A 288,358-nucleotide genomic window follows, 5' to 3' on the forward strand; every position below is an offset into this window, starting at 1 on the left:
TTCTAGAATCAGACCATCCTGTTCTATGATTGCATAACCGGACAGTCTCCGGCCAGTGGGGCTTACTAATGCACTGCCATCAACATACATAATCATGTCAGGTTGTTCTAACGGAATATCACTCAGATCGTCCCTTATTGTTGTAGTTTCCTGAATCAAGGCTAAACAGTCGTGACCAGGCGCATCCTCATGGACAGGGGGACTGCTAAGAAAACAGGCTGGATTGATAGTGGTACAATATTTAAATGTCAGACGTGGATTGTTCAAAAGGTATATCTCATACCTATTCTGACGAGCTGCGGTAAGATGCTGAGTCTGCAATTGCCCCAATAGTGCGATTACCGAGTGGGAGCTATACACCGTAATATCCTGTTGGAGAGTGATGTCGGCAGCAGCCTGCAAACTATTGTATATCGCTGCCAAGATCTGGGTGCAAACAGGGTGGCCCAACGCCACTGGGTCGAGTTTGGAAGAGTAATATGCTACGGGCCGGTGCTTGTCCCCATGTTGCTGGGTGAGTACCGCTGTTGAACATCCTTCCAGAACAGTACAGTATATCTGGAATGGTCGGTCGTATAGGGGCCTACCAAGGGCCGGTGCTTGTAGCAAGGCCTGCTTCAGGCAACGGAAGGCCACGAGTGCCTCGGTGGTGAGAGTAAAGTTTCCCTCTTTACTCGTGTAAGGTGTCAGCAGCTTTGTATAGACAGCGATGTTTGGTATCCACTGCCGACAATAATTCACCATACCCAGCCAATGACGAACCTCCTTGGCTATTGTAGGGGCGGGGAATTGGCATATTGGTTCAATCCTACTGGGTTCGAGACTTCTTTCTGTGGCTGTAAGTAAAACTCCTAAGAACTTAACTTTTCTCTGAGCCACCAAGACCTTTGCTTGTGAGACAACATAACCCAACGAGGATAGGTGGTTCAATAATTAGATCACATCATCCCTATTACTGGGCTCGTCAGGACTTGCCACCAATATGTCATCTACATACTGCACTAGAGTGGAACCATGCTCCAATGTCAAGGCCTGGAGTTGGGTCTGCAGACATCTGGAGAAGAGTATAGGTGAATTGACGAACCCCTGTGGCAGTCGGGTCCAGGTATACTGCTGTCCATTGTAAGTGAAGGCAAACAAATATTGACTTTCAGTCGCAAGTGGGAGGGCAAAGAAGGTGTGCTGAAGGTCAATTACGGCGAAGACCCGGGCTTGAGCTGGAATTTGAGCCAGTATGTGGGCAGGGTTAGGGACGAGAGCATGTAACGGCTGTGCGATGGCATTAATTGAACGTAAATCCTGTACTAATCGGTACTGGTCTGGTTTGGCTGGTTTAGGCACAGCAAGTATTGGGGTATTGCATTCTGATTGGCAAGGGACCAAAATACCCTGTTTCAACAGTTCTTGAATTAATTTATCTATTGATGGAGCAGCTTGAGATTTCAGGGGGTATTGTCGAATGGAAGGTAGCTTTGCATGATCCTTAATTATTACCTTGATAGGTGTAACATTTGTCTTTCCCACTTGTGATGGGTATTCCGCCCAGACCTGTGGATTGACATATTCCAACACATCATGTCCCCTGTGATGCTGCAGTCGAGTGTTAATCGTTTCAGGGACCTCAAAATATTTTATGGTAGTGCCGTCTGGCATGACTTGAAGTGCGTAGTCTGTTGGATCTGAATGATCCACTGCCCTCCTGACCATTCGCCCCATATCCCTGGCATGGTACTGGTCATGGACCTGACGTGTAATATGAGGGCTTACCGAAGCTGACTGTGGCCATAAATGTGGTGATATTGTAACAAAATCGGCTGTACCTTCTTTTCCCATGACTGTGGCTGTAACCTTGACTGGCCACTCGGTCTCAAGTAATGGCCGGTATTTGTCCTCCAACTCCCTGTTTCGTCCAGTTCTGTCATAGGCCAGGGTAACGTGATGCAGTGACTGTTCAATGTCTAACGTCCACCACTGGGGGGTGATAGAAATATAGCACTGTTGTCTCATCCTCCACGATGTAACCGTTACCCCCTCATCTCCGCATTCTAGCTGTAGCTGGAAGATACACAGTAAATCTCGGGCCAACAAGTTACAGTCCAATCCAGTAGTCACTACAAACTGATGCTCTGCAGACGTATTCTCGTAAGTGACTGTCACAGGTTCAGAAATAGGATACTCACACACCTGTCCTTGGAACCCTGATAATTGCTGCGTGTGGTCGGATATTGGTAATTTAAGTGTTGATTGCACAGAAGACATAGCTGCCCCTGTGTCGATTACAAATGAGTGATGTTGATCTCTTATCTGCAGAGAGATAATAGGTTCCCTGTCGGATTGGAGAGTCCTTATGGCTAAATTAGCTAGTCAATCCTGTGTTGGGAAAGGGTTTTCCTGGGAGAAGTCAGTGTATCTCATCTGTCCTCCCCTTGGTGGGTACCCTCTCCTTTGGGTCGAATAATCTCCTTCTACTGTCTGTCTTTTAAAGGGGCATTCCTGTTGCCAGTGATCTACACGGCCGCAATTAAAACATGCATTGCTCCCTCTATTTCTGCCCCGGCCTCGTCTTCCAGTAGACCAATGGCCCCTCAGAGGGGGCTGTGGTTGTAGAGCTGTTGATTCGTTCGGTGGGCCATAAAAATGGGGTGAGGGTCCCTTTGGGTGGGTTTGGTATCCTCCTCTTCGCTGATCCACCCACCCAAAGTCACTATATTGGGGCTCCTGCTGGTAAACTACCATTTCTGCCGCTTGTTGGGGTCGCAGATCATCTTTTTTCATTACATACTCAGTCTTAACCTTTGTAACTGAGCCTCCTTCTTGGCCTACACCCTCCTTCCAGTAAAATCTGACTGCCCTTGCCATCTGGGAAGGGTCGTTCTCTGTCCAATTCATGTTATTACATTTCACAGCAGTAACCACAGAAGGTGGTAGGCAATGCATTAACATAGCACAGTATTGAGGGGAATTCTGACCATTTTGATACAGCAAATCGCCTGACTGCCCCCGGTAGATTTCATTAAAACGCTCCAGAAATTCCTCTGGCTCTTCAGTCTTCTTAGGTTTTAGGTCTAAGATAACAGAAAGATTTATGGGCCTTTGAAATGTGCTATTCAACGCATTCAAGATCTGTGTCCTTCTATCGTCGTCTAACGCATAGGCCTGCTGGAGTGCGGCATGACTAGCATAATTCAGGTAGTTAAGATAATTGCGGTACTCTGCTGGGGTTAAAATCTGCTGGACTAGGGCCCAGAGGTCCCTTGAATCAGCTTGATAAATTGAGATGGTAGTTCTCAATGAATCCACAAAGGCAGCAGGAGATTTATTTCTATCTGGGATTGTAGCCATAATAGCCATCATCTCACTGGGTGTCCATGGGAAGTAAACGTCTATTGTGGGGTTCGCTGCCGCAGTCCCTGGATCGGGGTTTCGCATCTTCCTAATCGGTAACTGTCTCCGAATGTCACCAGGGGGCACTCTAGCTATTTCCCCTGGTTGTTCCAAGACTTCAACGTCTCTCCCTGTCACTAGGGGGAGTTCTTTCTCTTCAACCGAAGTTGTTTCAGCTTTCTTTGTTCCCAAATCTTGTGATTTCTCCTTAGTTTGGGGAGACTTAGGTGATATGCTTAATTGTTTCTGGTGAGCTTCAAGCCCCTCTCTCGCTGTCCGAGATCTTGTCCTAGAGCTAACTGGGCTTATGGGACAAAGTTCCTTTTGCTCTTTCGGTTGTGAAGTTGGTAAATCAGGACCCACACTATCACCCAAAAGGGCTTGAGTTTCTGGCATATTTGAAATCTGGGGAGCAATGGCTGGGTATATATTATTGTACTCTGGTGGTTCTGGAATGAGAGCAGACCATACTATGGGTGCAGACAGAACTTTTACTGACTTTTCCGAATTATTGAAATTTTTCTTCTTCTGTCATTTCAAGGCCAGCCATTGAACTACGTAGTTCACCTCTTGTGTGACCCGGGTCCTTCCTGTCTCTATTTGCTCTTTTTTTAAATGCACATTCCTTTTTCAAGATCTGTAATGTTTTTAGGTTACCCTGTTCACTAATTGAAATCCCCATTTCAAGGGCGTTATCCTGCCAGCTGGACAACATAATCTTATCTTTTTCCTCTTGACAATATTGCCTCCATAATCCAATTAATTCTTTAGTTTTCATACCTTGATTTTTTTTCCATATTTGTCCCTGGATTTTCTTAACCATTTCTAGGTCTTTGCTTCCCCCTAGTGGCCATTCATCTCCCATTTTAGTTCTTAACTGTGCTGACAATTTTCTAAAGTCCTTCGCTTTGTCCGGATACTTATCACATAATATTTGCAGTGGCATGCCTGGATCATTTGTGCTATCCAAGGAATTTCCCATAATCTCAACTAGTCCTTGGAACTGCGTTTTTTCGCCACTACAGTCCAAAGAATTTTTTTTAGCTTAATCAACTATATTTTTAACACACAGACATATAGAGGTGAACCATTTTTTCAATTTCAAATGTTACATCTACCTCTCATAACGTAACCCAACCGAATTAACTCACAAATAAAGTTGAACCATTTATATTTTAAATGTTACATCAACAGTACAGCCTACCCCAGCTGAATTAACTCACAAATAAAGTTGAACCATTTATATTTTAAATGTTACATCAACAGTACAGCCTACCCCAGCCGAATTAACTCTATGAAATCCCATCAATTAAAATGCTTATCCCCAGACTGACCTGTGATTTCGTCGAGGCGGTCTTTCTGTGCCAACCGCGAGTGACCAGACTAATCAGACGATAAGAAGAGGGGAACAATCAATGCGCGGTCGTTTTCCAGTTCTACATTGAGGGCCCTTTGTTCCCCATCCTCCTGTTCATAATCAGTCTAATTCTGATTTCGCAGTTGGATCAGGATCGCCCTGAGAAATCCCGGTTTTCGGCACCAAATGTTGATCCCCAAATTTCTTTCTCTGTCAGTCTGGCCTCAATAAAAGTTGAGATGGATTCGCACGTAAAAAGAAGTTATTTATTTAGCTTGCAAGCTTAATTCATCTTACAGAAACATAAGAGACATCCAGCCTCTTAAGCTCCAGAAAAACGACTGAACAAAGAGACAAAGGGATCTCTGTAAAATCAATTCAAATGGTATCAAGTTTCACATACTCGACGGACATAGGTCAGCCTATGTCCCTCCTGACCTGTTTGATCTATTCTGATTGGCTCACTTCCAATCCCTTTCTCTGGCCCCTATCAATGCAGCATCACTCTCATAGACACACCTCTTCCTGCTTTTTCCATGCGGTCTCAAACCCCTTTGTCCCTAACTGCCAGAATCAAAGTGGCTTATTTCTACATTACATTAACTAGTATCTCTAAAGTAACTATTTTATATCACATTCGTCACGCGCAGATTTGGCAGTCCCTGGTGACTGTCCTGACCTCCTCGATGGAGTAGGGCAGGTTGCGGGTCTTGACAAAATGGAAAAAAGGAGTGACCCCCGGGTGGCAGAGGTCCTCGTGGAGGGATCGGAGGTGGTCCACTTGTGCAGTGGCACAAGTGCCGCGGGACAGGGCATCAGGAGGCTCGTTTAGCTTCCCAGTGCGGTACAAGATCTCGTAGTTGAAGGTGGAGAGTTCTATTCTCCACCGCAAGATCTTGTCGTTTTTAATCTTCCCCGCTGTGCATTATCAAACATGAAGGCAACCGACCGTTGGTCCGTGAGGAGAGTGAATCTCCTCCCGGCCAGGTAATGCCTCCAATGTCTCACAGCTTCTACTATGGCTTGTGCCTCTTTTTCGACCGAGGAATGGCGAATTTCGGAAGCATGGAGAGTACGGGAGAAGAAAGCCACGGGACTGCCCGCTTGGTTGAGGGTGGTCGGCAGAGCGACGTCGGACGCATCGCTCTCAACCTGGACGGGGAGGGACTCGTTGATGGCGCGCATCGTGGCCTTCGCAATGTCTGCTTTGATGCGACTGAAGGCCTGGCGGGCCTCCGTTGACAGGGGGAAGGTTGAGGACTGGATCAGGGGTTGGGCTTTGTCTGCGTAATTGCGGACCCATTGTGCATAATAGCTGAAGAACCCGAGGCAACTTCAGGGCCTTGGGGCAGTGAGGGAGGGGGAACTCCATAAGGGGGCGCATGCGCTCAGTGTCGTGGCCTATGACTCCACTTCGCACTACGTAGCCTAGAATGGCTAGACGGTCAGTGCGAAACACGCATTTACCCTTATTGTATGTCAGATTAAAGATTTTCGCTGTCTGGAGGAATTTGTGGAGGTTGGTGTTGTGGCCCTGCTGGTCATGGCCGCAGATGGTGACGTTATCCAGATACGGGAACGTTGCGCGTAAGCCGTACCGGTCAACCATTCGGTCCATCTCTCGCTGGAAGACCGAGACTTCATTAGTGACATCAAAGGGAACTCTTAAAAATTGATAGAGCCGCCCATCTGCTTCGAAGGCTGTGTACTTGCGGTCATTAGTGCGGAGGGGTAGCTGGTGGTCGGCTGACTTGAGGTCCACCGTGGAGAAGACCTTGTATTGTGCGATCCTGTTTACCAGGTTGGCTATACGGGGGAGAGGGTACGCATCCAGCTGCGTAAACCTGTTGATGGTCTGACTGTAGTCTATGACCATCCTATGCTTCTCCCCGGTCTTTACCACCACTACTTGAGCTCTCCAGGGACTGTTGCTCGCTTCGATGGCCCCTTCCCCCAGCAGCCTTTGGACCTCTGACCTGATGAAGGTCCGGTCCTGGGCACTGTACCGCCTGCTCCTGGTGGCGACGGGTTTGCAATCTGGGGTGAGGTTCGCAAACAGGGAAGGCGGGTTGACCTTAAGGGCCGCGAGGCCACAGACAGAAAGGGGAGGTATAGGGCCGCCAAATTTAAAAGTCAGGCTTTGCAGATGGCATTGGAAGTCCAGCCCCAGGAGGGTAGCCGCGCAGAGGTGCGGCATGACGTACAGGTGGAAATTGTCGAATTTCCTGCCTTGGACAGTGAGGTTCGCTAGGCAGAACCCCTGTATCTCCACCGAGTGTGACCCGGAGGCCAGGGAGATCCTTTGATTTACAGGGTGGGTTACAAGTGAACAGCGCCTTACCGTGTCGGGGTGAACAAAGCTTTCCGTGCTCCCAGAGTCAATCAGGCACGACGTCTCATGGCCGTTGATGAGGACCGTCGTTGTAGCCGTTGCGAGTGTCCGGGGTCAACTTTAGTCCAGTGTCACCAAGGCCAGATGAAGCAATTGCGAGTTCTGGTCGGGCAGCGTGTAGTTGGCCGTGCTGGGGGCTTGGGGCCCCATCCAAGATGGCGTCACCCATGGGTCGCACATGGTGTCCAGGGATGAACAGGATGGCGGTGGCAATGGACAAAATGGCGGCGCCCACCCGTCCAGCATGGAGTATGGGGGCAAGATGGCCGCACCCGTGGGTCGCACGTGGCCCTAGAATATGGGGGTGGTGGTGAGCGTTGGCCGGTCGGGGCCTGAAGGGGGGGTTGCCGCGGTGGTCCATAGTCGCTGGAGACCGCGGCCACGGGTGAGAGACATGTCTATGGGAGGAGTGAACAGCAGAATCATGATCGGCAGCCGGCTGATTGCAAAAATAAAGGAAAGACAAGAGTAAAGCTAGTCCAAAAAAAAGGAAAGAAAATGGGGACAAGGATAGATAATTCTATCGTTCTCCACTGATGCTCTCTGACCATCCATGCATTTCCTGAAATTTCTGTTTTTATTTCGGACTTTCAGCATCTGCAGTGTTTTAGTTCTCATTGTTTTTTTAATTTAGAGTACCCAATTATATTTTTTCCAATTAAGTGGCAATTTAGCATGGCCGATCCACCTGCCATGCACGTCTTTGAGATTGTGGGGGTGAAACCCAAATAAGGCGGAAAATGTGCAAACTCCACACAGACTGTTAGTTCTCATTTTAATCTTAATTTTCCACTATTGCTCAGCTTCTGAGAAGTTGTTTGTCTACACTCTCAGCACAGTGGGGAGGCAGTGGTGTAGGGGTATTGTCTACCACTGGACTAGTAAAAGACCCAGAGTGATGCTCTGGGGACCCAGGTTCAAATCCTGCCACTGCAGAGAGTGAAATTCGAATTCAATTTTAAAGATCTGGAATTTAAAAAAAAAGTCTAATGATGCCCATGAAATCATTGTCAATTGTTGGAAAAGCCCACCTGGTTCACTAATGTCCTTCAGGGAAGGAAACCTGCCATCCTTACCTGGTCTGGCCTACATGTGTCTCCAGATCCACAGCAATGCAGTTCACTCTTAACTACCTCCTCAAGGACAATTAGGGATAGGCAATAAATGCTGGCACAGCCATTATCCCCGAGGGCCATTGGCTGCACTTCGCTTTTGAGAGAGAGCTGACTGGTGGTGATTTAATCCCATGAACAAATTTTAAAAAAGGATGGAAGTGAAATGAAAAGGTATGGTGAGATCCAAAGGTGGGGCAGAAAACCATTCGATTTTTCCTGGACCTAATTTATTAAAAACAATATCTAATGCTGAAATTTCCCTTCCTGGGCCTTTCTTGGCATTGCATTTTTATTGAGATCATAACCTCTTAAATCTCAGTTTTTGCTGCATGACATAGTTTAGTATCAAAGCGCTTTCTTCCCTGGGGTTGTCAGACAAGTAAATGTTTATGGAAGTTAAATTCTATGCTTTTGAATTCATGACCAGTTGCCATCCCGTAACAGCCTCCCCGAACAGGCGCCGGAATGTGGCGACTAGGGGCTTTTCACAGTAACTTCATTTGAAGCCTACTTGTGACAATAAGCAATTTTCATTTCATTTTTCATTTCAAGATGATTTTGATTGACCTGATCCTGCAGCAGCAATGACAGGAACTCTATCAGTGTTTGCGACTACTACTTACCTGAAACGGGTGGCAAGTTCTGGAGACCGCACATGTCTGCGCGGGTTTCCTCCCACAGTCCAAAGATGTGCAGGTTAGGTGGATTGGCCATGCTAAATTGCCCCTTAGTGACCAAAGATGTGCAGGTTAGGTGGGGTTACAGGAATAGGGCAGGGAGTGGGTCTAGGTACGGTGCTCTTCCAGAGGGTTGGGGTGGACCAAATGGCCTCGTTCTGCACTGTAGGATTTCTATATGCAGTTAAACAGAGAAATCCAGAGCCACTGTCTGTGTTTTGACGGCTCTCCACAGAGTGTGCTGTTGGAGAGCCCTATCTCTGCCACTCTCTGCAATCAAACATATGTCACTGAGAATTTGCCCCTTTATGGTATTAATCATACTGTAAAAACCTTTGAATTTGCACCTTGTCGAATGAGACGTAACTTTTTTAAAATTACATACTAAATTCACAATTACTGCCGAGAATCCTCTCTGGCCCGGGAAAGCTAATTAACATTTGTGGAATGTCAAATTTCCCCATTATGATAAAAATGTCACCGTTTAAGTTTATATTTCAGCTTTTACCTTAATTCCATGTGAATGTTTCAATTATCTATTCCACTCTCTATAAAATTTAAGAGACAATATAATTGCTTTTAAGTTTATGGTTTGCTGTCTGTGAGAACACTTCAATGTGATTGGATGCTTACTTTGCTTGTGACATCATTGTTACTTTGCACTTGGCGATCCCTCCACTTGACACCATATTTAATCTGATGCTGGGAAAGGAGAAATCCACACAGAGATCTCTAGATGCTCTCTTGCCGTGAGTGCTATTGCTTTGTTGGTGATCGTGAAATCAGGGTCGCCATTTCTACCACACAAAGCTGTTCACTTGGTTATCTTAACACTAGAGCGGCAGGGTGGCACCGTGGTTAGCACTGCTGCCTCACAGCACCAACGACCTGGGTTTGATTCTGGCTTTGGGTGATTATCTATGTGGAGTTTGCACATTCTACCCATGTCTGTGTGCTCCAGGTTCCTCCCACAGGCCAAAGATATGCTGGTTAGATGGATTGGCCATGCTAAATTGTCCCTCAGTGTCCAAAGATGTGTAGGTTAGGTTACGGGAATAGGCTGGGGCACTGGGCCTGGGCAGAGTGCTCATTCGAAGGGCTGATTGGACTGGATTTGTTTATTCTCACGTGTACCGAGGTATAGTGAAAAGTACTTTTCTGCGAGCAGCTAAAACAGATCATTTAGTACATGAAAAGAAAAGAAAAGAAAAAGAAAATACATAATAGGGCAATACAAGGTCCGACAATGTAAATACATAGACATTGGCATCGGATGAGAAAGATTAGTGATAATGTTAGTTTTAGAATAAAATTTTAAAAGATTAGTATGATTATAAGAGATGTAAAAGAGGATCTGTTTGGGAGAGCTTGCAGAAACCCGCCATGCTCCGGTGCCATCTTGCTCCCAGACTTGATGGGCCGAATGGTGTCCTTCTGCACTGTAGGGATTCTATGAGTTAAATCATTACACAATATTTGAAACTAAGCAACTCAATCCCATCATACAAAAAGGAATTGGGGTGACTCCATTGATAATCATCTCAAACAATTGTTCAGAATTAGCAGCAAAGATTAGGTATGTTTTGGACTAATCCTTTTGACATTTCAAAGGGCATCGTGGTGTTCCAACAGACCTAATTATCTTCTTTAAAGCATCATTTATTTTCCTTTTAACAAAAATTATATGTTGTAAGTTTATATCTTTCGGCTTACTGAGCTTTTTGAGATCCTTTTACTTCATCAGATGATATCCATCCTTCTCAATTCCGATTTGATTCAAATATCGCCTCCATCTCAGTTATTCCTTTGTTCAATTCTCAATCCTTTCATCTCATTCATTAAGGAGCTAGTTCATTAAAGTCCCAGATATCCTGTTGTCATCACCATGCTAATTTAAGAGGCCTTGTGGCAGAGTGGTAACTCATCCTTCAAGGATCAACGCTTGGGCGCACTGGATCGAGAGGGACTGTGTCCCCATAATGTTCGAGCCCAAGGCCTGCCATTAAGGATCTATTGGCCCTCAAGGTGGACAGAACCATCCAGTTGACCCTGCCCATGAGAGATGGGCGACCATTGAAACTTCCTGTCAGAAGCTGATGTAATGATTAAGGGAGGGGACACTCAGGGACCGGGGCTGGTCAAGCAATGGAGATGGAAGGACACCTGAGATGTGTGAGTATGAGAGTGTAAGAGTGGGAGAGAGTGTGTGAGAGTGTGAGAGAGTGTGAGAGAGTGTGAGAGAGTTTGTGAGCGAGTGAGAGTGAGTGAGAGAGTGTGAGAGAGTTTGTGAGCGAGTGAGAGTGAGTGAGAGTGAGTGAGTGAGACTTCCGGTTGCGGCTATGCCTAGGTAGGTCGCACGTTCGGCAGCACCCACCAGGAACGGACTTTTGGGCTCTCCAGAGGGGCCCCAACGGCAATTGTTCGACGGCTTCCAGTGTGGGAAGGTGACAGCAAGGTCCCCCTGACATTATATGGATTGGACCAGGAGTGGAGCGGTGAAAAAGGTGATCTTGGGGCAGTGAAAAGTGCGAGGGAGGAAAAGCAAGATGGCGACGGGTGGAGACCAAGCAGCATGGGCGCAGTGGTTGCAGGAGCAGCAGGAGTTTCTTAAACGCTGCTTTGAGGAGCTGAAGACAGAAATGCTGGCGTCAATGAAGGCGGCGATTGAGAAGCTTGTGGAGACCCAAAGGCCCAAGGGGCGGTGATCCGGGAGGTGCGGTAAAAAGCCTCGTAGAACGAGGATGAGATCTTGTGCCTGGCGGTGAAGGTGGAGGCGCACGAGGCGCTGCACAAGAGGTGGGCGGAAGAATTCGAGGACCTGAACCAAGGAGAATCTTCGGATTCTGGGTCTCCCTGAAGGAGCGGAGGGGCCTGATGCCGGGGCATATATGAGCACGATGCTCAATTCGCTGATGGGCGCGGGGGGGGGGGGGGGGGGGGGGGTGCTGGAGAGGAGCGCACACTGACTGCCAAGGGGAGGGGGGATTCTCACACTGGGGGGTCGATGGAATGGCGGGAGAGGCCGGGGTCAGCAGGAGTCAGCTGACTCATGGGAGTGTTATGGGGGGAGCAAAACGGCTAGATGTGGATCTAGCGAGGGGAGGGGGGAGGGGGGAACAGGGTTGCTGCTGCATTGGCCAAAGGGGAGCTGGAAGTAGGAGAGGTGGTCGAGGCGCGGGCACGTGGCTGGCCTAGAAAAGGAGATCGCTAGTCGGTGGGGGCAGGGGGGAGGGGGGGTGGGGGGGGGGGTGGGGGGAGGGGGGGAGGGGGGGAGTAGCCCCCCAATCCGGCTGATAACTTGGAATGTGAGGGGCCTGAACGGGCCGGTCAAGAGGGCTCGGGTGTTCGCGCACTTAAAGGGACTGAAGGCAGACGTGGTTATGCTCCAGGAGAGACATTTGAAGGTGGCAGATCAGGTTAGGCTGAGAAAGGGATGGGTAGGGCAGGTCTCCCATTCAGGGCTGGATGCGAAGAACGGAGGGGTTGCAATACTGGTGGGGAAGCGGGTGTCGTTTGAGGCAATGAATATTGTCGTGGATAATGGAGGTCGATATGTGATGGTGAGCGGTAGGTTGCAAGGGGTGCGGGTGGTACTGGTGAACGTAAATGCCCCGAATTGGGATGATGCCGGATTTATGAAACACATGCTGGGTCGGATTCCGGATCTGGAGGTAGGAAGCTTGATAATGGGGGGGGGGGGGGGGGAGACTTCAACACGGTGCTGGACCCAGCACTGGACCACTCTAGGTCCAGGACGGGTAAGAGGCCGGCTGCAGCCAAGGTGCTCAGGGGGTTTATGGACCAGATGGGGGAGAGTGGACCCATGGAGGTTTGTCAGGCCGCTGGCCAGGGAATTTTCCTTCTTTTCCCACATCCAGGTGGCTGGTTTGGGGGTGCCGTTTGGGCTGGGGGAGCTGGTTAAAGGATTGGGGAGCATGCAGGCGGGGAAGGCCCCAGGGCCGGATGGGTTCCCGGTTGAATTCTACAGGAAATACGTGGACCTGCTGGGCCCGTTGCTAGTGAGGACTTTCAATAAGGTGAGGGAGGGGAGGGGACCTTGCCCCCGACAATGTCTAGGGCGCTGATTTCTTTGATCCTGAAGCGGGACAAGGATCCACTGCAATGTGGGTCGTACAGACCGATCTCGCTCGTCAATGTTGATGCTAAGTTGCTGGCAAAGTTGCTCACTATGAGAATTGAGGACTGTGTCCCGGGATGATCCATGAGGACCAGACGGGATTTGTGAAGGGTAGGCAATTAAATACAAATGTGCGGAGGCTCCTCAATGTGATTATGATGTCCCCGGTGGAGGGGGAAGCGGAGGTAGTGGCAGTTATGGACGCAGAGAAAGCTTTTGATCGGGTGGAGTGGGAGTATCTTTGGGAAGTGTTGCGGATGTTTGGGTTCGGGGAGGGGTTCATCAGCTGGGTCAGGCTGCTATAAAGAGCCCCGGAGGCGAGTGTGGCTATGAATCGGCGGAGGTCGGAGTACTTTCGGCTGTACCGGGGGACGAGGCAGGGGTGCCCCCTGTCCCCCTTGTTGTTTGCACTGGCAATTGAGCCTCTGGCCATGGCACTAAGGGAGTCCAGGAAATGGAGAGGACTGGTCCGGGGGGGAGAGGAACACCGGGTGTCGTTGTATGCTGACGACCTGTTGCTGTATGTGGCAGATCCAGTGGAGGGGATGGCGGAGGTCCTAAGGGACTTTTCGGGGTATAAACGATTCCGGCTTGGGTCACTGTCTGTGCGGAGTCTGCCCATCCTCCCCGTGTGTGCGTGGGTTTCCTCCAGGTGCTCCGGTTTCCTCCCACAGTCCAAAGATGTGCAGGTTAGGTGGATTGGGCATGAGAAATTGCCCTTAGTGTCCAAAATTGCCCTTAGTGTTGGGTGGGGTTACTGGGTTATGGGGATAGGGTGGCGGTGTCGACCGTGGGTGGGGTGCTCTTTCCAAGAGTCGGTGCAGACTCGATGGGACGATTGACCTCCTTCTGCACTGTAAATTCTATGAAACTATGTAGGGAAGAGTGAGCTCTTTGTGGTGCATTCAGGGGACCAGGGAAGGGGGATAGACGAGCTACCGCTGAGGAGGGCGGAAAGGAGCTTTCGGCACCTAAGGATCCAAGTAGCTAGGAGTTGGGGGGCCCTGCATAAGCTCAATTTGACGCGGTTGGTGGAGCAGATGGAGGAGGATTTTAAAAGATGGGATATGCTGCCACTCTCACTAGCGGGTAGGGTGCAGTCGGTGAAAATGACGGTCCTCATGAGGTTTCTCTTTGTGTTCCAGTGCCTTCCCATTATGATCCCCAAGGCCTTTTTCAAACGGGTAAGTAGGAGCATCATGGGTTTTGTGTGGGCGAATAAGACCCCGAGGGTGAAGAGAGTGTTTCTGGAGCGTAGCAGGGACAGGGGGGGGGGGGGCTGGCGCTGCCGAATATGTGCGGCTATTATTGGGCAGCCAATATGGCGATGATCCGTAAGTGGGTAATGGAGGGAGAGGGGGCGGCGTGGAAGAGGTTAGAGATGGCATCCTGTGTGGGCACGAGCCTGAGGGCGCTGGCGACGGCACCGCTCCCGCTCTCGCCGACAAGGTACACCACGAGTCCGGTGGTGGCGGCGACGTTGAAGATCTGGGGGCAGTGGAGGCGACACAGGGACGAGGTGGGAGCCTCGGTTTGGTCCCCGATTTGGGAGAATGATCGGTTCGTCCCGGGAAGGCTGGATGGGGGGTTTTGGAGCTGGCATCGGGCAGGGATTAGAAGAATGGGGGACCTGTTCATCGATGGGACGTTTGCGAGCCTAGAGGCGCTGGAGGAGAAGTTTGGGTTACCCCCGGGAAACGCTTTCAGGTACATGCAAGTGAGGGCGTTTGTGAGGTGGCAGGTGAGGGAATTCCCGCTGCTCCCGGCACAGGGGATTCAAGACAGGGTGATTTCGGGTGTATGGGTTGGAGAAGGCAAAGTTTCGGCGATTTACCAGGAGCTGAAGGAAGAGGAGGAGGCCTCGGTGGAGGAGTTAAAGGGCAAGTGGGAGGAGGAGCTTGGGGAGGAGATAGATGAGGGTCTGTGGGCTGATGCCCTGAGTAGGGTTAATTCTTCCTCCCCTTGCGCCAGGCTCAGCCTAATACAGTTCAAAGTTACTCACAGAGCGCATATGACAGGGGCGAGGTTGAGTAGGTTCTTTGGGGTGGAGGACAGGTGTGGGAGGTGCTCGGGAAGCCCAGCAAATCACGTCCATATGTTCTGGTCGTGCCCGGCACTGGATGGGTTTTGGAAAGGTTTTGGGAGGACTATGTCCAAGGTGGTTAAAGCCCGGGTCAAGCCAAGCTGGGGGTTGGCAATATTTGGGGTAACGGACGAGCCGGGAGTGCAGGTGGTGAAAGAGGCCGGTGTTCTGGCCTTTGCGTCCCTGGTAGCTCGGCGGAGGATTTTGCTATTATGGAAAGATGCAAAGCCCCCTAGTGTGGAAGCTTGGATCAATGATATGGCAGGGTTCATCAAGCTGGAGAGGATAAAGTTTGCCTTTGCGAGGGTCTCTTCAGGGGTTCCTCAGGCGGTGGCAACCGTTCCTAGACTATCTCGCGGAGCGTTAGGAAGAGGTCAGCAGCAGCCCAGGGGTGTGGGGGGGGGGTTCTTTTGGGGGGGCGTGTGGGGGGGGGGGGGGGGATTCCCTATTGGTGCTTTTAAATGTCATATGGGGGGTTATTGTATATGGGGGAAACCCAATGTATAATTTTTGTATAATTTTTGATTGTTGTGTTCTTGTTTCTTTCTTTTTGTTGCGGGGGGGGGGGGGGGCTTTGTTGAAAATCTGTTGAAAATTTTGAATAAATATATTTTTTTTAAAAAAGAAAGTGAGTGAGTGTGTGAGTGAGTGTGAGTGATAAATAGATAGGTAGATAATGGGTATGGGGAAGGTACTGAGGTTATGTGGCTATAACACCAACCTGACTGTCTCTGTCATCCCTTGCAGCTCATCAATCCAGATCGGGACCTGTCAGTCCTTCATGGAGCTCACCAGGGAAACAGTATGATACATGTGCCACATTCTGTCCAACTTGGCAGTACTTGAAGGTGGAGGAAGCCCGCTCCCTGTGGTAGTGAACATTACAGCATGCCTCAACTTCTACACAATGGGTTAATTCCAGGGCTCCATGGGTGACCTTTCTGGCATTTCACAGTCATCTGTGAGGTTATGGGTGCATTCTTCATGGGCATTGGACTTAATTCACTTTGACCTGGGCCAGCAGGACGAGAGGGCTGTGGGATGTGTCACCGTAGCTGGTCTGCCATAGGTGTAGTGGGTGATCAACTGCACTCATGTCGCTCCACATGCTACTTCACACTTCACACTGTAGGAACACATATTGTCCGACAGCTCAAGAGGCCTCCCATTATGTCTAAGTGTAATCCCAAGATGCACATCAGAACGGTGGTGGCCTCTTGCCTGAGATATCTCTGGGGGGTGTCTTCTGGAGGGCTGGGATCTGGAGGGCCCCAGCCTACTCTTGGGTGGCACTGGTGTTGCTGTATCACCCTGTTCAGCCCATTGGCCCTGAGGTACTCCGGTATCAGGAAGAGGGGATTCAGAAGGGCCAGGTCACTCCCAGGCTCTCCTGGGTGGAAGGCTCTAGGAGGTGCTCCAGCGGTTCTTCCTCCCTCTGGATACTCGTGGGCACCTGGGTTACTCCATGGGATGTAGGGGCAGCTGGAGTGAGATCCAGAAGCCTTAACATCATCTGGCATTGCCAGTCCTGCAGGCCCGCCATTGTCTCGACCATGCTGTTGAACCCCTCAGCCATGGTCCTCAGGGACTGAGCCATGATTCAGAGTTCTCCAGTCATGGATTAGATGTCTTGCCCAACTTTCAACTGTGGACACTATCCTTGCCGTGTTGGCCTGGGTGTCACGAATCCCGGCAACATCTCTTGCCACAGAAGGCTCTCCATTCCGCCTTGCAGTCACAGGAATGTCGCTGACACCCCCTCATGTTATCCCCAGCTCCGCCTTTGCATCTCAAGCAGCTGAGGGACAAATGTGCCCAATGGCATGGCACCTGGCTGGGGCACAGCTGTGTCCTGGGACCTAACAAACCTCTGACTGTCCAATCCTTGGGACGTTCCTGCCTCCACATGATGTTCATCAGAAGCCGTGTGGTGCTCACCAGATTATTACCCAGAAGCCTGCCTGCTAAGTTCACCCACCGAGATGTGTTACTCTGCAATGGTGGAGGGTATGGGTGAAAGCAGTGACGCATCATCCATGTCCTCCTCCGACATCTCCTCTAACGTGCTTTTGTGGGTGGGCGGTGGGGAATGGCTGGTTGACAGGCCAGGCTCTTTGGTTGATGTTCCTGCATGCCAAGGGACATGGTTTTAGTACATGGCCTGGTCAAGGGTTTGGACAAGAAGTACTCACTTGAGACTGATCATCTGAATGAAGATGCAATGGCTCCTCTCTTTTCTCTTGCACCTCACTCTTAGCGCTGGGCCATTCCTGCTCGCCTCCTGCGAGCTCCATGGCCCTTTCTTCGAATGGAGTCACGATCCTCAGCTTGGGCATCTCTCTCTCTTTCCCTGATTGTGACCTATCTTCTCCTGCAGGGACACAAAGTGGGATAATGTGAGCTGGACGCCTGGTGGGTCAAAGGTCGATGACAATGACATATGTGAACACTGCACTTAAAAAGGAAGGGGATCTGATGAGGAGTGCTAGGGGCGATTGAGGATGATGCGAGGAGGTTGGATGCTGGGAAACTGTGAGCTGACAGATTATGGGTTCCAGGTAACATTCCAGGGGTGACAGAAGGGTGGAGTGCCAAGGGGAGACAGGGCACACTTACCCTTGCTGATCAGCATAGGTCATTCATCTTCTTCTGACACTGCACTCCCTTCCTCTTGTCAGCCTGCTGTCATTGACCAGTGCTGCCACCATCTCCCAGGTAGTATTAGTTACCTTCCTGGAGGGCCTCCTGCCAACCTGAGGGTATATTCTTGCCCACCTCTCCTGCACCGCATCCAGCATACGGGTGAGGGCCCCCTCCATAAATCGAGGAGCTGGTTTTCTTGCTGCCAACCTCCTGGTTTGAATTAGACCAAATGCTGATAAGCCGTTACATAGAATTTACAGTGCAGAAGGAGACCATTCGGCCCATGGAGTCGGCACCAGCCCTTGAAAAGACCACCCTCCCCAAGCCCACACTTCCACCCAATTCCCATAACCCAGTAAGTCTACCCCACCTTTTGGACACTAAGGGCAATTTATCATGGCTAATCCACCTAACCTGCACATCTCTGGACTGTGGGAGGAAACCGGAGCACCCGGAGGAAACCCAAGCAGATACGGGGAGAACGTGCAGACTCCGCACAGACAGTGACCCAAGCCGGGAATCGAACCTGGGACCCTGGAACTGTGAAGCAACTGTGCTAACCACTATGCTACCACACTTGATTGAAGTGCTCAGATGATGCCTGGGGCAGGCGAATCAGATGCTTTGCGGTGTTTCTCCCATGGGGAAAACGAAGACTTCAAAGTGCCTAAAGATAGAGATCCACATCGTGCCGACTGGGCCGCCGGGAAACGCAACGATTTTCTCGCCAAAAATGACACTGTGCCATTTTGGGCGGAGATTCCACACTGTGTGTCTCCTGGCTGATGAAACAGAGTTGGGAAATTCCTTATTCTTAGCACTGCCTCCCCCTAATCAGGACAGTTCTCAATTAACCCTTCCACAATTGAATTTGATGAATGAGTTCAAATTATTTAAGGCACTTGTACTTTTACATACTTTAGCCTTTTCTGGCAAAATAAAAATGAAATAATCTTTGAGACTCTCATTCTTGAAGCTCCTTCAATCAGCATTGCAGGGGACACAGTTACCAGGACTCGGAAAAGATGATCAATAAAGTTGAGTAGAAAAATACCACACTTGGAGAAAAAAAGTACAGAACTTGAAATAGTACACGCAAGTACACAAATCAAATCAGGTTCAGCAGTTCATACTGTGCAAGTATAATAAATCAAGTTATGACATGTTGAGTTTATAAGTCATTGTCCGTGCAGTTACCTCATTCCCAGAGAATCTAAGAACCTCTGCTGAAACAGAAACCAGTGTGAGGTCATCTAAATGATTTAACAAACCATACAAGGAACTGTTGAATGTAAATCTTCTTGTCTGTGTTAGGAACAAGATCAAACATCATATAAAATAAATGGATATTCAGATATATTGTCATCAACAAAATGAGGACATCATGAAAACTACAAATCAATGTGATAATTTATTTTACGATTACCATTTTAAAATGTTAACCTAATTTAAGCTCCTTTCCCTTGAGAACAAAGAGCATTTTACTTTTAGGAAATCGTCATTCTTCACATTAGCAGATGTGATATATATTCGGAATCAGGTAACATAGTGAACGAGGCAAAAGAACACATCAATCCCTTTAAAAATCTCACGTCGGAACCATGTAATATTTCATCTTGAGGCCTCAGGAGAGCAGCAAGAATGTCACTGTTTTTTAATGAGAACTGTTGCCTCAAATGAGAAGTCAGAATTTCCAGGTTCAATGCCAGCTTGGGAAAAATAAACGATTTATTCAGCACTTTTAAACAAAAGAGTTGCTTTTGTACGATAAAAAATGTTTTTTTTCCGGTGGGGGGTGAGGTTGAAGGCTAAACAAATGCAGGTAAAAGGAATTATACAAAACCGTGATTCATCTCATAGAAAATCCAAGCAAGAAGGAAGACATGGGAGGAGAATAAGTTGCTATGAATTGCAATCTCATTCATCGCTTCTCTGCCTTCTGGTTAAGATCAAGCGTCAGATCAAGCCCGAGATGAGGCGCAATTCATTTTCTTGTCAGCTTGAATCTGGTGTCTCTCTCTTGTGGAGACCATGAATTTGGTTCAATTTGATTTGTCTTTTGAAGCAGGCAATGAGATGGAATAAGGGTTTTGCCCTGTCCACTCTGCGCGTTGGCTTTGTAACTTTAGCGATGGGATAAAAAAAGAATGAATTGCAACCTCATTCAAAGATTGATAAGAATTACATCTCAAAGTTATATTCCACTTCTCATGAATATATATCCTGATGCCTTTCTCCCAGCTAAGTATTTCAAAAGGAAACAAGAGGACAAAGCAAGACAATTCTGCACCAGGTAAAGAATGGGGACAAACCTCATCACTTCTCTACCAGGAAGATTTGTCACAGTTCCACTTCAAGAATGCTTTTAATTACTTGCTTTACTCTTTGACACAGGTAATGGATACAACTGTCATATATATGGGCGCCACGGTAGCACAGTGGTTAGCACTGTTGTTTTACAGCGCCAGCGACCCGGGTTTGATTCCAGGCTTGGGTCACTGTCTGTGCGGAGTCTGCACGTTCTCCCCGTGTCTGCGTGGGTTTCCTCCGGTTTCCTCCCACAAGTCCCGAAAGACATGCTTGTTAGGTGAATTGGACATTCCAAATTCTCCCTCTGTGTACTCGAACAGGCACTGCAGTGTGGCGACGAGGGGATTTTCCACAGTAACTTAATTGTAGTGTTAACGTAAGCCTACTTATGACACTAATAAAGATTATTATTGTATAGAGTATCACCTAGGCTTTGTAGCTATCTTAATACTGATATCTTGAAAGCTGATACCAAGCTAGAGGCAGTCTTTGAAACATTCCGCTAGTTTTAAGACCAAGTCACCACGTTGCAGTCAAAAACAAAAATAATGAGTACTGTTGTGGGTAGAATTAAAGAATTTTTGAGAATTGCATCTGATTTAATAGACCATGAATTCCGGGTACTGAAATATAGAATGAGCGTCAAGGCTGGCATCATAATGCTATTGGGTAAATGGATCACCTATCAGTGAGTAAATGTGTGATCATTGCAAAAAGCAGAGCTGTCAACTCAGGCAACTTGAAATTGATAGTGATGATTCGGAAGGAGTTAATGCCAGGTTGGGATTCAACCGGTTTAGACCCTGAACCAAGGGCACACCCGAGAGAAAATTCCCTTCCATTAATGATCCGCAAACAATACTTTGCCCAATGATACACAGAAATATCCACTACACGTACAGTCGGGTTTATCGAACTTTAAAAAGTTAAAATAGGTACAGAACTATCTTGAAATTTACATACTATATAATAAGAGGTGGATTCTCACATTTACAAAATGCAACTTTTTGGCAGACAATGGGAATAAATCTGGATGTTTAAAAAAAGCCTGCCCCTATAGCAAAAATAAACCCTTTGAGAAAATCAATTAACTACATACAACTCATGCAGTGATGTCTGACTATTGTAGACATCACTGCAATAGTCATGTTTGATCAAGAAAGAATGAAATCAGTAAATTTGTAGTAATAAGAATTTATTTGGAAACAAATGGTTCTGTGCAGATAATACGACAGGTGAAATCGTTCAAAGTGTGGTGTGTGCGATCAATGATAGCAAAAACATGAGCAACGTAAAGCCTTACTTCTCTCGACAAATCTCTGCACTTTGTGAAAACATTTAACCTCCAGCTCTTTAAGGGCTGGAGAATGGCTCATTGATGTAATGCTACTGAGATGTCAGCATAGTTCCATAAATTAATGAATAATTTTTTTTAAATTACCTGTTGCAAAATGTTTGGTTTTGGTTTAGTTGACATTTACCATTCAATGGTTGCTATGCCAACATTTTTCATTCGATTTTGCTGTGCTATTTGTATATTGTTATGTGTACTGAGATACAGTGAAAAGTATTTTTCGCCGTGCAGCTCAAACAGATCATTTAGTGCATGAAAAGAAAATACATAATAGGACAACACAAGGGACACAATGTAAATACATAGACACCGGCATCGGGTGAGTATGGTTATAGGAGATATAAAAAGAGGATCTGTGTGATAGAGCTCGCAGAGTCGCCGCGCTCCGGCGCATTGGTGCAGCAGGTTCCTGATATTTATTGGAATTCATCAACGCAAGGTGGGCAACATCACAAGCAATTTATCAGTATAGAATAAAAAATCAGAAAGATCGAAATCAATATCCTCTATTTTTACTCCCTAGATTTCAATTACAATTAATCTAGCTTCTCATTTTATTATAAAAACAGATAACGCTGGAAATATTCAGGTGGTTAGGCAGCATTTATAGAGAGAGAAGCGGAGTTAATGTTACAGGTTGATTTAATCAGAACTGGAAAAGGTTAAATATGTAACAAATTTTAAAACAAGTATTGTTTCAAAGAATTCCCATGTAAGCTTCAAGAACAGCACCTCATTGTTCTAGGTCTTTATGGTCTTCTGGATTCAACAATGCATTCAACAATTTCAGATCATAACCTCTATCCCCGTTTCTTTGATGTTTTAGTGTTTTGGATGGCAGCTATTTTATTCATTTAGGAAATATGGGCATTGTTGGCTAGTCCAGCATTTATTGCCCATTCCTCATTGCCCTTGAGAAGATGATGGTGAGCTGCAGTCTCTGTGGTGCAGGAGTTCTAGGATTTTGACCCAGTGACCGAAAAGGAATGGCGATACTTTCCAAGTCAGGATGGTAACTGACTTGGAGGGGAACTTCCAGGTGATCGTGTTCCCATATGTCTGCCACCCTTGTCCTTCTAGATGGTAGCAGTCATGGATTTGGGTAGTGCTGCCTAAGGAGCCGTGGGAGTTCCTGCCATGCATCTTTAAGATGGCACACTTGCTGCCAATGTTGGTAGTGGAGGGAGTGAATGTTTGTGGAAGGGGTCCAAAACAAGTGGCTTGCTTTGTCCTGAATTCTGACAGGTTTCTTGAGAGTTGTTGGAGCTGCACTCATCCAGGCAATTGGAGAGTAATCCATCACACTCCTTACTTACATAGAACATACAGGCCAGAAAGAGGCCATTCGGCCCATCGAGTCTGCACCGACCCACTTAAGCCCTCACTTCCACCCTATCCCTGTAACCCAACAACGCCTTCTAACCTTTTTGGTCACTAAGGACAATTTATCTTGGCCAATCCACCTAACTTGCACGTCTTTGGACTGTGGGAGGAAACTGGAGCACCCGGAGGAAACCCACGCATACACGAGGAGAACGTGCAGTCTCCGCACAGACAGTGACCAGCGGGGAATCGAACCTGGGACCCTGGCATTGTGAAGCCAGTGCTATCCACTTGTGCCTTGTAGATGGCAGACAGGCTTTGGGGAGTCAGGTGGTGAGTTACTCACCACAGGATGCCTAGCCTCTGGTCTGCTCTTGTAGCCACAGTATTTATATAGCTAACCCTAATTTGTTCTCCACTATTATTCCTCAAACTTATTTGCTTTCCTCAGTTTGCCGCAAAAGACTAATTTTAGTTTCCTGCACGAGACCAATTAAAAAAAATAAATTTAGAGTATCCAATTATTTTTTTTCCAATTAAGGGGCAATTTAGCCTGGCCAATCCACCTACATCTTTGGGTTGCCAAGAGAGAAATTTCAGTATCAAGTGCATTTTGCTTAAATTCCACCTCATGGCCTTAGCATTTTAAGTGATTTGGTAGAAGTACAGAATGATGCAATTTGTCAGAGACTTGACAAAGGAGCAAAAATTGGCTATCCCATTAATGTCAATGGAAAGGGGCAGTTGCAACACTGTTGAATTGTACAACTACAATACCAATAATGGAACATGATACAAGAATGTAAGGAAAGTGGAAAGACAATCAAACAGTTATGCCATATTGTACCGTTGCAGACATTAAAAAAAAAACCTGTAATTGAGAAAACATGTTTTAGTCCAATGAACCGAATTACTCAAACCAAACCAATTCTGGACTATTAAGCATCCCTGCCAAGGGTGAAGGTCCCGGAGACTCGAGCAGATCTGCTGAGAATGACAGGTAAAGGAAATGTGCTTATGAGCACACTTGATCTAATGTGATACCATAGGCCCCTACTGCACATCTGTAAATACAGCAGGAAAATGGGAACAAAATTAAACAAGACCAAATTACATTTGCTTTGGCACAAATCCTGTATTAATCCATACCATTGTTAATCTTCAAATTAAGGTATCAGTACGTTGGGTAACGTACATCCTTTAGATCCATAGAAATATTAAAAAGAAAATCTAGTTATCCCTGAACCTAAATTTTTTTTTAAACATAAATGAAGATTGATAAAGGAAGCTAAAATTGTGCAATTGCAGCTCCTATGAGGTAACTTGCATACACACAGTACACTGCAATAAAGTTACTGTGAAAAGCCCCTAGTCGCCACACTCCGGTGCCTGTTCTGGTACACAGAGGGAGAATTCGGAATGTCAAATTCACCTAACAAGCACGGATTTCGGGACTTGTGGGAGGAAACCGGAGCATCCACTGTTAGAATAGGCAGTTCAAAGCTCTGGTTTTAAGGTGAGTTTTTAAAGAAAAAGAGGGGCAGAGGAGTAGAAAGGTTAAGTGAGGGCATTCCAGACCTCAGGGCCAAGGCTGTTGAAGGCACAGCCATTAATGGCAGGATGATTAAAATCAGGGATGTGCAAGAGACTGGAATTGGAGAACTGCAGAGATTCGACAGGGTTGGAAAGCTGGAGGTTAACAGAGGTAGCGAGGGACAAAGAAAGCCAAGACAGGATTTGAAAACAAGTGTGAAAATGGAAAAAAGGCATTGTTGAACTGGGAATCAATATAGATCAAATAGTAAAGTGGTGACCAAGGGTTGATTCAAATTGTAGCTACTCGGTTGTCATAACATAAAGCTCAAACCTACGGGTGATAATCAAAGGGCAATACAGTTGGCTAAAGAATTATGGACCAACTAATCTTTAACTTGTTGAACTTTGAAAAGCGCATGAAAATTTTCAAATATATCAGCAGATGCGTATATATTTAATGGTTGGCCATCATTTTCCTTGCCCGATTGGACCCCCAGGGCTCGATTCTCCTGTAACCAAGACAGCAGGAAGGCAAACTGTTCCCAACTGTCTGCTGAAACAGAGTCAGCTGCCAAGAAGCATTAAAGATCAGTCTGGTGCACAGCCCCAGTTTCCATCCCTTCCTTTGGGATGGTACCTGGCCCCATACAGTCTGTCTCTCCAGCAACAGAGCTGAGTCACATAATACCTAACTCACAAAGCAAATGAGTGACATGAAGGTGCTCGAATGCAACAAGATGAATGGGGATAACAGATGAATGGGAATAGTTTGTTGCTGCAAGCATACTGGGACCACAGATATACTTATTCTAGGAGACAATGACTATACATTAAATGATGTATATTCAGAATATACAGCCATATTCCTGCAACTTCTAAATATACATACCCTACTTCAGTATGGAAAAAATGTTTGGATAAAAGTAAGGAATCTTAATGTTCACAATTCCAAAAATCAACTCCATTTCTTTAACTTCGAATTGCTTTTTAAAAAAAAGGTTGCATTGACCAATAATCGCCTGTCTTTCTCACCCAAATTAACATAGTTGATATTTAGGAATTATTCATGAGCGCATGCAGACTCGTGACAGTTCAGTGTTCATCAAATTATTCAGATTGCGGTGTACTTGCAGAGACCCCATCACTTATCCTCATACAAAAGATAACTTTCTGGTTTAGAAGCAATCCAAAGACATTTGTGATCTAAAGCATTGTACAGGTAACAAGAATGGGATAGCTTCTGAATAAGTACTTTCCCCAAATTTTCCTTCCTCCCCTCAGCCTCATTCACCCAAGGCACAGACATGGAACAGGTCACGTTTCCCCGTGGCAGCACTCTTTGCCTCCGAGTCACAAGATTCCACTCTAGGACTTGAACACAAAAATGAAGCCTAATGCTCCAGTGCAGTACTGAGGGAATGCTGAACTGTCAGAGGTACCGTCTTTTGAGTGAGATGGTAAACTGAAGCCCCATCTGCCCTCTCGGGTGGACATAAAAGCAATCCTTGGTGTTCTGTCCAATATATAACCAGAATAAGTATCAGAATAAACAGCTTTTCTGGTCATTATTACATTGCTGTTTGCAGAAGCTGGCTGCGTATAAATTGGCAGCAGTATTTTTGTGGTTAGCGCTGCTACCTCACAGCACCAGGGAACGGAGATCGATTCCGACCTTGGTTGACTGTGTGGAGTTTGCACGTTCTCCCGTGTCAGCATGGGTTTCCTCCAGGTACTCGTTTCCTCCCACAGCCCAAAGATCTGCAGGCTAGGTGGGTTTATGGGGGAGGGTGGGGAAAGGAGCAGGTGGGGTTATGGGGGGTAGGGTGGGGAAGGGAGCCTAGGTGGGTGCTATTTCAGAGGGCCAGGGCAGACTCAATGGACCAATGGCCTCCTTCGAGAGATTCTAAGGATTCTATCGATAACTGAAGTGCAGACATTGTTGTAAAAGTACTTCATTGGCTGTAAAATGGTTTGAGATGGCTGACAGCCCCAAGAAGTGCTGTATAAATGCAAATCCTGCTTTCAAGTCTTTATACAAGACAGAAGTTCACTACTGCCCCATCCAAGTGACCAACCTTTGAGCATGAATCCGGTCAGTAATTGCCAGCAACATCCATAACTATAGAGGTAGCTGCAGCAAGCCTAATCCTATGTGTATGTGTTCAATCTTGCCCTCCCAAAATACCTCAGCACGGAGATAAACAAAGGTGCCAAATGTCACCCTGGCCTAGCCTAGCAAGCCCAACACTAGATGCAACCTGGGATTCTCTGTATTATGCAATGGAACAATGCATGTATTTACTCACTCAAACCTTGGGACCAATATATCTGGAGCTTGAAGCCTTTTTCATAGAATCCATTCAGTACAGAAGGCGGTCATTTGGTCCTTTGAGTCTGCACTGATCCTCAAGCACCCTGCCTAGGCCCATTCCCTCATCCTACTGATCCCCACCTAACTTTTACACCTTTGCACACTAAGGGGCAATTTTAAGCATGGCCAATCCACCTAACCTGGAAGTCTTTCGGTTTCATGCTCAATTTGATGTGCAACATAAGATTTTAAACATAATTGGACTGGCCAGTGCTAATCAAAATGCATACTTACTAGGAACTTAATCTTCAAGATTTTTTTTAAAAACTGGTGCAATTAATTCATTGTCGTCCAGAATTGCAGAACAAGCTGCAAGACTTTGAAAATCCAGGCAAGGATTCAAAACAAACATGAATATGGAATTTTAAAAATGAAAGCCCCATGATATGAACTGCCCAGGGTAAAATTAATTTTGTTTATACTTGAAATTCCAAGTAGGGAGGCATGAAAGTAATTATTTCATTTTAACTTGCAATTTTCATCTTCCTTCTTGAAGAAAACAGCAATCGCAAATCACATAATTAGATTCAGAAACAGAACCTAAAATTAGATTCATATTTAGCAATGACTGTACCAAGGCTGTTCAAAACTTTTGTTAATGTTTTGAGTCTGTATAACTCTTCTTCAGGGTTAAAGAGAAGGATAAATGTGCTGGATTACATACTGTACAACAGGGTGTAGCAGCTGGAGCAGTGTAGACGGTCAGTGATAGGTGCGAGTAGGAGAGATTGCAAAGATGTGTAGGGCACAAGACAGGGGAAGCATTGATGGCAGTGCGAAGGATTATAGAAGGTGCTGATAGTGCCATAAAGGTAAGATAGCAGAATGTGTTAATGGGAGAACAAGGGTCAGTTCTCAGTAAAAGCAAAACTAAAGAACAAGTGACCCAGTTTGGAGGCACCAAAAATGTATTGGATAAAATAAAAAGAGGTCAAGATGGAGGAGAAAGGTCACAGTCTCAAGTTGTTGAACTCAACACCGACTCCAGAGGGCTGCTTCATGCTTAATCGGAAGATGAGGTGGTAATGTTCCAGTGAGGTCCAGCTCAAACAGCCAGATCTGCTGAGTTTATAGATTTCCAACATCTGCAGTATTTTCCATGTTCAAAACTTTTACTTAAAATATGTAGGCATCTCGATTATTTTTATACAATGACAGTGAATCGGGACGGGTTATGCCTCGAATTAGTCAATTAAACGTTCTTTAAAGTATATTTTAATTCACAAGCCTAGTGTCTCAGTTTTTCCATTAGGCCTAAGATATATGCAATTATATATGACCTTTAAAGTGAGAAAATGTCACAGGAATATAACAAGACAAAACAAAAACATGACACCGTGCCAGATGAGATATTAGGACAATTGACCAAACGATTGGTCAAAGAGGTAGGGTTTAAGCAATGAGAAGGGAGGCGGTACCGAGGCCATTCCAGAGCTTAGGGTCTGGGTAGCTGAATGCGCATGCACCAATGGTGTGGTGATCATGCAAGGGGACAAAATTGGAGATTACAGAGATAAGGAGGAGGGTGAGGCCATGGAGGGATTTGAAAACAAGGATGAAAATTTTATATCCAATTTAAACTACCAAAACTTGTACTCTACTTGGCTACAGATTTAAATAATGGCTGATGAAGGGATTGTTTCAAGTAGCCATTTCACAGAAGAGGTAAGTTTCTTGAGATTAATACACGTCTAAGAGAGAGATCTAGTCTAATCCTATTTCGGTTTGAAACTGACTGAACAAATAATGGCAAAATCATTCAAAAACAATTTTCATGAACGAGAGATGAAATCAGTCCTGAATACTAAATATTACATTTCAAACAAAAGTTAATGAATGATGCAATGCAAATACTTAAACACACAATTTTAGTCAAAGGTGGGGTTTTCAGGTGTGTAGAATCCCTACAGTGCAGGTCATTTGGCCCATCAAGTCTGCACCGACCCTCCAAAAGAACATTCTATGCTGGCCTATTGCCCTGCCCTAACCCCATAACCCCACGTTTTGAACATGGCCAATCCTCCTAACCTGCACATCTTTCGACTGAATTGCAAGTACCAAAGTTTGGCTCTCTTTTTCTCACATTTGATTAAATATTTATTTAATTAGACCCAAAGGTTTTTTGTATTTGTCATTTCTCTTTAAGCTCAATTCCCTTGAAAAGGAGCTCCAATTTACTGTCTCACCATACAAGAATGTTCATAAAATGACTGCAAGGCTGTTCCATGGAGACAAACAACTGCAGCGGGATGTTTATCAGCTCAGTGAAAGGCTCTTATGGCTGCTTGAAACATATTGGTGTTCCAGTGCAAAGCACAGTTCTTTACGGAGTATTGCAAACTGACACATTCTAAGGTCCAAAACTATGTGCTGCGGGATGCACCAAGCTTGAGGCTGCTGGCAGAAAAGTTGAATTCTATTGCACTTTTCTGTAATTTTTCAAGTTGATATGTTTTGCCCCCAGGTTGTATGTCTGACATGGAATGTATATTGAAAATATCAAAAGAATTACAATTGCATAGAGGGCCCCAAGAGACAAACACACTATGATGACAGGTCAAATTTTATCGTACTTTCTGTCCTTTAAGTTGAAATGTTTTGTAATGTACTTTTACAAATTGTATGAATCATACAAGATAGGAGAAACACATGAATAGCTGCTAACCAGAAAGACTTGCATGCATTACAGCAAGAAACATCAGAACTTGCATATCGGCCTGCCCTTTCAGGATGCGTATTGTCTTCCTTGCAGCAGTTTGCCTACAAGATAAAACAGTGAACGATAGATGGGAGAGAATTAAATCTGCAAAGCAAATCTCAAGCAGAAAGACTTTGTTCAGAAGCAAATCAACTGCAGCACGTGGTTCATCAGCTCGATGAATGATGCTCTTTGGTCTGCCCAAAACCTCCTGGCCTTCCAGTGCAAAGAACTGCATGTACAATTGGTGCTTACCTCCATGTTGACCAAATCTTACACCAATGATACCTCTGCATTAACATTGCATTTTAGCACAAAGCCCAACTTTTTGAAAATTGAAGCTTCGTAGATATAATAATTGGCTTCCTATTTGGGGGGGGGGGGAGAGAGAGAGAGGGAGAGAGGGAGTGCCCCATTGTATTTCACACCGGGACAGCTTTTAATTCCATCTTTTAAGTGAGTCTGAATGTAGCTGTTTAAGCATGCGATTTGCATTTCTTGGATATGTAAAAGCACTCGGAGAATTAGCTCCAGGTAAAGCTTAGGCATCACCCACACAGAAACCTGTGTGGTCTGTTGCAACATGAAGTAACAGCATTCACTCTTGTATGATAATACTTTTAGCAGGGCAGTTGTAACAGAATTACATAGAGTGGTATTTAACCGCCACATTGCCCATCTCAGCACTATGGGGTGCTGACAGTGACATGCATGCACAAGCAAAGTCCATCTGTCAGTACAGCAGACATCTCCAGTTTGGTACAATAAAAATGCAACTTTTAGATCAGCTGCAATTTTAGTGTCACTAATGGGATATATATTGGAAAAAAGATATGCACAAATTCTTACATCAAATTATCAACGGCAATAATATATCAGCAGTGTATTCAAATTTCCCAAGAAATTACCAGTTTAAGCACAAACATAGGAGAAGAATGGGAACATAAGTATTAAACACTTTTATTAACCCACAGGTTTAATTGTAGAATGCTGTACATTTTTAACATAAACTTCCCTCATTCAACAGATTAATTCTTACACAGACTTTATGTAATAGATTGGTAACCAATTATCATTTAATACTACACAAAACAACCCAACATCTTTTGTGAGACGTGTTTGGACCGGTTCAGTTATAACGGTAGGCTATACAAATACTTTCAAATAAAACTTGGTTGTTATTACCACAAATTGGATTTTCATTATGAATAAACAAAACCTTTTGTTTAATGGAGACACTTAACCATGAACAGCATTTATAACAATTTCTTTACATGATCCAATGATATTTTTGTTACGTTTGAAAAGCCAATAACTCCATGCAATCTATTAATTGATGGGGCAGACATCATACATGGGTCTACAAACTGACATAGCGTTTCATCATGTTTTCATAATGCAGCTTAACCACACAAACGCACAAGCCTAGGACTTTCTGACAGCATTCACAACAATTTGGTCGTTTAAGCAACTACACAAGATACTGGCATGCGCATGGATTTGTTTCGAATATCCAGTATATTTCCTGCAATATTAGTCATGCTGCCACATAATTTTCTATATAAAAGTGATGTTAGACAAATCCTATAATAAACAACAGATAAAAGCTTCATGATGGGGGACATAAAAGGTTTACATGTTTTTAAACTACTGTTTTATCAGTGTGTGTTGGTATGGATTTCTCAAAACATTAGGACTTGGTGTAAGCAATTTTTTTCAGATTTGTTTTCCCAATAACAGCATGCCATTAAATCCAACATACTTAACTGAAAATGCCAGCAACCTTCACTATTTAATCCGTCAGGAGAACAAAACTACAAAGAATCCAGATTTGCAGATCTTTGGTTAAACAGTTATGACTATTGCCAACTAGCATATTCCCCTTCCAGAACATAATCTACAAGTGTTTTATTACTGTGCTCTAATAGAATTTCCATCGATATGAGTCAATTTGGTAATAAAATGCAGTTGCAGCAAAAGGTGTACAGATGAATTTAAGAATCGCAAGTGGCTTCTTTTTGGCAGAACGTCTGAAGAACTATCCCTGTGTTAAGTCTTGATTTGAACTGTTCTCACCATACAATAAGCATGCAGAAGAGTGACAGTTACTTGCCATGTTCAGTGCTGTACAGCATGGCCAAATCGGCAAAATAAAATCCAAGTCCTAAGACAAATTTCATAGTAGTTTTTTTTAGTCAATACAAAATTATTTTTAAAAAAGGTTAGGTCTTTTTTGTCTTAGTCCTGATACACTGGAACATTAAGTGCAGCACAAAAATGACAACTGCACAACACACTACAATTTACCACGATTTTTATTACAGTATATAAAAGGTTAAAAAATACTTGACGTTGGGCACAGTGCAAATTTCAAGTCAAACATTTTCCTGTCCTGGATACATTTTCAAATTACAACATAGTTTGGTGCTACTCATGAGGTCCCCTGAAAAATTAAAGAGAGAAGTGTGATGTTTATGGATAAGTTACTAAATTAGTTACAGCTAGAACAGTGGAGGGGTTGAATTCCAGTCTTTTCCCTTCTACCCAGACAGCAAATGTGAGAAAGCCTCGAGCTAGGCTTGGCAACGTGCCCAATGCATTGTAGTGGATCTTCCATAGGATGAAATACAGCACCAGGCAGGCACAGACTCCAGATTACCATTAGTACGTATCTCTTTCGACTCGCTTTTTGCGAACTGTATTAAAACAACAGAAAGAGAAACAATAGTTGAATAGCTTAAAATGATATGGTCAACTAGTTTAGAATAAATGGCACAGACACGCAACAACCCTTTTGGAAATCCAAACTTTTCTGTTCAACTCTAAATTCTGGAGCATGCATTCAAAATTCTAACAGGCCATAAATTAGAAGAAAAGCTTTGAAATAAATAAGATAAATGCAAACTCTGAAAATAGCAGTTAGTGCAATGCCGAAATCTGGTGATAATTAGTTCAACAGTTCTAGTTCACCATACTCATCACATTTAATACCATCTGAAACTTCATGGCTGGACAGCTGGCAAGGTGTATGAAGAATTTACCCACATTCCAGACTGAAGAAGGAGCAAGATGACAGCAATTAGCAGAAATAAAACAAATAGCATGTAAATATTGAAACAAATTGACGCATTATTCAGTTTAAACTGTTGCTTTGTGTGTGTTCAGTAGTTAGGTCTGGTTTCAAGGCCAAGGCATAATTTATTTGCCAGCTTTTGTCGATATGGAAGGTTGCAGGAAACATTCAGCACAAGAGAAATCCACAACTTAATAAAACTTAAAATCTGAAAGGAAGATACATAGTTACAGCTATGATATCCTAATCGCAAATCATAGAATCCCTTCAGTGCAGAAGGAGGCCATTTGGCCCATTGAATTTGCGCTGACCCACTGAAAGAGCACTCTTATGTTATTCGTAGTGTCAGTGCTTGCAAACCTCATTAATGTTAATTACTGTGGATGGATAACATCTATTTCAGCCAAAAAAAATGCCACAGGCTTGATCTGGGATAGGGAAATGAAAAAAAATACAAATGCAGACAAAGTAAGGATTTACTCCAAATGAAAAAGGTGGGCATTTGGGTATGTCAAACCAGAATGTGATGCAATAAACAGATACTGTGCTCCTAAATGGAAGTACATTACCTGCAATAAGCAGGAGTAACACTTATCCAATCAAAAAACTTGACGGAGTAGCAGATTTTTGCCAAGGTGCAGGTTGAGGTAGCAATAAATATCTTATCTGCCTGTTGGAATGTTCTTATGTGTATAGCTCAATGCAACACCTGACATATTTACCCAAGATGTAAGGGAGAAAGGGGAGAGAGCTCCTGGTCTGCCATTTCCATTCAACATTTAATTATCCTGCAATAGTCTGTATTACAACAAAGGGAATACTCCTAATGCAACTAAATTTGCCACGAATAATTTCCCAATAGCTTCATAATTCACAAAATTCAATGGTTCAGCCAAAATGTGATTCAAAATGATAATCGAATTTATCAAAACTTTTACTCCTAATCATCAGTGACCCCTGTGTTTGTGCACACAGGAGGAAGACAAAACTAACTTGGCGCTAGAGCTACTGTGCATGCATCCTTGCCATTTCAGGATGCCAAAGCTTGCTAACAATCATGAAGTTTGCTCATGAAAAGCAAAAAAACTTTGGAAATGCTCAACAGGTCAGGCAGCATCTGTGGAGAGAGAAACAAGAGTTGATTTTTCGGTTCTATGAATTGACGAAGGCCGGATCTGCTAAATGATTCCAGCATTTGTAGGATTTTGTTTTCGTCACACATGAAAATGATTACTCAAGCACGTGCTGAAGGATGACTAGAGCCATTGGAATGCTATTCCACCCTTTCAGCATCTTCATGGAGGGCTAGAATTGGTGGGAAAGACTACAGAAGGGAGATAAGTCACTTGGTTGCATGGTGTATCGAAAAATACCTCTCTCTAAATATTGGAAAGACCAAGGAACTGATCATCGACTTCAGGAAGCGTAGCACGGCACATACTCCCGTCTGCATCAATGGCTCCGAAGTGGCCCGTCTGCAACAATGGCTCCGAAGTGGAGATGGTCGATAGCTTTAAGTTCCTGGGGGTCACCATCGCCAACAGTCTGTCCTGGTCCACTCACGTTGGTGCAACAGTCAAGAAAGCCCAACAACGTCTCTACTTCCTACGGAAGCTAAAGAAATTTGGCATGCCTGCATCGACTCTCACAAACGTCTACAGATGTGCGATAGAGAGCATCCTATCTGGCTGCATCACAGCTTGGTATGGCAACTGCTCGGTCCAAGAGCGCAAGAAACTGCAGAGTGTGGCGAACTAAGCCCAACGCATCACACAAGCTTGCCACCCTCACATTGATTCTGTATACACCTCCCGCTGCCTCAGGAAGGCAGACAGCATTATCAGAGACCCCCTCCCACCCAGGCATTGCCTTCTTCCAGACCCTTCCATCAGGCAGAAGGTACTGAAGTCTGAAGACCCGCACATCCAGACATAGGAACATAGGAACAGCTTCTTTCCCACAGCAAAAGACTCAACGACTCCCCCTCGGACTGATCTGTTCCCTGTAAGAACACTATTCACGACAACCTATGCTGCTCTTGCTCATGTATTTGCTTTGTTTGACCTTTTGTTCTCCACATGTAACCAATCACTGTTTGTCGATTTACCATTTGTCAACGTACTCTGTTGATTATTCTTTTTGTCTACTGCGTACATACTGTGTACGTTCCCTTGGCCGCAGATAAATACTTTTCACTGTACTTCGGTACATGTGACAATAAATCAAATCAAATGGGGGAGAGGGAATCATAGAAATTACAATGCAGAAGGAGGCCATTCGGCCCATCAAGTCTGTACCGGCCCTTGTAAAGAGCACCCCACTTAAGCTCTCCACCCTATCCCGTAACCCCACCCAATGGGTTTGGACATGAATGGCAGTTTATCATGTCCAATCCACCTAATCTGCACATTTTTGGACTGTGGGAGAAAACCGGAGCACCCGGAGGAAACCCACGCGGACACGGCGAGAACGTGCAGACTCCGCAAAGACAGTGACCCAAGCCGGAATCGAACCTGGGACCCTGGAGCTGTGAAGAAACTGTGCTAACCACTGTGCTACCATGCTGCCCATTTTCCTTTGGGCATTGCATTATCGGTATAAAGCCAAAAGGAATCGTAAGGCTTACCTAAATCATTATTCTTGGTTATGGCTGCGGCTGCCCTCGCTCGTGGTCCTTGTTGCGTGAACTGATATCCAAACTTCAAGACTGAGGAGTTTGTCTCCAGCATTTGTGCTATTTCCATTTCAACGGTGGCACCTAACTGTTGGCGCTACAAATAGAAGCAGAATCAATGTAACCAATCTAGTGTGAGAAATAGATTGAGTCCCCCTTATTTCAAATTACCAATTTGAGAGTCAAGTAGTTTGAACTAGACATCTTTTCGGGATGGATGCCGAATGTGGTTTGGGAAAATATTAACAATGCAATTCTAGTGCAATAACTGTCTCTAATTATTTTTCAAATTTTACAACAGATTGTGAGTTATTTTTCAGAACTCAACATACACAATCAGTGCAGATATTGCACATTCAGTGCCTTTATATAAATTAACATTCTAGAATATGGCCTTAACCAATAAATAACATTCTACAAGGCGGCCATAACTATTCAAACTACACATGTTTTTAAAGCCATACAAAATGAGTTGACAATATGTAGTCCTCCATATCTTCATATCTTTAAACAAGCTGAATCCAGAACAAGTTATCTTTTGGACGGTTTGGTGCTCAAGACATATGGAAATATACTGTATGTTCAAGGTAGATGCACACATAATTCAGGATAATTCAATTAGGATGCAAGAGGGATAATGTGACATTAAAGTTTATTGACCTGAAGGCTGTACATAATATCTAGAAAAATACCTAATAAACTGTCCTAGCAGTGCGCCAAAATAATGCAAGTAGAGATTTCCGATAATTTCAGGCACAAAACAACTTACCTGATTATCAATCTTGATTTCCATTAAAGTTTCATTCTCTTTCAGTGCATCGATGATTGCCTGTATACCGACACCAGTAATGAAGTTTGATTCAAGATTTAGGCTTCTAAGTGCCTTGTTAATTTGTAGCATATCCGCAAAAGCCTTCAAGACAAAAACATAGTTTGAATGCAAACAGGTAATGTCTCCAAAAATCAAGCATTTAAAAAGCACCCACTAATAATATGATGCGGCACTGAAACAAATCAAAATTCTTTTAAACAGGGGTTGATATTGACATTCTAATGGTCATAATGGATGAAAGCACTTCTGTTGAGAGTTGGGCTTTAAAGAAGATCTGAAACACAGAGGGAAGAGGTGAAGAACGGTGGTTTAGATGGAAAATCTCATAGCCTGGGGCTAAGATGGCTGAATGCACAGTTGTCAATGGTTGGATGAAGGATATTTTGGGATGGGCAAAAAGTCTACTGTTGGAGGGACACAGTTCTTGGTGGTTTGTACCATCTTGGATAACGACAGAGATTGGGACCAGTGAAGCCATGAACACAAGGGCTGAGAGTTTTACATGAAACTTTGGGGGAATAGGAATCAAAGTCAGTCAGCACAAGGCTGATGGGTTAGTGGGACATGGCATGGTTTAAGATAGGGCAAGCAGAATTTTGTCTGGGACAAAGTTTAAGAAGTCGAGAATGAAAGGTTGGCCAACATGGTGTTAAAAATTCAAGAATGGAGATGACAGCAACATAGAATCCCGACAGAAGGAGGCCATTCGGCCCACTGAGTTTGCACCGACCCTCTGAAAGAGCATCCTAACTTAGGGCTCACTCCCCCGTCCTATCCCCGTGATCCCATAACCTAATCTTTGGATACTTATGGGCAATTTAGAATGGCCAATGCACCTAACCTGCACATCTTTGGACTGTGGGAGAAAAACAGAGCACCTGGTAGAAACCTATGCAGTCCCGGGGCGAAGGTGCAAACTCCGCACAGACAGTGACCGAAGTCGGAATCAAACCTGGGTCCCTGGCGCTGTGAGGCAGCAATGCTAACCACTGTGTCACCGTGCCACCCCTTGGGCTGAACTGCGACAGGGATGGAGAGTGGTGAGGCTAGAAATGGAAGTGTGAAAACTTCGTGATGGAGAGGGTATGGGTTTGGAAACTCTGCCCAGGCTCAAAACTGACATGGATGCCTTCAAATTCCTTCAATACGGCATGGTGACACAGTGGTTAGCACTGCTGCCTCACAGAGCCAGGGCCCAGGGTGCGATTCCGGTCTTGGCCATCACCGTGGAGTTTGCACGTTCTCCCCATGTCTGCATGGGTTTCCTCCGGGTGCTCCTGTTTTCTTCCACAGTCCAAAGATGTGCAGGTTAGGTGTGATTACAGGGATAGGGCAAGGGAATGGGCCTAAGTAGGGTACTGTTTCAGAGGATCTGTGCTGACTGGATGGGCTGAATGGCCTCCTTCTGCACTATTGGGGTTCTATGGATTCTAACCTATGGAAATTTCAGGCTGGAGTTTGACACCCACAAACCAATGTTTATGTTGTAAAATGCATTTTCTAGAGCCGAGGCACAGACCTGTAGCCCCAGATAAAATAGGGTCAATGAGTCTGGAGCTAGGACTACTGAAAGGGGATTAAAAAATGAATGGGCCCACAGATGCTACAGCATCTGAACAAAATTAAAAACAAGCTTTGTTGACAAGTTAATGTTAAATTCTTCCCGTGGCTGCGTGGGTGTCACCCCCACAAACCAAAAAGATGTGCAGGCGAGGTGAATTGGCCACACTAAATTGCCCCTTAATTGGAAAAAATAAATTTATACTAAAAAAGAAACTTAAATGTTAAAGCAACTTTCATGGGCCCACCCACCAAACGGTGTTTGGGTTTAATGATCATTTAACCTCAATCAACACTTCATGGACTGAGGGAAGATAGTTACTTTGACCAGCATGCAAATTTTCAAAGGAGCCCATCATCTCACGAGGGAAAATCATGAGACACTTTTGATATTTTTCTCTCAACCATAATTCCAAGTTAATTCACTGGGGAACTAAAAAACACATTTCAGGAAAACAGAACCAAAGCAAATTTAAACTTACAAAAGCAATGGGGTCATTGCTCCGAGACGCTGCCAAACTAAACTTCTTCAGGTGAGTATTTTTTTTCAAGGCTTCGGCAAAGTCTTTTAACGTTGGAATTGGAATATTCTAAAGACAGATTCAAGATAAAAACTGATGAATGCACATTGGAGCTCCAGCGCACCCCTTCATGTTCCTGACAACTCCAAAGCAGTCACTAGCTATCCATGAGCGCCATTGGCTGTTCTGCATTTCGTCAAACAACTTCTTGCTTGAGGCTAGAGACCCCTTTGTGAGTACCTGCGGGTATCAGCTCGTCTTACCAATGCACTGCATCACAGGGTGGCAATCAGCTCTCACAAATTAATTTGCCATTTATTAACACATTTTCTATCTTTTCCCCTGCTCCCTTTATGCAAGGTTCTGTAATATAGGACATGCCTGACACTAGGAGGTGCAAGAGAGAAGACAGTAAATCCAATTTTACTCTTGCGAAATGCAAAAGTAGAAGTGACCCAAATGCCTCAATTTGCTCCATTCCAAATTACCAATAAAATACCTTTATTGGCAAAGGCCAAATAATTCTGACCTGATCGCATTGCCGAAAAACTAGCCTTTGAAGCAAGTTTTCCCACTTAAGTAATAGCGGTAAGGCCAATGGTGACAAGTGGACAGAATTCTAAAGGAGTGGAGTTAAAATGATAAATTAAAACAATGGGTTGGTACGGTGGCTAGCACTGCTGCTTCACAGCGCCGAGGACCCGGGTTCGATCCAGACCCCGGATCACTGTCCATGTGGAGTTTGCACGTTCTCCCTGTGTCCGCATGGGTTTCACCCCCACAACACAAAAAGATGTGCAGGGTAGGTGAACTAGCCACGCTAAATTGCCCCTTAATTGGAAAAAAATAAACTGGGTACTCTAAATATATATTTTTTTAAAACACAAACATAAATTAAAACAATGACCAGAACAGAAAGTGCAATAGAAACAACAATAGAGGCAAGGCACTTGTTCAAATCAGAATTTAAGTATTAATATTAGGAGCAGTTCATCACCATACATCAAGCTGTTGGTATCTATGTAGTATTACTGCAGTGATGAGGAATTTTTATCACAGATCTTGCACTGGTCCTCCACAAGTGGCAGAATTCCATGCAGTTGGTTATGCCAAGTACTTTGTTGCACTAAGCACTTAGATTCTTTAAAATTATGCAAATATATTATGGTAACAACATTTTAATCAATCACACAAATGAAATGTACCACTGTGCTAATCCTGTTGCTGGTTACAGAAGGAACTTAGTTTGTTCAAGGTGCAACAAAATAGCATTTAAAATCAAACACCAGTACTCAACTATCCTACCTTTATATTGTTAAGATTAACCTCTACAAGCCCAGGATCATTGGCTTTTATTCGCTGTAAACTTTCTTCCACGTTTGTTGGGTTGGGAGGTTCATCAAAAACTGGTTTGACCTTCTCACCTTTGACAACATCTGGAAATCACCATTTGCAACAATTAGCACACCTTTCACTGACAAATATCCTGAACATTCAAAAACATTAAGAGGGATCTGTCAAGAGGCTTAATTGTAAATGTAGGCAATAATAAACCTTCTCTAATAGTAACAATGAGGGAAGATGATGGCATAGCGGTAATGTCACTGAACTTGTAATCCAGAAATTTCAACCCAGGCCCCGGGGCCATGGGTTCAAATGCCACTATGGCAGCTGTGAAATTTTAAGTTCAGTTAATAAAAATAACATCTGGAACATATTGGCCGGGATTCTCCCCTACCCGGTGGGGCGAGGGGACCCGGCGGGATGGAGTGGCGGGAACCACTCCGGCATCGGGCTGCCCCAAAGATGCGAATTTCTCAACGCCAGCCAGGGCCGAAATGACTTCGCCAGCCGGCAAAAGTTCGCGCATGGGCGGGAGCATCAGTGGCTGCTGACGTCATCCCCGTGCATGTGCGCGGGGGGGGTTGGTCTCTTCCGCGTTGGCCATGCTGAAGGCTGTGGCCGAGGCGGAGGGAAAAGAGTGCCCCCACGGCCCAGGCCCGCCCGCAGATCGGTGGGCCCCGATCGCTGCCCAGGCCACCGTGGGGGCACCCCTGGGGCCAGAGCGCCCCACGCCCCCCCCCCCCCCCCCCCCAGGACCCTGGAGCCCGCCACGCCAATAAGAGAGGTGGTTTGATTCTCACCAGCAGGACTGGCATTCCAGCAGCGGGACTTTGGCCCATCGCGAGCTGGAGAATCGCCGCGGGGGGAGGGGGCTCGCCGACCGGCACAGCGTGATTCCCGCCCCCACCGAATATCCGGTGCCGGAGTGGTGCGGGGGGGGGGGGGGGGGGGGGGGGGGGGCGTAGAATCCCGCCCATTGTCTCGGTAATGTATTTATCATGAATACCCTTTTTGTTTGTTTAAAAAAAAAATTCTGATTCACTAATGTTGTTTGGGGAAGGAAATCTGCCACCCGCCTACATTAGGGGCTAGTTTAGCACAGTGGGCTAAACAGCTGGCTTGTAATGCAGAACAAAGCCAGCAGCACGAGTTCAATTCCCGTACCGGCCTCCCTGAACAGGCGCCGGAATGTGGCGATTAGGGACTTTTCACAGTAACTTCATTGAAGCCGACTTGTGACAATAAGCGATTATAATTATTATGTGACTCCAGGTTGACTCTTAACTGACATCTGAGATGGCCACTCAATTCAAGAGCAATTAGGGATGGGCAACAAATGCTGGCCTTGCCAGCGACACTCACATCCTATGAAAGAATAAAATAAAATTGATAATTCAAGCGGTCACAACTAATTGATGAAACAATCTTTGTGCTGAAGCAGATATTCTGCTTTCAGAAGTCAATATCATAATTCGCCTGATACCCATGTATGATTGCAACGTGTACTATCTTGGTTTACTGAAGAAGTCTGCATGAATGTTTAACACCAAAGTTAACAGGGGTCCATAGTTTGAAAACAAACATATTTGCTAGCAAACAAATCTACACGTAATAAGAATGATAACTGACCAACCTATTCTAACTGCACACTGCTAAAATAGAAACAGAAGAGACAGAAAATAGGAGGAGACCATTCAGTCCTTCGAGCCTACTCTGCCATTCATTATGATCATGGTTGATGATCAAGTTCAATATCCTGATACCGCATTCCCCCCATATCCCTTTCGCCCCAAGAGCTAGATCTAATTTCTTCTTGAAATTACACAACGTTTTGGCCTCAACTACTTTGTGGTAGCGAATTCTACAAATTCATCACTCCGAGTGAAGAAATTTCTCCTCACCTCAGTCCTAAAACCTGGTTAAAGTCCAACAGGTTTGTTTCAAATACAAGCTTTCGGATCACTGCTCCTTCCTCAGGTGAATGAAGAGGTATGTTCCAGAAACATATATATATATATATATATATATATAGATAAAGACAAAGATGCAAGACAATGCTTTGAATGCGAGCATTTGCAAGTAATTAAGTCTTTACAGATCCAGAGATAGGGGTAACCCCAGGTTAAAGAGGTGTGAATTGTCTCGAGCCAGGACACAGTCATGGGTGTATAGGGAGTACAGTAGAGGACTGAGCACACATCCTTGTGGGGCTCTGGTGTTGAGGACTATTGTGGAGGATGTGCTGTTGCCTATCCTGACAGATTGCGATCTGTTGGTGAGGAAGTCGAGGATCCAGCTGCACAGGAAGGGGTCAAGTCCAAGATTGTGGAGTTTGGTTATTAGTCTGGTTGGGATAATGGTGTTGAAGGCAGAACTGTAGTCTATGAACAGGCTCTGGGTGCTCGCCCAGGGGCTCCGTCGGGGCCCATCGTTTTCTGCGGATTCACTTTCAAGAAGGCAGCTCTTAACTCTGAGGTTGTAATAGTGGGTATGGGTGTGTCCAGGGCTGTTGGGGCAGGTGGCACTGATACATTGGCTGACTGCTCAAAGCAGGCATAGAACTTCTTCAGATCATTGGGTAGGGATGCTCCAGCCCAAATATTCCGCCTGGCCTTGCTTTATAGCCTGTGATCATGTGTAGGCTCTGCCTGAGGAAGGAGCTGTGCTCCGAAAGCGAATGTTTGAAACAAACCTGTTGGACTTTAACCTGGTGTTGTAAAACTTCTTTCTGTGCTCACCCCAGTCCAACGTCAGCATCTCCACATCAGTCCTAAAACGTTTACCCTTTATCCGCAAAATATGATCCCTAGTTCTGGACTCTCCCAAGAATGGGAGCATTCTTTCTGAATCTACTCTGTCTAATCCTGTTAGAATTTTGTAACTTTCAATGAGATCCCCTCTCACTCTTCTAAACTCCAATGGATATAATCCGAACCGATTTAGTCTCTCCCCATATGACAATCTCGCCAACCCAGGAATCAGCCTGGTAAACCTTCGCTGCACTCCCTCCATAGCAAGAACACCCTTCCCACAGATAAGGACACCAAAACTGCACACAATACTATAGGTATGGCTTCACCAATGCCCAATACAACTGCAGTAAAACATCTCTATTCCTCAAATCCTCTCGCTATGAAAGCCAACATACCATTTGCCTTCTTTACTGCCTGCTGTACCTGCGCGCTTACTTTCAGAGACTGATGGAAGCAGACCAAGGCAGGCCAGCAGCACGGTTCAATTCCCGTAACAGCCTCCCCGAACAGGCGCCGGAATGTGGCGACTAGGGGCTTTTCACAGTAACTTCATTGAAGCCTACTTGTGACAATAAGCGATTTTCATTTTCATGAGGACACCAAGGTCTTGCTGAGTATCCACCTCTCTCAATTTACACTCATTCAAATAATAATCTGCCTTCTTATTCTTGCTACCGAAGCGGATAACCTCACATTTATAGCATGAGTTTAGTTCAATTTATTATCCAGAGGGGATATGATGGTGGTGGGGGAAGAGGAAGACAACACAGCTACTCAGCACTATTACCAGGATTTCAGTAAAACTTAAATGATGGACCAGTGACATTTTGAATATCGGTGTCCAAAACATCTAGAACCGAGTATGAAAATGAAATGAAATGAAAATCGCTTGTCACAAGTAGGCTTAAAATGAAGTTACTGTGAAAAGCCCCTAGTCACCACATTCCAGCGCCTGTTCGGGGAGTATATCTTCAAACACAAGGTTGCGCTTGCAGAGAGCATTTTGAGCTGTGCATCACCCAGGTGAAGTTATGGTAGTTACAGGTCTGTTACTAGTGGTGGAAAAATCTGAAATGACTATAGAATGCTGTACAGGTATACATTGGTTTCCATGTCTTCTCTACAGTGCACAGGTGCCAACACTAAATAACCCCAATAATCAGCAAACTTGATAACATGGTGTTTATCTGCTACATGAAATATTACAGCCTATATTTTGAATCTTTAGATACACTGAAAGTTTTAGATTTTTTTAAAATCCCATTGAGAAAAACATGCTTTAAACTTGGCATCAACCAACCTGACTTTTATCTGCTACTACTACTGGCTTGCATGCATCTCTGAAACAATGCTCATTTTTTACAAAAGGAGATTTTAACACATTTTACCTAGCTGAACAAATTAATTATTTTGCCCCATATTTGTCTCCTTTGTTCAAGTCTACATTTAAACTACAGATATTCTACCCAGGCTAATCAAAACCATCATTCACTTTACTCCCAACCATTTCACAATGTTGACAGCTGTACACCAATCTGAGAAACCTGAGAATTTCAGAAAAAAAAGATGCACAGATAATTTGAATAAAATTTAAAAATGTCAAAACTGCCAAATGATTGTCAATTTCTAACGCAGAAGCAATAGCAAAACAATCAAAGTGCAACATTCATCAAATGAAACAATGGTTAAAAATAGTTAATTATTTTTTAACTTACTGTTCAAACCTTTGCTTCCACCGCCAACAGAATCAAAGTAATGTGTGTTGCTCACCAAAGTGTGCAACCCCAGAATGGCTGAAATTAGGAAGCAGTAAATAAATTAAATCTTACAAATAAATCAGCTAACCTCTTGGTCAAACATATCAGTTTTGGTTTAGCTGTTATCCTAGCTGCAAAATGAAGAAATGGATACAAGGGGCATGTTCAAACATGGATTATTTAATTCAGTTACTGCTAGTGAGTTTCCCTTAAATGAGAGACAAATATCTCTCATTAATTGATATTTGTTTATCTAAGGTTTTACTCATTTCCTGTAGTGCAACAAACATGAATTTTTCTAGAAATATGTCACTAAACAAAAGCACAGCTGCTAAATTAGCAAAAGTTTCCTGGATAGGAAACTGTTGGAATTCAGTATTTGCAAGCAACGTGTTACTAGCACTAAGTCTCTGAAGTGCTAGAAGCAAACATGAAGAAATATTACCACGGAGTATCGTTTTGGTATCAAGTTTCAAGTCAGCTGTTTTGGAGGAAGATAAACTACTTGAAGCATATACACTCATATCCCAACTCTGCTTGAAAAAAGGTAGCTAGAATTATTGCAAAGTTTTTGTTTAAGGGTATATTACCCCATTTACTGGATTTATTTGCTTTGCTCGCTCCCACTTGAACAACACAACTCTCGTTTCAAAAGGAGAGCAGGCACACTCCTCCCAGACCACACGTGCAGCTAGGCAGCCAGGTGTATTTCTTGCTTTCCTCCTCTTTCCCCCCAACCCTGCCCCACTGAAGACACCCATCCGAAAGGAACGAACAAACTTTAGAGGGTCAAAGTTATATCCTATAATTCTGGGGTATGGAGCATTGGTCCGAACATATATATTTATTTCCACAGTGACAGAGGTCCCCTGCAAAACTACATGAAGTGCAAAGATTGTTTTTGCTTTCAGTAAATAGCATGCTCAACACTGTTTGGCAACCAACTTTGTGGGCATTCAATGACAATTTTGTGGAAGCAGTGAATTATGCACAGTGGTTAGCATTGCACTTTCTCCCCATGGCTGCGCGAGTTTCCTCCGGGTACTCTGGTTTCCTCCCACAGTCCAAAGATGTGCAGGTTAGGTGGATAGGCCATGATATATACCACCTTAGTGTCCAAAGGTTAGGTGAGGTTATGGGCTTGGATGGGGTGCTCTTTTGGAAGGCCCTTGCACACTCGATGGGCTGAATGGCTTCCTGCACTGTAGGGATTCTATTCTATATAATGACCCATATAAATACACAGAAGATGAACATGTTGCGAATCAAAACATATCCAGTAGCAGAGTTACACCACAGGCAGAAGTCTTCACCAATCCATAAATCGTGGTCAAAGTTCCCAGTAATTAAATTCTACAGGTGCAATTGTTACAGCATCTGCCCTTTCAAAATCATCTGTCTACTCTGAATTTTGCCCAAACCATAGTAGATTGTTTGCTCATTTTTCAGTTATTCTTCAATTAAAATTAAACCCATGAGTATGAGTAAACAAAATCCACTAACTTGTAAAGGTTTTGCACAATTTCCTCCCCATCTTAACTCTACATGAATCAGAAATGAGTCTAAACAGATATCAAGAAAATATTTTGTTCACAGTAGTTTACCTGCGAGGTCACAGAGTTCTGTATCTGTAGCACTCGTCAAGGCTTCTTCCAGTTCTGGATCCAGGGTGACTTTCTCTTCCACATGCTGCTCCATAGGCTTCTGCTTGGGTATCCATGACTTTCCTGTAACAGATCATTTCAAAATTATGTCCCAAGGTTTTTCAATCTATTTTCTCAGACCAGCGCTTAGTTGATATTTGTTAAAGGGATTTAACAAAACCTCACTAGCTACAACTGAAAAAAGTTCTCAAGTCAATTAGAGATTCTACACCTGGCCCTAAATATAGCCAAGTAGAAAGTAACTATGGAGCTGTTTCTATATAAGCAAAATTAATAGATATTATTCATGTTAAGAGAGCTGGGATTGAGCCAACAGTGCAATACATCACTTGCTTCCCAAACAGAAATTTGAGGTTTGCATCATAGCATGGCTTGTGATTCAAAACACCTGCTTGTTTCAGCTAGTTGGCTTGGTCAGAGTCAGGCTGTTAAATGGAGGCATTTTGTAGTTCAGATTATTTCCTGTTAAGTGGCAGCCATTAAAAAGAACAAAAATATGCAACTGGCTGCTGGGAAATTAGTAACAAGACTAACCACTATTAAATAGCACAGTTGATGGAAGCAAAATATCCCAAGGCAATTCATATGAATACATATTAAAGTTTAACACAACTACTTAAGGAGATATTATGACAGATGAGGAAAAGATTGGTCAAAGAGGTGAGGTTTAAGGAGTGAACTCTGGATCTTAGGACCTAGGCTGCTGAAGGCACAATTGTCAATGTAGGAATATAGGAACAGGAATAGCCAGTTAGCACCTCAAGCCTCCTCTGCATTTACCAACACCATTGCTAGCCTGCATAAACACCATACACCTGCAAAACCCTTCATACATTTGATTAGAAAAAAATCTATAAATCTCCAATTTAAAATTAATTGATCAAGTATCAACTGCAGCATGCATAAGAGTACCAAACGCCTAACTTGGTGTGTACAAATCTCCCCAATTTAACTCCGGAAAGTTCTGACTTTTTTTTTTAGACACTGCTCCCTGGTCATATATTCAAATCAGCAGAAGCAGTTTTGCTGTATATATTCACCAGAATGTCCTCGAATGTTTGAACAAATCACACCTCAACTTTCAAATTTTCAGGGACTGCAACCATAGTTTCAAAATCACTCCTCCTAATTTAACACAGTTATTCTAGGAGCTATTCTGGTATCATACGAACCTCGAAGGTAGTGATCTCAGGATTACTACCAGTGTCACGTTCTAGTCAGAGTAGAACTGACAGGATATATTGGATGAATATGTGGCTGAAGGGATGGCGTCAGGGGGAGAGTTTCAGATTCCTGGGGCATTGGGACCAGTTCTGGGGGAGATGGGACCTATACAAACTGGACAGGTTACACCTGGGCAGGACTGGAACTGATGTCCTATTTGCTAGAGCGGTTGGGGAGTGTTTAAACTAATGTGGCAGGGGGATGGGAAACGATGCAGGAAGTCAGGGGGAAAGTGTAAGGCAGAGATGCCATAGTCAAAAATCAAAAAGGGCAACAGTACAAGGTATAGCGACTGAGGGGAGCTCAGTGAATAGGCCCAGTAATACTAAAAGGAATAAAACGGGAAGTAAAAACATGAATGGTAAGCGACGCGGCAGGTTGTTACATGAAGAAATGGGTTCAACGACAAGGAAAATTAGGAGAAAAGTTAAGAGGAAATATAACTTAGGAGAGGTTACTGATCGAGGTGTTAAGATTGAGAACAGAGGTAAAAAAGCCAACATAAGTGTACTTTGCCTGAATGCTCGTAGTATTCGGAAGAAGGTAAATGAATTGATGGCGCAAATCATCGTGAATGACTATGATTTAGTGGCCATTACTGAAACATGGTTAAAGGATGGTCACGACTGGGAGTTAAATATCCACGGGTATCAAACTATTCGGAAGGACAGAGTGGATGGTAAGGGAGGTGGTGTAGCTCTGTTATTTAAGGATGACATCCGGGCAACAGTAAGGGATGACATCGGTGCTATGGAGGATAAGGTTGAATCCATTTGGGTGGAAATCAGGTATAGTAAGGCGAAAAAGTCACTGATAGGAGTAGTCTATAGGCCACCAAATAGTAACATTATGGTGGGGCAGGCAATAAACAAAGAAATAACGGATGCATGTAGAAATGGTACAGCAATTATCATGGGGGAATTTTAATCTACATGTCGATTGGTTTAACCAGGTCGGTCAAGCAGCCTTGAGGAGGAGTTTATAGAATGTATCCACGATAGTTTCCTAAAACAGTATGTAATGGAACCTACGAGGGAACAAGTGGTCCTAGATCTGGTGTGTGTAATGAGACAGGATTGATTCAGGATCGCATAGTTAGGGATCCTCTCGGAAAGAGCGATCACAATATGGTAGAATTTAAAATACAGATGGAGGGTGAGAAGGTAAAATCAAACACTAGTGTTTTGTGCTTAAACAAAGGAGATTACAATGGGATGAGAGAAGAACTAGCTACGGTAGACTGGGAGCAAAGACTTTATGGTGAAACAGTTGAGGAACAGTGCAGAACCTTCCAAACGATTTTTCACAGTATTCAGCAAAGGTTTATACCAACAAAAAGGACAGTAGAAAGAGGGAAAATCGACCGTGGATATCTAAGGAAATAAGGGAGAGTATCAAATTGAAGGAAAAAGCATACAAAGTGGCAAAGTTTAGTGGGAGACTAGAGGACTGGGAAATCTTTAGGGGGCAACAGAAAGCTACTAAAAAAGCTATAAAGAAGAGTAAGATAGATTATGAGAGTAAACTTGCTCAGAATATAAAAATAGAGTAAAAGTTTCTTCAAATATATAAAACAAAAAAGAGAGGCTAAGGTAAATATTGGTCCTTTAGAGGATGAGAAGGGAGATTTAATAATGGGAGATGAGGAAATGGTTGAGGAACTGAACAGGTTTTTTGGGTCGGTCTTCACAGTGGAAGACACAAATAACATGCCAGTGACTGATGGAAATGAGGCTATGACTGCTGAGGACCTTGAAATGATTGTTATCACTAAGGAAGTAGTGATGGGTAAGCTAATGCGGCTAAAGGTAGACAGGTCTCCTGGCCCTGATGGAATGCATCCCAGAGTGCTAAAAGAGATGGCTAGGGAAATTGCAAATGCACTCGTGATAATTTACCAAAATTCACTAGATTCTGGGGTGGTCCCGGCGGATTGGAAATTAGCAAACGTGACACCACTGTTTAAAAAAGGAGGTAGGCAGGAAGCAGGTAAATATAGGCCAGTGAGCTTAACTGCGGTAGTAGGGAAGATGCTGAAATCTATCAAGGAAGAAATAGCGAGGCATCTGGATGGAAATTGTCCCATTGGGCAGATGCAGCATGGGTTCATAAAGGGCAGGTCGTGCCTAACTAATTTAGTGGAATTTTATGAGGGCATTACCAGTGCGGTAGATAACGTGGAGCCAATGGATGTGGTATATCTTGATTTCCAGAAAGCTTTTGACAAGGTGCCACACAAAAGATTGCTGCATAAGATAAAGATGCATGGCATTAAGGGGAAAGTAGTAGCATGGATAGAGGATTGGTTAATTAACAGAAAGCAAAGAGTGGGGATTATTGGGTGTTTCTCTGGTTGGCAATCAGTAGCTAGTGGTGTCCCTCAGTGTTCAATGTTGGGCCCATAATAGTTCACAATTTACAAAGATGATTTGGAGTTGGGGACCAAGTGCAATGTGTCCAAGTTTGCAGACGACACTAAGATGAGTGGTAATGCAAAAAGTGCAGTGGATACCGGAAGTCTGCAGAGGGATTTGGGTAGGTTAAGTGAATGGGCTAGGGTCTGGCAGATGGAATACAATGTTGACAAATGTGAGGTTATCCATTTTTGGTAGGAATAATAGCAAAAGGGATTATTCTTTAAATGATAAAATATTAAAACATGCTGCTGTGCAGAGAGACCTGGGTGTGCTAGTGCATGAGTAGCAAAAAGTTGGTTTACAGGTGCAACAGGTGATTAAGAAGGAAATGAAATGTTGTCCTTCATTGCTCGAGGGATGGAGTTTAAGACTAGGGAGGTTATGCTGCAATTGTATAAGGTGTTAGTGAGGCCACACCTGGAGTATTGTGTTCAGTTTTGGTCTCCTTACCTGAGAAAGGACAAACTGGCGCTGGAGAGTGTGCAGAGGAGATTCACTCGGTTAATACCAGAGCTGAAGGGGTTGGATTACGAGGAGAGGTTGAGTAGACTGGGACTGTACTCGTTGGAATTTAGAAAGATGCGGGGGTGGGGGTCTTATAGAAACGTATAAAATTATGAAGGGAATAGATAGGATAGATGCGGGTAGGTTGTTTCCACTGGCGAGTGTAAGCAGAACTAGGGGGCATAGCCTCAAAATAAGGGGAAGTAGATTTAGGACTGATTTTAGGAGGAATTTCTTCATCCAAAGGGTTGTGAATCTATGGAATTCCGTGCCCAGTGAAGCAGTTGAGGCTCCTTCATTAAATGTTTTTAAGATAAAGATAGATAGTTTTTTGAAGAATAAAGGGACTAAGGGTTATGGTGTTCGGGCCGGAAAGTGGAGCTGAGTCCAAAAAAGATCAGCCATGATCTCATTGAATGGAGGAGCTGGCTCAAGGGGCCAGATGGCCTACTCCTTCTCCTAGTCCTTATGTTCATTCCCTCCAAAGCCCCAATATAGCCCCAAAAGCACTGAGTGCTGAATTTGGTGCATTTGAGTGCGATAGTGAGAGTTTGGTGACCGAGGGAGTATAAGGCTTCATTTTTATCTAAAGTTTAGTCTTTCTTTTATTTAGTTAATTAACTTAAAAGTTGCTGTTTGGTTTAGAAGAAGGTGAATTTTCAATCAGCTTTAAACAGGCTTCTACTTCTAGGCACTTGCAGCTGGAGCTTGTTAATTAGTTAATTGGATTAGGCCAGTTTTTCAGAGGCTAGATTCACAGTATAAAAGTGATCCCCTACAGTGCAGACTTTGTTTGCACTGAGTGCTGAATTTGGTGCTTTTTGAGTGCGATAGTGAGAGTTTGGTGACCGAGGGAGTGCTGAATTTGGTGCTTTTTGAGTGCGATAGTGAGAGTTTGGTGACCGAGGGAGTGCTGAATTTGGTGCTTTTTGAGTGCGATAGTGAGAGTTTGGTGACCGAGGGAGTTAGTTGAGGAGGGAGTAAGGTGCTCCTTTCATTTTGTTTCCGACATTTCCGCAAAGAGTGCGAAGAGAGCCAGGAGTTTACAGGAAGTGTAGCTGACTGGGAGCAGAGTCGAAGGGCGGAGATCTAGTTAGTCCACACAGCAGCAATATTCTTTAAGGTAAGAGGGGATGGAGGCTAGTTACATGCTCCTCCTGTAGGATGTGGGTGGTGAGGGATACCACCGGTGTCCCCACTGACTATACCTGCAGGAAGTGCACCCAACTTCAGCTCCTCAAAGACCGTGTTAGGGAACTGGAGCTGAAGCTGAAGCTGGATGAACTTCGGATCATCCGGGAGGCAGAGGGGGTGATTGAGAAGAGTTACAGGGAGGTAACCACACCCAAGGTACAGGACAAGAATAGCTGGGTTACAGTCAGGGGGAAAAAAACAAACAGGCAGACAGTGCAGGGATCCCTCGTGGCCGTTCCCTTTCAAAACAAGTATACCGTTTTGGATGCTGTTGGGGGGGGGCATGACCTACCGGGGGAAGGCCCTAGCGGTCAGGTCTCTGGCACGGAGCCTGGCTCTGGGGCTCAGAAGGGAAGGGGGGAGAATAGAAAAGCAATAGTTGTAGGAGATTCAATGGTTAGGGGAATAGATAGGAGATTCTGTGGTCGCGAGCGAGACTCCCGGAAGGTATGTTGCCTCCCGGGTGCCAGGGCCAGGGATGTCTCGGATCGTGTCTTCAGGATCCTTAAGGGGGAGGGTGAGCAGCCAGAAGTCATGGTGCACATTGGTACCAACGACATAGGTAGGAAAAGGGGTGTGGAGGTAATAAACAAGTTTAGGGAGTTAGGCTGGAAGTTGAAAGCCAGGACAGACAGAGTTGTCATCTCTGGTTTGTTGCCGGTGCCACGTGATAGCGAGGCTAGGAATAGGGAGAGAGTGCAGTTGAACACGTGGCTGCAGGAATGGTGTAGGAGGGAGGGCTTCAGGTATTTGGATAATTGGAGCGCATTCTGGGGAAGGTGGGACCTGTACAAGCAGGACGGGTTGCATCTGAACCAGAGGGGCACCAATATCCTGGGAGGGAGGTTTGCTAGTACTCTTCGGGAGGGTTTAAACTAATTTGGCAGGGGAATGGGAACCGGATTTGTAGTCCAGCAACTAAGGTAGCCGATATTCAGGACGCCAAAGCATGTAATGAGGCAGTGGGGAAGGGAACACTGACAAAGGAGAGTATTTGCAGGCACGGAGATGGGTTGAAGTGTGTATACTTCAACGCAAGAAGCATCAGGAATAAGGTGGGTGAACTTAAGGCATGGATCGGTACTTGGGACTACGATGTGGTGGCCATCACAGAAACTTGGATAGAAGAGGGGCAGAAATGGTTGTTGGAGGTCCCTGGTTATAGATGTTTCAATAAGATTAGGGAGGGTGGTAAAAGAGGTGGGGGGGGGGGGGGTGGCATTATTAATTAGAGATAGTATAACAGCTGCAGAAAGGCAGTTCGAGGACTATCACCCTATTGAGGTAGTATGGGTTGAAGTCAGAAATAGGAAAGGAGCAGTCACCTTGTTAGGAGTTTTCTATTGGCCCCTCAATAGTAACAGAGATGTGGAGGAACAGATTGGGAAACAGATTTTGGAAAGGTGCAGAAGTCATAGGGTAGTAGTCATGGGCGACTTTAACTTCCCAAATATTGAGTGGAAACTCTTTAGATCAAATAGTTTGGATGGGGTGGTGTTTGTGCAGTGTGTCCAGGAAGCTTTTCTAACACAGTATGTAGATTGTCCGACCAGAGGAGGGGCAATATTGGATTTAGTACTGGGTAATGAACCAGGGCAAGTTATAGATTTGTTAGTGGGGGAGCATTTTGGAGATAGTGACCACAATTCTGTGACTTTCACTTTAGTAATGGAGAGGGATAGGTACGTGCAACAGGGCAAGGTTTACAATTGGGGGAAGGGTAAATACGATGTTGTCAGACAAGAATTGAAGTGCATAAGTTGGGAACATAGGCTGGCAGGGAAGGACACAAGTGAAATGTGGAACTTGTTCAAGGAACAGGTGCTACGTGTCCTTGATATGTATGTCCCTGTCAGGCAGGGAAGAGATGGTCGAGTGAGGGAACCATGGTTGACAAGAGAGGTTGAATGTCTTGTTAAGAGAAAAAAGGTGACTTATGTAAGGCTGAGGAAACAAGGTTCAGACAGGGCATTGGAGGGATACAAGATAGCCAGGAGGGAACTGAAGAAAAGGATTAGGAGAGCTAAGAGAGGGCATGAACAATCTTTGGCGGGTAGGATCAAGGAAAACCCCAAGGCCTTTTACACATATGTGAGAAATATGAGAATGACTCGAGCGAGGGTAGGTCCGATCAAGGACAGTAGCGGGAGATTGTGTATTGAGTCTGAAGAGATAGGAGAGGTCTTGAATGAGTATTTTTCTTCTGTATTTACAAATGAGAGGGGCGATATTGTTGGAGAGGACAGTGTGAAACAGATTGGTAAGCTCGAGGAAATACTTGTCAGGAAGGAAGATGTGTTGGGCATTTTGAAAAACTTGAGGATAGACAAGTCCCCCGGGCCTGACAGGATATATCCAAGGATTCTATGGGAAGCAAGAGATGAAATTGCAGAGCCGTTGGCAATGATCTTTTCGTCCTCACTGTCAACAGGGGTGGTACCAGGGGATTGGAGAGTGGCGAATGTCGTGCCCCTGTTCAAAAAAGGAACTAGGGATAACCCTGGGAATTACAGGCCAGTTAGTCTTACTTCGGTGGTAGGCAAAGTAATGGAAAGGGTACTGAAGGATAGGATTTCTGAGCATCTGGAAAGACACTGCTTGATTAGGGATAGTCAGCACGGATTTGTGAGGGGTAGGTCTTGCCTTACAAATCTTATTGAATTCTTTGAGGAGGTGACCAAGCATGTGGATGAAGGTAAAGCAGTGGATGTAGTGTACATGGATTTTAGTAAGGCATTTGATAAAGTTCCCCATGGTAGGCTTATGCAGAAAGTAAGGAGGCATGGGATAGTGGGAAATTTGGCCAGTTGGATAACGAACTGGCTAACCGATAGAAGTCAGAGAGTGGTGGTGGATGGCAAATATTCAGCCTGGATCCCAGTTACCAGTGGCGTACCGCAGGGATCAGTTCTGGGTCCTCTGCTGTTTGTGATTTTCATTAATGACTTGGATGAGGGAGTTGAAGGGTGGGTCAGTAAATTTGCAGACTATACGAAGATTGGTGGAGTTGTGGATAGTAAGGAGGGCTGTTGTAGGCTGCAAAGAGACATAGATAGGATGCAGAGCTGGGCTGAGAAGTGGCAGATGGAGTTTAACCCTGAAAAGTGTGAGGTTGTCCATTTTGGAAGGACTAATATTAATGCGGAATATAGGGTTAACGGTCGAGTTCTTGGCAATGTGGAGGAGCAGAGAGATCTTGGGGTCTATGTTCATACATCTTTGAAAGTTGCCACTCAAGTGGATAGAGCTGTGAAGAAGGCCTATGGTGTGCTCGCGTTCATTAACAGAGGGATTGAATTTAAGAGCCGTGAGGTGATGATGCAGCTGTACAAAACTTTGGTAAGGCCACATTTGGAGTACTGTGTACAGTTCTGGTCGCCTCATTTTAGGAAGGATGTGGAAGCTCTGGAAAAGGTGCAAAGAAGATTTACCAGGATGTTGCCTGGAATGGAGAGTAGGTCTTACGAGGAAAGGTTGAGGGTGCTAGGCCTTTTCTCATTAGAGCGTAGAAGGATGAGGGGCAACTTGATAGAGGTTTATAAGATGATCAGGGGAATAGATAGAGTAGACAGTCAGAGACTTTTTCCCCGGGTGGAACACACCATTACAAGGGGACATAAATTTAAGGTGAAAGGTGGAAGATATAGGAGGGATATCAGAGGTAGGTTCTTTACCCAGAGAGTAGTGGGGGCATGGAATGCACTGCCTGTGGAAGTAGTTGAGTCGGAAACATTCGGGACCTTCAAGCAGCTATTGGATAGGTACATGGATGACGGTAAAATGATATAGTGTAGATTTATTTGTTCTTAAGGGCAGCACGGTAGCATTGTGGATAGCGCAATTGCTTCACAGCTCCATGGTCCCAGGTTCGATTCCGGCTTGGGTCATTGTCTGTGCGGAGTCTGCACGTCCTCCCCGTGTCTGCGTGGGTTTCCTCCGGGTGCTCCGGTTTCCTCCCACAGTCCAAAGATGTGCGGGTTAGGTGAATTGGCCAATGATAAATTGCCCTTAATGTCCAAATTGCCCGTGGTGTTGGGTGGTGGTGTTGAGTTTGGGTATGGTGCTCTTTCCAAGAGCCGGTGCAGACTCAAAGGGCCGAATGGCCTCCTTCTGCACTGTAAATTCAATGATAATCTATGATTAATCTAGGACAAAGGTTCGGCACAACATCGTGGGCCGAAGGGCCTGTTCTGTGCTGTATTTTCTATGTTCTATATGTTCTATATCCTTACAGTCCGGTGTCTTGTACTGCTTGTGGCCCCAAGTGTGGTCTAACCAGGGCTTTGTATAGCTGAGGCACAAAAATAGAGGGCCACAGAGATCTGGGGATTGTAAAGCTGGAGAAGGTTACAGAAATAGGGAAAGCTGAGATTACGAAAGATTTGAAAACGCGGATGTTAGAATAGAGGTGCTGTGGGACTGAGAGCCAATATAGGTCAGTGAGCACAGGGGTGATCAGTGAGTGGTACCATGAGATTTGCTCCTTCCAAAAATCCTAAAAATTCTCATTACAACCCAGTACTCCACTGGCATTAAAGTGCTTTGTTTTGATTTCATTGAACTATATCTCATTCATATTTCACAGACTTGAAAGTTCTTCAGCTGTTAGTTTCCAATTCATTTCTCCATCTAGAAATGTTACAAACCAAATGTACATTAAAACGTTGAAGAAAGTGCCTTGAAAGGGTCTTTCAAATTGCTGTTGGGTACATAAAAACCTTTGCAATGCAAAATTATTTATATTGAACTAACAAAATTTAATTTAACATAGTTAGACGTTAAACTGGGCATGTTAATGCAGAGGGAAGAAATGTGTAGTCTTGTATTCCTTTATGCTAGCTTATACACCTGCACATCAAGAAAATCAAATAAAAAAAGACTTATTTGTAGATGAGAAACTGGAAAACACTAAACTCAGCACAAAAGCTAACTATTCAACATTTCATATGGTGTAGCAATGAGTGCATTGCAAAAGTACTCCACGGGCATTAAAGGGCTTTGGAATGACTGGAAAATATAGAAATTAGCAGGATTGAAAAAAGGAAAAATCAGGAAGTTCATGAAAGACCACAGCTGTCATAATAAAGATACCCACACAAAGGTTCCACAGCACAGAAGAACCGAAAGAGCTGGTTTTGTTTTTGTGGTATTATCAGGTACTACAGTACCCAAGAGGCCAAAGACCATTGGTTAAACCTAGGAGTTTACCATTGGCTGTTGGTATGTAGCTCCGCCTTGACAGGCGGGGTATAAGAACCGGTGCCGTCCCAGCAGCCCTCACTTTCTGTACCGAAGCTGCTGGGGAACAGTTCTAGTCGATTAAAGCCTTCAGTTATGTTCCAACCTTGTCTTTGAGTGTAATTGATCGTGCATCAATTTAATCGACTACACTTAAGCTGAAAGGATGCATCTCCGAATCAAGCCGGAGTGTCTACAACACAGCCCCCACGCGGAGAACTCGACGGCGATATTTAAGCACTGGCTGGCGTGCTTTACAGGCTACCTCGAGACGGTCGGAGGCACCCCCTCAGGAGAACAGAAACTGCCTCACCTGCACTCGAGAGTAAGCCCTGGGATGTTCACCCTCATTGAGGAGGCGGAGGACTTCGATGCTGCGATCGAACTGTTAAAAGGACATTATATCTGCCCTGTAAACCAGGTCTTCGCAGGTCACCTGCTTGCAACTAGACGGCAAAGCCCCGGGGAATCGTTGGAGGACTTCTACCGTGCGCTACTAGCGCTGGGCAGAAACTGTGGTTGCCCGTAAGTTTCGGGGAGCGAGCACACGGAACTTCTAATCCGGGATGCCTTCGTAGCAGGTATGAGCTCCTCAGAGATCCGCAAAAGACTCTTAGAAAAGGACACCCTGGGTCTGAGAGAGGCACGGGCCCTGGCAGGGTCTATGGATGTTGCCTCCAGAAACACGCAGTCCTATGCGCCCGACTGTGCGCCGGCCCCCTGGGTTGCATGGCATCCCGCAGCGGCAGCCCCACTGACCTTCCCAGTGTCCCTGCAGGCCTGCGCTGTATGACGGCCCACAAACTCCGTCGGGCCCCGCTGTTTCTTCTGCGGGCAGGCGAAGCATCTCCGCAAGCGCTGCCCGGCCCACACCTCCACCTGCAAAGGGTGCGGCAAGAAGGGCCATTTTGTGGAGGTCTGCCAGGCATGAGCCGTGGCCGCGGTCTCCAGACCGCCGCGGCAACCTTCCCTTTGGGCCCCACGCGGCCAGCACTCACTGCCACCCCCCTATCCTATGGCCACGTCCGACCCACGGGCGCGGCTATCTTGCCCCTTGGACACCACGCTGGACGGATGGGCGCCGCCATTTTGTCCATCCCCGCCGCCATGCCATTTTGTCCATCCCCGACCACCATGTGCGATCCATGCGAGACGCCATCTTGGATGGGGCCCCAGGCCCCCAGCACGGCCGACTTCACGCTGCCCGATCACAACCCGCAACTGCTCCATCTGGCCTCGGTGACGCTGGACCAAAATCGACCTCGGACACTCGCAACAGCAACGACGACGGTCTTCATCAACGGTCACGAGACGTCTTGCCTGATCGGCTCTTGGAGCACGGAGAGTTTTATACACCCCGACACGGTAAGGCACTGTTCACTTGTTACCCACCCTGTAAACCAAAGAATCTCCCTGGCCTCTGGGTCACACTCGGTGGAAATAAAGGGGTTCTGCCTAGCAGACCTCACTGGCCAAGGCAGGAAATTCAACAAGTTCCACCTTTATGTCTTGCCGCACCTCTGCACGGCTACACTCCTGGGGTTGGACTTCCAATGTAACTGGCAAAGCCTGACCTTCAAATTCGGTGGCCCTATACCGCCCCTTACTGTCTGCGGCCTTGCGGCCCTTAAGGTTGACCCGCCTTCCCTGTTTGCGAACCTCACCCCGGACTGCAAACCCGTCGCCACCAGGAAAAGATGGTACAGTGCTCAGGACCTTTGGTGTCACTAATGGGGTCTCGGTCATCCAACGCGAGATGAACCGAATGGTTGACCGGTACGGCTTACGCGCAACGTTCCCGTATCTTGATAACGTCACCATCTGCGGCTATGACCAGCAGGACCACAACACCAACCTCCGGAAATTTCTCCAGACCGCGAAAATCCTTAACTTAATGTATAATAAGGATAAATGTGTATTTAGCACCGCCCGCCTAGCCATCCTCGGCTAAGTGGTGCGAAATGGAGTTATAGGCCCCGACCCGGAATGCATGCGTCCCCTTATGGAATTCCCCCTCCCTCACTGCCCCAAGACCCTGAAGCGCTGCCTCGGGTTTTTCAGTTATTACGCACAGTGGGTCCCTAACTACGCAAAGCCCGACCCCTAATCCAGTCCACAACTTTCCCCCTGTCGACGGAGGCCTGCCAGGCCTTCTGCCGCATCAAAGCAGACATTGCAACGGCCACGATACGCGCCATCGACGAGTCCCTCCCCTTCCAGGTCGAGAGTGATTCGTCCGACGTAGCTCTGGCCGCCACCCTCAACCAAGCGGGCAGACCCGTGGTATTCTTTTCCCGTACCCTCCATGCTTCAGAAATTCGCCATTCCTCAGTCAAAAAAGAGGCGGAAGCCATAGTAGAAGCTGTGCGACATTGGAGGCATTACTTGGCCGGCAGGAGATTCACTCTCCTCACTGACCAACAGTCAGTGGCGTTCATGTTCGATAATGCACAGCGGGGCAAGATAAAGAACGACAAGATCTTACGGTGGAGGACAGAACTCTCCACATACAACTATGAGATCTTGTACCGTCCTGGGAAGCTAAACGAGCCTTCCGATGCTCTGTCCCGGAGCATGTGTGCCACCGCACAAGTGGACTGCCTCTGAGCCATCCACGAGGACCTCTGCCACCTGGGGGGTCACTCGTTTTTTCCACATCATTAAGACCCGCAACCTGCCCTACCCCATCGAGGAGGTCAGGACAGTCACCAGGGACTGCCAAATCTGCGCGCGGAGTGCAAACCGCACTTCTACCGGCCAGAGAGGGCGCACCAGATAAAGGCTTCCCATCCCTTTGAACACCTCAGCATGGACTTCAAAGGCCCCCTCCCCTCCACCGACCGCAACACGTATTTCCTGAACATGATTGACAAGTACTCCCGGTTCCCATTCGCCAACCCCTGCCCCGACATGACCGCAAACACCGTCATCAAGGCCCTCCAGGGTATCTTTACACGGTTCAGGTTCCCCGCGTACATACACAGTGAAGTGATAGGGTGTCCTCCTTTATGAGCGACGAACTGCGTCAATTCCTGCTCAGCAAGGGCATCGCCTCAAGCAGGATGACCAGTTGCAACCCCGGGGAAACGGACAGGTAGAGAGGGAGAACGGAACGGTCTGGAAGACCGTTCTACTGGCCCTACGGTCCAGGAATCTCCCAGTCTCTCGCTGGCAAGAAGTCCTCCCGGAGGCCCTCCACGCCATCCGGTCACTGCTCTATACAACTACCAATCAGACACCTCAAGAATGTCCCCTTGTCTTCCCCAGAAAGTCCTCCTCCGGGACCTCGCTCCCAACCTGGCTAGCAACACCCAGACCCATCCTGCTTCGGAAGCACGTGCGGGCGCACAAGACAGACCCGTTGGTCGAGAGGGTCCACCTGCTGCACGCTAACCCGCAGTACGCCTACGTGGCGTTCCCTGACGGCCGGCAAGATACAGTCTCCCTCCGGGACCTGGCACCCGCCAGAACCCCACGCGCACCCGAACCATTACCCCCCCCCGCCCCACAGCACCTCACTGGAGTGTCAGTCCTTCCGCCACTCCTGCCTAGGCCATCCCATCCACCGACGCCCCCTACAGGCGCCCCCCTCTCGGCCCAACCGTTGGCCCCACCAGCGCCGTCTAGGGGTGACGAAGCTGCCATGGAGGCCAACGCCACGCTCCCGGAGTCGCAGACGCCCAGGCCCCCCACCAGAATCACCACCGAAGCCCAGACGATCCAGGAGGACGACCAGGCCACCCGACCGACTGATTGTTTCACTGTAACTATAACCGTAAACGTACACTGAATGTATATATCTTCTACGCTTGTAAAATATTCTCGACAACTCTGTAAAGAGGTATCACGGTATCTCCGTATCTGATCATACCATGTAGATGCAAGTGTAACCACTGGCCACCACCCCCGCTGGACTCTTTTTTAACAGGGGGTGAATGTGGTATTATCAGGTATTACAGTACCCAAGAGGCCGAAGACCATTGGTTAAACCTAGGAGTTTACCATTGACTGTTGGTATGTAGCTCCGCCTTGACAGGCGGGGTATAAGAACCGGTGCCGTCCCAGCAGCCCTCACTTCCTGTACCGAAGCTGCTGGGGAACAGTACTAGGCGATTAAAGCCTTCAGTTATGTTCCAATCTCGTCTGAGTGTAATTGATCGTGCATCAGTTTTTAAAAGCAGGGGAAAGGCAAACTAAATGGCAAAAAGCAATATACTGTGGCTGCACTAGTGAATTGCAGCTATAGAACATCCATTCATTCAAAAAATATATATTTTTATTCCCCTTTTTCATGTTTTCTCCACAATTTACACCCAACAATAAACAATAATCAGTAACAAATGCAATGTCAATCCCCATATCAATAACGCTCCCATCCTCACACCAAACCCCAAACATTAGCCCGCATGTTAACATAAACAAATGACAAAAAGGAATCAGGAATCACCCATAGTCCCATTAACACATAGTCCCCCTCCCCACAACCCTTCCAGCCCCCCTCCCTTCTAATGTTTGATGTAATCCAATTCTCAAAAGTGCATAATGAATAACACCCATGAATTGTAGAACCCCTCCATCCTTCCCCCAGTTCAAATTTGACATTTTCAGGCGTCAAGAAGTCCAGCAGGTTCTCCCCACCACGCCAGGGCACAGGGTGGAGACATTGATCTCCACCCTAACAGGATCCGCCTTCGGGCAATCAACGAGGTGAAGGCTACAACATTTGCCTTCACAGCCATTTCCAACCCCGGCTGGTCCGGCACCCCGAATATGGCCTTCCGAGGGCCCGGGTCCAGTTTCACGTGCACCACTTTAGAGCTTACCCAAAAAACCTCCTTCCAGTAATCCTCCAGTTTTGGACAGGATCAAAACATATGAACATTGTTATGCGGGACCCGCCCCCCGCAACGTTCACACACATAAGAACACAAGAACGATGAGCAGGAGTAAGCCATCTGGCCCCTCGAGCCTGCTCCACCATTCAATGTGATCATGGCTGATCTTTTGTGCACTCAGCTCCACTTTCCAGCCCGAACACCATAACCCTTAATCCCTTTATTCTTCAAAAAACTATCTATCTTTATCTTAAAAACATTCAATGAAGGAGCCTCTACTGCTTCACTGGGCAAGGAATTCCATAGATTCACAACCCTTTGGGTGAAGATGTTCCTCCTAAACTCAGTCCTAAATCTACTTCCCCTTATTTTGAGGCTATGCCCCTAGTTCTGCTTTCACCCGCCAGTGGAAACAACCTGCCCGTATCTATCCTATCTATTCCCTTCATAATCTTAGATGTTTCTAGAAGATCCCCCCATATCTTTCTAAATTCCAACAAGTACAGTCCCAGTCTACTCAACCTCTCCTCGTAATCCAACCCCTTCAGCTCTGGGATTAACCTAGTGAATCTCCTCTGCACACCCTCCAGTGCCAGTACGTCCTTTCTCAAGTAAGGAGACCAAAACTGAACACAATACTCCAGGTGTGGCCTCACTAACACCTTATACAATTGCAGCATAACCTCCCTAGTCTTAAACTCCATCCCTCTAGCAATGAAGGACAAAATGCCATTTGCCTTCTTAATCACCTGTTGCACCTGTAAACCAACTTTTTGCGACTTGTGCACTAGCACACCCAGGTCTCTCTGCACAGCAGCATGTTTTAATATTTTATCATTTAAATAATAATCCCATTTGCTGTTATTCCTACCAAAGTGGATAACCTCACATTTGTCAACATTGTATTCCATCTGCCAGACCCTAGCCCATTCACTTAGCCTATCCAAATCCCTCTGCAGACTTCCAGTATCCTCTGCACTTTTTGCTTTACCACTTATCTTAGTGTCTTTTGCAAACTTGGGACACATTGCCCTTGGTCCCCAACTCCAAATCATCTATGTAAATTGTGAACAATTCTGGGGCCCATCACTGATCCCGGAGGGACACCACTAGCTACTGATTGCCAACCAGAGAAACACCCATTAATTCCCACTCTTTGCTTTCTATTAATTAACCAATCCTCTATCCATGCTACTACTTTCCCCTTAATGCCATGCATCTTTATCTTATGCAGCAACCTTTTGTGTGGCACCTTGTCAAAGGCTTTCTGGAAATCCAGATATACCACATCCATTGGCTCCCCGTTATCTACCGCACTGTTAATGTCCTCAAAAAATTCCACTAAATTCCACTGCCCTTTATGAACCCATGCTGCGTTTGCCCAATGGGACAATTTCCATCCAGATGCCTCGCTATTTCTTCCTTGATGATAGATTCCAGCATCTTCCCTACTACCGAAGTTAAGCTCATTGGCCTATAATTACCCACTTTCTGCCTACCTCCTTTTTTAAACAGTGGTGTCACGTTTGCTAATTTCCAATCCGCCAGGACCACACCGGAGTCTAGTGAATTTTGGTAAATTATCACGAGTGCATTTGCAATTTCCCTAGCCATCTCTTTTAGCACTCTGGGATACATTCCATCAGGGCCAGGAGACTGGTCTACCTTTAGCTCCATTAGCTTGCCCATCACTACCTCCTTAGTGATAACAATCCTCTCAAAGTCCTCACCTGTCATAGCCTCATTTCCATCAGTCACTGGCATGTTATTTGTGTCTTCCACTGTGAAGACCGACCCAAAAAACCGGTTCGGTTCCTCAGCCATTTCCTCATCTCCCATTATTAAATCTCCCTTCTCATCCTCTAAAGGACCAATATTTACCTTTGCCACTCTTTTTTGTTTTGTGTATTTGTAGAAACTTTTACTATCTGTTTTTATATTCTGAGCAAGTTTACTCTCATAATCTATCTTCCTCTTCTTTATAGCTTTTTTAGTAGCTTTCTGTTGCCCCCTAAAGATTTCCCAGTCCTCTAGTCTCCCACTGATCTTTGCTACTTTGTATGCTTTTTCCTTCAATTTGATACGCACCCTTATTTCCTTAGATATCCACTGTCGATTTTCCCTCTTTTTACCGTCCTTCCTTTTTGTTGGTATAAACCTTTGCTGAGCACTGGAAAAATCACTTGGAAGGTTCTCCACTGTTCCTCAACTGTTTCACCATAAAGTCTTTGCTCCCAGTCTACCTTAGCTAGTTCTTCTCTCATCCCATTGTAATCTCCCTTGTTTAAGCACAAAATTTTACCTTCTCACCCTCCACCTGTATTTTAAATTCCACCATATTGTGATCGCTCCTTCCGAGAGGATCCCTAACTATGAGATCATGAATCAATCCGGTCTCATTACACAGGACCAGATCTAGGACCGCTTGTTCCCTCATTGGTTCCATTACATACTGTTCTAGGAAACTATCGCGGATACATTCTATAAACTCCTCCTCACGGCTGCCTTGACCGACCTGGTTAAACCAATCGACATGTAGATTAAAATCCCCCATGAGAACTGCTGTACCATTTCTACATGCATCAGTTATTTCTTTGTTTATTGCCTGCCCCACCATAATGTTACTATTTGGTGGCCTATAGATTACTTCTATCAGTGACTTTTTCACTTTACTATTCCTGATTTCCACCCAAATGTATTCAATCTTCTCCTCCATAGCACCGATGTCATCCCTTACTGTTGCCCGGATGTCATCCTTAAATAACAGAGCTACACCACCTCCCTTACCATCCACTCTGTCCTTCCAAATAGTTTGATACCCGCGGATATTTAACTCCCAGTCATGACCATCCTTTAACCATGTTTCAGTAACGGCCACTAAATCATAGTCGCTCACGATGATTTGCGCCATCAACTCATTTACCTTATTCCGAATAGTACGAGCATTCAGGTAAAGTACACTTATGTTGGCTTTTTTTACCTCTGTTCTGAATCTTAACACCTCGATCAGTAACCTCTCCTAAGTTATATTTCCTCTTAACCTTTCTCCTAATTTTCCTTGTCGTTGAACCCATATCTTCATGTAACAACCTGCCGCGTTGTTTACCATTAATGTTTCACTTCCCGTTTTATTCCTTTTAGTATTCCTGGTCCTATTCACTGAGCTCCCCTCAGTCACTGTACCTTGTACTGACGCCCTTTTTGTTTTTTGACTATGGCTACTCTGCCTTACAGCCTTTTGTTTCTGTCCCTGGTTTACTACCTTCCAACTTCCTGTATCGGTTCCCATCATCTACCCCCTCAAAGAGCAGGCTCATCCTCGCCCTTTTAAGGTGTGCTCTATACACCACCTTCAACTGTATCAGCCCCAACCTCGCACACGAGGTGGAGGCGTTCACACTCCGGAACACCTCACACCAGAACCCCTCCTCCGTACCCTCTCCCAACTCTTCCCCCTACTTTGCCTTGATGAACATCCATTCATGAAGGTAAATGGTATATCATATGATGAGTGAGTGTCAACTGGAACTACACAGTTCACACCAGTTACAAAACCATAATCATTGACACTGAACCAAAGGTGGCATTAGGAAGTGACCAAATACCTCAACATTTTTGAGGAATCCTAGCTAGAATTTCATGTTTAGTTTAAAGGGTAGAAATGTGGCTCTAAGACTCGTGTTTTGAACCTAATAAAGGTAATTATAAGGGTATAAAGGCAGCGCTAGCTAAAGTGAATAGGGAAACTAGTTTATAAAAGCAGGGCAGTGGAGATGCAATGGCAGAATTTTGAGATATTTAATAACTCCCACAAAAGATTTATCCCACTGAGAAAAGGATGCATAATCCATGGATAAATAAAGAAGTTAAGGATACTGCGAAACTGAATGAAAAGGGGGCAGCATGGTGGTGAAGTGGTTAGCCATGCTGCCTCACAACGACCCAGGTCCGGTCCCAGCCTTGGGTCACTGACTGCGCTCTGTGGAGTTTGCATATTCTTCGCCCCCTCAACCCAAAAAACATTAAGTGCAGGGTAGGTGAATTGGCCATGCTAAATTGCTCAACTTTATTTTTAAAAACTGAAAGAAACACTGTACAAATCTGCACAAATTAGTGGTCGGTCAGAAGATCGGTCAGGTTTAAAATCCAGCAAAACAAAAAAAATAGAGGGAGAAAGTAGAGTACAAGAGAAAGCAGGCTAGCAATATAAAAACAGATTGCACGTTTCTACAAGTATTTAAAATCGGAAAAAGGGTAATGGGCCTGTATCCATTGGCCTTCAGAGGAATGAGGGGTGATCTTATTGAAACACAAGATCCTGAGGGGAGTTGACAGGGTGGATACAGAAAAGATGTTTCCCCTTGAGGAAGAGCCTAGAACTAAGCGACACAGGAAAATAAAGGGTCTACCATTTAAGATGGAGGTGAGAAGTCTGTTCTCGGAGGTTTTGAGTGCTTTGGAACTGTCTCTTCCCAAGGAGTGGTGGAGGCAGGGTCATAGAATATTTTTTAAGGCAGAGGTGGATAGATTCTTTTTTTTTTTTTTAAAAACAATTTTACTGAGGTATTTTTTGGCATTGTAAACAATTACAGATAACAGAAATGTGCAAACATCAATATAAAACCAATACTTCAATCAAACCATACTGCACATGCCCGCTCCTCTCCCCGAGACACAACCCGCCTATTCCCTCCTACTCTACTCTAATCTCTCCCCCCCCCCCCCCCCCCCCCACCCCCCTGCTGACGTTCACTCTCCCGCGAAGAAGTCGATGAATGGTTGCCACCTTCGGGCGAACCCCAGTACAGATCCCCTCAAGGCGAACTTAATTTTTTCCATACCCAGAAAACTTGACATGTCCGAAAGCCATAGTTCGGTCTTCGGGGGTTCTGAGTCCCTCCATGCCAGCAGTATTCGCCGCCGGGCTATTAGGGAAGCAAAGGCCAGAACATCTACCTCTTTCTCCCCCTGGGCTCCCGGGTCTTCAGAAACCCTGAAAATTGCCACCCCTGGATTCATCACCACCCTGGTTTTCAGCACACGGGACATGACCCCCGCAAATCCCTCCCAGTACCCCTGAAGCTTAGGACATGCCCAAAACATGAACATGGTTCGCTGGTCCTCTCGCGCAGCTAGCGCACTTGTCCTCTATCCCAAAGAATTTGCTCATCCGAGCTACCATCATGTGGGCCCGGTGAACGACCTTAAATTGAATCAGGCCGAGCCTGGCACATGTTGCGGTTGAGTTTACCCTACTCAGAGCTTCCGCCCATAGCCCGTCCTCCATCTCCCCGCCGAGCTCCTCCTCCCATTTGAGTTTCAGTTCCTCCGTCTGGGACTCTTCCCCCTTCATGAGCACCTTGTAGATATCCGAGACTCTACCCTTTCCTCCTTCTCCTCTAGAGACTATTCTGTCCTGGATCCCTATTGGTGGGAGGCGTGGGAAGGATGAGACCGGTCTGCGTACAAAGTCCTACATCTGTAAGTACCTAAAGTCATTTCCCCATACCAGCCCAAATTTCTCCTCCAAGCCCCTCAAACTCGCAAAGCTCCCCTCCAGGAACATATCGCTCACCCTCCCCACCCCCACCATGTTCGAAATCCTCCATCCATGTTCCCGGGGGCGAAGCGATGGTTATCACATATTGGAGCCCAGACAGACGCACCCCCCCAACGCCTCCTCCACTGGCCCCATATCCACAGGGCCGCCCCCACTACCGGGCTGGTGGAGTACCTGGCCGGCGACAGCAGTAGGGGAGCCGTGACCAGGGCTGCCAAACTGGTGCGCCTGCACGAAGCCGCCTCCACTAACTCCCAGATAGACCCCGTACCCACCATCAACTTCCTTATTATGGCTACGTTAGCCGCCCAGTAGTAGTTGATCAGACTCGGCAATGCCAGTCCCCCCTCGCTGCGGCTCCTTTCAAGCATCGCCTTCTTCACCTGCGGGGATTTTCCCGCCCAGACAAAGCTCATGAGGATTTTGCCAGACCTTTTGAAGAAGGACCGTGGGATAAAGATCGGGAGGCCCTGGAAGATGAACAGAAATCTAGGGAGGATTGTCATCTTTACAGTCTGCACCCTCCCCGCCAGTGACAGCGGGAGTGCATCCCATCTCCGAAACTCCCTCTTCATTTGTTCCACCACCCTAGTCAAATTTAACTTATGCAACCTGCCCCAGTCTCGTGCTACCTGTATCCCCAAGTACCGGAAACTTTCCTCCACCAGCCGAAAAAGCAGCTCCTTCAGTCTATTCTCCTGGCACCTTGCCTGCACCACAAACATCTCACTCTTGGCCATATTTAATTTGTACTCTGAAAACCGGCCGAACTTCCTCAATGTTTCCAGTATATTTTCCATCCCGGCCAGTGGGTACGACACGTACAGGAGCAGGTCGTCCGCATTGAGAGACCCTATGTTCCACCCACCCCCTAGTCATTCCCTTCCACCCCTTCGCAGCTCTCAACGCCATCGCCAACGGCTCTATGGTCAGCGCGAACAGCAACGGGGAGAGTGGGCACCCCTGTCTGGTCCCACAGTGTAGTCTGAAATAATCTGATATTATCCTGTTCGTCCCAACGCTAGCTTTTGGGGCCTGCTAAAATAGTCTGACTCAATTAACCAGTCCCTCCCCGAACCCAAACCGTCCGAGCACTTCCCACAAATAGCCCCGCTCCACCTGGTCGAAGGCCTTCTCAGCATCCATTGCCATCACTACCTCCACCTCCTTGCCCGTCGGGGGGGGCATCATGATCACATTAAGCAATCTTCTCAAGGTAGCTGTCAGCTGCCTGCCTTTCATAAACCCCGTCTGATCGTCCCCAATCACCTCCGGTATGCAGTCCTCAATTCTAATCGCCAGGACCTTGGCCAGGAGCTTGGCATCCACATTGATCAGGGAGATTGGCCTGTATGACCCGCAGGATTCCGGATCCTTGTCCCGCTTCAATATCAGTGAGATGGTGGCTTGCGACATCGTCGGTGGCAGGGTCCCTCTGTCCCTTGCCTCATTAAAAACCCTTGTCAGGACCGGTCCCACTATCTCCGAGAACTTCTTGTAAAACTCTACTGGGTATCCATCCGGTCCCGGGGCTTTCCCCGACTGCATGGCCTTTAGGCCCCTCCCAATACCTCCTCCACTCTAATCAGGGCCCCCAGCCTGTCCACATGTCCCCTGCCTACTTTTGGGAGGGTTAGTCCATCCAGGAACCTTTTCATCTCCTCCGGCTCTTCCGGGGGTTCTGAAGTGTACAGCTTACTATAGAAGTCCCGAAATACCTTATTCAGTCCTGCCGGGTCCTCCACTCTGCTCCCCTCCCCATCAACCACTCTACTTATTTCCCTGGCCGCCTCCCTCTTCCAGAGTTGCTGCGTTAGCAATCTACTGGCTTTCTCCTCATGCTCATACACCACTCCCCTCGCTTTCCTAAGTTGTTCCACGGCCCTACTCGTGAATAGCACCCCCAGTTCCGCCTGCAATTTCCGTCTCTCCCCGAGTAGGTCCTCCCCCGGGGATCCCGCATGCTCCTCGTCTATCCGGTGAATTTCCCTAACCAATCTGTCCATTTCTGCTCTGTCCGCCCTGACCCTGTGAGCCCGAATTGAGATCAGCTCCCCCCCTCACTACTGCCTTCAGCGCCTCCCACAGGGTTGCTGCTGAAACCTCCCCCGTATCGTTCACCTGCAAGTAATTTTGCACACACTTCCGAAGTCTCTCACATATCCCCTCCTCCGACAACAGTTCTACGTCTAACCTCCATTGCGGGCGTTGATAATTCGACCCCCCCCCCCCCCCCGACCTGCAGGTCCACCCAGTGCGGGGCATGGTCCGAGATAGTGATTGCCGAGTATTCCGTATTCTTTACCTCCCCTACACAGTCCCTGCTCACGATTAAAGAAATCAATCCTAGAATATACTTTATGAACATGCGAATAAAACGAGTAGCCCCTTCCCGTCGGCTGTTTGGCTCTCCATGGGTCCACAGCCCCCATTTGCTCCATGAACCCTTTCAGCTCCCTTGCCATTGCTGGGAGTCTGCCCGTTCTGGGACATGACCGGTCCAGCCCCGGGTCAAGGACCGTATTAAAGTCCCCCCCCCCCCCCCCCCCCCCATTATCAACATTACACAAGTCTAGGTCCGGGATCTTCCCCAGCACTCTTTTGATAAAGTCAACGTCGTCCTGGTCCATGCGCTGTGCCATTCCTGGCTCGCCTCTTGGCTGCCTCCACCCCCGACGTCCTTTCCATTACCTACTTCAGATTCCCCCCCCCCATGTCAGCAAAATAACTCTTTCCCCGATAACCCCACCCCTGCCATTCACTGGCTGTATTCTTCCCCCCCACCTGACTCCCTTGACTAGCCAATCTGCTAGCCCGGTGACTCATCGCTCCGGCGCCCCCTTGTCTCACTCCCATTGTTTCCCCGACCTCATCTCCCCACTCCCCAGCACACCATCCCCCACTCCGACCCACTGGAGCAGGCTCACTAAGATGGGAAAGATCAAACAAGATGTAAACATCAAACAGCAACGCGAGGCTGCTCCAGGTACAGTACAGTTCCAGCTGTGTACACAGAAAAGTGTTAACCCACGTCCCTTTCGGAGCACCAAAAAACGCCAGTCCGCCACGAACGCTGTGGCATCAGCTCCCTCCGCCTCCTCCGGGAGGCCGATGCGCCTCAGATTTTGTCTACGGGCTCTATTTTCCAGCTCCTCTAGTCTGTCCAGCGGTCTTCTCTGTCTCTCCTTCAACCCATCGACTTCTAGCGCAGCAATCGTCTGCGCGTCCGCCTGCTCCTCCACCGCCTCCCCCAGCTCCTTAACTTTTTCGTCCTGGGCATCCAGTCTCTGGTTCAGCTGATCCACTGCCTTCTGAAGTGGGTCCAAGTTATCCCGCTTCAACGACTCAAAACTACTCTTTATCACCTGCAGCATGTTTTCCAGCGCCTGCTGGATCGCCGGGTCCGAAGGTCCGCCATCTTTGCTCCCAGGACAGCTTCCCCCTGCACCTTGCCTTTGTCCCTCCCTCTCCAGTTTGCGCTGCTTTCTGCTCTCCCGCAGTTCCATGCAGCTCTGCTCGCTCCTTATTTTTTTGAAGTAACAAGCAAAGTGTATAAAAAGGAATTGTCGATGTGGTATACTGGATTTACACAAGGTATTTGATAAATTGACACGTTAAAGGTTACTACACAAAATAAAGTGCACATAGTGTAGGGAGTAATATATTAGCATGTATAAAGGATTGTTTAGTAAACAGGAAGCAGAGAGTAGGGATAATTGGTCTTTTCTAGGTCGGCAGGCTGTAATTAGGAGTGCCACAAGCATCAGTGCTAGTGCATCAACTATTTACAATTTATATCAGGAACTTGGATGAAAGGACCGAATGTATGGTAGCTAAATTCACCGATGACACCAAGATAAGTAGGAAAGTAAGTTGTCAAAGAGGAGGTTGAGAGTCTACAAAGGCATATAGACAGGTTGAGTGAGTGGGCAGAAATCTGGCAGACACGGTATAATGTGGTAAAGTGTGAATGTGCTCACTTCGCAAGAGCAATAGGTAGCGATTGCAGAACTCAGTGGTACAGAGGGATCTGGACATTCTGGTACATGAATGACAAAGTTAGTACGGAGGTGCAGCAAGTGAATAGAAAAGCAAATGGAATGTTGCTGTTTATGGCAAGGGGAATGGAATATAAAAGTAAGGAAATTTGACTGCAGTTGTTGGGGGGTTTGGTGAGACCACGGGCGTCATTCTCCGACCCCCCGCCGGGTCGGAGAATGGCCGTTGGCCGCCGTGAATCCCGCCCCCGCCCCCGCCGAAGTCTCCGCTCCCGGAGATTGGGCGGGGGCGGGAATCCAGCCGCGCCGGTTGGCGGGACCCCCCGCTGGATTCTCCGGCCCGGATGGGCCGAAGTCCCGCCCAGAAACTGCCTGTCCCGCCGACGTAAATCAAACCTGGTATTTACCGGCGGGACCAGGCAGCGTGGGCGGGCTCCGGGGTCCTGGGGGGGGGCGCGGGGCGATCTGACCCCGGGGGGTGCCCCCACGGTGGCCTGGCCCGCGATCGGGGCCCACCGATCCGCGGGCGGGCCTGTGCCGTGGGGGCACTCTTTCCCTTCCGCCTCCGCTACGGCCTCCACCATGGCGGAGGCGGAAGAGACTCTCCCCACTGCGCATGCGCGGGAAACTTTCGGCGGCCGCTGACGCTCCCGCGCATGCGCGGGGAAACTGACAGCGGCCGCTGACGCTCCCGCGCATGCGCCGCATTTCCGCGCCAGCTGGCGGGGCAACAAACGCCATTTCCGCCAGCTGGCGGGGCGGAAATCCCTCCGGCGTCGGCCTAGCCCCTCAATGTTGGGGCTAGGCCGCCAAAGATGCGGAGACTTCCGCACCTTTTTGCCGGCGCGATGCCCGTCTGATTTGCGCCGGCTTTGGCGCCAGTCGGCGGGCATCCCGCCGTTGGGGGAGAATTTCGCCCCACATCTGTAACATTGCACAGTTTTGGTCTCCTTTTTTGAAAAAGGACAATCAAAGAACAAAGAAAAGTACAACACAGGAACAGGCCCTTCAGCCCTCCGAGCCTGCGCCGACCATGCTGCCCACCTAAACTAAAATGTTCTACACTTCTGGGGTCCGTATCCGTCTATTCTCATCCTATTCATGTATTTGTCAAGACGCCCCTTAAATGTCACTATCGTCCCTGCTTCCACCACCTCCTCCGGCAGCGAGTTCCAGGCACCCACTACCCTGTGTTAAAAAATAAATAAATAAATAAATAAAATAAAAAAAACTTGCCTCAAACAGCTCCTCTACACCTTAAACCTTTGCCCCCTAGTAATTGACCCCTCTACCCTGGGAAAAAGTCTCTGACGATCCACTCTATCTACGCCCCTTATAATTTTGTAAACCTCTATCAGGTTGCCCCTCATAACCTCCGTCGTTCCAGTGAGAACAAACCAAGGTTATTCAACCTCTCCACATAGCCAATGCCCTGCATACAAGGTAACATTCTGGTAAATCTCTTCTGCACCCTCTCTAAAGCCTCCACATCCTTCTGGTAGTGTGGCGACCAGAATTGAACACTCTACTCCAAGTGTGGCCGAACTAAGGTTCTGTACCATACAACCTGAAGGCTTCTCAATTCACCAGGCGGACCGCACCGCGTCATCAGGCAAAACAAAGGGTGGAAGGGTGTGCCTCCTCATCAACTCATCCTGGTGCTTGAATGTGGCGACCCTTGTGACCTTCTGCTCCCCGGACCTGGACTACCTGACCGTGAAGTGTCGTCCATACTATCTTCCACGCGAGTTCACTTCAGCCATTATCACAGCGGTCTACATCCCACCTTAGGAAGAAGTGAGGAAAGCGCTGGGCGAACTGTACAGTTATAAACAACGGCGAAACAGAACACCCGGAGGCCTTGTTTATCGTGGCCGGAGACTTCAACAAGACCAACCTCAAGAGTGTACTGCCAAAATTCTACCAGCACATCTCCTGTTCCACCAGGGACGACACACTCTTGACCACTGCTACTCAAAAATCAACGGCGCCCACTGTTCCATCCCCCGACCGCACTTTGGGAAATCAGACCATAAGATGGTGCTCCTTCTCCCAGCATACAAGCAGAGACTCAAGCGGGAGAATCCAGCGAAGGGCGTGCAGTGCTGGTCCGAGGAATCAGAAGAGCTCTTACGTGACTGCTTAGAGACAGTGGACTGGTCCATATTTAAGAACTCAACGACCAACTTAAATGAGTATGCCAACACCGTCACAGACTTCATCAGCAAATGTGTGGACGACTGTGTGCCAAAGAAAGCAGTACGTGCGTTCCCCAACCGGAAACCATGGCTCAATTGCGAGATTGACTCCCTACTGAAGGACAGATTTGAGGCATTCAAGTCAGACGACCCTGACCTATACAAGAAATCCAGGTACAACCTCCGCAAAGCCACCAGAGATGCCAAAAGAGAATATCAAACCAAGCTAGAGTCACAGACAGATTCTCGGCAGTTGTGGCAAGGACTAAACAACATAATGGCTACAAAGCGAAGCCGAGCAGCATCTCCGGCAGCAGCGCACCCCTTCCCGATGAACGCAATGCATTCTATGCTTGGTTCGAGCAGGTAACCAACAATCCGCTGTTGAGTGCCGCAGTAGCCCATAACTCACCCATACCCACCATCACAGCTCCCAAAGTCAGATCGGCCTTCCTGAAGAACACTCGGAAAACGATGGGCCCGGACGGGATCCCTGGTTGTGCACTCAAGAGCCTGCGCGGACCAGCTGGCAGAGGTGTTCGGGGACATCTTCAACCTGTCCCTACTCCACTCCGAGGTACCCACCTGCTTCAAGAAGAACCAGGCAACGTGCCTCAATGACTACCGTCCGGTGGCACTGATTTCCGTCGTAATGAAGTGCTTCGAGAGGTTGATCATGAAACGCATCACCTCCATACTCCCAGAACGCCTTGATCCACTGCAATTCGTATACCGCTGCAACCGGTCCACATCAGACACCATTTCCCTGGCCCTACACTCATCCCGCGAGCATCTCGAAACAAAGACTCCTACATCAGACTCCTATTTATTGACTACAGCTCCGCCTTCAACACTATAATTCCAGCGAAGCTCATACCAAAGCTCTAAAACCTAGGACTTGGCTCCCCACTGTGCAACTGGATCCTCGATTTTCTGACCAACAGGCCACAATCAGTAAGAATGAACAACAACACCTCCTCCACAATAGTCCTCAATACCGGGGCCCCGCAAGGCTGCGTACTTAGCCCCCTACTCTACTCCCTGTACACACACGACTGCGTGGCAAAATTTGGTTCCAACTCCATCTACAAGTTTGCTGACGATACGACCATCGTGGGCCGGATCTCGAATAACGACGAGTCAGAATACAGGAGGGAGATAGAGAACCTAGTGGAGTGGTGCAGCGACAACAATCTCTCCCTCAATGCCAGCAAAACTAAAGAGCTGGTCATTGACTTCAGGAAGCAAAGTACTGTACACACCCCTGTCAGCATCAACGGGGCCGAGGTGGAGATGGTTAGCAGTTTCAAATTCCTAGGGGTGCACATCTCCAAAACTCTGTCCTGGTCCACCCACGTCAATGCTACCACCAAGAAAGCACAACAGCACCAAAACTTCCTCAGGAAATTAAGGAAATTCGGCATGTCCACATTAATCCTTACCAACTTTTACAGATACACCATAGAAAGCATCCTAAATGGCTGCATCACAGCCTGATATGGCAACTGCTCAGCCCAGGACTGCAAGAAACTTCAGAGAGTCGTGAACACCGTCCAGTCCATCACACAAACCTGCCTCCCATCCACTGACTCCATCTACACCTCCCGCTGCCTGGGGAAAGCGGGCAGCATTATCAAAGACCCCTCCCACCCGGCTTATTCCATCGGGCAAGAGAAACAGAAGTCTGAGAACATGCTCGAACAGACTAATAAACAACTTCTTCCCCGCTGTTACCAGTCTCCTAAATCTCCCTATTATGAACTGACCTGATTAATACTACACCCAGTATGCTTCATCCGATGCCGGTGCTTATGTAGTTACTTTTCACTGTACCTCGGTACACGTGACAATAAACAAATCCATCCATCCAGCTGCAACATGACTTGCCAATTTTGATACTCAATTCCACGACCAATGAAGGCAAGCATGCCGTATGGCTACTTGACTACCTTCCACCTGCATAGCCCCTTTCAGCGACCTGTGGACCTGTACACCTAGATCTCTCTGACTGTCAATACTCGAGGGTTCTACCATTCACTGTATATTCCCTACCTGTATTGGACCTTCCAATGTGCATTACCTCACATTTGTCCGGATTAAACTCCATCTGCCATCTCTCCCCCAAGTCTCCAAACGATCCAAATCCTCATCGCTATCCGCAAACCTACGAATCAGACCAGTTACATTTTCCTCCAAATCATTTCTGTCTACTACGATTGACAAAACATAAATTTCTTTACCCGTCAGTCTGGCCTCAATAAAAGTAGAGATGGATTTGCAGGTACAGCATTAGTTATTTTATTTGACTTGCAAGCCTGACTCCGTTCACAGCGGTACAAAACACATCTTGCTTTCTGTACCTCCGGAATCAAGTGACTCTGTAGGACAAAGGAATCTCTACTGATACACACAAATGGCATCAAGTTTCACATACACGATTCCCACAGGTCATCCTATACCCCTCCTGACCTGGCCATACATCCTAATTGGCTTACTTCCAATACCTTCCTCTGGCCCCCTATTACCCAGCATCCTTTTCCCCTCCGTAGCTGGACACACCTCCTCCTTGCTTTGCCATGCGTTCTGAAATCCTTTGTCTGTGAACTCACCAAAATGAGACTGGCCTATCTCTACATTACAGTAACTAATATCTCTAAAACAATTATTTTATATCACATTCGTCACGATCAGCAAAGGTCCCAGCACTGATCCCTGCGGAACGCCACTAGTCACAGCCCTCCAATCAGAAATACACCCTTCCATTGCTACTCTCTGCCTTATGACCTAGCCAGTTCTGTATCCATCTTGCCAGCTCACCTCTGATCCAGTGTGACTTCACCTTTTGTGCCAGTCTGCCATGAGGGACCTTGTCAAAGGCCTTACTGATGTCCATATAGACAATATCCACTGCCCTACCTGCATCAACCATTTTTGTGACCTCCTCGAAAAACTCTATCAAGTTAGTGAGACATGACCTCCCCTTCACAAATCCATGCTGCCTCTCGCTAATACGTCCATTTGCTTCCAAATGGGAGTAGATCCTGTCTCGAAGAATTCTCTCCAGTAATTTCCCGACCACTGACGTAAGGCTCACCGGCCTGTAGTTCCCTGGGTTATCCTTGCTACCCTTCTTAAACAAAGGAACAACATTGGCTATTCTCCAATCCTCCAGGACATCACCTGAAGACAGTGAGGATCGAAAGATTTCTGTCAACTTCCTCTCTTGCCTCCTTCAGTAATCTGGGGTAGATCCCATCAGGCCCTGGGGACGTATACACTTCAATACCTCGTCTTTTTGGATCTTAATGTGACCCAGGCTATCTACACACCCTTCTCCAGACTGAACATCCACCAATTCCTTCTCTTTGGGGAATAATCGTGTTGGAAGCTTACGAGGAAAGGTTGAACAGGTTGGGCCTACACCCAACACAGTTTAGGAAAATGAGAGGTGATCGTACTGAAATAAATAAGATCCTGAGGGAAGTTGATAGAACATAAGGACATAAGAACTAGGAGCAGGTGTAGGGCACCTGGCCCCTCGAGCCTGCTCCGCCATTCAATGAGATCATGGCTGATCGTTTGTGGACACAGCTCCACTTTCCGGCCCGAACACCATAACCCTTAATCCCTTTATTCTTCAAAAAACTATCTATCTTTATCTTAAAAACATTTAATGAAGGAGCCTCTACTCCTTCACTGGGCAAGGAATTCCATAGATTCACAACCCTTTGGGTGAAGAAGTTCCTCCTAAACTCAGTCCTAAATCTACTTCTATTTTGAAGCTATGCCCCCTAGTTCTGCTTTCAACCGCCAGTGGAAACAACCTGCCTGCATCTATCCTATCTATTCCCTTCATAATTTTATATGTCTCTGTAAGATCCCCCCTCATCCTTCTAAATTCCAACGAGTACAGTCCCAGTCTACTCAACCTCTCCTCGTAATCCAACCCCTTCAGCTTCAGCTCTGGGATTAACGGAGTGAATCTCCTCTGCACACCCTCCAGTGCCAGTATGTCCTTTCTCAAGTAAGGAGACCAAAACTGAACACAATACTCCAGGTGTGGCCTCACTAACACCTTATACAATTGCAGCATAACCTCCCTAGTCTTAAACTCCATCCCTCTAGCAATGAAGGACAAAATGCCATTTGCCTTCTTAATCACCTGTTGCACCTGTAAACCAACTTTTTGCGACTTGTGCACTAGCACACCCAGGTCACTCTGCACAGCAGCATGTTTCAATATTTCATCATTTAAATAATAATCCCTTTTGCTGTTATTCCTACCAAAATGGATAACCTCACATTTGTCAACATTGTATTCCATCTGCCAGATTCTAGCCCATTCACTTAGCCTATCCAAATCCCTCTGCAGACTTCCAGTATCCTCTGCACTTTTTGCTTTACCACTTATCTTAGTGTCGTCTGCAAACTTGGACACATTGCCCTTTGTCCCCCAACTCCAAATCATCTACGTAAATTGTGAACAGTTGTGGGCCCAACACTGATCCCTGAGGGACACCACTAGCTACTGATTGCCAACCAGAGAAACACCCATTAATCCCCATTCTTTGCTTTCTATTAATTAACCAATACTCTATCCATGCTACTATTTTCCCGCACTGGTAATGTACTCAAAAAATTCCAGTAAATTAGTTAGGCACGATCTGCCCTTTATGAACCCGTGCTGCGTCTGCCCAATGGGACAATTGCCATCCAGATGCCTCGCTATTTCTTCCTTGATGATAGATTCCAGCATCTTCCCTACTACTGAAGTTAAGCTCACTGGCCTATAATTACCCGCTTTCTGCCTACCTCCTTTTTTAAACAGTGGTGTCACATTTGTTAATTTCTAAGCCGCCGGGACCACCCCAGAGTCTAGTGAATTTTGGTAAATTATTAGTGCATTTGCAATTTCCCTAGCCATGTCTATTAGCACTCTGGGATGCATTCAATCAGGGCCAGGAGACTGGTCTACCTTTAGTTCCATTAGCTTGCCCATCACTACCTCCTTAGTGATAACAATCCTCTCAAGGCCCTCACCTGTCATAGCCTCATTTCTATCAGTCACTGCCATGTTATTTGTGTCTTCCACTGTGAAGACCTACCCAAAACACCTGTTCAGTTCCTCAGCCATTTCCTCATCTCCCATTATTAAATCTCCCTTCTCATCCTCTAAAGGACCAATATTTACCTTACCCACTCTTTTTTGTTTTATATATTTGTCGAAACTTTTACTATCAGTTTTTATATTCTGAGCAAGTTTACTCAATCTATCTTCCTCTTCTTTATAGCTTTTTTAGTAGCTTTCTGTTGCCCCCTAAAGATTTCCCAGTCCTCTAGTCTCCCACTGATCTTTGCTACTTTGTATGCTTTTTCCTTCAATTTGATACTCTCCCTTATTGCCTTAGATATCCACGGTCGATTTTCCCTCTTTCTACCATCCTTCCTTTTTGTTGGTATAAACCTTTGCTGAGCACTGTGAAAAATCGTTTGGAAGGTTCTCCACTGTTCCTCAACTGTTTCACCATAAAGTCTTTGCTCCCAGACTACCTTAGCAAGTTCTTCTCTCATCCCATTGTAATCTCCTTTGTTTAAGCACAAAACACTGGTGTTTGATTTTACCTTCTCACCCTCCATCTGTATTTTAAATTCTACCATATTGTGATCGCTCTTTCCGAGAGGATCCCTAACTATGCGATCCTGAATCAATCCTGTCTCATTACACAGCACCAGATCTAGGACCACTTGTTCCCTCGTAGGTTCCATTACATACTGTTTTAGGAAACTATCGTGGATACATTCTATAAACTCCTCCTCAAGGCTGCTTGACCGACCTGGTTAAACCAATCGACATGTAGATTAAAATTCCCCCATGATAATTGCTGTACCATTTCTACATGCATCCGTTATTTCTTTGTTTATTGCCTGCCCCACCATAATGTTACTATTTGGTGGCCTATAGACTACTCCTATCAGTGACTTTTTCGCCTTACTATACCTGATTTCCACCCAAATGGATTCAACCTTATCCTCCATAGCACCGATGTCATCCCTTACTATTGCCCGGATGTCATCCTTAAATAACAGAGCTACACCACCTCCCTTACCATCCACTCTGTCCTTCCGAATAGTTTGATACCCGTGGATATTTAACTCCCAGTCGTGACCATCCTTTAACCATGTTTCAGTAATGGCCACTAAATCATAGTCATTCACGATGATTTGCATCATCAATTCATTTACCTTCTTCCGAATACTACGAGCATTCAGGTAAAGTACACTTATGTTGGCTTTTTTACCTCTGTTCTCAATCTTAACACCTCGATCAGTAACCTCTCCTAAGTTATATTTCCTCTTAACTTTTCTCCTAATTTTCCTTGTCGTTGAACCCATTTCTTCATGTAACAACCTGCCGCGTCGCTTACCATTCATGTTTTTACTTCCCGTTTTATTCCTTTTAGTATTACTGGGCCTATTCACTGAGCTCCCCTCAGTCACTGTACCTTGTACTGTCGCCCTTTTTGATTTTTGACTATGGCTTCTCTGCCTTACACTCTCCCCCTTAATGCCTTTTGTTTCTGTCCCTCTTTTACTACCTTCCAACTTCCTGCATCGGTTCCCATCCCCCTGCCACATTAGTTTAAACCCTCCCCAACAGCTCTAGCAAATATTCCCCCCCCCCACACACCCAGGACATCAGTTCCAGTCCTGCCCAGGTGCAGACCGTCCTGTTTGTACTGGTCCCACCTCCCCCAGAATCGGTTCCAAGGCAGGGTGCATATCAGGAGGATGTTTCCTCTTGCAGAACTCATTGGTACAGGGGGATCTGGGCATTCAGTTCCATGAATCACAAAAGTGCATATGCAGGTGTAGCAAGTGATTTGGAAGATAAATGAATGGGGAGACAGTTTAAGATTAAGCAATCTCCCTTCTCAGTTGGAGATCAGGAGAAATGTTTCTCCCAGAGGGTTTTCAGTTTGTGGAATTCTCTTCTGCAGAAAGCAATAGAGGTTGGGCCATTTAATTTATTCAAGGCTGATTTAGATAGATTTTTTCCTAGACACTGGAGTCGGCGGTGCAGTCCGGAAAGTGGAGTTGAGACCACAACCGGATCTTATCAAATTGCTGAGCAGGCTCAAAGGGCGAACTGGCCTACTCCTGTTCCTTCATCTTACATTCCTAAAACCTAGCTAGTGTTAATCATTGCATAAGATGCTGCAAATTTTCATTAACGTAATGAAGTTGGAAGTACAGAGTAGGTGCATGGGGAAATCAATTGGCGGGAGAGCTATTATTCTAATTTAAATTAATGATTAGAATTAATTAAACAACTTGCATTTATACTGCACCTATTATGGAACCGATCCCCAATCAAGTGGAAAATAAACCAACGTATTCATAGATGCCCCTCAACACAACATGCATGCTATAATTTAAAATGGCACACGTATTGAATGTGTACACAGCAGATGAAAGGTTGAAGTACAGACACACACAACATACCCCTATGCCTATTTTCCACAATCATCAGGTTAATGAAAGTCTGAGATTATCCAACAAGTTAATCCTATTTTGGTAAATTGGTATTTCCCTTTCAGCCCAAACATTCCAACATTTTCCCACTGGTCAAATGGACATTACCCATTCAGTAATTTTTCCTCTTCAGACATGAAACATCCATGTCGTCTTAAGACTGCTATCCTTGCTGAAACATAGGTTGGGGGAGATGGGGGAAGATGAATTTAAATCTAGACCCAGAGGTGAAAGGGCAAGCTATGAATTCACATCATCAAACATGCAGTTTTAGTTTCCTTATTTGACAAAAATATAATTGTTTTAGAAACAGTTCAGAAGAACATAGAACATAGAAAATACAGCACAGAACAGGCCCTTCGGCCCACGATGTTGTGCCGAACCTTTGTCCTAGATTAATCATAGATTATCATTGAATTTACAGTGCAGGAGGCCATTCCGCCCTTTGAGTCTGCACCGGCTCCTGGAAAGAGCACCATACCCAAACTCAACACCTCCACCCAACACCCAGGGCAATTTTGGACATTAAGGGCAATTTATCATTGGCCAATTCACCTAACCTGCACATCTTTGGACTGTGGGAGGAAACCGGAGCACCCGGAGGAAACCCACGCAGACACGGGGAGGACGTGCAGACTCCGCACAGACAGTGACCCAAGCCGGAATCGAACCTGGGACCATGGAGCTGTGAAGCATTGTGCTATCCACAATGCTACCGTGCTGCCCTTAAGAACAAATAAATCTACACTATATCATTTTACCGTAATCCATGTACCTATCCAATAGCTGCTTGAAGGTCCCGAATGTTTCCGACTCAACTACTTCCACAGGCAGTGCATTCCATGCCCCCACTACTCTCTGGGTAAAGAACCTACCTCTGATATCCCTCCTATATCTTCCACCTTTCACCTTAAATTTATTCGAAGCATTGATGATTTCATGAAAATACATGCATTTTGGAGTCTTCCCACACAAGTAAATAAACAAACTAAGTATCTTTTTCAAGTAGCCGTTACCCAGAGCTACGTGCAAAGTCACTGCATCAAGGTTTGGAGTTATGAACTAGAAATGAGCTTCAAAAAACATTCATGCAAAGAATGGAACATTTATTTAACTAGTTTCGATGTTTTTACTCTGGAACAATGAACAAAACCAAGAACATTCCCATCTCATGCTGGGATAAATAAATTCCTTTCATTGAATAGACAGCATACCGTAAAGGTCAGTGGAGACTTTTACACAGAAGTTGCCTGAAGGACTTCTACTTGAAAAAATAAGTAGTATATCTTTTTAAAAAATTGATTATGAGCTCTATGCAAAATGCTTCACGCAAGCTTATTTTAAAGCATATATTTGTGCATCCAGAGTATGGTGCAAATGGGCAAATGGCACACGTTCAATCCTTATACCTGCTGTGGTAGTTCATGGAGAGCTACTCCCTCGCCTTGTCCCAGGCTTGATGCAGAGTGGTGCCCCTCAAACTATATAAACACTTCTCTTTCTCGGAGAGAAAGAGATGCTTATGGTCCCTCATGGACTAGTGTTAATTACCACATGTACATCAAATTCAAAATATTGAAACAATACATTATATTTTTAAGGAAAAGATGCAGATGGCACCAACTTTGGTGGAGGGGAAGCTGTGAGGAGGATGCAGAGATCCTTCAGTGTGATTTGGACAAGTTGAGTGAGTGGGCAAATGAATGGCAGATGCAGTATAATTAAGGGGCTGTTTAGCACAGGGCTAAATCGCTGGCTTTGAAAGCAGACTAAGGCAGGCCAGCAGCACGGTTCGATTCCCGTAACAGCCTCCCCAAACAGGCGTCGGAATGTGGCGACTAGGGGCTTTTCACAGTAACTTCATTTGAAGCCTACTTGTGACAATAAGCGATTTTCATTTTTCATTTTCATTTGCATAAATGCCAAGTTATCCACTTGGGTAGCAAAAATGAGACTATTATCTGAATGGCCATAAATTAGGAGAGGGTAATGTGCTACGAGACCTGGGAGCCCTCGTACACCAGTCACTGAAGGTAAGCATGCAGTTACAGCAGGCAGTAAAGGCGGCAATTGGGATTCTGGCCTACATAGCAATAGGATTCAAGTATGAAGCAGGGATGTCTTGCTGCAATTACAGAGGGCCTTGGTGAGGCCACACCTGGAATAGAGTGTGCAGGTTTGGTCTCCTTATCTGACGAAGCATGTTCTTTCTCTAGAGGAGTGCAGCAAAGATTTACCAGACTGATTCCTGGGATGGCAGGACCGACGTAAGAGGAGAGATTGAATTGGTCAGAATTGTATTTGCTGGAGTTCAGAATGAGGGGCGTCTCATGGAAACCCATAAATTTCTAACAGGACTAGACAGTAGATGCATGAAGGATGTTCCCGATGGCGGGTGTGTCCAGAACCAGGGGTCACAGTCTGAGGATACAGGGTAGACCATTTAGGGTAGAGATGAGGAGAAATCTCTTCACTCAGAGTGGTGAGCCTGTGGAATTCATTACCACAGGGAAGTAGTTGAGGCCAAAACCTTGTATGGTTTCAAGAAGCAGTTCGATATAGCACTTAGGGCGAAGGGCTTCAAAGGATATGGGGGGGTAAGCAGAACTAGGCTATGGAATTGGATGATCAACCATGATCATATTGAATGGCGCACCAGGCTTGAAGGGCTGAATAGCCTCCGCCTCCTCCTATTTTCTATGTTTCTTTATGACTGCACCCTAGCTACCAAGAGCTGCTCGTTTATGCTTGCTTTTATTCTTTAATATATTTATGATAAAACGATCAAGCCCTTAATCATACTGAGCACATTATAACTGCACAGACACATTCAACTGCAAACATAATCTTGTTAACCTCCAAATTTAATCATCTTGGCCATCCGTGCTTGAACTATTTTTGAAACAGGTTGCTACCATCAATTGGCATTTAGATCAGTTCTTAAATGACAATAACTCGGTTGCATTACATTTTCCTGTTGATCAGTCTCTTCAGAGCTGTCCCCGGATGCACAAACTACTCTCAAGAATGAATCAAAAATATATGATAGTTTCTGGAATAAAGTCAAACTTGGTTGATCCGGACATATTGCGAATGCCCACTTACTTTAAAAATTGAAAGTCAACACCGGATTATAAAAACAAAGAGCCAAGAGAGCAAAAATTAAATTAAATCACTAATTCTATACTTACTTCAAAGAATTCTACATTGTTCATTTATCAAATTGCCTCGTAGTCCTGACGTTACTGAACACAAGTGAAATAAAACTAGCACTGACCATTTTATTCTCCTAACTCGAATAGAAAAAGAGCACCTATAGTTAAATATAGTGAGCAGCTAATGCAATATTCAAAAACATACTCTTACTTTAAATACAGAGTAAGAAGGAAGCTACAGGTGCTGAAAAGGGGCTCAGCGTTCAAATGGCTTGATAAATCAGAAAGGGGGCATGACCATCAATTGTGTAGTGTGGGACTAGAGTCCAAATCCTACACCGATGAGAGTGGCAGCTTCGCTTCCACGAGGAGCTGCTGAGTTTTAAAGCACAAAATAGCAGTATTTATGATCATTTTCTAGTGGCAGCCTTCACAAATAGCAGTATTTATGGTAATTTTCAAGTGGCAGCCTACAAACTGACAGAATTAATTAAATTTCAGCATTATAATTTGTCACTGCAGTATTTGAACTCTTAACATTTCCATGCCCTCAAAAATATCAGAATGGAATGCACTACCAGTTAGTTACCGGCAACAATGTGCACTATCGAACAACTACAGTGGTCTTAAACAGCAGGACAAAGAAAATAAGAAACTTGACATTTACAAAAAAAGCCCAAATCTTACTCTGGGAGATTTTATAATTATAAGAGATAACTTGGCAAAGACAAAAGAGTTTGATTACTCCTACAGAAAATATACCATCTGGATTTAGAGCAACAGGGATTTGTATTAACTAAATTATAATGGAAAATCGCGGTTGATCTGACAAGCTTGTTCAAATCCCTAGACATTTGGGCTAATGAGGTTTGCATGAATCAGATCTGACTGTACAATGAACCAAGTGCATTCAATCTTTTGCAACATCTCGCCCAACGAGCAATCACACAGATGTGTTACGATAGACAGAAGTACAGTAATTCAAACCAACTTGCCCTGGCATGCTATAATCCCCAAACTGGTGTAAAATACAAAGAGTCTGTGAACAATTTTCAAAGCACTAATTGCATAATCTAGAACTTATAACAGTTTGATGCTCCAAGTAAGAAACTACAGAATGATATCCTAAAATTGAAATATGGACAGGTGAGTTACAAACTTGTGTCAATGGATCAATTGTAAAGAATGATAAATGGAGCATGGCCCAAACATTGAGATTTTGAAAGTTTTCTTTTTAGAAATATTTTATTCAAAGTTTTACATATTTTCAACAAACAGAAAAAAGAAAAACAAAGAACACATAAATAAACATCTTACAGCTACATCACAAATTCTCCCAAGATACAAACCCCCATTAAGCAATAATAAACATAGTAGAAAACACAAAGTACACCCCCCACCCCCCCTCCTCCCGGGTTGCTGCTGCTGACCACCTCCTAACGCCCCACCAGAAAGTCTAGGAACGGTTGCCACCGCCTGAAGAACCCTTGCACAGACCCTCTCAAGGCAAATTTTACCCTCTCCAATTTAATGAACACTGCCATGTCGCTGATCCAGGCTTCCACGCTCGGGGGCCTCGCATCCTTCCACTGTAGCAGAATCCTCCGCCGGGCTACCAGGGACGCAAAAGCCAGAATACCGGCCTCTTTCGCCTCCTGCATTCTCGGCTCGTCTGATACCACAAATAGTGCTAACCCCCAGCTCGGCTTAACCTGGGTGTTCACCACCTTAAGACATCGTCCTCGCAAACTCCTCCAGAACCCAACCAGCGCCGGGCACGCCCAGAACATATGGGTATGATTTGCTGGGCTCCCCGAGCACCTCCCACACCTGTCAGCCACCCCAAAGAACCAGCTCAGCCTCGCCCCTGTCATATGTGCTCCGTGAAGAACCTTAAATTGTATCAGGCTAAGCCTGGCGCAAGAGGAGGAAGAATTAACCCTACCTAGGGCGTCCGCCCACGTACCCTCGTCTATCTCCTCCCCAAGCTCCTCCACCCATTTACCCTTTAGCTCCTCCACCGAGGTCTCCTCCTTCTCCTGCATCTCCTGGTAGATCGCCGAGACCCTGCCCTCTCCAACCCACATCCCCGAGAGCACCCTATCCTGGATCCTGAGTGCTGGAAGCAGCGGGAACTCCCTCTCCTGCCGTCTTACAAACTCCCTTACCTGCATGTACCTGAAGGCATTTCCGGGGGGGGGGGGGGCGAATTTTTCCTCCAGCGCCCCAAGGCTCGCAAACGTCCCATCTAAAAACAGGTCCCCCATCCTTCTAATTCCTGCCCTGTGCCAGCTCAGGACCCTCCATCCATTCTCCCCGGGACGAACCGATGGTTCTCCCGGATCGGGGACCAAACCAAAGCCTCCACCTCACCCCTGTGGCGCCTCCACTGCCCCAAAATTTTCAAAGTCGCCGCCACCACCGGACTCGTAGTGTACCTAGTCAGCAGGAGCGGCAGCGGTGCTGTCACCAGCGCTCCCAGACTCGTGCCCACACAGGACGCTATCTCCTGCCTCTTCCACGCCACCCCCTCCCCCGCCATTACCCACTTGCGTATCATCGCCACATTGGCAGCCCAGTAATACCAACACAGATTAGATAACGCTAACCCCTCCTCTGTCCGTGGGTGTACCACGAAGAGCTCACTCTTCCCCACGTTGAGCTTATACTCGGAAAAGTCCCCAAACTCCCTGAGGATCCGCATCACCTCCGGCATCCCCCCCCCCACTGGGTCCGCCACATACAGTCACAGGTCATCGGCATACAACGAAACCTGGTGTTCCTTCCCCACCCCCCCCCCGGACCAGCCCCCTCAAGTTCCTGGACTCCCTTAGAGCCATAGCCAAAGGCTCAATTGCCAATGCAAATAACAAGGGGGATAGGGGGCACCCCTGCCTCGTCCCCCGGTACAGCCGAAAGTATTCCGACCTCCTCCGATTCGTGGCTACACTCGCCACCGGGGCTTCGTAAAGTAGCCTAACCCAACTAACGAACCCCTCCCCAAACCCAAACCTGCTCAACACTGCCCAGAGGTACCCCCACTCCACCCTATCGAAGGCCTTCTCCGTGTCCATCGCCGCCACTATCTCCGCCTCCCCCTCCACTGTAGGCATCATGATTACGTTAAGGAGCCTCCGCACATTGGTATTCAGCTGCCTTCCCTTAATAAAACCCGTCTGGTCCTCGTGAATCACCCCCGGGACACAGTCCTCAATTCTGGTAGCCAACACCTTCGCTAACTGCTTTGCATCCACGTTGAGGAGAGAGATTGGCCTATACGACCCACACTGTAATGGGTCCTTGCCCCGCTTCAAGGTCAGCGAGATCAGCGCCCTGGACATCGTTGGGGGTAGCCCCCCCCCCCCCCCCCCCCCCATATCCCTCGCCTCATTGAAAGTCCTCACTAATAGAGGGCTCAGCAGGTCCATGTACTTCCGGTAAAATTCTACCGGGAACCCATCTGGCCCCGGTGCCTTCCCCGCCTGCATACTCGCCATCCCCTTAGTCAGCTCCTCCAGCCCAACCGGTGCCCCAAGCCCAGCCACCTGCTCCTCCTCCACCCTCGGGAACCTCAGCCGATCCAAAAATCGACACAACCCCCTCCTCCGTCAGGGGCTCAGACCGATACAGGGCCTCATAAAAGTCTCTAAATACCCCATTTATTCCCACCGCACCGTGTTCCCCCCTTTATCCCTAACTCCCCCAATCTCCCTCGCTGCCTCCCGCTTCCAAAGCTGGTGTGCCAACATCCGGATAGCCTTCTCCCCGTACTCATACACCGCCCTTTGCGCTTTCCTCCACTTCACCTCTGCCTTCTTAGAGGGGTATCTAAGCCAGAGATCGGAGAGTACTGTATTCAGCTTTCACATTTATAATAGAAATCTAGTGCTAGGAAACATAGTTAACAGTAACTTTTTTTTTAAAAAACTTTCAACTTTAATTTACTAATTAATTGACGCAATGTCAGCTAGAGGGGTGCAGTGCTCTGACTGTGAGATGTGGCAGGTTCGGGAGGCTTCCAGCGTCCCGGATGGCTTCATCTGCAGAAAGTGCACCCAACTGGAGCTCCTCACAGACCACATGGTTCGGCTGGAGCAGCACTTGGATGCACTTAGGAGCATGCAGTTGGCAGAAAGAGTCATAGATAGCAGTTATATAAATGTGGTCACACCCAAGGTGCAGGCAGAGAAATGGGTGACCACCAGAAAGGGCAGGCAGTCAGTGCAGGAATCCCTTGTGGTTGTCCCCCTCTCAAACAGGTATACCCCTTTGGATACTGTCGGGGGGGATAGCCTATCAGGGGAAACAGCAGCAGCCAGAGCAGTGGCACCATGGCTGGCTCGGTTGTTCAGAAGGGAGGGTCAAAGCGCAGAAGAGCAATAATCATAGGGGACTCTATAGTCAGGGGCACAGATAGGTGCTTCTGTGGACATGAAAGAGACTCCAGGATGGTATGTTGCCTCCCTGGTGCCAGGGTCCAGGATGTCTCAGAAGGGGTAGAGGGCATCCTGAAGGGGGAGGGCAAACAGGCAGAGGTCATTGTACATATTGGTACTAACGACATAGGCAGGAAGGGGCATGAGGTCCTGCAGCAGGAGTTCAGGGAGCTAGGCAGAAAGTTAAAAGACAGGACCTCTAGGGTTGTAATCTCGGGATTACTCCCTGTGCCATGTGCCAGTGAGGCTAGAAATAGGAAGATAGAGCAGCTAAACACGTGGCTAAACAGCTGATGTAGGAGGGAGGGTTTCCGTTATCTGGACCACTGGGAGCTCTTCCGGGGCAGATGTGACCTAGAAGGACGGGTTGCATCTAAACTGGAGAGGCATAAATATCCTGGCCGCGACGTTTGCTAGTGTCACACGGGAGGGTTTAAACTAGTATGGTAGGGGGGTGGGCACAGGAGCAATAGGTCAGAAGGCGAGAGCATTGAGGGAGAACTAGGGAATAGGGACAGTATGGCTCGGAGGCAGAGCAGACAGGGTGAAGTTGCTGAACACAGCGGGTCTGGTGGCCTGAAGTGCATATGTTTTAATGCAAGTAGTATCACGGGTAAGGCAGATGAACTTAGAGCTTGGATTAGTACTTGGAACTATGATGTTGTTGCCATTACAGAGACCTGGTTGAGGGAAGGGCAGGATTGGCAGCTAAACGTTCCAGGATTTAGATGTTTCAGGCGGGATAGAGGGGGATGTAAAAGGGGAGGTGGAGTTGCGCTAATTGTTCGGGAGAATATCACAGCTATACTGCGAGAGGACACCTCAGAGGGCAGTGAGGCTATATGGGTAGAGATCAGGAATAAGAAGGGTGCAGTCACAATGTTGGGGGTATACTACAGGCCTCCCAACAGCCAGCGGGAGATAGAGGAGCAGATAGGTAGACAGATTTTGGAAAAGAGTAAAAACAACAGTGTTGTGGTGATGGGAGACTTCAACTTCCCCAATATTGACTGGGACTTACTTAGTGCCAGGGGCTTAGACGGGGCAGTTTGTAAGGAGCATCCAGGAGGGCTTCTTAAAACAATATGTAGACAGCCCAACTAGGGAAGGGGCTGGACTGGACCTGGTATTGGGGAATGAGCCCGGCCAGGCGGTAGAAGTTTCAGTAGGGGAGCATTTCGGGAACAGTGACCACAATTCAGTAATTTTTAAAGTGTTGGTGGACAAGGATAAGAGTGGTCCTAGGATGAATGTGCTAAATTGGGGGAAGGCTAATTATAACAATATTAGGTGGGAACTGAAGAACCTAGATTGGGGGCGGATGTTTGAGGGTAAAACAACAACTGACATGTGGGACGCTTTCAAGTGTCAGTTGAAAGGAATTCAGGATAGCCATGTTCCTGTGAGGAAGAAGGATAAATATGGAAATTTTCGGGAACCTTGGATAACAAGAGATATTGTAGGCCTCTTCAAAAAGAAAAAGGAGGCATTTGTCAGGGCTAAAAGGCTGGGAACAGACGAAGCCTGTGTGGAATATAAGGAAAGTAGGAAGGAACTTAAGCAAGGAGTCAGGAGGGCAAGAAGGGGTCACGAAAAGTCCTTGGCAAATAGGGTTAAGGAAAATCCCAAGGCTTTTTACACGTACATAAAAAGCAAGAGGGTAGCCAGGGAAAGGGTTAGCCCACTGAAGGACAGGCAAGGGAATCTGTGTGTGGAGCCAGAGGAAATGGGCGAGATACTAAATGAATACTTTACATCAGTATTCACCAAAGAGAAGGAATTTAACATAAGAATTTACAGTGCAGGAGGCGGCCATTTGGCCCATCGAGACTGCACCGGCTCTTGGAAAGAGCACCCTACCCAAGGTCAACACCTCCACCCGATCCCCATAACACAGTAACCCCACCCAACACTAAGGGCAATTTTGGACACTAAGGGCAATTTATCATGGCCAATCCACCTAACCTGCACATCTTTGGACTGTGGGAGGAAACCGGAGTACCCGGAGGAAAACCACGCACACACGAGGAGGACGTGCAGACTACGCACAGACAGTGACCCAAGCCGGAATGGAACCTGGGACCCTGGAGCTGTGAAGCAATTGTGCTATCCACAATGCTACCGTGCTGCCCCCTGGTAAATGTTGAGTCTGGAGAAGGGTGTATAGATAGCCTGGGTCACATTGAGATCCAAAAAGACGAGGTGTTGGGCGTCTTGAAAAATATTAAGGTAGATATGTCCCCAGGGCCTGATGGGATCTACCCCAGAATACTGAAGGAGGCTAGCGAGAAAATTGCTGAGGCCTTGACAGAAATCTTTGGATCCTCACTGTCTTCAGGTGATGTCCCGGACGACTGGAGAATAGCCAATGTTGTTCCTCTGTTTAAGAAATGTAGCAAGGATAATCCAGGGAACTACAGGCCGCTGAGCCTTGTCAGTGGTAGGAAAATTACTGGAGAGAATTCTTCGAGACAGGATCTACTCCCATTTGGAAGCAAATGGACGTATTAGTGAGAGGCAGCATGGTTTTGTGAAGGGAAGGTCGTGTCTCATTAACTTGATAGAGTTTTTCGAGGAGGTCACAAAGATGATTGATTCAGGTAGGGCAGCAGATGTTGTCCATATGGACTTCAGTAAGGCCTTTGACAAGGTCCCTCATGGTAGATTAGTACAAAAGGTGAAGTCACACGGGATCAGGGGTGAGCTGGCAAGGTGGATACAGAACTGGCTAGGTCATAGAAGGCAGAGAGTAGCAATGGAAGGATGCTTTTCTAATTGGAGGGCTGTGACTAGTGGTGTTCCGCAGTGATCAGTGCTGGGACCTTTGCTGTTTGTAGTATATATAAATGATTTGGAGGAAAATGTAACTGGTCTGATTAGTATGTTTGCAGACGACACAAAGATTGGTGGAATTGCGGATAGCGATGAGGACTGTCAGAGGACACAGCAGGATTTAGATTGTTTGGAGACTTGGGCGGAGAGATGGCAGATGGAGTTTAATCCGGACAAATGTGAGGTAATGCATTTTGGAAGGTCTAATACAGGTAGGGAATATACAGTGAATGGTAGAACCCTCAGGAGTATTGAAAGTCAGAGAGATCTAGGTGTACAGGTCCACAGGTCACTGAAAGGGGCAACACAGGTGGAGAAGGTAGTCAAGAAGGCATACGGCATGCTTGCCTTCATTGGCCGGGGCATTGAGTATAAGAATTGGCAAGTCATGTTGCAGCTGTATAGAACCTTAGTTAGGCCACACTTGGCGTATAGTGTTCAATTCTGGTCGCCACACTACCAGAAGGATGTGGAGGCTTTAGAGAGGGTGCAGAAGAGATTTACCAGAATGTTGCCTGGTATGGAGGGCATTAGCTAGGAGGAGCGGTTGAATAAACTCGGTTTGTTCTCACTGGAACAAAGGAGTTTGAGGGGAGACCTGATAGAGGTCTACAAAATTAAGAGGGGCATAGACAGAGTGGATAGTCAGAGCATTTTCCCCAATGCAGAGGGATCAATTACTAGGGGGCATAGGTTTAAGGTGCAAGGGGCAAGGTTTAGAGTAGATGTATGAGGCAAGTTTTTTTTTGTTTTATTTTAATACACAGAAGGTCGTGGGTGCCTGGAACTCGCTACCGGAGGAGGTGGTGGAAGCAGGGACGATCGTGACATTTAAGGGGCATCTTGACAAATACATGAATAGGATGGGAAGAGAGGGATACGGACCCAGGAAGTGTAGAAGATTGCAGTTTACTCGGGCAGCATGGTCGGCACGGGCTTGGAGGGCCGAAGGGCCTTTTCCTGTGCTGTACTTTTCTTCGTTCTTTGTGGTCAACAGGTAGAACTTGGCCTGGAGGCTTCGTCACTCGGCCTGACAAACCTCCATGGGTCCACTCCTCCCATCTGGTCCATAAACCCCTTCAGCACCTTGGCTGCCGCCGGCCTCTTACCCGTCCTGGACCAGTCCAATGCTGGATCCAGTACCGTGTTGAAGTCCGACCCCCCACCCCCATTATCAAGCTCCCTGCCACCAGGTCCAGAATCTGGCCCAACATGCGCCGCATAAATCCGGCATCGTCCCAATTCGGGGCATATACATTCACTAATACCACCCGCATCCCTGCAGCTTACCACTCACCATCACATACCTCCCTCCATTGTCTGCCACGATGTTCAGCGCCTCAAACGACACCCGCTTCCCGACCAAAATCACCACCCCTCGATTCTTTGCGTCCAACCCAGAGTGGAAAACCTGCCCTACCCACCCCTTTCTCAGCCTAGCCTGATCTGCCACCCTCAAATGCGTCTCCTGGAGCATAACCACATCTGCCTTCAGTCCCTTCAGGTGCACTTCACACGGGCCCTCTTGCTCCCCCCCCACCCCCCCCCCCCCCCGCCGATTAGCCATCCCTTTTTCTAGGCCTGCCACGTGCCCGCGCCTCCCGCACTCTCCATTCCCCCCAGCGGCAGACCCCCGCCCCGACTCTCTCTCCGTGCTCCGGCTCACCTTTGGCCAATGAAGCAGCAACCCAGTTCCCACCCCCCCCCCCCCCCCCCCCCCCCCCCCCCAGCTGCATTGCTCCCCCCATAGCACTCCCGTAAATCAGCTGACTCCTGCTGACCCCGGCCACTCCATCGACCCCCCAGTGTTGCAGTCTTTCCCCCCCCCCCACCCCGCTCCTGTCCATCAACGGGCGCTCCTCTCCAACACCGCCCTCCCCCCTCCCCCCAGCCCTGCCCCCTTCCTTCCCTAGCATGGGAAAAAGCCCGCGCTTTGCATCAGACCGGCCCCGCCCTCTCTGGCGCATCTCCCTTTTGCAGCCTAATCCCAGCTCCCCTACCTCGGGCCTCCCATCTCCCCTCCCCCCAACGGGGCCCAGTCCTTCCAACCACCGACGCCCACACTCTCACAAAACCCCTACTTCGAACCAATTCACCCTACCCCACCCAGCACCCAAGGAAACAATACAGAACACAATAGAACATCCCCCAAAGCACAGTAACCACAGTAGCCCCCTGCGACCTCCCCTCACAACCGACCCTTAGTCCGTGTCCAACTTTTCGGCACGAATAAAGGTCCCGCCTCCTCCGGCGTGTCAAAGTAATGGTGCCGGTCCGTAAACGTGACCTAGTCGCGCCGGCTGCAGCACCCCGAATTTCACCCCCTTCCGATGCATAACCGCCTCAGCCAGATTGTACCCGGCCCTCTTCTTGCCCACCTCCGCGCTCCAGTCATTCTCAGAGGACTTCTGCCGCACCTCCCGGATCGCCGCCCCTTGGGCCTACTGGGTTTCGACCAGCTTGTCGATCGAAGCCTTCATCGGCTCCAGCAGCTCAGCTTTCAATTCCGTGAAGCAGCGCTTGAGAAACTCCTGCTGCTCTTGTGCCCACTGCGCCACGCTGCCTGGTCCCCACCCGCCGTCATCTTGGCTTTCCTCCCTCGCACTTTTCGCTGCATTAGAATTACTTTTTTCACCGCTCCACTCCTGGTCCAATCCACACAGTGCCGGGGAAATCGTACTGTCACCTTCCCACACTGGGAACCGTCGAACAAGTGCCACTGGGGCCCCTCAAAAGAGCCGAAAAGTCAGTTTCTGGCGGGAGCTGCCGAACGTGTGACTTAGCTCAGCATAGCCGCAACCAGAAGTCGAGATTTTGAAAGTTAAACTATTAAAAAGCAATAAACATCAGCAATGGAAAGTAAACACCAGAACAGTACGGTCTCATCTGCCACCACAAACTGTGAATGTGTGAAATGGAAAGATCAGTTAAAAATCCACTAGAACAGACTGTTTCTTACGAATGTTTGCATCCACAACACTGCACACACATCTCTTTCAGCCCGACAAATACACATGGTGATCTACGTGTTGTGCGTCTTCAGTCATAAACAACTATTTTTGGAGTCTAAATTTGGAGGCACGCTTCTCAACCCAACCTGATGGACAATAGAAAGTTCAAGAAACTCATAAATCTGGAATGGTAACCACTGCTCTTCAAAACATACCTTAGGTGTATATATATATATATATATATATATATATATATATATATATCTTTAACATTTTCCACTGGATAATGACAAATATCAGAAAACCTGCCCCGCAGGCTCCTGAAGTCTAGATACACAGGAAGTCTTGCATGTATCTGACTTGATTACATATAATCAGTTACAATAATGAAACCACAGGTCTTTACAATTTCCCACAGTCACATGTGAGCCAAAAACACTCATTCCAGCTGCTTGTCCTCGTTTGCAAATCCCAAGATGGAACAAGTCCTCACATTATTGCCTGCATTATTTAGTTCCATGTCCCAGCTGATAACCTGCATTCTCCAGTCTGACCTTCTGTGCACCACTACACACCCACCAGCCAGAACTTCCGTCTATGCTCTAGCTGTTCCATTACCCTCGCAGTCACATCCTCAAAATCCTCTTGAAAAATCTCACACCTCCTAGTACGACTAATGGCTATCCACTGAAATGCTTTGGCTCATCTGCCACCACAAACTGATAATCAAACTGTCCTACAGCCTTTTCGGTAACGGTTCAAATTCCCGAAAATTTTGCTTGAACAGTTTAGAACTGCTTGAGAAAATATATATTTCATCCTGTCTTGACATAAAGGATGTTCAAAATGAAACCAGAGGATGAAATGCAACTTGAAACCTGCTATTATCCTCAAAGATAAAATAGGTGTACAAGAAACACTACTGATATTGAAAGGAAAACCACACCTTTCCAGTTAATTGTAGTAGCGATCAGCCCAAGGATTGGATTGGATTGGATTTGTTTATTGTCACGTGTACCGAGGTACAGTGAAAAGTATTTTTCTGCGAGCAGCTCAACAGATCATTAAGTACATGAGAAGAAAAGGGAATAAAAGAAAATACATAATAGGGCAACACAACATATACAAATGTAACTACATAAGCACTGGCATCGGATGAAGCATACAGGGTGTAGTGTTAATGAAGTCAGTCCATAAGAGGGTCATTTAGGGGTCTGGTGACAGTGGGGAAGAAGCTGTTTTTGAGTCTGTTCGTGCGTGTTCTCAGACTTCTGTATCTCCTGCCCGATGGAATAAGTTGGAAGAGTGAGTAAGCCGGGTGGGAGGGATCTTTGATTATACTGCCCGCTTTCCCCAGGCAGCGGGAGGTGTAGATGGAGTCAGTGGATGGGAGGCAGGTTCGTGTGATGGACTGGGCGGTGTTCACGACTCTCTGAAGTTTCTTGCGGTCCTGGGCCGAGCAGTTGCCATACCAGGCTGTGATGCAGCCCGATAGGATGCTTTCTATGGTGCATCTGTAAAAGTTGATAAGAGTCAATGTGGACATGCCGAATTTCCTTAGTTTCCTGAGGAAGTATAGGCGCTGTTGTGCTTTCTTGGTGGTAGCGTCGACGTGGGTGGACCAGGACAGATTTTTGGAGATGTGCACCCCTAGGAATTTGAAACTGTTAACCATCTCCACCTCGGCCCTGTTGATGTTGACAGGGGTGTGTACAGTACTTTGCTTCCTGAAGTCAATTACCAGCTCTTTAGTTTTGCTGGCATTGAGGGAGAGATTGTTGTCGCTACACCACTCCACTACGTTCTCTATCTCCCTCCTGTATTCGGACTCATCGTTATTCGAGATCCGGCCCACTATGGTCATATCGTCAGCAAACTTGTAGATGGAGTTGGAACCAAGTTTTGCCACGCAGTCATGTGTGTACAGGGAGCAGTGTAGGGGGCTAAGTACGCAGCCTTGCGGGGCGCCGGTGTTGAGGACTATTGTGGAGGAGGTGTTGTGTTGTTCATTCTTACTGATTGTGGTCTGTTGGTCAGAAAATCGAGGATTCAGTTGCAGAGTGGGGAGCCAAGTCCTAGGTTTTGGAGTTTTGATATGAGCTTGGCTGGGATTATGGTGTTGAAGGCGGAGCTGTAGTCAATAAATAGGAGTCTAATGTAGGAGTCCTTGTTTTCGAGATGCTCTAGGGATGTGTAGGGCCAGGGAAATGGTGTCTGATGTGGACCGGTTGCAGCAGTATGCGAATTGCAGTGGATCAAGGCGTTCTGGGCGTATGGAGGTGATGCGCTTCATGATCAACCTAGCGAAGCACTTCATTACGACTTAAGTCAGGGTCTCTGGTCGGTAGTCATTGAGGCATGTTGCCTGGTTCTTCTTTGGTACCGGTATGATGGTGGTCTTCTTGAAGCAGGTGGCGACCTCGGAGTGGAGTAGGGACAGGTTAAAGATATCCGTGAATACTTCTGCCAGCTGGTCCGCGCAGGCTCTGAGTGCACGATCAGGGATCCCGTCTGGGCCCGTCGCCTTCCGAGGGTTCACTTTCAGGAAGGCCAATCTGACTTCGGAAGCTGTGATGGTGGGTATGGGTGAATTATGGGCTGCTGGGGCACTCGCCCGCGGATTGTTGGTTATCTGCTCGAACCAAGCATAGAATGCATTGAGTGCATAGAATGCATTGAGTTCATCGGGGAAGGGTGCGCTGCTGCCAGAGATACTGTTCAGCTTCGCTTTGTAGCCCGTTATGTTGTTTAGTCCTTGCCACAAACGCCGAGAGTCTGTCTGTGACTCCAGCTTGGTTTGATATTCTCTCTTGGCATTCCGGATGGCTTTGCGGAGGTCGTACCTGGATTTCTTGTATAGGTCAGGGTCGTCTGCCTTGAATGCTTCAGGTCTGTCCTTCAGTAGGGAGTCAATCTCGCGATTGAGCCATGGTTTCCGGTTGGGGAACGCACGTACTGCTTTCTTTGGCACGTAGTCGTCCACACATTTGCTGATGAAGTCTGTGACGGTGGTGGCAGACTCATTTAAGTTGGTCGTTGAGTTCTTAAATATGGACCAGTCCACTGTCTCTAAGCAGTCACGTAAGAGCTCTTCTGTCTCCTCGGACCAGCACTGCACAACCTTCTTAGCAGGATTCTCCCGCTTGAGTTTCTGCTTGTATGCCGGGAGAAGGAGCACTGTCTTATGGTCTGATTTCCCAAAGTACGGTAGGCACCCTTGATTTTTGAGTAGTAGTGGCCAAGAGTGTTGTCGCCCCTGGTGGGACAGGAGATGTGCTGGTGGAATTTTGGCAGTACACTCTTGAGGTTGGCCTTGTTGAAGTCTCCGGCCACGATGAACAAGGCCTCCGGGTGTTCTGTTTCGTAGTTGTTTATTACGGTGTATAGTTCATCCAGCGCCTTCCTCACTACTGCCTGGGGTGGGATGTAGACCGCTGTGATAATGGCTGAAGTGAACTCACGTCAGTAGTGGGGGTCACCTGCTCATTTCTCCACACCTCACTGCCCCACGTTTTCATCTTCTGTTGCTCACTGTGACGAATGGGATATAAAATAGTTACTTTAGAGATATTAGCTAATGTAATGTAGAAATAAGCCACTTTGATTCTGGCAAGTAGAGACAAAGGATTTTAGACCGCATGGAAAAAGCAGGAAGAGGTGTGTCTATGAGAGTGATGCTGCATTGATAGGGGCCGGAGAAAGGGATTGGAAGTGAGCCAATCAGAATAGATCAAACAAGTCAGGAGGGACATAGGATGACCTATGGGTGTCGAGTATGTGAAACTTGATGCCATTTGAATGTATGAGTACTGATCTCTTTGTCTGGGACCTTCACTTAGTTCCCGGGGCTGCAGAAAGCAACATGTTATCTGTATCACTGTGGACTAGGTAGCTTGCAAGCTGAATAAAATAACTTCTTTTTACTTGCAAATCCATCTAGACTTTTATTGAGGCCAGACTGACGGAGAAAGAAATTTGGGATTCAACATTTGGTGCCGAAAACCGGGATTTCTCAGGGCAATCCTGGTCCAACTGCGAAATCAGAATTAGACTGATTATGAACAGGAGGATGGGGAACGAGGGCCCTCAATGTAGAACTGGAAAATGACCGCGCATTGATTGTTCCCCTCTTCTTATCGTCTGATTAGTCTGGTCACTCGCGGTTGGCACAGAAAGACCGCCTCGACGAAATCACAGGTCAGTCTGGGGATTAGCAATTTAATTGATGGGATTTCATATTGTTGTTTCGGCTTGGGTTAGGGTTTTGGGTTGATGTGACATCTCAAATGATGATTCAATTCCAAGTATAAGGGTTCAGAGGCTGATGTGACTTCAGTAGATGGAGGTTCAGTCAAGTATAAGTGTTTTTATGGCTGATGTGACTTCAGTAGATGGAGGTTCAGTCAAGTATAAGTGTTTTTATGGCTGATGTGACTTCAGTAGATGAAGGTTCAGTCCAGTATAACTGTTTTTAAATCTGAAGATGGTTCAACTCTATGTGTGAGTGTTTTAAATATATAGTTGATTAAGCTAAAATTGTCTCCTTGGACTGTATTGGCGAAAAACGCAGTTCCAAGGACTAGTTGAGATTGTGGGGAATGCTGCATATTGGTTGAAGCAGAAGTCTCTCAAAGGGTTAACAGCAGCAGGCAAAGTTAAAGACAGACAGTGCTTCTCACTCAGGCCTTGAGATAACAGCACCAGTCTGTAGTGTAATCGGATACCTTTCCTTTGAGTCAGTGAACACCAGCAAAGTTACGTTTTGAATTAATTAAAGGAAACCAGTGGGTTTCTCCACCTCTTTGATAAAAGTTATTATTTTCGAAAGCAATTGATTGAAATTGCCAGAATCTTAAGTTTTACTTACTTGAAATAAGGTTTATCTCATTTTATCTGGAGATTAATAGAAACTTAAAGAAGATCATGGACACCATTTTAAAAAGTGTAAATCTGGAGATGATAGTTGATTTTGCTAATACTTGTGTATGTAAAAGAAAAAAAACTGGTTAAAAGAAAAATTGTTAAGATAAAGAAATAATTAAGTTGTAAATGTTATACAAGTTTGTGTTAAGCAAATTGTAAATTTAGTTCTGAGTTGAGATCAGAGCTAAGCTTGCAAGTTGCAGTAATTCAATTTGAATTTTCAAACATTTTTAAGTTTAAAAAAAAAGCGCAAGTAGAGGAAAGGCGCAGGTCAAACAAGAGATGAGCTACGTAGTTCAATGGCTGGTCTTGAATTGACAGAAAAAGAAAAATTCAATAATTTGGAAAAGTAAGCATATCACCTAAGTCTCTCCAAACTAAGCAGAAACCACAAGGTTCGGGAACAAAGGAAGCTGAAACAGATTCTTTTGAAGAGAAAGAACTCCCCCTAGTGACAGAGAGATGTTGAAGTCCTGGAACAACCAGGGGAAATAGCTAGAGTGCCCCCTGGTGACATTCGGAGACAGTTACCGATTAGGAAGATGCGAAACCCCGACGCAGTGACTGTGGGAGCGAACCCCACGATAGACGTTTACTTCCCATGGACACCCAGTGAGATGATGGCTATTATGGCTACAATCCCAGATAGAAAAAATCTCCTGCTGCCTTCATGGATTCCTTGAGAACTACCATCTCAATTTATCAAGCTGATTTAAGGGACCTCTGGGCCCTAGTCCAGCAGATTTTAACCCCAGCAGAGTACCGCAATTATCTTAACCACCTGAATTATGCTAGTCATGCCGCACTTCAGCAGGCCTATGCGTTAGACGACGATAGAAAGACACAGATCTTGAATGCGTTGAATAGCACATTTCAAAGGCCCATAAATCTTTCTGTTATCTTAGACCTAAAACCTAAGAAGACTGAAGAGCCAGAGGAATTTCTGGAGCGTTTTAATGAAATCTACCGGGGGCAGTCAGGCGATTTGCTGTATCAAAATGGTCAGAATTCCCCTCAATATTGTGCTATGTTAATGCATTGCCTACCACCTTCTGTGGTTACTGCTGTGAAATGTAATAACATGAATTGGACAGAGAACAACCCTTCCCAGGTGGCAAGGGCAGTCAGATTTTATTGGAAGGAGGGTGTAGGCCAAGAAGGAGGCTCAGTTACAAAGGTTAAGACGGAGCATGTAATGAAAAAGGATGATTGGCGATCCCAACAAGCGGCAGAAATGGTAGTTTACCAGCAGGAGCCCCAATATAGTGACTTTGGGTGGGTGGATCAGCGAAGAGGAGGATACCAAACCCACCCAAAGGGACCCTCACCCCCTTTTTATGGCCCATCGAACGAATCAACAGCTCTACAACCGCAGCCCCCTCTGAGGGGCTATTGGTCTACTGGAAGAGGAGGACGGGGCAGCCATGTCTTCTGTGCAATCAGCACTTAAATTACCATTATCCGACCACACGCAGCAATTGTCAGGGTTCCAAGGACAGGTGTGTGAGTATCCTATTTCTGAACCTGTGACAGTCACTTACGAGAATAAGTCTGCAGATCATCAGTTTGTAGTGACTACTGGATTGGACTGTAACTTGTTGGCCCGAGATTTACTGTGTATCTTCCAGCGACAGCTAGAATGCGGAGATGAGGGGGTAACGGTTACATCATGGAGGATGAGACAACAGTGCTATATTTCTATCACCCCCCAGTGGTGGACGTTAGACGTTGAACAGTCACTGCATCACGTTACCCTGGCCTATGACAGAACTGGACGAAATAGGGAGTTGGAGGACAAATACCGGCCATTACTTGAGACCGAATGGCCAGTCAAGGTTACAGCCACAGTCACGGGAAAAGAAGGTACAGCCGATTTTGTTACAATATCACCACATTTATGGCCACAGTCAGCTTCGGTAAGCCCTCATATTACACGTCAGGTCTATGACCAGTACCATGCCAGGGATATGGGGCAAATGGTCAGGAGGGCAGTGGATCATTCGGATCCAACAGACTACGCACTTCAAGTCATGCCGGACGGCACTACCATAACATATTTTGAGGTCCCTGAAACGATTAACACTCGACTGCAGCATCACAGGGGACATGATGTGTTGGAATATGTCAATCCACAGGTCTGGGCGGAATACCCATCACAAGTGGGAAAGACAAATGTTACACCTATTAAGGTGATGATTAAGGATCATGTAAAGCTACCTTCCATTCGACAATACCCCCTGAAATCTCAAGCTGCTCCATCAATAGATAAATTAATTCAAGAGCTGTTGAAACAGGGTATTTTGGTCCCTTGCCAATCAGAATGTAACACCCCCATACTTGCTGTGCCTAAACCAGCCAAACCAGACCAGTACCGATTAGTACAGGATTTACGTTCAATCAATGCCATCGCATAGCCGTTACATGCTCTCACCCTCCAACAGGATATTACGGTGTATAGCTCCCACTCGGTCATCGCACTACTGAGGCAACTGCAGACTCAGCATCATACCGCAGCTCGTCAGAATAGGTATGAGATATACCTTTTGAACAATCCACGTCTGACATTTAAATACTGTACCACTATCAATCCAGCCTGTTTTCTTAGTGGTCCCCCTGTCCATGAAGACGCACCTGGCCACGACTGTTTAGCCTTGATTCAGGAAACTACCACAATAAGGGGCAATTTGAGTGACATTTCGTCAGAACAACCTGACATGATTATGTGTGGTCAAATATCCCACCGGGGTTTAGTTAATGACCTACTGCAGGCCCTCCTTATGCCCGCGCAGATTTCCGTTATTAAATGCGCTGCCCACACGATTGGTACAACCCCAGTTGACGTTGGTAATGAACGAGCAGATTGTGCAGCGCGAACAGCCGCGCAAATTCAGCAAGCGATGGTGCCTAAGATGTTAAGTCAGACTAAACGATCTACTATAAATATGTCTGCTTCTGACAAGTCAATGCCAACCATCCAAGACGTCATAAGGTTACAGGAGGACGCTCCTGAGAGTGATAAACAAATGTGGAAACGGTTAGGTTGTACATATGATTCTGTTTCCTCTTTATGGACCACGCCTGCACATCAGACTTGTATGTCTGATGTGCTGGCTTTATGGGTCATTGAATGTGTACACTTTGCAACTCATTGTGGGGCTCGAGGGACTAGTGATTTGTTGCTGGACACTTGGTGGCACCCTAAAATGCAGGGGTTGGCCCAAAGTATCAGTAATCGATGTTTGATTTGTCAGCAATATAACACCGGAAAAGGTATCCCTTGTGGGAAGGGGCAAACCCCGTTGCCCAGTGGTCCCTTTGAGACGCTCCAAATGGATTACATTGAGTTGGAAAGGTGTCAATGTTATAAATATGTTTTGATCATTGTGGATGTGTTCAGCAGATGGGTCGAGGCGTATCCGACTATCGATAATAAAGCTGCTACTGTGGTTAAAGTCTTGATGAGGGAAATCATTCCCCGGTACGGTATACCAGCTCAGTTAAGTTCTGATAATGGGCCTCATTTTATTGGACAAATTAACAAGGAGTTTTGCTCCCAGTTGGGCATACGCCAGCAGTTACACTGTGCTTATAGACCGCAGGCGGCCGGGTTGGTTGAGAGACACAATCAGACCCTCAAAACTAAATTGGCTAAATTAAGAGCAGACACGGGACTGACATGGCTTAAGTTGCTCCCCGTTGCCCTCTTCCAGCTGCGGGTTATACCTGCGGGACCGGCCCGGCTCTCTCCCGCCGAGATTCTTTATGGCAGGCCTCTTAGAACTCCCTGGAGCCTGCAGGTTCCCAGACTGGTTCAGTTTCATCAGATGACTGAAGAGATGACCACCTATGTTCTAGCCCTCACGCTAGTGCTCAAGGAACTCCATGGCCAGGTCCGCGCGGCTCACCAGCCATCGCCCCCAGTACCTAGCTCACTTTCAGTCCAGCCCTGTAGTTATGTCATGGTCAAAACTTGGACTAGGAAGGGGTCGGAGCCGCGATGGGACGGGCCCTTCCAAGTTCTCCTTACCACCCCCACAGCAGTTAAAGTGGAGGGGCGAAGTGCTTGGGTCCACCTACATCACTGTAAATTGAGTCCATCTTCACTACTGTAAAAGGTCGGATACTAACCTGCCTCCCTTCTCCAGTGCTATTTTACAGGTGTGGAGCATGATGGAGTGGCTACGCATCGTCTGTATGATATTTGGCCTCACTTCGCTTGGCGTGTTATTGGCGATGGACATGGAAAAGGGGAATATTATGTGTCTGTGTAGCCCCAACCAATCTACAAGGTTACATCACCTCTGCAAAGGTGATGTTCTTCGCTGCCCCCATATACGAGGACATGGTATCGACTCATGGAAGGTCATCAAAATTAAGGAGAATGCAGGAGTCATGAAGCAGTTGCACCGGTCCCGGCGATGGGAAGGGAACATTATATGGACATTGCCTTGTTTTTGGAATACATGTAAATTTGATTTTGGATGTGTTAAGAGTGGTGCAATAAAGGTAATATCAGGCTGTCAGAAGAGCGTAGGAAGAGGCTATGAGAAAGTGAAAGGGACTAGAGAGAGGATGGGGCGTATGAGAAGGGAAGTACAGCTAGAACGTAGGTTACCGGGAGATACACTTAAGTTAGTTAAAGGCCAAACTGAGGAAAACCCGGGTAGTAAACCTTGGGAGCCCTCGGGGCAATAACCAAGGAATTGTCTCAGCTACGGTTGTTTGCAATGCAGAACCGGTATGCTCTTGACTATCTTCTGGCCCGTGAGGGTGGGGTATGCGCCATAGTGCAGGGCAAGTGTATCATGGGAGTTCAGGATAACATCACTAAATTTATGGATCACATACGGGATCACCTGGACAGAATGCAGGATCCTGGCTCTTGGGGTAACTGGGGATTTGGAGGTTGGAAGGACTGGTTGATAAATATGGCCATGTATCTAGTGGTAGCTATCGGCTGCATCTTTGTAGGCCTGGCCATCTTTAAATGTGTGATGGGTAAAATTTAACCCCCAAAAAATTTTAACTGTTAAAATCCATGAGGGTGAAGCAGATGAAGGGGGGCTAAGACAGGAATTGGAAATGCAGCGACGGATCTTTTTAGATGAGGAACCGTAGCTATGGATTGGATAGTTCGGTTATCATGGAATGATAAAAGGAGGGAATGACGAATGTGATATAAAATAGTTACTTTAGAGATATTAGTTAATGTAATGTAGAAATAAGCCACTTTGATTCTGGCAAGTAGAGATAAAGGATTTTAGACCGCATGGAAAAAGCAGGAAGAGGTGTGTCTATGAGAGTGATGCTGCATTGATAGGGGCCGGAGAAAGGGATTGGAAGTGAGCCAATCAGAATAGATCAAACAAGTCAGGAGGGACATAGGATGACCTATGGGTGTCGAGTATGTGAAACTTGATGCCATTTGGAATGTATGAGTACTGATCTCTTTGTCTGGGACCTTCACTTAGTTCCCGGGGCTGCAGAAAGCAACATGTTATCTGTATCACTGTGGACTAGGTAGCTTGCAAGCTGAATAAAATAACTTCTTTTTACTTGCAAATCCATCTAGACTTTTATTGAGGCCAGACTGACGGAGAAAGAAATTTGGGATTCAACAACTGAAGCCTCCCCATTTTCAATTTCCAGTAACCAACATCGCCATTCTTTTCCATCCTCTTGGTCTACATCTCTCTAATCTTTCTTCAATTAACCCCTTTAGCGAGTTTTCATGCCTTAGAATACAACAGGATACTCCAAATCAAACACTTGGTAATTATTTTCTCCACTCATGCTGAGCAATTCTTCATATTTGTATTAACTACTGTAAATCAGGAAGAATAGAGAACAGATTGCGAGACAATCCAATTCACATTCCAGTATGTAAATGGAATTAAGATAGAGACCATTCGTTTTTTAAAATAAATTTAGAGTACCCAATTATTTTTTTTCCAATTAAGGGGCGATTTAGTATGGCCAATCCACCTAACCTGCACATCTTTGGGTTGTGGGGGTGAAACCCACGCAGACATGGGGAGATTGTGCAAACTCCACACGGACAGTGACCCAGGGCCGGGATTTGAACCCGGGTCCTCAGCGTCACAGTCCCAGTGCTAACCACTGCGCCACATGCTGCCCCAGATCATTCATGATCTAACTGAATATCAGAACTGAAGGAGCTGAACGGCGTAAAATTGTTCCACAATAATTAAATAAATTCAGTCATAATGCTTTAAGGGAAATGAGTGGATGGTGGACCTCAACTGTAAAGAGAAAACAAGAGGAATAAATAGGCCATTCAGCTCGTTGAGCCTGCTCTGCCATTCAATGTGATGACAGCTGATCTTCTCATACTCGCTCTCGCCCCACATCCCTTGACACCTTTAGTGTCTAGAAATCTATTTCTTTGTTAAATATAGTGACAAGTAGGCTTTAATGAAGTTACTGTGAAAAGTCCCTAGTCGCCACATTCCAGCACCTGTTCGGGGAGGCTGGTACGGGAATTGAACCCGCACTGCTGGCCTGGTTATGCATTACAAGCCAGCTGTTTAGCCCACTATGCTAAACCAGCCCCAGTGGCCTGGCCTACCTTGTATCCCGAGTCCATGGCCCCTTGTTCTAGATCCCCCCCAGCCAGAGGAAAAAACATCTCTGCATCCAGTCAGTCCACCCCTTCAGAATTATATATGTTTCAATGAGATCCTGTCTCATTTTTCTAAACTCTAGTGAAAACAGGCCCAGTCGACCCAAACTCTCCTCATACGACAATCCTGCCATCCCAGGAATCAGTTTAGTAAACCTTCACTGCATTCACTCCATGTTAAGTATATCTTTTTTTAGGCAAGGAGATAAAAAAACTGGTATGGTGCCTAGCAGCTGACAGCATTGCTGAGAACTGGCAGTGCTTCACACATGGTCCACTAGGGCTGGATAAAGTACACTGGTATCCTCTCTCAAATTAAATGCTTATCCCATACACAAGACCCTTCAAATTATTTGTCATGAATAGCCAACTTGAATAACAGTAATAAAATGTAACTGAATTTCTGTATAGCTGGATTGATTTCTCCCTTATAATTACTACTTCTAGGCAACATAGAGATCAAAAATATCTCAGCACTTCAACTTTCCATCACATTAGAATTTTTAAATTATATTATTTGCCAGTAATTACTTGACATTTTTAAAATACATTTCACAAATTATTTCTCAAAATCTTTGCTCTCCTGCATTGGTATTGGTATTAGAAACCTCGAACTAAATCTGTTTTTACTTCTGCAAGAATGCAGTTTTGTCAAATAAACTAATTAAATATTACTCAAATATTGGTTAAAAGGTAATCATATTTGCAACAAAAAAAATCCAGAAAATGCAGGCTACATTCTGTGGAATGCAAACCCTTCTACATGCGCGCCAAAATAAAGATCAAACTGTAGACATAAACCAGGCATCAATACTGTTAGATACATAGATGATAGGAGCAGGAGGAGGCCTTTTGGCCCTTCGAGCCTGCTCTGCCATTCATCACGATCATAGCTGATCATCCAACTCAATAGCCTAATCCTGCTTTCTCCCCATAGCCTTTGATCCCATTCTCCCCAAGTGCTATATCTAGCCGCTTCTTGAATATATTCAATGATTTAGCATCAACTACTTCCTGTGGTAATAAGGAATTATTACATTCACCACTCTTTGGGTGAAAAAATGTCTCCTTTTATCTGTCCGAAATGGTTTACCCTGAATCCCTCAGACTGTGACCCCTAGTTCTGGACACACTCATCATTGGTAACATCTACCCTGTCTAGTCCTGTTAGAATTTTATAAGTCTCTATGAGATCCCCCCTCATTCTTCTGAACTCCAGTGAGAACAATCCCAACCTGGTCAATCTCTCCTCATATGACAGTCCCGCCATCCCTGGAATCAGTCTGGTAAACCTTGGCTGCACTCCCTCGAGAGCAAGAACATCCTTCCTCAGCGAAGGAGACCAAAACTGCACAATACTCCAGCTGTGGCCTCACCAAGGCCTTGTACTACTGCACTACTGCAGCAACACATCCCTGCTTCTATACTCGAAACCTCTCGCAATGAAGGCCAACATACAATTAGCCTTCTTTATCTCCTGCTGCATCTGCATACACAATTGCTTCACAGCTCCAGGGTCCCAAGTTCGATTCCGGCTTGGGTCACTGTCTGTGCGGAGTCGGCACATCCTCCCCGTGTGTGCGTGGGTTTTCTCCGGGTGCTCCGGTTTCCTCCCACAGTCCAAAGATGTGCAGGTTAGGTGGATTGGCCATGATAAATTGCCCTTAAGTGTCCAAAATTGCCCTTAGTGGCCAAAATTGCCCTTAGTGTTGGATGGGGGTGTTGATCTTGGGTAGGGTGCTCCTTCCAAGAGCCGGTGCAGACTCGATGGGCAGAATAGCCTCCTTCTGCACTGTAAATTCTATGATTACCTTCAGCGACTGGTACACAAGGACACGCAGGTCCTTGAATATCAGCTTGAATATTTGGGGATCATTCTTTCCTGGTCCAGGGTGAGGTTAACTATTTTAATCTCTTTTCCTTCTCCGATGTCCCACAAACACAAGGGTCAGTTGTAGCTGAGATTGAAACTGAATGCATTTTGCATTCTTCACAACTGGATAACATTCATTCAAACTACTTTTGTAGGTTCTCTCCACCGCCCCCCTCCCAATATAATCGCAAACCCACATTGAGTTAATTATGTTACCAACTAACAGCATATTACTAGTGTTTACCAATAGTTTGAGAAAATATTTTTTACGGCTAAAAGTCTTCTTAGTGACATTTATGTTACTGAAATGGTAAGCAAAATAGTTTGAAAACTGCACAGCGGTAGGAGGTACAACACAGACGTTGAAAACTAATGCTTCCACCAGTGGTCATTAACAACATAACCCTGATCTGAAATTTGTTGGTTAAATATATACCTGCTTAGTAGATATTAAATTTAGATGAGCTTTTATAAAAAAATATGAAATCCTTAGAAATCCTCAGAAATTCTCCAACTAGGGAAGGGGCGGTACTGGACCTGGTATTGGGGAATGAGCCCGGCCAGGTGGTAGATGTTTCAGTAGAGGAGCATTTCGGTAACACTGACCACAATTCAGTAAGTTTTAAAATACTGGTGGACAAGGATAAGAGTGGTCCTAGGATGACTGTGCTAAATTGGGGGAAGGCTAATTATAACAATATTAGGCAGGAACTGAAGAACATAGATTGGGGGCGGATGTTTGAGGGCAAATCAACATCTGACATGTGGGAGGCTTTCAAGTGGCAGTTGAAAGGAATTCAGGACCGGCATGTTCCTGTGAGGAAGAAGGATAAATACGGCAATTTTCGGGAACCTTGGATGACGAGAGATATTGTAGGCCTCGTCAAAAAGAAAAAGGAGGCATTTGTCAGGGCTAAAAGGCTGGGAACAGACGAAGCCTGCGTGGAATATAAGGAAAGTAGGAAGGAACTTAAGCAAGGAGTCAGGAGGGCTAGAAGGGGTCACGAAAAGTCCTTGGCAAATAGGGTTAAGGAAAATCCCAAGGCTTTTTACACGTACATAAAAAGCAAGAGGGTAGCCAGAGAAAGGGTTGGCCCACTGAAGGATAGGCAAGGGAATCTATGTGTGGAGCCAGAGGAAATGGGCGAGGTACTAAATGAATACTTTGCATCAGTATTCACCAAAGAGAAGAAATTGGTAGATGTTGAGTCTGGAGAAGGGTGTGTAGATAGCCTGGGTCACATTGACATTCAAAAAGGCGAGGTGTTGGGTGTCTTAAAAAATATTAAGGTAGATAAGTCCCCAGGGCCTGATGGGATCTACCCCAGAATACTGAAGGAGGCTGGAGAGGAAATTGCTGAGGCCTTGACAGAAATCTTTGGATCCTCGCTGTCTTCAGGGGATGTCCCGGAGGACTGGAGAATAGCCAATGTTGTTCCTCTGTTTCAGAAGGGTAGTAAGGATAATCCCGGGAACTACAGGCCGGTGAGCCTTACTTCAGTGGTAGGGAAATTACTGGAGAGAATTCTTCGAGACAGGATCTACTCCCATTTGGAAGCAAATGGACGTATTAGTGAGAGGCAGCATGGTTTTGTGAAGGGAAGGTCGTGTCTCATTAACTTGATAGAGTTTTTCGAGGAGGTCACAAAGATGATTGATGCAGGTAGGGCAGTGGATGTTGTCTATATGGACTTCAGTAAGGCCTTTGACAAGGTCCCTCATGGTAGACTAGTACAAAAGGTGAAGTCACACGGGATCAGGGGTGAGCTGGCAAGGTGGATACAGAACTGGCTAGGCCATAGAAGGCAGAGAGTAGCAATGGAAGGGTGCTTTTCTGTGACCAGTGGTGTTCCACAGGGATCAGTGCTGGGACCTTTGCTCTTTGTAGTATATATAAATGATTTGGAGGAAAATGTAACTGGTCTGATTAGTAAGTTTGCAGACGACACAAAGGTTGGTGGAATTGCGGATAGCGATGAGGACTGTCGGAGGATACAGCAGGATTTAGATTGTTTGGAGACTTGGGCGGAGAGACGGCAGATGGAGTTTAATCCGGACAAATGTGAGGTAATGCATTTTGGAAGGTTTAATGCAGGTAGGGAATATACAGTGAATGGTAGAACCCTCAAGAGTATTGAAAGTCAAAGAGATCTAGGAGTACAGGTCCACAGGTCATTGAAAGGGGCAACACAGGTGGAGAAGGTAGTCAAGAAGGCATACGGCATGCTTGCCTTCATTGGCCGGGGCATTGAGTATAAGAATTGGCAAGTCATGTTGCAGCTGTATAGAACCTTAGTTAGGCCACACTTGGAGTATAGTGTTCAATTCTGGTCGCCACACTACCAGAAGGATGTGGAGGCTTTAGAGAGGGTGCAGAAGAGATTTACCAGAATGTTGCCTGGTATGGAGGGCATTAGCTATGAGGAGCGGTTGAATAAACTCGGTTTGTTCTCACTGGAACGAAGGAGCTGGAAGGGAGACCTGATAGAGGTATACAAAATTATGAGGGGCATAGACAGAGTGGATAGTCAAGAGGCTTTTCCCCAGGGTAGAGGGGTCAATTACTAGGGGGCATAGGTTTAAGGTGAGAGGGGCAAGGTTTAGAGTAGATGTACGAGGCAAGTTTTTTACTCAGAGGATAGTGTGTGCCTGGAACTCGCTACCGGAGGAAGTGGTGGAAGCAGGGACGGTAGTGACATTTAAAGGGCATCTTGACAAATACATGAATAGGATGGGAATAGAGGGATACGGACCCAGGAAGTGTAGAAGATTGTAGTATAGTCGGGCAGCATGGTCGGCACAGGCTTGGAGGGCCAAAGGGCCTGTTCCTGTGCTGTACATTTCTTTGTTGACTTGAATTTTGTTATTCAATCTTCCATATTCTGAATCTAACTATTCTTATAAAGCTAAGCAAGTATCTAGATTTTAAAACCATTTTGAAGAATTCACTTATTTATAAAAATTGCGTGACAGACCAATTTGTCGGACATTCTTGTACTGTAATGAAATGGCCTAAATTCTTCAACTATTTATAAATTATAAAATACGTACAAACATTGTTTGCATAAAATTGTAATTTTCCCTGCAGCATTTGGCAAGAACTGGTCAAACCAACAATTTAATTGCAAAGTATTGAAGAGTAAGTAGGCATGTAGAGAATGTAGCAAATTGAATTCTCCCTTCTGGCTCTCTCTGCAACTAGTTTCCATCTAGTCATTTGGTTTTAAGGAATTTGAACCAAACTAGCAGCTGGGATCAAAGTTCTATCATTACCTGCCAAACCAATGCCAGAGGGGCAAGTGCTCAAAGGCCATGTTGAAAATATGGTTTTTGCCAACACTGCAGAAAAACTATTGCAGATTGCCAACTTAACATTCTTTACAAATCATATTAGGCTGCATTACATTGAGGTACAAAAATCCTGCTGAAAGCATTTGCCCTATATCCTAATATTAATATACTCAGCTTGAAATTGTTTCAAATCACCAGCATATTATGCTGATGACACAAGACAAATTTCATGCCAAATCCCGTCCGCATTGTAACTACAAACATATGGGTCAGTTGAATAATTTTCCCATTCTAGTTAAGTTATCATTAAGTTTATGAGTAATTGAGACTGTTAAATTAGATCCAGACTATTGATAATACTAACAATTCAGAAAAAGTACAACACTCTGAAAAACCTACACACAAAAAATACCATGAAAATGGATGGTCAGCATGGAGCAAAATATAAAAGAACAAATGAAATCCTGGACCATGATCAGAAGTTTATTTATTTATTTTAAAAATAAACATACGAGTACCCAATTATCTTATTTCCAATTAGAGGGGCAATGCAGCGTGGCAAATTCACCTACCTCGCACATCTTTTTGGATTGTAGGGGTGAGACCCACACAGACACGGGGCAAATGTGCAAACCCCACACCGACAGTGACCCGGGGCTGGGATCAACCCAGGTCCTCGGTGCTATGATTCAGCAGTGCTAACCACTGCACCACCGTGTTGCTGCCTGATGATCAGAAGTTTAAGCGGTTTTTAATGACATCAGGGGAACAGGAGTTGAGGTCACTGAGTAAGTCTAACAGTACGAGAACACGATTCAATTCATTATCTGAAGACACAAATTTAATAACAAACAGTACTGTATCTATCAAATCAACTCAATTGTAACGTCAGAATTTTAACTCCTAAAACTAGTGCCACAGACTAGGTTAATTTTTGTTTCATTAAAAAAAAATATGGCTCCAAATATTTTTAATGGTCTGATTTAAGAAAGATATTAATGAAAGAAGGGTTTTTGTTTAAGTTCAACTGCATTGCCGATAGTCTAGTCTTTGGATATTAACATGAACAGTTATAAGCAATCAATAGATGATACGAGGATCACATTTTGACAAGAAAAAGGTGGTGGTGGGAATGGAGAAAGAAATGCTCAGAAACAAATTTTTTGAACCAAGGAAGTCTCACCTGAGGCACTGGAAGCTGCTGCTCCTGTGGTTGGCATTAGGGTGAGCAGCAGAGAGCAGAGGTTAGCAAAATACAGAAATCCAGAAAAAATAAGGACAATAGACAAGCGAAACAGTAGAGATATGCAAGTACCCAAAATAAAGATTACCTTTAATCAGAAACAGTACATTTCAATGCAATCCAAGTTGGCATTTAACAGTCCATGCATCACCACCATAATCCATGAAGCAAAAAACACTACAAGAAAATCTAACTAAAACAAACAGCATCATGCAAAAGAGCTAGCCCATACATGACATGTTCCTTTATTTAGTACATGCAACAGACTTTCTATTAGATGCTTTTTCCGAAGTAATACAAATCTCTAGTCAAACCTATTTGTGCCTTCCAGTTACCCTTGAGGGAGAAAATAGATGTACAATATTGATACTGGAAGGAAAAACATGCGCTTTCCAATTAATTAACCACGAAGGTCAAGAAGAACAGATTGCTAGATAATCCAGTTTACATTCCAGTGGGTAGACAGAATTAAGTTAGAGATCAGCCACGATCACATTGAATGACAGAATAGACTTGAGGGGCTGAAAGGCCTACTCTGGTCTCAAAATGTTAGGAAGTGTGCCATTTAAAGCCAGTTTTCAGAACAGCACAAATAAAATCATGCAGTTTTTTCAGTATGTCCGCTGTCTCCAAGTTGTCAGACTTGTTCCTCATTCAGACTAAATAGTTGAACATTTCCTCCAACTAAACACTGGAAAGACCACGGGAGTTAGGAAGGGAAGTCGGGTGGTCAGCAGCTCAGTGGAAATAAAGTTGAGGGAAGAGGGGGTGGTATCCATGGAGAAGCTGAGCTCGGAGAAGGCAGGACTGGAAAGAGAGGACAAATTACAGAAATGAGACAGTTCATGGATAGGGGAAGGGGTGCATCTTGGATAAATTTGGCTTGGTAGGCTAGGGGAAGGGATGGATGCATCTGAGACAGCTAAATATATGGTTTGAATCTTAGGTGACAAAGTCGTCGATGAGTTCCATGCATTTGGATTTGAGCATGAAGGAGGCACGGGAAAGGAATCCTCTAGAAATATATACTGGGCCTCAGGTTTTTAATATAATTAATATTTATATTTGAGAAATAAAATTTAGAATTTTTATTAATGGCGAGTGACTAGGAGCTGTGGAGGAACAAAGATTTGTGTCCTGTTCACACAAAAAGAATGCGATTTTCTAGTAATTAAAAGTTAACAAGTCTATTGGGCCTTTATCTCAAGAGGGTATAGAATAAATTCACCAGAATCATACGAGGGTTTAAAGGATTAAATCAATTCTAAGGTTGGAGAAGCTTAGGAACTATGCCATGTGCAGGGAATCTCAGTGGAACTGATGTTTTGTTTCAAGCCCTTTTGACCATGGTGTTTGATGATGCAATTCTCTTCGCACTTGATACTCCATTGAGCTTTGAAGCATAGTCAGACAGGCTTGAAACATTGACTCTGCTTCGCTCCACAGATGCGGCCAGGCCTGCTGAGCTTTTCTATCATTTTCTTTTTTTATTTCAGATTTCCAGCATTTGCCGTATTTTGCTTTTAGGGCTACTTGTAAACTTTGTCTCTTGCGATTACGTCAAGATTGCCATATTACAACACTTAATTCGATAATGCATCAGGAACAAATTTACCTGTATCGTCGGTAAATTTCCACATTCCTTTTTTATTAAATTTAGAGTACCCAATTCATTTTTTCCAATTAAGGAGCAATTTATCGTGTTGTGGGGGCAAAACCCATGCAAACATGGGGGAGAATGTGCAAACTCCACATGGACAGTGACCCAGAGCCGCGATCAAACCTGGAACCTTGGCGCCGTGAAACTGCAGTGCTACCACTGCGTCAATGTGCTGCCCCAAAGTTCCACATTCCTGACACATCCATAACCCCAGACTACCAAATTGAACAATGCTAGAGATTGGGAATTTCTGATCTGGTATGTTCTTAAATTTTTGAATCCACACCATGTTAGTCACGAGGCTCCATTTGTGTAGCTGGGAATCAGCTCTCTATTTGGCATAAACTCGGTTGTTTTTGCAGTTATCTTCATTAAAGCTAGATTTAAGTTGGTATCAGCAATAAGATTCTGCTAATGCCCATATGTCATGTTGCAGCTGTAACTTGCATTATTGGTGTTTATAGAAGAATCTTTGTCCAGACGAGGATATTAGCATGGATCCTATCTCAGACATCCAGTGCACAATATTGACAAATAATGTAGAGCCATGCTACATAAATTTGATTCAATCTGCTCAAATTCTAGCAACGTAAATAAGCCTTATATAAGTTTATAATGGTCAAGGAAAAGTAATAAAAGCAAGTATGCATGATAGCTTGAAACAAATGAACTTTTTGGTTTGATGCAAAGCTTTGAAATAAACACCCTTGGAATTAAAGCAGTTCTCATGACTGATGTAATGTGACTAATAAAAACAGACATGGGCCAAGTGGCATCTTTCTGTGCCATACATTCTCCCTGTGTTTGCATGGGTTTCGCCCTCACACCCCAAAGATGTGCATGCTAAATTGCCCCTTAATTGGAAAAAATTGATTTGGTACTCTAATTTTTTTAAAAATCTTTCTGTGGCATTGATTTTCTATGATTCTAAGAAACCGAAGTATGGTGCAGGACATTGCTCTAGCTCTACCCAAATGGAAGCCTTCAAAGCATCTCTGAAATTTGAGACCTACTCAGTCAAGTCCCATGTTTTCAACGAATACAATAGGAAATATTTGGAGAGGGTGCAGAAGAGATTTACTAGGATGTTGCCTGGTATGGAGGGCATTAGTTAGGAGGAGAGGTTGAATAAACTAGGTTTGTTCTCACTAGAACGTCAGAGGTTGAGGGGCGACTTGTTAGAGGTCTACAAAGCTATGAGGGGCATAGACAGAGTGGATAGTCAGAGGCTTGTTCCCAGGGTAGAGGGGTCAATTACTAGGGGGCATAGGTTTAAGGTGAGAGGGGCAAGGTTTAGAGTAGATGTACGAGGCAAGTTTTTTTTACACAGAGGGTAGTGGGTACCTGGAACTCGCTGCCGGAGGAGGTGGTGGAAGCAGGGACGATAGTGATGTTTAAGGAGCGTCTTGAGGGATACGGACCCCGGAAGTGTAGAAGCTTTTAGTTTAGATGGGCAGCATGGTTGGCGCAGACTTGGAGGGCCGAAGGGCCTGTTCCTGTGCTCTACTTTTCTTCGTTCTTTGTTTTGTTTGTTCTTTGTAATAGCTTTTTGAATTTAATTTCATCTTCATCTTGAAATGGAATCCGTAGTTTCAAAGCTTGTACTTTTTGAGACAAGTTCTGATTGAAAATGGAAACTGAGAAAGGAAGCAGAGAAAGAAAACTGACCCTCCCAGAGGATGTCAACCTGGTGATGCTACAACACAGGACTACTTGCTTGCCAAACAACAGAAGCCACCATGTAATAGACAAAACTAATCAATGCCACAACCAACAGATCAGATCTAAGCTCGATAGTCCTTCCTCATCCAGCCGTGAATGGTGGTGGATAATTAAACAACTCGCTGGAAGAAGAGGCTCCACAAATATCCCCATTCTCAATGATGAAGGAGCCCAGAACATCTGTGCAAAAGATGAGACTGAAGCATTTGCAACGATCTTCAGCCAGAATTGCTGAGTGGATGATCCATCTCGGCCTCCTCTGGAGGTAATAATAATAATAATACTAATAGCTTATTGTCACAAGTAGGCTTCACTGAAGTTACTGTGAAAAGCCCCTAGTCGCCACATTCCGGCGCCTGTTCGGGGAGGCCGGTACACGAATTGAACCCACACTGCTGGCATTGTTCTGCATTATAAGTCAGCGGTTTAGCCCACTGTGCTAAACCAGCCCCTAGTCCTCAGCATCACAGATCCTGTCTTCTGCCAATTCAATTCACTCCATGTGAAATCAAGGAATGGCTGAAGGCACTGGATTCTGCAAAGGGAATGGGCCCTAACAACACCCCCAAGTAAAGTAACAAGTCAGAACCTGGGCTCCAGAATTAGCTGTGCTCCTAATCAAGCTATTCCAGTACAGCAACAACACTGGCATGTACCTGGAAATGTGGAAAATTGCCCAGGTATATCCTGTCCACAAAAAACAAGACAAATCTGACTCGGTCAATTGCCATCCCATCAGTCTACTCTTGATCATCAGCAAAGTGAAGGAAGGGGTCAGTAATCGCGCTATCAAGCGGAATGTAGTCAGCAATAACATGCTCACTAACGCTCAGATGGGTTCATCCGGGGACACAGCTCCTGACCTCATTACAGCATTGGTCCAAAAATAGACAAAAGAGCAAAACTCAAACAGGGTAAGATGACAGTAATTGCCAAATGACATTAAGGCAGCATTTCACTGAGTATAGCATCAAAGAGACCTAGAAACCAGGGCGGAAAACTCTGTTGGTTGGAGTCAAATGTTGCACAAAAGACGATGTTTGTTGTTGCTCGAGGTCAAACATCCCAATCTCAGGACATCACTTCAGGAATTCATCAGGGTGATGTTGAAGGCCTAATTATCTTCAGCTGCTTCATCAATGACCTTCCTTCCATCATAAGGTCAGAAGTGGTGATGTTTCCTGATGATTGCACAATGTTCAGAACAATTTGCGACTCCTCAGATGCTGAGGCCATATTCAGCAAGACCTGGACACATTTAAGCCTGGGCAGATAAATGACAAGTAATATTCATACCACGTAAGTGCTAGGCTATGACCATCTCTAACAAGAGAGAATCCAATCATCGCCTCTTGACATTCAATGTCATTCTGAATCTCCCACAGCAGCATCTTGCGGATTACCACTGACCCAAAACTGAACTGGACTAGGCATATAAATACTGTGGTCACAAGAGCAAGTTAAAGGCTGGAAATTCTGGGTGAGTGACATGTCAGGAGTGTGATACAGTAGTCTCCACTTCCCTGAATGCTAGCAGCTTCAGCAATATTCAAGAAGCTCAACCCCATTCATGACAAAGCAGCCCCTTTGACTGGCATCCGATCTCAAACATTCACTCCTTACACGACCAAGGCACAGTGGCAGCATTGTGTACCATATACAAGATGCATTGCACCAACTCAAAGGCTCATTTGACAGCACCTTCCAAACTCGCAACTTCTACCACCTAAAAAAACAAGGGCAGCAAATTCACCATTCACAATAATTCCTCAAGCGAGGGGGCTTGGGCGAGGCGGTGGCATAGTGGTATTGTCATTGGACAAGTAAACCAGAGACGCAGAGCAATGCTCTGGGGACCCAAGTTCAAATCCCATCACTGCAGATGGTGAAATTTGAATTCGATAAAAATCTGGAATTAAAAGTCTAATGAAGACCATGAAACCATTGTCGATTGTTATAAAAACCCATCTGGTTCACTAATGTCCTTTAGGGAAGGAAATCTGCCGCCCTTACCCGGTCTGGCCTACATGTGACTACCTGATCCATAGCAACATGGTTGACTCTTAACTGCCCCTCAAGGGCAATTAAGAATAGGGAATAAATGCTGGCACAGCCTGCGAAGCCCACACCCCGTGAACGAATAAAGAAAACACCACCATCCTGACTTGGAACTGCATTGTCCTTCTTTCACTGTTGCTGGGTTAAAATCCTCAACTCCCTTTTGACACTGTGGGTGTACCTACACCAGATGGACCACAGTAGTTCAATGTGGCACCTCACCAGCACATTCTCAAAGGCAATTAGGAACAGACAATAAATGCTGGTCTAGCCAACAGTACCTACGTCCCATCAAAAAAACGTTTCTAAAGAAACAAAAACTGAAATCAAGATAGGAAACCAAAACTTCTGGGGGAGACTGAAACTGGCTCAAACATATAAAAGGACACAGAGAGCCCTTAGGGCTCAACAGATGTTTATGAATGCAGTGGTGCAGCACAGGCAAGAAGACGACAGAGGCTAGGTGCAGAAGCCGAGGATAAACGATACGCTGCGGCAGCTATTTCTGTTCATTAATATTGGTGAATCAATAATAATAATAATCTTTATGAATGTCACAAGTAGGTTTTCATTAACACTGTAATGAAGTTCCTGTGAAAATCCCCAATACGGCACCTGTTCAGGAGGGAGAATTCAGGATGTCCAATTCACCTGACAAGCACGTCTTTCAGGAATTGTGGGAGGAAATCGGAGCACCCGAAGGAAACTAAGCAGACACGGGGAGAATGTGCAGACTCCGCACAGACAGTGACCCAAGCTGGGAATCGAATCCGGGTCCCTGGTGCTGTGAAGCAACAGTGCTAACCATTGTGCTGCCCAAAGCCACCCAAACCAGGTTGAGGAGGTTCTGCAGACGTTGGTATTTTTGGTGAAGACCATAGACCGTGTCCATAGAAATCGGGTCGGTTGTGAGCGCTGTTGGTTGGGAATCAGCATGCTCCCAGTGGAGAAGCCGAAGGAAGACAGAGTTCCGAAGGATTTTGTGACTGTGCTTGATGATCTATATGCGGAGTAGACTGCTGAGCCAATTCATAAGATCATCCAAGTTGCATCTACCATTTGAAGTCTAATTTATAGTTTATAATTGACCCCAATTTGTCTGTTAATTCACATTTATCTAAAGATGATTTGGAGTTTTATAGCACAGTTGATTGACTAAAACGTACTTTGTGTGAATCTTTTATAGTAAAAATTCCTTGGTTTTAAATCATGGACTCTTGCAACTTCGTCCTTTTATTAAATAACTGGGATTTCAAATTTCTTCTAAAAACATTACTGGTCTCAGATTGTAACAATTTTCAGACCAGAAAGGGTTGATTTCAGCTGTAAAACATTAATGAAAGGGTCAGAAAGCTCAATGATAGTCATTACAATAAATAAATTCTGCTAATCTGCTAGTCATAAAAAGTTACAAGAATTCTAATTCTTCAGAGGATTAATATGACTGGAACTTGGCATGGAGTGAAGTGGGAAGGGTGGGGCGCAGTGGGTATTCAAAGTATAACTATGTGTTTAAAAAGATATATATTTTACAAATTACAGATTTATACTTCCCCTTCTTAAGCCTGATGTCTAGCAAGATACGTTTTAAAAATGTTATTCATATTTTGCATTTGGACAAGATGTGCCTAAAGTGTTTTTTTTTTAAATTATCCAAATGGTCTTAAAACATATTTATATTTTTTTGAAAAAACTCTGCACCTAAAGATCAAGACAATGTATGGGTATACACATACAAACAAAGACAGATCACATTTCCGAAACCTAACATTATGTAAACACAGACTTTAAATTATTGCTCAGTAAAAACATGGCTTCCATCTCAAACCTGGGAATTTTCCATTCCAGACAAATGACTGATTTAAGAACAAAACTAAGCACTCAAAAACAAAAACAAAAGTGACATGAGCCCAGTTCCAATCATCCCAGTAGCTTTGTAATGAGAAAGATCTTGAGTTAAGCATTTGGGAATCTTACTTTCCACTTTGAGATTTTGCAGCTCTGCCTTTAAAAACTGTACTTGTTTACAAACTTGCAAAAAAGAACCGCCTATTGTCACGGGAAGCTTAATCTCGACATTACTCAAAACTGAGGAAAATACGAACAATTTGGCAATGTTACTGCTTGGAAATGCCAGTACTGTGAAGTAGTCAAGACAAATTGCTTGGAATAAGAGATTAATTAGAGTATTAAGTATGCATTTAATACAGCTCTGTTTTGGCATTTCCCACTTCTAACAGCTCCTAATGGGGTTAAGTTACTTCTACAAAAACTCATCTTGGAGCTAAATACACACCCTTCAACCAGTACTAAGATTTCTCATCAACCGGCAGGGGAAAAAAAACAAATGTAATAGATGGTAACCACCACCAAATCCCATTATACAATTTTAAAAATCTGTTTCTCCTCCGTCTCAACATATTTAAATACTGTAATTAAAATTTCTGATGCCTGGTAGGAATGTTCCAAACCCTCTCATATGGATTCGATGACAGTTTAATTGAATCTTTGCATTTTTAAAATATGTTTGACAATCAGCAACAGGGACTACACAATTCCCATTAATGCAAAATAATTCTAGATAATTTTACTCTTTCTATAATCAAACTTCAGATTGTTCCTATTTCGGGGCATTTGACTGCTAAATGCCTTAATAAAACAAATGCCTTCCAATTAATGTCTAAAAACATGCATATAGACTGGATTAACAGACAAAATCTTATCTAAAATGGAGGGTAACGCTCTCTAATCATATTAAATCACATACATTAGGAAGTATGAAGACTTTAACATTGTCATGATATTCTAACACTTTAATTATATATTTTTTTAAATTGAGAATTTTCAGTTACTAAATATGTTGAGCACTGACATTAGAAATAGTGAACACTTTTTAAATGTAATGCTTAAATGTCATAATGAAAGTTTTTTTTTAAAAAAGTATCAGATAAAGTGATTAATGAAAACTATGTATTTGAATGTGGTTTCATCTCTCCGCTGCTGCTTACTTTATAAGTCAAAGACGTAAAACTGAGGTAGGTCTCTAATTTCTTTTTTTTTTTTAAAAACACCCTCCCCGAAGACAGAAACATGCAGCAGAACAATGACAGCCTGCAGCCCCCAGTAAAGCTAGCACAATACCTTTTTTCTCCCCCGTGAAAGGCACAAAATCCTCCCTGTCCTTATATTCCAAAGCCTCCTTCTCCAAGAATACTAGAAGCTGATCTCTATCAAAGGGGCCTGTTGGGGTTTTGACAGTCTGGTCCTTCTGACGATAGCCTGCTGGCAGGAGTGAATGCTGGAACATAGGAGAAAACACATTATCTTAAAGGTCTGAACAAAACAGTACATCAAACACAATTTAAACATTACACAAAGAGCATACAGTTCAAAAAAAGTCTCAAGCTTTACAAATAGAACAAGTAATGCTGGTGACTTTTCTAAAATATACATTAAATTATAGGAATACAGTTGGACAGAATGTGAAACTTGGATTCAGGATAGTAAAAACTATGTGGTTTCCATTGAAGACACAGAGGTCAGAACAGCTGAATGATGACAAAATACAAAAAGGTACAAATATAGGATAGTCTTGTTCTACCTTCCGTTTCCTTCCTTGCTCCATCATTCACAATGATTAGCATAATAAACTGATTGCCGGAATGTATGTTTCAGTGATGTAGTATAAAATCCTGGTGTCATACATCACCTGGTGATGAGCTTCAGACCCCACCACCACCTAGATTGCCTACTTCCAACTCTAACATCATGTGACTCTGCTCCTGCCTCAACTCATCGGCTGCTGAAACTCTCATCCATGCTTTTGCTACCTCTCGATTTGACTGATCAACACTTTCCTGGATGGCCTTCCCTATTCACCATAAATAAACTTAAGGTTATCCAAAGCATTGTTGCCTGCACCCTCACCTGCACCGTAGCCTTGTTTACTCATGCTCGCTGACCCACATTGGTTCCCGGTCTGGCAATTCTCATCCTGGATTTCAATTCGCTCATGACTTTACCCCTCCAGCTCTACAACCCTCAGATCTCTGCACTTTGCCAAGTCTGGCCTCTTGCATATTCCTTATTTTAATGCAAGTTATTGTTGAGAAAGGGGAAATACCTCTTTACCTTATCCAAGTCTGATTCCTGGAGACTGACAAAGAGCTAGAATTCTAAAGAGCATTCACAGCACAGACAATATTTGTAGACAAACTTTGAAATTCATTGTTAACGTGGGGGTCAGGCAGGGGATGAAGAAAGAAGAAAGCCAAAAAGCAGATTCATTTCTACATTTGTACCAATTCTAATTCAAGTTCATCAACTACTGAAGTTATTTACTGTTACTGAATAGTGCATCATCACTATGAGGAAAGAACTTCACTTTAGTAGACCAATGCTGCCTTAAGGAGTGCCAACTTATGTCAACGGTTTTGTACCTTAGGACATTTTGCTGGATTAGAGGTGCCACAAAAATAATTATTCTGTAGGAAGTTAAGATGCAATCGTACAGTCTTCCATCCTTCCTCATCTACACTAAAAATGAAGTATCAGCAACATCTCCCGCAGCGCCATAAATGGAATACATTAAATTGCTAATGATTCTTTCTTAACAAAAGGTAATGGGGAAGATTCCAGACTTGGACTCGCATCGGTTGATTATGGGAGGTGATTTTAATACGGTTATAGATCTGAGCCTAAACCAGTTGAGTCGCGGGTGCCGGTATTAATGAGAGAGCTGAGGGGGTTCACGGAGCGCATGGGGGAGGTGGACCTGTGGAGGTTCGAGAGGCCGTGGAAGGAGGAGTTTTCATACTTCTCCCATGTGCACCGGTGTACTCCAGGGTTGACTATTTTGTGATGGACAAGGTGCTGCTGGTGGGGATGGCTGCCATGGAATATTCGGCGATTGTTGTTTCCAACCACACGTTGCATTGGGTAGACTGGAGGGTGGCTCAGGGGAGGGCCCAATAGCCACAGTGGAGGCTAGACATGGGGTTGCAGGCAGATGAGGATGTGTGTGACCGGGTGAGGGCTGCCATTCGGGGTTATGTAGAGTTGAACAACACGGGGGAGGCCACAGCCACCACGCTGTGGGAGGTACTAAAGGCTGTCGTTAGTGGTGGGGGGGGGAAGTTTATATCGATTCGGCTCATAGGGAGAAAGTGGAGCGGGAGGAGAAGGCAAGGCTGATCAATGAGATTTTAAAGGTGGACAGGAGATATTCGGAGGCGTCAGAGGCGGGGCTGTTGAAGCAGAGGCTCCAGATGGGGTTTGGGCTAATTTCCACGGTGAAGGCAGTGGGACAGTTACGGAGGGCCAAAAGGGGCTTAGTATGAGTATGGGGAAAAGGCAGTTGAGGAAGCATGAGGCTGTGAGGGAGATCGGTAGAGTTAGGGTTGATAAGGGTATGGTGGTGTTGGATCCGGAGGGCATATAATGAAGTGAGAGAGGGGAGAACGTCCCCCTACATTGTCGCAAGCTTCCATTTCTCTGATTTTAAAGAAGGATAAGAATCTGGAGCAGTGTGGGTTGTACCGCCCGATATCATTATTGAATGTAGATGCCAAGTTATTGGCGAAGGTGCTGACATTGCAGATTGAGGACTGTGTGCTGGGGGTGATAGGTGAGGATCAGACGGGGTTTGTGAAAGGAAGGCAATTGTCGGCGAATGCTTTTTAAAAACATTTTTACAGTACCCAATTAATTTTTTCCAATTAAGGGCCAATTTAGCGCGGCCAATCCACCTAGCTCGCACATTTTTGGGTTGTGGAGCGAAACCCACGTAAACACGGGGAGAATGTGCAAACACCACACGGACAGTGACCCAGAGCCAGGATCGAACCTGGGACCTCGGCCCAGTGAGGCCACAGTACTAACCCACTGCGCCACCGTGCTGCCCTCTCGCAGAAGGCTTTTGATCGAATGGAGTGGGAGTATTTGCTGGAGCGGTTTGGCGTTGGGTAGGAGTTTATGGATTGTTTCCGGTTGCTGTATAGGGCGTCAATGGCGAGCATGAGGACGAACCGAGTGAGTGTGAGATACTTTGGGCTACGCCGGGGGATGACGCAGGAGTGCCCACACTCCCCATTGCTTTTCGCCATGGCAATAGAGCCATTGGCAATGTTACTTAGGTTGTCGAGGGATTGAACGGTGGGGGTGACGAGCGTAGGGTCCTGTTGTATGTGGATGACCTGTTGTTGTACATTTCGGCGTGGTGGGCATCATTGGGGTATTATGGAGATTTGGGGGGGGAATTCGGCCAGTTTTCAGGATATCAATTGAACAAGGGAAAGAGTGAGGTGATCCTGATCAATGCCAGAAGGCAGGAAAAGAGACTGGGGAAGTTGCCGTTTAGGGTGGTAGGGGCTAGTTTCAGGTATTTGGGTATTCAACTGGCGCGGAGCTGGGAGCATAAACTGAACTTGGCTCAATTGGTGTAACAGATGAAGGCAAATTTTAAGAGGTGGGATGTGCTGCCACTGTCAGGGCGGGTGCAGCCAGTGAAGTGATGGTGCTGTCTAGATTACTGTTTGTGTTTCAGAACCTCCCGATCTTTGTCCCGAAGTCATTCTTTTGGAAGGTCAAGGGGCTGATCTCCAGGTTTGGAATAGAGGGATACGGACCCCGGAAGCGTAGAAGATTTTAGTTTACATGGGCAGCATGGTCGACGCAGGCTTGGAGGGTCGAAGGGCCTGTTCCTGTGCTGTACTTCTCTTTGTTCATGTTCTTTGTGGGGGCAGGGAAGACCCCAGACCCTGCGGGTGCGGCAGGATGTTTATGGCGGGCATGGGGGGGGGGGGGGCATTGCAATTGTGAGGAAATGGGCCGAGGAAGAGGGGTCGGTGTGGGGGAAGGTGGAGGCGGCCTCGTGTAGCGGAACGGGTTTGAGAGCTTTATTGCTGCACCTTTACCGTTCCTGCTGGCAAAGTACTCTGCGAGCCCAGTGGTGGGGTCAGCCCCAAGGGTGTGGGGGCAGTGGAGGTAGCATTTGGGGCTGGAGGGTGCCTCGGTGTGGGCACCGATCTGCAATAACCATAGGTTTGCGCCAGCGAGGCTGGATGCAAGGTTTAGGGGTAGTGGCAGGCAGGGATTGAGTGCTTTGGGGACTTGTTTCTAGGGGCCAGGTTTGCAGGGCTGGATGTCTTGGAGGAAGCACAGGAGTTGCCCAGGAGTAATGAGTTTAGGTGCCTGCAGGTTCGGGACTTCGGATGCTGTCCTTTCCTGGGCTGCCACCCCTGGAGTTGCAGGACAAGCAGCTGCCGAAGGAGGAAATGTCGGATATCTACAAGGAATTCATGAGTGCGAGGGAACCCTGGTGGGGGATATTAAGCGTAAATGGGAGGAGATGGGAGGGTTGGTGGGGGCCGAGACGTGGACGGAGGGTGAACGCACTCTCATCATGTTCAAGGTTAAGCCTCTTCCAGTTTAGGGTGCTGCATAGGGCTCATATGACGGTGGCAAGGATCAGTAGGTTCTTTGCGGGGGTAGAGGATAGGTGTGGGCGGTGCCAGGGGAGCACGCGAATCATGTCCACATGTTCTGGGCGTGTCCAAGACTGAGGGGGTTCTGGCAGGGGTTCTTGAACGTGATGTCGGAGGTGTTGGGGGTGTTTCAGAATCCAGAGGTGGTGATATTCGGGGTGTCGGAAGATCCGGGAGTCCAGGGGGCGAGAGAGGCCAACGTTTTGGCCTTTGCCTCCCTGATAACCCGGAAATAGATTTTGCTAGAGTGGCGAGACTGGGAGCTGCCAAAAGCGGGCATGTGGGTGAGCGACCTGACAGAATTCCTGAGGCTACAGAAGGTCAAGCTCGCTCCACAAGGGTCAGCAGTGTGGTTCACCTGGAGGGGGGTAAGGGGCGGCTAAAATGGGGAATACCGGATGTGGCGGGGGGGGGCATTGATTTAAAATCTGTTTTTGTGATTTTCTTTGGCGGGTTGTGGTTGTTTATTGGATTGTTTTGTTGTTCTTCTGATATTTTGTGTATATATGTGAAAATGCATTGAATATAAATATTTTCTTAAAAAGCCTCAGGGCATGTTACATTCAAGATTTCCTCCCTTTCCTATTGCTCTATCTCATTCATGCAATTTTTCCAAGCCCATCACATAGGTTAAGTGGCCAACAGCAGAGACACGAGCACTTTTGCGAATACTGAATATTCACAGGAAGTGAGCGATCAGTAGATTGAGGGGAAATGACCAAACTTAAATGTACAAAATTGCATCTGGAGATTTAGTTATGATTGCGAGACCAATTTTGAAAATATAGGCAATGATTTGCACCAACCCAAGAAACCAAAATCGCAACCAACCAACTTAAGACTGTAAGCTGCAACTGGATATCATATAATTGTGTTGCTCAATATGAAATTAAACACAACACCATGACAATTGGTGGGTGAAGGACAGAACACAAGTTGAATTTTCTATTCCACTGAATCGTTAAACAGAATAGTGATAATCTGAGAAAACACGTCAAATGAAAGATCCGGGAGGTGCATTATCATGGGGGTGCGAGAAGATAGGGGAACGGAAAGGTTAACAAAATGTATATAATGCTCCTACATAATATTTCAAGCTTGTTTTACATAACTTAAACATATGGAAGGTAATAAGCTTCTGGTACTGAGTTTAAGGTTATTTAAAGCTTCACCAATGGTGTAAATAGGTTTGAAGCTTTACTGAAATTTTATTAAGTATTTTTATTAACCAATAACTCGAGCTCAATGACTAGAGTGAGGGTAGGTCCGATCAAGGACAGTAGCGGGAGATTGTGTATGGAGTCTGAAGAGATAGGAGAGATCTTGAACGAGTACTTTTCTTCTGTATTTACAAATGAGAGGGGCCATATTGTTGGAGAGGACAGTGTGAAACAGACTGGTAAGCTCGAGGAAATACTTGTTAGGAAGGAAGATGTGTTGGGTATTTTGAAAAATTTGAGGATAGACAAGTCCCCCGGGCCTGACGGGATATATCCAAGGATTCTATGGGAAGCAAGAGATGAAATTGCAGAGCCGTTGGCAATGATCTTTTCGTCCTCACTGTCAACAGGGGTGGTACCAGGGGATTGGAGAGTGGCGAATGTCGTGCCCCTGTTCAAAAAAGGGAATAGGGATAACCCTGGGAATTACAGGCCAGTTAGTCTTACTTCGGTGGTAGGCAAAGTCATGGAAAGGGTAGTGAAGGATAGGATTTCTGAGCATCTGGAAAGACACTGCTTGATTAGGGATAGTCAGCACGAATTTGTGAGGGGTAGGTCTTGCCTTACAAGTCTTATTGAATTCTTTGAGGAGGTGACCAAGCATGTGGATGAAGGTAAAGCAGTGGATGTAGTGTACATGGATTTTAGTAAGGCATTTGATAAGGTTCCCCATGGTAGACTTCTGCAGAAAGTAAGGAGGCATGGGATAGTGGGAAATTTGGCCAGTTGGATAACGAACTGGCTAACCGATAGAAGTCAGAGAGTGGTGGTGGATGGTAAATATTCAGCCTGGATCCCAGTTACCAGTACCGCAGGGATTAGTTCTGGGTCCTTTGCGGTTTGTGATTTTCATTAATGACTTGGATGAGGGAGTTGAAGGGTGGGTCAGTAAATTTGCAGATGATACGAAGATTGATGGAGTTGTGGATAGTGAGGAGGGCTGTTGTCGGCTGCAAAGAGACATAGATAGGATGCAGAGCTGGGCTGAGAAGTGGCAGATGGAGTTTAACCCTGAAAAGTGTGAGGTTGTCCATTTTGAAAGGACAAATATGAATGCAGAATACAGGGTTAACGGTAGAGTTCTTGGCAATGTGGAGGAGCAGAGAGATCTTGGGGTCTATGTTCATACATCTTTGAAAGTTGCCACTCAAGTGGATAGAGCTGTAAAGAAGGCCTATGGTGTGCTCGCGTTCATTAACAGAGGGATTGAATTTAAGAGCCGTGAGGTGATGATGCAGCTGTACAAAACTTTGGTAAGGCCACATTTGGAGTACTGTGTACAGTTCTGGTCGCCTCATTTTAGGAAGGATGTGGAAGCTTTGGAAAAGGTGCAAAGAAGATTTACCAGGATGTTGCCTGGAATGGAGAGTAGGTCTTACGAGGAAAGGTTGAGGGTGCTAAGCCTTTTCTCATTAGAACGGAGAAGGATGAGGGGCGACTTGATAGAGGTTTATAAGATGATCAGGGGAATAGATAGAGTAGACAGTCAGAGACTTTTTCCCCAGGTGGAACAAACCATTACAAGGGGACATAAATTTAAGGTGAATGGTGGAAGATATAGGGGGGATGTCAGAGGTAGGTTCTTTACCTAGAGAGTAGTGGGGGCATGGAATGCACTGCCTGTGGATGTAGTTGAGTCGGAAACATTAGGGACCTTCAAGCAGCTATTGGATAGGTACATGGATTACGGTAAAATGATATAGTGTAGATTTATTTGTTCTTAAGGGCAGCACGGTAGCATTGTGGATGGCACAATTGCTTCACAGCTCCAGGGTCCCAGGTACGATTCCGGCTTGGGTCACTGTCTGTGTGGAGTCTGCACATCCTCCCCATGTCTGCGTGGATTTCCTCCGGGTGCTCCGGTTTCCTCCCACAGTCCAAAGATGTGCAGTTTAGGTGGAATGGCCATGATAAATTGCCCTTAGTGTCCAAAATTGCCCTTAGTGTTGGGTGGAGGTGTTGACTATGGGTAGGGTGCTCTTTCCAAGAGCCAGTGCAGACTCAATGGGCCGAATGGCCTCCTTCTGCACTGTAAATTCAATGATAATCTATGATTAATCTAGGACAAAGGTTCGGCACAACATCGTGGGCTGAAGGGCCTGTTCTGTGCTGTATTGTTCCATGTTCTAATCTCAGGTGATTACCACCCGTTTAACTTTTCCAAAAATAGATGTTAATGGCTTATTTTTGAAACAATACCAAGTCCAACTAATGCAATTTTATCCCTGGGGGAAAAATAATCAAGAATTTCAATCCCCACCTCTGGATCCAGTTCCTCAAGGGCACTTTCCAGCTGTTGCAATTCTTCCTCGCTAAGTTTGCCAAGAAGCTCATCCTCATCGATATCCTTGTACTTCTCCAGGTCCTTCTTGAATGGCAGTGCCATCTCTTCAGCAACAGTATTTGTCACTTAATATATAGGAATCTAGCAAGGCAATCCGTAACCAGACGTGTAACTTGCTGCCAAAGAAAAATCACAAAAACAGAATTTAAATTAATGCAAAGCCCCCCAAATAAATTCAGGGGCTGGAAAACACAGATTTGCGTTTACAAAACAAGTCTAAAGGAAATGTCAATATTTTCCTAAACATATCATAAACTGAAGAAAATTCCCCACAAGTAGGCAGTTTTGTAATTGCTTTGCAGATAGCATCAAGTTACACAACTCAAACAATGGAGCCTCTCTACACGCAGCCTTATCTGCAAGACCCCCTCTTGCCTCTCAGCTAGAAAGTCGTAGGTTCAAACCCATCACGACTTATCTTTTTGAGGCTGATACTTCACATCATCTTTCAAGTGGGAAATTAAACAGATAGTGCCTGTCCTCTCCAATAGGTGTTAAAGATCCCAACTACTCAAAGAAGCAAAATTCTTCCTGTTCCTTGGCCAACATTCTCCCGGAATTTCTTTCAATCACCAAATCTTTAAAAAAAATGTTTTACAGTACCCAATTATTTTTTTTTCAATTAAGGGGCACTTTAGCATGGCCAATCCACAAACCCTGCACATCTTTGGGTTGTGGGGTGAGACCCACGCGGATATGGGGAGGACAGTGACCCAGGGCCGGGATCGAACCCAGGTCCTCGGCACCGTGAGGCAGCAGTGCTAACCACTGCGCCACCATGCCTTCCCAAATCTTATTATCTAATCATTTTTCACTGGTGTTTATGCAACCTTGCCATGCAGAAATTGGTTGCCACATATCCCAACATCAGAACTTTGTTCATTGGTGTCATCTTCATCTGTCTGACCTTTCTTACACATTCCACAAAGGTCAACTGCATCCAGCCCATTATATCATTCATACATCTTCTCCTCTGCTGCCCTCTCCGACCTGTTCATAAATCACAGAATCTTTAAACTGAAGGAGACATTCGACCCATCGAGTCTGCACTGGTTCACTGCAAAAGCAACCTGCCGAATTGCACTCCCCTGCCTGATCCCTGTAACAGAGCACATTATTTATTTTCAGATAGCAATCCAATTCCCTTTTGAATGCCTCGATTAAATCTGCCTCCACACCCTTTCAGGAAATTTGTTTTCTAGGTGAAAATATTTTCTCTCATCACTTCTACACTTTTCGCTATTCTTTTGAATCGGTCGGTCTAGGTCTTCATGTAATCTTGGGGGAACAGTTCCTCACTATCTACCCTGTCCATACCCCTCACGATCTTGAATACCTCTATCAAGTCTCCTCTCCATCTTCTCTCCAAGTACAACCGACCAATCCTCCCCAATCTATCTTTCCATTGATCTTTCCTTCCAACAATCATTTCAGCCTCCCCATCTGCTCTAATGTGACCAAAGTACTGCATCTTTCTGATGTTCTGCACTAATTTCCTCTTCTTCAGCCATTTCCAGCACTTCCTCATTAGTCACTGCCTGTCTGTTTTAAGATATGTGAAACATCCACCTATATATCCACATCTCGAATGCATTAAATTTACAAGAGTCTTTGTTTTTTTGTCCATGTCTCCAAGGCATGCACCTTTGATGATAAAATATAATACCTCAGCATCATTTTCCCAAGATTCAGGCTCAGTTTCTACAGTAACTACGCTTGTAAATCGATTCAGTGAAGCAGCTGGAGACATCCTTAGATTGTGAAAGGCACAATGTAAAGTTATTTTTTAAGCAGCTAATAACTTCAATACGTGGGATTTTGAAAGTGAATGTGTAATCTATAAAGTTCCATTAGCATTCTTTTGAATGCATTACTTTTATTGACAGTTTTAATTAATGTAGAACTGGTTCCTGTCAATTTATGTTAATCTCAGGACAGGGCAGTAAACATATTTTCCTATCCGAAATAGAAAAATCTTGTACTATATATAACAGTTGTCAGACAAGAAAATCAAGTTAACATTCTGACTCAAAAAAAAGTGCCTTTAAAGGTTTGCATAAATGCCAATTTAATCTCACACCATTAGAAATTGAAGAACTGCCAGTACTTGAATACTGCAACATTGACCAGGGCACAGCCTGCAAATAATTAAATCTTTCTACTGCCCAAAGCCAGCATCTGACATTCCATATGCCACATCATACTCAACACTCTCCTCTCCTTCTCCAATAACAAAAAAGGCAACAACAATTTACAAGTTTGAATATCGTTTGAAGTGTACGTTGATGCCCTTGTGGTCAGTATTCTGAGCACTTATATATTAAGAGACCTGGGCTTGGGAGTACAGGAAACAATTTCAAAGTTTGCAGATGACACAAAAAAACTCAAGGAAGACAGTAACAGATTCCAGAAGAGTGTAATTACAATGGATCCAATTCCCAAATTACTTACAGACATTTTGAACTTTTAAGAAAAACGTGCAGTTTTTTTAAAAAGGGCATTCAAACAAAAGGTGGCTGAGACTGTAAAGTAACCACTTGCTGGAAAATTCCACTTTGAATTACATTTGATCAACCAGCCCAGAGAATGAAATGTCACACCTTTTCAGACAGACACTTCAAAGGAAGAGTTGCAATGCAAAAACTGAACTGTAATCTTCTATGAAGATAATAGAGGATTATTACCATCTCAGCAGAAGCAGAAACCATTTCCTGAATTAAATCCCAGATTGTGGAATGATGAGAATTGAAAGACCCATTTCAGATACTGCAGAGCAAATTTTATGATTCCATGTTGTTGCTTGGAGCCTTACTGACTTCCAAGCACATTTTGGAAATTGATGATTTTCACTCTGTATCTACGGTTTACTGTTCTTTGATGAACACTTCAGTCCAAAATTTAATTTAGACATACAAATAATTTAAATATACACAAACACACGAACAGCAATAATAATAATGGGCAGCACGGTAGCATTGTTGATAGCACAATTGCTTCACAGCTCCAGGGTCCCAGGTTCGATTCCGGCTTGGGTCAGTGTCTGTGCGGAGTCTGCACATCCTCCCAGTGTGTGCGTGGGTTTCCTCCGGGTGCTCCGGTTTCCTCCCACAGTCCAAAGATGTGCAGGTTAGGTGGATTGGGCATGATAAATTGCCCTTAGTGTCCACAATTGCCCTTAATGTTGGGTGGGGTTACTGGGTTATGGGGATAGGGTGGAGGTGTCGACCGTGGGTGGGGTGCTCTTTCCAAGAGCCGGTGCAGACTCGATGGGCCGAATGGCCTCCTTCGGCACTGTAAATTCTATGAAAGCTATGAAAACTAAATAGATAAGGATACCCATTCTTTATATAAATGTGATCAAAATTAATTTCTGATGTTATTTTGTTCACCAATGTCATTCACAGTACGTTGTATGAAATTACATGAAACAACCTGACTGATTAGTTCATGTTGATGAGCAAGCAGCAAGAACTCTTGGGAATGCGATGGGTAGTGTGGTATTGCGCTGACTTGGGAGAGAGACGATAATGGATTAAACAACCATTTGAATTAATCTGTCGAATCATAGAATGATGCCTGACAGGAGCCTGCTATTCATTCCATGGTGCCTAAACAGCTATCTAATTAGATCCATTTTCTTGCTCTCCCCCAATAACCTGCAAAATTTTCTGAGTCAAGCCAATGGGCACAGCTCAGTAGCCAGCTAACATAGGTTCAAGAGCAGCATGCTTAAATTGGTTTACTACAGGCATCATTTAAGAAAATGCTTTTCAACATTTAGCTCAGATGCAAAACAATTCTGATTCTTTTAATTTAGCAAATAGAGAGAGTCTCCAAAGTGATTGAACATACTATCAATAAAGAACTTCATTACATATGAACATAGAAACTGGGAGCAGGAGTGGGCAATTCAGCCCTTCAAACCTGTTCCACCATTCAATACAATCATGGCTGATCTCCTTTCGGCCTCACCTCCACTTTCCTGCCAGGGCTCAATAACCCTTCAACTCATTACTAATAAAAAGAATCTGCGGGCAGCACGGTGGTGCAGGTTAGCACTGTTACCGCACACCACTGAGGACCCAGGATCGATCCCGGCCCCGGGTCACTGTCCATGTGGAGTTTGCACATTCTCCCCATCTCTGCATGGGTGTCACTCCCGCACCCAAATATGTGCAGTGTAGGTGGATTGTCCATGATAAATTGTCCCTTAATTGAAAAAAAAAAAATTGGGTACTCTTAAATTTTTTTTAAACTAATAAAAATATCTGTCCATCTCCTCCTTAAATATACTCAATGTCCCAGCATCCACCACACTCTGGGGTAGTGAATTCCACAGATTCACTACCCTTTGAGAAGTCATTTATCCTCATCTTTGTTTTAAATCTGCTCATCCTAAAACTATGACCTCTTGTTTGAGATTGCCCCACAAGAGGAAACTTCCCTCTGTCTACTTTGCCAATACTGTTTTATCATCTTACATATTTCAATTAGATCACCTCCCATTCTTCTAAACGTGAGAGAGTATAGGTCTAAACTGCTCAATCTCTCTTCATAAAACAAAACCCCACCTCTGGAATCAATCAAATGAACTTCCTCTGAACTCCTTCTAATGCAACTCCATCCCTCCTCAAATAATGGAACCAAAACTGTACGCAGTACTCCAGGTGCGGTCTGAGCAATACCTAGTTGCAGCAACACTTCCCTACTTTTATACTCTATTCCTTTAGCTATAATAGGCCAAAATTCCAGTTGCCTTCCTTATTACCTGTACACTAGTTTTCTGTGATTCATGTACGAGTACCCAGATCCCTCTTCACTGAAACACTCTGAAGTGTTTCTTCATTTCGATAATAAGTTGCCTTTCCATCTTTCCAACCAAAATGGATAACCTCACACTTGTATTACATCTCTTAAACAACTCATGGAACTGCACAAGTTACACAATTAAAACTGCTTTCACATGGCCCATAAGACACTAGACACCTTTATAAGAATAATCATCTGAAGGTTGCATCACATCTAAAGCTTAAATAATTTGAAAACCAGCAAATTCTGGAGGTCAACTGGTTGCAAGTAACTTATCCTTAGTGTGCGCACCTTACTTTCCATCATCAACCAGCAGCACAATGGCAGGGTTTTGCTTTAAAAAGGTTTAAGATCAAGTTAAATATTGAACAATATTGTACAAGGTTACAGTCTGGAATGTTCACCACACTCAATAGCACCCTCTTAAAGCTTGAGGAGGCATCAGTGGATAAAGTAAAGTAACCAAGCCCCAGTATATGAAGCATGAAAGTTTGAGCAATAAGTGGTATATGAAGAAATAGATACATTTAAATGCTTACAACCCCCCAAAGGCAGCGATTGGCACAGTATTTTGGGAAAGGACAGAAAAGAGGAAAAAAGCTTGAACTCATGACACAGGTCAATTCTATTCCACATAAACAGTTACACAATACAATGTTTAATAGTATGCACAGCACACACAGCAACCAGCAGATGGTTTTGTGTCCAAATCTAATCCAAAAACGATCTTGTCCCTCGTTCTCACCATAAGTATGTCAAGGCTTCCCAACTGCGAATCTACAAAGATGCAGTCCTCCAAATTTCCATGGGGTTGAGGAAGGGAGCATACTTTTTTTGTCTACTGGCAGACTTGCATTGTAAGCCGTGGTTGCAATGTATGCAGGATCTGCCTTTTTTTGTTGATGGGGGTCTCAATTTCTGTGCCTCAAAATTTAATCTTGTATCACAGGGCATTAATTTCTGGATAATCATACCATTTACACTTGTTTTAACACACATTTTGGCACCAGGCTCTAAAATGTTTGGTGCTCCTGATTTAAGGTATATATCCAGTTTTATTTTGCTGCATCATAAATGGGTCAGCTTTCTTTCTGGTTATTTTTTAAAAATAGGGGTAATTTAGCATGGCCAATCCGCCTACCCTGCACATCTTTGGGTTGTGGAGGTGAGACCCATGCAGACAAGGGGAGAATGTGCAAGCTCCACACAGACGGTGGCCCGGGATTAAAACCAGGTCCTCGGCACCCGTGAGGCGGAAGTGCTAACCACTGCACCACCGTGTCACCCATGTGTCAGCTTTCTAAGTACGAGTGAGGCTGCAAATTAGATCTCGCTTTACAGTTTGACTTGATCATAGAATTTACAGTGCAGTAGGCCGCCATTCGGCCCATCGAATTGGCACCAGTCCTTGGAAAGAGCAGCCTACTTAAGCCAATGCCTCCACCCTATCCCCATAACCCCACCTAATCCTTTTTTCGACACCAAGAGCAATTTATCATGGCCAATCCACATCTTTGGACTGTGGGAGGAAACGGGAGCACACGGAGGAAACCCACTCAGATATGGCGAGAACGTGCAGACTCCACACAGACAGTGACCCAAGCCGGGAATCGATCCTGGGACCCTGTAGCTGTGAAGCAACTGTGCTAGCCACAGTGTCGTCGTGCTGCCCATGATGCCAGTAAGCAAAAATAAACAATCTCATAACCAACAATGAAACAGACATGGTGAGGAAGATGAAACTTAATTAATAATGGTGATCTAAAGCCATTATCTTTCACAACTTTAAAAAACCTCAAAAGATGAGTAAATGGACAATGGTGCTGCGGATCAAGCGGAATTTTCTATACTCAGTAGAGTAATGTGGTTTAATAGCAGAAAGCTCAGATTTCTGTTCTGGGTAGGTTTAGTTCAACAGATGTTGCAGCTAAAGAAAGCACAGAAAAAAACAAAACAAAATTGGAACTGCATGCACCAGGTTCCAAATGGGAGTTGTTCCCAGCCAAAAACATTATCTAAAAGTCCCACCCAAATTTTATGTTTGCACAGAAGAAAATGTGATGGCCTGAAATAAAACAGTAATCTTCCACTTTATCAGAAGTGCAATTTCCAAAGCTACATTTTTTGTTTATATAAAAAATAAAATCAACTGATCAAATCACTGCCCTTCCCAAAAGATTGCTTTCAGTGACGAACAATTTTATGATATCTGTATTCATATCACGTTTATAGGGAATAGGAAACTCCAACAGAAGCTGTAAGTGCCAGATTCCACATGTTTGCATGCAAGTGCCAGGTTCCAGTCTTCGTACTATCACAACATCTTGAATTTGCCATTATTAGAGTTTTGAATTAACTGCTCCAGTCATGGGGAGAAAGAAAAATGGTAATGAAGCAAATTGAGCCACAGGGCATATTTACATTACACTAATGAATTTTCAAGTTAAGTTATGGTCAGCACCACAATAAAATAGATTTTTAAAAAATATTTTTTATTCTCCTTTTTCACATTTTCTCCCAGATTTACACCCAACAATAAACAATAATCAGTAACGAATGCAATGTCAATCCCCATATCAATAACAACGATCCCATTCTCCCACCAAACCCCAGACATTAGCTCGCATGTTAACATAAACAAATGACAAAAAGGAATCAGGAATCACCCACAAGTCACCATTAACACATAGTCCCTCCCCCCCAACCCTCCCAGCTCCCCCCCCCCACCCCCTAATGTTCGTTGTGATCCAATTCTCAAAACAGCATAATGAATAACGCCCATGAATTGTAGAACCCCCCCATCCTTCCCCTCAGTTCAAATTTGACCTTTTCAAGCGTCAAGAATTCCAGCAGGTCCCCCCACCATGCCAGGGCACAGGGTGGCGTGGTTGATCTCCACCCTAACAGGATCTGCCTTCGGGCAATCAACGAGGCGAAGGCTTCAACATCTGCCTCTGTGCCCGTTTCCAACCCCGGCTGATCCGACACCCCGAATATGGCCTCCCTAGGGCCCTGGTCCAGTTTCACGTGCACCACTTTAGAGATTATCCTGAACACCTCCTTCCAGTAATCCTCCAGCTTTGGACAGAACCAAAACATATGAATGTGGTTTGCAGCCCCCCGCCCCCCCCAACCATGTTCACACACATCTTCTACCCCCTCAAAGAGCCGGCTCATCTTCGCTCTTGTAAGGTGTGCTCTACACAATAAAATATGATAATGTATATGTCCTGTGGCTAACTTTTGGTTGGTTCAATTGGCTCTGTTTTATAATCTTTGCTCTCGAGTCGCCAGGTATCTTTATGATACCGCCACGAGGTTCAAGTTCAAGTAATGATCAATAACTCAATACACCAATTAATAAGATTCAAATCAAAGCACATTTATTATACACAGTAAATCGCTACTCATGAATAAATTCTACTTCTAAGCTACTTTTACAACTAACAGTCCTGTACTTAGCTTCGGACTGGCCCACCAGGTCAGGGGAACAAATGGCCTTTCGTTCGGATTCTGAAACTGCGAGATTCAAAGCCGGTATGGACTAGTAGCTAAGAGCGCCTATCTCGTAGTGAGCGTCGACTGGAGACTTACTTCAGTGATGCGGCAGCTTGGACAGTCAGTTCACTCTCAAAGGTTGGTTCGCGTTGCTGAGTGACCCTGTCAAGCAGAACGATTTGAATTTGGGGGCTTAACTTTATAGTCCCCAGGGGCTTCCCGCCTTTTGGGGCAGACCCTGCACCTGGTTTCAAGTGATTGGACTTTGTTCCAATCGCTTGGTTTGATTTCTCCAATACTGGAACGGTTCCCTGATCAATGGGCGGTCTTGAGGTGTCCGTTAACCTCTTTTGTGTTGGCTCCTGCTGGCGCCGGGAAGTCTGGCTTAGCTTTGTTTGTCCCAAATGTTACGATTGTTCCCAGGGATTGCTTATTAGTATGTAGATGGCTGCTACATTATTACGCAGATGGCTGCTTGTATCGATGCTGTCTGGGCTTTTGCAGAGTTTAATACAGTAACTTGCACCTGCTAGTTTCTGCCTGTGTTGGCTGAATTTCCCTGCAGCCTTTGCTGTTCTCCATTTTACATCGGGAGTTGGCCAACTCAGGTGGCTACAGTGCTCAATTATAAACATTTGCGTTAAACTTAAATATAAATTTTAAAAGTAACTGCACTGACTACATACTGTAGATGTTTGATAAACTATTTTCATAATGCATTCTGGTCTTATCTACTACAGATAAGTATGAACAGATGTGTTTTGCATTATATTTTAAAATATGAATGAACAAAAAAACTTCAGAAATTATTAATACTGAACTCAAGGTTTCAATACTGCCACAATCAGATTCAATAAGTTTTGGATTTTTGTCTCAAACACCACTTGACAAAGGGTCATCTGGACTCAAAATGTTAGCTCTTTTCTCTCCGTACAGATGCTGCCAGACCTGCTGAGATTTCCCAGCATTTTCTCTTTGGTTTCAGATTCCAGCATCCGCAGTAATTTGCTTTTATCCAGTGTTATTATTGACTATCTTTCCTAATTTCTATTGTAGAATCAGATTCCCATCTTAGGTTGCACCCATGAAGATAAAGCAGATGAACAATAGCTCATTGTATTCTGAGGTGAGTCACACTCAGTGACCCATCTTAATGCAAGCACCTTTACACACACTTCACTACAGTCTAAAAATATTAATCAAACACAGACCAGCCACCAGTTTTTATCTAAAAGTAATGGAAAAACAATTGATTAAAGTAAAAAGTGAAAATAATAGCTTCTTCTAAATTGCTTACCAAAAATTTTTCAGGCAAAGTTCAAGGATGATGATGAACAAAAATCAATTTTTCGACAACATAGGTTGCAGCAAATCTGTTCATCGAAATGTGAACACAAACTTAATTTGAACAGAAAGTGGATAATTATGCCAGATTTTGTAGCCTGTGGAAACTTTCAACTCCTGCTACAAATTGATTCTAGCTATATACAGGTGTCAGCTGTAGCTCAATTGGCAGCACTCTCACCTCAGATACAAGTTGGTGGCTCAGAGACTGGAGTACACTGCAGTACTGAAGGAGTGCTGCACTTTTGGAAGTGCCGTCTTTTGGATGAGACACCTTTGTTCTAAGGTGGATGCAGACACACCCATGGCATTGTTTTGAAGACAAGAAAGGAAGTTATCCCTGGAGCCTTGGCCAATAATTAGCCTACAATCAGCATCACTCGAACAGATTACCTGGTCATAATCACACTGCTGTTTTTGGGAGGTGGTATACAAATTGACTGCTACTTTTTCTAAATTACATTAATAACTACACTTTCAAGTACTACATTTTACATAAAGTGTGGTATGAAATTCAGAGGTTGTGAAAGTCATCACATAGATGGAAGTTTTCTTTTCCCTTTAGTCTGCAGCTTCAATCATTTCACTTGACCTCAATCAACATTAACTAAATGACCAAAAACATGCCAGAGTATTAAGGGGGGAATGCTTTTGGTCAAAGGTTCCTTCTCCTTTTGAAAGTATTAGCTATTAAGTACAACAGACAGCATAAAACAGGCACTGATGTGAAACCAGCACCAAAGAATACAGAAACTGGTTACACCTCCATTCGGTTTTGGGCTCTGGGCAAAAACATAACATGTATTCAAGTGAGCTCTATACCTGCGCCACCTAAATGATGGTTAAAGTTGAACATTAAAAAGTTTCTTCAGTCTACTGGGATGCCTGGGAGCTTAACATTTTAGCTCATTTCATCTGCATTATAATGCATTCAAATTACACTATATAGTTCGGATCAATCCACAGCTGAAACCAGTTCCTGCCAATAACCTCCATAGTATAACTGGCATTTTCCATTCATAACAGGTATTGTTTGAATTGTATTTATTGTAAAATGCATCAAGTAGCCTGTTTTTGTAAAAATAAAGTCAAAGTTTTCAAATATATCAACATTAACGTCAGAGCTTTCTTAATTTTACATAAATCTTTTGTTTTCACTGTGTTCAAAGGAACTTGCTAAAGTACTTAAAATTTCATAGGGCATCCATCAGCCATGTGTCCTTTGCCAGATTGTAAACTGTTATTAAAACTCTGGACCTCATTACATGTATCCATGGTTCCACCTGAAATGAGGCACAATGTTAAGTAATGGTATATATACACACATTGCTGCATTTAGTAACAAAATCAGATTCGACAAATATTTTAAAAACAGCTAGTGTGTAAAATTTAGAAGTTTGATTTGATGGCTTATTCAATGAGACATTTATCCTTTTTTGGGTTCAGTGCACACAGCTGCAGCCACTCCCTCAACTGATTACTACATATGATCAGATGCCAAGTAAAAGCAAAACAACCTTGATTCCAAGTCTACTTAATACAACCAGACTTGGATTAATCACAGATAAAGATGCAAACATTTTCTGTAGCTTCAATGTAGTCCTCTTTTCCCAAACTTTTCCTTTCCCCTCCTCCTACCCAACAGCATCCAATGCATGTTTCCTCTGCACAGCAGAGATCTGACACAGAACCTTCTGGTCTGCATCACACAAGGCAGTGAATTATACCCTGCCAGAAGAGGCGAACAGTCTTTAAAAAATACACTTCTTTACAAATAAACTTCTGAACGACAAACGCTTTTTCAGGACCCACTGACTTCAAGCTAAGAAAATTAAAGATACAGTTACATCAGTTGCCAGTATGGGAGCGAAGCAAGTTAACATTTGCACGCATTTAGGCACTTGTACGTCCACATTCAAGAATGGCTGTGGAGCCCATTTTGATTAGCCAATTTTAGAATACTGCTAGGCCCACATTATTCAACTAAATTAACTTGATTGACAAAAGCCAATCTTCATTCCAATTTAGAATTGAAACCATTCTGTGTGGTTCAACATCTCTTCCCTTAAGAGTTATGTGGGCATTGCAACTGAAATGCAGGGTCAAGCATATTTTAGCATCTCACTTTTAAATTGTTTCACCATTGGTGGTCATGTCTTCAGTTGCCGAGGCCCTAAGATCTGAAATACTTGCCCTACACCCCTATGCCTCTCAAGTTCACTTTCCTCCTTTTAAAATGTTTAAATCTAGCTCCGAGCCACATGAGGTGGCAAAAGGTCAGACAACCAAAAGATTTCTTGGTGTCATATTTTGTTTTACAATGCTCAAGTGTTTGGGATATTTTAATACTTCAAAGGTGTTATATAGAAACAGGTTGTTCTTGTTTAGTGCTGAATAGGTTGGCTTTTCCCAGACAAAACAATTAATTAAATATTCTTAACACTAAAGCAGAGTTCTTAGGGAGCACAGTTGGCTCCCGTTTGGTTTGGTTTAAATGCACTGTATAACAAATTTATGCAATATTCAAAGTAGTTTGAAATACAGGTGTCACTTACATGCAAGACCACAGTCCCCTATTTGGTAAGGAAACAGGAGCTCAAAATGTACACGTTGCACAGATCACATATATAGCGTTTGTTGCCACTTGCATTTCTCCCATACTTACCACCAAAATGGCCATTAGTTGGAACCAACATTTCACAATTGCCAGCTGTGGCTCAGTTGGGAGCACTCTCACCCATGTCAGATAGTTGTGGGTTCAAGTGTCACTCCAGGATTTCAGCATAACAATCTAGGTTGACACTAACGCAATACTAACTGAGTTCTGCATTGTTAACGGTGTCATGTTTCAGGTGAGATCTTCAACCAAGGGCCCAACCATATGTCTTCTCAAAAGATTCCATGGCACTATGTATCTCCGGTGACCTGGCCAATATTTATCTCCCAACAAAAATAGATTATCTGGACATCATATTGTTGTTCTATAGGTTCCAGTCCCAACCCAGAGACGCGCACGCACACACACACACATCAACGGACCAATCAACACACACGCAACATCGCAGCCAATCACCAGTGAGAGCACACGCACTGTAAAACAGGGAACACAACAGTTCCCGCTCATTCCAGCAGGAGATAGCTCAGAGCACACAGCGTGCCACTCAGACATACACCATGTGCTGAGTGCCTCTCTAAGATAGTGCAAGGGCTGGGTACACAGGTTAACTGGTAAAGTACGAACCACAGCCAGAAGTATACAGTAGATGTTATCAAGAATAATAAAACAGAGTTGTACCATCTACAACCATGTTGGTTCGTTTGTATAACAGAACACCCAACACGACATCCCCTCCAACAAATATTTTAACTGTCCCTTTAGAAATTCCCTAATACTTGGCATTGTTATAGTCAATATTACAACACATTGCCAACAGTTACAATTTGTTACATCAAATAGTTACTAAACAGATAAAGAGCACACAGTTTCATAGTTGTTATTTGGCATGAAATTGTCTTGTAGTAAACAAAAAGCAGCTCCAATTTTAACAAGACAACAGGATTCAACCAGGTGTTGCAGACTTATTTGCAAGGTCCTCGAGTTGGTTCACTGTCTTGTGGATGAATGGAAGCAAATTTCCATCCTGCCGCTACAGCTAGCCACCATGAAACCAAGTCTATAAGAAGATATCTGCTCACTGCTCAAGAACGATGCAGGGAAAGAATGCACCATTTAAGGGATGGAAATAAAAATTAATGTTTTGATAATACAATGGAAACTAGGTTATGAGATAAACATGAAATAATGCATCAGTAACTTGTAGCCACCCTATAAAGGAAAAGGAAAAAATAAAATTTTCAACTGCAAAAATGGTCTGGTACTTCTGTAATCTTAAATTAAAAAATGACTCTAAAATAACTAAACTATGCCCTCCCGCAACCCTGATTATTCAAAAGATGCATCTAAGTGACTGAAATGTTACATATTTACACATTTCTATCAAGTGTTTACTTTACAGAGAACTTAAAACAACTATATTTTTAGGCTTTACAGAAATAGTTCTCTTGTGCTCAGCCCCAAAGTCCAGTAGAATCCTGTAATCAAATTCTCGCTAACTATAAATGAAGTGTAATACAATACACAATATCTGATCTGGAAGCATTGTCCCAGGATCAAACAGAAATTCTTGCTACTGTAACAAACACAGAAAACACTTGTGTCTTCCTGATCTTCAGAAAATAGTCTTAAGTTACAAACTACAGAACAGGTTTATTAAAAGTAAACAAACAGTAGTCGAATGCAACATAATAGCGAGCACTATTTTACAATCTTTTAACTCATGCTCCCTTTCTTGAGCATAAATTAAGGATCCAGGTTTTGTAGAAGTGATGACAATACAACTGTTGACATTTGCCATCATTACTCATATGAAGTGGACAACAAATTCTGGAGTCTGCATGTGCACAGTTAAACACTTAAGTTAATGAAGAATCTGCTGCCAGAAATTCTATGCATCCCTGGAAGTGTGCTGTTCAGGTCCCCCGATTCAAATTCAAATGAAAGGAGTACTTCCAAGTACTTGCGTCTTTAAAAACCCTTGAAAATCTTAGATTCATGAATGAGGTGCAACCGGGTTTTTAAAGATGTACTTAAGTTCTTAATTAACTGCTAAGCAGCCCAGAGTAATTTCATATTTGCAGAGTATGTTCCACTTCTTAAAAAACATTTATGGTACTTCAGCTTCTACCCTAATCCCTTGTGTGTGGTCCAAGCATACATTTCATTCTCTGAAATGTTTAAATTAAAAGCAGAGATTTTCAATGTTTTTACTTTGTGATTTGCTGTCGGTGGAAGTTCTCCAATGTGATTGCCTGCTTATCTTGCTTGATGATATCACTGCTGCTCGATGTCCAGAGATCCCTTTGACATGCCATCAGATTGAAACGGACTTTGGAAAAGGGGAAAATGTGCACCACAGAGATCACTAGATCTTTGCAGGCAGTTTTCTTGAGGTCAGTGGCTAGGTCAAGTGCCTTTACTTCCCCACTAACTGTAAAATCCAGCTAAAACAGCTAAATCATTTAACAACCGCATGAATAATATTAAACCTCGATTGCTCTCCATACGATAATGTCACTCTTATACACGAGTATTTGTAATGGTGCTAGAACGAGACCGTCCTCCCCACAAGAAACCCTGTCCAGCAAATTAACAACTGGCGGATAAAGATACCCTTTAGGATTATAATCCTGGTCTCCTTCGACGTCAAGAGTGGAGATTATTTGACAGAAACATAATACACATTTGAATAGCTATCGAGGAGAAATTTCCTAAAGTGCCTATGCAATCATCAAGAAACTGAAAAATGATGGCAATCTAGGCTTCTAATGCAATCCAACATTTACAGAACACAGCAAGGCACGAGGTTGCAAGTAGCATACCAAAACATGAAGCATCTATCTTATCATTACTGATTTAATTATCTGTTGATTTTTGTATATTGAGCTAGTCTGCAAAATAATTGAAGTGACCAGCCAGTTCTCAACTTCGATTCAAAAATAAGAGGAAATTCCTAACCCGCCACGTTGATCATGTAACACTATGGATACTTGTTAAGATCAAATAATTTGACAAGTCTTCTCCATTCAGATTCTAAATCGCTGTTCCTAAAGCCAAGCACCATGAGAATATGTGCAACCATAACATGTTGATGCTCATGCCCTCTTCACATAGTTAAACTCAACAATGACACTGAAATGTTATTTTCCTTGGCACCCTCAGTTATGCTACGTCACTTGCAAATGTAACTTCCACACCAAAATCAAGTCCACCATCATAGCTTTAAGTGCAATGCACGCTCAAAGGTTAGCCAACCATTACATGCACTACCTGCACATTTCTATTTGTCATTATTGATAAGTGCCATCAATGGCAGGTTTCGGGAAATATTGCCATCAACAATACTATCTACTATGAAGGATTTGAATCCACAACAGCTCTCATTATCCTGGGTCCTACTGGATTCCATAATTTCATGTACATGTGCAGTAGCCTACTTAAAATGATTTTTACATCCTGAGGAAATACAGTATTTCGTTAATAATAGCAATAACAATGTTACAAAACTTCTAAAATACAAGATTCTTATTCGCAGATATTCCCTAAACCGTACCCAAGGAACAACAAAATTCAATAGGTCACGTTTCAGAAAATAAACTCCACTGGCATAAGCTAAGTCAGAGCAGGTAACAAAGATTGTAAAAATCTGTTTGAACTAGCCCAGTCAAAGAAGCACCTGTGTCCTAATGACAAGAGCACCAGGTTCCCATTGCTGCAATATAAAAACATGCTGCAGCTCAGAGTCAGAGGAAATGAAATGAAAATCGCTTATTGGCACAAGTAGGCTTCAAACGAAGTTACTGTGAAAAGCCCCTAGTCGCCACATTCCGGTGCCTGTTCCGGGCGGTTGGTACGGGAATTGAACCGTGCTGCTGGCCTGCCTTGGTCTGCTTTAAAGCCAGCTATTTAGCCCTGTGCTAAACCAGCCCCTTAGGCTTGCATTTCTGTTTCCACTGCAGCAAAAATTATTAATTGCAATTTTGCAGCCACACGAACTGGCTTTACAGGAACAGCTGTAATTCACAATAGAAACATTCCCCCTTCATTTGAGTTTTACCTGATGCTATAAAGGTAACTCACTGCTTTTTCAAAAAAAAAATTCCCTGGATGTGGGCATCACTGCAAGGCAGTCATGTATTGCCGTTGCCAATTACCAAGAAACTGATGATGAACCTCCAGTTTGAATAAACTCAGTTGTTTCCCAGCCACTTAAAATAGCAGTTAAGAGTAACCAGAGATGATTTCAGACTGATACTGCATATAGGTCAAACCAAATAAAGATGGTATGTATTCTTCACCAAAGCATTGGTGAACTAGTTGGGGTTACTGGGCGAGCATTACTGTCACTTTTTCTGACATCTTTTTATTTCCAAATTTAAAAAATATATATATTTAAATTCTCAAACTGCACTGGTGGAATTTGAGCATGTGCTCGGTGGATTATTAGTCCAGGCCTCTGGATTACTAGTACTGGAACCACTATACTACCATGTCCAAAGATGTGCAAGTTAGGTAGATTGGCCATGCTAAATTGCTCTTTAAGGTGGGGTTGCAGGAATAGGGCACAGGTATGGTGGTCTTTCGAAGGATCGATGCAGACTCAATGCGTCGAATGACCTCTGCAAAACCAAAGACATGCATTTCCCAATCCCTCCATCATTTGAGTGTTGTTAGATGGTTTGTCAGACATGCAGTCTTGGATGAGTCACAATTTCAAGTTAAACATTAGAAAATCCAAAACCATGCAGGCCGGGTTCAACTAGGCCATTCAAAACCATCACACTCTATTCTACACTGAACAGAGCTACAGATCCTCTCCAGTGCAAAAGGCCACCTATTTCCACAAGACTGCCTACCTCCACCCACCTCAGCAGCTCAAACTCTTCGTCAGCACTTTTAATACCTCCAGTATACACTATTCCAATTCTCATCTGGCTAGCTTTCCTTTTTCACACCATAACTGCAGATTATCCAAACTGCTGCCTCTATTCTATTCCACACAAAGTGGCACTCCACAATACTATTTTTGCTATCTACACTGGCTCCAAGTTCCTCAATGGCTAAAATTCTCTCGGAATCTTTACAGTTCCATTCGGCCCATCGAGTCTGCACTGGCTCACTGAGAGAGCATTCTATCTAATCCCACTCCCTTGTCTTATCCCCATAGCCATGCACGTTCTTTCTTTTCAGATAACAATCTCCAATTATCTTTTGAATACCTCAATCAAATCTACCTCCACCACCCTCTCAGGAGATTCATTCCAGGTTCGAACACCCTCAGGATGAAAAAAAGGTTCCCTCACATCACTTCCACTCCTTTTTCCCATTACTGTGCTGTCTAAAAGATAGAATTTCAGATAACACTAATTTCATTTACGGAAGGAAATTGGCTATTCTTACCTGATCTGGTCTACATGTGATTTCAGACCCACGGCAACTGTCCTCTGAAATGCCCTCAATTAGAGGGCTATCATGAATGGGCAATAAATGATGGTTTGCCAGCAACACCCTCGTCCCACGAAAGAATAAAGAAAAAAGATCTTCAACCTAGTTGGGCAGCACGGTAGCAGGGTGGTTAACACAATTGCTTCACAGCTCCAGGGTCCCAGGTTCAATTCCCGGCTTGGTTCACTGTCTATGCGGAGTCTGCACGTTCTCCCAGTGTGTGCGTGGGTTTCCTCCGGATGCTCCGGTTTCCTCCCACAGTCCAAAGATGTGCAGGTTAGATGGATTAGCCATGCTAAATTGCCCTTACTGTCCAAAATTTCCCTTAGTGTTGGGTGGGGCTACTGGGTTATGGGGATAGGGTGGAGGTGTGTGCTTGGGTAGGGTGCTCTTTCAAAGAGCCGGTGCAGACTCGATGGGCCGTATGGCCTCCTTCTGCCCTGTAAATTCTATGATTCTAGTCTTCACTATAAAAACAAAAATGACTCAGATTTATACGTCACCTTATATCATCTACTGAGATTTCCAAAGTCCTTTATTAATAGTCCGGTACCTTGTATGTAATTCGGTATCTTAAATGCTACACAAGACTGATCTTATGAATGGCACAGGAACCTTGTTAAAAGGAATGAGCAAGTTCCCACTGACAGAAAAGGAACAATTTGAAACCACACTAGCTGAGGCAAACTGTCTCATTTAAAATATACATTAGTCAACTTTGAGGATGAACAAACATGCCAGTTATCAAGTCAGTTATCACTAACTCTACGTAATTCTGCCATTCACCACTACTCCATTGTGCTACAACCTTTTGTGATGAAACTTAAATTGAAAGAGTTAAGTGCTTGATTGTAAGCAAACCTATTCATTGCTCTTATTATGGACTAGCACAGCTTATTTTCCAACAAATATTGTGATTGTTTAAAAGTAGGCTCATGGGCTTTAGCTCAAAAGATAATACATGCAAATAAATCAAAATGAACTCATCCTTAAAACAACATTCATTTATATTGCACCTTTAGCATAGTCAAAGCCCCAAGGTACTTCAAAGGAACTTTAGCACACAAAATGTTTACATAGGGCCACATAAGGAACTATTAGGATTCGTGATCAAAAGCTTGGTAAATGCGATACTTTTAGGAAGCGGCTGACAAGAGGAAACGGTAAAAGGACAGAGAGGTTGAGAAAGGAACTCCAAATCTTGGGGCATTAGACAGCTGAAATAGAGCAATGAGCGGTAGGTCACATCTGGAAGAAAACAATTCCTGGGGGAATTGTAGGGCTTGAGAAAGTTAGAGATAAGAAGAGTGAGAAACAAGAGGCTTTTCCCAGACCAGGAGCTACTGTAAGTCTGCAAACATATGGGTAATGGGTGAACAGAATTTGGCACAAGTAGAGCTTTGGGTTTTCCAAAGGGTGCAAAATGGGAGGCTAGCCAGGAGGGTAACAAAATAAAAACATTAGTTTGTGTGAATTACCACAAATAGCCTTTTATAAACCTCCACTGAGTTCCTCTGCAGCAAGACCTGGACAACATTCGGGCCTGGTCTGATACAAATATCATTTGCACCACAAATATAATTTGCACCACACAAGTGCCAGGCAATAGCCACCTCCCAAGAGAGAATCTAAACATCACCCCATGACATTCAATGACATGACTATCAGGGAATCTCACCCATTATTAAACAGCTGGGGATACAGCTGAGTGTGAAGGAGAGGTCGTGTCTCACGGACGTGATACAGTTTTTCGAGGCAGTCACAAAGATGATTGATGCAGGTAGGGCAGTGGATGTTGTCTATATGGACTTCAATAAGGCCTTTGACAAGGTCCCTCATGGGAGACTGGTACAAAAGGTGAAGTCACACGGGATCAGAGGTGAGCTGGCAAGATGGATACAGAACTGGCTAGGTCACAGAAGGCAGAGAGTAGCAATGGAAGGGTGCTTTTCTGATTGAAGGGCTGTGACTAGTGGTGTTCCGCAGGGATCAGTGCTGGGACCTTTGCTGTTCATAGTATATATAAATGATTTGGAGGAAAATGTAACTGGTCTGAATAATAAGTTTGCGGACGACACACAGGTTGGTGAATTGCAGATAGCGATGAGGACTGTCAGAGGATTCGGCAGGATTTAGATCGTTTGAAGACTTGGGCGGAGAGATGACAGATGGAGTTTAATCCGGACAAATGTGAGGTAATTCATTTTGGAAGGTCTAATACAGGTAGGGAATATACAGTGAATGGTAGAACCCTCAGGAGTATTGACAGTCAGAGAGATCTAGGTGTACAGGTCCACAGGTCACTGAAAGGGGCAACACAGGTGGAGAAGGTAGTCAATAAGGCATACGGCATGCTTGCCTTCATTGGCCGGGGCATTGAGTGTAAGAATTGGCAAGTCATGTTGCAGCTGTATAGAACCTTAGTTAGGCCACACTTGGAGTATAGTGTTCAATTCTGGTCGCCACACTACCAGAAGGATGTGGAGGCTTTAGAGAGGGTGCAGAAGAGATTTACCAGGATGCTGCCTGATAAGGAGGGCATTACCTATGAGGAGAGGTTGAATAAACTCGGTTTGTTCTCACTGGAACGAAGGAGGTTGAGGGGCAACCTGATAGAGGTTAACAAAATTTTGAGGGGCATAGACAGAGTGGATAGTCAGAGACTTTTTCCCAGGGTAGAGGGGTCAATTACTAGGTTTAAGGTGAGAGGGGCCAGGTTTAGAGGAGATGTACGAGGCAAGTTTTTTTTTTTTTAAATGCAGAGGGCAGTGGGTGCCTGGAACTCGCCGCCGGAGGAGGTGGTGGAAGCAGGGATGATAGTGACGTTTAAGGGGCACCTTGACAAATACATGAATAGGATGGGAATAGAGGGATACGGACCCTGGAAATGTAGAAGATTTTAGTTTAGACGGGCAGCATGGTCAGCGCAGGCTTTGAGGGCCGTAGGGGCTATTCCTGTGCTGTACTTTTCTTTGTTCTTTGATACCATTGCCTCAAAATTGAACTAGATGTGCCATAAAAATACTGTAGCTACAGTGGGTAGCATGCTGCCTACCAGTGCCGAGGGTCCAGGTTCTCACATTCTCCCCGTGTCTGCGTGGGTTTCACCCCCACAACCCAAAGATGTGCAAGTTAGGTGGATTGGTCACGCTAAATTGCCCCTCAATTGGAAAGAAAAGAATTGGGCAGTCTAAATTTTAAAAAAATACTGTGGCTTCAAAGGCAGATTAGAGGTTTGAAATTCTGCAGAGACCAAATCATCTCCTGACTCCACAAAATCTGTCCACAAGGCGGGCAAATTTAGGAGGGGGGCGGGTGCCATTTATGGTGGCGAGAGACAGGTTTAGGTATTTGGGGATTCAGGTAGCGAGGGAATGACAGGGCTCCATAACTGGAACTTAACGAAGCCGGTGGAGGAATAATAATAAATCGCTTGTCACAAATAGGCTTCAATGAAGTTATTGTGAAAAGCCCCTAGTCGCCACATTCCGGCACCTGTTCGGGGAGGCCGGTACGGGAATTGAACCCACGCTGCTGCCTTGTTCTGCATTACAAGCCAGCTGTTTAGCCCACTGTGCTAAACCAGCTCCTCAAGTGCTCCACAAATATCCCCATCCTCAATGCTGGAGGAGCCCAGCATGTACGTGCAAAAGACAAGGCTGAGGCATTTGCAACAATCTTCAGCCAGAAGTGCCAAGTGGAAGATCCATCTCGGTCTCCTCTAGAGGTCCCCAGCATCACAGATGTCAGTGTTCAGCCAATACGATTCACTCCACATGATATCAAGAGACGGCTGAAGGCACTGGATACTGCAATGGCTATGGACCCTGACAATATCCCAGCAATAGTACTGAAGATTTGTGCTCCAGAACTTGCCACACCACTAGTCAAGCTGTTCCAGTACAGCTATAACACTGGCATTTACCCGGCAATGTGGAAAATTGCCCAGGTGTGTCCTACATATGCTCAAGGAACAGGACAAATCCAATCCAGCCAATTACAGCCCTATCAGTCTATTCTGATAGTAGACTGTCAGCAAAGCGATGGAAGGAGTCATCAACAGTGCTATCAAGCGGCACTTACTCAGCAAAACCTGCTCACGGACGCCCAGTTTGGATTCCGCCAGGGTCACTCAGCTCCTGACTTCATTACAGCTTTGGTTCAAACATGGACAAAAGAGCTGAACGCCAGAGGGGAGGTGAGAGTGACTGTCTTTGACATGAAGGCTGCATTCATCCTGGGGGTTACCATTGATCAGAAACTGAACTGGACTAGCTATATTAATACCGTGGCTACCAGAGCAGGTCAAAGGCTAGGAATTCACGGCAAGTAACTCACCTCCTGACCTCCCAAAGCTTATCCACCATCCACAAGGCACAGGTCAAGAGTGTAATGGAATACTCTTCACTTGCCCGAGTGCAGCTCCAACACTCGGCACCATTCCAGGACAAAGCAGCACACTTGATTGCTCCCCCTTCCACAAACATTCAAACCCTCCAACACCACCGACGAACAGTGGCAGTCATGTGTACCATCTACAAGATGCACTGCAGTAACTCACCAAGTTCCTTACACAGCATCTTCCAAACCCACGACCACTACCATCTAGGACAAGAGCAGCAGATACCTGGGTACCCGACCACCTGGAGGTTCCCCTCCAAGTCACTCACCACTTGGAAATATATCGCCATTCCTTCACGATTGCTGGGGCAACATACTGGAATTCCCTCCCTAATAGCACAGTGGGTGTACCTATACCTCAAGGACTGCAGTGGTTCAAGAAGGCAACTCACCACCACCAAGGGCAACTAGGGATAGACAATAAATGCTGGCCTAACCAGCAACACCCACATTCCGTAGATGAATAAAAATCATCCAGGACAAACCAGCCCACTTGACTGGCAACCCATCCATTAAGTTAAACATTCACTCCCTCCAGTTCTAACACAAGATTAAAAAATTGGTGTCCAACATAGGACTTAAGAGATACAGAGCAAAGTATCAAGTTAAGGGTATCAATGGTAATATTTGATTTGATTTATTGCCACATGTATTAGTATACAGTGAAAAGTATTGTTTCTTGCATCTGTACAAACAATGCATACCGTACATAGGGAAGGAGAGACTGCAGAAGATAATGTTACAGTTATAGCAAGGTGTAGAGAAAAGATCAACTTAATACGAGGTAGGTCCATTCAAAAGTCTGATGGCAGTAGGGAAGAAGCTGTTCTTGAGTCGGTTGGTACGTGATCTCAAACTTTGGTATCTTTTCCTGACGGAAGAAGGAGAAGAGTGAATGTCTGGGGTGCGTGGGGCCCTTAATTATGCTGGCTGCCCTTCCGAGGCAGCGGGAATTGTAGACAGAGTTGATGGGTGGGAGGCTGGTTTGCGTGATGGATTGGGCTACATTCACAACATTTTGTAATTTCTTGCGGTCTTGGGCAGAGCAGGATCCATACCAAGCTGTGATACAACCAGAAAGAATGCTTTCTATGGTGCATCTGTAGAAGTTGGTGAGAGTCGTAGGTGAGATGCAAAATTTCCTTAGTCAACACCTTTTATGAAAAGTGATGTGGTGATTGAATTGTGGAAGAGATTACTAAATGGTGATGTGGGCAATCAGAGCAGCTTTTTACAAAAAAATGGTACGGCTAAATTTGTATTAAGAAATGGATTGCAGGGCTATCATCTCCAAAACTGCAGTGTGGAAACAAATGGGAAGATTCAAAGAATAGATTTCATGGAGCAGTATTGCTATCCCGTCCAAGCTATTACTATGTTGTTACGTTATGTAACACAGGTTTGGCAACCATTCTATGACAGGTAGCATATATGAAAGGGAAGAAATTTTAAAAGAGAAGCTATACTATTAGCCCCAAGAATCTATTAACATATACATCTTTATTACCGAACAGCTTTGAAAGTGGAGTGGTTAACGTCTATCCCCTTACAGAATAAAAAACAGGTTTTATAAGATAAGATCAGACTGCATTAGAACATCTTTATTTAGATTTAGATTTGTCACGTGTACAGAGGTACAGTGAAAAGTATTGTTCTGCGTACAGCCCAGGCAGATCGTTCCATACGATAAATACATAATGTAAACAAATAGACATAGACATTGGATGAAGCATACAGAGTATAGTGCTACAACAGTTGAAAAGATCAAGTGCTCAGCTGCTTTGTTGACAGAGGAGGTGTCAATTTGGGGGTACCAATTGAGGGTCGGGGGCGGTGGCTCCCTGTGGGGACGCTCGAGGAAGCGAAGGGCGCAGGCTCGAGGTTGGCCAAAAAAGGGCGATGGCTAGTCGGCAGGAGTGGGGGGGGGGGTTTTAGCCGCCCCCCTGTCCAGGCTGATCACATGGATGCGAGGGGTTTGAATGGGCTGGTCAGAAGAGCGCGCGTGTTCGCGCATCTAAAGGGGTTAAAGGCAGACGTAGCAATGCTTCAGGAGACACATTTAAAGCTTGCAGATCACACGAGATTGAAAAAGGGATGGGTAGGCCAGGGCAGGATTCATTCAGGGCTGGATTCGAAGACCGGCGGGGGGGGCGGGGGGGGGGGGGGGGGGGGGGGGGGGTAGCAATTTTGATCAGTAAGGGTGCGGCATTCGAGGCTGGGAGAATTGCGGCAGATAAGGGGGGGCAGGTATATAATGGTGAGTGGAAAGTGGGAGGGGGTCCGGGTGGTGTTTGTGAATGTCTACGCTCCGAATTGGGATGATGTGGAATTTATGAGACGCATGCTGGGTAAAATCCCGGACTTAGAGTCACACAACCTGATTAACACAGTCATTGACCCCGAGCTGGACCGGTCGAAGTCCAGGGCAGGGAAGCGACTGTCAGTGGCTAAGGAACTGAAGGGTTTTATGGAGCAGATGGGAGGGGTGGATCCCTGGAGGTTTTTTTAAAAATATGTTTATTAAGAATTAACAGAATTTTCAACCATATAAACACCCACCCCCCCCGTAACAAAAAAGAAGACAAAACTTGCATAGCAAGATATAAACATGGCAAGTCAATATGATACAGAACTTTGTACATTGGATTCCTCCCGTACATATCAGTTTTCCGGATCGTTTGTGTTTTTCTTGCTCAGATGCCGCCCCCCCCGGAGGAACCCCCCCCTTCCCTATCCTTCCCTCCCTCCCCCCCCCCCCCAAGAAAGCAAGAAAGAGATGTGTTCCCCCCCCCCCCCCTGGGTTGCTGCTGCTGTCGACCGAACTCCATCTAACGCTCCGCGAGGTAGTCTAGGAACGGTTGCCACTGCCTGGAGAACCCCTGCACAGACCCTCTCAGGGCAAACTTTATCCTTTCCAACCTGAGAAACCCTGCCATATCATTTATCCAGACTTCCACACTGGGGGGCCTTTGCATCTTTCCACACTAACAAGATCCTTCGCCGGGCTACCAGGGACGCACAGGCCAGAATGTCGGCCTCTTTCGCCTCCTGCACTCCCGGCTCGTCCGCTACTCCAAATAGTGCTAGCCCCCAACTTGGCTTGACCTGGACTTTCACCACTTTAGATACTGTTCTCGCAACTCCCCTCCAGAACCCATCCAGTGCCAGGCATGACCAAAACATATGGGCATGGTTTGCCGGGCTTCCTGAGCACCTCCCACATCTGTCCTCCCCCGTCATATGCGCTCTGTGAACAACCTTAAATTGTATCAGGCTAAGCCTGGCACACGAGGAAGTGGAATTAACCCTACTTAGGGCATCAGCCCATAGATCCTCCTCAATCTCCTCCCCCAGCTACTCTTCCCATTTACCCTTCAGCTCCTCTACCAAAGCCTCCCCCTCTTCTTTCATCTCCTGGTATATCGTCGACACCTTGCCCTCTCCGACCCATACGCCCGAAATCACCCGGTCTTGAATCCCGTGCCGGGAGCAGCGGGAATTCCCTCACCTGCCGACTCACAAACGCCCTCACTTGCATGTACCTGAAGGCATTTCCCGGGGTAGTCTAAATTTCTCCTCCAGCGCCCCTGAGCTCGCAAATGTCACATCAATGAACAGGTCCCCCATTCTTCTAATCCCTGCCCGATACCAGCTCTGAAACCCCCCGTCCATCCTTCCTGGGACAAACCGATGGTTATCTCTGATCGGGGATCACACCGAGGCTCCCATCGCACCCCTATGTCATCTGCATTGCCCTCAGATCTTTAGCGTTGCCGCCACCACCGGGCTCGTGGCGTACCTTGTCGGCGAGAGCGGCAGCGGTGCCGTCACCAGCACCCCCAGGCTCGTTCCTTTGCATGACGCCATCTCCAACCTCTTCCATGCCACCCCCTCTCCCTCCATCACCCACTTACGGATCATCGCCACGTTGGCTGCCCAGTAGTAGCCACCCAGATTCGGCAACGCCAGCCCTCCTCTATCTCTACTACGCTCCAGGAACCCCCTCCTTAGCCTCGGGGCCTTGCTCGCCCACACAAATCCCATAATGCTCCTGCTAACCCTCTTAAAAAAGGCCTTGGTAATCACAATTGGGAGGCATTGGAATACAAAAAGAAACCTCGGGAGGACCACCATTTTAATCGACTGTACCCTGCCCGCTAGCGAGAGTGGCAACATGTCTAACCTTTTAAAGTCCTCCTCCATCTGTTCCACCAGCCGCGTCAAATTAAGTTTGCCCCAGCTCCTAGCTACCTCGATCCCCAAGTATCGAAAGCTCCTTTCCTCCCTCCTCAACGGTAGGTCGTCTATCACTCTTCCCTGATCCCCCGGATGCACCACAAAGAGCTCACTCTTTCCCACATTGAGCTTATAGCCCGAGAAATCCCCAAACTCCCTTAGGATCTGCATGACCTCAACCATCCCCTCCACTGGATCCGCCACATACAGCAACAGATCGTCTGCGTACAGCGACACTCTATGCTCCTCTCCCCCTCGGACCACCCCCCTCCATTTCCCCGACTCCCTTAACGCCATGGCCAAAGGTTCAATTGCTAATGCAAACAGCCCTGCCTTGTCCCTCGATACAGCCGGAAATACTCCGACCTCCGCCGGTTCGTTAACACACTCGCCACCGGGGCTCTATACAGGAGCTTAACCCAACTATAAACCCACCCCCGAACCCAAACCTCCTCAACACTTCCCAGAGATACTCCCACTCTACTCGGTCAAAGTCCTTCTCCGCGTCCTTAGCTGCCACTATCTCCGCCTCTCCCTCCACCGATGGCATCATAATCACATTCAGTAGCCTCCGCACATTGGTATTTAGCTGCCTGCCCTTTACAGATCCCGTCTGGTCCTCGTGAATCACCCCCGGGACACAGTCCTCAATCCTCGTAGCTAACACTTTTGCCAGCAACTTAGCATCTATGTTGAGAAGCGAGATCGGCCTATACGACCCGCATTGCAGTGGGTCCTTATCCCGCTTCAGGATCAAAGAGATCGGCACCTCCGACATTGTCGGGTGCAGGGTCCCCCCCCCCCACTCCCTTGCCTCATTGAAAGTCCTTACCAGCAACGGGGCTAACAGGTCTACATACTTTCTATAGAACTCCACCGGGAACCCATCCGGTCCCGGGGCCTTCCCTACCTGCATGCTCCCCAGTCCTTTAACCAGCTCCTCCACCCCACTTGGCGCCCCAAACCAGCCACCTTCTGCTCCTCCACCCTCGGGAACCTCAGTTGGTCCAAGAATCGTCGCATCCCCTCTTTTCCCCCTGGGGGCTGGGACCTATACAGCTCCTCGTAGAAAGCCTTGAATGCCTCATTCACTTTCACAGCACTCCGCACCGTAGTTCCCCTTCCATCCTTGACTCCACCTATTTCCCTCTCTGCCATCCTCTTACGGAGCTGATGTGCCAGCATCCGGCTCGCCTTCTCCCCATATTCATACATCGCCCCCGTGCCTTCCTCCACTGTGCCTCTGCCTTCCCTGTGGTCAACAGGTCGAACTCCGTCTGGAGACTTCGCCTCTCCCAGAGTAGTCCCTCATCAGGGGCCTCTGCATATCTCCTGTCCACTCTTAAAATCTCCCCACTAACCTCTCCCTTTCCCTGCCCTCTTGATCCCTGGAGGTTTGCGTGGCCGAGAGCGAAGGAGTTCTGTTTTTTTCTCCCACGTTCATAAGGTTTATTCCCGCATAGACTTCTTTGTCTTGAGCAGGGCATTAATCCCAAAGGTGGCGGGGACAGAATACTCAGCAATCACAGTCTCGGACCATGCCCCGCACTGGGTGGACCTGCGGCTTAATGAGGAGAGAGGGCAGCGCCCACTCTGGAGACTGGATGTGGGGCTGCTGGCGGACGAAGAGATTTGCGGGCAGATTAGCAGGAACATTCAGGATTACCTGGAAACAAACGATACGGGTGAGGTAGCAGCAGCAACGGTCTGGGAGGCTCTGAAGGCAGTTGTCAGAGGGGAACTCATCTCAATTCGATCCCATAGGAAAAAGAGAGAAAGAGCGGAGAGGGAGAGACTGGTGGAGGAGATACTCCGAGTGGACAGGAGGCGGGGCTACTGAGGGAGTGGCGGAGTCTGCAGGCGGAGTTTGAACTGCTGACCACAGGGAAAGCAGTAGCACAGCTGAGGAAGGCAAGGGGGGCAGTCTATGAGTACGGGGAGAAAGCGAGTAGAATGCTGGCACACCAACTGCGAAAAAGGGAGGTGGCCAGGGAAATCGGGGGAGTAAAGAATAAGGAGGGTAACACGGTCTTGGATCCGGGGGGGGGTGCTGAACGGAGTCTTTAAGGAGTTGCATAGTAAACTATGAGTCGGAGTCCCCGACAGGAGCAGAAGGGATGAGGCAATTTTTGGACCAGTTGAGGTTTCCAAAGGTGGACGAGGACCTGGTGGAGAGGCTGAGGGCCCCGCTTGAATTGGAGGAGATCAAAGGTATAGAGGGAATGCAATCGGGTAAAGCCCCGGGGCCGGACGGTTACCAGGTAGAATTCTATAAGAAATTTTCAGAAATATTGATCCCTCTCCTGATGAGGACCTTCAATGAGGCTAGAGAGAAAGGAAACATCCCCCCAACAATGTCACAGGCCTTGATCTCACTCATTCTTAAATGAGGGAAGAACCCAGAACATTGCAAGTCATACAGGCCGATTTCACTTTTAAACGTGGATGCCAAATTGCTAGCTAAGATTCTGGCCACAAGAATTGAGGATTGCGTCCCAGAGGTGATAGAGGAAAACCGCACTGGGTTGGTTAAAGGCAGACAACTCAATGCCAATGTCCGGAGACTTTTGAATATTATGACGCCCTCAGAGGGAGGGGAGACGGAGGTGGCAACAACAACGGACGCAGAGAAAGCCTTTGACCGGGTGGAGTGGGAGTACCTGTGGGAAACGCTGGGGAGGTTCGGGTTTGGTGAGGACTTTATTGGCTGGGAGAAATTGCTGTACCAGGCGCCTGTAGCAAGTGTATGTACAAACCGGCTGAGGTCAGGGTACTTCGAGCTTCACCGTGGAACGAGGCAGGGGTGCCCCCTCTCCCAGTTACTATTTGCCCTAGCTGTAGAACCACTAGCTATGGCACTGAGAGCCTCGAGGAACTGGCAGGGACTGGTTCGGGGAGGGGGTGGAATATTGAGTCTCGCTATACGCGGATGATTTGCTCCTGTACATTTCGGACCCTGTGGAGGGGATGGGGGAGGTTCTGCGGATCCGGAGGGATTTTGGTAGCTTTTCCAGGGTACAAAGTGAACGTGGGAAAGAGCGAGTTGTTTGTGATCCAGGCCACGGGGTAGGCAGAGAGACTGAAAGAGCTGCCGCTCAGGATGGTAGAGAAAAGTTTTTGTTACCTGGGTATACAGGTGGCCAGGAAATGGGATGCCCTGTACAGGCTCAACCTGACCCAGTTGGTGGAGCAAATGGAAGGGGACTTTAAAAAGGTGGGACATGCTCCCGCTGTCACTGGCAGAGAGGGTGCAGACCATGAAAATGACTGTCCTCCCCAGATTTTTGTTTGTCTTTCAGTGCCTCCCCATCTTCATCCCCAAGGTCTTTTTTAAGTGGGTGAGTAGGATCATTACGGGCTGTGTGTGGGCGAATAAGACCCTGCGAGTAAGGAGATCGCTGTTGGAGCGCGGTCGGGGGGGGGGGGGGCGCGAATAAGACCCTGCGAGTAAGGAGATCGCTGTTGGGACCGCGGTCGGGGGGGGGGGGGGCGGGGGGGAATGGGTTGGTGCTGCCGAACGTCGGTGCTGCCGAACTTTCGCAACTACTACTGGGCGGCCAATATAGCTATGATTAGGATGTGGGCGGCGTGGGAGGAGCTGGAGGCGGTGTCATGTTAAGGTACTAGTCTGGGAGCTTTGATAACAGCTCCTTTGCCGTTCTCGCCGACCCATTACTCCACAAGTCCGGTGGTGGTGGCGACACTGCGGATCTGGGGACAGTGGAGGAGGTACAAGAAGATGGAGGGAGCGTCGGTCGGGACCCCGATATGCAACAACCACAGGTTTGTCCCGGGTAGGATGGATGGTGGGTTCCAGAGCTGGCAGAGGGCAGGCATCAGAAGGATGGGAGATCTGTTCATAGACGGAAGCTTTCCCAGTTTGAAGGCGCTAGAGGACAAATTTAATCTGCCGCCAGGAAACACCTTTAAATATCTGCAAGTACGAGCCTTCTGAAAAAAAAAGGTAGTGGCCTTTCCTGCCACGGAGGATACAGGACAGGGTGGTCTCCGGCACCTGGGTGGGGGAGGGAAGGTGTTGGATATCTACCAGGAACTACAGGAGGCGGAGGAAACCCCAGTGGAGGAGCTCAAGGGAAAGTGGGAGGAGGAACTAGGTGAGGAGTTGGAAGCGGGTCTGTGGGCTTTTACAGTATGTTAATGTCCATTCTAGGTTTGTTTTGTCATTATTGTTACTACTGTTCCATTATGAAAAATTCTGCAAAATCTTAATAAAAATACTTTTTTTTTTATAAAGTAGTTGAAAAAATGTGTAGAGATCAGTTCAGTCCATAAGAGGGCCATTCAGGAGTCTGGTAATAGAGGGGAAACTGTTTTTGAATCCATTGGTGCAGTGTTCTCAGACATTTGCATCTTCTGCCCGATGGAAGAGAGAATAACCCGGGTGGGAGGGGCCTTTGATTATGCAGCATGCTTTCCCAGGTAGCGGGAGGATGAGAGGCAGGACCGAATGATGGACTGGGCTATGTTCACAATTCTACAGTTTTTTTTTTTAAAAAACAGTCTTCGGCTGAGCGGTTGCCATACCAAGCTGCGATGCAGCCAGTTAGGGTGTTTTCTACACAGTGGTTAGCATTGCTGCCTACGACGCGGATGACCCGGGTACTATCCCGGCCCCGGGTCACTGCCCGTGTGGAGTTTGCACAGTCTCCTGGTGTCTGCATGGGTTTCACCCCCAGAACTCAAAGATGTGCAGAGTAGGTGGATTGGCCAGGCTAAATTGTCCATTAATTAGAAAAAAAATGATTGGGTACTCTAAAAAATTTTTTTTTTTTTTTTTTTTAAATAAAGGATGTTTTCTATGGCACATCTGTAAAAATTGGTAAGAGTCAATGTGGACATGCCGAATTTCCTTTTTTACTGAGGAAGTAGGCGCTGTTTGCTTTCTGGGTCAGAGCGTCGATGTGGATGGATCAGGACAAATTGTTGATATGTACACTGTTATGGGCCAGGGTTTAGAGAACCCCAAAGTGTATCCTGGCGTTCACCTGAGCCACAACTTTTATTAGATTGTGGTATGGGGAGAACACAGCCCACTCTACAGGTGTGGTACAGCAGAAATACAACAGTATTTATTTTAAAGCAAAACAATGTTTATTCTATGAACTCAAGTTAACCTTTTTAAAACATAGTGAACATCTTAGCAACCATTCATTCAAATACAACCCCCAAAGAATACAACACTAAGTAATCCTTAAGTTGTCCTGTTAACATTCAGAATACTTTTTAAAAAAACGTTCAACAGAGGCACATCAGGTTAAAGAGACTACTGAGAGCAGTTATTAGTTTTAAATCACCAGGATCGATTTACAGTCTTTAGATTACAGAGAGAGACTCTAATACACCTTCTGGCTGTGACTGCAGCTATCCAGCTCTGAAAACGAAATTAAAACACACCCTGCAGCAAACAGCTTAAAACGAAAGTAAAAAGCTGACAGACAGCCCAGCTCCACCCACTCTGACATCACTGCAGCAATAAACACCCATTTCTTAAAGGTATTCTCACTGCAGATATTTATATACATACCCATTTATGAAGACCCATTTCTTAAAGGTACTCTCAAATGACAACACGTAGGAATTTAAAGCTGTCAACCATCTCCACCAAGGCACCATTGATGCAGACAGAGTGGGGGGGGGGGTGGCACGGTGGAGCAGTGGTTAGCACTGCTGCCTCACGGCCATGTGATACCGACCCCAGGTCACTGTCCATGTGGAGCTTGCATATTCTCAGTGTTTGCGTGGGTCTCACTCCCACAATCCAAAGATGTGCAGGCTAGGTGGATTGGCCATGCTAAATTGTCCCTTAATTGGAAAAAAAATAATTGAGTACTCTAAATTTTAAAAATATTGATGCAGACAGGGGCCTGTACAGCAGTTTCCTTCCTTAAGTTGATGACCATCTCCTTAGTTTTGCTGACATTGAGGGAGAGATTGTTGTCGTTACACCCGGTCACTAGGTTCTCTATCGCTCTCCTATACTCTGACTCATCATCAGAGATCCAACCTAAGGGCAGCACGGTGGCGGGGTTAGCCCTGCAGCCTCACGGCACGGAGGTCCCAGGTTCGATCCCGCGTCTGGGTCACTTTCCGTGTGGAGTTTGCACATTCTCCCAGTGTTCGCCCTCACAACACAAAGATGTGCAGGCTAGGTGGATTGGCCACGCTAAATTGCACCTTAATTGGAAAAAATTAATTGGGTACACTAAATTTATTTATTTTTTTTTTTTAAAAAGAGATCCGACCTACTACGGTCATGTCATCAGCAAACTTGTAGATGGAGTTGGAGCCAGATTTCGCCACACAGTCACGTGTGCATTGGGAGAATAGTAGGAGGCTAAGTATGCAGCCTTTCAGGGGCCCAATATTAAGGACTATCGTGGAGATGTTGTTGTTTATCCTTACTGATTGTGGTCTATGGGTCAGGAAGTCGAGGATCCAGTTGCAGAGGGAGGAGCCAAGTCCTAGGTTTTGGAGTTTGGACATGAGCTTGGCTGGTATTATGGCATTGAAGGCGGAGCTGTAGTTAAATAGGACCTGACGTAGGAATCCTTGTTGTTGAGATGCTCCAGGGATGAGTGCAGGGCCAGGCAGATAGTGTCTGCTGTAGACCAGTTGAGGCAGTCGGCAAATTGCAGTGAATCAAGGCAGTCCGGAAGTGTGGAGTTGGTGTGTCTCATGCCAACCTCTCTAAGCACTTCATAATGATAGATGTTAAGGCCACCAGACAGTCATCGCTGAGGCACATTGCCTGGTTCTTCTTTGCACAGATATGATAGTGGTCTTCTTGAAGCAAGTGAGAACCTTGCAACGGAGTAGGGAGACGTTGAAGATGTCTGCGAACACACTCGCCAGTTGGTCCACGCAGGATCAAAGTGCATGACCAGGGACCCCATCTGGACCCGCTGCTTTCTGTGGGTTCACTTTCTTTTTTTAAAAAGGTTTTTCCCTTTTTACAACAATAAAACAATATAAATAACAGTGACCGTTTTTAACAAATAAATAATATATAAACTAAATGGCAACTGCCATAACAAAAGTAATAGCTCTCCCAAATAATAAGATCAAGCAATCCAATATACATAACCAAGTACAAATATCTATACAAAAACACCCCCGAGGACCCACCAGAGCCCTCCCCCCTGGGTTGCTGCTGTTACCTTCACATTTCCTTCATCGTTCTGCGAGGTAGTTAATGAACGGTCGCCACCGCCTGGTGAACCCTTGAGCTGAACCCCTTAGTGCAAACTTTATCCGTTCTAGTTTTATAAACCCTGCCATGTCGTTTATCCAGGTCTCCACGCCCGGGGGTTTGGCTTCTTTCCACATAAGCAATATGCTTCGCCGGGCTACTAGAGACGCAAAGGCCAAAACATCAGCCTCTCTCGCCTCCTGCACTCCCGGCTCCTCTGCAACGCCAAATATAGCCAACCCCCAGATTGGCTCGACCCGGACCCCCAGCACCTTCGAAAGCACATTCGCCACCCCCACCCAGAACCCCTGCAGTGCCGGGCATGACCAAAACATGTGGGTGTGGTTTGCTGGGCTCCTCGAGCATCTCCCACACCTGTCCTCTACCCCAAAAAAGTTACTGAGCCTTGCTCCGGTCATATGCGCCCTGTGCAAAACCTTGAATTGTATCAGGCTAAGCCTGGCGCACGAGGACAAAGAGTTTACCCTACGTAGGGCATCTGCCCACAGCCCCTCTTCAATCTCTTCCCCAGCTCTTCTTCCCATTTTCCCTTCAGCTCATCCACCATGATCTCCCCCTCATCTCTCATTTCCCTGTATATATCCGACACCCTACCACCCCCCACCCATGTCCCTGAGATCACTCTATCCTGAATCTCCTGCGTTGGGAGCTGCGGGAATTCCCTCCCCTGTTGCCTTGCAAAAGCCCTCAGTTGCATGTACCGAAATGCATTCCCCTGGGGCAACCCATATTTTTCCGTCAGCGCTCCCAGACTCGCAAACGTCCCGTCTAAGAACAGATCCCTCAGTTGCACAATCCCAGCTCTCTGCCATGCTCTAAATCCCCCATCTATTCTCCCCAGGACAAACCTATGATTATTTCTTATCGGGGACCGCACCGAGGCTCCAGTCATTCCCCTATGCCGTCTCCACTGCCCCCAAATTTTCAGTGTTGCCATCACCACTGGACTTGTGGTGTATTTCTTCGGGGAGAACGGCAACGTCGCCAGTGCTTGTAGGCTGGTTCCTTTGCAGGACGCCATCTCCAATCTCTTCCACGCCGCTCCCTCCCCTTCTCCCATCCACTTACACACTATTGAAATATTGGCGGTCCAATAGTACTCACTTAAGCTCGGTAGTGCCAGTCCCCCCCCTCTCCCTGCTACGCTGCAAGAACCCCCTCCTCACTCTCGGGGTCTTCCCAGCCCACACAAACCTCATGACACTTTTCTCGATTTTCTTGAAAAAAGCCTTCGTGACCATCACCGGGAGGCACTGAAACACAAAAAGGAATCTCGGGAGGACTACCATTTTGACCGCCTGCACCCTACCCACCAGTGACAGGGGCACCATGTCCCAACTCTTAAAATCCTCCATCTGTACCACCAATCGTGTTAGATTTAGCCTATGTAAGGTTCCCCAACTCCTGGCTATCTGAATCCCTAAGTACCGGAAATCTCTTGTTACCTTCCTCAGCGGTAAATCATCTATTCCCCTACTCTGCTCCCCCGGATGCACCACAAACAACTCACTCTTCCCCATATTCAATTTGTACCCCAAACTCCCTGAGTGTCTGCATTATCTCAGGCATCCCCTCCACTGGGTCCGCAACATACAGCAATAAATCATCTGCATACAATGATACCCGGTGGTCTTCTCCTCCCCTGAGTACTCCCCTCCACTTCCTGGAGCCCCTCAATGCTATGGCCAGGGGCTCAATTGCCAATGCAAACAGTAACGGAGACAGGGGACACCCCTGCCTCGTCCCTCTATAAAGATGGAAGTAGTCAGACCTCTGCCTGTTCGTGATCACACTTGCCACCAGGGCCCTATATAGCAGCTGTACCCATCCAATAAACCCTTCTCCAAAACCAAATCTCCTCAACACTTCCCACAAACATCAAAGGAAGGTTTCCCACAAACATCAAAGGTGCCTACCGATCCATCCACTGACCACATTTCAGAAAATTGGACCTTAAGACCTCTTTCTCCCAGCATATAAGCAGAAAGTTAAGCGGGAGAGTGCAATGCTTGTCCCAGGAAACGGAAGAGCTCCTAAGTGACATGCATGGAGTCAGTTAGCTGCTCCATATTCAAGAACTCAGCACTCCACTCTGTCGAATGCTTTCTCGGCGTCCATCGCCACCACTATCTCCGCCTCCCCCTCTGATGGGGGCATCATCATCTCCTCCTGTGGGTTCACTTTCAAGAAGACGAATCTGACATGAGGCTGTGACGGTAGGTATGGGTGCGTCCGAGGCTGTTGAGAGCAGTTGACAACAATTATTAGCTTCCTGCTGGAAATGACCATGGAATAAATTGAGTTCATCGGGGAGGGGTGCTTTGTTGCTCGAGATTCTACTCAGCTTTGCTTTGTAGCCCAGTGCCACAATCGACCAGAGTCTGTGTCATCAATCTGTGACTCTAACTTGTCTCTTGGTGTCCTTGATGGCTTTGCGGAGTTCATACCAAGATTTCTTGGTCACCTCTCTTGTCCGCATCAGACCTGGACTTCAGTAGGGAGTGGATCTCCCGGTTAAACCATTGGGGAACGCACATACTACCTTCTTTGGCACACAATCTTTGACACGCTCTAGGTTGGCTGCTGAGCAGCTATAAATAATAAGTAACTTGGAGCAATTCATTCTTGGTTCACTTTGTTAAGAATAAATGCACCGTCAGAAACCTGTATTTATTAAACATACCAGAGGGGTGAAAAAATACACGTGTTAATTATAGGCTGTATTTTTAAGATTTATCAGGAATATTTTATGTACATATCCTGCGTTGATCTGGTTTACAAAAGGCCAATAAAGGATAAAATGTGAGTCATGCAAGAGTCACGTTCTCAAATGTCTAGAGTTCCAAGTGTTCATTCCTATTACACCCATGATTACACAGCCTGACTCAATAATTTGAAGACTGAATAAAGCAGCTCACATTTCTTAGTCTAATTTTTTGAGATGGAGTTATTGAAACGTTAGGATTCAAAACAAGAGAAAACAAACAATTCTTTCCACATTGGAATACAAACCCATTCTAGCCACATAAAAAATCAAAACGAAGAGACAAGGACTATCTTGAAAATTTATTTTCTACATGTTTTTTTAATAAAATTGCCCAAATGCATACATCAAATGTATACATTAAAACCTATCGTATACAAATCACAACTATCCCAAAAATCCATTGTAAAGATAACAATGAACAACCAGCATCAAGTTTTCGAAAACATATTTCCAATACTCCGCCACATACAGAACGCATCGAAAAGCAATTTTAATGGAGACACAAGCTGAATCAACAGATTTATACATCAGACTTCTGCAGCACTGAATCCATCAGTATGAAGTGGGTGCACTAGAATGACATTGCAGCAAGATTACCATGCAGCAATACAACACACTCAAAAATACCATCACTGATGAGACACTTCAACATTTCCTTACTCTCCCTATCAAATTTGCTGGGGGAGGGGGAGGGGGGGGAAGAGAGGAGGGAGAGGGAGAGGGAGAGGGAGAGGGAGAGGGAGAGGGAGAGGGAGAGGGAGAGGGAGAGGGGGAGGGAGAGGGAGAGGGGGAGGGAGAGAGAGAGGGAGAGGTGAGGTACTTTCTAGTTAAATGCATGTTGTTGGGCCAGAGCAAAATACTGGCACAATAATTTCCCCCATCCTTTGCAATAAAATATGGCCCAATCGCAAAGAACAACTGAACTCTGAGCAATGAAAACAGTTTCACTGCTCTAATTAAGTGCATTTAGAGATGCTACTTTCAGTTATTGCATGCCGAAGTAACCAAAGGAATGAATCTAATTAGAAGAGGTCTTGCAGTCCTGCAAACATGTGGCTCCAATATTACAATCTTTAGTTTATTTGAGCACAGACTAACGGCACTCAGTAAGTCAGTGTTAAAAATTTGAACAAAATGCTCATGATATTATAAACTGGTATACGAGCCTAGAAACGTAATATCATAAATTGCCAAATTAAACTACACAAGCCTGAAACCCCACACAAACGTTTTTGCTCATTACAAACATCATGTTGACAATGGGAAGATCTCACCATCAAATCACTGGCATTTGATGCAAATTTCATCAAAATTCCTGGCAAAATTTGGCTTTTTTATTTTCATGGCATGTGGGCGTCGCCGACTGGGCCAGCATTTATTGCCCATCCAAGGGCATTTAAGAGCCAACCACATTGCTGTTGGTCTGGAATCAATGTAGACCAGACCAGGTAAGGATGGCAGATTTCCTTCCCTAAAGGACAAAAGTGAACCAGATGGGTTTTTACGACAATTGTCAATGGTGTCATGGTCCTCATTAGGCTTTAATTCTAGATTTGTTTTTATTGAATTCAACTTCCACCAACTGCCTTGGTGAGATTCAAACCCAGATTCTCAGAGCATAACCCTGGGTCTCTGCAGTACTAGTCCAGTAATAATAAAGGCTGGCAGAGGAATAAGTTTAGCAAAGCATCTGAAGCTGTTTTTGTGTACATATGTGGGGGGGGGGGGGGCAACTAGTGCTTTCTATATCAACATGTATAGTACTGATAGTATGGCTCACCTCGCATGTCACAAAGATATTATATTTCCAATTGGTCTTACTCAGGCATCTATACAGTCACCATTATGGGGTGGCAGTGGCATAGTGGTACTGTCACTGGACTAGTAATCCAGAGACCCGGGATAAGAAAGCTCTGGGACCTGATTTTGAATTCTACCATGGTATTTGAAATTTAAATTCAATTCAAAAAGAAATCTGGAATTAAAGGTCTGGAATTAGGATGGCACAGTGGTTAGCACTGCTGCCTCACAGTGCCAGGGACTAGAGTTTGATTCCGACCTCGGGTGACTGTGTGGAGTTTGCACACTCTCCCCTTGTCTGCGTGGATTTCCTCCGGATGCTCCAGTTTCCTCCTACAGTGCAAAGATGTGCAGGTTAGGTGGATTGGTCATGCTACATTGCCCCTAGGTAGGGATATGGGGATAAGGTGGTGGGTTTGGGTCCAAGTAGGGTGTTCTTTCAGAAGGCCGATGCACACTCGATGAGGCAAATGGCCTCCTTCTGCACTGTCGGGATTCTATGATGACCATGAAAACAAGGTCAATTGTTGTATAACCCCATCTGGCTCAATCTCTTTTAGAGAAGGAAATCTACCATCTTTCCCCAGTTTGACCGACGTATGACTCCAGGCGCACAGCAACGTGGTTGACTCTTAAATGTTCTCTTAGATGGCCTAGCAAACATAGCAATTAAGGATGGGCAATAAATGCTGGCCCAGCCAGCAATGCCCACCGTGAACAGACAAAAAAAACAAATCCTTAGCTTTCATGCAAAGGCTAACATTCAGCTTTACCTATCCAATTATTCCAGGGCAGCTGCTGCACTTCCCAGCTGCCTACCCACAAACCAGGGGGAAGTCTTGCAGCACAGCGGGTAGCAACCCTGCCTGAGCCAGAGACTCTGGGTTTGAGTCCCTTCCCAGGACTAATGGCCATGGAAAGTGGGATCCTTACAGGTGGAGTATCTTAACACTCCAACTGCAGGCAGAACAAGCGAGACTCCTGGTCAGCCACACATTTGAAAGAGAGTAGGAGCCTCCACCATCACTACCCATAGCTTCAGACTGCAAGATGCATGCAAAATTGCATGTTGCACACATCCCTACAAATTCCAAACAAGATAAATTTCTGCTCAATATCAAGAGAGCCAGTGTCACCCTGTTCCAGTCTTGTCCATAGCCTCTGATCCATTCACCTCCACATATGTCATTCCAGGCTAAGTCTGTAGGCCCAGAAACAAAGTATACTGTCCAATTCAAAAGAGTGTTTCCTGGTCCACATAATCTATCTGCTTCCTCCCCTATTTTTCCCTCAAAAAACAGCTTTTCTTTCTCACCTAAAGGCTCAACAACTACAAAACCATTCTAGCCAGCCACTACAAATATCAGCTCATTCAAATTTGGAGCCACATCTTTGCCCACGCAAACACCTGAAATACTATCACCCAACCGTTGCCAACATTTTGACTCATGTAGTCTCTGTAACATGTAGAATTGCCACAAGGTTCATTCAGGTGGAGGGATAGAAATGATCAGAGTGAGGCATCATCAGGGAGGAGACTTGAGGAAGTTTCTGGAGACTAGAACGTTTCTGGAGATGTCAAATGTAACAAGACAGAAAGGATAGCATGAAATCTAGAGTGACAAAGCTCAATGCTCTAGCAATTCGGTTCAAGATCACTATTCCTTTTTTTATTATTATTGCCTCCATATCATGCCCTAGTACACAAGCAATCACCTCCAGTGTGTCCTCATAAGCAACCTTTGCTCTTATTGTAAAGTCCTAACACCAATTCATTCCTATTTTTATTCCAGCTTCAGTAATTGCTTATTCAGCCCCGGTCCAACCGGGCACTTGTGATATTCCTTTGCTTCATCACCTCCCACATTTTCCACAGCCTCCTGAAACTTTTCTCAATTCTGCTTTCAGCACTCCCAGTTTTATATTTTATTTTTCTTCCACTTCATAAAATGCTGCCAAGTTCTTTTTTGCATAGAAATATAAATCATTGTCCACGCCATTCGTCCTGCAGTTAGTGGCTACTCTACAGCACATATAAGGTACGCAAAAAATTACCCAGAGAGTTAAAAGGCAAATTTAAAACATTACATTCCATACATCTGGAAATTAAAAATCATATAAACTCAAGACTCAATAGACCATCTTAAGTCTCGCATTTATCATCTTTTAAATTTCAAGTGACAGCCAACACTGCAGCCTTGAAACAGAGATGGCCTTCCACAAATATTAGTGGCTGAGCATTAGTTAATCAATTTTTAGTACTCAGAAAGCTGGGCAGAGAAAGAGATCAATCGGTGCTTGGAGAAAACAGTCCTGCGCATCGGAGATTTTTATTAAAATCCTGTCAGCCTGGCCATTTTCTCCACAGGTACTTTCAGTAACCACCCCATCACCACATACACGTTTTCTGCCCGTCATAACTGCAGTTCAACTCAAAATCCCTTCCAATATTACCCAGGTTTAACACTATTGCATTTTGTCATGATTACATACAGCTCAATTCAGACCCCTTCCAATATTACCCAGGTTTAACACTATTGCATTTTGGCATGATCACATTCAGTTCAATTCAGATCCCTTCCAACATTACCCAGGTTTAACACTATTGCATTTTGTCATGATTACATACAGCTCAATTCAAAATCCCTTCCAATATTACCCAGGTTTAACACTATTGCATTTTGTCAGGGTTATGCCAACTGGAGAAAGATTCATCATAAAAAAGGTCAACACTGACTGTTTAAATGCCATAAATTCACGCCCCCACTCCGAGTGCACAATTAGGCTGGAGCTGGTGATAAAAGAGTTTCTGTTGATGGGCGAAGAGCACGAACCGTGCACAATGATGGGGGCGACAGTCCTGGTTTCTGCAGGGAGATGTGACCCTGACAGGGAGCCTGGGACGCTCCACTGGCAGCAGCCGAGAGAAGAAAGCTGGGCCTGAAGGGGGAGCGTCTCCCCGATCCCCCACCCACCCCAGTGGCCGACCGACCCACACCCAGCGCACACACCGCGCCCACGCAGGCGACTGATCACAACATCCAGCCCGATGAGGGGGGGATCCTTTTCTCAGGAGGTTCGCCCTCCCCTGACAACGGGTCTTCCAGCTGGAGGAGCCGCTGACAGAACACTTACCGCTCGGCTGCCTCGAAAAGGCGCGTCCTTTCTGCTCTCCCCAGCCAGCAGCGCTGCGCCGCCCCTCCCCCACCCCGCCCTGGGCTGGAGGAGGGGGGGCGGGGCCGCCGCGCGGGCCTCGGGACCAACCGCCGCGCCGGGCGGTGACGCAATCCGCCTGCGGCACTGGATTGGCACCAGTCCGCCGCCAATCGCGCCGCGGCATCCACGGCCCCGCCCACCCCATGCAAACCAATCGGTGGCGTTTGGAGGCGGGGCCCAGGCTTGGCGTGAGAGGGCGGAGTGCGCAGTCGCACTGCGGCTGTTTTTGCGCAAGCTTTGGGCGCTGAGCAGGGTTTGCCCGGGAGGGCGGGGCTTGTGCTCAGGCGCGCCCTCTGTAGGCTGCACGAAGAGCAGGTTTGATATGGGTCAATGATCTTTCACAGAAGGAGGCCTTTCGGCCCTCGCGTGTCAGTAGCAGCTCTTCCATGGATTTTGTTAATATAAATTTAGAGTACGCAATTGTTTTTCTACAATTTAGCGTGGCTAATCCACCTAACCTGCACATCCTTTTGGGTTGTGGGGGTGAAGCCCAAGCAGACACCGCTCTTTGATGGACCTAAGCAAATCCTGCTTTCTCTCCCTTGAGACCTGTGGTTCCATCATGTGCCCATGGTGGCACAGTGACTAGCACTGTTGCCTCACTGCGCCATGGACCCGGGTTCAATTCCAGCCCTGGGTGACACTGCAGAGTCTGCACGTTCTCCCTGGGTCTGCGTGGGTTTCCTCCAGGTGCTCCGGTTTCCTCCCGCAGTCCAAAGATGTGTGGGTTAGGTGGATTGGCCATGTTAAAATTATTCCTTTGTGTCCTGCGATGTGCAGGTTAGGTGGGGTTACGGGGATAGGGCGGGGTGAATGAGCCTAGGTAGGGTGCTCTTGAAGGGCCAAATGGCCCCCTTCTGCACTGTAGGGATAATGTAACTATGAACCTAGTTCCTTTTGAGAGTTATTATTGAACCAACCACCCTTTCGGATCATAAAATCTAACCCTTCAGGCACTGGAAATGAATCCTCCTTGTTTAGTCTACAAAACCATTGACTTTGAACACGTCACTTCTCTTGTTAACCTTCTCTGACATAACAAGAATAAACCCATCTTCTCCAGTACCTCCACATTGCTAAAGTCCCTCATCCCTGGAACCATTCCAGTAAATCTCTACTTCACTCTGTCAAAGAATCTAAATCCCTGCTACAATTGAAACATTACTCCAGCTGGAACCTAAGCAGTGCCTTTCAAAGGTTCGGCATGACTTCCTTTTGCATTCTCTACCTCTATGAAGCCAAGGAGCTTGAATCATAGAATGTACAGTGCAGAAGGAGGCCATTCGGCCCATTGAGTCTGCACCGGCCATTGGAAATAGCACCCCACTTAAGCCCCACACCTCCACCCTATCCCTGTAACCCAGTAACCCCACCTAACCTTTTTTTTGGACACTAAGTGCAATTTAGCATGGCCAATCCACCTAACCTGCACATCTTTGGACTGTGGGAGGAAACCGGAGCACCCGGAGGAAACACACGCAGACACGGGGAGAACGTGCAGACTCCGCACAGTCACCCAAGCCGGGAATCGAATCTGGGACCCTGGCGCTGTGAAGCAACCAAGCTAACCACTGTGCTATTGTGCTGAATGTGAGAACATTCTTCATCCATAGAACCCATAGAATTCCTACAGTCCAGAAGTAGGCCATTCAGCCCATCGAGTCTGCACCAACCCTCCGAAAGGGCACTCTGCAAAGATATACTTCCCCCCGCCCACTCTGTCCCATTCCCACAACCTAATCTGCACATCCCTGGACATTAAGGGGCAATTTAGCATGGCCAATCCACCTAACGTACTCATCTTTGACTGTGGGAGGAAACTGGAACACCTGGAGGAAACCCATGCAGATTCATGGAGAACGTGCAGACTCCGCACACAGAGTCACCCAAGGCCGGAATCAAACCCGGGTCCCTTGCGCTGTGAGACAGCAGTGCTAACCACTGTGCCACCCCACAGCCTGTCATGAGAATGTCGCTTTAAGTAATGTTTGGCTGCTCATATTACTGCAATAATGTCAAGCATTGCAGTTAACAGAGAAAGAGATAGAGAGGAAAAAGAAAGAGAGAGAGAGGAAAAAGAAAAGGAGAGAGAAGAAAGGAGAAAAGAAAGAATAGCCCGAGCAGAACAAAACAAAAGAGAAAGGGAGATACAGATCAGGGAAAAAGATAAAGAGAGAGAACTTGAACTTCAGAAAATGGCCATGAAACATGACAGTCAGTTAAAATTGGCAGACGTAAAGGGAAATGTACAGTTGGATGATAGTGATGAGGATATTGAGAAAGTGCGTCAAAGTCGAAGGCTTGGTGGGGATCTATTTAAATATGTCCAAGCATTGCCAAGGTTTGACGAGAAGGAGGTGGAAGCCTTTTACATTTCATTTGAGAAGGTAGCTAAACAAATGCAATGGCCACAGGACATGTGGGTATTACTGATTCAAACAAAGCTGGTAAGTAGGGCTAGTGAAGTGTTTACATCACTACCGGAGGAGGTATCTGGGACGTATGAGGAGATGAAAAAAATCCATCTTAGGTGCATATGAACTAGTGCCTGAAGCTTACAGACAAAGGTTTTGAAATTTAAGGAAAGGATTTGGTCAAACATACATGGAGTTTGAAAGGCTCAAACAGAGTAATTTTGATAGGTGGATAAGGGCTTTGAAAATAGACCAAACGTATGAAGCTCTCAGAGAAATTATACTTTTGGAGGAGTTTAAAAATTCAATTCCAGATGTAGTGAAAATTCATGTAGAAGAGCAGAGGGTTAAAACTGCGAGATTAGCAGCAGAAATGGCAGATGATTACGAATTAGTTCATAAATCAAAGCTTGGTTTCCGACATCAGTTTCAGCCTGTGAGGGATAGAAACTGGGGACATGAGAAATACTCAAGTGGTAATGGTAAAGGTGACCTGATGGGAGACAATAAAGGGAGTGTACCTCAGATTTTTTTTTAAATCCAGGAGGGTGGAAAAGAAATGAAAAGTTTCAAATGTTTTCACTGTAATAAGCTAGGCCATGTAAAGCCACAGTGTTGGTGGTTGAAGAAAAGCACTGGGAAGGCTGATGTGGTAAAACAGGATAAGACATTGGAGTTTGTTAAAGTGGTAAAGGAAAGCCCAAGTGAAGCAAAGGAGGTGCAAAAGATTGTACAGCCTGATCAAGAGGTGATTGATAAGAAAGTGCCAGATCTCTATAAAGAATTTACTTGTGTGGGAAAGTTTACTCATGTGTATCAGGAGGAGCAGGTAAAGAAGTCACAATTTTAAGAGATACGGGAGCTAGTCAATCTTTAATGGTAAGAGATGAGGAGTTATGTCGTTTAGGAAGAATGTTGCCAGAAAAGGTGGTAATATGTGGAATTCAGGGTGAGAGGAGTAGTGTTCCATTAGATAAGGTAAGGTTGGAAAGTCCAGTGAAGAGTGGTGAAGTGGTAGTAGGAGCAGTAGAGAAACTATCTTGTTCAGGAATACAGTTTATCTTGGGTAATGATATAGATGGATCGCAGGTGGGAGTGATGCCTACTGTGGTTGATAAGCCAGTGGAAAATCAGACAACTGAAGTCTTGAAGGACGAATATCCTGGGATTTTTCTGGATTGTGTAGTAACAAGGTCGCAAAGTCACAGGTTAAGACAAGAGGAGAAATCAGAGAGTGAAGATGAAGTTGAAGTGCAATTATCAGAAACGATTTTTGATCAGATGGTTGAAAAAGAACAAGAACAGGTGGAGGATGATGTGACTATTTTTAGTTCAGGAAAATTGACGGAGTTACAACAAAAAGATGTAGAACTATAACGGATGTATCAGAAAGCATACACGGAAGAGGAATCTGAGTGTATACCAGAGTGTTATTACCGTAAAAGTAATGTCTTGATGAGAAAATGGAGGCCTTTACATATGCAGGCGGATGAAAAGTGGGCAGAAGTTCATCAAGTAGTATTGCCGGTAGGGTATAGAAAGGAGGTGTTTCGAGTTGCACATGAGGTACCAGTGGGAGGTCATTTGGGAATAAGGAAAACTCAAGCTAAAATCCAGAAACATTTTTATTGGCCTGGACTACATAAAGATGTAGTTAGATTTTGTCAATCATGTCACACATGTCAAGTGATAGGGAAACCTCAAGCAGTGATAAAACCAGTGCCCTGAATACCCATTCCAGCATTTGAGGAACCTTTTACAAAGGTCCTAATTGATTGCGTAGGACCGCTTCCTAAAACGAAAAGTGGGAATCAATAACTTTTGACGATAATGGATATGTCTACCAGGTTTCCAGAGGCCATTCCAGTACGTAATATTACAGCTAAAAAGATTGTGGAGGAGTTACTTAAATTCTTTACTAGATATGGACTACCCACAGAAATACAATCGGATCAAGGATCAAATTTTACCTCGAGGTTATTCAAAGAAGTTATGGATAGCTTGGGAATAAAACAATTTAAATTAACTGCGTACCATCCAGATTTGCAGGGAGCGTTAGAAAGGTGGCATCAGACACTAAAGACAATGTTGAGGGCTTATTGTCATGATTATCCAGAGGATTGGGATAAAGGGATTCCATTCGTACTGTTTGTGATTAGGGATGCACCTAATGAGTCAACCAAATTTAGTCCTTTTGAACAAATTTTTGGTCATGAGGTAAGAGGACCACTTAAATTGATTAAGGAAAAATTGGTGAGTGAGAAATCAGAAATTACATTATTGGATTACATGTCAAATTTTAGGGAACGATTAAATAGAGCAGGTGAATTGGCAAGACAACATTTAAAAGTTGCACAACATGTGATTAAACGGGTAGCGGACAAGAAATCCAAAGTTCGTAGTTTTGCCAGTGGAGATAAAGTTTTAGTGTTGTTACCAGTGGTAGGTGAACCTTTAAAAGATAGGTTTTGTGGCCCTTATTAGATTGTAAGGAAATTAAGTGTGGTGAATTATGTGGTTAAAAACACCAGATAGAAGGAAGACTCGCCGAGTGTGTCATGTGAATATGCTTAAAAGGTACTTTGAAAGGGAAGGAGAGAAAAAGGAGGAGGTTTTAATGATTCTAACTCAAAGTGACGAACCAAATCCAGATGACTGTGAATTTGACATACCTCAAATTAAATTGGAAAATGATGATGTTCTTAAAAATTGGGATAAATTGTTGAGTTACCTTCCAGAGGAAAAACGGACTGACCTGAAAAAGTTATTGATATCACGTGGGCAAGTTTGCAGATAGAAATTTGGAAGTATTAAAATGGCTATACATGATGTAGATGTGGGAAATGCAGTTCCAATCAAACTACATCCATAGAGACTTAACCCTTTAAAATTAGCACAGGTTAACAAAGAGATTGAGAATATGCTTAAAAATGGCATAATTGAAGTGGGTTGCAGCCAATGGAGCTCACCCATAGTGATGGTACCAAAACCAGATGGTACCCAACGGTTGTGTGTGGACTATAGAAAGGTTAATGCAGTTACAAGAACGGACTCTTATCCTATCCCACGTTTGGAGGATTGCATTGAGAAAGTGGGACAATCAGTTTTATTTCTAAACTGGATTTACTTAAAGGTTACTGGCAGGTACCTTTATCCGAAAGGGCGAAGGAGGTTTCAGCTTTTGTGACTCCAGCTGGTATATACCAATTCAAAGTTATGCCATTTGTCATGAAAAACGCACCAGCCACATTTCAACGGTTAACTGACAAAGTTGTTCCAGGATTACCCAATTGTGCGGTACACATCGACGATCTGATAATTTTCAGCCAGACATGGACAGAACATTTGAAACATCTGCTGGAGTTATTCGATTGACTTCAGGAGGCGGGTTTGGTGATAAACCTAGCCAAAAGTGAATTTGGAAAAGTCCAAGTCACTTTCCTTGACCATACAATCGGACAGGGTCGAATGGCCACACAGGATGTGAAACCAACAGTTATTGAGGAGTTTTCGATACCCTCAAGACAAAGGGAAATAATGTGATTTCTTGGCATGAGTGGATTTGTTCGAACAAATCCACTCATGGTCTTGCTGAAGAAACATCGAAAATTTAAATGGACAGCAGAGTTTCAACAGGCATTTGACTGCCTGAAAGCTGTGATAACCAATGCTCCTGTGTTAGAGAATTACAAGGGACTCTGCGATCAGATTGAACTAAAGTATCTAACTTTAAAGATAAATGCCGAGGCATAGAGCAGTCGACGGATCGTGCAGAGCCCTTCTTGTTCAAAGAGACTGTCAATCGAGACGGATTTCAGTTGGAGGGAGAAGAACGAAAAAAAAAATGGGCTATATTATTATACCTGTTTGCGTGTGTTGTTTTCCCTGGAGCGTAGGAGGCTTAGGGATGATCTTATAGAGGTCTATAAAGTAATCATGAGCATTAGATAAGGTCGATCGTCACCGGGCTGGATTCTCTGTGATTGGGACTATGTCCCCACGCCAGAGACAAAACTGTGGACTTTCACGCCAGAAAAACTGGCGTGAAAGGGCCACATATTCCTAGCCCTGCAGGGGGCTAGCAGGGACCTGGCGAGGATCTGGCAGGTTTTGCTGCAGATGCGAGTCCCCGAACATTCGGGTCGAAGGCCGTGCATGTACACGGCGGCAGCCTCCAGCGGCTGCGTCATGCTCCATGGCAGACTCAGACCACGGAGCTGGACACTGAAAATAGACCCCCTGATCGGCCACGCGCCCGACCCTGACCACCCACACAAACATTGCCCGGCCGCGTATAAGGCCCTCCCGCCTTCCAATTGGCCCGCCCCTGATCAGGGCAGCTGTGCACTGAGTCAGCAGCTGCCACGCTAGTTTCCTGTCCGACAGGAGCATATTAGATCCACACCGTCGGGACTTTGTCCGGTATGGAGCGGAGAATGGCGGGGCAGGCCTCCAGCAATGGCCCCAGGTAGGTGCTAGGTGGCGCGGCGTACTCTCTGAATACGCCACTTTTCAGGGCCTGCAGAATCGGGGAACCGGCGCCGGTCCCAATTTCATGCGGGGAAATGGATTCTCCGCCCCGTCTCCGCCCATGATTCCGGCATCGGGCTGCGGAGAACCCAGCCCAACATCTTTTCCCAAAGGTAGAGGAGTCTAGAACTCGAGGGCATAGGTTTAAGGTGAGAAGGGAGAGATACAAAAGAGATCAGAGGGGAAATACTTTCACACAGAGGGTGGTGAGCATCTGGAATGAGCTGCCAGAGGCAGTGGTAGAGGCGGGTCTAATTCTTTCCTTTAAAAAACAGTTAGACAGTGACATGGGCAGAGTGGGTATAGAGGGATATGGGCCAAATGTGGGCAAGTGGGACTAGCTTAGTGATAGAAACTGGGTGGCATAGACAAGCTGGGCCCATGGGCCTGTTTCCATGCTGTAAACATCTACCTATGACTATCAACTTTCAAGGATCTCAACCCTTCGAGTACTTCCTCTCTCTTTATGATTATCCTATCCAATATCTCACAGTGTTCCTCATGGACTACTATATCTGCATCATCTATTTCCTTTGTAAACACAGACAAAATATTCATTTGAAACCCTTCCCCCAGCCTCTGCATCTACATGCAAGTTCCCTTCTTCATCTTCGATAGGTCCCATTTTTTCTTTAACTAACCTTTACCATTAATATATTGGTAAAACATTTTTAGGTTTTCTTTAACTTTACTTGCTAATCTTTTTTCATGCCCTCTCTTTGATTTCCTTATTTGCTTTTTGACCTCATCCCTGCACTTCCTATACTCGTCTAGGTTATCTGCAGTGCTTAGTTCTTTGTGCCACCGTATGCTTTCCTTTTCTGTTTGATCTTCCCCTGTATTCCTCTAGACAGCCAGGGGGTTGAGATTTGGCAGTACCTCAGTTATCTTTGGAGGGGACGTGTCTACTTTGTACATTTAGGATCTCTCCTTTTAGTGTTTCCCATTGGTGTTCCACTAATTTATTCTCCAGCAGTACTGGCCAGTCTACCTCAGCCAAGTTCCTTATCATTTCTGCAAAATTTGTCTCCCCCAGTTCAAAAGTTTTATTCCTGCTTTACCTATGTCCTTTTCCATGGTAACACTGAATCAAACTGAATTGTGATCACTATCCCCGATATGGTCGGCATCTGTCACTTCACCCACTTGCCCTTCCTCGTTCTCCAAGACCGGTCTTGGAGCCCGCTGATGCCCATGGGCTTTTCTGTGCCCTGCCCCTCCGCCAACAGGCAACGTGGGGGAGGGTCGCCATCGGTGCGACCTGAAGGTCCTGCTGGTGGGAAGGGCTGGAAAATTTAAACCTTAAACTACAGCTTAAGGGGCTGGTTTAGCACACTGCGCTAAATAGCTGGTTTTTAAAGCAGACCAAGGCAGGCCAGCAGCACGGATCAATTCCCGTACCAGCCTCCCCGAACAGGTGCTGGAATGTGGCGACTAGGGGCTTTTCACAGTAACTTCATCTGAAGCCTACTTGTGACAATAAGCGATTTTCATTTCATTTCATTTCATTTTGTGCTTATGCCTCTAGACTGGGTCCTTGAACCCACAACTCTGTTATAAAGCCACGCTTTATCGAACATGACTTGATTTATTAAAGCACTGAAACTACTGGTTGAGGTTTAAAGAACTGAACAACAGCACTTCAGTGACTTTCACAACAGTTTCTAAGGTGCTCAAACATTTGCGTAACTACAAATTCCAAAGCAATTAAAATGGAACCAGACTGTCCAGAAAAACATCCATCAGAGACAATCACCTGTTATGATCCTTGGTCAGACCCCCAAGTTAATAAGATCTGGCTAGGGACCAATAATGTTTTGCGTAAAGTAGACAAAGTTTGGAATTTAAGGCACTTGCTCAGTGAATAAAGTCATAAGATTCCATGGGTCTTGAACAAACAAAGATCAACTTTACAAGACAAGATCAAAAAGATAAACAATTTACAATATCAATAAACAATTATACTCAATTCAGAGTTAATATGAGGTGCATGTGAATTGACAGGCAAACTTTAGTCAAACACACCACTCTGCAAAATAAATGTCAATTGCAACCAAAACCGAGTTCTTGGATTCCTCAACAACCCACTCTGATGTTAATAACACTGCGAGTCAACCTATCCTTCTGAAAGTCATGTCACCTTTAACGATCTACCCTTGGCATTCTGTCCAAAAGTCTCTCCAAATTGGATGACATCAAAAGCAGACCACTTCGTAGGTTTTCAATCTCATCTCCCGAGATTTTGTTCCCCACGATTGCCGAGTATACGCACAAGCACCAACCGAGGAGCACAATTTAAGATCTGTAGCTACACTGAGCAGAACACTATTTCTCCAAAGGCGTAGCTTTGCCCCTACAACCCGCAGCACAGAATTACCAACCTTCAGCTGCCTTCTTGGACTTTCAGGGCTTAGTCTGAACCTTCTTTGATGACCAGGGCTTCCCTTGAGCCCTCATCTCTTAGCTGTTACCCACAGCTCTTTTCCTATTTGGAGTTTTTTAGTTCTCTACTCCTCTCTTTTTATCTGAAGTTGGACCTCGCCCTGTCCCTATCCCCTTGTTGGGAGAGCTTACATTGCTGAACTGCATATGTACAGCCCGCTCGCAGTCTGCACATGCAAGGAAAGTCCAAGGTTTGCCGGGAGTTCCAGTGCTCTGCCCTCAATGAGCCAAGTATAGCTTTCGTAAAACACCTCAGAGGAACTGAACTATTCACAAAACAGCCATCAATCACCTGTGTATTCCACGCAATCTATTAGACGCAATCACTTTGGACAATGGATCCTGGCTGAGGAAGGAACTCATCCAGCCATAGTCTAATCATATCTAAACCATTGCCTGGAATCAATTTCCGGTGACCACATTTGCGTAACAGGTCATTTGGTGAGATTGGATCATGTGATGAGCGAAATGGCCCACTTTTGCATTTTGAGGAACTTCTTTCATCCAGCTCAATCAGAACAGAGGAAGCAGAGGACCCGGAGTGGGTAATTCTCTCCTCACCATCCAGTCGGCAAGCTTTTACAGCCTATTACAGTCACAGCACAAAAACAGTTAAACAGTCACTGAATTGGCAAGAATATCCTTTCAAAAAAATGTTGCAGTCAAATTAAGAGTGGGAAAAGAGGAGAGCCATTCTATTTCCACTCCCATGATCATAACATTCGAACTCAGAAGCAAGGGTGCCACCATTGAGCCACAGTTTACAATAGGTAGGATTAAGTACAGCCTTTCAGCCACGCTAATTGGAAGCAATAAACATAGCTGCAAACTTATAATGCACATCCTAACTGGCCTGCTGAATATCTTCCAGAATTTTCTGCTTTGATTTTAAGTTGGTGCTTTTGAAAGGTTTCTCAGCAGTGAATCCCTGTAGACATGAACTTATTGCGGGTATCTCATTGTCGTTCAGCAATTTCTCCAGGAATTGCATGGATCCTCTGACCATGTCAGTGTCAGGAAATCCCAAAAGAAGTTCAACCCCATACTGCTCATTTCTGAAGGGAAAATACTGTTACCATTGGAGACATCTCCTTTATTAATAAGCGTACATGGGAACAGCAAAAATGTCCCAGTAAATCAATCAGTACTGTACGAAAACATTGAGAATCTGAATATTTGGGGTGCCCTAGGAACCCTTGTTTGAAAACCTATATTTTAAGATAAATAGTAAACTGGTCTAAATTAAATCTCTCTCGCTGTCAACCTTTTCGCCTCCTGACGGTGCATAGGTCAGCCTTTCATCTGTTTCTGTCACTAATTAATCCTGGGACAGGTCGCTAGTCTGTCGCCAAGTATTTTTGGCTTGAGGTGCATTGGTCTACATCAATCATTGCCACACTCACGCACACAGGCAAACTAAAGGGGAATTTAGCAGAACCAATCCATCTAACCTACCAAGTCTGTGGACTGTGGGAGGAAACCGGAACACCTGGCAAAAGCCCATCCAGACAGGGGGAGAACGTTCGAACTCCAGCCAGATCCCAGGCAGGAATCAAACCAGTGTGTCTCAATTAAGCAATATGCGATAAATAATTAATGTTCCTGGGCAATTGATGGAATTCAGTCTACAGCAAATTAGTTAATTCTTCATCATTTCAAGGCCTTAAAGCACTCCATCCTCCTAGTCCCTCCAGAGGTTTGGATTGGGGATGGTGGGGAGGGGGGCTCTTGACACTTTTAAGTAAAAGCTAACATGACATTTTTCCTTGAAAGGTCCAACGGGGAAGCTATGTCATCCGTCAGGAGGTAGTGGCACACAAATATCTTCTGAAGGGCAATTAGGGATGGGGCGGTAGAATTCTGCTGGCCTAGCTGACAACGCCCAGGTCCCGGGAAATAGAATTCAAAGAAAGATGTCAGCTGTGCTATGTTGGCTCGCATTTCCTCTTCCTTCTTATCATTCTTCTCAGCCTTAACCAGCTTCCTCAGGCGATGGTTTCAGATGCGGTTTGAAAGCTGGTTGAACTAATTTTGCACAAATGAAGCTTTGGTCAATGAACAGATGACTTCCGATTGTGCTCCAGCTAAGAATGCTTTTTTCAGGGTTGTAGCATAAGTCATCAGCTGTGTGTTTACCCTGAAAACATTGTGGAATGCAGATCAAAATATTCAATAAACTTAAGGTTGTGTTAGGTCTGGTAGGCTTTGTGTTTCTGCATTCATATTATTGCCGTCAGTTTCTTTTTCAATATTTTAAGATGTTGACTGTCACGGTAACATATACGTAAAGAAAAATACTATTAGATTTCATCGACATTGTGGCCATTTTTTTGAGAAATGTTTTATTGCTGAATTCTTTTGACTTTACAAATTGCCCCTTGATTGAAAGTTTCCTTGACCCTTTTGCGTCATGAAGATGAGTCATTCTTACATCCTCTTAAAAAGAAGCCTTATATTTACATCTCTCACAAAGATTATTAAGAGCTTCACAATGGAATATTGTGATGTAGGAAAATGTATCTATTTTTATACACAACAATGAGATGAATGCCCTGCTTAGTCAGTTGTTTTAATGGTGTAGGTAGAGAGGAGGATGTTGGCCATGGCACAGGGCAATTCCTTGTTGCATAACGTAGGAACAGGAGTAGACTAATAAGCATCTCGAGCCTGTTCCGCCATTTCCGTGCGACTATTGCTGACCTGGGACTTGCTCTTCACTAAATATTACTGTGAGAACTTAATGTTGGGTGGCACGGTGGGGTAATAGTTAGCACTGCTGCTCCACGGTGCTGAGGATCAGGGTTCGATCCCGACCCCGGGTCACTGTCCGTTTGGAGTTTGCATATTCTCCCCGTGTCTGCGTGGGTCTCACCCCCACAACCCAAAGATGTGCACGATAGGCCACGCTAAATTGCCCCTTAGTTAGAAATTTATTTTAAAAAAGAACTTAATATTCACCAGACAGAAGGGATCTTAGATGAAAGTCTCATTGGAATGTTTTACTACAATGAAAGCATTGTTCAAATGCAAACTGTTGTTGTCGACACCATCTCTCAAATGGGGCACTCTTTCAGGACTGCAAAATGTATCTTTTTTTTTTTTTAAAGTTTTTGGTACCCAATTCATTTTGTTCCAATCAAGGGGCAATTTAGCGTGGCCAATCCGCCTACCGTGTACACCTTTGGGTTGTGTAGGTGAGACCTACGCAGACACGGGGAGAATGTGCAAACTCCACATGGACAGTGACTCGGGTCCTCTGGCTGTGAGATAGCAGTGCTAACCACTGTGCCATCTTGCTGCCCCACTGCAAAATGCATCTGTCTAGATTATGTGCCCAGGCCTAGGAGAGAGACTTGGATTCTCAAATCTTTGAATCAGAGGCTAGCGTGTTAGGAATAAAGCCAAAACCTATCGAGATTCCCTCTCGGTCAAATTTCTTTTGCTCAGTCAACTTGAGTCACATTGAAGCTGACCTGTTATTGCATAATTTCCTCTGTTCTTAATCTGAGTTTTAGCAAATCCACCACTGACAAAGAAACAATAGTTGGGTTTTGTCTCATATTTTAACCAACAGTACAAAAAGGCTGTTTTATGGTCTTAAGCAGATCCAACTTTATGACTACTTGCTATGTTTAGTTGGAATCGCTTAGCTCATTTTTAGCAGTAAACCAAAATGGATTGAATTTTCACTTGGATTGCACCCCTTTATAAGCAAAACCCCCTCCTTCACTACTTCTGTACACTCCTTCACTTCTTTGTTTAAACTGATGCATAAAAAACATTGACCAATTTACTACTGGAAGCAATTAAACCTCATGAAAGTGACAAGCAGCTTGATAACATTCAGCAAATGGAGGCTTCTAGTGAGGAGATGGAGAGGTAGAGATATATACTCAATGGGGTAGCATGGTAGCGCAGTGGTTAGCACAGTTACTTCACAGCTCCAGAGTTCCAGGTTCGATTCCCGGCTTGGGTCACTGTCTGTGCGGAGTCTGCACGTTCTCCCCATGTCTGCATGGGTTTCCTCCAGGTGCTCTGGTTTCCTCCCACAGTCCAAAGATGTGCAGGTTACATGGATTGGCCTTGCAAAATTGCCCTTAGTTTCCAAAAAGGTGGGGTGGGGTTACTGGGTTACGGGGATAGGGTGGAAGTGTGGGCTTGGGTAGGGTGCTCTTTCCAAGAGCTGGTGCAGACTCGATGGGCCAAATGGCCTCCTTCTGCAATGTAAATGATTCTATATCATCCTTTGGATGACCAAGGGGCAGAATGCAAATAAGGAAGAGGTCAATGATAAACCTTTGCGAGCAAACAGAGGTATTGTAAATATTCAGGGATGAGAAGCAAATCAATTTCTGGAGATTCTTTGCCTACATGTTCCCCCGTGTCTGCGTGGGTTTCCTCCAGGAACCGGGTTCCTCCCACAGTCGAAAGATGTGCAGGTTAGGTGGATTGGCCATGCTAAAATGCCCCTTAGTGTCCAAAGGTTAATTGGGGTTACAGGGTTAAGGGGATAGGATGGGAGAGTGGGCCTGGGTGAGGTGCTCTTTCAGAGGGTTGGTGCAAACTTGATGGGCCGAATAGCCTCCCTATGCACAAGGTATTCTACGATTCTACAATTGAATAGGTAAGAGCTGGACAATGGAGAGGGATGTTGGAGGAGGATAGTGTGTTTGGCAGTATAAGAGGATGCTCACAGATTAAGAAGGATAAAAGACAGAGTTAGCACAATTACGAAGGAAACCATTTGTGATATTGATTAAACGCCATGTCCATCACACAAACCTGCCTCCCATCCATTGACTCCATCTGCCCCTGCCGCTGCCTGGGGAAAGCGGGCAGCATAATCAAAGACCCCTCCCACCCGGCTTACTCACTCTTCCAACTCCTTCCATCGGACAGGAGATACAGAAGTCTGAGAACACGTACGGACAGACTCAAAAACAGCTTCTTACCCGCTGTTACCAGACTCCTAAATGACCCTCTTATGGACTGACCTCATTAACACTACACCCCTGTATGCTTCATCCGATGCTGGTGCTTATGTTGTTATATTATGTACCTTGTGTTGCCCTATTATGTATTTTCTTTTATTTCCTTTTCTTTTCCCGTAACAGCCTCCCCGAACAGGCTCCAGAGTGTGGCGACTAGGGGCTTTTCACAGTAACTTCATTGAAGCCTACTTGTGACAATAAGCGATTTTCATTCCATTTTCATTTTTTTTCATGTACTTAATGATCTGTGGAGCTACTCGCAGAAAAATACTTTTCACTATACCTTGGCACACGTGACAATAAACAAATCCAATCCAATCAAAATGTTGTTCCAGGCGTGTTCTGGACCGACGTGTTTTTCCAATTGCGTCGCAGAGTAGGGTAGGATTGTGGTCAGGCCTTCATCTGTATCCCATTAGCGGGATGCAAATCCAGTGAGTTTTCCGATCCGCCACGGCGAGCACCAACAGAAAATCACACATGAAATTCTGCTAGTGTGAAACCAATTTTTGCATTCCCACCAGATTCCGCCACCCCCTACTCGCCTGACATTGAACCCGCCGATGGGGCCATGGAAGAATTCCACCGAGAAGAATTCGGAACCTCTTCCTTAGACAATCACAACAACATACAGAAGTTTAACTAGGGAGCTTCATTATTCAAATACTGGGATATTTTGCAGAGAATTACAGAGATGGATAGTGATTCATCCACTGGCATTGTTTGAAGGGCAGAGATGGGTGGTGTGTGCATGTGAGAGAAGATATTGACAACTCTGTCCACGGTTCACTCACGCGGCAAGTAGCTCAATGAGAAGGGAGAATGAGGCAGTTGGGATTGACAACTTGATAGATGTTAAGAGGTAGGCAGAAGATTTCTGTGGGAATATGTGGGCATGTATCCAAACGGAATAAAGTCTATCAGAGTAGGGAGTCGGGGAATTAGTGGTGGATTTGTGTAGGGATTGGTGGGTGAGAAAAATTGCCATGAGGGGAGAAAGGAAAGTTGCCATGACGAGACAGCAGGCAGAGGATGGAAAATCCTAAAAGGAGCAAGGGAAGAAAATAAAGCGCATTGACGGAATTCAACATCTTCACTTGAAAATACTTCTAATATGTACTGATAACAGTACACATTCATGTTGAATTTCAACCACAATTATTGACAAATTACTTCAGAGATCAGCCCTTGATTTTAGAAATGGGTTCTATCCTTTCTTTTCAACCAAGAGTGATTCATGATTATTGCAGTTGTATGTTAAGGTTAGGGTTATAGTTAGAAAGGTTGAGCGACACGGTGACTCAGTGGTTAGCACTGCTGCCTCACAGCACTGAGGACCGTCTTTAATCCTGGTCACTATCCATGTGGAGTGTGCACATTCTCCCTGTAATTGCGTGGGTCGCACCCCCCACCCCAGTCCACTGGGTAGGGTAGGTGGATTGGCCATATCAAATTGCCCCATAATTGGAAAAAAAAAGAATTGGGCACTTGGTAATTTTTTTTTTTAAGTTAGAAAAATCAAACAATAAATCTTTGGCTTACTTTGAGGACTAGGGTTTATTTTAGCTTTGAATCACTTTGCTGTAATCAAAACCATGTGGGTGAAAAAAATGCAACAAGCCTTGGAAGATAAAAAAAAAATCACCAGCCTGTTTGTCATTTTATTTCTTTGTTACCGTTTGTCAGCAATTGAACCTTTAATACATTTCTCAGTCTGCTATTTTATCATAGATTATCATAGAACTTACAGTGCAGAAGGAGGCCATTCGGCCCATCGAGTCTGCACCGGCTCTTGGAAAGAGCACCCTACCCAAGATCAACACCTCCACCCTATCCCCATAACCCAGTAACCCCACACAACACTAAGGGCAATTTTGGGCACTAAGGGCAATTTATCATGGCCAATCCACCTAACCTGCACATCTTTGGACTGTGGGAGGAAACCGGAGCACCCGGAGGAAACCCACGCACACACAGGGAGGATGTGCAGACTCCGCACAGACAGTGACCCAAGCCGGAATCGAACCTGGGACCTTGGAGCTGTGAAGCAATTGTGCTATCCACAATGCTACCGTGCTGCCCATGGAATAATTGACCCATTTCTTTTTTAAAAACATTTTTATTGGGGTTTTTCATATTTAGTAACAAGATTTATACAAGTGACAGAGCCATTGGCTGAAACACAAAAGTAGAAATCAAGCAACAGCAACTTCATAAACAACTGTACGATAGGTTGTCACTTTTCCTGTGACCCGGGTTCCCGTGCACTTATTATCTTATTTAGATTTGTAATTACAATCAATGCCAGAACTTTTTACTTTCTTTATATTAGCACTCATTTTGATCGGGGGAGGGGGGGGGGGTCATTTTGCAATGGGCCAGGGTTTTAAAAAACCCCAAAGTATATCATGGAGTTCACCTGACCTATAACGTTTGTTGAATTTGGCTGGGATGAAGATCCTACCTTTCAGGTGTTATTCAACAGACTTCTTAGGTGCTTTTAATCAAATAAAAACAAGCTTTATTCTAAGAATTTAGTTAACATTTGTATAAACACACACAGCAAGAATTTATTTTTAAAAATAAATACATTTAGAGAACCCAATTCATTATTTACAATTAAGGGGCAATTTAGCGTGGCCAATCCACCTACCCTGCACATCTTTGGGTTGTGGGGGCGAAACCCACGCAAACACAGGGAGAATGTGCAAACTCCACACGGACAGTGACCCAGAGCTGGGATCGAACCTGGGACCTCGGCGCCGTGAGACTGCAGTGCAAACCCACTGCGCCACCGTGCTGCCCTAGCAAGAACTTTTAATCAATTACGAACATTAAAAACCTACACGGCTACAGTAATCTATGCATAACCCTTAAATGAATTCCCCCTTAACTGTTCCAATTCAATACCAAAATCCAAGTAAAACCAGAAACCCCTATTCAAAGGCGTGGCTTATCTATTTTAAGTTAGCAAGTAGTCTGGAACAGCTTTTAAAATAAAGATAGAGAAAAACACTTCTTTCAACCTGTGCAGTTCAAACCAGTCCAAACGCAAAATGAAAGTAAAACTCACAGAGCCAAAGCCCAGCGCCACCCACACCATGGCATCACTGAAGCCATGTGATAAGACAAAAACATTTCTTAAAGGGACACTCCCATGACACTGTTTCCTCATTGAGTTTTTGAGGGAGGTTAGGTGGTCCACCTCTGGGGGCGGCAGTGGTTAGCATTGCTGCCTCACGTCGCCGAGGACCCGGGTTCGATGCCGGCCCTGGGTCACTGTCGGTGTGGAATTTGCATATTCTCCCCGTGTCTGTGTGGGTCTCACCCCCAGAACCCAAAGATGTGCAGGGTAGGTGGATTGGCCATGCTAAATTGCCCCTTAATTGGGAAAAAAAGAATTGGGTACTCTTCTAAAACAACAAAGAAAGGATGGTCCACCTCCTCGGTTTCTGCCCCCCACCCCACTCCATTGCTGGTTGTGACCCCCTCCCTCTCCCTCCCCCCAGTTGCTGGTTGTGAACAGGTCCTCAAAGAGGTTTGTGAACTTCTTCCATGTGTCGTGGAATCTCTCCTTTGACTCTCTGATTGAGAATTTTATCTTCTCTAGTCTCAGGAACTCGGCTGAAAGCCTGAGAGCACTCTGAGGCCCTGGGTGGTGTTGTCAACTTCCAACCTACCAGTAATCTCTGCCTGGTGATCAATGAGGTGAAGGTCAGGGCATCCATGCCCGTCCCTGTGTCGAGCTCTGGATGCTTGACACACCTAAGGTCGCCATAGATGGGCACTGGCCCATCTCGACCCCAGAACCCTGGACATGGCCTCATTAGGGCAGCACGGTAGCACAAGTGGTTAGCACTGTGGCTTCACAGCGCCAGGGCCCCAGGTTCAATTCCCCACTGGGTCACTGTCTGTGCGGAGTCTGCACGTTCTCCCCGTGTCTGCGTGGGTTTCCTCCGGGTGCTCCGGTTTCCTCCCACAGTCCAAAGATGTGCAGGTTAGGTGGATTGGCCATGATAAATTTCCCTTAATGACCAAAAAGGTTAAGAGGGGTTATTGGGTTATGGGGATAGGGTGGAAGTGAGGGCTTAAGTGGGTCGGTGCACACTCGATGGGCCGAATGGCCTCCTTCTGCACTGTATGTTCTATGTACTATATAGAAAGCAGTCCAGAACTCCCTGAATCTGGGGCAGGACCAGAACATGTGGGTGTGGTTGGTCGGGCCCCCCCTGACACTGCTCGCACTTATGCTCCACCTCTGGGAAGAACCCTCTCATCTATGTCTTGGTAAGGTGTGCTCTGTGCACCACCTTGAGCTGCATGAGGCTTAGCCCAGCGCAAGAGGAGATGGAGTTGATTGTGTGCAGTGCCTCGATCCAGGTCCTCCCCCTGACTCCATGCCCAGCTCCTCCCCTCATTTCCGTCTGGCCACCATCCCACCTTTTCTGTCCCTATCTTGCGCTATCTCCTTTGCGGCTGCTTGTTAACTTAGCTGGTGCGCCAGCATGCGGCTGGCCTTGCCTCCATGTTTGAAAAAGGCCCCCCGTGCCTGGCGGAGCTGGTGGACTGCTTTCCGTGTGGAGAGCAGATCAAATTCCATCTGCAGCTTTTTTCTCTCCGTCAACAATTCCATGGTTGGGGTCATCAGTACCACCAATCCACCTTCAGTGTGGAGGGCCCAATAAGCTATGATTTTCCCCCTGATCACTGCCTTCAGTGCCTCCCAAAATGTGGAAGACCTCCCTGTTCTGGTTGCAGGTTACATAACCATCGATGATTTGGGATATCTTTGTACAGTATTCCCTAATGACAAGGAGAGCTATATCCAACCTACATGGAGGTCATTCGACCCGGTCCTTCTTCAACCTCACGCCCATGTTATGTGCGACCGCTCAGCTCCTGGCCGCCACCAGAAGTCGCGATTAACCCATTTTAATCTTTGTTTGGCTGATTTTTGGAACTGTCGCGTTGGTGTCAGAAGAAGGTAGGCAGTCTTGGTCTGCCCACCTGTAATCTGACATCTCCTTCAAGGAGCCTTATGTTGGGTTTTCTTAAACCAAGGAATTATTTCCCCCAGCTGACTGTTCGCTACCATGGTCCCGTGTTACTTATTGCAGACTGCATGAGGCACCTTTGAGTTCAGGAAGACCATGAAATTGTATAGAGGCTGGGATGGCCACATGGTTGACATTAATTGGATCTGCACATTGGGGAATCCTATGATTTGAAAAAAATTCAGGTCCCTCTCATTTTTCTGTGAGGTTTCTTGCAGGAAAATTATGCATCTGTGCACTAGAGCTAGACTGATTTTACTGGAGTCTTGTGATAAATTGGAACAAACCTGAAGTATAAAGGTTTAGGGTTGTGGTGACCTGCACTACCCATAACGTGCTATCCATTTGTTGGAGCTTGTCTGCAGGTCAGGTTCCAACAGCATAATCCTGTCTCTATCTACCTGGTAAAGGAGAAACTCAGATAGTTGGATACACAGGGTGGCAAAGTGATGCAGTGGTTAGCACTGCTGCCTCACACCGCTGAGGACCCGGGTTTGATCCCAGCCCCGGGTCACTGTCCACCTGGAGTTTGCACATTCTCCACATACCTGCATGGGTCTCACCCCCACAACCCAAAGACCAAAAGATGTGCAGTGTAGGAGAATTGGCCACGCTAAATTGCCCCTTATTGAGAAAAAAATAATTGGTGACTTTAATTTTTTAAAAATTCATTTATGGGACATGGGTGGCGCTGGTTAGGCGGAGGATTGAAAAAAAAATAGCTGTACTCGTGACTGTTGAACCATAGAGGAAAGTCATTCAGCCCATCATGGTTGTGCCATTAGAGATAGAGAGACAAACAATTGATTATAAAGAGTTGAGGAGCATCACTCTGCAAGTGTGGCAAAGTGAGGAAGCAGCAGGTCTCCATTAACTACCACAGCCAGCACAGGGATTGAATCCACGCCATTGGCGTCCTTCTGTACCATACTCTAACCATCTAGCAACTGAGCTAACCAACATCCAGCACACCTCAACTATCACATGAGTGACATTTGGAGTGCAATGGTGGTCATACAGGGAAACTTGTACATAGGTTTCCTTTTAAAGACAGGAATTCCTACAGAATGGGAATGTCTCTCATACACCCAATCCTCTCTACCTTTCTTTCTCAACACCTTTCCAATGGGGGGGGGCGGGGGGCGGGTGGACTATTAATCCAGAGACCCAGAGTAATGCTCTGGGGTCCTGGGTTCAAATCCCACCAGGGCAGATGGTGACATTTTAATTCAATTAAAAAACCTGGAATTCAAAGGCTAATGATGACATTGTTGTAAAAACCCATCTGGTTCACTAACGTCCTTCAGGGAAGGGAATGTGTCGTCCTCACCTGGTCTGGCCTACATGTGACTCCAGACCCACAGCATTGTGGTTGACTCTTGTCACTCATTTCGAGGACAATTAGGGATGGGCAACAAATGCTGGCTTTGCCTGCGACACCCACATCCCAATGAGGCACAATCAATTTGACTGGAGACGAAGTTGAATCCAAACTGAGGCTTTATTAGTATCAGATGTGTGGCCTCCCACAGCAGCTGACGAAATGGCTGCGAGCTGGATGCCACGCATATTTATAACCCGGCTCCTGGGCGGAGCTAACATGCAGGGGCCACAGGTGAACCTGTAGTGCAGGTTCTACCGTACAACCTCTAATATCAGAACACAGTGGTTTACCACACCCAATAAAACAAAATGTTTTTCACTACATATTAGTGTGCTTGCGTGGTTTCATATAAATCCTCATTTTACCATTCTTATCTATGCCTTTTCATGCATTTTATTCAACTGTATGTGACTGCCTACTTCCACTTTCTACTCTTGTACCTCTCCCCATCTGTGTGTATATAAATGTGAGCCAGCCTCTGTCATATTATTTTTGTGTATGGCTCTCTTTCCAGCTATGCTTTAGTCCTGTTATGTTTCCTGTCTCATTGAGAAACATTAATTCTACTCCCTCCCGCTGACCCCACTACTGTGTAGTTTATTCGATTTGAGGAAGGTTTCCCATGAAAACAGCGGTCTCTACTCCTTGGGGAACAGATTTTTTTTTCATTTGGTCCTTTTTCGAACAATTTGATACTTGTATTCCTACACTGTGCCCCCCCCCCCCATGGGTGCACTTGTTGTAGTCGCTGTTAAACTTGGACTACATCTTAAAAACTTGAACACAAGATCATGTGGTGTGTTGGCTCACATTACGTTTCCTGAAAGTCACTTTTACTTGTTTGTTTCACAATCCTAAAACTTGGCAGCTCATGTTGTAAGTGGCACTCCTGCTTTCAGGATGTTGAGTTTCAAATGTAACTTGTCATTGGCTTTAGAAAGTAGTTGCCTGGCAACTATCATGGGTTTGGTTAAAAATGAACAATTAAAGTACTGCCAGTCCTTTGATGGTGTCAGAAAACTAATGCCCTATATCCAATGTTTTTCTCCTCCGACACTACACTAAAACCTCCCCCCACACCAAACGTGCGCACACACCTACACCAACACACACAACACCCATCACCAACATATACACACACACTAGGCGAGGCAGAGGAGGGTTCACACAGCTGACTTTCCATCTGTTTTTCTCATCCCTTCCTGAGAGGAAATATCTCAATTTCACTTTGCTGCTGCTCAGTTGACATTGAGAATTCACTGGCCTCAAACTGGAATACACTGTCCCTGTTTTCAAGGAATGAAACGAGAAGCTAAGGGCGCAATATGGCGGGCAGCTTGCGTCTGCTCCACACCGGAGACATGCCCCCTACCATGTCAGTAAAGGCTTCTCAGTAAGTATCCAGGATGTGCACTTGAAACAGGTGTTAGGCCCTTCATAGGCAAATAGGGTGCCTGTTACTTGTTTGAGGCCCGGATTGCAAAATCTAATTGTGTAGGACCAATGTGCGGTGCTCATGGCACTCAGATTCTTCAGGCGCTTGACAGCCAACTAGTGGTCCCTAAAGCTGTGTGTGAACTATTTACTTACCTTATAATGGAGTTGGGAAGAGTAGGATTGGCTCCCCCCACCCCCCCCATCCCCCACCCCCTCACACCACCTCATCATCACCACCCCCCAAATCTCTCGGAAATATGAAAGCCAGGGTCTGAGGCAGCTGATCTTGACTGGCTCCTGCAGCTCGCTAGTAACACACAAATAGGGTCAGTCAAAATCAATTTTTAAGCCAATTGGTAGAGTTGGCATGGGATGTGCTACTGCAGAGCACAGCTTGGCTGAAATTTTACCAGCCCTTTGGTGATGGGCTAGGAGGTGGGAAGGTTGTAAAATGTTTGTGGAAAGGGTTATGAGGGAAGGCCAATGTCTTCCTGCTGCTGTGGGATATTCCCAGAAGCAGGAATAGCAGCAGGTCAACTGCTTGCCGACCAGAGGTAAACGGCCAATTAGTCCATTAACCTGGCCAATGTCGTGCCCTAGCTGCGCTGACACCATATTGGAAGAGTTCACCTTGCCTCGCACCAGGCCGGCCTTTCTGACCCTAGCACAGTAAAAAATGTTGTTACCTGCCAATGCCCTTCGAGGACGTGTCAACATGAAGGCAGAATTCTAACAGGACTAGACAGGGTAGATGCAGGAAGGATGTTCCCAATGGTGGGGGTATCCCAGACCAGGGTCACAGTCTGAGGATACAGGGTAGACTGTTTAGGACAGATATGAGGAGAAATGTCTTCATCCAGAGAGTGGTCTACCTCTGGAATTCGTTACCACAGAACGTACTTGAAGCCAAAACATTGTGTGGGAGATCTACTGGTTGCGTTCTGCTGGAATCCGTCTGTAAACGGTAGATGCTGGGAGAGGCTTCCCCCAGACTTCCCAACAGCTATTGCGCCTGACGAGATCTAACCAGACCTCAAGGCATCGTGATCTGGGTCCCGCCCACAATGGGTGGAACTAGGTCTCACACGGCTAAGTGGGTTTAGAAGCCCACTTAACTGTGCTGACACCATATCTAACCAGCTCTCGGCATCTCGCGGCCTCGCCAGGGAGACCCCAGCCAAGCGCTGGTTATTACTGGTCCACGCAAATATGGGTTAGGCAGAACAGCACCTATGGGGTCTCCCAGGCCATTGGAGGCCCTGGGTTGTCCTGGGTAGGGTTGCACCCTGGCTCTCTCCTGGCACCCAGGTACCTTGGCACTGCCAGGCTGGCAGGGTCAGGGTGCCCAGGTGCCAGGGTGGCACTGCCACGGTTCAGGGTCTGAGGGGGCCATGCTCATGAAAGGAGGTTTGAGGAGGGGTAAGAAGGTTGGGGAAGTGTTGAAGGGTAGGTATGGATTGGCCTCTGGAAGGTGGGGGTTAAGGGTGAGGGTCCTGAAAGGGAGGGGCCAGAGAGGGAGTGTGGGAAGGCCTGAAAAGGGGGGAATACTCAGTAATCCCATAGCAGGATGTAGTCACTTGGGGGGCATGTGGGGTAGTGCACATGTGTGTGGGGGGGTGACATTGCCTGTGGGGGATCCTCAAGCCCACTTAGAGATCGGAGCGCCCTTTCAAAATGGTGGCCCGATTTCTGAAGAACCGGTTAGGCCAATGAGTTCAGCTCCCTAGTAATGGAAAAAATTCTAAGTGTGAGATGGCACGGGGAGAAACTCCCCAGGGCCCGGAAATGTGCCTAAGTATGGTTAGATAGCGGTGGGGAACCCGTCGACAGAGCTGGCGGGTAACTCCCAACCAAACCCACCTTAAATGACACATTAAAACTTTTCAGTTTGCGTGCCCTGTTTATTTTCAAGAAGAAGTTTGATATAGCACTTGGGCCGAAAGGGATCAAAGGATATGGAGGAGAGGCAGGATGAGGCTATTGAGCTGGATGATCAGCCATGATTTTAGTGAATGGCGGTGCAGGCTTGAAGGGACGAATGGCCTCCTCCAGCACCTATTTTCTTTGCTTCTTATTTCTGCAGCCTCAGCAGTGGTCAGCTCTATCAGGGGCGCTGCTGAACAGCCAAACTGCCGGCCCTCTTAGTGAGGAAACAGCCTGGAGAGGTAGGCCGCCATCCTTCATTGGTCCACATAACGGCCTGTGAATTGGCAGCTGGTGGTAAAATCCCCCCGCCCAGCCACACCCCACTCCCACTGCTTACTGACACAAGTTTAGGTGACATATTTCATCCCAACAGTCTTCACACTCATCAGTAAAATTCTGGTGCATATCACCATAATAATATGACACGCTTCAAATGGTATCCTTCTGAACACCTTTACTTTTGAAAAAATTCAAATTAGAAACAACTGAAAATAACTATAAGTACATACTTGACATCATTTTGCTGTGACGGTCAGTCTTGAAATAATCTGAAAAGTAACTTCATTGCAGTGTAATGTAAGCCTACTTGTGACAACAATAAAGGTTATTATTATTATTTACTGCACCCATCATTGGAAAATAATCAGGAAAAAGGCACTATTGGGAGTAATGTTAGCCCCAAGATGGCAGGAGATTTAGATGCTATCAATGTTCTGTCATCGCTAATTAAATTGTTAATTAAATCACAGCCAAGGGGCAGCACAGTGGTTGCACTGCTGCCTTACTGCGCAAAGGACGTGGGTTTGATCCCGGCCTGTGGATCCCCAACCCCTCCCACACACACACACACACATAACCCAAAACGATTTACAGGGGCCTCCGAGTATCTCCTGTCCACCTGGCGTATCTCCTCCACTAATCTATCCCTCTCAGCCCATTCCACCTTTTTTCTGTGGGCCTGTATCAAGATTAATTCCCCTCTGACTACTGCCTTCAAAGCTTCCCAGACCGTCGCTGCAGAGACCTCCCCCGTATCATTTGTTTCCAGGTAGTCCTGGGTGGACTTGTTAACCTGCCTACAGATCACTTCAGCCGCTAGCAACCCCACAACCAGTCTCCACAGCGGCCGTTGCCCTCTCTCCACACTAACCCGTAGATCCACCCAGTGTGGGGCATGATCCGACACTGCAATTGCCGAGTGCTCAGTATCCACCACCCCCGGTATTAGCGCCCTGCTCAGAACAAAAAAGTCGATGCGAGAGTATACCTTGTGGGCATGTGAAAAAAAGGAAAACGCCTTCGTCCTCGGCCATGCAAACCTCCATGGGTCTACTCCCCCCATCTGTTCCATAAACCCCTTCAATTCCTTTGCCGCAGCCGGCCTCCTCCCTGTCCTGGATTTTGACCGGTCCAATTCCGGATTAATGACTGTGTTGAAGTCCCCACCCATGATCATGTTATGTGACTCTAAGTCTGGGATCTTACCTAGCACCCGCCTCATAAATTCCACATCGGCCCAATTCGGAGCATATATGTTCACAAGTACCACTCGCACCCACTAGAGCTTCCCACTCACCATTATGTACCTACCCCTCTTGTCTGACACGATTCTCCCTGCCTCGAATGTCACTCGTTTGCTGATCAAGATCGCTACCCTCCTGGTCTTTGAGTCCAGTCCTGAGTGGAACACTTGGCCAACCCACCCCTTCCTCAATCTCGTCTGGTCTGTAAGCTTTAGGTGTGTCTCTTGTAGCATTGCCATGTCCGTTTTCAGTTCCCTCAAATGCGCGAACACGCGAGCCCTCTTGACCGGCCCATTCAGTCCTCTCACGTTCCAAGTGATCAGCCTGGATGGGGGGCTTCCAACCCCTCCCCCTCTGCGACCAGCCATCATCCTTTTTAGGCCAACCTCGAGCTCGTGCCCTCCGCTTCCTCACTCGGGCTGGCGCCGTTCCCGACCTCCTATTTGTCCCCTAGTAACAGTTCCTCCCCTGTCAGCAAAGCAGCTCCCCCCTCCCCCCCCCTAGCAACAACACTAGAAACCCAATCCCCCAAGTCAAGCTCCAGCTTAACACCTGCTCACCCCCCACTGCGCTTCCGAGAGTCAGCTGACCCATGACGATTCGATAGCTCCTGCCCCTGGCAACAAGCAGTCTGTCTCCCTATTGTACTCTCCTCTCTTCCCCCCCCCCACATGAATAAACATTTTAAAAGCATCACATTCCCCAGTAAACAAGCAACAGAAAAAAACAGTGAAGAAACAGTCACTTTAGAAAAAGAGTCACCCAAAAGCAGAACTAAATTCAAAGCCCATCCCCCCCTCGAACAAGGTCCCTACAAGACAGATGAACCTTTAACCATCCACACAGCCCATTATTTCACATAGAGCTACTTACATTTATACAATCCAGCACCGCAAATCACTGCCACAGTACTTCTCCAAGGCTTAAGTGTCTTTTAATTCGCCTCCAGCTTCATTTCTTTAATAAAGGTCCATACTTTGGCGTTTCAAAGTCGAAGTCTTGTTCCTCATGTGTGATCCATAAGACCATAAGACCATAAGACATAGGAGTGGAAGTAAGGCCATTCGGCCCATCGAGTCCACTCCACCATTCAATCATGGCTGATTTCAACTCCATTTACCCGCTCTCTCTCCATAGCCCTTAATTCCTCGAGAAATCAAGAATTTATCAAGTTCTGTCTTAAAGACACTCAACGTCCCGGCCTCCACCGCCCTTTGTGGCAATGAATTCCACAGACCTACCACTCTCTGGCTGAAGAAATTTCTCCTCATCTCTGTTCTAAAGTGACTCCCTTTTATTCTAAGGCTGTGCCCCCGGGTCCTAGTCTCCCCTGTTAATGGAAAGAACTTCCCTACATCCACCCTATCTAAGCCATTCATTATCTTGTAAGTTTCTATTAGATCTCCCCTCAACCTCCTAAACTCCAATGAATATAATCCCAGGATCCTCAGACGTTCATCGTATGTTAGGCCTACCATTCCTGGGATCATCCGTGTGAATCTCCGCTGGACCCGCTCCAGTGCCAGTATGTCCTTCCTGAGGTGTGGGGCCCAAAATTGCTCACAGTATTCTAAATGGGGCCTAACTAATGCTTTATAAAGCTTCAGAAGTACATCCCTGCTTTTATATTCCAAGCCTCTTGAGATGAATGACAACATTGCATTTGCTTTCTTAATTACGGACTCAACCTGCAAGTTTACCTTTAGAGAATCCTGGACTAGGACTCCCAAGTCCCTTTGCACTTCAGCATTATGAATTTTGTCACCGTTTAGAAAATAGTCCACGCCTCTATTCTTTATTCCAAAGTGCAAGACCTCGCACTTGCCCACGTTGAATTTCATCAGCCATTTCTTGGACCACTCTCCTAAACTGCCTAAATCTTTCTGCAGCCTCCCCACCTCCTCCATACTACCTGCCCCTCCACCGATCTTTGTATCATCGGCAAACATAGCCAGAATGCCCTCAGTCCCATCATCTTGATCGTTAATATATAAAGAGAACAGCTGTGGCCCCAACACTGAACCCTGCGGGACACCACTCGTCACCGGTTGCCATTCCGAAAAAGAACCTTTTATCCCAACTCTCTGCCTTCTGCCTGACAGACAATCGTCAATCCATGTTAGTACCTTGCCTCGAATACCATGGGCCCTTATTTTACTCAGCAGTCTCCCGTGAGGCACCTTATCAAAGGCCTTTTGGAAGTCAAGATAGATAACATCCATTGGCTCTCCTTGGTCTAACCTATTTGTTATCTCTTCAAAGAACTCTAACAGGTTTGTCAGGCACGACCTCCCCTTACTAAATCCATGCTGACCTGTCCTAATCCGACCCTGCACTTCCAAGAATTTAGAAATCTCATCCTTAACAATGGATTCTAGAATCTTGCCAACAACCGAGGTTAGGCTAATTGGCCTATAATTTTCCATCTTTTTCCTTGTTCCCTTCTTGAACAGGGGGGTTACAACAGCGATTTTCCAATCCTCTGGTACTTTCCCTGACTCCAGTGACTTTTGAAACATCATCAGACGGGCTGGGTACAGCATCCCGAACTTCACCCCCTTCTTAAAGATTGTCGTTTTTGCCCGATTGAGCCTCTTGGCCAAATCCGCTCCCAGGTCCTGATAGATGCGCAACTCACAGTTCTCCCACTTGCTGCTCTGTTCTTTCTTGGCCCACCGCAAAACGTGTTCCTTGTCCATGAAACGGTGAAAACGTACCACCATGGCCCTCGGCGGCTCGTTCGCTCTGGGCTTCCTCGCGAGGGCTCTGTGCGCTCTGTCCAATTCCAGGGGTCGAGGGAATACCCCAGCCCCCATCAACTTCTCCAACATGTCCGTCACATCCGATCCCTCACTGCCTTCAGGGAGGCCAACAATTCTGAGATTCTGCCTCCTGGACCTATTGTCCAGGTCCTCCAGCTTCTCCTGCACTCTTTTCTGGCGGTCGTTCATCATCCCCACCTTGCTTTCCAGCACGGTTATATACTCTTCGTGCTAGGACAACTTTTGTTCGACCTCCTGGATCGCTCCCAGTGGGTTTCCTGATTCTGAACCACTTGATCAATCGAAGCATTAATCGGGTCCAGCGTGTCCTTCTTCAGCTTGGCAAAGCAATCCTCGAAAAACTTCACCAGATGCTGCGTCGACCACTGTGATGTCTCCCCGCGGTCCTTGCTCTCCGCCATGCTTTCCCGTGTTACCGTCTTTCTTATAGGACTTTGTCGTCTCACATGGCCACTTCTGGTCCAATTCTCCATACACCGGAGGGGGATTTCTCCTCACTGTCTCACTCTTCATTGATTTATCCAATAAAATTCGGGGAAAAATGGGGGGGGGGGGTCCAAAAGTCCGTTACAGACGGGAGCTGTCAAATGTGCGACCTACTCCTCCATGGCCACCACCGGAAGTCCTTTCAGCCATTTTATGGATTAAATATATTTTCGCAACAAAACTGAAGTGGCCACACTTCAAATAAACTGGCTGTAGAGCACACTACACTGAGCTGAGGTTGTGAAAAGTGTTTTACAAATGTGAAAATATTACTTTCGTCTATCAATGTTGTGGCATTGGGAAACAAGCTATAAGTAACATCTGCGTTCTTTCATGTCAATCGCTGAACCCTGAAATTAGCAGAGCAAAATCATAATACTGATATGATGTGGAGATGCCGGCGTTGGACTGGGGTGAGCACAGTAAGAAGTCTTACAACACCAGGTTAAAGCCCAACAGGTTTGTTTCCAATTCACCTGAGGAAGGAGCAGTGCTCCGAAAGCTAGTGATTTGAAACAAACCTGTTGGTCTTTAACTTGGTGTTGTCAGACTTCTGATAATACTGATAATCACAGCTTTGTCTCATTTTCGTTTTGAATGACTGAAGTTGCAAAAATCAGTGAAAATTGGTGGCATCCCTTTGTGTTGGTGATCCTTTGTGATGACGGCAAACCTTCTTTAGTGGCTTCAACCAGGTCATTTGGTTGCTTGACATGGTTCGAACAAAAATTAAATCAGTCCAATTAGGCCAGTTTGATGTTTAGCCCTGCCACATCTGTTTATGTTCCGGTCCTGTATCCAGAGTCCTGGCTCTAGTGATACATTCGGCGGAATGCAATGTGATAATGTGAGCAATGGGGTGGTCTTGCCCACCAACTGCAGAGCCGGTGAGAGTCCTATATCGCCTATTCCCAGAAAAAAATACCATATTAAGTTTTGACATCTAACTGGGCAATGATGGGCCTTCCCTGGAATCAAGGACCCTGGTGGGAAAGTTTGAGGGGGGGGGGGGGGGGGGGGGGGGGGGATAGGGGTGTGGGGGAGGGGTGGCAGGAATCCCACTAGCCCCGAGGCTGTTGGCCAATCAGAGAGGGAGGGTATTAACTGCTGCCCATTGTGTGTTTGCACATAGAGCAGGTTATTCTGAAAGGAATTGATTTTCATTTGAGATCACTTGTCCCTTATCCAAAAAGACAAAACATGGTGTCCTGCAACTGATCACCTCGGTACGTATTCCCACCATTATGGTCAGGTAAACATGAGTAATTCAGCATTTACAGCCCCTCTAGACATAACATTTGTTTCATGACTTTACCCATCCGGTCTTTATCACATTGCTGTGTATATGAACTTGCTGTGTGCAATATAAATGGAAAATGCTGGACAAATCTCAGCAAGCCTGGAAGTATCTGTGGAGAGAGAATCTGAGTTAACGTTTCAAGCCTGTACAACTCTTGTTCAGAGCTCTGTAGAAGAGTCATGAGGAATCAAAAAGTCAACTCTGCTCCTCTCTCCACAGATACTGCCACACCTGATGAGTTTTCCCAGCACTTTCTGTTGGTATTTCATATTTCCAGCATTCATGGTATTTTATGAGATAGGCTGCCATGTACCCTACATTACAACACAGACTACACTATAAATGTACTTCACTGGCTGTCAAACACTCCGGGGCATCCGATGGACACGGAATACGTTAGCGAAATAAAAGGATTCAATGTTTCGACCCATCAGACTCGTGTATACCTTCCCAATCGCCGTTTCATTCTTCGCAGGAAGCCCTTTGTTGCACATTCCCCTCCACCCACAGGCCAGAAGTTGCAAGCTTTAGATTTTGTTCTGTGGTTTCAACATAGTTAGTTGGCAGGAAGTGCAATCAGACCTGCTGAATCAATTTACGTTAGATTATCCTTTCCAGCTAAGAACATTTGGCTTTGTTAAATCACTGTATTTAGTGAAATGAGGCAAGCAAATCTGACCGACAGCCAGCTTAGGGCCCAAACTTTCAAACTGCGTGCTTCAGGATCAAATGCCTATCTGTTTGATTTATTCAGTCACAAGTGGCGACGTTAGTACCACTGCCTCACAGCGCTAGGGTCCCAGGTTCAATTCCGGCCTCGGGTGACTATGTGGAGTTTGTATGTTTGTATGTCCTCCCCCTGTGGGTTTCCTCCAGGTGCTCCGGTTTCCTCCCACAGTCCAAAGATGTGCAGGTTAGGTAGATTGGCCATGCTAAATTGCCTCGTAGTGTCCAAAAGGTTAGGAGGCGTAACAAGGATAGGGTGGGGGCCTGGGCCCAGGTGGGGTGCTATTTCCAAGCTGGTGCAGACCCGATGGGCCAAATGGCCTCCTTCTGCACTGTATGATTCCATGATGACAAGTCTGTTCTCACCATACTCATCAGTTTCTCACATGTGTATGAAGCAAACAGACTTTTAAAAATGTCCTGCAAAGCTTATTCCGTGAATCAATGGGCAGTGTCTGCCCTGAGAGATGACACTGTTTTTTTTCAGAGGTTATCAAGTATATTAATATAACACAAAAAGCTTTACAATAGATACAGACCCTTTCTTATTCTGCCTCTGCACAACAATGGACTGCAAATCCTCTTCAGTAAGAATGCCAACAATATCGAGATGGAGCTCACTTTTTTTTATTTAAAAAAATAATATTTTTATTCAGGTTTTTTAACAACACAATTTTTTCCCCTTACAAACAATAACCCCCCCCCCGTAACAAAATAACGCAAATTCTCCCTGAGCAAGATATATACAGGGCAAGATGGTATATTTACATACCTTTATACACTGGCTCTTGGCCGCGCGTACAGTTTCCCCCCACCCTCCATGCTATCTCCCGCTCGTCCATCCCCTCAAACAGTCTCTCGTTCCCCCCTCCCCGCCCCTCTCCCCCCCAGGGTTGCTGCTGCTGCTGATCAACCTTCTTCTAACGCTCCACGAGATATTCTAGGAACGGTTGCCACCGCCTGTAAAACCCCTGTGCAGACCCTCTCAAAGCAAACTTAATCCTCTCCAATTTTATGAACCCCGCCATGTCATTAATCCAGGCCTCCAGGCTAGGGGGCTTCGCCTCCTTCCACTATAGCAAGACCCTTCGCGCGGCTACTAGGGACGCAAAGGCCAGAATTCCGGCCTCTTTCGCCTCCTGCACTCCTGGCTCATCCACTACTCCAAATATTGCTAGCCCCCAGCTTGGCTTGACCCGGACTTTCACCACCTGGGATATTACTCCCGCCACTCCTCTCCAGAACCCCTCCAATGCCGGGCATGACCAAAACATATGGACATGGTTCGCCGGGCTCCCTGAACATCTTTCACATCTATCCTCTACCCCAAAGAACCTACTCAGCCTCACCCTCGTCAAATGCGCTCTGTGAACCACCTTAAATTGTATCAGACTGAGCCTGGCACACGAGGAGGAGGTATTAACCCTACCCAGGGCGTCGGCCCACAGCCCTTCCTCAATCTCCTCCCCCAGCTCCTCCTCCCATTTACCTTTCAGTTCTTCTACTAGCGCTTCCCCCTCTTCTTTCATCTCTTGGTATATTTCCGACACCTTGCCCTCCCCGACCCATACCCCCGAGATCACCCTATCTTGAACTTCTTGTGCCGGGAGCAACGGAAATTCCCTCACCTGTCGCCTCACAAAAGCCCTCACCTGCATATATCTAAATGCATTTCCCGGGGGTAACTCAAATTTCTCCTCCAGTGCCCCTAGGCTCGCAAATGTCCCGTCAATGAACAGGTCCCCCATTCTTCTTATCCCCGCCCGATGCCAGCCTTGGAACCCCCCGTCCATCTTCCCCGGGACAAACCGGTGGTTACCCCTGATCGGGGACCACACCGATGCTCCCATTGCACCCCTGTGTCTTCTCCACTGGCCCCAGATCTTTAGTGTTGCCGCCACCACCGGGCTTGTGGTGTATTTTGTCGGCGAGAGCGGCAGCGGTGCCGTTACCAACGCACCCAGGCTCGTTCCTTTACAGGACGCCATCTCCATCGTCTTCCATGCCGCCCCTCTCCCTCCATAACCCACTTACGGATCATCGCCACATTTGCTGCCCAGTAGTAACTCTCTAGGTAAACCCAACCCTCCTCGGTCCCTGTTGCGTTCCAAGAACCCTCTCCTAACCCTCGGGGTCTTATTTGCCCACACATACCCCATAATACTCCTACCTACTCTCTTGAAAAAGCCCTTGGTGATCACGATGGGGAGGCACTGAAACACGAACAAAAACCTCGGAAGGACCACCATTTTGACCGACTGCACCCTACCCGCCAGCGAGAGCGGGAGCATGTCCCATCTTTTAAAATCCTCCTCCATTTGCTCCACCACCCTCGTCAAATTCAGTTTATGTAGGGCCCTCTAACTTCTGGCTATCTGGATCCCCAGATACCGAAAACTCCTCTCTGCCCTCCTCAGCGATAGGTCCCCTATCCCTCTTTCTTGGTCCCCTGCCTGTAATACAAAAAGCTCACTCTTCTCTACATTAAGCTTGTAGCCCGAAAACTCTCCAAACTCCTTCAGAGTCTGCATGACCTCCACCATCCCCTCCATTGGGTCCGCCACGTATAGCAGCAGGTCATCCGCATATAGTGATACCCGATGCTCCTCTCCCCCGCGGACTATCCCCCTCCATTTCTGAGACTCCCTAAGTGATATGGCCAAGGGTTCGATCGCCAATGCAAACAACAGGGGGGACAGGGGGCCACCCCTGTCTCGTCCCTCGGTACAGCCGAAAGTACTGGGGCAGCACGGTAGCCTTGTGGATAGCACAATTGCTTCACAGCTCCAGGGTCCCAGGTTCGATTCCAGCTTGGGTCACTGTCTGTGCGGAGTCTGCACATCCTCCCCGTGTGTGCGTGGGTTTCCTCCGGGTGCTCCGGTTTCCTCCCACAGTCCAAAGATGTGCAGGTTAGGTGGATTGCGGGGATAGGGTGGCGGTGTTGACGTTGGGTAGAGTGCTCTTTCCAAGAGCCGGTGCAGACTCGATGGGCCGAATGGCCTCCTTCTGCACTGTAAATTCTATGATAATCTACTCCGACCTCCGCCGGTTTGTCATTACGCTCGCCACCGGGGCGCTGTAAAGGAGCTTAACCCATCTAATAAACCCTCCCCTGAACCCAAACCTGCGCAATACCTCCCAGAGGTACTCCCACTCTACTCGGTCAAAGACTTTTTCCATGTCCATAGCTGCCACTATCTCCGCCTCTCCCTCCTCCGATGTCATCGTTATCACGTTTAAGAGCTGCCGCACATTGGTATTTAACTGCCTGCCCTTTACGAATCCCGTTTGGTCCTCGTGAATCACCCCTGGGACACAGTCCTCAATCCTAGTGGCCAGTACCTTCGCCAATAGCTTAGCATCCACATTGAGGAGCGAAATCGGCCTATACGATCAACATTGCAGTGGATCCTTGTCTCGCTTTAGGATCAGGGAGATTGTCGCCTCCGACATTGTCTGGGGCAGGGTTCCCTCCTCTCTTGCCTCGTTGAAGGTCCTCACTAGTAGCGGGGCCAGCAGGTCCACATATTTTCTGTAGAATTCCACCGGGAACCCGTCCGGCCCCGGGGCCTTCCCCGCCTGCATGCTCCCCAAACCCTTACTCAACTCCTCCAGCCCAATTGGTGCCCCCAAACCAACCGCTTCCTGCTCCTCCACCCTCGGGAACCCCAGCTGGTCCAGGAATCGCCTCATCCCCCTTTCCCCCCCTGGGGGCTGGGATCTGTACAGCTCTTCATAGAAGTCCTTAAATACCTTATTTATTTTCGTTGCACTTCGAACCGTGGCTCCCCTTCCATCTTTGATTCCCCCTATTTCCCTCGCTGCCGCCCTCTTACGAAGCTGGTGCGCCAGCATCCGACTAGCCTTTTCCCCATACTCGTAAGTCGCCCCTTGCTCCTTCCTCCACTGTACCTCCGCCTTGCCCGTGGTCAGCAGGTCAAACTCCGTCTGGAGCCGTCGCCTTTCCCCAAGTAATCTTTCCTCCGGGGCCTCTGCGTCTCTCCTGTCCACCCGCAAGATCTCCCCCACTAGCCTCTCCCTTTCCATTCCCTCTATCCTCTCCCTATGAGCCCTGATGGAGATCAGCTCTCCCCTGATCACCGCCTTCAACGCCTCCCATACCACCCCCACTCGCACCTCCCCGTTGTTGTTGGCCTCCAAGTACCTTTCAATACACCCCCTCACCTTCCCACACACACCCTCATCGGCCAGCAGTCCCACATCCAGCCGCCACAATGGGCGTTGGTCCCTCTCCTCTCCCAGCTCCAGTTCCACCCAGTGCGGGGCATGGTCCGAAACGGCTATGGCCGAATACTCCGTCCCCCCCACTCTCGGGATGAGCGCCCTGCCCAGAACAAAGAAATCTATCCAGGAGTAAGCATTATGCACGTGGGAGAAAAAAGAAAATTCCCTGGCCTGCGGTCTTGCAAACCTCCATGGGTCCACTCCCCCCATCTGATCCATAAACCCCCTAAGTACCTTGGCCGCTGCCGGCCTCCTTCCCATCCTTGATCTGGAGCGGTCCAGTGCTGGGTCCAGCACCGTATTGAAGTCCCCTCCCATTATTAGTCCTCCTACCTCCAGGTTCGGAATGCGTCCCAACATGCGCTTCATGAATCCAGCATCATCCCAGTTCGGGGCGTATACATTTACCAACACCACCCACGTCCCTTGCAACCTACTGCTCACCATCACATAGCTCCCTCCATTATCCGCTACGATAGTCTTGGCCTCAAATGACACATGCTTTCCCACCAGAATTGCCACCCCTCTATTTCTTGCGTCCAATCCCGAGTGAAATAACTGTCCTACCCATCCCTTTCTTAACCTGACCTGGTCCGCCACCTTCAGGTGTGTCTCTTGGAGCATTGCCACATCTGCCTTCAGTCCCTTCAAGTACGCGAACGCTCGAGCCCGCTTCACCGACCCATTCAGGCCCCTCACGTTCCACATTATCAGCCGGATTGGAGGGACTCTCACCTCCCCCCCCCCCCCCCCCCCCCCCCCCCCCCCCCGCCGACTAGCCATCTCCTTTTCTGGGCCAGTCCCTTGTCCGCGTCTCCCTCACTCTCCAGCCCCCCAGCTGGGGGACCCCCGTCCCAGCCACCTCTTCTGTGTCCTGTTCTCTTTCGGCCAGTGCAGCAGCAACCCTTCCCCCCCCCCTTCCCCCACTCCCTCCTCCCCCTCCCTCCTCTCCCCCCCCCCTTCCCCCCCTCCCGCTAGATCCCCATCTAGCTTTTTTGCACTCCCATATCCCTCCCGTAAGTCAGCTGACACCTGCTGACCCCGGCTTCCCCCGCCATCCCTTTAACCCCCCCCGTGTGGGAATCTCCCAATCAATGTACATTCCTTTGTTCCCCTTCCCGCCCTTTTTTTTTGCCGCGCGTGGGAAAGACAACCCCGTGCTTCCCAAAGCCTGCCCCGCCCCCCATGGCGCAGCTCCTTTCATGGCCTTGTCCCTCTCCCCTAGCCCATACATCCTTTCCTGCGCGTGGTTGATCCCCTATGTACAACAACCATCATACTTCACCCCTCAAACACCCCCCTCCCACACAAACCCTCAATTAAAGTCCAACTTTTCAGCTAATATAAAGGTCCACGCCTCTTCGGGCGTTTCGAAGTAGTGGTGTTGGCCATTATGTGTATCCCACAGTCGCGCTGGCTGCAACATTCCAAATTTCACTCCTTTCCGGTGCAGCACCGCTTTGGCCCGGTTGAAACCCGCACTCCGCTTAGCGACCTCCGCGCTCCAGTCCGGGTATATTCTGATCTCCGCATTGTCCCACTTGCTGCTCCGTTCCTTCTTGGCCCATTTCAGGACCCTCTCTCTGTCCGTAAACCGGTGAAATCTCACCACCATCACCCTTGGCGGCTCTTTTGCATTGGGCTTCCTCGCTAGCACTCAGTGCGCCCCATCCAGCTCCAGCAATCTCGGGGGGGCCTCCACACCCATCAGCGTCCCGATCATTGTGCCCACATATGCCGTGGCATCGGCCCCCTCCATTCCTTCTGGGAGACCCAGGATCCTCAAGTTGTTTCTCCTTGATCTGTTCTCCAGGTCTTCGAGTGTTCCCGCCCACGTCCAGTGCAGCGCCTCGTGCCGCTCCACTCTCTCCGCCAGGCCCACGAGCTCGTCGCCGTTCTCACTCACTTTTTCCTGGATCTCCTGAATCTTCACCTCTTGGGCTTTCTGGGATGCTCCAAGTTTTTCCACCATTGCCAGTATAGGCGCCACCATCTCCTTATGCAGATCCTCGAAGCAGCCCTTGATGAACTCTTTCATCTCCTCTCTGTCCGTGGGCGCCGCCATTTTGTTTTTTTCTTCTTTCTTCTCCCGCTGCTCCAGGGCCGCTTTCCTCGCTGTTTCACTGCGGGTCCGGTCCATGCAGGGCTGTAGGGGGCTTCCTCCGTTCTTCCCCACGGGTTGTTTTTTTTTTACAGGTCCGTTGGGGCTCCGTTAGCGGGCCCAAAAGTCCGTTTCTGCGGGAGCTGCCGACTCGCGCGGCTTAGCTCCGCATCACCGCAACCCGGAAGTCGGAGCTCACTTTTAACCAAGTTCCATTATGGGGAAAACATTTGATGGGCCAGCAATGCACTTGGCGAGTAGGGAGTAGGGAGGGGCTTCAAACTCAATTGAGATTTATTCTTCATGCTGTTTACACCAGTTGAAGAATCAAATGCCACTTTCAGCTATCAACAGAGGCAGGACATAAAACTGCTGATGAGACTGGGCATCTGTTGTATCTGTAAAATTTCAGATACTTCAACCAGTATATCAATCAAAGGTTTACTCAGGTGCCCTCTTTTGTGAGGTGAACAAAGGACAAAACAGGTTCACGGTTTAACATAATTTTATTCACAATTCTCTCACTCAACAAAGTATGACTCAGACTCACAGCTGAGCTTTAGGTATTAACCGCAGTGAAGGAGGCTGGCCAGGCTACGAACGCTCAATGTGATTTGATTTGATTTGATTTATTGTCACATGTACCGAAGTACAGTGAAAAGTATTTTCCTGCGGCCGAGGGAACGTACACAGTACGTACATAGTAGACAAAAAAAAGAATAATTAACAGAGTACATTGACAAATGGTACATCGACAAACAGTGATTGGTTACAGTGCGGAACAAGGGGCCAAACAAAGCAAATACATGAGCAAGAGCAGCACAGGGCGTCGTTAATAGTGTTCTTACAAGAAACAGATCAGTCCAGGGGGGAATCGTTGAGGAGTCTTGTAGCTGCGGGGAAGAAGCTGTTCCTATGTCTGGATGGTCGGGTCTTCAGACTTCTGTATTTTCTGCCTGATGGAAGAGTCTGGAAGTAGGCAATGCCTGGGTGGGAGGGGTCTCTGATAATGCTGTCTGCCTTCCTGAGGCAGCGCGAGGTGCATACAGAATCAATGTGGTGGTCATAGTTTCAGGATAAGACCTTTTAGGACTGAGGTGAAGAGAAATATCTTCACCCAGAGAGTGGTGAATCTGTGGAATTCGCTACCCACAGAAAGTAGTTGTGGCCAAAACATTGTGTAATTTCAAGAAGGAATTAGACAAAACTCTTATAATCTTTCTTAGTGTCAGAAGTAGGATTACATTAACACTGCAATGAAGTTACTGTGAAAATCTCCTAGTTGTCACACTCTGGCACCTGTTCAGGTACACAGAGGGAGAATTCAGAATGTCCAATTCACCTAACGTCTTTCTGGACTTGTGGGTGGAAACCGGAACACCCGGAGGAAACCCACGCAGACATGGGGAGAACGTGCAGACTCCGCATGTTCCCAAGACGGGAATCGAACCCGGGTCCCTGGCGCTGTGAAGCCACAGTGCTAACCACTATGCTACCGTGCCACCGTCACTTCATTGAAGTGTTAATGTAAGCCCACTTGTGACTCTAATAAAGATTAATATTGCAGCTCTTGGGGCTAAAGGGATCAAGGGATATGGGCGAAACGCAGGATCAGGGTATTGAACTTGATGATCAGCCATGATCACAATGAATGGCGGAGCAGGCTCGAAGGGCTGAATGGCCTCCTTCTACTTCTATTTTCTATGTCTCTATGTTTCTATCTCTTGTTTCTTTATTTGGTTCACTGTTGTCTCCTTTTGTCTTGCAACCACCCTGTTGTCATTTTATCTCTTCTGCTTTGTCCTGTGTAATCGACTTTTCCTTTTGTTCTTTCCATTCTCCCACCCTTCCCTTGACTCTGCAGTTGCTTAAAACCGTTTACATTTCTAACTTTTTTGCAGTTCTGTTGAAAGGTCATTAATTTTGCTTCTCTCACCGTTTGATCTCCTAAATATTTTCAACATTTCCTGTTTCTATTTCAAATTTCCTGCATTTCCCAGTTGTTTGCATTTGGAAAAGTATCTGTTCCCGGTGCCCTTTAGTACTTCCCCAGTATACCCTCTCCCAGGAACTATCTGGCAATGCAGCATTTCTCCCCAAGTTGCTACAGTGTACAAACATTGTAATAATATCACTACCCAAAGGAAAAAGCAAACAGCAAGATGCTGGTGATCCTAGTACCTAGATAAAATTATCAATTTTTAATGACCTCCTTCTGTGCTGAAGTGACTCAATGTCGGAATTTACCACAGGCGATGGGGGTGTCACATGCCAGCGTCCCAAGTTGTCTCCTTTTGGGAAGGCCCACCGAATTATGTGTCCACCAATTAGAGACCGACAGCAGCTTCATAGAATCATACAATCCCGACAGTGTAGAAGAAGACCATTCAGCCCGTCGAGTCTGCACCGACCCTTCGAATGAGCTCTCTGTCCATTTATGAGTGTCCACCCTGCCCGATTCCCATAATCCCATAACCTAACCTGCACATCCCTAGACATTAAGGAGCAATTTAGCACGGCCAATCCACCTAACCCACACATCTTTGGACTGGGAGGAAACCGGAGCACTCGGGGGAAACCCACGCTGACACTGGGAGAACGTGCAGACTCCACACAGTCACCCGAGGCCAGATTTGAACCCAGGTCCCAGGCGCTGTGAGGCAGCAGTGCTAACCACTGTGCCACGTGCTGCTCCAAACTTGTTCCAGGCATTAGCACGGGAGTGGTGGTGGCAGCTGGTAATGCACCCAATGGAGGCCCAGGATTGCTGAGGGATACAGACCATAAGTGAGTTGAGGCGAGGGTGGGGGTGGAGGTTGTGGCGGCTCTCTGTGGAGACCCTCCCCTGCCTGATCCCACAATCAGACAGAGTTTGCTTTTAGGACTTTCCGCATGGTGACTCCCTTGCCCATTTCTCGCTGATGAGCAACGATGGCAGAGGATGTGGCCCTTAAGTGGGCATAAATCTATCTCTGTGGTGAGTGAAGGACCCTGTCTGTGGTGCTTCTTTTGTTTTTGATTTATTATTGTCACATATATTAGTGTACTGTGAAAAGTATTGTTTCTTGCATGCTGGACAAACAATGCATACCGTACATAGGGAAGGATGGAGAGACTGCAGAATATAATGTTACAGTTATAGCAAGGTGTAGAGAAAAGATCAACTTAATACGAGGTAGGTCCATTCAAAGGTCTGATGGCAGTAGGGAAGAAGCTGTTCTTGAGTCGATTGGTACATGACCTCAAACTTTGGTATCTTTTCCCTGACGAAGAAGGTGGAAGAGAGTATGTCCGGGGTGCGTGGGGTCCTTAATTATGCTGGCTGCCTTTCTGAGGCAGCGGGAATTATAGACAGAGTCGATGGATGGGAGGCTGGTTGCGTGATGGACTGGGCTACATTCACAACCTTTTGTAGTTTCCTGAGGTCTTGGGCAGAGCAGGCTCCATACCAAGCTGTGATGCAACCAGAAAGAATGCTTTCTTTGAGAAGTGACTCTGGCTTTAAGTTCGTCTCGCTTGTTTTCGAGAGATTGGACATTAGCTAGGAGTAAGCTAGGCAGAGGGGCTTTGGGGCCTCTGTTGTTTCACTCTCACCTGCACGCCTGCATGTTTTCCACGCTTCCTGGAGTGACTGCTTCTTTTCGAGCCTGGGAGACGGTGAGAGTATGCAGTGTTAGGGGAATAATTGTGTCCAATGAGGTTATTCACTCTGGTCGGTGTGTGGATGGAGGATTCGTTGCCTTGCTTGTGGTTCCTGCATTGGTAGGTGAGTCTGCGCGGTCGAGCGTCCCGGGTCGCTGTCGAGCTGCGGTTTGTCTTCACAGATTGGTGTTGTGTTATGTTATGTTATTGCTAGTGACATAAGCTGCCACTTGATGTAGTCTCTGCTGAAAGATGCTCCAGACTCGGAGATAAGTTTAACGTATTTATTGAACGATTAACAATGCTCTTAAATGAGTTTGACACTCTACTAATCTGCCTCTAGTAACTCAGTCTATTCTGCTAACTATACAAGCTTGCTCTCGACCATGTGCTAGGGTGTGATGTTGCTGATAATCAACCCTGTCTTGCTCTCTTGGTTTCTGCCGGTGGAAGAGGTAGAGCCTGTGTGTCATGTCCTTTTTATATGGTCGTGTAGTGCCCCCTTGTGGGAATGCCACATCTGGGTGTCCTGATTACCCATTGGTTGTGTCCTGTTCTAATGACTCATTGGTTGCGTGTCTGCATGTCATGACATCTCTGGTGCTCCCTCTAGTGGTTACTTAGTTGTAGTGTATTTACATTAACCCCTTGTGTATATACAGTGATGCATATCACTACATCCCCCCTTTTTTGTCTTACATATTTTCTGTACTTTGTTCAAGAAAATTGTAGAAAACAGGTAGATGAATGATGACATGTACAAGTTGTGCTGATATTGATGATTGTACAATACCAATTAATATCTATGAGTCCAATCTTATGAATTTGTACGGTTGAGTTGCTTTCTTCTTCTGTTGTTGAAGTGGTGATGTTGATGTTGTCATTTCTTTGTGAACGTCATAAGTGTTCTTGTGTTTAAGTAACCAAGAAGTCATCATGAGGTGTTCAAATGGTCGAATCACTTTGTTGTCCGATTAGACTTTTTTTTTCTATGCTTGTGGCAACGATTCTGTATGTCATCTTTCTTGGAAGCTGGTTTGCTTGTTTGTAGTGGAGCAAACGTGAATTGCTGAGATTTGTTCTCATGCCATGGTATGTTTGTACTCTTGCCATTGTCTTGAGCTGTGCTGTTACATTGTCCTTCATGTGCAGAGTTGTACCATGTCGAACAAGTTGTTGTTTTATTGTTGTTGTTTTTGTTGTGCTTGTCGCGCTCAATGACTGTTCCGTGTGGATAATTCGAGTCATTCTCCAAGTTACTTGTGTCAGTGTCCTTTGTGGTATCTGATGCTTCATTGAGCGTTTCTTCTTGAGGATTGTGAGAATGACCGGATGTTGCATTGATCTTGGTGACATCACTCCTTTGTGGTTGATGTGATTCCTCTTTGATTCCTTGGTGCTCCTCTTCTGAAGTAATTTCTGGTTCACTTGAATCATCATTGGTTTCTTGATGCTCCTCGTCTGGAGTTAAAATCTTCAAAATTTCATTTTCTTGTGGATAGGCTCGAATGGATGAGGTTTTAATTGATGTGGTGTCACTGGATTTAAGAGTAGTTTTACTTTGATTGTTGAGTGCTTCTGTACATACGAGCTGAGATCTGTCAGTCTCGCTGTGATCTTGCACATCTTGTATGGGAATTGTGATTTCTTCGTCACTTGTCTCACAGACAGTGGGCAGACATTCAGTGTCTTCTTGTTGTTCACGTGAGCTTGGTAGACTTTCATAGTCTGCTGCTGGTTGCTCAGATAAGGTTGATAGACCTTCATGGTCTTGTTCATGCATGAACTTTGCTATGGAGTCTTGAGTTGCTTCCATAGTGGAGTCTGTCAACGAGCTCTCTGTGGAGGCTAGCATCGCTCTCTCTGTAGAGTCTTTCATCGCTCTGTGTGGAGTCGTGCAGTGGTCTCGCTGTGGCGTCTTTCATCGCTCTCTGTGTGGACTCGGGAACTTTTCGTGGTGAGTGGACCACGTGTTTGGCGTCAGGCCGCAGTAGAATCCTGTACTCATACGGATGTGTGCCCATCCCGCTGAAGACATCTAGGTACTGGGTCAGGATGTCGTTGATGCTGGTCTGAGGATCCGGATGAGACGGCGTCATGGTGTAGACCCGTTGGATGAGGTTCAGTTGCTTGCAGGTGTGCGCACCTAGCAGGGATGCCCTGTTTGGCTGAACAATCTGGAAGTGTAGGCTTGTCTGTATGTGTCGGTTGGGCACTGTCAGGTGGCAGGACCCCAGTGCCTTAATTGCATTGCCAGTGTAGTCCTGGAGTTTGCAGGCAGCTGGAAGGAGCTTGGGAGCCTTTTGATTCTCGTGAAGTCCGATTGGCGGAGGCACCTGTGTGCAGTGTGAACTGGATGTGGCATTGGTTGACATCCATCACTGCAATCCATTCGTCCTCGAAATCCACGGCAAGGATTGATGGGACTTGCAATGTGCCCGGTGTGGCGTAATTCCACTTCGTGATGATGCCCACTCGGTATGCGTAATCCAGGTAGTCATCGTCTGGATCTGTAGCACTGCCTTGATCAGAGTCATACGTTTGGTGTCGCACACTCCTGATGCCAACGGAGTCGTTCAGTACTCGCTGTGTGGCATCGTTTTCTTCTTGATCAATGAACGAATCATCTTCTTTGGTTTCGGATTTGTCATTGTGCTCTTCACTTCGGGTGGTGCAAACTGCTTGCTCCAGGGTGCTGCGGAGGTTATTTTCAACGTCTGGTAGAATTTCAGGCATTGTTCTGTCTTTCGAGGTGAAAGAATTGTGTTTTGTGGCTTCAAAACTCTTCTTTTTAATTTTCGGACATTTCCCCTTTCAGTGGGCGTGGTCCGGGCCTCTGACGTCATGACGCTCGTGACATCATGCGTAGGACTCAATTGCGCATGCGCACGCCGAGGTTCCTTTACTGTGCGCTCTTTCGCAACGCGCAGCCTCTCCCGCATGCGCAAAACACCGGTTTGCCGGTTTGTGTCTTTTAGGGATGTGCGCATGTGCGGACTGATCAGACTGCACACGTGCAAGATGACTGCCGTTTAAAACTGCCGTCTTCTTCTGTTTCAATCCTACCTCTGCGTCGTGGTGAGTATTCGCGTCATTTTTACCGATTTTGTTCGTGTCCACCTCGCAGTGGCTGTCAAATTTGTCCAGGATGGTCTGGTATTTAGTTTTGTCCTGGTCTTCTGAGTCTTGAAACGAGTTGAAGATCTCCATCGCATGATCACCGCAATGGTGAGTAGAAGAGCTATCTTCCGAGCATCGGTTGCGCCATTCAGGTCGGATGCATCCGTGGGTTTCCTCCGGGTGCTCCGGTTTCCTCCCACAGTCCAAAGATGTGCAGGTTAGGTGGATTGGCCATGATAAATTGCCCTTAGTGTCCAAAATTGCCCTTAGTGTTGGGTGGGGTTGCTGGGTTATGGGGATAGGGTGGAGGTGTTGACCTTGGGTGGGGTGCTCTTTCCAAGAGCCGGTGCGGACCCGATGGGCTGAATGGCCTCCTTCTGCACTGTAAATTCTATGAATTTAGAAATTCTTAGAATTTTTGTTTGAATGAACGCCAGCTAGCACTAAGATTACCGGTGGTCCTGAATTGATGAGGAGCCTGAATCTTGTTCATCGTGCCTGGATTTGGTTGCTGGTTGTCTCTAACCTTGCTGAGTTGAACTAGGGAGATTGAGCAGTCACTCCTGTACCATGTTGTGTTATGTTATTGCGAGTAACATAAGCTGCCACTTGATGTAGGCTCTGCTGAAAGATGCTCCAGACTCGGAGATAAGTTTAACGTATTTATTGAACGATTAACAAAACTCTTAAATGAGTTCGACACTCTACAAATCTGCCTCTAGTAACACAGTCTATTCTGCTAACTATACAAGCTTGCTCTCGGCCATGTGCTAGGATGTTACGTTGCTGATAATCAACCCTGTCCTGCTCTCTTGGTTTCTGCCGGTGGAAGAGACAGAGCCTGTGTGCCTTGTCCTTTTTATATGAGTCGTGTAGTGCCCCCTTGTGGTAATGCCACCTCTGGGTGTCCTGATTACCCATTGGTTGTGTCCTGTTCTAATGACCTATTGGTTGCGTGTCTGCATGTCATGACATCTCTGGTGCTCCCTCTAGTGGTTACTTAGTTGTAGTGTATTTACATTAACCCCTTGTGTATATACAGTGATGCATATCACTACAGGTGGAAGTCCAGACTATGCTCCGGCATGGATTGGGTGAAGGCCGGTAGATGGATGACGTCTCTGGGGTCGCGGTTGCGGATGAGGCGATGGCAGGGTCCGTGTGCTGGGGTCCGCAGGGTCCTTTCCAGATCGCGGTCTTCCTTCAGAGGATCTCTAAACTTGGAAGTAAATTTAAAAGGGCAGTATTTGTGATTGTGGGAGTTGATTTTTAGGAGTATGGGGCGACTGTAAAGGGGGGGGGAGTGGCAGGAGTGCTCGGGGCCTGCAGGGGGTCGCAGCTCTCCGGGTCAGTGGGGTTGGAAGCTGGGGAGGGGAGCGCTGCAGCTGCTGCGATGCTGGTCTGGTCGTTGGAGAGCAGCAGAGTGGAGGTCCCGGCTTCTGTGGCGTTTTCCAGGTCTCTGGGAGCTTGTAGAGTGAAGGCCCTGGCTTCTAGGGTGTTTTCCTGGTCTCTGGCAGCCGCTGTAGGGGAATTCCCAGGCCTGGGACTGCAGCTCTGGCAGCTGCTCACACGTGGTCGGCAGTCCGGGTCGATTTCAGGTTGGCAGTTTCAGGTGTCTCCTGGGTCCTAAAGATCGCAAAATCTGTAAGTAATTGAATTAGAACATTGTTAGAGAGTTGAAAAGAGTTAGAATGAAGTATTAGAAGCATAGAACGAGAGTAAAAGATAAAATTAGAGGGTATGCTGGGCACAGCTTGCAAGAAGTCAACTCACTCCGGCGCCATCTGGCTTCATTCTATGCTATGTTAGATTAGGGAAACTGTCTCTAGTGCCCCTTGGGTGGGTGAAAGAATCTGCCTATAATTCCCCCTGTGGTTGGTTAGGGAAACTGTCTGTAGCACTCCCCCCCCCACTTTGGTGGATTAGGAAAACTGCCTGTATCACCCTCTGTGGTGGGTTAGAGAAATTGCCTGTAGTACCCCCTGTGGTGGGTTCGGGAAACTGCCTGTAGCAGTCCCTATGGTGGGTTCAGGCAACTACCTGTGGCACCCCCTGTGGTGGGTTCAGGCAACTACCTGTGGCACCCCCTGTGGTGGGTTAGGGAAATTACCTGTAGCAGCCCCTGTGGCGGGTTAGGGAACCACAGGTAGGTCATTTAGGACTGAGATGAGGAGGAATGTTGTCACTCATAGGGAAGAGGTGAATCTTTGGAAATGTCTAACCTAGACGGTTGTGGAAACTCAGTCATTAAGTATGTTCAGGATAGAAATTCATATATTACAAGTTATTAGAGATATCAAGGGATATGGGAATAGTGATGGACAATAGCATTGAGACAGAATATCAGCCAGTTTCCTATTAAATGGCAGAGACTTCCACAGAATCCCTACAGTGCAGAAGGAGACCATTCGGCCCATTGCATCTGCACCATCCCTCCAAAAGAGCATCCGCATAGGCCCATTACCCTGCCCTATCCTCACAACTGGTGCACCCAGAGGAAACGCACACAGACACTGGGAGAACATGCAAACTCCACACAGTCACCCAAGGCAGGAAACGAACCCGGGTCCCTGGCTCTGTGAGGCAACAGTACTAACCACTGGGACTGAATGGTCTAATCCTGCTCCTATTTCCTAAGCACTCTTCCTGCAGCATCCCCTCTGGTGGGTGAGGAAATCTGCCCGGAGCGCCCCCTGTGGTGGGTTTAGGAATTTGCCCAGAGCGCAGCCTCTGGCGGGTTAAGGACTTTGGCTACAGCGCCCTCCCCCTCTGGTGGTTTAGGGACTGTGGTTGCAGCACCCCCTCGATTGGTTAGGGATTCTTGCTGCATCACCCCCTCTGGCGGGTTAGGGATTCTGGCCGCAGCGCCCCCTCTGGCAATTTTGGGAATGTGGTTGCACTTCCTCCTCTGGCAGGTTAGGTGGGTTAGGGATTCTGGCTGCTGCGCCCCCTCTGGCCCCGGAGGATTCCGCGAGCGGCCCCTCCCTGGCTGTGCGCATGCGTTTTCGCGCGACGAGTGCCGTAAAGTGACTGGGCGGCCTGCCGCTCCGGCTGTCTTTGCGACTCGGCAAGATGGCGGACATGGCGGATTTATTTGGCAGCGACGGGGACAGCGAGCCCGAGCAGAAAGGTAAACGGCGCTCTGTGGCTGGGGGTGAACAGTGTACGTGTACGGTCATCATCGACCCCTCGGATCTACTCGCGGGCTGAGGCGGCGCAGGCCGGCCGGACCCAGAGGTTTTGATACCTTTCGCCATTAAAAGATGCTCAGACTCTTGGTGACTGACCAAGCTTGTTGTTACTGAATTGGGGGGGGAACCAAAAAGGAGCGATGGAAACTGACATTTTAGTCTCCAAAGCCCCCTACGATCCCTGAGAACCATACAATCCCTGCAGTGCAGGAGGCCATTCAGCCCATTGAGTCTGCATCGACCCTTTGAAAGAGCACCCTACCCAGGCTCACTCCCCCCCCCCCCCCCCCATCATCCCCATCCCCATAACCCCACCTAACCTGCACATCTTTGGACTGTGGGAGGCACCCGGAGGAAACCCACGCAGACACTGGGAGAACGTGCAGACTCCGCACAATGACCTGAGGCTGGAATTGCACCTGGGTCCCTGGTGCTGTGATGCAGCAGTGCCAACCACTGTGCCACCCTTGCTCAAGCTCCACTTTGGGATTTGATGGCCATAGATAGAGTGTTCATAACATGACCAAACAGGTGGATGATCAGCCTGTAGTAAATCTTTCCAATATGCCTGCAATGGGTGGTAAGAACACAGTGCAGGGGGCAATAATGGCAAACCACTTTGTCAAACATAATCATGGGCCAATCCAATGGAAGTCCATGGTTGCCAGCGTCCTCTTCGGGAATCGTACGCAAAGAAGGAAGGAGAGCCTTTGCCAGGAAAAATTGTCATGAATGCTGCTGTTTTTGAAAAACTCCAGCATAATACTCTCCAGGAAAGGGGTACCTTGCATGTGAATTCATACGATATGGTTGATACTTAACTCTAATGGGACAATTAGGAACTGCAAAGATGTATTTAATGTGCCATGCACAATCCAAGATTATCCTTTTTTTAAAAAAAAATGATCACTTCCATCTCTCTTAGAACATCCTACCTGTGAGAAACATGTGGGTAAGAAATTTAGTGCTGGAAAGGATGAAGACCTGAATTATTTCTGTAAATTATTGATGTGGCACACTGTTCAACCCTAGCACTCATTTACAGCAAATGTTCCGCCTTGAAAGGGTGATTTTCTTTGGAGTCCACAGACATGGTAGTTTTTGTGTAAGCAGCCTCTTTTAGTGAAGGCATTTTTGATGCCTGTTTTCACTATTCTTTGCTATTACAGGCGTGAATGGGTTTATATCCTAATTTTATTGTCTTATTCAATTAAAGTTGCGCAAGTCCAGCTCTGTTGAGTTGGGAAAATGAACATTACCCAAGCACTGATTAAGGATGAACCAAAGGATATCAGGGATATTGTTTTTTTCATACCTACTAGTAAGAGACCTGTGGGGTAGGTAGGGGTCACTATAAAATAATTCAGCAAATTATTTTATTGTAGTGTTTTACTTGGTTGAAACACAATTTCTTTCTATTGAGAATGTGGAAGGAGATAAGTGTTCTACAGAATTTTCTAACTTGTACAGTGGGTGAGAATGTTGGCCATTGTTTTAAAGTCACTGCACAGTGGTTCTCTGTAGTTGTTGAGGCTGCATTGTTTGCGATTTAGGTTCCCAGGCTTTAAGAAGAGTGAGCAAGTCCAGCTAGCCTGTCTTTTTTGTTATGCTGCTTCATTTATTGGGGCTAGTTTAGCACAGTGGGATAAACAGCTGGCTTGTAATGCAGAACAATGCCAGCAGCGCGGGTTCAAATCCTGTACCGGCCTCCCCGAACAGGCGCCGGAATGTGGCGATGAGGGGCTTTTCACAGTAACATCTTTGAAGTGTACTTGTGACAATAAGCAATTATTATTAGGGGCTGGTTTAGCACAGGGCTAAATAGCTGGCCTTTAAAGCAGACCAAGGCAGGCCAGCAGCGCTGTTCAATTCCCGTACCAGCCTCCCCAGACAGCCGCCGGAATGTGGCGACTAGGGACTTTTCACAGTAACTTCATTTGAAGCCTACTTGTGACAATAAGCGATTTTAATTTAATTTCATTTTCGTATTGGAATCAAGCTACACAACAGCTTAATATCACTGTCACAATATCTTTTTAATTTGAGTACAGGGTCAGAAACTGAACCAGATTCATCAGATTGATTTGTTTGTTCCACAGATTTTGACTCGGGATCTGGATCAGGCTCTGATTCAGAGCGGGAACAAGCAGCATCAGAAAGCAATCCTTCAGGGAGTGAAAGGGAAGATGCGAATGAGGATGAAGATGGGAGAGAGGCTGCAAAGCCTAGTAATAAAGAGTTATTTGGAGAGGACAGTGAGGATGAAGTACACTCGAGACACAGTGGAAGTGACGACAGATCTGATAACCAGTCCATAGCTTCAGGACACTCTGAGCAAGATGATGTCCAGCATTCAGAGACAGAGCAGCAAAGTGGCTCTGAGGAACAACCGTTTGACAATGAAGATGACGACAATCGTTCTGATGCAGGCAGCATGCATTCTGATGCAGGCAGTGTGGGCTCTGACGCTGGCAGTGCACATTCTGATGCTGGCAGTGCACATTCTGATGCTGGCAGTGCGCATTCTGAAGCTGGCAGTGTGCATTCTGAAGCTGGCAGTGTGCATTCTGACGCTGGCAGTGTGCATTCTGACGCTGGCAGTGCCCATTCTGACGCTGGCAGTGCCCATTCTGACGCTGGCAGTGCCCATTCTGACGCTGGCAGTGCCCATTCTGACGCTGGCAGTGCCCATTCTGACGCTGGCAGTGCCCATTCTGACGCTGGCAGTGCCCATTCTGACGCTGGCAGTGCCCATTCTGACGCTGGCAGTGCGCACTCTGACGCTGGCAGTGCGCACTCTGACGCTGGCAGTGCGCACTCTGACGCTGGCAGTGCGCACTCTGACGCTGGTAGTACCGGTACCGATGCTGGCAGTGTCCACACTGATGCTGGCAGTGTCCACTCCGAAGCTGGCAGCATCCAATCTGATGCTGGCAGCGTGCGATCCCACTCCGAAGCTGGCAATGTCCATTCCGATGCTGGCAGCGTCCATTCCCGGTCTGATGTCGCCAGTAACCATTCCCACTCCGATGCTGCCAGTAACCAGTCAGATGCGGAGGTTTCTGGAAAGGAAGTGCACTCTGAGAATGAGAAATGGGAGAGAGAATCCAGAAGTGACCAATCAGATGAAGAGGGAAAACCACATCATTCGGATGAGGAACAGCATCTTTCGGACGATGAGCAGGAACATAAATCAGGTAAATTATTTGGCAGAGACCAGGATTGAACTTGGTGTGTTACCGGTCTGTATGGCTCAGGTATTGATTGGGCAAGTTTGTTGAGCATTAGTACAGCCCAGTCTAAGCTGACTTAATTGAAACATCATGCCATAAGACATAGGAGCGGAAGTAAGGCCATTCGGCCCATCAAGTCCACTCCACCATTCAATCATGGCTGATTTCAACTCCATTTACCCGCTCTCTCTCCATAGCCCTTAATTCCTCGAGAAATCAAGAATTTATCAACTTCTGTCTTAAAGACACTCAACGTCCCAGCCTCCACCGCCTCTGTGGCAATGAATTCCACAGACCCACCACTCTCTGGCTGAAGAAATTTCTCCTCATCTCTGTCCTAAAGTGACTCCCTTTTATTCTAAGGCTGTGCCCCCGGGTCCTAATCGCCCCTGCTAATGGAAACAACTTCCCTACGTCCACCCTATCTAAGCCATTCATTATCTTGTAAGTTTCTATTAGATCTCCCCTCAACCTCCTAAACTCCAATGAATATAATCCCAGGATCCTCAGACGTTCATCGTATGTTAGGCCTACCATTCCTGGGATCATCCGAGTGAATCTCCGCTGGACCCGCTCCAGTGCCAGTATGTCCTTCCTGAGGTGTGGGGCCCAAAATTGCTCACAGTATTCTAAATGGTGCCTAACTAGTGCTTGAAAAGCTTCAGAAGTACATCCCTGCTTTTATATACCAAGCCTCTTGAGATAAATGACAACATTGCATTTGCTTTCTTAATTACGGACTCAACCTGCAAGTTTACCTTTAGAGAATCCTGGACTAGGACTCCCAAGTCCCTTTGCACTTTAGCATTATGAATTTTGTCACCGTTTAGAAAATAGTCCATGCCTCTATTCTTTTTTCCAAAGTGCAAGACCTCGCACTTGCCCACGTTGAATTTCATCAGCCATTTCTTGGACCACTCTCCTAAACTGTCTAAATCTTTCTGCAGCCTCCCCACCTCCTCCATACTACCTGCCCCTCCACCGATCTTTGTATCATCGGCAAACTTAGCCAGAATGCCCCCAGTCCCGTCATCTAGATTGTTAATATATAAAGAGAACAGCTGTGGCCCCAACACTGAACCCTGCGGGACACCACTCGTCACCGGTTGCCATTCCGAAAAAGAACCTTTTATCCCAACTCTCTGCCTTCTGCCTGACAGCCAATCGTCAATCTATGTTAGTACCTTGCCTCGAATACCATGGGCCCTTATTTTACTCAGCAGTCTCCTGTGAGGCACCTTATCAAAGGCCTTTTGGAAGTCAAGATAAATAACATCCATTGGCTCTCCTTGGTCTAACCTATTTGTTATCTCTTCAAAGAACTCTAACAGGTTTGTCAGGCACGACCTCCCCTTACTAAATCCATGCTGACTTGTCCTAATCCGACCCTGCACTTCCAAGAATTTAGAAATCTCATTCTTAACAATGGATTCTAGAATCTTGCCAACAACCGAGGTTAGGCTAATTGGCCTATAATTTTCCATCTTTTTCCTTGTTCCCTTCTTGAACAGGGGGGTTACAACAGTGATTTTCCAATCCTCTGGGACTTTCCCTGACTCCAGTGACTTTTGAAAGATCATAACTAACGCCTCCACTATTTCTTCAGCTATCTCCTTTAGAACTCTAGGATGTAGCCCATCTGGGCCCGGAGATTTATCAATTTTTAGACCTCTTAGTTTCTCTAGCACTTTCTCCTTTGTGATGGCTACCATATTCAACTCTGCTCCCTGACTCTCCTGAATTGTTGGGATATTACTCATGTCTTCTACTGTGAAGACTGACGCAAAGTACTTATTTAGTTCCTCAGCTACTTCCTTGTCTCCCATCTCTAGATTACCTGCGTCATTTTGGAGCGGCCCAATGTCTACTTTTGCCTCCCGTTTGTTTTTAATGTATTTAAAGAAACTTTTACTATCATTCCTAATGTTACTGACTAGCCTACCTTCATATTTGATCCTCTCGTTCCTTATTTCTCTCTTTGTTATCCTCTGTTTGTTTTTGTAGCCTTCCCAATCTTGTGACTTCCCACTACTCTTTGCCACATTATAGGCTTTCTCTTTTGCTTTGATGCATTCCCTAACTTCCTTTGTCAGCCATGGCTGCCTAATCCCCCCTCTGATAACCTTTCTTTTCTTTGGGATGAACTGTGTACTGTGTCCTCAATTACTCCCAGAAACTCCTGCCATTGCTGTTCTACTCTCTTTCCCACTAGGCTCTGCTCCCAGTCGATTTTCGTCAGTTCCTCCCTCATGCCCCTGTAGTTACCTTTATTTAACTGTAACACCTTTACATCTGATTCTACCTTCTTTCTTTCAAATTGGAGATTGAATTCTACCATATTATGATCACTGCCTCCTAAGTGTTCCCTTACTTTAAGATCTTTAATCAAGTCTGGCTCATTACATAACACTAAGTCCAGAATGGCCTGTTCCCTCGTGGGCTCCATCACAAGCTGTTCCAAAAAACCCTCCTGTAAACATTCAATGAATTCCCTTTCCTTGGGTCCACTGGCAGCATTATTTACCCAGTCCACCTGCATATTGAAGTCCCCCATGATCAAAATATGGGTCAAAATATTGCTTAGTTTCCCCTTCAAATTACGTGTATAATCCCAGAAAATGAAGTTAAACTTTTTTGTACCTTTTTAAGGTATCATAATCCATGATAGAGCCATTTGACATACCATTTAAAATGTATTCATCAAAGATTCATCAAGGGTAAATTAAATAAGTAACCTGTGTGTGGAAATCCGTGGCGGGATTCTCCCATTTCGAGACAAAGTGCAGTGGCGGGCGGCTCCAGCCAACCGGAACAGTGGGATCTCACGCAGATTCTGCACTTGGAAGCTCATTACTTATGTACCAGACCATGCAGAGTGTCAGCAACCCAAAGGAAAAGGGCTAGCGGTCTCTAGAAGATGCCTGTTCTTCGATTCAGCCACCCGCTCCCGAGCCCGTCACCTGCATGGCACCCATGCCTCACTTGGACTTCTACTCACCGCATCTGGAGCCTTCGTCCATCTCCTTCCAGTGTATGATGTTTGACCCCTTTGTGATCTTTTCATGCAGTCTTGTCGGGGTCAAGCTTCCCTCTCCTCGGTCTTCTCTCTCTGCCTTCCATTGTTTGTCTTCACCCACCTCCTTGTTTCTCTGCCTGCCATCGTGAGCCATCACCACTCCCCCATCCTTGCATAGCTCTTCCAAATTGCCCCCTTTTTCTTCATTCTGCCTCACAACCTGGCCTCACCTCTCACTCCACCCCTGGTAGAACTGTCAGACCTTGGTTGCGGTAGCTGCATGAGTCCCGCAGCACAGTGCTGTCCAGATAAACACTGCTGTGTGGCACCAGGGGGAAGGAAACCCCTGTATTCCCCAACCCCAGGCACAGTACTGATCCGACTCGGCGACGCTGGAGGGCCCATGGTCTAGCAGCACAGTGCTGTCCACGAAGACCAGCCCGGCATGGAGCTGGAGGCAGGAACTGGCATGCTCCAGCAGAGTGGTGAGCAGTGCAGCACTATGGTAGAAAGTTGTTGCATTCACCCCAAAGTCTCTGCCTTGTTCACACCACTCTTTAGCAGTCAGGTTCGGCACTGACGTAAATTCCTACTGGCATGATGCAAGATTGAAAGGCTTCACGGGAGGCCGGTGGGCAGCTGTTTTAATAAGCATTCATGGGATGCAAGTTGCATTTGCGCCCCCTGCCAGTGGAAATAGTGATCCACCATTGGGAGAATGGCAAAGGGATTTTACGTTGGTGGGTTTCCGATGGGTTTCAGACTTTTTGGCGCCCGCCACCAGAACCATCATGGGCTGGTTGGGAGAATTCCGACCTGTGAGTCATTATTCATATTTCCAAATGTTTAATTGTTTCCAATTTACTGAGAATCTGTCTAATGGCAGATTTCAGCATTTTTCATTTTCCACATGGAAAATCAGTTGCTTTAATCAGTTTTCAATATTATAAGTTGGTGAAATAGGGCTACATACTTTTCAAATATTCACAGATTCAATATTTGTAATCTTGTATATTGGGAGGCTCACTCTCCGAATTTGATTTTGAGCAGTTCTGCACTTTGTAACATTGCTTCTATAATTGAACTTTCTGTGAAAATGGCTCTGTGAGGAAGGGGAGTGTGAATAAGCTTCTGGCCCATAACATCCGGTTTCCCCAGTGTTGTGTTTAGGGCGTTGCCCAATGATGTGCTGGGGAAACCCTCTCAGACGTTCCCACGTAAGCGTTTATCTGGCAATTGCCCAGAAGTGCTAACTTCCTCCGGACAATTGCGCTGAGCTGGGAACCATCCGACAGAAGTGATTTAGCCCTGAGTTACTCTGAGTTAAAGGAACCTGCTGCGACTGGGTCCGATCCCTCCCTCCCGGTGCAACCCAGCCGGACCTCCGCTCCCAGACGGACCTCCGCTCCCAGATGGAAATCCGCTCCGAGACGGACCCCCACTCCCAGACGAACCTCCACTCCCAGATGGACATCCACACACCCCACCTCCCTTTTTATATGCACAGACAAACACGGACACACATACACATGCTCTCCCCCCTCTCCTGATTGCCTAAACTTGAAGACTTTGACAAAGAGTCATCTAGACTTGAAATATGAGCTCTATTCTCTCTCCACAGATGCTGTCATTTTCTGTTTTTCATAGAATTTACAGTGCAGAAAGGTATAAAGTTTACCAGCTCCCTTCAAATAGTCCCTTTAAACCTCCTCTTTACGGCTGCTACTGTCACAAAAAGGGGTAGTGACTTCCCTCTCTACAGGCCAGTTACTCAACGACCAATGCTTCGCTGCTCCTGTCTCATTCGGCCTGAGTGAGGAAGGCTGGGCGAGATAGCGGGCTTCGGAATCCCAGCAAAGGTAAGTCTGGCGAGGGTGGCAATCCGACGGAGATTACCACTCTGCAGAAGTTACAGGCCAGTCTGAGTTTAAAAAGTTGTCTTTTAAACTGTCCTCAATTTCAATTTCAGTTTCTGCAAGAGACAGTGACAGTGATGATGAAATAGTTAGACATAAACCAAAGAAACTAATTGCTTCCGATTCTGATTCTGACGATGTAAAAGGTGAAGGTAAGATTCTTTTAGATATTTTAACCTGGTGAAAACATTTTGTTCACAAACTATCTCTCTACTTTAAAGAAAAAAAGGTACCAGAATATTGGTGCTGCTACTCTATACACTACTGTGCAATCTTTTCCTAAATATATTGGTTATGTCACTGCTGCAGATAAAATAGAAGGCGATGATCTTTTTGGGGGTGCAGATGATATTTCATCCGATAGCGAAGGTGAGAAGCCTCCCACTCCAGGCCAACCTGTAGTAAGTATTTGTTAAACATTTCCAATAAGTCTATTTTTCATTTTCTAGACTGCGACTACTGCAGAAACTTGGACATTTTTAGTTGAATTCCCTCCAATTTAATTTGAATACTTTAAAGTTTTAACAAAGTTGCGTTCAGCTATGCCAAAATTGCACATAGAATTACATAGCGCAGAAATTGGCCATTCAGTCTAACCAGTTCATGCCAGCATTGTGCTCCATTCAAGCACCCTCTCATTCTTCCGCTCAATTCTATCAGCAAAACCCTCTTTTTCCTTTTCCTTCCTATGCTTATCTTGCTTCCTTAAAATGCATCCACTCCAATCACCTCAGCTGCTCTCTTTGGTAGACAGCTTTGTATTCCCAGATCTCTGGCCAAGACCTTTCGGAATTTCCGATTTGATTTCTTGGTGACTGTCATATTGGCGACCTCTAGTTTTGTTCTTCCCCCGAGTGGAAACGCTCTGTGCCCATTCTTATCAAAACCTTTCATAATTTAAAAATGAGAAAGATCGCTGCTTATATGGAACTGGGAATCGATTAAAGAAGAAAAAAAGCGATATTGAATTTGTGCGAGGCATTGGCTAGGCCACAGTCTGATTATATGTGTTGGGGCGATTCTCTAAAATTATTGCTGGGTGAATAGAGGTTCAAATTAAGGGGGTTAGAGAAAGTAATAGTTTCCACTGGCTGCTAAATTTTTAATTCATGGGACTGGGGATCTGGATTCTCAAAATGAAAACAAAAGAGGAATGTTATATTGGCATTCCATAAAGTGACATTACACCTTTGTAAATAGTGACATTGTTGCACTGTTCTTCAAATTTTTAACTAGTCCGCATGTCAAATTGAATGTTATGGGGTGACATTTTAATTGTTTTATCATTCTTGGTGACTTTTTGTATTCATCAAAAATTAGGAATGTTAGCACTGAAAAATGGAGCACTCTTCATTTTTGGGCACTCAGTCCCAACATTAAGTACTTTCAGTCTGGGTATATGGTAAGACCAGATGGGTTGTCTTATGAGGAAAGGTTGGACAAGCTAGGCTTGTATACGCTGGAGTTTAGAAGAGTAAGAGGTGACCTGATGGCAACATAAAAAATCCTGAGGGGTCTTGACAGGGTGGATGTGAAGAGGATGTTTCCTCTTGGGGGAGAATCTAGAGCTAGGGGGTCACTGTTTAAAACAGGGCATGAAAAATGTATCCTGAACTCTTGTGGTAATTGTGAACACTCGCTGCATGGAAGGTGTGCACCATTTTACTGTGTTTTTTATGGCCATATTGTTTCTCATTCTCTTATAGAGGCATCAGGTTAGGTCTAATGATTGTATTAAGCTTGTTATACTGCTGTTCTCCTGTCCTCTTGTCCATGAATGTGGAGCCTTTTGTTTTTACTTGCTGTGCTGTATCATTCTTGTGATTTTCTTGCGTTGTTTGTTAAAGAGGTCATCCATATAAAATGGAGATGAAGCAAAATAAATTCTGTCAGAGGGTTGTGAGGCTTTGGAAATCCCTTCCTGAAAAGACAGTGGAAGCCAAGCCTTTGTGTATTTTTAATAATAATAATCGCCTATTGTCACAAATAGGCTTCAATGAAGTTACTGTGAATAGCCCCTAGACGCCACATTCCGGCACCAGTTCGGGGAGGCTGGTACGGGAATTGAACACGAGCTGTTGGTTGCAACTTTTCCCTTCCCGTAAAAGGTCATTTCTCCTCTTCCCTGGCAAGATAATGTGAAGTACCAGAAGGATTTGCAGGTTTTTAAACAAATATTTGTTCATGGGATGTGGGCATCACCCACAAGGTCAAAATGTAATGCCCATCCCTGAGTGCCCTTGAAGAGGTGATGGTGAGTATTGAGCCACTGCAGTCCTTGTGGTGATTATACTTTGTCATAGTATTTTGATACAACTGAGTGGCTTGCTAACCCACTTCAGTAGGCAGTTAGAGTTAACTACAATGCTGTGGGCCTATCACATATAAAGGTAAAACCTGGTAAAATTAACACATTTCCTACCCAGAAGGACATTGGTGAACTAGATGGATTTTTACAACAACCCGGTGGTTTCGTGGCCACCATTACAAATAGTATATTTTTATTTGGGCAGCACGGTAGCACAAGTGGATAGCACTGTGGCTTCACAGCACCAGGGTCCCAGATTCCCCGCTGCGTCACTGCCTGTGCGGAGTCTGCACGTTCTCCCTCTGTCTGCATGGGTTTCCTCCCACAGTCCAAAGACGTGCAGGTTAGGTGGATTGGCCATGCTAAATTATCCTTGTGTCCAAAAAAGTTAGGAGAGGTTATTGGGTTACGGGGATAGGGCGGAAGTGAGGGCTTAAGTGGGGCGGTGCAGACTTGATGGCCGAATGGCCTCCTTCTGCACTGTATGTTCTATGTTATTCCAGATTTAAAAATAATAATGAACTGAATTCAGGTCAAGGGGAATTAGGGATGGGCAATAAATGTTGGCTATGTCAGCAATGACCACATCCCATAAATGAATTTTTAAAAATTAACTTGTGTCTCTGGATTGTTACGACATCCTGGGCTAGTGTGCGGTCAATTCCAGGCCCACTTGACCCGGAGTCGCAACACAATTGAGTTAACAAATAATTCTCAGAAAAATACTCAAAATCTTTGGCCCTAGCCTGCCCAATAATTAAAGTCCCTAGGTTTGTAAATTTAAACACATTTACTTTTTATTTATATCAAGAACGATAATGAAATAAATAACTATAATCAAATACAACTGGTTGACTATCATCTAATTGCTAATCCCCCACTTTAACTTGCCCCCCACCCTCTCTAATATATATATATACACACACACGACAGATAAATACAGAGGGGAGGAGGGGGAATGAAAATAATAAGTATAGGGGAAAAAGAGTCTTTGTTTCAGATGGTTGGTGCAAGCACCTTTGCTTCAATACAGGCTGCTCAGTTCGAGGTTTTCACTGTAGATTCATGCAGATTCTGTATACAACTGTGCAGTTTTTTCTTCCTTCAATCTAGGCTTTCCAGTCTGTGATGGTTTTCTGTAGGTTCAAAAATACATCAACTTGCAGCCTATCTGGAGAGAGAGAGAGAGCTGGTCCAGGAGTCAAACTCTGCTTTCCTTGGGTCTCTGGAAAATCATTCCACTTGAGTAGGACCCAATCACCACCTGTTACCGGGAAGAATATAGCCCTTTGGCCTGCCAGTCAATCAAACCCATCTCTCGGGTGCAGAAAAGTTTGGGTCTTGCTGTCCAAAGTTAGCAGCACCGTATACTATGTTGCAACTTCTTGAATTCCTCCTCCTCTCTGCTACTTGACTTAAAGATACATGTCCATTAAGCATCCATGGATCGAAATGATAACAACAAAAATAAAGGAAGGTTGAAATAAGGGGATCAGCAGAAGCAACTCTTATGGGATCATTAGTTCAGACCTCTGGACATAACCGCTATGCTACTCTGCCCTAACTAATAATCCGAGGAACTGTGGCCTGAAAGTTCTTTCAATAATCATAACCACCTTCATGCCAGCTGAAAGGAATTTGTCCCATACAGGGGAGACTTTTATGGCTTCCTCAAGTCATATGATAACTTCCACACCCAAGCAGAGTATCTGGCTAGATATCGACAGCATTTAGAGCTGAATCTCTGATCTCGACTCACTGGGACTTTATGGAGTTGAAACCCTATGATGGGGAGTCAAGGGGGGACAGCAATGCTACCATTAAACCAAAGGCTCTCTCGCTGTTCTGGGGGGATATACATTTAGCATCAATCCTTGTCCTTCCCAGCTTAATTATTTTCTTCTTGCTTCAGGATGACTACGGCATGGACCAGGGACATCAAGAAGAAGAACCAATCCCAGAAACACGGATTGAAGTAGAGATACCTAAAGTGAACACTGATTTGGGAAATGATCTGTACTTTGTTAAACTACCTAACTTTCTTAGTGTGGAGCCCAGGTATGTCAGACTTGTATCTTGCATCTTCTTAAATATTAGTATGAATGTACAAGCCAGATATCTCACCCACTTTCGATCACAGCACAGATGCAAAGGACTATTTGGCCCATTTTAACTCATCCAGAAATATTTTTACAGTTTTTCAAGATAGTATGCAGTTGATTAATTTAGAGTTTTTCCCTCCACTATTCTGCTTCAAAATCCATTCAATATGTTGCATAAGGAACTCGTGATTAGAAGGTTGCGTTTTTGTTACCTCTATTTAAGGACAAATTTCAAAATGGTACTCTGATGTTAGGGATCAGTCTTCTGGCTTACTGGGGCAGCAGGGTGGCCCTTTGGTTAGCCCTGCTATCTCACAGCACCAGGAACCCAGGTTCAATTCCGACCTTGGGTGAATGTCTGTGTGGAGTTTGCACGTTTTCCCCGTGTCTGCGTGGGTTTCCTCCGGGTGCTCCATTTCCTCCCCAGGTCAGGTCCAAAGTGGATGATCTCCCATGTTAAAATCCATTTGGCACAGTCTTTGCCCATTTACTTAATCTGTTAAAATCGCTTTGTAATTTTCATACAATGTGACCTTTTTTTTATAAGACCATAAGACATAGAACATAGAACGATACAGCGCAGTACAGGCCCTTCGGCCCACGATGTTGCACCGAAACAAAAGCCATCTAACGTACACTATGCCATTATCATCCATATGCTTATCCAATAAACTTTTAAATGCCCTCAATGTTGGCGAGTTCACTACTGTTGCAGGTAGGGCATTCCACGGCCTCACCACTCTTTGCGTAAAGAACCTACCTCTGACCTCTGTCCTATATCTATTACCCCTCAGTTTAAAGCTATGTCCCCTCGTGCCAGCCATTTCCATCCGCGGGAGAAGGCTCTCACTGTCCACCCTATCTAACCCCTGATCATTTTGTATGCCTCTATTAAGTCTCCTCTTAACCACCTTCTCTCCAACGAAAACAACCTCAAGTCCATCAGCCTTTCCTCATAAGATTTTCCCTCCATACCAGGCAACATCCTGGTAAATCTCCTCTGCACCCGCTCCAAAGCCTCCACGTCCTTCCTATAATGCGGTGACCAGAACTGTACGCAATACTCCAAATGCGGCCGTACCAGAGTTTTGTACAGCTGCAACATGACCTCCTGACTCCGGAACTCAATTCCTCTACCAATAAAGGCCAACACTCCATAGGCCTTCTTCACAACCCTATCAACCTGGGTGGCAACTTTCAGGGATCTATGTACATGGACACCTAGATCCCTCTGCTCATCCACACTTCCAAGAACTTTACCATTAGCCAAATATTCCGCATTCCTGTTATTCCTTCCAAAGTGAATCACCTTCTCTACATTAAACTCCATTTGCCACCTCTCAGCCCAGCTCTGCAGCTTATCTACGTCCCTCTGTAACCTGCTACATCCTTCCACACTGTCGACAACACCACCGACTTTAGTGTCGTCTGCAAATTTACTCACCCACCCTTCTGCGCCTTCCTCTAGGTCATTGATAAAAATGACAAAGAGCAACGGCCCCAGAACAGATCCTTGTGGTACGCCACTTGTAACTGAACTCCAATCTGAACATTTGCCATCAACCACCACCCTCTGTCTTCTTTCAGCTAGCCAATTTCTGATCCACATCTCTAAATCACCCTCAATCCCCAGCCTCCGTATTTTCTGCAATAGCCTACCGTGGGGAACCTTATCAAACGCTTTACTGAAATCCATATACACCACATCAACTGCTCTACCCTCGTCTACCTGTTCAGTCACCTTCTCAAAGAACTCGATAAGGTTTGTGAGGCATGACCTACCCTTTACAAAGCCATGCTGACTATCCCTGATCATATTATTCCTATCTAGATGATTAAAAATCTTGTCTCTTATAATCCCCTCCAAGACTTTACCCACTACAGACGTGAGGCTCACCGGTCTATAGTTGCCGGGGTTGTCTCTGCTCCCCTTTTTGAACAAAGGGACCACATTTGCTATCCTCCAGTCCTCTGTCACTATTCCTATAGCCAATGATGACATAAAAATCAAAGCCAAAGGTCCAGCAATCTCTTCCCTGGCCTCCCAGAGAATCCTAGGATAAATCCCATCAGGCCCCGGGGACTTATCTATTTTCAGCCTGTCCAGAATTGCCAACACCTCTTCCCTACGTACCTCAATGCCATCTATTCTAATGATGTGGAGATGCCGGCGTTGGACTGGGGTGAGCACAGTACGAAGTCTTACAACACCAGGTTAAAGTCCAACAGGTTTGTTTCGATGTCACTAGCTTTCGGAGTGCTGCTCCTTCCTCAGGTGAATGAAGAGGTCTGTTCCAGAAACACATATATAGACAAATTCAAAGATGCCAAACAATGCTAGGAATGCGACCATTAGCAGGTGATTAAATCCTTACAGATCCAGAGATGGGGTAACCCCAGGTTAAAGAGGTGTGAATTGTATCAAGCCAGGACAGTTGGTAGGATTTCGCAGGCCAGATGGTGGGGGATGAATGTAATGCGACATGAATCCCAGGTCCCGGTTGAGGCCGCACTCGTGTGCGGAACTTGGCTATAAGTTTCTGCTCGGCGATTCTGCATTGTCGCGCGTCCTGAAGGCCGCCTTGGAGAACGCTTACCCGGAGATCAGAGGCTGAATGCCCTTGACTGCTGAAGTGTTCCCCGACTGGAAGGGAACATTCCTGCCTGGTGATTGTTGCGCGATGTCCGTTCATGCGTTGTCGCAGCGTCTTGCCATCACAGCCTTCAACACATCATTGATGATGATGAACATCTTGCCAAGGTCATCCCCACACCCCCACTACTTGCCTTCAAACAACCGCGCAACCTCAAACGAACCATTGTTTGCAGCAAACTACCCAGTCTTCAGAACAGTGACCACAACACCACACAACCCTGTCATGGCAATCTCTGCAAGACGTGCCAGATCATCGACATGGATACCACTATTACACGTGAGAACACCACCCACCAGGTACGCGGTACATACTCGTGCGACTCGGCCAACGTTGTCTACCTCATACGCTGCAGGAAAGGATGTCCCGAAGCGTGGTACATTGGCGAGACCATGCAGACGCTGCGACAATGAATGAACGGACATCGCGCAACAATCACCAGGCAGGAATGTTCCCTTCCAGTCGGGGAACACTTTAGCAGTCAAGGGCATTCAGCCTCTGATCTCCGGGTAAGCGTTCTCCAAGGCGGCCTTCAGGACCCGCGACAACGCAGAATCGCCGAGCAGAAACTTATAGCCAAGTTCCGCACACATGAGTGCGGCCTCAACCGGGACCTGGGATTCATGTCGCATTACATTCATCCCCCACCATCTGGCCTGCGAAATCCTACCAACTGTCCTGGCTTGATACAATTCACACCCCTTTAACCTGGGGTTACCCCATCTCTGGATCTGTAAGGATTTAATCACCTGCTAATGGTCGCATTCCTAGCATTGTTTGGCATCTTTGAATTTGTCTATATATGTGTTTCTGGAACAGACCTCTTCATTCACCTGAGGAAGGAGCAGCGCTCCGAAAGCTAGTGACATCGAAACAAACCTGTTGGACTTTAACCTGGTGTTGTAAGACTTCGTACTGTAATCTATTCTAATAGCCTGGGTCTCAGCATTCTCCTCCACAACATTATCTTTTTCCTGAGTGAATACTGACGAAAAATATTCATTTAGTATCTCGCCTATCTCTTCAGACTCCACACACAACTTCCCATCCCTGTCCTTGACTGGTCCTACTCTTACCCTAGTCATTCGCTTATTCCTGACATACCTATAGAAAGCTTTTGGGTTTTCCTTGATCCTACCTGCCAAATACTTCTCATGTCCCCTCCTTGCTCGTCTTAGCTCTCTCTTTAGATCCTTCCTTGCTACCTTGTAACTATCTATCGCCCCAACTGAAACTTCACACCTCATCTTCACATAGGCCTCCTTCTTCCTCTTAACAAGAGATTCCACTTCTTTGGTAAACCACGGTTCCCTCGCTCTATGCCTTCCTCCCTGCCTGACCGGTACGTACTTATCAAGAACACGTAGTAGCTGATCCTTGAACAAGCTCCACTTATCCAGTGTGCCCAACACTTGCAGCCTACTTCTCCAACCTATCCCCCCCCCCAAGTCACGTCTAATTGCATCATAATTGCCCTTCCCCCAGCTATAACTCTTGCCCTGCGGTGTATACTTATCCCTTTCCATCACTAACGTAAACGTCACCGAATTGTGGTCACTGTCCCCAAAGTGCTCTCCTACCTCCAAATCCAACACCTGGCCAGGTTCATTACCCAAAACCAAATCCAACGTGGCCTTGCCTCTTGTTGGCCTGTCAACATATTGTGTCAGGAAACCCTCCTGCACACACTGTACAAAAAACGACCCATCTAATGTACTCGAACTATATCTTTTCCAGTCAATATTTGGAAAGTTAAAGTCTCCCATAATAACTACCCTGTTACTTTCGCTCTTATCCAGGATCATCCTCGCCATCCTTTCCTCTACATCCCTAGAACTATTTGGAGGCCTATAGAAAACTCCCAACAGGGTGACCTCTCCTTTCCTGTTTCTAACCTCAGCCCATACTACCTCGGAAGATGAGTCCCCATCTAGCATCCTCTCCGCCACCGTAATACTGCTCTTGACTAGCAGCGCCACACCTCCCCCTCTTTTTGCCTCCTTCTCTGAGCTTACTAAAACACCTAAACCCCGGAACTTGCAACATCCATTCCTGTCCCTGCTCTATCCATGTCTCCGAAATGGCCACAACATCGAAGTCCCAGGTACCAACCCATGCTGCCAGTTCCCCTACCTTATTTTGTATACTCCTGGCATTGAGGTAGACACACTTCAAACCACCTACCTGAACACTGGCCCCCTCCTGCGACGTCAAATCTGTGCTCCTGACCTCTATACTCTCATTCTCCCGTACCCTAAAACTACAATCCAGGTTCCCATGCCCCTGCTGCATTAGTTTAAACCCCCCCCAAAGAGCACTAACCAATCTCCCCCCCAGGATATTTGTGCCCCTCAGGTTCAGATGTAGACCATCCTGTCTGTAGAGGTCCCACCTTCCCCAGAAAGAGCCCCAGTTATCCAGAAATCTGAATCCCTCCCGCCTGCACCATCCCTGTAGCCACGTGTTTAATTGCTCTCTCTCCCTATTCCTCATCTCATTATCACGTGGCACGGGAAACAACCCAGAGATAACAACTCTGTTTGTTCTAGTTCTGAGCTTCCATCCTAGCTCCCTGAAAGCCTGCCTGACATCCTTGTCCCCTTTCCTACCTATGTCGTTAGTGCCAATGCGGACCACGACTTGGGGCTGCTCCCCCTCCCCCTTAAGGACCCGGAAAACACGATCCGAGACATCACGTACTCTTGCACCTGGGAGGCAACATACCAAACGTGAGTCTCTCACGCTCCCACAAAATCTCCTACCTGTGCCCCTGTCTATCGAGTCCCCAATTACTAATGCTCTGCTCCTCTCCCCCCTTCCCTTCTGAGCAACAGGGACAGACTCCGTGCCAGAGGCCCGTACCCCATGGCTTACCCCTGGTAAGTCCCCCCCCCCCCCCCCACAAGTATCCAAAGCGGTTTACTTGTTTCTCAGGGGAACGACCGCAGGGGATCCCTGCACTGACTGCTTCTTCCCAGTCCCTCTTACAGTTACCCATCTATCTCCAATCTTTGGTGTAACTAATTCCCTGAAGCTGCTATCTATGACTTCCACATAGGAGTGGAAGTAAGGCCATTCGGCCCATCAAGTCCACTCCACCATTCAATCATGGCTGATTTCAACTCCATTTACCCGCTCTCTCTCCATAGCCCTTAATTCCTCGAGAAATCAAGAATTTATCAACTTCTGTCTTAAAGACACTCAACGTCCCAGCCTCCACTGCCTCTGTGGCAATGAATTCCACAGACCCACCACTCTCTGGCTGAAGAAATTTCTCCTCATCTCTTTTTGAAGTGACTCCCTTTTATTCTAAGGCTGTGCCCCCGGGTCCTAGTCTCCCCTGCTAATGGAAACAACTTCCCTACGTCCACACTATCTAAGCCATTCATTATCTTGTAAGTTTCTATTACATCTCCCCTCAACCTCCTAAACTCCAATGAATATAATCCCAGGATCCTCAGACGTTCATCGTATGTTAGGCCTACCATTCCTGGGATCATCCGAGTGAATCTCCGCTGGACCAGCTCCAGTGCCAGTATGTCCTTCCTGAGGTGTGGGGCCCAAAATTGCTCACAGTATTCTAAATGCGGCCTAATCCATGCTGACTTGTCCTAATCCGACCCTGCACTTCCAAGAATTTAGAAATCTCATCCTTAACAATGGAGTCTCGAATCTTGCCAACAACCGAGGTTAGGCTAATTGGCCTATAATTTTCCATCTTTTTCCTTGTTCCCTTCTTGAACAGGGGGGTTACAACAGCGATTTTCCAATCCTCTGGGACTTTCCTTGACTCCAGTGACTTTTGAAAGATCATAACTAACGCCTCCACTATTTCTTCAGCTATCTCCTTTAGAACTCTAGGATGTAGCCCATCTGGGCCCGAAGATTTATCAATTTTTAGACCTCTTAGTTTCTCTAGCACTTTCTCCTTTGTGATGGCTACCATATTCAACTCTGCCCCCTGACTCTCCTGAATTGTTGGGATATTACTCATGTCTTCTACTGTGAAGACTGACGCAAAGTACTTATTTAGTTCCTCAGCTATTTCCTTGTCTCCCATCACTAGATTACCAGCGTCATTTTGGAGCGGCCCAATGTCTACTTTTGCCTCCCGTTTGTTTTTAATGTATTTAAAGAAACTTTTACTATCATTCCTAATGTTGCTGACTAGCCTACCTTCATAATTGATCCCCTCTTTCCTTATTTCTCTCTTTGTTATCCTCTGTTTGTTTTTGTAGCCTTCCCAATCTTCTGACTTCCCACTACTCTTTGCCACATTATAGGCTTTCTCTTTTGCTTTGATGCATTCCCTAACTTCCTTTGTCAGCCATGGCTGCCTAATCCCCCCTCTGATAACCTTTCTTTTCTTTGGGATGAATCTCTGTACTGTGTCCTCAATTACTCCCAGAAACTCCTGCCATTGCTGTTCTACTGTCTTTCCCACTAGGCTCTGCTCCCAGTCGATTTTCGTCAGTTCCTCCCTCATGCCCCTGTAGTTACCTTTATTTAACTGTAACACCTTTACATCTGATTCTACCTTCTTTCTTTCAAATTGGAGATTGAATTCTACCATATTATGATCACTGCCTCCTAAGTGTTCCCTTACTTTAAGATCTTTAATCAAGTCTGGCTCATTACATAACACTAAGTCCAGAATGGCCTGTCCCCTCGTGGGCTCCATCACAAGCTGTTCCAAAAAGCCCTCCTGTAAACATTCAATGAATTCCCTTTCCTTGGGTCCACTGGCAGCATTATTTACCCAGTCCACCTGCATATTGAAGTCCCCCATGATCACTGTGACCTTGCCTTTCTGACATGCACTTTCTATTTCGTGGTGCATTTTGTGCCCCTGGTCCTGACCACTGTTAGGAGGCCTGTACATAATTCCCATTATGGTGGAAGATATTTCGAAAATCCCATTTATACTAAAGAATATGGGGGAGGAATTAAATACCACCACCATTACTAGAGAAGTAGTATAAGACAAACCAATGGGGCTAATGGCAGATAAGTCCCCCTGGCCTTGATGGCTTGCATTCTAGGATCCTAAAAGAAGTAGCTTCAGGAATAGTGGAGTCATTGATTGTAATTTTCCAAAAATCCCTGTATTCTGGAGAAGTACCGGAGGATTGGAAAACTGTCAATGTGACATCTCTGTTTAAAAAGGGAGGTAGGCAAACAGCGGGAAACTATAGACCGATTAGCCTAACATCTATTGTTGGGAAAATGTTGGAATCGATTATTAAGGAAGTAATAGCAGCATGTTTGGAAATTCGTAATCTAAAAAAGCCGAGTCAGCTTGGCTCCGTGAAAGGGAAATTGTGTCCGACTAATTTATTAGAGTTATTTGAGGAAGCCTCAATCAGAGTGGATAGAGGGAACGAGTAGATATGTTGTATTTGGACTTCCAGAAGACATTCGGCAAGGTACCCCACAAAAGGATAGTCATAAGATATGAGCCCATGGTGCTGGAGGTAATATATTGGCACAGATAGAGAATTGACTGATGGGCAGGAAACAGCGAGTGGGGATAAGGGGTTCTTTTTCATGTAGGTGACCTGTAATCAGCAGGGTTCCACAGGGGTCAGTGCTAGGATTACAATTGGTTACAATATATAGTAATGACTTGGAGGAAGGAAACGAATGTACAATGTACTGTAGCCAATTTGTGGACAACACAAAAATAGGTGGAAAGACAAGCTGTGCGAGGGATACAAACAGTTTGCAAAGAGATATTGATAGGTTAAGTAAGTGGGGAAAAAAGTTGGCAAATGGAGTACAATGTGGGAAAATGAAGTTGTTCACTTTGGAAGGGAAAATAAAAGAACAAAGTATTATGTAAATGGAGAAAAACTGCAGAAAGCTGCAACACGAAGGGACTTGGGGGTGGGGGGGGTAACTTGTGCACAAAACACAGAAAGCGAGCACACAGGTGCAGCAGGTATTCGGGAAGGCTAATCTAATGTTGGCTCTTACTTCAAGGGGGTATGGAGTATAAGAGAAGCGACGTCTTACTGCAACTGTACAAGGCACTGGTGAGACCACACCAGAAGTACTGTGAGCAGTTTTGGTCCCCTTATCTAAGGAAATATATTATTTCACTGCAGGCTGTTCAGAGAATGTTCACTAGAATGATCCTTGATATGGAGGGATTGTTTTATGAGCAAAGGTTAAACAGGTTGGGACTCATTGGAATTCAGAAAAATAAGAGGTGATCTCATTGAACTATATAGCATTCTTTTTTTAAAAAATATATATTTTATTGAAGTTTTTCAAACAAAGATTTTCCGTTTTTACAACTTGATAAAGGAATATACATTAAACGTTATTTAAATAATATATGAAACTAACATCAGATGGAAAAAGAAATAAACAAAAAGCAAATATCAACAACTAACTAAGAAAAAACAAGAACACGGAATAACCCCCCCCCCTCCCCCCTGGGTTGCTGCTGTCTTTTCTGTTTTTCCATTATCGTTCCGCGAGAGGTTGCTGCTGCTGAGAGTAAGGGGGAGCTGATACGAGACGAGGTGGTCGGGACGGGAGGGCGCCGTCTGAGGGACAGACGGGTGCGTGAGACCTGGGTGAGGAGATGGTTTAAAAAAGGGGATGGCTAGTCGACGAGGGGGGGGGGTAAATGGCCCCCCAACCCGGCTGATCACGTGGAATGCGAGAGGTTTAAATGGGCCGATTAAGAGGGCAAGGATGTTTGCGCACTTAAAGAGACTGAAGGCGGACGTAATTATGCTCCAGGCGACGCACCTGAAGTTGGCGGATCAGGTTAGACTAAGGAAAGGATGGGTGGGACAGGTATTCCACTCCGGGTAAGACGCGAAAAACAGAGGGGTGGCAATACTGGTGGGGAAACGTGTATCGTTCGAGGCTAAGACCATAGTGGTGGATAGTGGGGGCAGGTACGTGATGGTGAGTGGCAGATTGCAGGGTGAGGCGGTTGTGCTGGTGAACGTATATGCCCCGAACTCGGATGACGCAGGATTCATGAAGCGAATGCTGGGACGTATCCCGGACCTGGAGGTGGGAAACTTGTTAATGGCGGGGGGGGACTTTAACACAGTGCTTGACCCAGGGCTGGACCGGTCCAGATCCAGGACCGGGAGAAGGCCGGCAGCAGCCAAGGTGCTTAAGGGATTCATGGAGCAAATGGGGGGAGTAGATCCGTGGAGATTCGCCAGACCGATGGGTAAAGAGTTTTCCTTTTTCTCCCACGTCCACAAGGTATATTCCCGGATAGACTTTTTTGTTTTGGGAAGGGCACTGATCCCGAAAGTGGCAGGAACGGAGTACTCGGCCATAGCCGTTTCAGATCACGCCCCGCATTGGGTGGAGCTGGAACTAGGAGAGGAAAGGGACCAGCGCCCACTCTGGCGATTAGACATGGGACTACTGGCGGACGAGGGGGTGTATCGAAAGATACCTGGAGGTCAATGACGATGGGGTGGTCCAGGTGGGAGTAGTATGGGAAGCGCTGAAGGTGGTGGTTAGAGGAGAGCTGATTTCCATCAGAACCCACAAGGGGAAACAAGAGGGTAAAGAAAGAGAGAGATTAGTAGGGGAAATTTTGAGGGTGGATAGGAAGTATGCGGAGGCCCCAGATGAAGGGCTATACAGGGAAAGACTAAGATTACAGACGGAGTTTGACCTGCTGACCACGGGAAAGGCAGAGACACAGTGGAGGAAGGCACAGGGAATACAATATGAATATGGGGAAAAGGCGAGCCGGCTGCTGGCCCAACAACTTTGGAAGAGGGGGGCGGCGAGAGAGATTGGAGGAGTTAGGGACGAAACGGGAAAGATGGAGCAGAGAGCAGGGAAAGTGAACGAGGTGTTCAAGACATTCTATGAGAGGCTGTACAAGTCCCAACCCCCAGAGGGGAAAGAGGGAATGATACACTTTTTGGACCAGCTAGAGTTCCCGAGGGTGGAGGTGGCAGGTCTGGGGGCGCAGATTGAGGTGGATGAGGTGATCAAAGGAATTGGGAACATGCAAGCAGGGAAGGCCCCGGGACCAGATGGCTTCCCGGTGGAATTTTATAGGAAGTATATGGACCTGTTGGCCCCGCTTTTGGCGAGAACCTTTAATGAGGCTAAGGAAAGGGGGACATTACCCCCGACAATGTCGGAGGCGACGATGTCGCTAATTCTGAAACGAGACAAAGACCTGCTGCAGTGCGGGTCATACAGGCCCATCTCCCTCCTAAACGTAGACGCCAAACTGCTGGCCAAAGTGATGGCGACAAGGCTAGAGGATTGTGTCCCAGGGGTGGTACATGACGACCAGACAGGGTTTGTCAAGGGGAGACAATTGAATGCCAATGTACAAAGGTTGCTGGGAGTGATGATGATGCCCCCACCGGAGGGGGAGGCAGAGATAGTGGTGGCGATGGATGCAGAGAACGCATTCGATAGGGTGGAGTGGGACTATTTGTGGGAGGTGCTGAAGAGATTTGGGTTCGGGGAGGGGTTCATTAGATGGGTTAGACTCTTGTACGTGGCCCCGGTGGCAAGCGTCGTTACAAACAGGCAAAGATCGGGATACTTTCGATTACATAGGGGTACAAGACAAGGGTGCCCCCTGTCCCCGTTACTGTTCGCGTTGGCAATTGAACCATTGGCCATAGCGCTGAGGGACTCTAAGAAGTGGAGGGGGGTGCTTAGAGGGGGAGAGGAACATCGAGTGTCACTATATGCAGACGATTTGCTGCTATATGTGGCGGACCCGGTAGAGGGGATGCCAGAGGTAATGCAGATACTCAGGGAGTTTGGAGAGTTCTCGGGATACAAATTAGAAAGAGCGAACTTTTTGTGATGCACCCCGGGGAACAGGGCAGGGTGATAGATGCTCTGCCGCTGAGGAGAGTAGCAAGGAATGTTCGATACCTGGGGATTCAGGTGGCCAGGAACTGGGGAACCCTACATAAACTTAACCTGACGCGATTGGTAGAGCAGACGGAGGAGGACTTTAAGAGGTGGGATATGGTGCCACTGTCATTGGCGGGCAGAGTACAGGCGGTTAAAATGGTGGTCCTCCCGAGGTTTCTTTTGGTGTTTCAGTGCCTCCCCATCCTGATTACAACGGCCTTCTTCAAAAGAATAGACAGGAGCATTATGAGCTTTGTGTGGGCGGGAAAGACCCCGGGGGTAAAGAGGGGGTTCCTGCAGCGCAGTAGGGACAGAGGGGGATTGGCACTGCCGAGTCTGAGTGACTACTATTGGGCTGCCAATGTGTCGATGGTCTGTAAGTGGATGAGGGAAGAAGAAGGTGCGGCGTGGAAAAGGTTGGAGATGGCGTCCTGTAAGGGAACGAGCCTAAAAGCGCTGGCGACGGCGCCGCTACCGTTCTCCCCGAAAAGGTACACCACAAACCCAGTGGTGGTGGCGACTTTGAAGATCTGGGGGCAGTGGAGACGACATAGGGGAGTGATGAGTGCCTCGGTGTGGTCCCTGATAAGGAATAACCACAGGTTCGTCCCGGGGAGGATAGATGGGGGATTTCAATGTTGGCAGCGAGCAGGAATTAGGAAGCTGAAGGACCTGTTTGTGGATGGGACGTTTGCGAGTTTGGGAGCATTGGAAGAAAAATATAAGTTGCCACCAGGGAATGCTTTCCGATACATGCAAGTGAGGGCATTTACGAGGCAACAGGTGAGGGAATTTCCGCGGCTCCCGACGCAAGGGGTCCAGGATAGGGTGATTTCGGGGGCATGGGTTGGAGAAGGTAAAGTGTCCGAAATATACAGGGAGATGAGAGACGAGGGGGGGGCGATGGTAGAGGAGCTGAAGGGAAAATGGGAAGAGGAGCTGGGGGAAGAGATCGAGGAGGGGCTATGGACAGATGCCCTAAGTAGGGTAAATTCCTCATGAGGAGGAATTTCTTCTCTCAGAGGGTATGAGTCTTTGGAACTCCTTGCCATAGAGAGCTATGGGGGGCAGAGTCCCTTGTGTATATATAAGGCTGAGATAGATTCTTGATCAGTAAGGCAATTAAGGGTTATGGGAAAAGACAGACAGGAAAGTGGACGTGAGGAATGTCAGATCAGTCATTATCCTATTGAACGGTGGAACAGGCTGGAGGGCCTAGTCCTATTCCTATTTCTTATCGTCTTATGATGCATGTATAGATGCTGACGCAAGTAACTCTGAGATAAGATAAAGGAAGCACTTCCTTTACTAAATTACGTTGATTAATGTCAATTTGACTGTATCACAAAGCTGCATGTTTTGTGATAGAAGATAAATCTTAGTTCTGGCTGCATTGACCTTTTTATAAAACTATTTATTCTTTGCCATGCGCTCCAGTAGTTAGCTGAAAACAATTCATGTCTGAATCTGCCTGATTCACTTGGTGGTTTTGTGAGTTCCCTGTCAATTTGCACAGGATGCGTCAGGATTACTGCTCATATTTTATAATCATCTTGCTTAAGCACATACTATAAGAGCTAAGGTTGTTTGGATTGGATTGGATTTTGTTTATTGCACGTGTACAAAGCTACAGTGAAAAGTATTTTTCTGTGAGCAGCGAGCAGATCATTAAGTACATGAAAATAAAATACATAATAGGACAACACAAGGTACACAATGTAACTACATAAACACCGGCATCGGGTGAAGCATACAAGGGTGTAGTGTTAAATCAGGTCAGTCCATAAAAGGGTCGTTTAGGGGTCTGGTAACAGCGGTGAAGAAGCTGTTTTGAGTCTGTTCGTGCATGGTCTCAGACTTGTGTATCTCCTGCCCGATGGAAGAAGTTGGAAGAGTGAGTAAGTAAGTTTGTAGTCATTTTTAAATAATCTTTCCTTGTGGGTTTTTGCTTTAGACCATTTGATCCCCAATACTATGAAGATGAATTTGAAGATGAGGAAATGTTGGATGAAGAAGGGAGAACAAGACTTAAACTAAAGGTAATGCCTACTCTTTAGGATAAGTGGTAAACTCACCTGATTGCTGAGATTTTGCTGCATGTGATTTGTTTTGGAGGGTGGGGGAGGTGTGGATTGAACTTTCTCATCAAGGAAGTACCCGAGTTATTGACATCTTCAAATTGGATTTTGTTTTCTGGTCTTAGGTTGAAAACACAATTCGCTGGCGAGTGCGTAAAGATGAAGAGGGAAATGAAACTCGCGAAAGTAATGCTCGAATAGTAAAATGGTCAGATGGAAGGTTAGTAATATTCATTACAAATACAGACTAAAATATCTGACCAAGATGACGAGGGCTGCACAACTCAATATTTTGTATTTCTACTTGAATATGTTCTGATTTCTTCTGAAGATCCTGTTTTAAGTTTGCTTATAGTTATTTGTCACATATCCATGCATTAAAAAAATGCTGAGCACACAGTCTGCTCATTCAACCTGCATTGATGGTTATGGCCACGGCAATGTAGAAAGAATGTTACTTTTCTTAAAAGCCAAACAAATATGTGTGTTTGTGTTCATGTAATTGTGTGTATGAGAGCGAGTGTGAGACAGAGCGCTAGATATTTTGATTGGTTACCCTTTGGCATTATGTCTCCCATCAGTAGCAGCAATTAAGCAGTGGAGCCCCTTTCAAAAGTAATGCATTTATAGAAATGCACGACCTGATGGCTGCCCCTATCAGTTTTGCAAACTTTATTTTGAGATCCTCAGTTTATGCTGCGCACTTTCGAGGCTCTGATATCAGGTGGGGATATGTAAGTTCTTAAAAGTCTGTCCCAAAATCTGCTCCCCAGCTAGTGAAAGTTTTACGGTTAAAAGACAGACATTGGAAAAAATGACTCTTTGTAACAATGCAAACCGAAAATGTGAAATGAATTTAAGAAATTGTTATATATTATATCTTGCTGCAGTAATGTTATTAAAAAACCCTGGTTTATGTTACATACAGGCAGTATGTCTGCTAAAGCTGTGATTAAGGGGTCATAAAAGTGAGGGAATTGATTTTTTTTTTAACCATTTATTTGTTTACAGATAGATGGCTAATAGAATAATTATTTGATTTTGGAGGATCCCTGGGGTGTAGATAATTTATGAGGGATGGTGCTTAGTCTTGAATAATCATCTTAGTGGGAGGAGACCGAAGAATGCCTTATGATGTAATTAAAGGGTGGAGCCAGGTCCGCCTGTAGTTTGCAGTTTTCCATAGCATTTTATCTGATAAGACAGGTATTCAGCTGGCTCCTGGAAAGTTCCCTCCAAGGTCTTTGCACAGAGAAAAGCATGCAAACCTGATTGTTAACTTTATTTATAAGTAGCCTTTGAACTATATTGGTTTGCTTAATTAGAATATATGTATGGTTGCAGGTGTAGGGAGTAAGTTTAAAAAATTATTTTTATTTAAGAACTATTGAAACTGTTAATTGGAAAGCTGTTACTTGGTTGCTGATGTGATTGATTCTGTGTTTAAATTGAAGTTTGTTTTAACATAAGATACCATAGGCAGCACGGTGGCTCAGTGGTTAGCACTGCTGCCTCACGGTGCCGAGGTCCCAGGTTTGATCCCGGCTCTGAGCCACTGTCCGTGTGGAGTTTGCACATTCTCCTCGTGTTTGCGTGGGTTTCGCCCCCACAACCCAAAGGTGTGCAGGCTAGGTGGATTGACCACGCTAAATTACCCCTTAATTGGAAAAAATGAATTGGGTACTCTTAAATTTTTTTTAAAAACATACGATACCTATTGGTCACTGCTATCACTCCTGTGATGAAGTATCCATCCCTCACAGTTTTACAAATTGCAAATTGTTGGGTTTCTCGTCCACGATCCTAATAGATCACCAGGGCTATTTTTAGTCTTTTATATTTAAAGTGTTGACTTTGCTTAGTTGCAGATAGGCTGTTACTGAAACTGCCTCACATATCTGCACTATCAAATACAAATTATTTTCTGAAGTACAAAACTATTTTTAATGTTGCCTTTAAGCAGCAATGCTACTAACAAAGAGTTACATTACATTATAGTTACCCTCATTTATTTTGGGGTCTTGACAAAACCGTTGTGTGAATGTATTCCCCCCCAATTGAGAATAACGTTAGGGCGGCATGGTGGCGCAATGGTTAGCACTGCTGCCTAACGGCACTGCGGACCTGGGTTCGATCCCGGCCCCAGGTCACTGTCCTTATGGAGTTTGAACATTCTCCCCTTGTCTGCGTGGATCTCACCCCACAACCCAAACATGTGCAGGGTAAGTGGATTGACCACGCCAAATTGCCTCTTAATAGGAAAAAAAATGAATTGGATATTCTAAATTTGTTGAAAAAAGAGAATGTTATAAAAGCAACATTATTTTCTGAACATACTTCCCTAATTTAGTTTATAATTATGAACAGGGATAGGTCTGTTCTGCCATTTATTGAGATCATGGCTAAGTTGTGTCTTTAACTTGATCCATCTGCCTTTGTTATTTTTACCCTAGTCCAGCAAAAATCTATCAATTTCAGATGCAAAAGCATGAATTGAGCTAACATCAACTGTTTCTAGTGGGAGGAAGTTCCACAATTTTGGATTACATGGAGAAAGACTATTTTAAAATGTAACTATTAGGGTACCTGGTGGCTCAGCAGTTTGGTTCACTAGTATTATATAGTGCACATTAGGGTTTTGGGAGAGGTGGAAGAGGAGCTTGGGAATTCCCACTAATAGATCATAGAATTCATAGAATTTACAGTGCAGAAGGAGGCCATTCGGCCCATCGAGTCTGCACCGGCTCTTGGAAAGAGCACCCTACCCAAGGTCCACACCTCCACCCTATCCCATAACCCAGTAACCCCACCCAACACTTCAGGGTAATTTTGGACACTAAGGGCAATTTTAGCATGGCCAATCCACCTAACCTGCACATCTTTGGACTGTGGGAGGAAACCGGAGCACCCAGAGGAAACCCACGCACACACGGGGAGGATGTGCAGACTCCCCACAGACAGTGACCCAAGCCGGAATCGAACCTGGGACCCTGGAGCTGTGAAACAATTGTGCTATCCACAATGCTACCGTGCTGCTCTAAATTCCCTATCTGGTGAGTGCACAGTCTTAGATGTTTTTTTTTTGCATAGTCTTAGATGAGTTGACAGGCAGCTATGCCAAATGGAGATCAGCTCTTTCAGCAACACAGTTGTATTGTGTCCTAGTGTTTAATGGAGAGTAATACTGCCGGGTTGCCTGCTCATCACAGTGGCCATTTAATAATATGTACTGTGCCGGAACTTATTTGAAAATGGGTAGAGAGCAACTTTATTTTCAAAACTTTAGCAAATTTTTTTGTTATTGTTTTGAAGAATGAAATCGGAATTAGATAGATATCTGACATTGCCAACTTTTGTCAGCAAATGGGTTCAAGGTTATTAGCAATCAAGGAAATAGTGTAGAAAGGTAGGCTGGCTTGATCGACAGTCTTCTGCCTGAATCAATTCATTTCTTTAACACACAATTGACTCCCTAAAGAATAAGTAACTGTTTCAGAACTTGAATATTACTGAAATGAAAGACATGTCATTGAAGCTTTTCATCCTGCACTTACAGGACAAATGCAAGAATGTCAAATTTCAAATTATGATAACAATGTGTATTACAGGAGAAAAGGTGTTGATTGATTGGCAATTCATCTCATTGCCAAAACCACCACATTTGGACATGAAAAGTGCCCAGTTGACCTTGTAATAGCAAGAGCACAGCCCATGATTAGGCAAGATTTGCTGAAAAATCCTGAGTGCGCTACTAGCTGCACCACCAACCAATTTAAGATAATCAGTCAAGCTTATAATGTGGTCTGCTTTTGCTTGATAGCAGCATACATTCAGACGCAGGGACACGTTCTCTGTAAACAAAAATAATATGTTCATACTTTGTGCCATTGTTGAATACCCAGAAAAATGGGGAGCCTATAGTTTGTGTTGCTTTCTCCATGACATCGCCGTGGCCAGTCAGAGTCGACTTGCCAACAAATCAGCATCCCTTTTCTCCTGTGGTATAGATTGTCGTGATTATTTGAAATTTGGCATTATGTTGCCTGTCCTGATGAGTGCGAGATGAAAAACTTCAGCAAGATGTCTCCCTTTTCAGCAATAATAACTGTTCTTATGTTAAAGTTCGATGACTTGTGAATTTGTATGTTATTTCAAGGCACCAAAGCCAGCATGGAAAACTGTCACTGTCTGCATACAGCGTTCAAGTAATTATCATTTCTTTTATTATTGTAGTATGTCCTTGCATCTCGGAAATGAAGTTTTTGATGTCTACAAGGCTCCACTTCAAGGGGATCATAACCATCTTTTCATTAGGCAGGGAACTGGTTTGCAAGGTCAGGCAGTCTTCAAAACCAAGCTTACCTTCAGGTATGTTGAACCCTCAGGAGTTGAAATTGCAGAACTTAATCGGGTGTCTAATAAACTGAAGTGAAAACATTGTGTGAGTAACACACTGCCCTAAAAGAATGTTTACCTTAAGTGGAAATATTTGATGAGGATCAATTTATCTTTTAAACAAAAAGACTGCTTTTACAATGGAAACGGTTTTATATGAAAAGTGGCCTTGAAATGTATCAGTATTTTGGTTTCATATTCTAATCTGGTTAAATGCCTTTGTGTTAAACTGTACAAATTAAAGTAAACAAATGTTCCCTTTATCAGGCCATTTAGAAAGTTAAGTCAGCATCTAAGTTCACCATTATAAAGCCACTTAACCATCTTTATCCCAATGTATCACAGGCCTCACTCCACAGACAGCGCTACCCACAGGAAGATGACCCTGTCTCTGGCAGATAGGTGTTCAAAAACACAAAAGATTCGAATCCTTCCCATGGCTGGCAGAGATCCTGAATCCCAGCGCTCTGAAATGATAAAGGTAGACAAACCTGACTGAGCATGATTGAAATGGGGGTGCCCTCCCTTAAAGTATTTGCATTTATTGGGATAGTGTTGTTATCAATGGGGGGTGTTTTCAAGAGATGGGACATGGTGTCCCTGTCACTGGCAGGAAGGGTGCAGGCGTTTAAAATGGTAGTCCTCTCGAGATTCCTCTTTGTGTTTCAGTGCCTCCCGGTGATGGTCACGAAGGCTTTTTTCAAGAGAATTGAGAAAGGTGTTATGAGTTTTGTGTGGGCCGGGAAGACCCCGAGAGTGAGGAGGGGGTTCTTGCAGCGTAGTAGGGATAGGGGGGGGCTGGCACTATCGAGCCTAAGTGATTATTTCTGGGCCGCCAATATCTCAATGGTGTGTAAGTGGATGGGAGAAGGGGAGGGAGCGGCGTGGAAGAGATTGGAGATGGAGTCCTGCAAGGAGACCAGCCTACAAGCAATGGTGACGGCGCCGTTGCCGTTCTCCCCGAAGAAACACACCACAAGCCCAGTGGTGGTGGCAACATAAAAAAATTTGGGGGCAGTGGAGACGGCATAAGGGAGGGAGGTGAGCCTCGGTGCGGTCCCCGATAAGAAATAACCATAGGTTTGTTCCGGGGAGAATGGATGGGGGATTTGGAGCATGGCAAAGAGCTGGGGTAGTACAACTGAGAGATCTGTTCGTCGATGGGACGTTTGCGAGTCTGGGAGCGCTGACGGAAAAATATGGGTTGCCCCAAGGGAATGCATTTCGGTATATGCAACTGAGGGCTTTTGCGAGGCAACAGGTGAGGGAATTCCCGCAGCTCCCGACGCAGGAGGTGCAGGATAGAGTGATCTCAGAGTGATCCCCTGGGTGGGGGATGGTAGGGTGTTGGATATATACAGTCAAATGAGCGACGAGGGGGAGATCATGGTAGATGAGCTGAAAGGGAAATGGGAAGAAGAGCTGGGGAAAGAGATTGAGGAGGGGCTGTGGGCTGATGCCCTACGTAGGGTAAACCCGTCGTCCTCGCGTGCCAGGCTAAACCTGATACAATTCAAGGTTCTACACAGGGCGCATATGACTGGAGCACGGCTCAGTAAATTTTTCGGGGTAGAGGATAGGTGTGGGAGATGCTCGAGAAGCCCAGCGAACCACACCCACATGTTCTGATCATGTCCGGCACTACAGGGGTTCTGGGTGGGGGTGGCGAAGGTGCTTTCGAAGGTGGTGGGGGTCCGGGTCGAGCCAAGCTGGGGGTTAGCTATATTCGGGGTTGCAGAAGAGCCGGGAGTGCAGGAGGCAAAAGAGGCTGATGTTTTGGCCTTTGCGTCCCTAGTAGCCCGGCGTAGGATATTGCTTATGTGGAAGGATGCCAAACCCCCGGGCGTGGAGACCTGGATAAATGACATGGTAGGGTTCATAAAGCTAGAACGGATAAAGTTTGCATTAAGGGGTTCGGCTCAAGGGTTCACCAGGCGGTGGCAGCCGTTCATTGACTACCTCACAGAATGATAGAGGGAATGGGAAGGCAACAGCAGCAACCTGGGGGGGGGGGGGGGGGAGGGGGAGGAGGACCCGGGCGGGTTCTCAGGGATGTCTCTGTATATGTATAGATATTTGTATTAGGTAATGTATATTGGACTGTTGGATTGTATTTTTGGAGAGTAATTATTTTTGATAAGGCAGTTGCCATTTAGTTTTTTGTTTATATATTATTTTTTTATTTGTTAAAAACTGGCCACTGTTATTTATATTGCTTTATTGTTGTTAAAAAGGAAAAACTTTGTATTGTTATGTTTGGCCAAAAAATTTGAATAAAATATATATTTTTTTAAAAATCAATGGGGGGCGTATCCATATGCACTTTGAAGTGACATAGAAGTGTAAAAGCAACTTTTGGCCTTGACAGAAAGAGGAGGAGCGCCTGAAGGCTTCTATTCGAAGGGAGTCACAGCAACGCAGAATGAGAGAGAAGCAGAGTCAGCGAGGCCTTAGCTCCTCCTACCTGGAACCTGACCGCTACGATGAGGAGGAAGAAGGTGACGACACCATCAGCCTCGCAGCCATCAAGAACAAATATAAGGGAGGAGTTAGAGGTATGAAAAATGATCAAGATCTTTGTTCACTGAGCAGCTCATTCTCACAGAAGTATGGCACTGTTCTTTTAATACAAATCTCTCGATTTGCAGCTGAGAAAATGGTCTCTTTGCGAATACAGTATATTATTTTAATTCTTTCCATAAAGTATTACACCAGTTTGTATAAATAGTCACTCTGTGTGTACTAGTGGGATTGGTGATGATGCACCAAATCGTATGTAAGGTCCTGAGTCTACAACCTGTGGTTACAAATTTGTAGATTATTTGGAAATACTGAAATCAATCAAATCAAATAATGGTTGTGAAGTTATCAACATGTCTCTCAAATGTAAAACATTTTTTTTCTCCACATTTAACAGCCAAAAGAAATTGCAGGAATGTGTGGCTAATTGAGTTCCATTCACAAGTCATCAGTTGTGTGATGGAAAGGGGCATTCTGCTATTTTAAAGCAGGATTTCCAACCTCAGTTTCCCACGAATAGCTCACTTGAGAAGCTTTTGTACTTTATTGTCATAAGAAGATTATTTCGATGAAAATAGTGAATCAGAATACTTGCTAAACTCGGGTGTATGGGTCGGGGAGGGCAAGGTGTCGGAAATACACCAGGAGTTGAAAGAAGAGGGGGAAGCGCTGGTAGAAGAGTTGAAGGGTAAATGGGAGGAGGAGCTGGGGGAGGAGATCGAGGAAGGTCTGTGGGCTGATGCCCTAGGTAGGGTTAATTCCTCCTCCTTGTGTGCCAGGCTCAGCCTGATACAATTTAAGGTGGTCCACAGAGCGCACTTGACGGGGGCGAGGTTGAGTAGGTTCTTTGGGGTAGAGATCAGATGTGGAAGGTGCTCAGGGAGCCCGGCGAACCATGTCCATATGTTTTGGTCATGCCCGGCACTGGAGGGGTTCTGGAGAGGAGTGGCGGGAGCAATATCTCAGGTGGTGAAAGTCCGGGTCAAGCCAAGCTGGGGGCTAGCAATATTCGGAGTAGTGGACGAACCGGGAGTGCAGGAGGCGAAAGAGGCCGGCATTCTGGCCTTTGCGTCCCTAGTAGCCCGGCGAAGGATCTTGCTAATGTGGAAGGAGGCGAAGCCCCCCAGCCTGGAGGCCTGGATAAATGATATGGCTGGGTTCATAAAGTTGGAGAGGATTAAGTTCGCCTTGAGAGGGTCTGCGCAGGGGTTTTACAGGCGGTGGCAACCGTTCCTAGACTATCTCGCGGAGCGTTAGAGGAAGGTCGGTCAGCAGCAGCAGCAACCCTGGGGTGGGGGGAACTGCCTGGGAGGGTGGATGAGCAAGAGATAACATGAAGGGTTGGGGAAACTGGCACGTATGGGTGAGGGCCAGTGTACAAAACTGTGTAAATATATCATCTTGCCATGTATATATCTTGCTCTGCGCAATTTCTCGTTTTTTGTTGTTACGGGTGGGGGTTATTTGTAAGGGAGAAAAATTGTGTTAAAAAACTTTAATAAATATATTTTTTAAAAAAAAGAATACTTGCTAAATTAAAATGTTTCAGCAACTTGATGTTGACAATTGACATTCTACTGCTGAAATGCTGAACATTGCAAATTCTGATGTAACTGAATTATTTTCATCCCAAGTTTTCAGGTGGAAATGGGGCATTAGTTGACTGAAAATTGCGATGCAGAAATACCTACTTCCTGCCCACCTCCAGCACTGACTGCGATGTTTGAACTAGCCACAAAATAGGAGTCTACTTAAAATACACAGATTGAATTTCCATGCCCTATTTAGGATCTGGTGCAATTTTGTTTTTGCATGGAGAAGAACGCATTGAATGGCCAATCCAGTTTTAAAGGGACTACTGCAAGCAGGTCATAAAAAAACGAATAAAATAGAAACAGACTTTGCCAGTGAATTTTGTGGAAGAGGAAGGAGCATTCATGCGCATCCAACCCTCCAAAACCTCCCACCTGTTGCCAGCCACTTTTTGCCTCTTCCATGCATCAATTCTACCTCGATTTGTGAAGGAGTCACTGGATTTTCTGCCTCTACCCTGCCCCCATCAATGAGTTGGCTTTCAACACCAGTGACTCACAGATATTCTGGTCATGAGGCATGACCATAAAAAGACTTCAGGCTTCCGGCGCGTCATCAGGCAGACATTTTGCAAACTGCTCAATGTGGCGTTTAACTGAAAATCACCACGTCCACCTAAAAATTCTGTTTACACTTGTATAATAGCATCTGGTATGAAAGAGGAATGAATGTCACCAAGAACATAATAAATATAATCATTTTATCAATATTTCAAAATACAGAACAAGTTCTAAGAAACTTGAACGTTGAAATTATGCTGACATTAGCATGTGAGGACTTAATGAAATTTCTCTGTCCGCTATTTTAGTCTGTTAGTATCCTGCAGCATTATATTACCATGTAAGCTGCTATAATAACAGTGGCAGCGTATTAAACATATGAACTCAAAATCACATACAGTTCACAAACACGCATTTGGTTGATTATAGGATAGACTTGGTTCTGCACCGAAAGCCTGTAAATCCATCTTTTAAAATCTTGCAGTATATAAGTAGAGCCATCATCAATCTAGCAGTCGTGGCTCATTTTCTAGAGTGCATTGCTTAGAAACTATTTTGGAGGAGTATGGCTGGATACAAAGAAGAATAAGGCAAAGCAGGTACCAGAGATTGAGGAAGAGGAAAAGTAAGAATGGAGAACTTGGGTCCGAGCAGCCAATATGTGCACGGAAACTGAAATGGAGACGCATTTGATTATCAGATAAGGGGCAGAGAGCTAGGTGCAGCATGACAGGAATTTAAGGTGGTAGTTTTAAAAGAAAATTCCAATTAAGGGGCAATTTACCGTGGCCGATCCACCAACCCTGCACATCTTTGGGAGACATCACGCAGACATGAGAATGTGCAACTGCACAGTGACCTGGGGCTGGGATCGAACCCGGGTCCACGGTGCCATGAGGCAGCAGTGCTAACCACTGTGCCACCATGCCGCTCCTGTTTAATGTCATAGTTGATGAGAAAGGTAACCATTCCAATATACGAGGACGAGACTGGGAAGGGGGTTGCTCTCAGGCAATAGACAACAGTGGAGTGCACTAGTTTATGAGCAATTGAGGGAGTGAAGTTTCAGTTTGAAGTCTGCAACAGCAAAGACCCATCTGGGAGCCAGTGGATGAGAAAAGATCAGTTCAAGTGCCAGATTAAGAGCAACGTTTGATTCGGATATCAGAACAATGGAGTATGGTCCAAAAACAAACGGATGTATGTTCTGTGAACCAGCAGACAACAAGAACTTTATTCGGGAAAACAGCAGAGTGGAGTTAAATTAGGAAAAATGTGGAGAAGCAGAGTAATGTTCTTGAAATGACAAATTTAGGTCCAGCCCAACAGATCGGAAAATGTGAAGTATATCCCAGAAGATGAACATAGCAATGGCTGGGTCATTAATTATATTCAAAGCTGAGTTAGATTTTTGATAGGCAGGGGAGCCAAGGGTTATGGGGAGCAGCCATGGTCTTATCGAATGGCGGAGCAGGCTCGAAGGACCCAATAACTTACTCCTGCTTCCAAGTACTATGTTCCTATCTCAGGCTAGGAATCCAGGAGGTCATTTCAAATAGTAGGCCGGGTGTCAGCAGCATTGGAGGTCCTCGTGAATAACAAAGTCCTTGTGGAAGAGAAGTTCATTCAGAAATCCCAATCTTTTATGATTGGAAGTACTGGACAGTGCTGGGTTTCAGCTTAGTCTAAGAATATTATTAAACTAGAAAGTGTGCAGAAACGATTTACTCGGATGCTACAAGGACTTGATGGTTTGAGTTATAAAGAGAGGCTGGATAGACTGGGACTTTTTTTCCCTGGAGCGTAGGAGGCTTAGAGGTAATCTTATAGCGATCCAAAAAATAATGAAGGGCATGGATAAGGTAGATAGTCAACATCTTTTCCCAAAGGTAGGGGAGTCTAAAACTAGAGGGCAGAGGTTTAAGGTGAGAGGGGGGAGCTACAAAAGGGTCCAGAGGGGCAATTGTTTCACACAGATGGTGGTGAGTGTCTGGAACGAGCTGCCAGAGGCGGTCGTAGAGGCGGGTACAATTTTGTCTTTTAAAAAGCATATAGACAGTTATAATGGAAAGATGAATATAGAAGGATATGGACCAAATGCGGGCAATTGGGACTAGCTTAGTGGTTAAAGACTGTGCAGCATGGACAAGTTGGGATGAAGGGCCTGTTTTCGTGCTGTAAACCTCCATGACTCTAAACCTCTATGACATGGCTAATGCAGAGCTATTTAATCTTAAATCAGAATACGCAGTATCAAAAGCTATAAAATCACTTTTTAAAATCTCTTCATATTTTAAAACAACGGTGTCATAAGAATCTAGTTTAATTGTGTGTATTTGTGTCCGTTTCAGAGGAGCGTGCTCGGATTTATTCCTCAGATAGTGATGAGGGGTCTGATGATGACAAAGCTCAAAGACTCCTAAAGGCCAAGAAACTTGACAGTGATGAGGTTTGTACAGTAGAATTGCATCCATAAATCAAAGTACAAATAGGAACAGTTACTGGAGTTTTTAATAATGTGAAACAAATGGTATCATCCCGATGTGCTGCCAACTGATTATTATTTTGAAATGTTGAACAAGCTGAGATGAGGAGGAATTGCTTCACTCAAAGGGTTGCGAATCTTTGGAATTCTCTGCCCCAGAGGGCTGTGGATGTTCCATCGTTGAAAACATTTAAAGCTGGGATAGACGGATTTTTTTTGTCTCCCAGGGGATCAAGTGATATAAGGAACAGGCGGGAAAGTGGATTTGAAGCCCAAGATCGCATTGAATAACAGGCCACATTGTTGTCTCCTCCTAGTTCTTGTATTATTATGTTTTCACATTTAGGTTATTTAGAATTATGTTAATGATGGGCAGATCAATTTCTATCAAGTCAAAATGGTTGAATTATATGAAAACGTTTAAACCCAGCAAAGTCTGATGTATAATATTTTATACATAGGCACGTAGGAATGTATTTTATGAATTTTTATATTTATATATCAATATATACATCAACCATGGATGTCAGATAGAAAATCCATTTTATTGGATACGGAATACTATTTTGCAAGGAAATTGTCAACATAATTTTAAAAAAGACACGTGGAATCTCACCACTCACTGAAAAGGTTAGCACTGAATCAGGATAATATATTGATAGCTTACTTGCTCGATAGCTCTTGTTCAGATGAGCTGGATTTGAGCATTCTTTGCACTTGGTTGTATTATGTGATTTTTTTTTTCCCAGTTTTTAGTCACATGGGTGTTGTTCACTATTCCATTTTGATTTGAGTGCAAGAAGTTATTCCAGAGCTTCATTTTCCTTTGTGAATTTGGTTCCTGTCTGAACAGTCTTTGAATATTATCTTTGGGTGAGCGGCTGGCCCACACTGCCCTTCCCCGACAGCCGTAGGAGGGAAGCATGGAGGTGGGAAGAAAGAGAAAGGGAGGGAATCATACGGGTGCAAAGTGTCTAAACTAACAACTTACAAACGTCCTAAATATTGACCTTGAAAGAAAAATCAATGGGTTCTGAAACTTTAGCAAATGCAAAATATTGCACCCAATATTTTATTCAGAAGCTTGGACCTTTTTAATTCCAATTATATTTGTTCTATTACACGGTTAACTATTTCAAAATCACTTAAGTATTTTTATAAAATAGGTTCCAGATCTATTTAATAATTTAAAGAAAATACAAACATTTCCACCTGGCATTTATATTATCACCACTTTGGAAGGCAGCTGAACCTTCAGGAGCCTCCTGAGTATCATCCAAGTTACTCGCCAATCTTGATCTTCAGGATTTCCCTCAGAGCCACGAGCCAACGCATGCAATTAGAGTGCAGTGGCAACTTGGTGCATTGGGAAGCCAGAAGCTGCAGGCCCCTGTGGGGCTCAAATGAGCAGGTTTGACTTGCAATTTGCATTATAAGGACTCTGTTTCCTCTGCCCTCAACATAATAAACCTAATTTTATGAAATATATGGCTATTGAGATAATCTAATTGGCAGTTCTTTTGATGAGGTACTTCCGTGATTCTCATCATTCGTTTTGAGCATCAAGTTACCCTTTCTCCACATATAAGTATGATGAATGTTTATTCTGTTGTATTTTCTCTATCCACACTGTTTCCACTATGCCCCCACCTTTCCCCCATTTAGGAAGCTGAACATTCTGGAAAGAGAAAAGCAGAGAATGATGATAAAGGTACCAGCAAGAGGGCGAAGAAGTACGTGATTAGTGACGAAGAGGAAGATGACGTATAAGTTCTAAGTGGATCAGATGGCTTGTGTCATCTTACATTAAATTGTACAGTTATTTTGTAAGTAGCTATGTTGTCTGATTTCTGGCAAATTTTGGTAATCACTTGTAACTTGGTGGTTGAAAATGTTTAAAAAAATAAACTTTCTTTTCAAGGTAGATTTTAAGTGATTTGTCTTTTAGCTGTTGAAGTAGTCACATGATACCACAAAGCTGTGCAGGTTGGGTGGATTGGCCGTGCTAAATGCCCTTGGTGTCCAAAAAGGTTAGGTGGGGTTACTGGGTTATGGGATTAGGTGAGGGTGGGGGCTTAAGTAGGGTGCTCTTGCCAAGGGCCGGTGCAGACTCAATGAGCTGAATGGCCTCCTTCTGCACTGATAATTCTATGATTTCAATTTTTAAAAATTCCAGGCGGCCAATGTGAAACTAAATAATAGATCAAGTTTCTTTACCGTTACTTAGTCAGAAACAGTTTAGAATGGAATACAGATAGAGACAATGTGGCTTTGATTATGTTTAACTGGAACTGTTATTTATACATATATTTAGTGGAACAGTATTTTGTGTTTTCAGACTACCAGTTGATCTGTTACTTAGGAAAAAGATTTCTCTACCATTTATTTTGACTTTTGTGAAGATCTTGAGGCTGAAACAGTTATATATTCAGCTAGAGACAAGAATTGGAACTGAACGAGTTGCTAAATATGGATCCTTTTCTATTTATCTCTTTCATAGATCATAGATCATAGAATTTACAGTGATGAAGGAGGCCATTCAGCCCATCGAGTGCACCGGCCCTTGGAAAGAGCACCCTACCCAAGCCCACACCACCACCCTATCCCCGTGACCCCACTTATCTTTTTGGACACTAAGGGCAATTTAGCATGGCCAATCCACCTAACCTGCACATCTTTGGACTGTGGGAGGAAACCGGAGCACCCGGGGAAACACACGAGAAAACGTGCAGACTCCGCACTGACAGTGATTCTAGCAGACTCCCTCTGCTGGTACATGTATATATGGTAGACTCAAATGAACACCATATACAATACAAGCAAAGTGCAATTTTCGATACACTACATCTGTTTTCCTTGTCTTGCGCTCTTTCAGTCGCCTTTCTTTCCTCCATTTGCATGCCTTTCGCACATTTTTTCACATCTGTTCCTTTTTCTTTTTTGGGGGGGAAATTTCTCCTCCTGCCCGCTCTCCTAAATTCAATTTTTAAAAATTTAAAAATTTTGGTAGAGCATGTTGAAAGAAAATCTCATTCTCTATGAAAGCTGTCAGCATAGGTGCATGTGAATCTAAAAGGGATCTTGAGGTGTTGGAATTGGTGCTCAACATGCCTAACCACTGGAGAGTAGCAATCAATGAAGCAAACAAAATCCCAGTTGGTATATGCTCTGCCAACATGGTAGTGTTCTGATCAGATTTCCCCTTGAGAACTCCTTTTTTTGGCCAATGAGAGACACATGAGACATTCGAGCCTTGAGAAGTTTCTGCCCTTCAGTTGTGAAAGGAGGCCGTTGAATGGGTACCTGATAATATTGTATAAAGGTAGTGAACGGTATAAAAAAAGTAAAATTTGACACTTGTTTTGTTTAAACATGACATAAGACAAAGGATCCAGGTTTAAAAATTGAAAGACAAATTTAGGACTAATGTTGGGAAATAGTTCACACTGACTTGCATAGACTTCCAGCTAGGCCTGAGACAGAAGGTACGGAATGATTTTTTTAGGAGACCGTTTGATGCTGAGATGTGATTGGCCATTTTTCTGAATGGAAGAACTGAAATCAAATAACCGTGAGATAATTTTGTGACCATCTGTATGCCTCTTATCCTCGTTCCTTAACTCAATTTGTCTGTTAGCTTTCATGAGGCTCAGGAGTATGGGCACGCATGCTTTGTGGGATTGGATTGCTTTATACTTTTGTATTCCGTATTGGCACTTTGTATTTTGTTTGAATTAAGAAAATGAGAAAAATGTTGTGAATTGTTTTCCTGTCTTGAACCTCATATGACATTCTAGCTATCGTGATCTGTAGATGAGTTTTGCTATTTTGAACACCACACTGGTTAATCATTTAGCTTCAACTTGCAGAGATAAGTTAGAGTTCTGACTAGCTATGCAAAAAGAAACCTGGAAATACACAGGTCAGTGTGTATTATGTATGTGCAGCCCAAAGCAGCCAACTCTTGTGAATGAAAGAGGACTCTGTGAAGTTTAGAAACCTAAAAAGAGGCAAAATTAAGTTCCACTGTTAGTTTGGTGGTACATTTGTCAATGACAATTATATCATGAAATGATACTCTTGCTCACAGTGTGGATGCCGAGTTCAGTGGTGAGGTCCCAGTGAAATCCCTGACACTACCAAGCTTCTTTAATATTGCTGCAGCTACATCTGTATTTTTTAAAATGTCTTTTATGTGATGTGAGCATCACTGGCAAGACCAAAATTCGTTGCCTGCCCTCAAGTGTCCTCGAGAAGATGGCAGTGAGCAACTTAGTGGCTTGCTAGGCCATTTCAGAGGGCTATCAAGAGTCAACCACAGAGATGAGTTTTGTCGGCACTCAAGATTTGAGCATTTTAAATCTTAGAGCAAATGTGTTTGGTCAGTACTTATGCATCCTTCACAACCTCTGCTCTTTTAGTTACATTTTCGGCATGTCTGGTGTACTTAAACTTCTGGTCATTGGTGACTCCACAGGGTTGACGATGGAATATTCAATAGTTGTGTTGGAGTTTGTGAGGTGGTTCAGCTTTTCTTACGTTGGAGATGCTCGTTGCCTGGCACTTGCCTAGCGTGAATGGTATCTGTCATTAGTCTGCCAGAGCCCAAATATAGTACAGGCCCTGCTGTTGGTTGACCTGTACTGCTTTATTGTTGGAGAGATTGGAACTGGAACAGAACAATGTCAAGTTGTCAGCAAACTGTCCCGTTCCTGATCTTATAATGGAGAGAAGCTTATTCATGAAGCAGCTGAAGATGTTTGGATTGAGGATGCTATCCCAAGGAATATCTGTAATGATGTTCTGAGGCTGCGATGATTGACTGTCAACAACCATGACCATCTTCAATTCCGCCAAGTGTGATTCCACTTATTGAAGGGATCTCGACCTGCATTTAATTTTACTACTTGGTCCCATTCCAAGTTGAATACTGCCTTGATGTTGAGGGCAGCTGCTTGCACTTCTTAATATGCTAGATTAAGTTACCATTGGGAAGCCAGGATGTCCGTGATTGGCATTCCTTCACAGCAGGTAGTAAAGAAAGGTAGCCAACAAATTTGAAGTAGTTTGTGAATGAGCAACTAGAATTTGGGGGTCAGAACCTCAACAACTTGATTGAGGAATTCATAGACAATTAAGTAATTGCTGCTGCTTTCAAACTACAAGTTTAACATCCGCACGAAGCAGTTTTTTTCTATACTGTGCTAAACCTGTATGACACAAATTGAACTAATTCCGGGGCGAGGCTGAATGAACAAGACTACCCCTTCAAATGAGTCCTGATCCTCCAGGCAGCCATTCCATGACTCATTGGTGACATTCATCTATTGAGGGTGCAATTTTACTGTATAAAACTATAAAGAGAAGACGCATCGGTAGGGGTAGCGAAGGATATGCATTTTTCCAATTTTATTAAAGTACAAAGATAAGTCAAAGCTTTCTGCTAATAGCCATACATTTGTGTAGGTCAACAGTCATTACACTTGTGCTGCATTATCCACTATCTGAAATTTTAAGTTCATTACCTCCAACTTAAAAAGGACATTGGAATAAATGCCTTGATCTGTGCTGGATGTTGGAACAAACACATGCTTCTGTTTTGTGACTACAAATTCTGCCCGAAGAACACTCTAGATGTCAAACAGCATATGTTTTTCTTTCGATCTGATGCATCACAAAGTAGCTTTACCCTGGCAAAAGCCTGTGTTGTGGATTATAACATACCATTGAGTTTGCTGAGTGGTTGTCAAGAGTAGAAGGCATCCTGTGTTTCAGCAAATACATGAACTTGTTGGTGTTGACAGTAATATGACAGCTGAGTTATTTCTTGCCGCCTCCATGTTTGTATACTGCTTTGTCGTATGCACAGTTTGTTGTTAATATAAAGATTATGACCAGCTCAGTTGCCATTGGTTATTTCCAGTTTTTCCATAGAAATCTAGTTCTATTGGTGGTTATTTATTTTTGAAATTGAGAAACCAGAATCTAAGGCTGTGAAGTATAGGAAATGTGATATGGTAAATAAGGAAGCACTGATGCATCAATTCCAAGTTTGGGGTTTTGAAGACCTGTAGAGGGTCTGAGGAAGGTAAAATATAATTGATTAATCTATTGACAAAACTATTATTGAAAAGACCCATTTATTAAAATATGTGACCCTCGACGGTATTACAGAAGTACACATAGTCTCGTGTGGGAATGCATCAATCACCACTGTTGATATGTCATGAGGTAACTGTTGGCTTTAGGTTAAAGCTGCTAATATCATCTTATCATCTGCACAATTTCCTCCAAAAACCATGGACTCTCCCCTGAATTACTTTGTGATGCCCTTTTAAGCACTGAAGTATACACGGTATTGGCTTCATGAACAAACAATTTTTCTGTAACTAGTTTGAAATGATACTTCACAGGCTTCCTGAATCCTTGCTGAAACGCACATGTACAATTCTTGACGTTCACGCTGGAGAGGAGGATCTGCGCCATAAACATATCAATGTACACAGTCAAACACGCACACAGTACATATCGGATATATAATGACAAACAGTTGCAATGACGTTCATTCTACAAGAGCACCTGCCTGAATGCATAAGGAATGAACAACCCATTTTGATTGTTACAATCCCAGTTGTTATAATTGGATGGGAAAATCCCAGTTTGGAACGCTGGCTCAAAAACTGTAACAGTTTAAAAAATAATGGATGAACAGAGTCACAGGGCCACAAATTAGTTTTAGCAACAAGAAAAGTACAGTTACTAAACCTGAAAGTTTAGATTATTATACAACTTTACTCCCCCTTACCTTAACAAATGTGCATAGATTTAAAGATTAACATTGATTACAAAATACATCTTAAACTACAGTGGTATTATTAACACAAAATCCCTTTAAGCATGCAAGATGACTGTGGTCAAATACAGGCATTCTGCTCCGAACCCAAGGAAGTGTCTGTGGATTTCTCCTCGGAATCCCCCCAGATGATGATCACGTGTTTCCAAACTCCACTCCCAAAAACACACTCTAAAACTTTTCAATAATGCTTTCCCTTAATGGTTTTGCATTCTGAAATCCAGACCAGGTTTTCCAAATTACATTTTAAAACAAAGCTACCGCTCCACTTTTAACAGCAAATTATGTCCAGGATTTTACACCAACCCCTTAAGGATTTTCTTTGTCTTCACTGCTGTGGATACTGCTCAATTGATTTAATGTCTCGATTCCCAGAATGTATTAAAATAGCATCAGATGTTTATTCTACCTCTGAAGTCTGCCGTCCCACTTTAAATCTAGTTACTGTAATTGTCTCTTTAACTCAACACTGTTTCACGGCGCTGAGGACCTGGGTTCGATCCCAGCCCTGGGTCACTGCCCGTGTGGAGTTTACAAATTTTCCCCGTGTCTGCGTGGGTCTCACCCCCACAACCCAATGATGTGCGCAGTAGATGGATTGGCCAAGCTAAATTGCCCCTTTATGGAAAAAAAAGGAATTGGAGCATCGAAAACATAATTTTATTTCCAATTAAGGGGCAAATTAGCATGACCAATCCACCTACCCTACACATCTTTGGGTTCATAGAATCATAGAATTTACAGTGCAGAAGTCACCGAGTCTGCAAAGAGCACTCTACTCAAGCTCACGTCTCTACCCTATCCCAGTAACCCCCACTTAACCTTTTTTGGACACTAAGGGCAATTTTTGCATGGCCAATCCATCGAATCCGCACATCTTTGGACTGTGGGAGGAAACCGGAGCACCCGGAGGAAACCCACGCACACACTGGGAGAACGTGCAGACTCCGCACAGAAGTGACCCAAGCTGGGAATCGAACCTGGGACCCTGGAGCTGTGAAGCAACTGTGCTGACCACTTTTTAAAAAATATATATATATTTATTAAAGTTTTTTAACAACACAATTTTTCCCCCTTACAAACAATAACGCCCCCCCCCCCCCCGTAACAAAATAATACCATTGCACTGAGCAAGATATATACATGGCAAAATGGTATAATTACATAGCTTTATACACTGGCTCTCGTCCGCACGTGCCAGTTTCCCCCACCCTCCATGTTATCTCCCGTTCATCCATCCCCTCAAACAATCTCTCGTTTCCCCCCCCACACCCCCCAAGGTTGCTGCTGCTGCTGACCGACCTTCCTCTAACGCTCCGCGAGATAGTCTAGGAACGGTTGCCACCGCCTGTAGAACCCCTGCGCAGACCCTCTCAAGGCAAACCTAATCCTCTCCAGCTTTATGAACCCAGCCATGTTGTTTATCCAGGCCTCCACGCTGTGGGGCTTTGCCTCCTTCCGCATTAGCAAGATCCTTCGCCGGGCTACTAGGGATGCAAAGGCCAGAATGCCGGCCTCTTTCGCCTCCTGCACTCCCGGCTCATTCACTACTCCAAATATTGCTAGCCCCCAGCTTGGCTTGACCTGGACTTTCACCACCTGAGATATTGCTCCCGCCACTCCTCTCCAGAACCCCTCCAGTGCCGGGCATGACCAAAACATATGGACATGGTTCGCCGGGCTCCCTGAACACCTTCCACACCTATCCTCTACCCCAAAGAACCTACTCAACCTCACCCCTGTCAAGTGCGCTCTGTGAACCACCTTAAATTGTATCAGGCTGAGCCTAGCACATGAGGAGGAGGAATTAACCCTACCCAGGACATCAGCCCACAAACCTTCCTCGATCTCCTCCCCCAGCTCCTCCCATTTACCCTTCAACTCTTCTGCTAGGGCTTCCCCCTCTTCTTTCATCTCTTGGTGTATTGCCGAAACCTTGCCCTCCCCGACCCATACACCCGAGATCACCCTGTCTTGAATTTCTTGCGCCGGGAGCAACGGGAATTCCCTGACCTGTCGCCTCACAAAAGCCCTCACCTGCATATATCTAAATGCATTTCCCGGGGGTATCTCAAACTTCTCCTCCAGTGCCCCTAGGCTCGCAAATGTCCCGTCAATGAACAGGTCCCCCATTCTTCTAATCCCCGCCCGATGCCAGCCCTGGAACCCCCCCCCCCGTCCATCTTCCCTGGGACAAACCGGTGGTTACCCCTAATCAGGGACCACACCGAAGCTCCCACTGCACCCCTGTGCCGTCTCCACTGGCCCCAGATCCTTAACGTTGCCACCACCACCGGACTCGTGGTATACTTCGATGGCGAGAGCGGCAGCGGTGCCGTCACCAACGCCCCCAAGCTCGTTCCTTTACAGGACGCCATCTCCATCCTCTTCCATGCCGCCCCCTCTCCCTCCATAACCACTTGCGGATCATCGCCACATTTGCTGCCCAGTAGTAGCTCCCTAGGTTTGGCAGCGCCAGCCCTCCTCAGTCCCTACTGCGTTCCAGGAACCCTCTCCTTACGCTCGGGGTCTTATTCGCCCACACAAACCCCATAATACTCCTACCTACTCTCTTAAAAAGCCCTTGGTGATCACGATGGGAAGGCACTGAAACACAAACAAAAACCTCGGAAGGACCACCATTTTGACCGACTGCACTCTACCCGCCAACGAGAGCGGCAACATGGCCCATCTTTTGAAGTCCAACTCCATTTGGTCCACCAACCTCGTCAGATTCAATTTGTGTAGGGCCCCCCAACTCCTGGCTATCTGGATCCCCAGATACCGAAATCTCCCCACCGCCCTCCTCAGCGGTAGGTCCCCTATCCCTCTTTCTTGGTCCCCTGCCTGTAGTACAAAAAGCTCACTCTTCCCTACATTGGGCTTATAGCGCGAGAACTCCCCAAACTCCCTCAGAGTCTGCATGACCTCCACCATCCCCTCCATTGGGTCCGCCACGTACAGCAGCAGGTCATCTGCGTATAGCGACACCCGATGCTCTTCTCCCCCGCGGACCACCCCCCTCCATTTATTAGACTACCTCAGTGATATGGCCATGGGTTTGATCGCCAATGCAAACAACAGGGGGCACCCCTGCCTCGTTCCTCGGTACAGCCGAAAGTACTCTGACCTCCGCCGGTTCGTCACCACACTCGCCACAGGGGCGCTGTAAAGGAGCTTAACCCAGCTAATAAACCCTCCCCTGAACCCAAACCTACGCAACACCTCCCAGAGGTACTCCCACTCTACTCAGTCAAAGGCCTTTTCCGCATCCATAGCTGCCACTATCTCCGCCGCTCCCTCCTCCGATGTCATCATTATCACGTTTAAGAGCCACCGCACATTGGTATTTAATTGCCTGCCCTTTACGAATCCCGTCTTGTCCTCATGAATCACCCCCGGGACACAGTCCTCAATCCTCGTGGCCAGCACTTTTGCCAATAACTTAGCGTTCACATTAAGGAGCGAAATCGGCCTGTACGATCCACATTGCAGTGGGTCCTTGTCACGCTTCAGAATCAAGGAAATTGTCGCCTCCGACATTGTCGGGGGCAGGGTCCCCTCCTCGCTAAAGGTTAAAGGTCCTCACTAGTAGCGGGGCCAACAGGTCCACATACTTTCTGTAGAACTCCACCGGGAACCCGTCCGGCCCCGGGGCCTTCCCCGCCTGCATGCTCCCCAAACCCTTAACCAGCTCCTCCAACCCGATTGGTGCCCCCAGACCAGCCACCTCTTGCTCCTCCACCCTCGGGAACCGCAGTTGGTCTAGGAATCGTCTCATCCCCTCTTTCCCCCCCCCCCCCCCCCGGGGGCTGGGATCTGTACAGCTCTTCATAGAAGGCCTTGAATACCTTGTTTATTTTCGTTGCACTCTGAACCGTGGCTCCCCCTCCATCTTTGACTCCCCCTATTTCCCTCGCTGCCGCCCTCTTACGGAGCTGGTGTGCCAGCATCCGACTGGCCTTTTCCCTGTACTCGTAGGTCGCCCCCTGCGCCTTCCTCCACTGTGCCTCCGCCTTCCCCGTGGTCAACAGGTCAAACTCCGCCTGGAGCTGTCATCTTTCCCCAAGTAATCTTTCCTCCGGGGCCTCTGCGTATCTCCTGTCCACTCGCAAAATCTCCCCCACTAACCTCTCCCTTTCCATGCCCTCTGTCTTCTCCCTATGAGCCCTGATGGAGATTAGCTCTCCCCTGATCACCGCCTTCAACGCCTCCCATACCACCCCCACTCGCACCTCCCCATTGTCGTTGGCCTCCAAGTACCTTTCGATACACCCCCTCACCTTCCCACACACCACCTCATCTGCCAGCAGTCCCACGTCCAGCTGCCACAGCGGGCGTTGGTCCCTCTCCTCTCCCAGCCCCATTTCCACCCAGTGCGGGGCATGGTCCGAAACGGCTATAGCCGAATACTCCGCCCCCTCCACCCTCGGGATGAGCGCCCTGCCCAGAACAAAGAAATCTATCCGGGAGTAGGCCTTGTGCACGTGGGAAAAGAAAGAAAATTCCCTGGCCTGCGGTCTTGCAAACCTCCATGGGTCCACTCCCCCCATCTGATCCATAAACCCCCTGAGCACCTTGGCCGCCGCCGGCCTCTTTCCCGTCGTTGATCTGGAGCGGTCTAGTGCTGGATCCAGCACTGTGTTGAAGTCCCCTCCCATTATCAGTCCTCCTACCTCCAGGTCCGGAATGCGCCCCAACATGCGCTTCATGAATCCAGCATCATCCCAGTTCGAGGCGTATACATTTACCAACACCACCCACGTCCCTTGCAACCTACCGCTCACCATTACATATATCCCTCCATTATCCACTACGATAGTCTTGGCCTCAAATGACACATGCTTTCCCACCAGAATTGCCATCCCTCTATTTTTCGCGTCCAGTCCCGAGTGAAATACCTGTCCTACCCATCCCCTTCTTAACCTAACCTGGTCCGCCACCTTCAGGTGTGTCTCTTGGAGCATAGCCACGTCTGCCTTCAGTCCCTTCAAGTGCGCGAACACTCGAGCCCTCTTTACCGGCCCATTCAGGCCCCTCACGTTCCACATTATCAGCCGGATTGGAGGGGCTCCACCCTCCCCCCACCAACTAGCCATCTCCTTTTCTGGGCCAATCCCGTGTTCGCGTCTCCCTCACCCTCCAGTCCCCGAGCTGGGAGACCTCCGTACCGACCACCTCTTCTGTGTCCCATTCCCTTTCGGCCAGTGCAGCAGCAACCCCCCCCCCCCCTTCCCCCCCCGCTAGATCCCTGTCTAGCTTTTCTGCTCCCCCCATATCACTCCCGTAAGTCAGCTGACACCTGCTGACCCCGGCTTCCCCCACCATCCCTTTGGCCCCCCGTGTGGGAGTCTCCCCATCAATATACGTTCCTTCTTTCCCCTTCCTGCTTTTCTTCCCGCGCGCGGGGAAAAAACCCCGCGCTTTCCAAAGCCTGCCCCGCCCCCTCTAGCGCAGCTCCTGTCGCAGCCTAGTCTCTCTCCCCAGCCCATATAACATTCCTTGCGCGTGCTTGCCCCCCTATATACAACCATCATACTTCAACCCTCAAACACCCCCCACCCTCACAAACCCTCAATTAGAGTCCAACTTTTCAGTTAGTATAAAGGTCCAGGCCTCTTCGGGCGTTTCGAAGTAGTGGTGTTGGCCATTATGTGTAACCCACAGTCGCGCTGGCTGCAACATTCCAAATTTCACTCCTTTCCGATGCAGCACCGCTTTGGCCCGGTTGAAACCCGCTCTCCGCTTAGCGACCTCCGTGCTCCAGTCCGGGTATATTCTGATCTCAGCATTGTCCCACTTGCTGCTCCGCTCCTTCTTGGCCCATTTCAGGACCCTCTCTCTGTCCGTAAACCAGTAAAATCTCACCACCATCGCCCTTGGCGGCTCATTTGCCTTGGGCTTCCTCGCCAGCACCCGGTGCGCCCCTTCCAGCTCCAGCAACCCCGGGGGGGCCTCCGCGCCCATCAGCGCCCCGATCATTGTGCCCGCATATGCCGCGGCGTCGGCCCCCTCCACTCCTTCTGGGAGACCCAGGATCCTCAGATTATTTCTCCTCGACCTGTTCTCCAGGTCTTCGAGTCTTCCCGCCCACATCATAGATATCATAGAATTTACAGTGCAGAAGGAGGCCATTCGGCCCATCGAGTCTGCACTGGCTCTTGGAAAGAGCACCCTACCCAAGGTCCACACCTCCACCCTATCCCCACAACCCAGTATCCCCACCCTACACCAAGGGCAATTTTGGACACTATGGGCAATTTAGCATAGCCAATCCACCTAACCCGCACATCTTTGGACTGTGGGAGGAAACCGGAGCACCCGGAGGAAACCCACGCACACACGGGGAGGATGTGCAGACTCCGCACAGACAGTGACCCAAGCCGGAATCGAACCTGGGACCCTGGAGCTGTGAAGCATTTGTGCTATCCACAATGCTACCGTGCTGCCCTCACATCTTGTGTAGCGCCTCGTGCCGCTCCACTTTCACCGCCAGGCTCAAGAGCTCGTCCTCATTCTCACTCACTTTTTCCTGGATCTCCTGGATCTTCACCTCGTGGGCTTTCTGGGTTGCCCCAAGTCCTTCAATTATTGCCAACATAGGCGCCACCATCTCCTTACGCAGCTCCTCGAAGCAGCGCTTGATGAATTCCTGCATCTCCTCTTTGTCCCCGGCCGCCGCCATTTTGCTTGTTTTCCCTCTCTTCTCCCGCTGCTCCAATGCCACTTTTTGGCCGTTTCGCTGCGGGTCCAGTCCATACAAGTTAGTAGGGGACCTCTCTCCTCTCTTCCCCATGGGTTGGCTGTAAAAAAAAATTCCGTTGGGGCTCTTCTATCGAGCCCGAAAGTCCGTGTTCGCGGGAGCTGCCGAATCGTGCGGCTTAGCAACGCATAGCCGCAACCGGAAGTCCTCCCGCAACCGGAAGTCCTCTGTGTGCTAACCACTATGCTACCGTGCTTGTTGTGGGGGTGAGACCCATGCAGACACGGGGAGAATGTGCAAACTCCAAACAGACAGTGACCTGGGGCCAGGATCGAACACAGGTCCTTGGTGCTATGAGGCAGCAGTATTAACCACTGCGCCACCGTGCTGCCCCCACTTCAGGTGTCTTAAACATTGTTTTAGCCCCAATTCCCTCATTATCTGGATAGTAGCTTTATTCCTTAGGAAGCCTGCATCTTTGCAACTCCCTTGTCCTGTCCAGCTTCTCCTGGCAGAGTTGAGAGCTGTTCACTTTTCAGTGTCCTGTCTCCAACTGCATTCAAATTAGCTAACTAAAACGTAAGTAAAACTCCTCTATCTTAAAAGGCCCCAGTTGCTAAGCAACACCCGCATGCTTATGCCTTTTATTTATTCTTCACGCCATAGCCCCCTCTAAGCACAATAGAAACACAGTTGGTACTTAACCAACCCCCACATATAAAAGCACCTTTGTCCTGCATGAATCTAAGTATAGATTTTACCCTTCTAGACACAGAAACATTCAATTAAACACACTTAAAACTATGCCTTATTTCTAATGTTTGCCAATACAAATATAAATCCCTTTGTTTTCCGAACATGCTTAATGGCACGATTGTATGATGAATATCATGCCAGATGTGTTACAGATTTTTTTTATTGGTGTAATCGCCGCAGATGAAGATGATGCACAACGAGCATAAAGGTATCCTCAGTCCCTGAGCTATGTATTTTTGGTTGTTTTGTTTAAATTAAGTGAAGATAACATGCGTTTGCAGGAAGCAGCTTCCTTTCTTCTCTCGTGTAGCATTAGAAATTAAAGTCCAGGTAGGCAGTAAATTCAACTGGGAGGTACAGTCTGCAGCGTACGTTGTACGCAAGAGGAGAACCCCACTCTATATATAGATGTGAAGTGTTGGGAGAATAACAAAGCTTCCCACCCATACCTGGGCAGAAAGGCAGCAGTTCCAGTGTACTTGGGTACTGGCTGACGAGAACCACGAGCTACTCCAAATTCAAGTGCTGCACTAACAGCGTCACTGTTGTGCAGTGAGGGGCTGAAGTCAAATTCTGTTTTTGTCACGTCTGCAATTCATCAACTCCCTGGGATTTTAAATTCTGCTTGCATACAATTTATCCCACAGGTTCATAAGTGAAATTCTGTTTGTACTGATTGGGATAGGCAGGATTTTGAATGGGGTTTTGGAGATCACACTCTGCCACCTTGCGAAGAACCAATGACCTTGAACAGTACAGTGAGTGACTTGTACTGGTAAGCATCAATTGGCAATGTCACCTCCAGATGTCACTGTTGCACAGTTTCCATGCTCTGTACATGTTCCATTTTTCTAATACTGAAAAGCTCTTTCGACTCGAGCCATAACTTGCAGGCTACTTGCCCTTCAGTAACCTAAGGAGCAAATTAAATCTTGCACATTAATTTTCCATCTAGCATTACAGACAAATTCATACCCACTGACACACAAATTGGAAGCTGGCTTTTAGGTTCTCCCGTTGGTCAATTTAGTGAGAACACCAGTGTCAAACATCTTCTCTGTAATATTTGTCAGAAACTCTCAATGAAACACAAATTACTATGCAGCTGTGCCGCAATTCTGCTCCCATGCAAGGGGAAAATTCTGGCAGATAATTGGAATGCAAATATGACAACTCTTCTGGTGTTTCAAGACAGCCTGTTTTAATCCCTCCTAATGCCAGAACAGTCTCAGCATGCATAATTGAAAAATGAAATGAAATGAAAATCGCTTATTGTCACAAGTAGGCTTCAAATGAAGTTACTGTGAAAAGCCCCTAGTCGCCACATTCCGGCACCTGTGGGGGAGGCTGGTACGGGAATTGAACCGTGCTGCTGGCCTGTCTTGGTCTGCTTTCAAAGCCAGAGATTTAGCCCTATGTAATTGAAGATGAAGTGAGTAAGCATTTAGAAATGCATAGGCCAGTCAAGGTGAGTTAACACTAATCTGATGCAGGCAAGCTGCATTTGACAGATTTTTTTTATCTAGGAAGTAATCGGGAATGCAGTAGCATATGCATTACTATATGATGTAGATTAGCTCCAATTAAAAATAACATCCATCTCGAGCACACTCCCATTTTATATTTCAGCGAGGGTTGACTAGTTTGTCGGTAAATATTTGGGTAAGCTTAATTCCGGGGTGGGGGGGGGAATAATATTTCCTCTGTCTAAAGTGAAAGGGAAATCCCCTAAAACAAGGATTTCCAGTTAGACTAAAATATTGGAAAGCTTTCCTGGTTATGCCTGATAAAGAAACGTTAAACTCCACAAGGACAGTGACCCCGGGGCCAGGATCGAACCTAGGTCCTCAGCGCCGTGAAACAGTGTTCTGAGTTAAAGAGACAATTACAGTAACTAGATTTAGAGTGGGACGGCAGACTTCCGAGGTGGATGAAATGTCTATATTAATACAGTCTAGGAATCGAGAGTTACATCAATTGTGAGCAGTTTGCACAACAGTGAGGACGTTGCAACAGTAATCATGTTATGGTGCATGTCTACTAAACCTAGTAAAGTGATATTGTGCAATAGCCAGCAACGAAAAACGAATGGTAGGAAAAACAGGCACGCCATACAGTCTCCTCACTGATACTGAGATGACAAGATAATTACATTATTGACTAGCTTAGCTTGCTGGGTCACTGTACTTTCACGGGACTTGGCAGTGTTACAGGCAGCTTCGAAAGCTCTGTCCTCGCCAGAATTATGGCTTCTATTTCCTGTATATTCAGAAAACAAAGGCCAGTTGCAGAAATGGCCTTCAGGATGCTAAGGGTTAAAGGCTAGCATGCATGCATAGTTACTGTTTGCCTGTCGGGGTGAAATTGTGGAAAGAAATTTCCTGTTGAAATCATTTCCCCGACTCTTATGTAATTAACCGAATTGTGAAGGAAATCATCATAGCAGAAAGCTCATGCCGGAAGATCCGACAGGAAATTCCTAGTGGCCATTACATAGGCAGAACTTCAAAATAACCTGTTATGGCTACACCCCTATTATATCATTTTTAATCATGGTGCACAATAGGGTGTAGGTTCAAGCATTTATTTACATTGTGTTTTGATTATTATCCAAATTGCTCTCCGCTCCATGTCATATCCTTTCAAACTCACACTGAATCTGGAATCCTACTTGCCTGAACCCCCCAGAATAAGGGAGGCAGCACACACTGATCGATTGTCTCCAGAATTAAGTCCACGTTGGCGTCATGTTGGGCAAACAATGTAACTGAGATATCACTGTTAATAGATCTTCACACACAGCAGTGCAGATGGGTGTTCATCTCAGATTTTCGGCAACCAAGTTAGCTTTTAACCTAAAAATAGCTCTGGGCAGCCTAACAATGCCACAGATTAATGTGCCAAATAGTACCCCAAGCAGAGGCAGTATGTGGATGAAAAGAAAGGCTTGCATAATTCATCAAATTTTAACATACTATAGTTCACATTTCAAGGGCCAAGATCACACGGTAGCATTGTGGATAGCACAATTGCTTCACAGCTCCAGGGTCCCAGGTTCGATTCCGGCTTGGGTCACTGTCTGTGCGGAGTCTGCACATCCTCCCCATGTGTGCGTGGGTTTCCTCCGGGTGCTCCGGTTTCCTCCCACTGTCCAAAGATGTGCAGGTTAGGTGGATTGGCCATGATAAATTGCCCTTAGTGTCCAAAATTGCCCTTAGTGTTGGGTGGGGTTACTGGGTTATGGGGATAGGGTGGAGGTGTTGACCTTGGGTAGGGTGCTCTTTCCAAGAGCCGGTGCAGACTCGATGGGCCGAATGGCCTCCTTCTTCACTGTAAATTCTATGATAATCACTCATGCAATTCATGAAATGCATATTTTCAAAAATTGGATTGAGCAAAAGATGGGTTATGTTGAAGTTAGAAATTTGAACTGTATTGTCTTAAAACTTTATTCTTTCATATACTTCTCGCAGTTTGCCACCGTGTGCATTCCAAGTTATTAAAGTTGTGCATTGACTTTATAACATCCTGCACAATTCTTTTCATAACCTGGATGTCCAAAGTGCCTTATGGCACTTCTGAGAGCTAAGACACTATTGTAACGTAAGAAACATGGCAATCAATTTACACACAGAAAGATCCTGCCAAATAGCAATGAGATAATGTCCAGATAATCTGATTTTGACTTTGGTTGAAGGATTAAGCATTGAGCAGGACACCAGGAGACCTCCTCTGCTCTTCTTTCAATAATGCCACACCACAGGATCTTTAGCATCTAGGTTTAATGTCTCATCCAAAGGACGGCATCTCCAACAGTGCAGCCTCCCTCAGCATTGCATGGTCAGCCCAGATTATATGCTCAAGTCTGTGGAGTTGGGCCTGAAACCTTAACCGTCTTGAGTAGGAGGTGTGATTTCTATCACTGAAACATGACTAATGCCCAATGAATGATGTGGGTGCAAATCTTTTTATTTTGTGGATTCCTGACCTCTGGCTTGCTATCTGGGAAGGTGCTGTGTGGTAGTGGTGTTTCCCTAAGGAAGACATGAAAAATACTAATGATGTAACTAGTTGATGACTATTCGACACCTGTGAGTTCAATTGTTCGGAACGTGTTAACAATTCAATTGTTTCAAGGATTTGAAAAATATCCAATGCAATTTCAATGCTCACTTTCCTATTGGATGGCTATGTATTGCATTTCAAGAATCCAGGTTATGTTGAAATGAGTTCCGGTTTCATCACATAAGAATGGCAACTGACGGCCTTGCAAAACACTGTCTATAATCAATAGCTATTATGATTTTCCATTTCCTACAATACCCAGATTGTAAGTGACATGTAGCGCTACATGTTGGATCACTGATGCCGGCTCATAGAATAGGAAGATGCAGGTTAAATGTTCCAATTTGTTACGTTCCTGATGTGACTGAGATCAGTCAGCCAGGTAGTGCTGGAATGACTCCAGCTTTTGGCAGAAGAAACGTGGACCTAAAAAAAGAAAGTGCAACTGAATCACATTTCAAGTTAACCTGAACTATTGAGAGACAATCTATAGCATCACACGAGTCAGCCAGTGAGCCAGAAATTGGGTCAAATAGCACAAACCACTCTATTGAGTTGCAACATTTGCCCTCAAAAATGTACTATGTGCCCTTTTGTGGAGGATTTAAAAAATGATCTGTTCTCATTTCATGAGTCATTCAGCCCATCGTGTCTACGCTGGCCCATTGACAGAGCAATTCAAATTAGTCCTACTCAACTACTCTTACAACATAATCATATATAGTCATAAAAATAAATTAAATCTTCCCAATTTGAAATGAAGTTTTAATAGTAGAGTGGAAGGTCTTACATTCTTATTAAAGGCATTTTTAAAAAAAAATTTAGAGTACCCAATTATTATTTTTCCAATTGAGGGGCAATTTAGCATAGCCAATCCACTTAACCTGCACATCTTTTGGGTTATGGGGGTGAAACCCATGCAGACACGGGGAGAATGTGCAAACTCCACACCGACTGTGACCCGGGGCCGGGATCGTACCCGGGTCCTCAGCGCTGTAGGCAGCAGTGCTAACCACCGTGCCGCCCCAGTATTAAAGGCATTTCTAGTAGAAGTTAAGAAATGGCTGGATGACTTGTAAAATGGCAAGATCATGCGCTGGATTCAAGCAACAGCCCATAGTGTCACAAATGGAGTTGATACCACTACGCTCCCATGTTCCTGATCTTGGATATATCTTTGTGAGGGACACAAGAGGACAACCTTTTCCTCTGTTACGATCTCTGCGGAGGCCGATAATTTTAAAGAGAAACTTGAACCTGCTGGTAATATGTTATACTGCCTCTTAAGTGGTCACTTATCCTCCAAGAACCAGTCTAAAATTATTCCCAGCTCCCAATAGCTTGTTTCATTTTAATTTCTGAGCCGGGTAACTTCTAATCCCAGAACTGATTTTCACTATGAGTTACTGTGAAGTGTTCTCACAATAACAAGGCTAATTCCTAATTTGAAATAGCCTTCAGTTGTGAAGCTAGAGGCTGCTCACAGTCAAAGGGAGTGAAATTAAATTTCAGGATCGAAGCTGCAGCAGGTCTTTGTCCTGGAAGTGTTTGGTAGGACAGACAGGCTGCAGCTGTAGTTGCCCATGTTATGGGTCTCCACAATATTTAAAGATGGCTTGAAGGCCTCACAAACGCAAAGCCCCTCACACCCCGGCCCAAGGGCGAGTTCCGACCTCGAACGCTGTAGTTCCACGGCCAAGCCCAACCCCCCTGAGGAGTCCCCCACCCCGAGCACTGGGGCAGGAGCTTCAGTGCCCTTGAGCTGTTTCTCAGAAAATGGAAATGGCTACTCAACTCCTCACTTCCCCTCAGCAGCCATTGCAGCAGCTTCCTGTTTTTGAAAAGGAGTGCTTTCTTGCTGGGGAGTCAGTTAATTCCCAGGAGGCCGCTGCATTTGACTTCAATCTCGCTAATGAAATTGAAATGAATGCAAATGAGGGATAACTATATTCTCGCCATTTTTGGGCCTGCTTCAGAACTCGCCATCGGGAGTGGGCAGGGTGAATTGCAAATTAAACCACGTCCGGAGGGAACCTCGATTTTGGCCTCTCCCGTTACTCACCTCTGCAATGATCCGCCCCGGCGCAACGCAGTTGCTGAGTCACGTCCAGGGTATTGTCCAAAACCAGCACAGATCTTTGATTTTCAAGGATTGACTTAGTTGCTTTCAGACATGTCAGATTGTAAAGGTTTATCCAAATGTGTATGTCACTGTCAAACAATGCAATAACTATATCTAAAATGTAACGCATTCCCGTAACAGCCTCCCCGAACAGGCGCCGGAATGTGGCGACTAGGGGCGTTTCACAGTAACTTCATTTGAAGCCTACTTGTGACAATAAGCGATTTTCATTTCATTTCATTAACTTCAAGCTCTGCAAAGCATCTTCTTCCAAACTCAATAAATGTCACCACTAGATGGCACATTTGTATATGAGGAAAAGAAGAGAATCCTGTTATATTGTACAAGTAATAATAATAATCTTTATTAGTGTCACAAGTAGGCTTACATTAACACTGCAATGAAGTTACTGTGAAAAGCCCCCAGTCGCCACACTCGGGCGCCTGTTCGGGTACACAGAGGGAGAATTCAGAATGTTCAATTCACCTAACAGCACGTCTTTCGGGACTTGTGGGAGGAAACCGGAGCACCCGGAGGAAACCCACGCAGGCACAAGGAGAACGTGCAGACTTCGCAAAGAGAGTAGTCCAAGCCGGGACCTTGGCGCTGTGAAGCAACATTGCTAACCACTGTGCAAGTTGACCCTGCTACATTTTTCTTGCAACTTTCTGTGAATTTCAAAGAAAGCCAACAACGTAGGTCAAAATGCCTTTGGTTAGATTGATTTCAAATAATGCTTCCAGTGTTATTTCCAATAATTTGCCATATTATGGTTCATCTCTTACACCGAGCATTGTTCCTACCACATTTTGCCTTGTTGCTTTCTGATAACCAGAAATTGAATGAAAGTTCAATGAAACTTAATGGGCGCGATTCTCCACCCCCACGCCGAAGTGGCCGCGCCGTCGTGAACGCCGTCGAGGTTCACGACGGCGCAGAACGGCCCCGGCCCCGACCGACTCAGGCCCTGACAATGGGCCAGTATCGGGGCCGCGTCATCTACCCGGGCCAGGCCTTGTCGCCCGCGTAAAAGCGGCGCCGAATAGATGACGCGGCCGGCGCCGCATAACGGACGTCATCCGCGCATGCGCGGTTGCCGTCCTGTCCAAATCCGCCCCGCAAGAAGATGGGGGACGGATCTTGCGGGGCCGCGGAAGGAAGGAGGTCCTCCTTCAGAGAGGACGGCCCGACGATCGGTGGGAACCGATCGCGGGCCACCCCACATTCAAGGTGAAGCCCGGTGCAGGATCCCCCCTCGCCCCCCACAGGCCACTCCCCCCCAGCGTTCACGCACCGCCCACGACTGTAGTGACCAGGTGTGGACGGCGCCGGGGGGAACCCGCCGTTTTGGCCTGGCCGCTCGGCCCATCCGGACCTCAGAATCGTGGGGGTGCCGGAGAATCGCCATTTTGGGTATCTCCGGCGATTCTTTGGCCTGCGGCCCACGAAACTCGACCGGCCGTTCCCGCCGCTTGGGAGAATCGCGGGAGGGCGTCGGACTGGCGTCCCCGGAAATTTCGGCGGCCCAGGCGATTCTCCCAACCGGCGTGAGAGTGGAGAATCGCGCCCAATGTTCTACCATCTTGGCTCTCACCATAGCCTCTCAGTTTGCTCTCCTGTTTTGCTAAGGGTTTGAATAAACCTGAAGGCATAGAGAAAGTAGCTTCTCTGGAGGCAGAATGTACCGAGCTGGAACTGAAGGATATCTCCCAGCCAATACCCTTCACTGTATGAACGAATACAACTTAACATAATTTTAAAATGTTCTTTATTCGTGGACTCATGGGACGTGGGCGTCACTAGCTGGGCCAGCATTTATTGTCCCGCCCTAATTGCCTTTCAACTAAGGGTCAAACACATCGCTGTAGATCTGGAGTCACACATAGGTAAGGATGGAAGGTTTTCTTCTCTAAAGGGCAATAAGAGTCATCGAGTTTTACACCACTGAAAGAGGCCATTCTGCCTATTGTGTCAGTGCCAGCCATCAAGCACTATCTATTCTAATCCTATTTTCCAGCACTTAATCCATAGCCTTATATGTTCTGACGTTTCAATTGCTCATCTAAATGCATCTCAAATGTGAGAGTTCCCGCCTCTACCACCCTTTCAGGCAGTGAGTTCCAGATTCCCATCACCCTCAGGGTGAAAACGCTTTTCCTCAAATCCCCTCTAAGTCTCCCCCCCCCCTTACCTTAAATCTATGCCCAATGGTTATTGACCCCTCTACTAAGGGGAAAGGTTTCTTCCTATATACCCTATCTGTGCCCCTCATAATTTTCTACACCTCAATCGGGACCCTCTTCAGCCTTCTCTGCTCTAAGGACAACAGCCCAGCCTAACCAGCCTCGCTTCATAACTGAAATGCTCCAGCCCAGGCAACTTGTTTGCGAATCTCCTCTGCACCCTTTCTAATGCCATCACATCCTTCCTATAGTGTGGCGACCAGACCAGAACATGGTACTCTAGTTGTGGCCTAACGAGTGTTTTATACAGCTCTGTCATAACCTCCCTGCTCTTATATTCTATACCTCGGCTAATAAAGGCAAAATCCCATATGTCTGCTTAATTGCTTGGAACAAAAAAAATAACAGTAGCGTGACAGGTAAGATGAACGAAAAAACGCAACAACAACAAAAAATCAAGGGAAAATAAAGGTGTTTGTTAAAAAAGATTGATGAAAGGAAAGTGGCCAAAGCTGGGAAATGTAAATTGTAGAAAAGTATAGCACAAAGGCCAGTTCCACAAGAAAACATCTGAAGCAGAGTTCCACTTGAAAGGTTAGCCTGTCCTTTCATGGATGCCGACTGACTTGCTCTTTACTTCAAGCACTTGTTTCAGGAACCAAAAGGGACTGAGCCTTCTGCGAACTGGAGCTAGCTGATTTCCGAAGAACTTGAAGATATGACTTTCTTGACCGTAAATTCACTCTTCACTATCGAACCAGTTTCTTGGAGACAACAGGCCGATTTAATTAGCATGTAGAGAACAAGCTGTACTTCTCTAACTTAACTGACAGTTACGCTGTTAGTACGTATAGCAAAAACTGCTCTCCGTCATTGAGTGCAGACACGTCACTGTATAATGTTCAGAATTAGTGATTTGATATTGCTAACAAAAATCACCTCATGTACAGATTAAAGTTTTTACTGCATGTATTTCACCGCGTTACACCTAATGGTAAACCATTGTGATTTTATTTGGTAATGCAAACCATTTGGATTTTACACTCTTCCTGTCTTATTCCCTTTCTATCCTGAATGGATGTGCTGTCACCTCTGGACCAGAAGGTATCCCACTCCAGAGATTTGGGCCGGAATTCTCCGGCCATTGGGATTCTTTATTCCCGCCAGCAGCGCACCGCTGCTCGTCGGTTTCACGGCAGCGTGGGGTGGCTTCAATAGGAAATCCCATTGGCAAGTGGCGGGATTAGAGATTCCCACCGCCAGCGAACAGCGCGCTACCGAGAAACACATGGCTTGGGGACTGGAGAATCCTTCCCTTATCATAGAATCACCTGTTGGAATTCTTGACTCTTGAGAAGGTTAAGTTTGAATTGAGGGGAAGGATAGAGGGATTTTACAATTCATGGGCATTATTCATTCTGCACTTTCAAGAACTGGATAATATCGAACATTAGTTGGGGGGGGGTGGGTGGGAGGGTTTGGCGGGTTTGGGGGGGGGGAGGCGATGGGTGTTAATGGTGGCCATGGGTGATTCCCGATTCCTTTTTGTCATTTGTTTATGTGAACATGTGGACGAATGTTTCGGGTTTGGTGGGAGGATGGGATCGTTGTTATTGATATGGGGATTGTCAGATTTGTTGCTGATTATTGTCTATTACTGATTGTTGTTTATTGTTGGTGGGTGTAAATTTGGGAGAAAATGCGAAAAAGGAGGAGAATAAAGAAATATATATTTTTTAAGTCAGAGAATCTCTACAGTGCAGAAAAAGCCATTCAGCCCATTGGGTCTGCACAGACCCTCCGAAAGAGCACCCTACCTACGCCCACACCCCCGCCTTACCCCCAGCTAACCTATGGGCACTAAGGGGAAATTTAGCATGGCCAATCCACCCTACATGCACATCTTTGGACTGTGGGAGGGAACTGGAGCTCCCGGAGTGTTATAACCCGCACGAGAGCTATGGGGATGGAACAATCAGTCTCTCCGTGAGTCTTACCGAATACGAGCTTCCCCGCACAGGGGGAGGGGTGCTCAAGGACATTCATGATTGGGTTTGATATAAAGTAGGCCAGGTATAGAACCGACAGAGTAGACCCGGCTGGGATCTGATGTATGTTATAAATATAATTGCTTCGTAATAACCATTGTTCCCTTTCACCAACTCGATTCGGACTCATCTGTGGCCTACTAAACTGGCGATGAGGAAACAAACTGAGTAAAAAGAAAGGGCGGTACAGACATTCAAAAAAGGGATGAAAAGCGGACTTCAGGATCAACTGACACAAACACTGGCCAGATTCTTGTTCTGCAATCGGACCACTCTGCATACTGCAACCGGTGTAGCACCGGCTGAATTGCTAATGGACCGGAGGCTCCGAACCCGTCTTAGTCTTGCTTTCCCAGATATTGGTGGGAAAGTGCACTGCAGCCAAGAGCAGCAAGGGCGTTGGCCAGACAAATGAAAGCCGACCTGACTGTTTGTATCAGGTGACGCAGCCTATGTTCACAACTTTGCAGACGGCGCCCAGTGGATCTCAGAGACAGTCGTGCACCAGATAGGGCCAGTATCATCTCAAGTACAGGAACAGGGTCATGTCATGAAAAAACACGTCAATCACATAAGGTCCAGGAGACCAGTCTTAGGAAAAGTTCTTTGGGAGAGGAAAATTACAGTCAAACCAAATCCGATGCCAGGAGAGGCCAGAGATTCACCCCAAGAGGGCTGCGACATTTAAATGAGAGAGATTGTAGATACGGATTCTGACATGGAGACCCAGGCGTCGGAAATCTTCGATGGGGAGCAGGCAGTGCAGCAGCCTGAGACAGTGCATCCACCATGGCATTCCGAACAGAAGTGACGTTTGCCGTCCAGATATATGCTGCCTGCTCCAGCCCACAAGTGCAGGACGCGTCACCAAGGACGAAGGAAGTCTGGCCCCCTCCTGCGCAGTCGTCAAGAGTTTTCTGTCTTTGGGCGGGGGGCGGGGGATGTTATAACCTGCACGGGACCTATGGGGATGGAGCAATCAGTCTCCCCATCAGTCTTGCCGAGTACGAGCTCCCCTGCTAAGTGTGCGGGGAGGCCGAGGACATTCATGATCGAGATCTGTATAAAGTCGGCAGGGTATGGAACCGACGAGCAGACTGGCTGAGGCCTGATGTATGTTGTAAATATAATTGTTTTGTAATAAACATAGTTTTCTTTCACCTACTCGATTCGGCCTCCTCTGTGGCCTGAATAGAGGAAACCCATGCAGACGCGGGAAGAATGTACAAACTCCACACAGGGTCCTTGAGCACAAAATCTCGGCTGACATTCCAGTGTGTATTGGAGAGGATCTTGCGCTGTCAGACATGCGGGATTTCAATTGAGAGATTAAATCAAGACACAATCTGCCCTCTGAGATGGATGTGAAAGGGCCCATGGCACTATGGAGAGGAGCAGGGGAGTTCTTCCTGGTCTGTTGGCCAATATTTATCCCTCAATCAACATTGTTAAAATAGATTAGCCGGTCATTTTCACCTTGCCATTTGTGGGGCCTAGCTGTGCTAAAATTGGCCAGGTGGATACTAAGCTAAAGCAGTGGCTGTACTTGAAATGTACACCATTGTTTGTAAAGAGCTTGGGATATCCTCAAGTCGTGAAAGGCATTTTCTAAATGCAAGTTTCTTTTCCTCTGACCTGCTTACGTGAACATGGTGTAAGTTTCAGATTTCTCTACAGCCACTGTTAAATCAGCTCTATTTTGATGCTATGGGTTAGATAAGTACCCTGGGTGAGGTTCGACTCTCTCCTTCCCATTAGAAAGATTGCTTTTTAAATATTCTATTTTTCTTGTATTTCTACTGTGAAGTGCCAGGAGCAATGAAGAGTAGCCAAACTCAAATAGCTATAGATCCTGGGATTTATAACAATGCGCTCTGCTGTGCATTACCAATGGGATCACTGTTTAGGATAAGGTTGAACAAAATATAACACAATGTGTAGTTTTTATTCTAACCATACCATGTGGTTGGTAGAATGCATTTATGTGCACTCTTGTGAGTATTTTTGATCTGCAGGTTATTTATAAAACTGCAGCAAGCTCCTACCAGGATTAAAGCAGTTTGGGGACATCAAATGTATCCCAACAACAGAGGTCATCCGGCAAAATCTCAAACTTTAATGCATTAAAAATGAAATGGTTAGCCCTGAATTTAGTCCAGTTGCATAAAACTTTAAAAATTAACCATCCTTTGATATGTGAAGGATGTAGCTGCTGAAAAGTGGTTTGCAATAATAGCGTCTCTTGTTTGAGCTCTGTCCTTCAAGAGCCCTCTGACCAACTTCAGTTGTGAAAGGAAAATGGGGCCTTGTTTGAGAGAATTGTGTTAATTAATGTTGCTTTGTTTCAATGGTCGGAAAGGTACGGCCTTACATAAAAAGGGAGATTTAACTTGAGCTTCTTAGTGATCTGTAATAACCACAGTAATGAGCGATTTGCAGATTTCGAGTTGGCCGCGCTGGTACGATGCCAGCCTCATCATGCCTGTGTGTGCTGCTCTTCAGCTATGCAGCAGCTGATGGCATTCCCACTTTTAAAGTTTCAGCCCTCGCTATTCTCTGATTCATTGCTCTTCAAGGCATCTTGGCGTGCCCTTTTGATGCCTGAGTTCATATAGGACTGTCTGGAGACCACCCTTTAAGTGAATAATTCATAATCCCGAGTCTCTGTTGTGACATCATGGACGTCATTCTCCGACCCCCCGCCGGGTCGGAGAGTCGCCGTGGGCTTGCGTGAATCCCGCCCCCGCCGGTTGCCGAAGTCTCCGGCACCGGATATTCGGCGGGGGCGGGAATCGGGCCGCGCCAGTTGGCGGGACCCCCCGCTCGATTCTCCGGCCCGGATGGGCCGAAGTCCCGCCGATAAATTGCCTATCCCGCCGGCGTGGATTAAACCACCTTTTGAACGGCGGGACAAGGCGGCGTGGGCGGGCTCCAGGGTCCTGGGGGGGGCGCGGGGCGATCTGGCCCCGGGGGGTGCCCCCACGGTGGCCTGGCCCGCGATCGGGGCCCACCGAACCGCGGGCGGGCCTGTGCCGTGGGGGCACTCTATCCCTTCCGACTCCGTCACGGTCTCCACCATGGCGGAGGCGGAAGAGACTCCCTCCACTCCGCATGCGTGGGAAACTGTCAGCGGCCGCTGACGCTCCCGCGCATGCGCCGCCCGGAGATGTCATTTCCGCGCCAGCTGGCGGGGCAACAAAGGCCGTTTCCGCCCGCTGGCGGGGCGGAAATTCCTCCGGCGCCGGCCTAGCCCCTCAATGTTGGGGCTCGGCCCCCAAAGATGCAGAGCATTCCGCACCTTTGGGGCGGCGCGATGCCCGTCTGATTGGCACAGTTTTGGGCACCAGTCGGCGGACATCGCGCCGTTTCGGGAGAATTTCGCCCCATATCTCCATTATTTTCAAATGTTTAATGGATTTATCTTCATGTATTTTGTTCACCAATTTTGGCTCTGTGAGCAAAGTCGATCAAAACAGGCATCTTCCTTGCTTTTGCCACTGCCACTCTTGGATTGGACTTGATTTACTGTCACGTGTACCGAGACACAGTGAAAAGTATTGTTCTGTGTACAGTCCAGACAGATCGTTCCATATATGAAAAAACATAGGTCATCCATAAATACCCAATGTAAATACATAGGTACAGACATCAGGTGGGTACTACTCAGTAGAGAAGATGCGTGAAGAGATCAGTTCAGTCCATAAGAGGATCATTCAGGAGTCTGGTAACAGCGGGAAGCTGTTTTTGAACCTGTTAGTGCCTGTTCTCAGACTTTTGCATTTCCTGCTTGATGGAAGAAGTTGGAATAGAGATTAACCCGATTGGGGGGGTTCTTTGATTATGCTGCCCACTTTCCCAAGGCAGCGGAAGGTGCAGACAGAGTCAATGGGTGGCAGGCAGGTTTGCGTGATGGACTGGGCTGTGTTCACGACTCTCTGTAGTTTCTTACAGTCTTGGGCTGAGCAGTTGACAAACCAGGCTGTGATGCAGCCAGATAGGATGCTTTCTGTGGTGCAGCTGTAAAAATTGATAAGAGTCAATGTGGACATGCTGAATTTCCTTAGTTTCCTGAGGAAGTAGAGGCACTGTTGTGCTTTCTTGGTCGTAGCGTCGACGTGGGTGGACCAGGACAGATTGTTGGTGATGTGCACACCAATTTGAAGCTGTCAACCATCTCCACCTCTATAGCTATTCAGTAACTTGAGGCTCTATTGAAGATTATTCTTTCAGTGGCATTGCTTATGCTTTGCTTCCAAGATTGGCTGCTCATCACTGAGGGACATTCAAAGTTCCACTGGCACCTTCCGCAGAAAATTAAAACCAGCTCTGTCCACAGTTCTCTAATCCATTGTGCCACCAACCTACCATTCCAACATATTAGGATTTAAAAACTTTATTATTCCCCAAACGTAACTGTTCAGTACAGTCAAATACTGTTGCAACATGGTTCCTAAATGTATCTATCTAGACGTTCTTCTTCGGCTCTCTACCCAAAGGCAGGTCTAATGCACAGTGCCACAACTTCCGCAATGGGTAGGGCAAGGAGGTAGTTCCCGAATCCACCCCAGCTGCAACAGGGACCGAACCCCATGCTGTTGGCACCAATCTGATCCAAAGCCACTGCCCGGCCAACTGGACTCCTCGAAGGAGCCCTAGTTGCTGTGGCTGAATGGCCTACTCCTGTTCCTATGTTCCTAGTAGCATACACTTTTACATACAAGTTGCAACCTGGAGTTATGGATAGTGATGGTAGAGGCTTTACTTTCTTGGCTGAGCAGGAATCACTTAATGGCAGTCTTTGGCATATGTTGGAAAGATTGACAAGTTGATAATCAACCTGTTTGGCCACATTATGGACACACATGCCCTGGCCACCAAGTCATGGAGTGGGACTCGAACACCAAGCTTTTGGTTCAGAGGCAGGAAGGTTACCAACTGCGTCACAAGCCCTTCTTCTCAGGACCATAAAGACCTGGAAATATTGACTTTACACTTTGACGATAAAAATTATTTTGTAGAACTTGACAAGTTTGAATCTAAGGATATCCCTCAATATGGTTAAAACCACCAACTAAAAGACTAGAAGTTAATTTTCTTCTTAGATCTAGACATATTACTTCTCTGTACATGACAGAAATTGGGAAAAGTGTATTGGAGCCGTGAGCTAGAATAGACAGGGTGACACACACACACATGTGAGTACTTAGCCTATCTAGCCGCACCTAGAGACACACGAGGCAGACAAAGAATTTGTTTTTGGTCGCTTTTTTTTCTTGAAACAGGACTGCTAGCCTGAAGCCAGAGGCCTTAGCTTCTGGGGCACTCCACATCAACCAGAGCTTCCATGGTTGAAAGTATGTGCAGGATGACAATCGACTGCTTTGGACACGTTACGAACACACCTTCTGTGATCATCAAATGCTGGGACAAGGCTTAAACCCAGAGCTTCTGACCCAGAGGCTGGGTTCTATCCACTACGCTATGCAATCTTCTCATACCATTACCTCAATTACATAAAAAGATCCTGACACAATATTTTCCTATTAGCATTACCTTGGGGCTTCCGGTGACGGCGGGCGGGAGGCGGCCGCACAATGGAGGGCTCCCGTTCGGGAACGGCATTTTCGGGGCTTTAAGCCTGGTCCCAGGGTCCACGGAGGCGGCAGAAGCAGGGAGAAGGCACGGAGGAGGCACAGTGAAGACACAGGAGGAAAAAAAAACAAAGAAAAATGTCGAGGGTGAGCAAAAAAACGGCCGGAAAAAAAACAGCTGAAGGTCCGTCGGGGAGTGGAAAGGTCACCGCAAGGTCACCAAGGAAAATGGAGGCTGGAGCACCAGGGAAGGCCGCACTGCTTACGGCTGAAGAAATAACTAAGGTGATGGCTGCGGAATTTGAAAAGCAGTTGGCGCAGATTGCGAAATGCATGGAGACGGTGAGGAAGGAGATGAGGGAGGTTTTGAGTGTGCTGGTGGAGGAGGCGGGTGGTGCAGTGGGCTGGAGCTGGTATACGTGTATACCAGGACTTTACGGTGGAGCTGGCAAGGAGGTGGGCTGCCTTCAACCGGGTGAAGAGGGCACTGTACATTAGCAAGGTGCGGTGCGGCATTGTATATCAAGCTCAGGGACTTTTATTTTGGAACGGCGGAATCAGCGGAGGAGTTTGCGAAAGCAGAAGGACTGTGGCAGAACTGACAAATTGAGGAATGGTCATGTGCCGGTGTAACCTCATGACTGTATTTTCTTCTTTTTTGTATCACTGCGCGCGGGTGTAGAGACTAAAGGAGCCAATGTGGTATATATTTGGACAAGGGAAGGGACGGGACTTTCACTCGAAATGAGGGTTCTTTGGGGTGTAGGTGGATATGCAGGGTTTGTGTGCTAAAAGGGGATCTTTGGGCTTTCCTAGGGCCGGGCAAGTGGGAAAGGGACCTGGGCGGGGGCCTCCACGCTGGCCGGTGTGTGCCGGCCAGTGAACGGGAGTGAGGTGGGGGGAGAGGCTGCGGCCATCAGAGCCTGGCAGAACAGGGACCGAGTGGTCTAGCCGGGGTGGAAAGTTGGGGGGAAGGAACCGAGGTTGGGAGGAGGAGTTTTACAAGAGGCAGTGGACAGGAGGAGCTGGAGACCCGAGGGAGGGGGGAACTGTGTAAGATTAAGGGTGACTACGGGTAATCCCTGATTCCTTTTTGTCATTTGTTTATGTAAACATGCGGGTTGAGGTTTGGGGGTTGGTGGGTAGATGGGATCATTGTTATTATGGGGACTGACATATCTTGCTGATTATTGTTTATTGTTGATGGATGTAAATGTGGGAGAAAATGTGAAAGAGGAGAATTAAAAAATTTAAATAAAAAAAACATGCATTACCTTATTCTTTAAAATGTCAAAGCACCTCTCAATTAAAGGAACTTTTTTGCAATACTTTTGTTGTACAATTACCCGTCCGTCCACATTTAAGAAAAGAGGAGAAAAATATCTGACCTTCATCGCTTGCCGCTTTGACACGAGTATTTGAATGTATCACCCGATGAATTGAAATAGCATTTATTTAGAGGAGACAAACAAATCCCAAATATTGTTCAGATGAGGCCAAACTTATGTTGTGAAGACCTGTGGATTGTTCAAGGAAATGGAGGTGAAAGGTTTTGTGTTGGTGCTCCGAAAAACTGAGCTGGCTGAGAATCAGTGCAGTTGACGCGATTTCAATATATGGAACAGGAAAAGTGTTTACGGGATGAGGGTTGACTGAAAGAATATAAAAGTATAATAGAGATAAATATTTCAATCTATGACGTTACCAAATATGGCTTTTGCGCCATTGGGTGCTTTGATCTTTATCACAGAATCAACAGTGCAGAAGGAGGCCATTCGGCCCATCAAGTCTGCACCGGCCCTTGAAAAGAGCGCCCTACTTAGGCCCATGCCTCCACCCTATCCCTATAACCCAGTAACCCCACCTAACCTTTTTGGACACTAAGGGAAATTTATTATGGCCAATCCACCTAACCTGCACATCTTTGGACTGAGGGAGGAAACCGGAGCACCCGGAGAAAACCCACGCAGACACGGGGAGAACGTGCAGATTCCGCACAGGCAGTGACCTGAACCAGGAATTGAACCTGGGACCCTGGAGCTGTGAAGCAACTGTGCTAACCACTGTGCTACCATGCTGCCCAAAGATGTGCAGGTTAGATGGGGTTATGAGGTTACGGGGATAACGCAGGGGAGTGGGCCTAGGAAGGGTGCTCTTTCAGCGGCTCGGTGTAGACTCAATGGGCCGGATGGCCTTCTCCTACACTGTAGGGATTCTAAGATTCTATGAATGGCAGCTGTTTGAAGCTTTGCTAACAATGAACTCCCATCTTTGCATTGTTGGTAAATCAATGGAATCGGTGTGTTAAAAAAATGCAATCTTACTCAAAGCTTTCTTTAAGAAGGAAAGAAGCTTAATTTTGTGTTGAAACAATTCATTGAAATAACTGAATGTGTTATACACGTTCTCCACCTCACCAGAAAGCCACAGGGTTATCAGGTGCATGTGCTCAAACAAAACAGTGTCTAAAATTACTACAAGTGTTGAAGAATGGAAAATAACTTGTGGCACGGTTAAAGATTATTACACATTGATTATGGAAGTAAGGGAGATGTGTCTATTCGAAGCAACCCTGGCTGACACTTTTTCACTACACCAGAGTAGAAGGGCTCATGTTCACTACTGACCTACTTAAACTATTTTTGTAGCTGAAGTCACTCACAATGTAAAAATATCAATCACGAGTAATGCAAGTTAACATAAGGCCAGAATATTGCTTTACACAGCGCACTGTAACATTTTTCATGTTTTCTGCACTCAAGAAAGTTGCTGTCAGCTTATACAGGACAAATATCTTATGCTGTACCCAATCAAAAGTCAAATAGGGCAATGATTTGCAGCCGTTCCCATTGGTGGGATATTCCGGTCCTGGTGAAAGCGCCACTCCTCCCCACTTTGCAGGCTCCCCGGCCCGGAGGGTGTGAAAATGGGAAACCTTGCTGACAGTGGCTGTAACGGAAGATCCTGGCGTCAGCCAATACCAGACCATCTCCGCCGTGGGGTGGGTGGGAGGGTGGGTGTGGGAAACCCCGCCCATTTCAAAGTGATATCACTTAGAACTAACTAATGGGACCTCAGGGAAAATTCTAGTAATTAGGATGCAGGTGGGATGGAGGGGACCAATCCATGGCCAAAGAATTTGGTGGAGACATGGACCGGAATTCTCTGGCCGCTGGGATTCTCGGTTCCCGGCCAGCATCGCACCCCTGCCTGCTGGTTTACCGGCAGCGTGCTGTGGCTTTAATGGGAAATCCCATTGACAAGCGACGGCAGTAGAGAATCCTGCCGCCAATGAATGGCACATCACCGAGAAACACTAGGCTGGGGACCAGAGAATCCAGCCCCATGATTTACCTCCCTGCGACCCCCCCCCCCACCCCCCACCTCCCGCCACACCAAACACATTCTCCTGTGGCCATGCCTTTGCTCACATCTATTTTTATTTCCTTTTTAAAAATAAATTTAGAGTGCTCAATTCTTTTTTTTTTACCAGTTAAGGGGCAATTTAGCGTGGCCAATCCACCTACCCTGCACATCTTTTTGGGTTGTAGGGGTGAGACCCACGCAGACACGGGGAGAATGTGCAAACTCCACATGGACGGT

The 288,358-nt window shown here is 45.9% G+C and overlaps 2 protein-coding genes across 5 annotated transcripts; one reads left to right on the forward strand and one right to left on the reverse strand.

Annotated features, from left to right (window-relative positions):
* Window positions 1-30,325: 30,325 nt before the first annotated feature.
* tmod2 (tropomodulin 2) lies at window positions 30,326-169,495 on the reverse strand. Of its 2 annotated transcripts, XM_072470632.1 has the most exons (11): window positions 169,379-169,495; window positions 128,012-128,211; window positions 120,189-120,345; window positions 111,548-111,571; window positions 45,500-45,622; window positions 43,854-43,931; window positions 39,347-39,477; window positions 38,003-38,110; window positions 35,898-36,041; window positions 35,081-35,225; window positions 30,326-32,077 (listed from the first exon to the last, which is right to left on the reverse strand). In XM_072470632.1, exons 2-11 carry the CDS (start codon window positions 128,135-128,137, stop codon window positions 32,043-32,045), a joined length of 1,071 nt encoding a protein of 356 aa, XP_072326733.1. In that variant the 5' UTR covers window positions 128,138-128,211; window positions 169,379-169,495; the 3' UTR covers window positions 30,326-32,042. The 2 variants fall into 2 exon arrangements, with proteins under 2 accessions (XP_072326733.1, XP_072326735.1); XM_072470634.1 differs by lacking the exon at window positions 111,548-111,571.
* Window positions 169,496-216,533: 47,038 nt separating this feature from the next.
* Window positions 216,534-260,336, forward strand: leo1 (LEO1 homolog, Paf1/RNA polymerase II complex component). Of its 3 annotated transcripts, none has more exons than XR_011933880.1 (13): window positions 216,534-216,693; window positions 218,854-219,951; window positions 224,973-225,071; window positions 225,229-225,320; window positions 229,140-229,285; window positions 242,818-242,902; window positions 243,067-243,161; window positions 247,175-247,309; window positions 247,682-247,817; window positions 249,705-249,891; window positions 254,301-254,398; window positions 256,100-256,260; window positions 256,935-260,336. XR_011933880.1 is itself a non-coding variant. In XM_072470635.1 (12 exons), the coding sequence occupies exons 1-12, from the start codon at window positions 216,636-216,638 to the stop codon at window positions 256,202-256,204; spliced, it is 2,334 nt and encodes a 777-aa protein (XP_072326736.1). In that variant the 5' UTR covers window positions 216,534-216,635; the 3' UTR covers window positions 256,205-256,358. The 3 variants fall into 3 exon arrangements, 1 of the variants encoding a protein (XP_072326736.1); XR_011933881.1 differs by having other exon boundaries at window positions 256,942-260,336; XM_072470635.1 differs by lacking the exon at window positions 256,935-260,336 and having other exon boundaries at window positions 256,100-256,358.
* The last annotated feature ends 28,022 nt before the right edge of the window (window positions 260,337-288,358 follow it).

This window comes from Scyliorhinus torazame, chromosome 12 (genome assembly GCF_047496885.1).
Source record: "Scyliorhinus torazame isolate Kashiwa2021f chromosome 12, sScyTor2.1, whole genome shotgun sequence".
NCBI classification, from domain to species: Eukaryota; Metazoa; Chordata; class Chondrichthyes; order Carcharhiniformes; family Scyliorhinidae; genus Scyliorhinus; species Scyliorhinus torazame.

Coding starts and splice junctions, on each gene's coding strand:
- tmod2 (XM_072470632.1), bottom strand. CDS start 128,137: ATGGCACTGCCATTCAAGAAGGACCTGGAGAAGTACAAGGATATCGAT. Junction 120,346..128,011: donor TTGAGGAACTGGATCCAGAG/GTGGGGATTGAA, acceptor CCTATGTTCCAG/CATTCACTCCTGCCAGCAGG. Junction 43,932..45,499: donor AGAACTCTGTGACCTCGCAG/GTAAACTACTGT, acceptor TCCTAATTTCAG/CCATTCTGGGGTTGCACACT.
- leo1 (XM_072470635.1), top strand. CDS start 216,636: ATGGCGGACATGGCGGATTTATTTGGCAGCGACGGGGACAGCGAGCCC. Junction 216,694..218,853: donor CAGCGAGCCCGAGCAGAAAG/GTAAACGGCGCT, acceptor TTTGTTCCACAG/ATTTTGACTCGGGATCTGGA. Junction 219,952..224,972: donor TGAGCAGGAACATAAATCAG/GTAAATTATTTG, acceptor TTTCAATTTCAG/TTTCTGCAAGAGACAGTGAC.